A 243793-nucleotide genomic window follows, 5' to 3' on the forward strand; every position below is an offset into this window, starting at 1 on the left:
CAACAGCTTTTAATGTAGACGTTCCTAGGTTCAGTCCCCACCTTTGCCTGAAACACTGAGGAGCTGCTGCCAGCCAGGGTAAGGAATACTGAGCAAGAGGGGACCAGTGGTCTGACTCGGTTCAAAGTACAGTTGCTTTTTATATTATTAACTTCTACAAAGCCACATTAAGGGGGAGGGGGATGCAAGTGCCCTTGTTGTCAATGACATTAATCAACATTTGACACATTTACCTATTTAGGAATTTCAATTCCACCTTTCAAAACAGAGTTCTTTCCAAACAGAGTTCCATGTTTCCAAATGTCTTTACATAAATAGTCCGCACAGACAAGGAAAGGTTTGCTGGGAAGAGATTTAGAAGAGGAAGTAACCCATCCGTTGCACTGGGGGTGGCAAAGGATGCTGCTGCCCCCCCCTCTTTGTGCTGTTTGGCTCAAAAGTTAAGATGGAATGAAGGGATACTTGGCTTCCGACTGGACAGATTAGGGACTGTGATGTAGGAATCCCGTCGCCATGGGTGGATTCCATACCATAAATAAACCAGTGCTCACTCTGTCCCACACCTGTGTTTATCTGTCTGTGTCTCGGCTTCCGTTCAGCCGGGAGGGAGAAGGGGGGGGTATGGAGGGAGGAATGGGAATATATTCAATTGCTTGAGCAGACTTGTGTGGGGCTGGAGGGGGGGGAACCAGGGGGGCAAGCTGGCAGAGAAATAAGTAGTAGCCAAGTGGGGTGGGGGTTGAGGGGATAAACTATAACATGGTACCATTTCATATGGTTTGCTATAACAAACAATGGAAGGAGCTTAAGGCTGCTGATGGGAGTAATCAAGGCAAGCTTTTTAAGGAGCAGAGGTAAGACTAGGCCAAGTTGCTATGGCCTCGAGGGCAGTTGAACTTTATGGTGGCTATAGGGATAATTTCTATAGCATGTTTGCCGTGACAGATATTGGAAAGATTGGGGAATTTATTTGCAATAGGTTTACTTGCAGGATTGCTTTACCCCATCTATCTATCTATCTATCTATCTATCTATCTATCTATCTATCTATCTATCTACACACACACACACACAAACACACACACTCGACGGCTTTGATTTGCGGAACTGGTGCAGGTGGCGTGTGATACTTATTCCACATTTGTAATAAATTAATCTTTTTTTATGTGGCATCATCTACACTTTGGAACTCCCTGCCTGTTGACCTGCTTAAAACCACTTTTGTTTAAGCAAGCCTCTCCAGGCATGCAAAAGTTACATGTTTTATCTCTTTTTAGCTACTGTTAATTTGAATATTTTTTTGAATGATTAAAAAAACAACCTGGGTTTTTTAAATGCTTTGTTTCATATTTTTGTATAAACCTTAAGAGGTTCTCTTGCAGTCAAGCACTGGCCTCAGCCAGGTTGCTCAGCTGTGGTGAGGGTATCTAGGGTTATATCCACAGTACAGGGCCGCCCCTACCATTAGATAAATTGAAGTTCCCAACAATTGTTAATCAAGCAAGCGAGCACACAGGTCACTATTGTCACAGGGTGCCTATGTCCTGGCCAGGCCTGCACCCAATCTTGTTTTTGTACAATCTTGTTTGTTCTCAGTACAGTAATCAAAATTATATAATCAACACATACAAGCAGAAAAGTTGTTTCCCTTCATTTGCAAGGAATTGTACAAAACAAAGTGGCACTAATAAAGAAAAGTTCCAGGGTGGCAACAGAAAGAAAACTAAAAATGTTTTTTGCAGTTCATCAAAACTATCCAGCAATATCAAGTTATAGGGAAGCTGGTGCTATTAACAGTAACCCTTCTAGTTGGTTAATTGATTTGGCAACTTCCATGCACATGATATCTGATGCTAATTCCTCCGCGAAGAGTTAAATGATAACTCATCAGAGGCTGCTACAGTTGCAAATGGCAACAAAATATATGTGAAAGGACGAGGAGCAGGGCATGAGGGCATGAGGACAATAATAGCCCTCTCCTGTTTTTGTTCCCAACAACTGGCCTTCAGAGGCACACTGAATTGGGGGGTTTCATTTACCTGCCAGGGATGTGGGTGGCGCTGTGGTCTAAACCACAGAGCCTAGGGCTTGCCGATCGGAAGGTCGGCAGTTCGAATCCCCGCGACGGGGTGAGCTCCCGTTGTTCGGTTCCAGCTCCTGCCCACCTAGCAGTTCGAAAGCACGTCAAGTGCAAGTAGATAAATAGGTACTGCTCCGGCAGGAAGGTAAACAGTGTTTCCGTGCACTGCTCTGGTTTGCCACATGACCCGGACGCTGTCTATGGACAAACGCCAGCTCCCTCACCCTATAGAGCAAGATGAGCACACAACCCCAGAGTCATCCACAACTGGACCTAACGGTCAGGGGCACCTTTACCTTTACTTACCTGTCATGACCAAGAATAACCTTTGGTAGAGCTATACTCCATGCATTTGTCTAGTGACCAAAAATACAGTTATTTGGTTCCCATTAGCATGCAATAGATGACTGGGATTATCAGATAGATAGATAGATAGATAGATAGATAGATAGATAGATAGATAGATAGATAGATAGATAGATAGATAGACAGGCCATTGAATGATGCTTTGGCAATCCATTCAAAAGCTGTCACACGCACACGCTATTATTATATTTGCTGTCGTAGCTACGGGATCCTTTATCCCCTCCTTCAAGAACCGCCCATGCCAGGGCACAGAAATCCCACTTCCTGACTGCTAGAGATTCTGCACAGCCCCCTTCCAATGCAGTAGCCCTGACCTTGTGCTGGCAGCTTGTGGCAAACAGCATGCTTGTTAGTAAAACTTGAGACAATATACTATTGACCACAGGTTGTTATGGTGGCTGGAATCTAGAAACAGTCACACAAGTAGAATTGGAAGGGACTTTGGAAGTCTGATCTGCTGTACGCAGGATGCAACAATTACATGGTTAATGGCATCAAAAGAAGAATCAGCAGGAAGTATTGAGCAGGCTGTGATGGGTCATTCTAGGAAAAGTTGCTGGGAGAGGTTTGCTGCTAAAAACAGTTTGCTATGTACATGTGGGGAATTGAGGCAGTGTTGTAGTTGTGGTGTTACATAACCTCTGTGCCAGTAGCTATTAGAGAGAGTTTACCCACACACCATCAATTAAGGGTGGGGGATGACACAGGGTTTTCTGACTTGTACTGAGATTTCTCATTTTATGCACCTGCCCATTTGTACTATCATACATCGCTGCTTCCATGTTATATTTTTCTAGGCCTATATAAATATGAGTGTGTGAGAGGCCAGAAAAATGAGACTTGGTTCTAAGAAGAATTTTTTGGAATGTATCATCCAAAGCAATTGCAGGGGGGCAGGTGGTTCATTTTTTTACTCATTTAGGATACTCACAAATCACCCTTCCTAAAAAAAGGAAACCAGAGCAATATACAAGAAGAACGAAACCAAAATACACCAAACCTCAATAAAAACACATGCAGGCTAAACATTAAAGAACGAAACCATTAAAACCCAGGCTCATGTTTTGCTGCTAAGGATTAAACGTCTCAGTATGAAAATAAATTCAATTCTTCATCATCAAACCGCAGAAGCCTGGGTAAATAAAAACATCCTAAATTGACATCTGAAAACCAGTAACATTGTGACGCAGATGTAACTACAGGTGGAGATCATTCCAAAGTCAGGGCCCTATTAAGAGAATAATCTTCTACATATCCCCTCATCAGAATTCCTCGCCCAGTACTATGAGCAAATTCCCACCCACCATCACAATGGCTGGTATTTGAGATGGTGCTCCTTGCATATATTTACAGCAGGTGGGGGGGGGGGCTAATTAGTCCTGCCAGGGCTCCCCATTTTGCCTAGGCCACTTAGGCCAAGCATACTCTACATTTGGCAAAAGGGTTTTAAGTATGTGGTGATGCAGATAATTCAAAATATAGGGTGAGATGTAAGGTAAAAACAAAACATGTATAAAACAGGTGCTGAAGTTGCTGTCCCATCCCCATCCCCCCACCCCCACCCGAGGTACCGCTGCTGCACGCAAGTTTGTACAATTAAAAATGCCAAATCTTTTTGACTGGGAGCTTGCAGTAGATTTGCAACCACCCTGGAGGCCTTCAGAATGCCCTTTGTATGGTGTAGATTTTGGAGCACCTCCTCCTTCTAATTGGGTTGCTGCTGCAGAGGGACCCACAGTAGACAGGGCACTTGTGTAGGGCCCTGCTGCGTAGCCAAGCACGCACGCACACACACACCGCCAAACCTCAGCATTGCCCCAGGGTGGCCAGCTAAAACCAGCTCCTCGCTGGGACCAGCACCTTCCACTGGAGCCAAATAATTGCTTGGTCCTTTGTTGTTTGGTGTCTACAGCCCCGGGGCCTTCATTTGTGGGAACTTGCTGTGGCTAGTGCCTCCCTCTTTAATTACCTTCTCCTCCTGCTCATGCACCCGCTCCCTTGGCTTACTCACTCCCCGGCAGCCGGGCGCGACTCTCAAAAAACGTTGGTCCTTTAAATTGGGCCTTGGCAGCTGTCCCTCCTCCCTTCCCTGCATACTCTTCCTCCATCCACCCCACAGCAGCCACAAGGATTTTGTATCAAAGCACTTAACAGAAGTGGCGTGCGAGAACCTTGCAGTTATATCCTCTCAGAGTCGGTTTCAGTTGTGGCTTTGCAACAACATAAGGAGAGCTCTGCTGGATTAGATCAGGGATGAGACAGTCCAGCATCCTGTTATCAACAGAGACCAACCTCAAGGAATCCTATGAAAAGGGCAACAGCCATTACTGATGTATCTCTTGAGCCCCTTGTTATTTAGTGGTACATCATGAGCTTTGAACATGAAGGCTCCATTTTGCTACTATGACTAATAGCTGCTGATAAACCTATATCTCATGCATCTCTCTCTTTAAAAAGTGATATAATTCACTATCGGAGAATGTGGTGATAGCAACTCATTTCTATCTATTATTATGTGTAACCTAGAAATTCTTTATCTCTGTTCTGAACTTAGGACCACTCCAGCAACATGTTTATTGAGCATCCATATTGATTTGCTTGCAAAACACTTGTCCTGCATTCACCCTTATTTACTTGTAGGTTGTTTATATAACTTCCTGTTAGTATTTCTTTCACCCCATTTTTTCCAATGCATTTTCCAAACTGCAAAAAAAAATCATATTCTTTTTTAAAACTAGATTTGTTGTGCTAGAGCAGCAGAACCCTTTAATCTACTTCAGTTGCAAAAACCTAAAGATGGTATGTGCTTGAATCCCTCCTGAAAAATAGTGACAGTCAGAAGGCATCCCTACTGTGTCTCAATTTAATTGCATGAGCCCAAGTTTTAGCATTACAAGAGAGGGGATCTCATATTCCATAAAGTGCCTGCTATTTCTATATCCTTATACTGTACACCTTTTCCCCTTCTTTAGGGGTCAGCAAACTTTTTCAGCAGGGGGCCGGTCCACTATCCCTCAGACCTTGTGGGGGGGCGGACGGACTATATTTTGAAAAATATATATGAATGAATTCCTATGCCCCACAAATAACCCAGAGATGCATTTTAAATAAAAGGACACTTCTACTCATGTAAAAACACTAGGCAGGCCCCACAAATAACCCAGAGATGCATTGTAAATAAAAGAACACATTCTACTCATGTAAAAACATGCTGATTCCCGGACCGTCCGCGGGCCGGATTTAGAAGGCGATTGGGCCGCATCCGGCCCCCGGGCCTTAGTTTGGGGACCCTGTTCTTAAGTTTTAAAGGGGAGGTGTTGCAACCCGTTGATTATTATGGTTGCTCTTTTCTGTGTCTTTCACACTAATTTGATTTGATTAATATTTATATTCCGCTTTTCCAACAACAAATGTTGAGCTCAAAGCGGCTCATAAAAATCACAATAGCATTTAAAATAAAACAAACAAGAAACATTGCAAACACTATAATAGCAATCACAGTAGCATATAAACAAAGCAAACAACGGTTGACAGCACGTGCGCAGATGACAGTTTCATTGAATAAGAGTTTGCAAGCAAGTGCAGGGAAACAAATCAGATAATGTGCGTCAGGTGAAAATATCCCCACCCTTTCTCTGGTGTGTACAGCAACATAAAAATGCAACGTGAAGCGCAGCGGGGGGACGGGACACGGGACAACCTCACTGAGAGCTCATCCACACTTCCATGTGTACTGCAATTTAATCTGTCCTGTGATTTCTTGTCACAGGTCTGCTAGGTTTTTCTTTTGTTCCACCACTTTCCCTGAGAAAACCTGCCGTTTTACGGCTGAATTGGAAGAAACATAAATCTGCAGAAATGTTTCAGATTTTTAAATAATTGACATCACCTGCAAACTTGGCTACCTCAGTGCTCATTCCCTGAATCCATATCCTTTATGAACAGTTTAAAGTGGTAGTGCCTAGTGGTTAAGGTGGGAATGGGGGAGGGGCCTCTGAAATCATAGGACATATGTTCAAGGTTATAAAATATGAGTTACCCTCTTAACTTTTTTTTCACCGAACCTCTTACAATCACTATCAGGGTAGCACGACAGTGACTTTTCAGAGTGTGCATATACATGAATTTGAACATTATTTGTGTTAGTTATGGTTCATGTGCAACAAGGAGTGTTGAGATGTTTTAGAAAGAATTAACACTGAATACAAGGGTACAATCTTGTGTGTACAGTGGCCAAACCCTTGGATTTGACTTGCCAAATTGCCAGATAGAATCCCAGTGAGAATGCTGTAAGTCAAAAATAGCTTATCTCCTGAGTTTAAGCCAATAAAACCCCAGAAACATGAGGAGTTAGGAGTCCAACGTTGTTTATTGCAAAGCAATAGGTTACAGTTGGATCATTCCGCAAAACTGCAACCCCACCCAGTGGTCCAGGCAGTGGTATTTGTAAAGTTTCAAACAAAGCATTTCAATTTTCACCAAACATCATTACCTCATTTCATGTTTAATACACATGCGCAATAAGCCACTGGCAATTTCTGCTGATTGGATTCCCACCGTGTTCTGTTACATTGTGTTAGTGTGAATGTTGGGAACCTGTGTTACGTGTAGCCATTTGCACCATGTAGCAATATATGTTCTAGCTTTGAGCCGTATCTTTGTGATTCACATATTAGCTGTATTTCTGCAACTTGCAAAATCCACAGTTTCATAAAGTAACAGGTTACCATAACTTCTGTATTAGAAGCACACTCAGGGATTTACAGAGGTACACATTATCACAGGGTCCCCAAACTAAGGCCCAGGGGCCAGATGCGGCCCAATCGCCTTCTAAATCTGGCCCGCAGACAGTCCGGGAATCAGCATGTTTTTACATGAGTAGAATGTGTCCTTTTATTTAAAATGCATCTCTGGGTTATTTGTGGGGCATGGGAATTTGTTCATATTTATTTTCAAAATATAGTCCGGCCCCCCACAAGGTATGAAGGACAGTGGACCGGCCCCCGGTTGCAAAAGTTTGCTGACCCCTGATCATTATCATATTTATTGTGGCCCTTTGGGCCGCCGCCACCACAAGACCAAAGGGACATGGTTGTTATGACCTTTGCTTCCTGATTTAGGAGTTGGGACTAGGTGGGAAAAAATGCCATATGAAGGCTGATTTCTTTTCTTTAAAGTTTTATTTACATTATTGCATTGTGTAATGTTTCTGATACTTTATATTCTGGATTTGCTAACAAATACAAAAATATTAATATATGTGCACTTAAAGAGCCCTAGGAGGACTTGTTTTTTTTTAAAGAATGTATGTGCACAAAAGGAGTAGTTAAAGGGTGTTTATCAGCAGCTATCCTCATTAAATTAATTAGGTTTTGGTTATATTCCCACTAGGATTGTCAGGGTCCAGAATGGCTGAGCCAGGGGAGATTGGCGCTTAAGTACTTGGCCGACAGACTTTGGTTCCCAGCCTCTGTTAGTGATTCCTGAGACAAATTTGCCTAATTCCTTTAATCCTTTTCTAGCTCAGATAATTCTTGTTGCTTCTAAAACTTGCACTGAGTTCCATGGATGATTCCCAAACGCTCTTGCATTGCTTTGGCAATATCCCATTTCCAGCTTCACCTAGCCTTTGACCAACAGCTAAAAGATTATATCCTTCCATTGGGGAGATGGTAAACCCCTTATGAGATCTGTTATTAAAACCCACAAACAGGCACCGGAAATGCCAATAAAAATCTTGGAAGATGCATTAATTTTGACTTCAAAAGTGTGAATAAAAAATCTAAAACCACAGCTCCAAAGTTACTCATGGGATCTGAGCAGATACTTTCTTTAGGATAAAGAGAGTTAGGGACAGAACATATAATAGTTGGGGATTTGAATGATTCACAAAATTTAAATTTGTTTCCTTGTTCAGTGATCTCTGATATTAGATCTAGTGTCGTTTTAGAGCACAGATGAGGACTATCATATGATTTCCAGTGGTGGTTGCCAGTCCACACCAAGATTTTGCAGCACCCAATCCCTCTTTTCAATGTAGGCAATACAAATGATTTAAGTGTTCTGTCTTCTCCCTACACTCCCCACTGCAACTGACAGGCTTCAAATATGCTTTGTAACAGTGTCTTGCAGTTATCATTTAGCAGTGCAGGCTTGCCAGACAACAGAGGGTGATTCTGGATGATCTGTTTACTGAGCATTCATCCTCATTTGTTTGCACACAATTTGGGTGCATGTTATACATGCCAGCTGACTCCATTGAAAAACATTGTGTGCAGAGTGGGAAGATCACCATGTACTGAGCATTCATTCTGATTTATCTGCATGGGAGTTATTTAATGTTATTACTTGTAGCCATTCTGTGGCTTGGTTTTTTTTTTGAGAGGCAGGCAAGAGCACTAAATCCACTTTAATCATGCCGTCTAAATGTGCTGGTATAGTATTGAAGCATATCCACAAAATACTAAAAGTCTGGAAGCAGTCATAGAAGCTCTGTGCATCAGTACTTGTGCTCAGTGGTGATTACTGGGCCACAGTGATGCTCTGATGTGCATGCTGTGCTATGTTTACTTGTGGTTGCAACCCATTTTTAGTGCTTGCTAGGCAACTTTAAGGGATGCAGGTTGCGCTGTGGTCTAAACTACTGAGCCTCTTGGGCTTGCCAATCAGAAGGTTGGTGGTTCGAATCCCCTTGACGGGGTGAGCTCCCGTTGATCGGTCCCAGCTCCTGCCAGCCTAGCAGTTTGAAAGCACGCCAAAAAGTCAAGTAGATAAATAGGTACCGCTCTGGCGGGATGTTAAACGGCGTTTCCATGTGCTGCTCTGGTTTCGGTGTTCCGTTGTGCCAGAAGCGGCTTAGTCATGCCGGTCACATGACCCAGAAAAACTGTCTGCGGACAAATGCCGGCTCCCTCGGCCTGAAAGCGAGATGAGCGTCGCAACCCCAGAGTCATCTGCAACTGGACGTAACTGTCAGGGTCCTTTACCTTTTTAGGCAACTTTAAGAACGCTCATCCCGTAATTGTGACCTCTGGGCAAAACGTAACTCAGTGCTCTCTCTGTTTCCCCATCTTCTTCCAATAGTGCATGCTAGATAGCACAGAAGTCAAATTGCTAAATCACATGGAGGATTTGTGGCTTTCATTCAGCATACTTTAGGTTTTTTTTTTAGGCATTAGCATACAGATTGAGACATTTTGGCACCCTACTACCCCTGTTGCCCAGTGGTGACACTGGTCTAGGCAGACTACCAACTCAAGCCCTACGCTGGCATCAAGCAATGTTTATCATTTGGCATGCTGCTGATTCCTCTGCCTTCCGTAACATTCTATACAACTAAGAGCTACCTAAGGAAGGCAACTGTATTTTTATATGCACACGGAACAGGAAAGACGAGGGGCTTCTGCTTGCTCTGCGGTTATACTGAGAACTAAAGACGGTGCTTTCTATTGATGCTTTTTGTATAAATGCCATCTGGCATGGGAGGAGTTCAAAGGACTCTCAAGCTATTTTAATTTAATGGGCCTTTATAGATGAGGAAACTGCGTTATGGAGGGAGCAGTAAGTGAGTTGCCTAAAGAGCCATCTTAGCGTAAGGTTACCAGACGTCCCCATAGGGCTGTTTTAAGCATATGCAGCGACGGGGTGCAAAGATCCACCCGGTGCCCCCCCCCGGTTGCCCAGTCCCAGGTGCGCAGGAAGGCGGATCCAGCCAGCTGCCTCAGCATCTCACTGGCTCGGTCGCCCCCGAACTCGCGGCAGAAGAGCCCGCCTCGGCGCTCGGACGGGCAGACTCTTCCCCAGACTCAACTCTCAGGCCCAGGACTCTCGGCCTGGTGCCCTTGAGAGCCCGGCGCCCGGGTGCCCCGCACCCCTAGCTCCTATGGGTAAGACGGCCCTGCATCCCCATTTCCCGGGGGCAGTCCCCGGATTTACAAATCAGTCCCCTGACAAAATCCATCTATTTAGTAGGAAGTTGAAAAGTGTCTGTGGATTCATTGAAAAAAATCTGGTAACCTTATCTTAGTGTCTCAAGACTCCTCCCTGCTGCAACAATTATACTGGAATCCTAAACATGGTTACCTATAGAGCTAACTTCTGAGTAGATACACATGTAGATATGCACACACTTTCAGACTTAACCTTCCAGATGTGGGAATGGAAAACCTGGTGTCCAGCTTCCCAGCCCAGTATTTCTGTTTCTGCCTACTTCTTGTGGGAGTGTTTTTCATAGTTTAACAGCATTCTGAGTGGCATATGTTGCCTTTCCACCAAATCTGTGAACATTTACCCACCTTCCCCCTCACAACAGTCCTGTGAGGTTGACTTGGCTAAGTTAATATATGTACTTAAGTTGCAGTTCTTGTCAACAGATTGCAGGGGCAAGTGGATGCAGGGGGGTCCAATCCACAAACAGTGTATCGGGCCCAGGAAATCCCTGCGCCCTGGTCTCAAAAGTTATTTTTTCCTTTTCTCCAAGGATATTTTAAAGCAACTGCTGTTAAGGGTCCAGTGATGTCAATGTGAAGCATTACCAGCTCTCATGAACCGCTGAATCTTACTCTGCTGCATTTCAGCCATATACAGAAACCATTTTCAGCCACCTGCTGCTGAGGCAATGTGATATACATGAGTTTCTTTATCCTGATGCTTTATGAATAATCTTTGTCTTCATTGCATTACCTACCATCTTTCATCCCTTCAGGCAGTAAACTACTGAAGATTAGAGCTGAGGGTGCTCCCTGAAGCTTTTGAATTCCATTCACCACCACCTCCTCTGTCTGTAATTTGCATTTCTTTTCACTGGTTTCATCTAATGGGCCACAAATTATTTATTCCCTTGCTAAGGTTTTCTAAAGGATGCTCCTAACAATTAAGATGCACAAGATATGCTTGCAAGAATTGTGCTAACCGTGACACTGGTATTGTAGGGTTCTTTGTAAGAGAGCTTTACAGCTGGAATAATGCAAAAACTATAAGATGCGTTTATGTTTTGTCTTTTAAAAATGGAAATGGCAGAGTCCCTTGACTCCTCTTAAATCCAGCCTAAGTTTTGCAAAAGCTAAGTATCAAAGGGAATCAGCAAGTTTTCAAGAGCTGAGCTGCTAGATCAAACTCTTTACTGAGTTAGGGCTGCCATATACCTGGATTTTTACAGACATCATCAGGATTTCAAAGGCGGAATTGACGTTGGGCAATTTCTGAAAGGCGGCACTTTGTCCTGAATCATACGCAAATCAATTGAAAAATCACGTTTTGGGGGGCATTTTTGTAAAAAAAAAAAAAAAAGCAGGTTAATAATTTCAGTGGTTTCCTTTAAAAAAGCTCAAGATTGTTGAGAACCTGTTGGGGAAAATTAGCTGCTTTATTGCTGCTCAGCATTTAACAGCAATTCATCCTGCTACTTTTATATTTCCTCCACTTAGCAAGTTCAAATGTTAGAACTGACAAACTGAGCAGAACATAAATACATCTCAAACTATTTTTCAGCCTTAAAATACGATAATGAAGGAAGTCTTTTTTTTTTTTACTTTGCCTTAACATGATTCAGGGATTAAATCTGAGTAAATGCAAAACAGGGGTCAGCAAACTTCTTCAGCAGGGGGCCGGTCCACTGTCCCTCAGACCTTGTGGGGGGCCAGACTATATTTTGAAAAAGAAAGAAAGAACTAATTCCTATGCCCCACAAATAACCCAGAGATGCATTTTAAATAAAAGCACACATTCTACTCATGTAAAAACATGCTGGTTCCCGGACCGTCCACAGGCCGGATTGAGAAGGTGATTGGGCCGGATCCGGCCCCCTGGCATTTTTTTTGCATACCCATGGTTTACAACATGGTTCATAGGGTAGAATCTCCTGGGTTAGCAAAAGTAGCTCCAGCCCTACCTCTCTTAGAATTTTTAACATTGGCAGCTATGGCATTGATTCTACTGACTGGAGTTTCACTGCTGGGCACCTAAAACTCCATTTCCTTGGAGCTAAACAGAATACAAGTGAAGAAAGTTCCCATCAGTATAAACTGGTCCTACGAACACAGGCAGCTGCTTGAGAAACATTTCTCATGGTTTGTGTGCGTGTGGAAGTCAGTTCCTGTGTGTGTGTTATACTATAGTACTAGAAGTCTACCTGACAGTTGATCTCGGATGTGTATCCAAATTAGCAAGATGGCATAGCATCCACCTGGAACAGGGGCCAGCAAACTTTTTCAGCAGGGGGCCGGTCCACTGTCCCTCAGACCTTGTGGGGGCCCGGACTATATTTTGAAAAAAATATATGAATGAATTCCTGTGCTCCACAAATAACCCAGAGATGCATTTTAAATAAAATGACACATTCTATTCATGTAAAAACACGCTGATTCCCAGACTGTCCACGGGCCAGATTTAGAAGGCGATTGGGCCGGATCCGGCTGCCGGGCCTTAGTTTGCCTACCCATGATCTGGAAGCATCCTAAAATTAGACTCTGGATTGAGTGGTCTTACAGTATGTGCAAGCAGAGGTGGTTTTAGGGTTGTGCGACTGGTTCGGTCACACTGGGTACCATGCTGCAGGGGGCACCACAACAGTGTTGTAGAACGGAGTTCAGGAGGCAAGGGGGTGCTGGATTTTAGCATCGCACAGGGCGCTGCTGAAATTTGAGAGCGTAAAGTCTGCCACTGGTGCAAATAGGAGCGTCTTCAGATGGTAATACTATTTACATCACCTACTTTAAAAAGTGGCAAAACCCCTGTTGCATTTGGGAGCCCTCCTGCTCATTCTGCTGAGTGGGGCCCTGAACATCTACCCCCAAGTCCTGGCCTGGTGATGGCACCACTACCCTCATCTCTGTCATTATTATTCTTTCTTGTAGAATCATAGAATCATAGAGTTGGAAGAGACCACATGGGCCATCCAGACCAAACCCCTGCCAAGCAGGAAACACCATCAAAGCATTCCTGACATATGGCCGTCAAGCCTTCGCTTAATGACCTTCAAAGAAGGAGACTCCACCACACTCCTTGGCAGCAAATTCCACTGCCGAACAGCTCTTACTGTCAGGAAGTTCTTCCTAATGTTTAGGTGGAATCTTCTTTCTTGTAGTTTGAATCCATTGCTCCGTGTCCGCTTCTCTGGAGCAGCAGAAAACAACCTTTCTCCCTCCTCTATATGACATCCTTTTATATATTTAAGCATGGCTATCATATCACCCAACATGCCCAGCTCCCTAAGCCGTTCCTCATAAGGCATCGTTTCCAGGCCTTTGACCATTTTGGTTGCCCTCCTGTGGACATGTTCCAGCTTTTCAGTATCCTTCTTGAACTACGGTGCCCAGAACTGGGCACAGTACTCCAGGTGAGGTCTGACTAGAGCAGAATACAGTGGTACTATTTTTCAATGATCCTCCATTTTTCAATATGAGATATATAAATCTATTTTTGCATAAATGGGTCTACAGCTTATTAGAAAAGCTACCTTAGACTGTATACTCACCCTAAAATATAACTTTCTCCATACTCGTAACAAATAATACCCACATGTGGCACAAATGACTTGAGAGAAGCTCAGAAGGGCTTGAACAAGGGACTTGTCCACTTTTGAGCATTATTTAGCAATTACGGTAAGCCATATTCTCCCCCACCTACAATATGAATTAGATTGGAGGAGTTCACACCCTCACGAAATAGAATTTGTATCTGAGAAGCAACTTTGGTCTTTCATGTGTTCCCTTTTGCATTTATGCCTGCCTGCTATTCATAGCTGTCAAGTTTTCCCTTTTCTTGCGAGGAAGCCTATTCAGCGTAAGGGAATTTCCCTTAAAAAGGGGGAGAACTTGACAGCTATGCGCTATTCTGCCAATGTACAGTACTGAGAGGGCATGCATGCAGATAGCTGCCCATCCACCCTTAAAAAAAAACCCTCCCAAAAAGTGTGCAAAACGGCTTCAGCAGTTTTTGCAAATCTAAGGGATCAAAAGAAAAATAAACAAAAGGCTGAACTCGCCTATCTTTACTAGCACGGTGGAAAAGATGAAATCTATGCATGTGTAACAGTTATCTTGCATGTACACACCTCAGTTTTACTGTGGCTTAAGTTTTCAAATCAGATGGAAGCAACAGTATTTCTCAATAAATATTGTTCCTCTCCTGCCATAAGAGTGACAAAAATTGTACCCCTCCTTGCTGCAATTACTGGCAAAAAAAAAAAAACTCCCACTGGTGCCTAACCCCTACCACAACACTGATGGAAATCTAAAAGGCAATGACGACAACAACAATAACAATTTTTTATTTATACCCTGCCCACTCTGGGCAGCTTTCAACAGAAAAATAAAATAAAATAAAATAATCTATTAAACATTAAAAGCCTCCCTAAACAGGGCTGCCTTCAGATGTCTTCTAAAAATCTGGTAGCTGTTTTCCTCTTTGACATCTGGTGGAAGGGCGTTCCACAGGGCGGGTGCCACTACCGAGAAGGCCCTCTGCCTGGTTCCCTGCAACTTGGCTTCTCGCAATGAGGAAAGCGCCAGAAGGCCCTCGGTACTGGACCTCAGTGTCTGGGCAGAATGATGGAGGTGGAGATGCTCCTTCAGGTATCCTGGACCAAGGCCATTTAGGGCTTTAATGGTTAGCACCAACACTTTGAATTGTGCTCGGAAACGTACTGAGAGCCAATGTAATCTTTCAAGACCAGTGTCATGTGGTCTTGGCAGCCGCTCCCAGTCACCAGTCTAGCTGCCGCATTCTGGATTAGTTGTAGTTTCTGGGTCACCTTCAAAGGTAGCCCCATGTAGAGCGCATTGCAGTAGTCCAAGCGGGAGATAACTAGAGCATGCACCACTCTGGCGGGACAGTCTGCAGGCAGGTAGGGTCTCAGCCTGCGTACCAGATGGAGCTGATAGACAGCTGCCCTGGACACAGAATTGACCTGTGCCTCCATGGACAGCTGTGAGTCCAAAATGACTCCCAGGCTGCACACCTGGTCCTTCAAGGGCACAGTTACCCCATTCAGGACCAGGGAGTCCTCCACACCTGCCCGCTTCCTGTCCCCCACAAACAGTACTTCTGTCTTGTCAGGATTCAACCTCAATCTGTTAGCCGCCATCCATCCTCCAACTGCCTCCAGGCAAGTCTCATGTATGCTCCCCTAAGCTCACTGGAGGAGTGGTAAGCTACATCTAGTAGTCAATGTAGGACTAGGACCCAGCAGTTCGAAAGCACGTCGAAGTGCAAGTAGATAAATAGGTACTGCTCCAGCGGGAAGGTAAATGGAGTTTCTATGCGCTGCTCTAGTTTGCCAGAAGCGGCTTAGTCATGCTGGTCACATGACCAGCTGACGGAAGCTGTACGTCGGCTCCCTTGGCCAGTAAAAAGTGAGATGAGTGCCACAACCCCAGAGTCGTCAGCAACTGGACCTAATGGTCAACCTTTAGCACCCAGCAACCAGGGTTCAGTCCCCACTCTATCATTAAGTTCACTGGGTGACCTAGGGGTGCCATATTGCAAAAAGTGAAAATCTTGACAAAATAGTTGTTGAACCAAAGTAAAATCATCAATAACGGCACTGTCGACATGGGTTGCCATACGCCCGGATTTTCCTGGACCTATTGCCAATTTCTGCTGCTTCCGACAGCGGTATTCCATGTGTGTCCGGGAAATTCCGGACGTATGGCAATCCCACCTTGGGCCAATCACTCAACCTAATCTCCCAAACAGGCTTGTTGTGAGGATAAGATGGGGCCTGGGAGAACTATGTATGCCGTTCCTTGGAGAAAAGGTGGTGTATAAATGTAATAATAAATGAGTGTGGTAAGTAGGATTCCTAAAGGATGAGTGGACATCACATGGTTTCCATGCTTGTCGTTGGTCCTCTCTAACCCTTTTGTGAATTTGGGATCCTCTTCATGTGCTTCTTTGCTTCCAGCATTCCTTTTCACCCTCCCATAACATTCCCTGGTTACCTCTGTCACCAGGAGAGCTAGAAGCTTATGCTTTTTTTTTTAAAGATCCTTAAATTTTGACTAAAAGTTTGCATATATGCTTGGTGGGTAGATGGTATCCAGATTCAGGCTATATGTTGGTATTGACCTTCCCTGATACCTGTTCTTCTGAATTTTTAGGTATTGGGGCTAAGCTCTTAATAGATAGGGCACTGTGCAGAGGTTCAGAGGCATTTATTATTATTATTATTATTATTATTATTATTATTATTATTATTATTATTATTTACTTTTTGTTCCTTCATTTGTTCCAAGGAGGAACCCTGGTACAGACAATAGATTTGGAGGTTCCACTCTGGCACAAACAAAGGCTCCCACCGGGGACACAGGGCAATTCATTTTTTTATATGACTTTGGTTTGTGGGGTCACTCTCTTTGTCTCTGTTAAATATCAGTTGTATCTTCATTAGAAAGGAGGAACGTCTCCGCTCCTGTGAAACGGAAGGCAGTGCAACAGCCATCTTTCTGGGGGTTGGCTTTGCTTTGAAAATGAAGGGGATGGCTGGCTTTGAGTTTTAATTCATTTTCTCTTTTTTTGTTGGGAGACACATACATTCAAGCACTGGAGAAGGTGAGTGCGAAATGGCAAAAGAACAAACAAAAATAGGTAATTGGTGGGGATTTTAGTGATATGCCTTTCAGTGAAGTTTGCCTTTGCTCTTTGCTCATCTTATTTTACAGCCTATTTTACTGTCCAGTTCTTGACAAAGTACATATTGCATGTAATTACATGTGAGAAAAGATGAAAAGTCATTTATGGAGGGAATGATGTTCAACAGAAAAGTGGCTACGGGCTGGTACTTAACCCTTTCCTTGTCCATCACTTTCTCTGCTTCAGTTCCCCCGCACATGCCTCCCCTTCCTCCTTTATGGCGTCCAGATGCAAATTAATCCCTAGATGGATTGAGTGAGCAAGTGTGCAAGTTTTTGTAGGAGAGAGCCAAGTGGCTGGCTGCCCTACAGAAGGGATAGCAGAGAATTCTGTCGAAATGGGAAACGGTCCCTGAAACTGCGTCAGTTTGTGTGTGCATTCACAAGCATCATCGGAAATCAGGGAGGCAAATATGATCAGTATTCGCTGGTGCGATCCCACCGCATCCCAATGTAATGTAATGTAAGCAATCATGTAATTAATTACGTTATTAAATTTGGCCACAGCAAACAGCAATCCAAATAACATTGCTTTTGGAGAACCTGAATTGTAGCAGAATGGAAATAGTGCTGCATGCGACAGGAGGCAAAATGGAAAAGTATGCCTTTTTAGATCCCTTGGAAGTGCATACTGGACTCTGGAGGTCTCCTGCTATGTGTCTCCAAAAGCGTGGAACCAGCCCAGTGCTCTCTAATACCGTACTTTACATTGTCAGATGTGGCTGTGGATGTGCTAGATTGATGTCTTGCATCAGCAATTGATGTTCGCTTTGTCTGAACTAAACTTCAGTTTATTGGCTCTCATTGTATAAATGCATTTTAAAGGTTTTTATGGGTTTGTTTGTTGGCTTTAGTGTTTCCACTGTGTTGTAAGTCTCTTTGTGTCACTTTTGTGAGTAAAGCAACTTAAAATCAGCATCAGCATCCTAGTAGCAAAGGGGACACCTTCCTGTCTCATTTATAGAGCTCTTCCTTCCACTCTGAGTACTGTAAATGATGACTTCAAGTGTTGCAGCTGTTAGGTGGCCTAGCAAGTTCTGGAGGAAGGACAGCAAGCCTGACAGGTTTGGGGAGAAAGGAGATTTGGGAATAGAACAGACTGTTTAGAGTGAATCTGATCTGAGTATGTGTGTGTGTTTCTCACTGTCTGACTCCACTGGGAGGGGACATGAGGAGGGGGGTGGTAGAATACAAGCACAGTATGTCATCAGAATGATTCATTGACCTAGCCCTGGCCAGAGAGTCCAAGGCAGGCCCATACAGAGCTTGTCTGAGGCCCAGGGCGGGAGTCCTCCGTCAGCTGGGAGCCACAAGAGTGTACTCGGCATGACAGCGTAAGTCCGGCAGGCCCCTGGCAGACCCCCCCCCCCAGCCAGCTTAGACCTCCAGGGCCCACAACAGCAGCCCTTTGATCATGTGCATTGTGTGTTTTCCTGGCTACCAAGAGGCCACGTCACATACCTGCAGAGTGGAATGCTATTTTAGCTTATAAAGGCATAGCACTCGAAGCTAGGAACTAGCCATGGAATAGGTGTGATATCAATAAGAGAGAATGTCAGGGACTCTAGGACTTGAATTAAGAACCGTGTGGAATTAGATTGGGACCTAACCTAATGAGGTGTCTGCGCTCAAGCCTTTAACCCTCCTTAGGAACAGGTCTGTGCAATATTAGCCCTTGTGATTGGTGAGCTATTTCTGAACCTGTGTTTAGTGTGGCCACGTGAATAAAAAGGTAAAGGTACCCCTGACCGTTAGGTTCAGTCGCAGACAACTCTGGGGTTGCGGCGCTCATCTCGCTTTACTGGCCGAGGGAGCCGGTGTACAGCTTCCGGGTCATGTGGCCAGCATGACTAAGCCGCTTCTGGTGAACCAGAGCAGCGCACGGAAACACCGTTTACCTTCCCACTGGACATAGCTGCCAAGTTTTCCCTTTTCTCGCGAGGAAGCCTATTCAGCATAAGGGAAAATCCCTGTAAAAAAGGGATAACTTGGCAGCTATGCCACTGGAGCGGTACCTATTTATCTACTTGCACTTTGATGTGCTTTCGAACTGCTAGGTTGGCAAGAACTGGGACCGAGCAACGGGAGTTCACCCCGTCCTGTGGATTCGAACCACCGACCTTCTGATCGGCAAGCCCTAGGCTCAGTGGTTTAGACCACAGCGCCACCTGTGTCCCTGGCCACGTGAATATTGCCCCCCCACCAAAAGGAGCATATTCTGTAAAGTAGGATTGGTGGCTACGCTTTGTGTGTCACTTTAGCTCCCAGCAAGTGATTCCAAGGACCTTGAGCTGGACAAGTCATTCACTCAGCTTAGATTCAGGCACAGCTGCCCAGAGCCAAAACTTGGACCTAACAGTAAGCATCACTGCAGCTGATGTAAAAGAAAAGAAAGAAAGAAGATGTCCTGGCTAAGTTTCTGCCTATCATATGGCACAGGAGTGAGCTTCTAAGTGGAAATGAGCTAGCCATCCTTACATTAACTCTGCCCAGTTGAAAAATATAACTGTGGGAGGAGCAAATAAATGTGTGCAAAGCCTACTTTTAATGGGTCTCATTACACTGCCATTCTAAGGGGAAAGCTGATCTCCTTATCTGAGTTGTAAAAAAGAAAAACCACATCAGGCACTGCTAATGGTTTCTTCGAAGAATTAGAAAGTGGCTTACAAGCCTCATTTTTAAGGCCTCATAACCTACTGGAGGTGTAATTTTCGGAGAGCTAATCCTACTCTGGTGGTGTCATTCTCGCCCCAGGTGGTTGTGACGTTGCTTCAGTTGGCTCATTCACAAATTCTGCTCCCTTTGATCCCGCTCATGAAACAAACCTGTTTTGCTATTTATTTTTAGGAGGGCAAGGCCCCATGTTTCCCTTTGCATCTTACATACATAAATATGTAAAAGGACAATGCACCCAGGCAAACCAGGGTGGATGTGCAGAAGATTTGTTTTAAATATCTCTGTATCATACCCTCCAAACTCTTAAGATGGGAGAACATGGGTACATTATTTTTTTGTGTTCAGTGAACTATCGGTACATTGTGTGTGTGTGTGTGTGTGTGTGTGTGTGTGTGTGTGTGTGTGTGTGTTCAGTCAGAAAAAAGCCAGCCACATCCCTGTGGCCAGTAGCCAGCTCTGTTAAAAAGCTGTTGCTTTAATACAGGAAGGGGATTTTTTCTGTCAAGGGGCACAGTCCTTAAGGAGGAATGGCGGTGGTGGTGGTGGCTGCATGCCAACAGTGGGTGGGAATATTCTCTATCTGCCCCCCCATACATCTTCATTCTCTCTCTCTCTCTCTCTCTTCCCACCCCCTTCTCCCTGCTCTCTTTCTGCCATCCCCATACTCTTTCCCTCTCTTTCTCACTTCCTGTGTCTGCGTTAGTGAGTTTAATGGAAGAGGCCATGGGTCTGGTTGCGCACACACAGCTACTGGCACAACAGAAGACAGTTATCAAATACCAATGGAGGACGATAGGAAGTGTTACCTGGGAGAAAAGTACAAATTTACACTGGAGAGTCAGTCACCTGTGCCAAATCTGCCAGCCTGGCCGAAGACATTTTGGAAAATACAAACGGCACCCTCTCTCCCACCAGTTAACCTGTGGGACAATCCACCGTGAAATTCTCCTGCACAAGCCTCATTAAAATAAAAGAGAGCTATGGCTCTACAATTGTGTGGCATCTGTTGATTTCGGTGGGGCTTCTGTAGAAGTTGCAGTTGACTTGTGTCCCAAAGGTCAGATCTCTCACTCTGCTACCTTCAAATATCTCTTAACCTTTTCTGATGAAATATAATCACATTTGCACCTTGAGTCATGTGTGCACAGAGCAGTCCTTGTTGATCCTACTTTCTTCCGCTTTTGCCAGCTAGATAAGTGACAGACCAGAACAGACTGCAGGGCTTGGGCATACTAAACGTGCCCCTCTCAAAAGTCAAGTTCAGGAGTGGCCTTACATGACGCATTTTTGGACATGAAGGCTTTGTTTGCAAAATATTGTGTGACTGTTTCATGCTAGTGCACTGAAATAATGTCCCACAAAAGATGAAACTTCGGGCATGTGCTAGCTAGAAACTCACGTTTCTGTTAAACAATCACATTTTTTTTATTTCTCTTCAAATCATAGAATTTTCCCCTCAATAGGTTCTAAATTTGGTCAAACAGGTTCTCCCCTCCCTAGATGACAATACATGCTTTCTGATTAAGATGGGGAGGGAAAGGAAGCGGGTATAATTAAAAATCAGACATGAATTATTCAGGGCTGTCAACTACGTTTAAAAAATGTTAGGAGAGGCTGGGTTTTTCTTAAAGGTCAGATCCCAGAGCCTTTTTGGAGCCTCAGCGATTATAAATGCTTATATAATTTTAGCAGAGATGAACTGGCAAAAGCCATAATAAAACAGAGCAGGACGGAATGGGAAAGCACACAAACCAACTCTGAAGTTATTAAAGAATACAAAATCATATGTAGGCTTCAGTTAAAGACCATGGCAGCTTAACAACAAGGGCAAATGAGGAGGGATGTTTGCTACATTGGCAACCCCTGGTATAAGCCTTTTTTATTTTTAATGTCCTTGATGATTAAAATGCCACCTGTGTCACAAATTCACTGTGTGACCTTAGGCAAGACACCATCCTCCCCAATCCAATCTGCAACATAGGTCTAAAAATAATAATACCTTACAGAGTTGTAAGGATTACTGAGACAATAAGTGTGAAGTGATATGAATGTTAGATAAACACTCGATGTTATTATTGAAGCTTAGCTTACATTTACCTGTTACCTCACTTTGTCTTCACAGCAGTCTGGATGGCTGGGTGTTGTGGCTTTTTTTTGAGAATGAAGATAAGGCTGGCAGAGTTGGGCACAGACAAATGGAAGATAACTAAAGAGAATGTTCACCTGCCCAATGGTTTGGCTTCCTATGGCGATGCTCTTGCACAGCTTCTATTTATTTAAAAGAAACCTGTGCAGAAAGGGTGTGTGTATATGTGTGTGTGTGTGTGTGTGTGTGTGTGTGTGTGTGTGTGTGTGTGTAACCACATGTTCATGTGCTAGAAATATATTTTCCTCCTCAGGCACCAAAACTGCTTTGACTTAAGTCTTAGACTACCTTTAAAGCACAGCTGTTCCTTCAAAGAATTCTGGGCGCTGTAGTTTGTTAAGGGCTGCTGAGAATTGTAACTCCGTGAGGGATAAACTACAATGCCCAGAATTATTTGAGAAAAAGAATGTGCTTCAAATGTACTGTGGCTTAAATGTATACGCAGCCTCAGCGGGGTTCTCTAGGCCCCCAAACCAACCTGGCTGTTGTAGCATGCTCATAACAGGCAATTGAACCAAATGGCGAGAGTCAGACCCTTTTAGCTTCTGTCGAGCCTTTGCTGGTCAACCTCCATGTCTACCTCCTGCATGGAGCCCCTTCACAATACATCCAGGCTGCAGGGCAAACACACACACATGGAGTTCCATGGCTGACCTGCTTCCCTGACAAACAACAATTTGTTTTATGACAGAAGAGGAAATTGCCGTCAGTTTCACAAGAGCCAGCTCGAGTTTGTTTGATGTGCTCTGCCCTGCGGGAAAAGGAGATCTCCCTCTCCCTCTCCCTCTCTCTTTCCCTCCCTTTCCTTCTTCTCTGCCCCCTTTTTTCCTAATTACTATTTGAGAAGCAGCTGCATGGAAGCAGTCCTGGGAGAGGAGGAGCAGCAGCTGAAGAAGGGGAAGCAAGCCAGACTGGCACCCATGATCACTGAGAAGTTTCACTTACAGACCTTGAACTATTTCCAAGCAGGCGGCAAAAGGAGTTGTGGTGGCTCCGGCTGGCAGTGTGTGTGTTGAGGAAGAGTTAGATTTCAAGAGCAAACCTGACTCCATCAACTGCTTTGTGAGGCAGATCTGTTCTCTTTAGGGATGATCTGCTTCCTCATTGTTTTGGCTGCTGCTGGTTTTTAAGCTTACCAGTTTTGCTGATGGCCTTTCTTGTCAGTGTTCGCAAGAAACACTCCCAGGGAATATCCTGCTGTCAGCCTTGCCATCTGAACTCTTAAGTGGGGTAAATGCTGGCAGTTTGGCAGTTAAAATGCTCAAGCTGAGCTTACAAGTTCAAATTCTTATGTGCATACATCTTTTCTTCTTTGGTTTGTTGCTGTGCTTCATTGGTCCAAAGTCCTCCAAGTCATAACACATGGGCCTCTCCTGTTCCTGGGTCCTGTGGTGGGTTTCCCCCAAGCTTCTTCCCCTCAGATTCTTGATTCCTTTACTCTATGTCTCATCTACCTGCTTTTCAGCCTATTACCCAACACAGTTTCTTCCTTCGCCTGTGATGTAATGACAGGAAGCCTTCCACCTGCCCACTTTACATTCATCCTCTTTGCTTGCTTAGCACTACTTTTACAGTGATGCCTCGGTTTACAAACACAATTGGTTCCGGAAGAAGTCTGTACTTAACCTGAAGCGTACTTAACCTGAAGCGAACTTTCCCATTGAAAGTAATGGAAAGTGGATTAATCCATTCCAGACGGGTCCGCGGAGCACTTAAACTGAAAACACTCAAACCGAGGTGTACTTAAACCGAGGTATGACTGTACTGTCCTCCCCACCCCCACCCCCACGGCATAGAGCTGCTTTTGTCTCTAGGTCATGAAGTCCCCCCCCCCCGCCCCTGCTCTGCATCCACCTTAAAGCCTTCCAGTCATCTTGATGGAACTGCAGTGTTTGTCAGTGTTCCGTTAATATAGCTAACCATTTCCCGCTGGGTGGTTTGGCTGTTCAGGATCATTCCAAAACAGCCACTGCAGCCAATGATAGGATGTGAGGCCTCAACAGTGACATGCATACAGGGTTGTTTTAAATTTATTTTGAATAGATGGGTGGTTAAGGTACATTGCCTTTTGTTCTAGGCACTGGAATCCATTGTCTTCCACTGCTCTTAGCTCAGTGACCCTTTAGTCAGACGAAATATATTTAAAAAATAAATAAATTGTCCAGTAGCACCTCCATGCACACGAAAGCTTACACCAAGAACAAACTTAGTTGGTCTCTAAGGTGCTACTCTCTCTCTCTCTCTCTCTCTCTCTATATATATATATACAGTACTGTATATCGACTGCGTCAGAACAACACGGCTACCTACCTGTCCCTTTAGTCAGAGTGGTGCTGTAGATAAGGTATCAGGTTAAAATATATGAGACCCTGATTTAAATCCCTGCTGAGTCATGAAACCCACCGTACTGCTTAACCAAGTCTATCTCATAGCATTTTTGGGAGGGTAAACAAGAAGGATATCCAGATTTTGAAGACCAAAGAAACAGGGCAAAGGGTGGATCTAAATGAACAAACACATATGTTATATTTCATCCCATTAACAAAGTGGCCAATCCGGGACTCCTAGAGTTTAATCTTTTCAAGCCTTGGCTGTATACATATTACCAGCTTTAAAACACAGGATATTATTTTTCTCAATTCAAATCGAAGCTGGTTTTAGGAGAAATGCATCTGAACCCAGTATATCATAAAAACAACAACAGGATGGACTGTGGCTAATGTTGCTTCCCAAACTAACAGCGGGAGTGCATTGGATGCAGAGTGTAAACAGGAGTGCCCTATATACACAGCCTCTATGCTCTGCTGGAGCAACTTACTGTGACAGTATATTTCTGCAATGCATTGGCATGAGCTGAATAACAGAGGCTGAAATCTGTGTTCTTGTGGTTGGATAATCTTGCTTCTGCAGTAGGTGGTATTAGGAACTAGATTGAATACATTTACTTGTGACCTATATCTCAGGGTGGAAGTACATGTTACACAAGAAACATGGTGTTCCCAGCCATGTGTTCTCCTTGTAACCAGAGGTGCTGCTGTCAGATTTGAAGCGCAGGAGATCGTAATGACAGTGGCAATAGCCATGCCCCCAAGGAGATTCAAATATACACATCTACAGTACACAGCAGAATACCTGTTTTATTAGGATCAGCTGATGGTCAAAGAACAGCGAGCATGTTGGGGAAACCTGGGTTCAGATCTCCTGATCAGCCATGCAATTCACAGGGTGACTTCAGGCCAGTCACTTCCCGAGCCTAACCTATCTGTCAAAGGGATCGTGAGCCAGACCAGACCTGTCCTCTACCCCCACCCCAAGCTTACAATGCTGCCATAAACCGGCTTCGGCAGATGTTGTCATCACTCCTTGCTATGAAAAAAAGCCCCAGAGCTTTGCTCTCCCAGTCTTCCTGCCCGGCTTCTAACATAAAGAAGATGTTTGCAGGGGAGCAGCCGCAAGCCCCTGATATGGGGTGCCTAATGGTTTGGCAGCCCACTGCTTCTGTCCTGCAGATTTTCTCCTGCTTGGTCAGTTTCTCTTTGATGCCTCATCAATGGTAGTAGGTGAGAACAGGGTGATGCTAAAGAGGATATGATGCTGGAGTGGTGTGGGAGAGCTGTTTAAGTCAGAGGGAGGACTTAGAGACCATCCACAAAGTATTATTATTATTTTTTAAAGAATCAATGCATTACTGTACACTCTTCTGCTGGCACACACTCGTTTCCTTTCGGAGGAAAAGCTACCTCTCCTTCCTTTTGGAGAAGCAGTAGGACTTTTAGAGAAGCGGTGGTGTTACTGTGGGTGCATGGTTTGGGGGGGGGCAGATGTCCAGGGTGCCACTCATCAGAATGAGTCCTAAAAATGCAGCAGGGCTGTCTGGCTGCATTTGGAAGCAGGTACATAGCTATGAATGTCCCCCCTTGGCACACGGACATGGCCACTCCCCCCCTGATCTCTTTAATGGGATACCCCAGCGTTTGGAGGGGCAGGCAGAGACTACAACCTCCCCTCCATTCACAAAAAAAGGATTGCCCCAATGCCTGACCAGTTGTGACAATTGCTATGATGTAGGCAAAACCGCTGGGTCAGTGCCAATTTAGCCCGGTGGGCAAATTCCTACCCAGCCCCCTTAAAGAACGGCGACCACCGTAGCCGCAGAAAAGTCATTGACTATAAGCTTAAACCGAGGGTGGGTGGGCAGGGGAAGAACCTGGTGAAGGAACAAACAGGTAGTGCCCCGAGTGTGGGCTCCTTAAATGGGCAAGGGGTGGATCCGAGGGAAGCCTGCCTGCTCCATCAGCTCCACCCCCTGGCACAGTCCAAGTCCCCAGCCTGCACCCCCATGAGCCAAAGCTGGGTGCAGCCCAGGATCCAGTTCCTATCAGGAAGGGCACCACTGTTCCAGTTCCCTCGTCAGGGCCCCGGTGAAGCCTTTGCCATCCTGCAATACCGTGGCACCAAAAGGGGTGAGTGGGCTTGCAGTAATCTCACCTACAGGTTACCAGAGCATAGACAACAGAAGTTAGGCTATCCCTGTCCAGATAGTGATAATTTAACCATCAATTAAAGCATTGCCTGGTTTATTTGCTGATTAAGTTTATTAAAGCTTGTAGCCTGAACACCTTTTGTCAAGGGTTATTGGCTCCGTTTCACCTTTGCACACTGTGTGGCAGTGCAGAAGGGCCAAATGGAAGCATCTCTCAGTTTCTACACTGTATTTTGTGACGTGGCCTTTCTGCCTTGCTGGGTGAAGCATACAGGGCTATGTTAAGATCCCTGAAACGGGTCCTTTGTTTGGAGAGAGAAATTGCTATGGCAACAAAACCCTTTGCAGAACCATCTCATTCTGGAATCCCTTTGACCTTGACCTGAACTCATTGCCATTTTTGCTCTGTCACACAAGCGTGCCCTGCTCCAAAAGGAACAAGGCATGAGCAAACCAGCTCGTCTCCGCAGCCATCTCTTTTACACTGCTCCACCCTGTTCTGTGGGTGAGGAACTCCATAAATGAGTGATTTATAGATGGGCTTGGCTTAACTAAAATATACACACATACAAGCAATTAATTGAGCCCTGCTTGGTATCTAACAGCTAGACACCCATATTTGAGCTAGTAGTGCGTGGCCTCACAGTTGAATTTCAGTCCGCAAGCTGTGCATTTTCCACACTAAAATAATTAAAATTCTGAATCAAGGGGATCTATGTCTAGTACAGTGGTACCTCAAGTTACAAACACCTCAGGTTACAAACTCCGCTAACCTGGAAGAGTTACCTCGAGTTGAGAACTTTGCCCCAGGATGAGAACGGAAATTGTGTGCCGGCGGCGCAGCAGCAGCAAGAGGCCCCATTAGCAAAAGCACACCTCTAGTTAAGAATAGTTTCAGGTTAAGAACAGACCTCCAGAACAAATTAAGTTTGTAACCAGAGGTACCACTGTACCAAGGAATGCTAAGCTTGGCTATCTTTCTGAGATGGGCATAATTTCTCTTATTTTATTTACTAAAAAGGTAAAGGGGCCCCTGACCATCAGGTCCAGTCGTGTCCGTTTGTCCACAGACAGCTTCCGGGTCATGTGGCCAGCATGACAAAGTTGCTTCTGGAGAACCAGAGCAGCACACGGAAACGCCGTTTACCTTCCCGCCGGAGCGGTCCCTATTTATCTACTTGCACTTTGATGTGCTTTCGAACTGCTAGGTGGGCAGGAGCTGGGACCGAGCAACGGGAGCTCACCCCGTTGCAGGGATTTGAACCGCCGACCTTCTGATCAGCAAGCCCTAGACTCTGTGGTTTAACCCACAGCGCCACCTGGCTCCCTAAAACTTTTTCTGTTTCCGCCCGGTTTCGAACCGGGGACTTTTCGCGTGTTAGGCGAACGTGATAACCACTACACTACGAAAACTTGCATGTTTTATTTACTAATTTATAGCAAATAGTTACAAACTGCCGACTCAAACAAAATATCAAGGCAGTGTGCAGCAATGTATACAAACAGAATAAGACATTGTTGTTATTCTGGGTTATATATGGGAGCACCAGGGTTTTTTGTTTTGTTTTTTCTCAGCCAAAACTCACTGGAACTCAGTTCCGGCACCTCTCAGGTAGGCATCATTGCCATTCTAAGAGAACAAGGGAGCCATTGATGGTGAGTTCCGGCACATCTTTTTTCTAGAAAAATAGCACTGGGGAGCACCATAATCTTGTCCATGCTTAGGATCCCCACAGGTTTTTAATCCACCCTTGCTGGTTGGCCACTGTGAGAGATCTAGGGCTGGGCAAGAGGGGTCTTTGGCCTGATCCAGCTGCAGAGCTCTCAGAGGAACATAGGAAGCTGCCTTATACTGATGAATCAGGCCATATTGATCCACTTAGTTTGGTATTGTCATAGAATCATAGAATTGTAGAGCTGGAAAGTACCCCCGAGGGTCATCCAGTCCAACCCCCTGCAAGGCAGGAATTTCAGCTAAAGCTTCCACGACAGATGGCCATCCAACTCTGAATGGCAGCTTTTCTTGCAGGGGTGGGACGGGGAAGGGGGAGGAATCACACAACTGAATAGGCCTATGGCATGGCATAAAGTTATTCAAGAGACAAATGAAAGTTAGCTGTGAGAGCAGTGCTTTTTTTTCTGTGGGGACGCAGGGGAAACGCATACCCCTTATCATTTTGTGAATCTCAGTTTGGCCTTATTGAGGGGCAGTATTTCAATATGAATAGGAAAAAGAGAGTACCCCTAAACATTTTTTTAGGGGGGAAAAGCACTGGCCGGGAGGATATATGCCAAATCTCTGCTGGGAGAGAATTCCACAGGATTTGACCAGCAACATTAAGTCTGCTTCTAGTTAAGGCCTGCCAGATCTCTGTCACGCAGGGGACAACTAACAGCACTCCTCTGGATAACCTCCTACACATCGATATGGGCAAACCAAAGTTGTTCAGAGCTTTGCATATTAATACAAGAACCTCGAAACTGGCCAGGTAGCTTATAGGCAGCTGGTGCTGAAGTTTTGGCAGAACTTTCACATGCTGTCGACCGTCTAAATACTTTATTCAACAACTTAAAACTATTTTGCATAAGTAATTCTCCATTTAATAGTCATGGCGGCAAGGATCAAAGAGCTATGTAGGGCACTGAAGCTCCACCCCCCCAACCACACCTCTGAGCTCGCTTTCAATCATTTATTTGCAGCCATAAGGCCTAGAAACTTGCTTTTAATTGTTTGCAAATCAAAATGGAGACGGCTAGAAAGCAGATTTCTGCACTCAGTGCCACAAGTTTGTCTGTACACCTCCAGAATTGTGACATACACAGAGCTCTGATTAATCCCACCTATCGCTACCACCAAAGGGAAAGCTATGATCCACCCATCAGCTCCTCACAGACCAGGGAAAGTTAGTCTGTGGGCCTACATACATAGCTGGATTCCCATCAGCTCCAGGCAGCAGAGATTAGGGATGATGGGAGATGTGGTCAACAACATCTGGAGGGTCACGGGTTACCCACCCCTGCCGCAGACCAACCACAACATATGGCACAAGCAGATCAGCAGATCTGATTCTTCCCTTAGTTCAGAAGGCTGCATTCCGGACAAGTAAGAGGCATTATCACACTTCAATAACACTTTCCAGTCTGGCACAAGCTCTTGAACAGGGTGTGGAGCAGGGCTAGTGAGGGGTGTGGCCTAAGAAGAGGGGGCGTGTGATCCCAGGAGAGTCCCAAGGACCAAATAGAGCCACATTCACCCCCTGGCCCAAAGTCCCCCCCCCTCCTGATTTAAACCCTCCATGCTGTCAGGAGCCGGCGCAGCTGCTGTTCACTTTTAAGAAACATTCAGGCAATTACAAATTTGTGTGAATCACTTCATGTCTGATTTGTCAGCTCAGTTTTGGCCCTGGGTCCACTAACAATAAGGAGACCAGCCAAGCCTGCGAGGGGAAATAATGTGGAAAAGATTCTTGATCCCTCCCATTCAATCTATAAAAACGGAACCGTCTGGGCCTTCCTGCCTCTGGCCAGACAGACACCTGTGTGAGAGCGTGGGCCTGGGCTTACTAGCTCCTAACTGGCCAGGTTTAATGCACTACTGTTCTCTGGGTTGGAAACTGAAAAGAGATGGAGGCAGGGGTTATTATTTTTTTAATCAAAACCACATGCAGGTCTTAACACTTTTAAAAATCCAGATATTAATCTACAGTGATTGTTTCACAATTTCCCGTGATTCACGAAGCCCTGCTACGGTATTTCTCTCATCTGATGTGTGGAGTTGCGGGAAATGTTTTTGGAAGAGCACCTGCAATTCCTGACACCATCCTTCAGCTAATGTTAATTAGCATGGAGAAGAGTATTGCCAGAAGCTCTGGACCTTGCCTAGCTTGTATTAAGAAAGGCTCAGACAGCTGTGCCCAGACCTAGCAGCTCAGTTCCCGCAATGCATATCTCAATGAATTTGCAATCAAGCTACAGCAGTGATGGGGAGCCTATGGCCCTCCATAGGACTCCAGCTCCCATCAACCCCATTCAGCATGATCAGTAATTCTGGGAGCTGTTGTTCAGCAACATTCAAAGGGCCACAGGTTCCCCGTTTCCGAACTACGGAATTGCAAGGAGCTCTCTGCTTTGTGTAGCTCAGCTGTTGCAAAGGCTATCTGAATGTCTGCCTCCAAGGTCAGAGATCAGAATGCCAGTTGTTGGAAACTGCAGGAGGGGAGTTTGCTTTTGTGCTCAGATCCTGCTTGCCAGATTCATCTGGTTGGTCTCAGCGAGAACAGGATGCTTGACTAGGTGGGCCGTTGGCCTGATTCTTATGTTCTTATGAATCATCAGTAGCAGTGTTTTGGCAGGGCTGGCCCAAGACATTTTGCTGCCTGAGGCAAAGGACAAGATGGTGCGTCTCCCATTCCACACCTAAAGCCGACCAGTCAGGCAGCTGAATACTAGCAATGAAACTGTGTCTCCTGCAAGCTAGATTGGGGACACAGGGCAGGCTGCATGGTGTACCTGCTTCCTGGGCAGCTGCCTTACCTTCCTTAATGGCAGATCCGGTCCTGTGTTTAGGAAACCTCAGTTAGCACAGCAACCATTTCAGATTTTTTAAAAAAGTAGAGTGGGAGCAGAAGGAAGCTACATGATAGAAAGTAGGAACCAAGGGTGACAGAGAAGTAGATCTGGATTTTTAAACTGGTGATTTAACGATTTGGCAGATTTGCCTTTTGCAGCACTGTTACCTAGGGAAGGAAAAAAAGAGGGTGGGGACGGGGAGAGAGAATAAATTACAGATCCCTGGGAGGAAGGAAGCAAAGTCTTAAGGCAGCGGAGGAGGAGGAGGAAGAAGGGATTTGAGGTAGGGGTGGGAGATACAGACGCGAGTCTATGTGTCTGAGCCACAGAGATGCTTTTGAGCCACCTGGAAGGGCGGCTTCTGAACTGCAGACATCAAAAACCCACCGACGGACGCACTGTCTCCGGGACCGAAAGCCTTAGCCGGGTGCTGAGTGTAGGTCTTTCCTGCTGTGGGGGGAGGGAGTTTGGATTTTTTATTTTATTTTAAAACAAGGCATGGGGAGATCAAGGAAAATAAGGAAGTGAGTAGACTAGAAAGTCCAGGCCTCACAGGGCATTTCTTTAAACACTCTACGAAAATTTGATGAAAAACTTACTCAAAGGAGATGGGGGAGGCAAGATGGAGTTAGAATCAAAGTGTGGGTGTTGTTTCAAGCTGGTGATGGTGACTTTCCTAGCTGACGAACAATTTTTGATGTAAGAAAAGTGAACTGTCCCTGATAGCAGATACCCTGACCCTGACCCCCACCCCAAAAATGGAGAGAGGAAAGACCTCTGCACTTTTTTTCTGGCCTGTTCTGCCCTACAGAAAAGTTATTTTTTGTTTCTTTATATACAGTCATACCTTGATTTAAGTACGCTTCGGTTTGAGTACTTTCAGTTTAAGTACTCCGTGGACCCGTCTGGAACGGATTAATCCACTTTCCATTACTTTCAATGGGAAAGTTCGCTTCAGGTTAAGTACGGACTTCCAGAACCAATTACACTCATACTTCGGGTTAAGTACGCTTCAAGTTGAGTACTCCGTGGACCCGTCTGGAAGAGATTTATCCACTTTCCATTACTTTCAATGGGAAAGTTCGCTTCAGGTTAAGTACTCCGCGGACCCGTCTGAAACAGATTAATCCACTTTCCATTACTTTCAATGGGAAAGTTCACTTCAGGTTAAGTACGCTTCAGGTTAAGTACAGATTTACGGAACCAATAGTGTACTTAAACCGGGGTACCACTGTAATCATAACATGGATGTATTTATTTAAGTGACACCAGTTTAAAGTGGATTTGATGCGTCCTCATGTTTTTTCACTGTGTCTGCACAACATCGTCCAAGTGTCAACCCACACTTTATTCCCATTTAATTCTGATTTGCCCAATCCACAGATAACACAGTAAGAGGGGAAATGTGACCTAAAACCGCACATTACCTAGGTGTGGATGCACTAGAGCGCATTGGGTAGCGGGGCTATTCCCCCCCCCCCATTGTGCTTGGTGATGCTTAGCTGGGTGCTGCCCATCGCAACACACCCTACTTCCATTTGCTCACCACCTGAATGCAAACTAACAATTTTGTTACCCATAGGGAAAGATACAGATTGCCTATTTCCACCAGTGGTTGCTGAAGGCACATTTGTATGGTTTTGGTAATTTTTAAAACAGCTGTTTGGTGTGGAACTTCGGCTGCACACAATGACTGTATTAAAAATAAATACTAAATAGGCCAAAGCAGGTATGGGGGTAGTGGGGGAAACCAAAAGAAGACAAACTGTCTCCACACCCCTCTCCTCCAAACTGCTCTTCCCATCCTGCCTTGGCCATGTGTGCACATTTGAAATGTACTTTTTAGGTCCTTCTCCAAAATCACTATGGCTTTCTCTGTTGGGCGGGTGTGTAGAGATCAGAGGAGCCTGTGTATCCACCTGCCCAGCTGTTCTTTGCTCTGGCAAGACACTCCTTTGTGGGCTGCTAGCTGTTTAGCTGATGGGGCCAAGCACAATGCACAAATATGTTTTCAGTTTTGAAACTGCTGTTTTGCGCAAATTTGGTTTTAAAAAACCAAACTATTGCAAAATGTAAAATCTCGCCATTTTGCCCACTGTGAAACATGCTTGAAGCTTGGGCTTTGGTAAAGTTTCATTATTGCACTAATGCATTGATTTATTTTTTTTAAGGTGTATGTGGATAGGTAGACACCTGGGCACAAGCCCGCAGTGGATCTCAGGTGTCTGGAATTTCAGACGGGCGGGGAAGTATTAATGGAGGAGACAAAAACCACACGGTGCAAATACATTCCATCAAGCACTGCTTGCTGGCATAGACAGGAAACACTGAGGTAGTTTTAAACTGAAAGCACTCTCAGTTGGTTAAAGCAGGAGGCTGATAATGCCAAGGTTGCATGTTCAGTCCCTGTATGGCTCAGCTGCATATTCCTTCATTTAAGGGGGTTCGACTAGATGATCCTCTGGGTCTCTTCCAACTCTACAATTTTATGATTCTATGTGTGGACAAAAGGTGTACAGGAAAATTGGGCCTGTAAAACCCACCTGCACACAGCCTCTATTTACTCATACACACCCAGGTTAAAATGCTGCAGAATGGCTAACAGGTAAAAAATAAATAACTGGACATGAACCCCACAGAAAACAGAAGCAGCAGGAGAAAACAATGCCAGGTTTAAAACTGTATAAAAAGTCAGCATTTAAAAGCTTTGGCAGGTAATAAGGTATGAAAAGGTATGGTACATAGCTGCCTAGTTATCCCTTATTTTAAGGGATTTCCCCTTATGCTGAATAGGCTTCCTCACGAGAAAGGGGAAAACTTGGCAGCTATGGTATGGTATGAAAAAGACTCCAGCACCCTTGGGTAGGACCCAGTGGTATTAACACCTGCCCTGGTATCTGGGTCTGTAGGCCGCCATTTTAATTCCCCACAACACTGCTGATAACAAGGCATTGTGGGAAACTCAAGTGGCCAATGGCTGCTCTCACCATCACTGCCAAGTAAACTCACCCACTTAAGAAGGGGATGCTAAAGGTCATTTTTGCCTAGGGTTCCCTCAGCCAGTGGAGCCCTCCATAATCCCATTTCCATGGAAGACGTTTCAGAATTGGGATACCACAACTGGGAAAGCCCTGTTTTAAAGGCGGTGGTGGTGGGGACCCAAAGAAGGACTTGTGAGAATCATTTTAGTGTCCCAGCAGATTCATGTGAGAGAAGGTGGTCTTTAAGGTCCTATAATTAGAAGGGAATAAACGGATGTGGTTGTTGTTTAATTTCAGTTTATTACCTGCCCTTCACCCTAAGATCCCATGGCAGCTTACAACATTTTGAAACCATCTGACGGTTCAGGAGTGGGAGGGAAAAATGATAGAATATCTGAAGATGGCGAAATTGACTGCAATAATTAGGAATGTACCAAGACATAAAATAATGGGGGAATGGAAATATGTCCAAGATTACTTGGAAAAAGGAAACATAGAGAATAAGATAGTGATATGCTTAGAGTGAAGGTATAAGGGGAGAAGATAAATTGGTAAATATGGAAAAGAATTTAAGGTTGAAAGAGTAAGAGGTATAGCAAGGGAAAGGGAATAAATAGAGGGAAGCGTGTGGTAAATGGCTGGAAGTGTTTTCTTTTTCCTTTTCTTTGTTTTTTTTTTGCATTTTGTATGCTTGTATGTTTTTGTTTTTGTTCTTTTGTTCTTTTTCTTTCTTCTTTCTTTTTTATGTGAACAAGAAATTGGTTTGTAAGAAGAGAATGAATGCACTATGTATTGCTTTTTAATTTTTGTATATTTCTTTTATTATGATTTGAGAATGATTGATTTGTACTTTGGTTTTTAAAGAAATTATAAATAAAGATTTGATATTTTTTTTTAAAAAAGGAAATGCCCAAGTTTGCAAAACGAAAAAAAAAAAACCATTTTGAAACCATCTGACCACCAGCACCCACCCACCCGCCAGCCAAATCACCTGGAGTCACCTGGGCTCACCTCCAAGCATGTGTTCCAGGGACAAATGAAATAATTAAATCTTTCACGTGTAGATTTCCCCCTCCCTCACCCGTGAGTAACTACAGAGAGAGTCCTCACAGGTGGCATATTAGGGGAAAGGGCTTCAAGGACAGTCAGTTGGCTTCCGAGGGGTTTTCTCTGTAGATGTGAGCCCTGGCATCACCCTTCCTTAATAAGTTAAGAACTGCTCTGCCCAGATCTGCCCATGCAATCCAGGCCACTCTGCGCCACAAGCAGAGAGAGCAGGTGCTCTGTAGGAAAAGTGCCTGCAGAACAGAATAGCTCCAGGTGACTCGGGAAAGAGAGTGAACCAAATCATGAGTCAGGTAGGAAACATTCGAGTGTTATGAAGTGATATTATACTGCATCGCTCCACTGGTTTTCCTAGTCCAAAACTGTCTACTCTTGATGGGTAGTAGTTGAGTCTCTTTAAGATCTACGCCTTTAAACTGGGTATACTGTACCAGAAACAAAACTGGAGACTGGTTATACATAGTTCACGCTGCGCCACTCAGCTGTGGTACCATTTGCCTGACTAATCGGAGGAGGAGCAAATTTCCTCCCTGGCCCCAAATTTAGCCATCACGCAAACTCCGAGGTACAAATTGTACCAGGTTATCCTAAAATAATGTTTGCTATGGGCTGTTTCCAAGTGCCACCCTGTATACTATTGCTAACGATGGCATTCCCTCCTATATCCTAGAGCAGTGGTGGCGAACCTATGACGTGTCAGACGTGACACGCAGAGCCCTCACTGCTGGCACGCGCCCCATCGGCCCATTCGCGCTGTTGTTCCCCCCCCATTTGTTCTCCCACTCCTCCTCACACTACAGCTTGTCTCCACTGTTAAAACCCAGATCCTTTGTTGTTGTTGTTGTTGCTGGTAGCCAGAGATGGTTTTTTAACCCTTTCTGTGCTGTTTTTTCTGGCGCTTTGGCAGACAATGATTGGGTGTAACAGCGTTCATTTTTTAACCCGTTCTGTGCTGGGTTTTTTGGCGCTTTGGCAGACTATGTCGGTGCTGCGTGTTAGTTCCAGCGAAGGTATTATTCGTCGTTTATTTCTGTTCTCTTTCCCCCCCAAAAAGCGCAGCAGCTTTGGGGCATCCCCCCTCAAAAGCAAAACAACTTTTGCACCCCCCCAAAAAACCTTGGTCAGCAGCTCCCCCCAAAAAGCTCAACAACTCTGGGCACTTTGTGATAAATAAGGGTTTTTTGGTTTGGTTTGGTTAAATAATTAGTTTTTGGTTTATTAAATACAGTTATATATTACAATTATACATTTTTGTTATTTAAACTATAAATATCGCGAAATTATGGTTTTTTTCTCGAAGTGACACACCGCCCGAAGTTATGCTCGGTTTTTTGGCGAATTTTGACACACCAAGCTCAAAAGGTTGCCCATCACTGTCCTAGAGAGAGGGGAAACCCATAAAGCCCCCATGTTAATAAGAGGGAAGTGAAAGCTGTTGTGAGGATTTTCCACTTTGGATGTCAAAATAACTTGGACCAGAGTTGCTTAGGGGCCAAACGGTACATTACGCACAGATTATATAACTATAGACCCAGTAGGTCTTTTTTCAGATTGTCAATTTGCTTTTTAATAGACAACTGAGAATGCGGAAGTAATTGGGGGGTGGGGGGGTGCCCTTACTCCTTTCCCCACATGTCACTGTCCTGTTACAAATAACCCCATGGCAGTTTTCCTCATGTAGCGTTTTTGAGACGAAAAATAATTGGGGCCAACGTTTACTTACTTGCTTTCTTGCTTGTTTATTTATTTATAAAAAAACTTACATACTACAGTACTTGGAACAATTAAAAAAATCCATACAATAAAACCAAATCCCCCAAAATACCAGCCTCATAAATAATAATCCAGAATCAACAAAAATAGCAACTCATGAAACTCTCAAAGGCAGGTGAAGAAGAAGGGAATCACCTTAACCTATCTGCAATATGTGATGACATTTCTTTAGCTGTAGTTAGAGGATATCCCCCTGGGGTGTTCTGAGGTATGTCCCAGGGGCCAGGGGCCTATTCCTATAATATTTTGTACCAGGCCCCAGATCTGCCCTTTCCCCGCTTTTTAAACTAAACAACAACTTTGCCTATAAGGGTGAATGGTCATACTACAAAGTGAAGTGCTGGTGAAACCCCAGCTAGCCCCCATTTTAATTCTCCCAGAGGCACTTGTTTTAGTTTTATTATGTACATAATAAGCAAACGTAAAGTGAGATCTCAGCTCACTCAGAGGCTCAGTGAGGGGAGCAGGCCACGCAGAGTGGCACCATTATTTCCTCGCCACAGCCTCATTCAGGAAAACACACACAATATCTGAATCCTGTGGACAGAGCACAGAACTGGAGAAGGGAAGCTAGGCTGCAGCGGCCAGAAGAATTGTTGCACAGTAGCTTCTGAGCAGGGGCAGTCTATTTGAGGAGTGAGAACATGGAATTACAGCCAATTCAAGAGCCGCCACCGATTTTAACCTGCTCTTGGGCAGCGCAGGTCCCGTGGCGAAAAGGAGCATAAAAGAGGGATCTGTCTCTGAGCATAAGAATTTCTAGTTGTCGCAACTGCTCACAGCCACCCGTGTGCATTCTCTTAGGAATGCTTTCAACATTTCCTTAAGGTAGGCCACTGTCATTTGAGTATTCGCAGGGAAAACTGAACACACAGCAGCAGAAATCCCGCCCTGTCACACACACACACACACACACACACACACACACACACACACTGCTCCCTGAAAAGCTGGCTCTTAATTTAAAACTCATATTTCAGATTATGAAAATCCAACTTTCGGATGCACAAAGTGGGATTCCCCCAGCTAATTCTGCAAAATGTCAGGCCTCTTTCCAAAACCTATTTAGCCTCCAGTGCAAATCTAGGATCTTTCATCTTTCTAAAATCTCTCTCTCCCCCCCCCACTCTACCCTCTTCCTCCCGAATCCATCCTCCTCATCTGGCTATCTCCCTTTCCACCCCACCGCCTTTTCCCTCTTTGTTGCCATCCAACAAGCGGAACTCTCTTCCTAAGTGCATGGAAAGGATTGGCGGCAACTGCCTCTCTCCTTGTAATTTATGCAAATGGCCTCTATAATTAGCAGTAATTTCAAGGCACAGCTCGGTGCTTCAGACGCTCCTCGGCGAGGAAATGCCCCAACGGTAATTCTACGGCATTAACTTTATTTACTCCACCTGTGTGGTCTCGGCACTAGCTAGGCCTGTGAGCAAAGATACGATACTGGCTCTCTTCCGGGAGATGATCCTGAGCTGGGGGCAAGCCCCTACCTGTCCCCAGGCAACCACGGACTTGGAAAAGGGGGTGAGGGACTGCAAGCAGATGCTCTTGATAAAAAAAAGTTCCATGAGTTTCACAGTAGGGCCTCAGGGTTAAAAAATAATAATATTTGGGATGCGATCTGTAGATTTATGGGATAAAGTGGCATCCTCGCTCCCCCCCCCAAACAAAGATGTTTCCTGTGGAACCTACTTTTCAATCTGTAGCTATTTAATATTGATAATACTCTCAAGGATTGATCCTGTATACTCGCTATATTCCTGGCCATTGGACATGCTGGCTGGGGCTGATACAGGGTTGCTCTACGTCTGGGAATTCCCAGGCAGATCTGGAATACAGCAGTCGGCAGCAGTGCCGGAGCGAAAAATCGGTTTAAAAAAATGTCTGGGAAAATCCAGACGTATGGCAGCCCACTCATGTCGGCAGTGCCGTTTTCGCTCTTTCCCCTTAAAAATAGCTCAAAAACAGCATTTTATTTATTTTTTTGCAATTTTTGCCAAAGAAGCGCAACAACTTTGGGCAGAACTTTGAAAAAAAAAAGGCTAAACAACTTTGGCCAAAAAAAAACCCTCAACCATTTTCACTGTTTGAAATATGGCAACCCCAGCAGCTGGTGACTAGTCAATTGGATTTAGGAAGTATAGAAGTTTTGAAGTGACTTTTATTGAATCAAGACCATGGATAAGCGTAACAGGTGTCTTGCAGATAATAATGGCATTGAAATTATTTGGGTGGGCAGGGGAAGTTTAATCAAAGTTTAATTCCAAAAGTAAAAAAATGGTGCACAAGTTCATAATTCTAGCTCTGAATTCTGAAGTTTTGAGCGATTTTGAATGGGTGCAATATTTTGTAATTCAAACCTCAAATGAAAGCAAGAGTCGTACTGTATGTATTTGGAACAACAAGGCAGTCCATTAACATGGTAACAGCCACCATCTGTGGAAGCACTAATGGCCCTCAATCAAATGCGAGAGTATCCTCACATTCACTGTGCAAAGCGAGAGAGAGAGAGAGAGAGGCTGGGTACACACAGGGGCGAAGGAAGGCATTGTGACACCCAGGGCAGTCGTCACTACATAGGGCACATGTGCGGCATCGCTACGTACAATGCATGCACCGCACGTAGCGACGGCGCACATGTGCTGTATATCGGTTTGCCGCCGGCACTGCTCCAGCACCATACGGACGGTGCCGGGATCCCTCCTTTGCCGCTACAGCCGTGAATGGAGGATCCTCCACATGCGGCTGAGACAGCGCGATAGCTGCTTGCGCAAGGCCCCACAGGGTGCCTTCTTGTCACCCCTGCAGACATGGAACCTAGGGCACACCGCCCCCTGCCCCCCATTGCGATGCCACTGGGTACACACTCCTGTTTACTCTTCATCCAGTTTTCTCCCATGGCTGGTTTGGGAAGTGGTGTACTCATGTTGTAAACCTCAGTCCATATATGTCCTGTCGCTTCTTATGAAATACTGTATTTTGATGTGTTTTTCCTCAAATGGGCTTTGAACCGAATTGAGAAAAGAACAGCCTGCATGCACAGCCACAGACTCCCAATGAAGCGCAGGTGGTTTTTCAGCACCAGTTCTTAAAATCTCTGGCTGTACTTGGCTTAAAAGAATGTAAATCTGCAGCCTAAGGAGCTCATCAGGATACATCCACACCATATCTTCAAAGCACTCTTATACCACTTCAACAGTTGTGGTGAATCCTGGGAACTGCCCCATGATCCTTTGGGGGCTGTCATGGTGGCTGAAGTGCTTCCATGTACGGTATGAACGTGACTTCAATCTCAGTGTGGTGCAGTTGAGCTTCAAGACCCAGGGAGGCACAGATGAGTTATGAAGCTTACTGTCGGACCATTTTGAACACAAACATACAGCACAAGGTGATTTCGAGGATAAAATGTCCGTATGTGTAAGAACCATGCGGCTCTGGAGTATTTGGACGAAAGGTGTGGTAAAAATGCAATACATATAATAATAATATTTTCTTGTGTTCACTTATAAAAACTGGAATGCTGCAGCCCGAAGGGACAGAATGCACTCTTTCTTAGTGGTTCTCCAATGCAAAGGACAAACCTAGCCATGGTGGGGTTTGGGTGCAGTCGTGTGTCCAGCTAGGATGCTTATATGCAGAGGTTTATTAAGGAATCCATGCAGCTCATGTATATCTGCTTAAATTCCACTGCAGGGGGCACCAGGAACTCTGGAGTTTCAGCAGGCTGCGTTCAGAATAATGTTTTGCAGTCCTTGTCACTGGCGGAGGAAGAGGAGTGCAGGGGGAGCGCACCGCCCCCGGCAGCACGATCCTGGTGGGGTGCCATTGCGGCTGCTCCCCTACCCGCGCTGGGCGCCATGCCCCTGCCTGCAAGCAGCGTGCCATGCCCCCAGGACGCGTGCCACACCCCTGCAGGTGACGCACTACGCCCCCGGGACGCGTGCCAGCCCCCGCCTGCGCTCCACCCCCACCCGGTGCTGGAGCATGAAGCTCTGCCACTGGTCCTTGTATTACTATTTTCAACCTGATCTTCATAATCATCCTGTGGAATAGGTCACTATTAGTCTCATTCCATTGATGGTCAGTTGAATCCTGGAGTGAGTGACTTGCCCAAGGTCACCCAGACAGGACCTCAGTCACTTCCAACTCTACAATTCTATGATTCCTGACTGAGGCATGACTTCTAAGTTAGAGTTTCTGATGTCTGAGTCCCAAACGCTTTGGATCTGGGGAGCGGTTGTGGACAATCTCTGCTCAACACTGCATCTTTGAAGATGGGAGAGAAGCTGGTTTTGCATCATGCTCTCTAGAGAGTAGAGCTGCATTTGCCGTAATTGTGGAAAGCTGGATATTTGGCTGGTGGAATGCTGATGGAATTCGCTTTTCTGAAAGCGTCTGGAGACTATCATTGCAACACCTTCAGCAAGCAGAGCGGGCTCAGTGGAACAGAGGCACAGTTTGGCAGCAGATTATGTGGCTTTGCATGCAGAGGGTCTCAGTTTCACTCCCTGTTGTGTGCAGGGAAGAGCTGTCCTGCCTGAAAAACATCAGACTACAGTTCCCATCATCCTTGGCCACTGGACATACTGCCTGGGGCTGGAGGGAGTTGGATTTCAACAACATCTGAAGGATGCTGGTTCACCATCCCTGGTGTAGACAATACTGAGCTGGTTTCTCCAATGGTCTGACTCAATATAAGGCAACTTTCTCTGTTCCTGTTTAATCCATTGAAAGTTGGGCCCTTCAGGCAACCAAAGACCAGTTGGATGTGTGCGTGTAGCTCTTGTGCTGACAGCCCAACTTCCCCAATTAAAGGAAAAACCGGTTGTACTCCGAGAAGACCTTTGGCTGTGCATCAAATGTCCATAGTTTTGGTATGTGTGATGTTCCCTCTGGCTACTTTTAAGAGGCATACAGTACTGCTTTAGAATGTGTTTCAAGAAACCAAAAGCGTTCTTTCTTGTATGGATGCCAAAGCCCAGGGATTTCAGCATGGAGAACGCACATCCAAAGCCACCCTGAAATCTCATCAACCTCACCGTCTTTGCAGCAAGCGGTGTTGGTGGTCACCAGGTGGCGCTCTTGCCAATGCAACTAAGAGCAGCTCCACAAGTTACGCAAAAGGCCAAAGAGTTGTGCACATTCAGGCGACCATGCTACACAAGGGTGACACATTTGGAATTAGGTCGGATCCAATATTTTCAGCTTGTGGAAAAGTTTCTGGTCCATATGGCCGTGAGCGTAATCATGGGGGGGAACGCCTTTGAAGTGGGAAAGTTGCATAACTCTTTAGCCGTAATAAACTGAAGCAGAATAACAGACACACGGTGGACGTGGATGCAAATGTAGTTAATTTGTCTATAGGATTCTGTTTTCTTGGCACAGCGTGTGTACGTAGAATCCACATCCCTGACTAAAGACACTTTCCCCTCACTTCAGCTAATTGTGTGCATGGGTGAATGCAGTGCTGAAGGTGTAGAGATTGTTTAAAAATAAACAAATACCTGAAGTTCATGCAGGAAAAGAGATTTACATCAATATCCGAAGCATCATTCACTTTTTATGTCACCTGTGAGCATTAAGTGCACGGCTGGTCTTCCGGTTTCCACTGTTAACCACAAGTCCCTATATATTCCAGACAAAGGGGTTTGTGGCTATCATTTATTTGCTACAGGAAGCACCTTGCAAGCAGGGGTCACGTGACCCAGTTGGCACGGCAGTAGCAGCATCAAAGCTTCACAGGTGGCAATTAGAATGATTTTTCAACTCGCTGATGAAAAACACCCGTCATTTAAATTAAATATATAATAGGGGATAATGTCAGCTTTGGGCGAGGGTCTGAAATATGCAGCCCTATCCTTTGCATCCTGCTTGGTTCTGCGAGACTTAGTGCCATACGAGTGTACATAGGATTGCAGCCTCGGTGTATATTCTGCTGGGTTTGTGTGTGTGTGTTTAAATCTAAGTTTATTGGTCTATAACGGGGTTGGGGTACTGTGATACAAATCAGCATGGCCCAAAGTCAAGGTGGTGAAATTTATACATTCAGCAACGCCTAGGGTTGCCAGACTCAATAGAGGACAGGACTTCTGTGCCTTTAATTGCCCTGCTCTCTTTTGATTCTGGAAACCTTAAAGAGAAACTAGCAGACCCTTTGTTTAATTTCCAAGCAAAGGGTCTGCTGGTTTCTCTTTAAGGTTTCCAGACTCAAAAGAGAGCAGGGCAATTAAAGGCACAGAAGTCCCCGCCCTCTATTGAGTCTGGCAACCCTAGCAACGCCTGCCGCTCCAAAGATTTCCCTGGTGTATAATATATTGACATGTCATTTCAAAATAGTAATCTGTCCCAAATATTAGGAGACTGGGCATAAATTGGAATAAACAAGTGCATAACTGAAGGGACAGGAAGGCCATCGGAGCAAAACCAGGCCACCTACCACCAGATCCCCCGCAGATTAAATCGCAAAATTCAGATTACAGCGTGACATTGGCAGAACAAAGGAGGGAGTCAAATGCTTGACCTCAAAAATGCTCTCCTCACTCACACCTCCTTGCTGCTCACGTTATATTTCATTTTTTTATTTGCGCGGCACCTTTCCACTTTACCGTTCTTAGGGCAGTTTACAACAAAATATGCAGCAAAGTAACCCAACTAAAATCCATAATATAACCAATAATATGTGGCACAATTAAATAATGAACTTCACATATAACATTACGAAATAATATAATATCGGCAAATGACAATAGAATAAAATCTCCCCATCAGTTAGGATAAACCTCAGGAGGGCATTAGAAACAAACAAGAAAAATGGGTTATCCAGACTAGATTCAGTTTGCTTTTATAGGCAAATCTGTCAAATGCAGACTTTCTGAAACAATCTGAGAACACAGCCAGGCTTTGAAATTTGCAATTATCCAAATTTTGTGGTGTAGTTCTGCAACACAACAAAAATGTTTGCAAAAATGCATATATTATGAGAAAGTGTGCATAAAATGATGCATTTATTAGTGAGAATAGCATACAAAATGCATTAGAGCAAGTTGTACAGCTGTCACAGCTGCGTACAAAAATACGTTTTATTAGGAGAAAATCACACTAACATGCTGGTGATTTTTTTTTAATTGCAAATTGCTGTCAACTAAATTTAAGATTGAAAAATGAGAAACAGAGAACCAACGTTGATAGATCGTTTGATCCCTAATCCAGACCAAATCAGCTACACTCGGGGCCATTTTAAATCTATGTAAAAAGATTACTCAAACTAACTCCCATCTGGATCCAACCCAGGAGTAGCAAAAAGATTGATTGGGCTAACTTCCAGCTGGGCGTGCAATACTATCCTTAAAAAATAAATAAAAATGAATGCCTACACCCGAAGATGAACTCTGTGTAACCTAAAAGCTTACACTCCCAGCATTCTCCGTCGTAATCTATGGCCCAATAAAGCAGAGCAGCATCAATTTCTTGTTCAGCACAGCCAACAATGCCATTTAATGCACACAAATGAGCAAAGCCCTGGGTTGAGAGGAGAGGGGGGGAAACATTCCTTCACCATGAGTTGATTCCCATGTAACCTTTTTGTGACCTTCAGCAGAGGGTCAGTTGGTTGGGTGGCTTTTTAAATGTTTATTTTGCTTCAGGGTTTTTTCTCTTTGGTCATTGCGGAATGCTGATTGCTCTCTAATCCTTTTAATGCAACCAGCCAACCTGTCTTCAATAGAAACTGCCTGAATTAATGTTGTCGTTTCTTTCTACTTCAGCTTCAGCCTTATTTTCTTCAGTCCCCAATGCCTGAAATAAAGAACAAAAATCCCCATATAATTTGGTATTGTTGATATTATTACTATTTATCATTTATCTAATTCCCATCAGTGCATGACATACGGGACCAGAAACGTTGCTGGGTTAAGCTTGTGTGTTGCGGGGAAAACAACAAAAAGTCTTGTGGTACCTGGAAGACTAACGTATTTATTACAGCATAAGCTTTTGTGAAGGGACCCAGGTGGTGCTGTGGGTTAAACCACTGAGCCTAGGGCTTGCTGATCAGAAGTTCGGCGGTTCAAATCCCTGCGATGGGGTGAGCTCCCGTTGCTCGGTCCCAGCTCCTGCCAACCTAGCAGTTCGAAAGCACGTCAAAATGCAAGTAGATAAATCGGAACCGCTACAGCGGGAAGGTAAACAGCGTTTCCATGTGCTGCTCTGGTTTGCCAGAAGCGGCTTTGTCATGCTGGCCACATGACCTGGAAGCTATACGCTGGCTCCCTCGGCCAATAATGCGAGATGAGCGCGCAACCCCAGAGTCGGTCACGACTGGACCTAATGGTCAGGGGTCCCTTTACCTTTACCTTTAAGCTTTTGTGAAACATGAAGTGTAATCCTCAATTGCAGGTACATGCGCACGGGAGGGGGAAATTTTTTTAGCGTGGGAATCAGAGGGAAATGAAATGCAAGAAATAAGAGTCAGTTACAATTCAGTTACAGCGAGATGTATGCAAAATAAGTACAGTGGCCCTTTGCAAGAGCAGTGATAGGGGATAAATCTATCAGCTTGGCAACATGAGTTAATGAAGGTCTGTAATGGTACAACAACCTCAGATATGCTTATGACACAACCTTGATGGCAGAAAGTGAGGAGGAATTAAAGAACCTTTAAATGAGGGTGAAAGAGGAGAGCACAAAATATGGTCTGAAGCCCAACATCAAAAAAACCAAGATCATGGCCACTGGTCCCGTCGCCTCCTGGCAAATAGAAGGGGAAGAAATGGAGGCAGTGAGAGATTTTACTTTCTTGGGTTCCATGATCACTGCAGATGGTGACAGCAGTCACGAAATTAAAAGACGCCTGCTTCTTGGGAGAAAAGCAATGACAAACCTAGACAGCATCTTAAAAAGCAGAGACATCACCTTGCCGACAAAGGTCCATATTCAGGGGACCCCAAACTAAGGCCCGGAGGCCAGATGCGGCCCAATCGCCTTCTAAATCCTGCCCGCGGACGGTCCGGGAATCAGCATGTTTTTATATGAGTAGAATGTGTCCTTTCATTTAAAATGCATCTCTGGGTTATTTGTGGGGCCTGCCTGATGTTTTTACATGAGTAGAATGTGTCCTTTTATTTAAAATGCATCTCTGGGTTATTTGTGGGGCATAGGAATCCGTTCCTTTTTTCCCTTCAAAATATAGTCCGGCCCCCCACAAGGTCTGAGGGACAGTGGGCCGGCCCCCTGCTGAAAAGGTTTGCTGACCCCTGTTTGGTTTTCCCAGTAGTGATGTATGGAAGTGAGAGCTGGACCACAAAGAAGGCTGATCGCCAAAGAATCGATGCTTTTGAATCATGGTGCTGGAGGAGACTCTTGAGAGTCCCATGGACTGCAAGAAGATCAAACCTATCCATTCTTAAGGAAATCAGCCCTGAGTGCTCACTGGAAGGACAGATCGTGAAGCTGAGGCTCCAATACTTTGGCCACCTCATGAGAAGAGAAGACTCCCTGGGAAAGACCCTGATGTTGGGAAAGATTGAGGGTACAAGGGGAATGTGACGACAGAGGACGAGATGGTTGGACAGTGTTCTTGAAGCTACCAACATGAGTCTGACCAAACTGCGGGAGGCAGTGGAAGACAGGAGTGCCTGGCGTGCTCTGGTCCATGGGGTCACGAAGAGTCGGACACGACTAAACGACTAAACAACAATGGTACAGGAAACAGTAGCAGCCCATGTTGGGGGGAGCAGAAATGCATAGCTGTCAAGTTTTCCCTTTTCTCGTAAGGAAGCCTATTCAGCATAAGGGAATTTCCCTTAAAAAAAGGGAGAACTTGACAGCTATGGAAGTGGCATGAGGCTTGGTTAGGGCAGGGTGGTAGTGAGTAGAGAGGCAGTGTCAGGAGGGGAGCTTAATAGCTCCCCCTCTCAATGGGCTGGAGCAGCCAGGAAACTGTTGTCTTTATCCAGCCCTAAATGATTAGAACCGAACTTTTTTGATGAATTGAAATTCAGTTCTTTCCTGTTGAGAGCCTCCCTTTGATGTATGTTTGTGCAAATATAGCCACAGTAAATCAGTAGCAGTGTGTTGATACACTGAAACGGTCTCCTATTAGGAATCGGGGCTCAAAACTGGGTTTCTTTATATCCAGTCCTAATTTGTTAGCTATTGTGTTTCAGCACCTCCTTCCAAGGGGAGGACTCGAACCAATTGATTCAAGCCACAAGAAAAGAGATTTCAACTAAACATCAGGAAGAAATTTCTGGCCGTAAGAGCTGGTCAACAGTGGAACACACTTCCACAAGAAGCGGTGGACTCTCCTTCCTTGGGGATTTTTAATAAGAGGTTGGATGGCCATCTGTCATGTATTTTAGCTGAGATTCCAGTATTGCAAGGGATTGGACTAGAGGTGACCCTCAGGGTCCCAACTTTACAATTCTTTGATTCTGTAAGAGAGAATCATTAATCACGTGCAGAGTGCAACCTCTAGGCAACTGGGTCTGCATCCAGTCCATACATATCTGAGGTTTGGCAGCAGAGATGCGGAAAGCGGTTGGCTTCCAGGTACATATTGTTCTCAGTATCTCTGGTTTTTTTAACCACCGTTTTAAAGAAAATGAAGCAAATCCGAGCGCTCCAGTGTGAATTTCTCATTCTGTACTGCAGAACGAAAACAACAGCAACCAAACATGTCACCGCAGTTAATGAACCGAAGTTTCGAAGGAAGCAGAGAAAAGAGACCACAGCTTTCTGCCTCTCTAATTATCCTGTTTGTGCATCTGGAAAAAAAAGGGGGCTCTAGCCTGCTCAAGTTGCGACAGGTAACATGTTGATGTGTATATTCCCATCTCCCATATGTAATACACATCTCTTTATGTGTATACGTACTGTCTTTTGCAAAGGAGACCCACTGCCAAGGCATTTGTCCATGACTGAAAGGGTTAAAGTCAGCAGGTAGTGGGTGGGGCTGAGAGGTGGGGTTTGGCTCTATCCTGGCTCCTTCCCTGCTGTGAGTGCTTGAACCAGTCACTCCTGGAGTGGCACTTTCATATACCTGCCTAACTTGCCTCTGACACATTCCCTCTCACTGCTCTACCAGGACTGCCTCACTTCATTGGATTCTGGATTTTGCTTTGGAGACAGCAACACAATTTGCCTGACAAGCCAATGTGGAAAGACCTGCTGGAGGTTCGCTGCTCCTACCAGTCGCTCTAAACAAGTATGTAACTAAACTTTTTTATTATTATTCTCTCCCTGTCTCTTCTCTCTCTCTCTGTGTGTGTATGTGCATTTTGTTTTGGAAGACAGCTCTTCCCAAGCAGACGCTAAAGTCACAGGTGGGCCAAGGATGCCATAAAGTGACCCAAAAGTTGGGTCATCTTGTACCGATAATGACAGGTAGATACAATTGTAAAGAAATGTTCTCTAACCACTGCCACCCACCCCCATAAAAAGGTAAAGGACCCCTGGATGGTTAAGTCCAGTCAAAGGCTGGGAGACATAATTCATTGAAGCATTGTAATAAGATCTGCCACATAGTTAAACGTCCAACTTGGTGGTCCATATCCTGTCATTTAATTCTGACTAAGGAAGCCCTCCTGCTAGCACTGCTCTGAATTATGCAAACCTTTGAAACCATTTTTTAAAGCAGTTTATAATTTAGTTAGCTGTACTTTTTGTTTAGTGAGGCATTCAAAGCAATGTAGCTGAGCTTGCGACCCTGTGCGCACTTAGGAGAAAGTCCAGTTGAACTCAGGGAAAACATATTTCCAAGTAAGCACGCAAAATATCAAGTTGCAAAAATACCTTTTTAAAATAATGGACAAAAAAACTGATGAAAAGCTGGTTTAGTGCAATTACACAACTTTAGGAAATGAATAAAATACAATCGCATTTTTGACACATTTCAAAATGAGATTTATTTATTTTTTAAAGCATGCCAGTTTAAAGAAATTATAAGGGGTGTGTGGGTGTGGGTGTATCTATATGAATACAACCAATGCAGATGGAAACAAGGATATATAACTTACTAAATGATATAGGAAGTTGGTTTTTATTTTAAAAAATCCTCATTTTATAAAAAGTTAGATTTCTCACACTTCAGACCCAGAAAGGGTCTGGGTGGTATGTATCATTTGTGTTGGTTTGATCTGAATATCAAAAGATGCAGCTCTCATATTTTGAAATTAATCCCATTCTAAAAAGTATCTTTAATGTGGAAAAACAGGATCCACCCAACTAGGTGTCTCCTGGAGAAACAAAACAAAAACCATAGCCTTGAAAAAGAATGATCACATTTCAAAATTAATTTTCTCATTATGTTGTGGGGTAGTGGAATGTATATCTGCAAAGACATTAGGAAGTCAGCCCAAGATGAGCACAGCCTCTCCCCCTCCCCTGCCAAGAAGTGTATTTTAAATACTTTGCAAAAAATATTATAAATGAAAGGACTGAATGCAGTCTTATTGAGAGTGGCTTGTTTCCTTGCAATCAGGAGTCAACATTTAAGATTAGATATGAATTTGGGGTTTTACGGAAGTCTTGATTTAAGTCCATGGCATGGTTCAATCGTTTCAAGATGTTTCATAGGAAGCAACTTATAAATGGAATTAAGTACTGTACTAGATAGATAGATAGATAGATAGATAGATAGATAGATTAGATGATAGATAGTAACATCATGGTTTATCTCAGCCTTGCGCCACCCATATATTGTCACCTACAACTTGCATGGAATTTTCTGCTACTGCCCTGATCATAAACACATTTCTTTGGGAACAAGCATCAGTTTGTTGCACCAATGAGTTAATAAAATTTTGAAGTAAAAACAATAAAATGGGCATTGGTAACCATGTACATGCACAGCCATCTGTCCCCCGGCTATAATTTAAAAGGAAGAAGATGAAAGGGTGCTGACTCTAGAACGGTTTGCCACTATCGCCTTCACCTACTATTCTCTGCGTAGTCATGTGGGCTGTTTGTGTGCTGGGCTTCAGGGCCCTAGACTTTGGCCTTGAGGTCCAGCAGGTGTGCTGGCTGGTGCTGATGAGAGTGGTAATCCGAAACATCTGAAGGGCACCTGGTCAGTAAAGGCTGGTTTATCTTACAAGAATCTCAGGGCCTCTTTACACGCTACATTTTTAGGTATATGTATTAAAGTGTATACCAAAAAAAAGTGAACATGACATATTTCTGAAAACACATGTCTCATGCAGGTACATCCAGAGTGTGGGGATTGGGTGCAGTTCTCTGTTGAGTATACGCACAGTGGCAAACCTGGGTTGCCTGTTGTGTCCTCTGTGAAATGCTCCTCAAGCGTGGGCACCAAATGCCTTGTCTTGAGCACAGCAGTGTATGCATAGAGTTCTACTGATCCCACAATTCCCAACGTAACTTGTGGCAGCTCCATGCTTTTCTTGTGGGACTCCGTCACTGTAGAGAAGAAGACGTGCAGGTGAGAATTGGGAGAGAGATGAGAAACACAAAGGTGTATCCTACCACCGAGTGTTCGGTCTCAGGGGCCAGCCCAACTCAGTCATAGATCTTGTGTTCTCAGTGATGGCTGGATCAAGGTGGTCTGTTGATTGAATGCCTTCGCATTGCCCACGAATTAGGCACAGTTAACTTTTGCTCGTTCTTACTACTGTGCTCATGCGCAGCTCTCATTTATCTCAACAATGCTGGCACTGGAAAACCTTTTTCCAGTGAACTGTACGCCGGCTCCCTCGGCCAATAATGCGAGATGAGCGCGCAACCCCAGAGTCGGTCACGACTGGACCTAATGGTCAGGGGTCCCTTTACCTTTACCTGTATCCCATAGCTCATATCAGATCTGTCTGTGTTCGGAGAACATCATCTGCTGCCTGAAGCAACCACATCACTCAGCCTTGTGTTAGGGCCGCCTGTGTGAACAATGGAACCAGGACTGCTGTGTTGTAACCAGAGAGTTGTTTCAATTTTTCGGTTATGAAAGAATGCCTGTAAAATATGTTTTGTGCTTCATGAACATGACCAATGTGTATCTGCAGTGTGGTGTAGTGGTTAAGACTCGTAATCTGGTGAACCGGGTTCTCGTCTCCATTCCTCCACATGCAGCTGCTGGGTGACCTTGGGCTAGTCACACTTCTTTGAAGTCTCTCAGCCCCACTCACCTCACAGAGTGTTTGTTGTGGGGGTGGAAGGGAAAGGAGAATGTTAGCCGCTTTGAGACTCCTTTGGGTAGTGATAAAGCGGGATATCAAATCCAAACTACTACTCTTCTTCTTCTTCTTCTTCTTCTTCTTCTTCTTCTTCTTCTTCTTCTTCTTCTTCTTCTTCTTCTTCTTCTTCTTCTTCTTCTTCTTCTTCTTTTTGTCACGTATTTCTGGGGAGGTGAGACTGGCTATGGCTATCTAATTCCTGGATACCTGACTGGTAGCCGCAAGCACAGAATTGCTCCCATGTGATAGGGGAAGATATAACTCCTGAGGTAGATTTGTCGGCTGTATCTTGGATGATGGCCTACCCATTTTTGTTTTTCTCCTCTCCCGCTCCCTCTCCTTCTCTTTTTAATTTACTCCAGTTCCCCCACGCGGAACCAATACATGTGCTAGTTTTGCCCTACTTACACAGAGGTAAATTTCCATGCATGGGAAAGGCTACCATTTGTAATAAGCTTTAATAAGAATTAATAAATTACAGAAGGGTTCAAGGTGCAGTGTTCACATCAACCCCAATAGACCGTATAACATAACCTGTAAAGGAAGCCAGAAGTGTTCGTCACTATTGCAGTTGGGGGGTGTGTGTCTTCACAAATGTGATGCGGGAGAAATCAGTTTGCTTTGCGTTTTAATGCTAACCTAACTAATTTGTGCTTTCTGAAATAATATGCAATCTAAAACACAGTTTCCCTAGACATTTGCGCTTCTTGGGATTTTGTGGTGCACCACATCAATCAAAAACATTTGTACAGAAAAGTGTGTATTAAGGGAAAGTATGCAAAAAAGCATATATTTTTTTGCATACTTTCCCCTAATACAAACTTAATGAAAATAACATGAATGCACTTTGTGTTATGGTAAATTGCTTGCAAGAATGTGTCTAGTTTGCAGAATGGCATACAAAAATAATTTAGTGAGCACTAAAATGCTGACAAATTTTCGTGGGGACTTAAAAAAAACCCACCTCAAATTGATGCAGAAATGTGGCGACCTGAATTCTGGACTGGAAAAATTAGAAACAGAGAGAAAGAAAATGGCCAGATTCCTCTATTCCTTTGCAAGAGGCTGAGGGAACAGTGACTCGTGAAAGGCCATCTAAGTCTCATCTGAACTAGATGGTTCGACCACACAAACTCCAAAATGTATGAATGTGTTTCTTGAAATGTATACTTATAACAAGTTTAGAGGTGCTGAGTGTGTCAGATACTCAGACTGCCCACTGCACTAATGGCAAAAAGCACATCCATGTTCCCGAAAGACCTACATTTTCCAGAAGTACTATAGGAAGCAATATAATACAGAGGGACCAAATATCTGTAGGTTTGCAATCTGCCAAGCTGCCATCTCGGGTCCTAACAAAATGTGGTCTTTGTGCAATGGGCTACCTTTGTGCCATGCAGAAGTAAAAAAGATTTCTTTGACATAACACCCATACATTCCCACACGCGTATGTCTCCATACAGGCAAACAAAAGGCAGTATCGCAGTTGAAAGGACATATTCCAGCAAGACAAAAACACTGAAGGCCTTCACTAAGGTAGGCCAGTGAGCAGTGACCCAGGGGAGACAGTCCTGACCCAAGAGCTGGATAAAGAGGCCTGTGGGTGGGTGCAATAGGATTCATTCAGGACCAGTTCACAGCCAAACACACACACACACTGGGAAGGTAGGACATGGAAAGCTTGGCCCATACAGTGTGATCCACCATGCAATTGCTTTGCAGTACGCAGAACTGAGCCTAAAACTGCTTGAGCACTGACGTAAGTGAAGAAGTGTGCATGCACACGAAAGCTCATACCAAAATAAAAACTTAGTTGGTCTTTAAGGTGCTACTGAAGTAATAAATGTGGGTTCACTATGATTCTATGATGACATAAGACTCATCAATTTGTAGAGTTGGAAGGGACCTGGGCAGTCATCTAATCCAACCATATGCAATGCAGTGACTATAGCTAAAGCATCTATGACAGATGGCCGTCCAACGTCTGCTTATTTTTTCCCCCAAATGATTTTTATTCAGGATTTTCAACTTAAACATTTTTCATATCGTCATAACATAAGCGATTATCTTAGTTATTTTTAAAAAGAGAAAAAAGGCACAAAAAAGAAGAAAAGGAAAAAAAAGGGAAAAGAGTATTAAATCTTATCTACTATTTCTTAACATCATTTCGTCTTCCCCGTCCCTCCCCTCCCGAGTCCATTTTAAATCCATCTTCAGCAGTATTCTCAATTAACAAATACTCTTATATCATAATCTAAATCATTACAAAATCAGTTATATTCACATCCTATAGAATTCCTTCAAAATAATCAATCAAGTATCTAAATTAAATCCCTTAGCCTATAGTTTCCCTAAAAAATATTCCCAATTTAATTTAATAAATTTGCTATTAATTAATAACCATATCTTTTTAAAACACTCCCCTCCTTCCCCTGATTGGCAATTCCCTGCAAACTTCAACCAGTTCCTTGTGACAGTCCTATTTTAAATCGTTTAATCCATCCCCTATTTAGAATTCATTTTATTTTTCACCCCACTCCATCTCTTGCCCACTCCATACCCCCTCCCTCTCTCCACTTCTCCTGACTCCCTCTGTTGTTCCAATCTCTTTCTCCAATTCCCTTTCCCAACTTTCTTCTTCTTTCCCCCCCAAAGCCAAAACTTGCTTAAATCTATTATCTTTGTCTGGTTAACTTTGATCAGAGTCTGGGCTCCCTCCAAGGAAGGAGAGCCACCATCTTCCACATTTCGCCATCAAAGAGCTCTTGCTGTCAGAAGGTTCTTCCTGAGGTTGAGTCAGAATCTCCTTTCTTATACATAACTTGAAGCCATTGCTTCGGGTCCTACCCTCCGGAGCAGGAGAAAACAAGCTATGAATCGCCCTAAAAGTGGACAGCACAGATTTCCACATTATTTCCAGAATATATTTCCACACATTTAGCAATACTGTATTTATATTTCTCATCATACAGTCATACCTCAGTTTAGGTATGCCTCGGTTTGAGTATTTTCAGTTTAAGTACTCCGCGGACCTGTCTGGAACGGATTAATCCACTTTCCATTACTTTCAATGGGAAAGTTCGCTTCAGGCTAAGTATGCTTCAGGTTAAGTACGGACTTCCGGAACCAATTACACTCATACCTCGGGTTAAGTATGCTTCAGGTTGAGTACTCCGCGGACCCGTCTGGAACAGATTAATCCACTTTCCATTACTTTCAATGGGAAAGTTCACTTCAGGTTAAGTACGCTTCAGTTTAAGTACAGACTTCCAGAACCAATTGTGTTTGTAAACCGAGGTACCACTGTAATGGTGAGACTGTAGCCTGGTGACCTGTGTGCCTGCCTGCTCAGTCTGCTGTCCTGGTTGGTACTAACCAATGATGAGCAACTACGGTATCGAGGCAGCTACTCTCCCTTCTTAGGGGGATTTAGTTTCAAAGCAGACTTCAGCTGGGCAGCCCTTCAAATACAGGACTGGAAACTAGGGCACATCACTACCGTATTTCAGTAGTATGCTGGTTGAGTGAAACACTCATTGTGCAGAGTCGTATGTTGAGTTCTGCACAGGTCCTTTCAATGCGTATCTTCAATGTGCCTACGGTGATAATGCAACTGGTTCCTTGGATGCCCATTACAAACCGTGTGTGCAGATGGTGTTTTAAGCAACAGGAGAACATAAGGTGAGCCTGCTGAACCAGGCCAGTAGCCCATCTACTCCAGCATACTGTTCTCACAGTTGCCAGCCAGATGCCTGTGGAAAGCCCACAAGCAGGACATAAGCGCCACATCTGCGATTCCCAGAAACTGACATTTGGAGGTATGCTGCCTTTAACAGTGGAGGTAAGGCATAGCCATTGGGGCTAGTAGCTGTTGTAGAAAAAGTAGCAGAAAATGCTCCCTGCCCCCCAAAAGCTTACAGTCTGGTGCAGGGTGACAACAGCAGGAGAAACATGGAGGTAGAGGCAAGAGTAAACAAGTAGAAGCTGTTTGCTGGATGGCGCAGGGCCGCTATGTTAGCTTCCCAGGAGGTGGGGCAGTGTTGCTTGCTGGGAGAGATTCCTGCATTGCAGGGGGTTGGACTTGATGACCCTTGGGGTCCCTTCCAACTCTACAATTCTATGATTCTAGATCAGGCATCCCCAAACTGCGGCCCTCCAGATGTTTTGGCCTACAACTCCCATGATCCCTATCTAACAGGACCAGTGGTTGGGGGAGATGGGAATTGTAGTCCAAAACATCTGGAGGGCTGAAGTTTGGGGTGCCTGTTCTAGATTGTGGGGTGATTGGCACTTTACAAAAGCTTGTGCATTTGCAGACACTGACGTAACTTGCTGGGAAGCTAGCATTGTGGCTCTGCCTCACTTGTTGAGCTACTTCTGCAAACAGGGTACTTTCATTAAGTTTAGCCATTTTTATCCACCCCCACCCCCCAACTGATATACCTTTTCCTCCCACAATGCCACAGCTCACACAAAAAGAGCAAAACACAGCTGAACACACACAGGCTTTGTTTCAGTTGAAGATATTACAGTTTGAAGCCAGGCTACATTCCCACTGAACCCAATGGGAGCTAAGGACTCTTCCGGGTTGCTGCTAATTTTGGGTGGGATTCAACAAATTCAGGTTATGCAATTGCAGATGGTTGCAGAATATTGCACGACAAAACCGCTTCCACGAAAGATTGAACTTTTTGAGATAAGGGGACAGAAAAATGCATCAGAAAGTGTGAGATAACACTTGCCTTGACACAACATCATCTGTCCTCTCCACAAACTCATCAATAAGTAGCCGATGTCGTCTAACCGCTCTGCAAACAAACAGGGATGAATGTTTAGTAAGCAGGTCATCTTGAAGTGACCTAAGTGAAGGCAGTGCCTACCTTGATTTCAACATCAAGAAGTTTTTTTCTAGATCCAATCCATTAATATTATTATGGTGATGCAGGTTGTGGTGAGATGTGGGGAAGTTAATGGAGACTGCAACTATCCTTCCTGTGGGCACATGGGGAAGGGACTTGGCTTCGTCCGGCAGAATAAAATGTGGCCATGCAATGAATGGAAAAGAACTACGTAGGTATATGCTGGAACAATCACATATAAAGTTTGCCACGCAGCCAGAGCGGGAGTGTGCGGGAAGGACATAAAACCATTATCACTCAACCCATATTTCCCCAGTTAAAAATGGTTGAGCAATCTAACGACCTGTGTTGGATGATCATAAGAACAGACTCTGCATCAGGAGTTCTCAAACTAAGGCCCGGGGGCCGGATGCGGCCCAATCACCTTCTAAATCTGGCCCGCGGACGGTCCAGGAATCAGCATGTTTTTACATGAGTAGAATGTGTCCTTTTATTTAAAATGCATCTCTGGGTTATTTGTGGGGCATAGGAATTCGCTCATATTTTTTCCCAAAATATAGTCCGGCCCCCCACAATGTCTGAGGGACAGTGGACCGGCCCCCTGCTGAAAATGTTTGCTGACCCCTGCTCTACATAGCTCTACTTTCTCTACCAGAAACCTATTCTAGTTCCCAAGACTGGTCTAAGACACTTTGGTGCAGGGCCAGATTTAGGTTTGATGAGGCCCTAAGCTACTGAAGGTAATGGGGCCCTTTCTTTATATGTCCAGCTGTCGTTTGTCAACAACAAATTGTCACTGTTTTTTTGTGTTGAATATATGCTATATGGTAATTTATGGACCTAATAGGTCCATACACAAAACAAAACACTGTTGCTGTATGTGGGTTTTATTTTATTTGTTTTTTATCTTATATTTTGGAAATGTACACCCAGTCTTTTTTTCCTTTAATTTTTTTTGGGGGGGGGGCAAGAGAGTGGGACCCTAAGCTATAGCTTGTTTAGCTTATACGTAAATCCAGCACTATCAACAACCTCAGATATGCAGATGACACAACCTTGATGGCAGAAAGTGAGGAGGAATTAAAGAACCTTTTAATGAGGGTGAAAGAGGAGAGCGCAAAATATGGTCTGAAGCTCAACATCAAAAAAACCAAGATCATGGCCACTGGTCCCATCACCTCCTGGCAAATAGAAGGGGAAGAAATGGAGGCAGTGAGAGATTTTACTTTCTTGGGCTCCTTGATCACTGCAGATGGTGACAGCAGTCACGAAATTAAAAGACGCCTGCTTCTTGGGAGAAAAGCAATGACAAACCTAGACAGCATCTTAAAAAGCAGAGACATCACCTTGCCGACAAAGGTCCGTATAGTCAAAGCTATGGTTTTCCCAGTAGTGATGTATGGAAGTGAGAGCTGGACCATAAAGAAGGCTGATCGCCGAAGAATTGATGCTTTTGAATTATGGTGCCGGAGGAGACTCTTGAGAGTCCCATGGACTGCTAGAAGATCAAACCTATCAATTCTTAAGGAAATCAGCCCTGAGTGCTCCCTGGAAGGACAGATCGTGAAGCTGAGGCTCCAATACTTTGGCCACCTCATGAGAAGAGAAGAATCCTTGGAAAAGACTCTGATGTTGGGAAAGATGGAGGGCACTAGGAGAAGGGGACGACAGAGGACGAGATGGTTGGACAGTGTTCTCGAAGCTACGAACATGAGTTTGACCAAACTACGGGAGGCAGTGCAAGACAGGAGTGCCTGGCGTGCTATGGTCCATGGGGTCACGAAGAGTCGGACACGACTAAACGACTAAACAACAACAACAAATCCAGCACTGCTTTGGTGCCAGAGCTACAAAATCCAAATGGTATCACCCTTTCACAGGGCACGGATTCTATCCCCATCAGTATCCAAACCCTGATTTGTTTTCTTTTGATGGTTGCCGTGTTTTCTCTGGCTAGTCACTAATTTTGGGTGGGATGAAATCATATGCCAGCAATTTCAGGTTGCACAATTATAGTTAATTGGGTTAATCTTGCAAATGCATTTCCTCAAAAGATCAGAATTTTTGTAGTTAGGAAATTGACAGGAAAATGCACTAGAAAGTGTAGGATAACGCTTGCTTTGATGCAACATCATCAAACCTCCCAATGAATGCTTAGTAAACAAGTCATCCGGAAGCACCCTTGGCCACCATTGTCAAATGATAGGTGCATGTTAGATGTGCTTCTGCAAGTGTCTACAAACAATTTATCTTTCAGTTAGAGACTGTGGCTCAGTTTCTAATTCAAGCACATTTTTTCAATTAGTCTTGTGAACAGATTTAGACTGAGGTTTATTTTAACAGACTAGAGCAAGACTTTCATGTGCTTAATTAATTGATGAAATATACATGAAAGTTGCAAAACCACAGGTGCAGTCTTAAAGGATCCTGATGATGGGACACTTTCTCTTTTAAATATGCTACTGTAACAACTTAATGAGCAAAACCTACCACTGTTTGCTTATTGTCATCCCTACTAATTAATTGAGAGTGCAAAATTTAACCTGCCATTAAGGCTGCAGACAGTCACACTGATCAGTTTGATTCTAGCCCTGACTGGAAAAAAAAATTAAACAAAGCCTGTTTTGTTTAATAATATATATTAGTCCCATAGAAGTTTGACGGTGGTGAGGTATCGGAGAGGTTAGGTAACAAATAATGATGAATGGGAGCAAAATAAGTTACAAGAACTTAAATTCTGTTGTTGTTGGGTCTGAAGATAGGAGAGGAAAGAAGCTTAAGTAAAGGTTTTGCTTAAGAGAATGACTTTGAGGGGTAATGTGAAAGGAGGAGAGAGGTGTCACCATGCTACTCAGGGACAGGGAGCGCTCCAAAGGTCCTTGGACTCTAACTCCCATCAGCCCCAGCCAGCATGGCCACTGTTCAGGGATGATGGGAGTTGTAGTTGAGCAAATACTTGAGGTCGACAGTACCCAAGCCCTGATATAAGTGTTCCGGGAGAAAATTCTGGGACTGAAGGGCAGGCATAGTGAATGGGCAGAACTAGTAAAGAGAGCACATGACAGCTGAGGGTGGTAGATCTGGAAGAATGGAGGTCATGAGCAGGGATATATTGGGAATAAGGTTAGAAAGACAGGGCAGGCCATAAACACCTTTAGAGGTAAGGCTATGGATTTGTGCTAAATGCAGGAGGGGTGGGAAGCCTGTAGCAGGGATTTGAAAATAATAATAATAATAATAATAATAATAATAATAATAATAATAATTTATTGTTTATACCCCGTCCATCTGGCTGGGTTTCCCCAGACACTCTGGGTGGCTTCCAACAGAAGAATAAAATAATCGATTAAAGATTAAAAGCCTCCCTAAACAGGGCTGCCTTCAGATGTCTTCTAAAAATCTGGTAGCTGTTTTTCTCTTTGACATCTGATGGGAGGGCGTTCCACAGGGCGGGCGCCACTACCGAGAAGGCCCTCTGCCTCGTTCCCTGCAACTTGGCTTCTCGCAACGAGGGAACCACCAGAAGGCCCTCGGCCCTGGACCTCAGTGTCCGGGCAGAACGATGGGGGTGGAGACGCTCCTTCAGGTATACTGGACCGAGGTGATTTAGGGCTTTAAAGGTCAGCACCAACACTTTGAATTGTGCTCGGAAGAGGCCATCATGCAGGTGAAGGAAGAGAAACCAGTGGCCCTTCAGATGTTGTTGGACCATCATCTCCCACTAGTCCCCGATAGCATGGACAATGGCCCAGCTGATGGGAACTGTCGTCCAACAACACCTGGTAGGCCAGAGCTTCCCCGTCTCTGATATAGATAGAGGGGTGAATTGTTGGGCCAGTAGAATTCTAGGCTGAGGCAAAAACTGAAGGATTGCAAGGAGCAGCCAGGAAGAAAACTGTAGTAACCAAGATGAGCGTTAAAAAAGCATAAGCAACCAAAGATGCAAAGTGATTCATGACATTTGTTGATCTTTAATTCTAGTTTAAATCCATACCATCACCATCCCTGTCTTATCAGATGCAACACATTTTTTGCTTCTATACCAATTTAATTATCATGACTTCCATCCAAGAATTCTGGGAATTGTAGTTTGGTGAAGATGCTTAAAATTCTGTGTTAAGTGATCCCTAGCCTCCACTGCAAAACAACAGTCTCCAGAGTTCATTGGGGAGAAGGATACTTATTAATCCCATTCCAGTCTGTGCTATCCATTTGCCTTAATTAGAGATCTCAATTTCTGCTACATCACACTTCTGGCAAAGGAATTGTTGTTGTTGTTGTTTTGCTGCCACGCATTTCATTCTTTAAGAAACGCACAAATGTATTAATAAGTGTCATAAATGTTATTTGCTTCTTTGGCTGCATGTGGGTTCCTCTGGAGAAAGGCGGTGCTTCTGTTTTGAGAACATTGCTGGATTAGAGTGCTATGTGGTTGTGCAAGAGTTATGGGCGCCTATTGCCTTGTAACGTGAAAGGAGACAAATGACGCCCCTTCCACTCCTTTTGGACTTTCAAAATGTGTAAATCTTCAAGTGGAAGCCGTGAATCCAAAGCATGTAGACTTCACCACAAAATAATTTAATCCAATTAAAGATACCATCAAGACTACACTTTAATCTCTGCTGTGGAGCTCAAATTGAACTGAGCGTTTTGTGGCCTGCACATGAGGTTTAGCTACATTTAGGATGAATGTGCTTTTTAGATTTTATCGTCCCTTCATCCTAAATGCTCAGAGCAAGTAATCACACTGTTAAAGTGCAACCAATTACTATACAAGACAATTAAATAATACTTGCGTTTTTACCTTTCTAGTGTTTTAGGAACATAAGAAACTCCCTAGACCATTGGTCCATCTAACTCAATATTGTCTATACTGACTGGCACCTGCTTGGTAAGATTTCAGGCAGGGAATGTTCCCAGCTCTAGCTGGGAAAGCTGGGGGGTTGAACCTAGGTGACATCCACACCCACACATTTAAAGTGCACAGCTTCCACTAAAGAATTCTGGGAGCTGTGCACCAGCTTGGATGATGGGCTTGAGGGCATCCTGAGCAAGTTTGCAGACGACACCAATTGGGAGGGGTGGCTAATACCCCAGAGGACAGGATCACACTTCAAAATGACCTGAACAGATTAGACAACTGGGCCAAAGGAAACAAGATGAATTTTAACAAGGAGAAATGTAAAGAACTACACTTGGGCAAAAAAATTAAAAGGGACAAATACAGGATGGGAGACACCTGGCTTGAGAGAAGTACATGTGAAAAGGATCTAGGAGTCCTGGTAGACCACAAACTTGACATGAGTCAACAGTGTAATGCAGCAGCTAAAAAAGGCAATGCAATTCTGGGCTGCATCAATAGGAGTATAGCATCTAGATCAAGGGAAGTAATAGTACCACTGTATTCTGCTCTGGTTAGACCTCACCTGGAGTACTGTGTCCAGTTCTGGGCACCACAGTTCAAGAAGGATACAGACAAGCTGGAACGTGTCCAGAAGAGGGCAACCAAAATGGTCAAAGGCCTGGAAACGATGCCCTATGAGGAACGGCTTAGGGAGCTGGGTATGTTTAGCCTGGAGAAGAGAAGGTTAAGGGGTGATATGATAGCCATGTTCAAATATATGAAAGGGTGTCATATAGAGGAGGGAGAAAGATTGTTTTCTCCTGCTCCAGAGAAGCGGACACGGAGCAATGGATTCAAACTACAAGAAAGAAGATTCCACCTAAACATTAGGAAGAACTTCCTGACAGTAAGAGCTGTTCGGCAGTGGAATTTGCTACCAAGGAGTGTGGTGGAGTCTCCTTCTTTGGAGGTCTTTAAGCAGAGGCTTGACAGCCATATGTCAAGAATGCTTTGATGGTGTTTCCTGCTTGGCAGGGGGTTGGACTGGATGGCCCCTGTGGTCTCTTCCAACTCTATGATTCTCATTCCTGGCACCCTTAACAAACTACAGTTCCCAGGATTCTCTGGTGGAAGCCATGTGCTTCAAATGAATGGTGTGGATATGTCCCTGGAACTTCTTATGGAGTGTGTCAGAGACCTGGAGAAACTTGGCTTCCCAAGTCTGCTTTACAGAGGACAGCTTTCACATCTCTCCATGAAGGCATTTGAATAGATGTCCAGTCCAAATCCAGTTTAAGAGGAAAGAACCCTAAGTTCTGAGACCTGCAGGCTTTCGAAGTCGCTTGCCAGCAGTTAGAACTCAAAAAGCAGACTTAACAGGCATATAGACTGTGTTACACACGGGGGCAGACTTTGGTAAGCAAGGACAACATTTGGTGCCCCCCTCAAATATTTCTTATTTTCACAATAGTTCCTTTTGGTACTGATGCTTTTAAATTGAATTTTCCCAGTAGGTACCTTATAAACATAGGTGTTGTTGTTTGCTCCCTGCCCCCAAGTTTGGAGTCCTGTGGGGGGGAACGGCCGAAATTTCCAAAATCCGGCACTTGTATATGCTAAACCTTTAATGCAGCACAATTGAATAGCATTATTTTCCTCAAATAATTCTGGGCACAGTAGTTTGTTAAGGGATACTGGGAATTGTAATTCTGTGAGCAGTAAACAATCTTCTGTTTGTTTTTTTACCAGAGGCTGGGAAGCCTGTGGCCTTTCAGATATTGTTGGACTCCAGATTCCATCAGGCACCACCAGCATGGTCTATAGACAGGGATGATGGGAGTTGTAGTCCAATAAAATCTGGAGGGCCATGGATTCCCCATCCTTTTTAGAGGGCGTGTTCATATTTCAAATCAAGATTCAGATTTGAAAGAGAAACATTCTAGTGTGAATAAAAGAATCTGGATACCTGCCTTCTGATGATGCTTGCCACCTGCACTTTTTATACATACTTACCGGCATATTTCTTTTTTAAAAGCTACTACCCTGATTAATTGGGCCACATTTTTAATTGACTAAAATTGTTGGAGGTTTGTTTTAAAAATGTTACTCTTATCTGGGTGCTAGTTTAACGGTGCAGTCTTGAAGAGTAAGTCCTGTTGAGTTAAGTGGGGCTTAAAGGTAAAGGTAAATGTGAATGGGATTGCAGCCTAAATCTTGCATGCTGCCTGGAATACCTTGATGGTCCTATGTTGCTGATAATAGGAATTTTCTGCTAATGGAGCAGCCACCAAGAAAGCCTCTCTAGAGGTCTTCATCACTTTAGGCTCACCTTAAGGTCGCAACAGGATATAGATGAGGATTTGGGGAATTTTATCGCACCCTGGCTTGGAGGCTCTGGGCAGGTTGCAACATAGATTTGAAACAAACATAAACTCCCAAAATAGAACACATGAAACACGGCAATAAAAGCCTACAAAATACAAGATTTAAATAGCCCAACAAGCCAGCCCTAATCATGTCTTATGTAGAATCTCTTTGATCTTAAACAAAAAGGAAAGAAAAATAAAGTACATTATAACCCGTGCTAAACTTCAGGGTTTTGATGGGTAATATAGTTTAACTATATGATGTGACTACAGCAATTTAAAATTTATTTAATGATCACAGCATGGTAAGAATCATCTACATCTTGAGTGAAACTTAGTTATTACTGCATTGATGTTTATACATCAGTGGATTGCATTTTCCCACCAGCCAGGCACTGCAGTTTTGCATATGGCAAATCAGTCATGTGTACATTTATCTGCTGGTGATCAGTCTGCTTTATATTTGTTTTAAAAGCAGTATTTTATACCCCACTTTTCTGTTCGGGTTTTGCTAAATTAGTAGCATGAGAAACCATCAGATTGCTTCTTCACACAATCAACTCTAGGACAAGCAATTAACACTGGGCAGAAAGCCAAGGTCTACTTCTGCCATAGTAACTGCGCTCTCATTGGTTGAGAACAGCACTGAGCCCTGTTATCAGAGAAAGCTAGCACAGTACGTGGTGTGGTGAGTGTGGTCAGTGTAGGAGGAGAGGTGCTGTATCGGTTGAGAGAGAGAGAGAGAGAGAGAGAGAGAGAGAGAGAGAGAGAGGAAAGGATTTATTTTACTTTGGTTTTGAGTTCTAAAGTTGTACATAGAAACTCTGGATTTCTTTTATTTTAATAAATCCTGTATATAGTTTACTCTGCGTCCAGACGTCTAGTCATTTAAGTTACCGCCAGAAGCTTCCGGAAAAGCCTGCGCAAACTCTGCTGTGTTCAGGCTGAAGTTACACCTGACACTTAAAAACACTAAGATTTTCTCCTTCAAATGAAGATGCCCAAAGTGCCTATCTGTGAATAAAAGAGCTTAGAAACAAAAATACGCATACAAAAAACATTATAAGAAAAGCCCACATCAAACGGAATCAAGGCAGCTGTAAAACTGGAAAAATTAATAAAACCAACCAAGAGCCAGCCTAACATAAAAATCAAAGCACAGACAGACTTTCAGAAGTTTGCAGCTGCAAATTCAGCTGTCACAGGAGATACGAGGTGGAAAACTTGCAGACTGCAATCCTTCTGGTCTAGAGCACTCACTCCTGTTGCATCTGTCATATATAATGGCTGAGATCACAACTGTCCCACATCTGGGATGTGTACCAGTTCACATTTGTAGCCTTTTCACACAAGACTTAAAGCCTAGCAATATTAAATATAAAGATCTACATTGGTCAGCATTCTCATTTGCCTCTCCAGTACCTTCCTCATACTTTCTCTCCTGCTTCAACATCAATCAGAAACAGCATGAAAGGTGATCAGAGGCGGTGTAAACCTCAGCTACAAAACACCCTTGCATATTACCTAATAGCAATTCCCAGTTGACTCACTTGTGCAAGCTGAGAAGAATGGCTAAGCACTCTTTATAGTTCTAGTGGAAGATCAAAGATGAGTTATGCTATCCCTTCACTGGCTTGTGCGTGTGAATCAAAGGGAATTGCCTACAAGATGAGAGATGAAGGCTCTTTGTGGTTGCACCTAACATTCTTCTGCATGACAATTAAAAGAAAAGATCATAGTCTAAGTTGAGGGTGATCTCACAAATGACTAAAAACTATAAATCCTGGTAGTTAAAGATATTGGGGGGGGGGAAGAGGATATCTTAAAACAAAGAAGGTGTTTCTTTAAATATAAACCATCCTATATCTGATGAAGGAGGAGGGTGTATGCTTCTTTTAGAACAAGCCAAATGAGAAAGTCGTTTCTTAGAATCTGAGCCAAGGAATCCCCTAAGAATTATTGGCATATCTAGGGTTGCCATACTTTTGGGGATTCCCGGACATGTCCTCTTTTGGCAGTCCTACATGCCCATCCAGGGGGAAGTTTATATTTTAAAGCAAATGTCCTGGATTTGGGGTTTTAAGAAATTGTGTGTGTGCGGGTGGCTTTGGTTCAGGCTTGGGCTCTGGCGTGGCAGCTCAGGCTCGGTGGTGGCGGAAGCTCAACATTATTATTTTTTGTTAGAGGTAGGTAGCCGTGTTGGTCTGACGTAGTCGAAACAAAATAAAAAAAATTTCTTCCAGCAGCACCTTAGAGATCAACTAAGTTTGTCATTGGTATGAGGTAAAAGTCTGGACACACAAAAAATTCCTTCCAGCAGCACCTTAGAGACCAACTAAGTTTGTCATTGCTTTGAGCTTTCGTGTGCATGCACACGAAAGGTGCTGCTGGAAGGAATTTTTTTTGTGTCCAGACTTTTACCTCTTGGAATATGGCAGCCCTAATATGAGCCTCAAACTATTACTAAGATTATTGGAATCCTCTGGTCAGATTACAGTACGCATCCCCAAACTTCGGCCCTCCAGATGTTTTGGACTACAATTCCCATCCCCCCGACCACTGGCCCTGTTAGCTAGGGATCATGGGAGTTGTAGGCCAAAACAGCTGGAGGGCTGCAGTTTGAGGATGCCTGGATTACAGCATAAACAGATCTAACCCTACAAAAGCATTTTGCCATTCCATGTGATTGCACAACGTCATGCATGTATTCTAGATGTCCAACTGTTCCACTAGGAACAGTCTCTTACATCCCCTGGTCAAATAAATGCTGATAGTAGATGTTACTGAACACGTTTCAAGCGCAACTAGTAGAACCAGATCCATTATGGGATTAAGCATTTGCTTAAACATTCCTTATTTCTTATCACAGAGTACTGATGGGAAGAATGGGAAGGCAAGCTGTTGCGCGACAGATGAAAAGGGCAGGCAGGGAGCAGTCTTTGTTGTTTCTAGATGGGAAACTTGTATTGCAAATGGTTCCATTTGCACATCTAGCAAGTTAACGTCTACTCATTCTCATTTTTCGGCCATAATATTAATTGCTACTCTGTGGTTTGTTGTCCACGCTAGGGATGTGCAAATTGGTCCGTTTCAGTTTTGCACAGTTTCTCACTTGTCCAATGAGTTTTTATTTATTTATCATATTTTCCATAGCAGTGATGGTGAACCTTGGCACTCCAGATGTTTTGGGACTACAACTCCCATCATTCTTGACCACTGGTCCTGTTAGCTAGGGATGATGGGAGTTGTAGTTCCAAAACATCTGGAGTGCCAAGATTCACCATCACTGTTCCATGGTAAGGCTGGCATTTTGATGATGCCATGTGGTGTGGATGCTGCAAAACAAAACCCAACAAAACAAAACCCTATGGCAGGCATCCCCAAACTGCGGCCCTCCAGATGTTTTGGCCTACAACTCCCATGATCCCTAACTATCAGGACCAGTGGTCAGGGATGATGGGAATTGTAGTCCAAAACATCTGGAGGGCTGAAGTTTGGGGGTGCCTGCCCTATGGCTTCGAGCAGCAAAAATTCCAGAATAAACTCTCATTTGGAAGTACCCATAATGTGTAATATTTGTATGCATATGTATATACATGTGATAGAGAGAATGAGCCATGGTTTCAGGATAAACCATTGAATAAGTGGGGTTCAAAATGCCTACTGTGGCCTACTCATTTAATTTATGCAGAAATACAAACTACCACTTCTCCTTGGTCAAAATGTTGGATGACCTGGTTATAAAAAGAACCCCCTTTTGTTTTAAGAGGCCTTTTGTCCATGCCCCTAAAAGTATTTCTGTCCAAGCACTTGGATGGTTTCTACAGTTGGTCTGGCCCTGAACGTAAGGACAGGGAGCTTATTTTTATGTTTTATGTTGTTTAATATCATATTTTAAAGGTAAAAATCGGTCTTCAGCCAGTTTGCAAAACAGGTGTTACACACACACAGTATGATTAACTCAAGACACTGGCATTAAAATAACATTCTAAATCAAATGCAATCAATAAAACTACTTCAGTTTGCAACACTCCAAAGGCAAGCTATTAGAATTGTGCAAGGCTTCCCCACTTGTGTAGGCACAAGTTCTTCATGGCTCATTTTTAAAGTACAGTATGTGTTGCCCAAGTGGCACTCTTGCAGTGCCACCACATACTGTGCTGTAAAGTAAAAGGTAAAGGACCCCTGGACAGTAAAGTCCAGTCTAAGGCTGGGGTTGCAGTACTCATCTTGCTTTCAGGCCGAAGGAGCTGGCGCTTGTCCACAGATAGATTTCCGGGTCATGTGGCCAGCATGACTGAAGCGCTTCTGGCGCAACAGAACACCATGACAGAAACCAGAGCGCACAGAAACGCCATTTACCTTCCTGTCACAGCGGTACCTATTTATCTCCTTGCACCGGCGTGCTTTCGGAGTGCTAGGTAGGCAGAAGCTGGGACAGAGCAACAGGAGCTCACCCTGTTGTGTGGATTCAAACCGCCAACCTTCTGACCGGCAAGCCCAAGAGGCTCAGTGGTTTAGACCACAGCTATACTATAAATGAGAATGGACCCATAGAGTCACAAATGGGACTGAGAACTCCATTTAGTTAGTAGAACAACCTAACCTCTCCTATTGATCCTGGCTTTCTGGCCCACACTCCCCGTCTTGGCATTAGTCCCTGTTCCGGTGCCTCAAGCCATATTCTACCATCACAGGCGCTGCCACCAAAATGCCGCCACCACCGTCTCAGGCTGTGTATACATTGCCATGTACTCTGGCTCCAGCATTCTCCCACTGCTGGTGTTTAAAGCCAAGTATGCATGATGTCAGCCACAATTCGTAGGTGTCCTGTAGGCTGTATCTTATTGAGAAATACTCCTGTTTGATTCCTCAGGCCAGCTTGCATCCCATTGGAAAATGGGGGCTTAGGGTAAAGCTGTGGATGTACAGATGACGACTTCAGCGAAGCAAAGTTTGGAAACAAATCGGGTAATGGGTTTACCTGACATCCCCACTCCGTCTCTGGTGTGTGTGGTGACTTGAAATGCAGCAGGGGGGGGGGGGACAACCTTCCTGTATCTCAAGCCGCTAATGTGTACATAACCTTAGACACGGTGCGGCATATTTTCAGGAGCTCTGAGTCCTGTGAAAACAGGGCAAGAGAGCCCTAGAGGAACAGGGGCCATCAGCCAAAGGGCGTGTGTATCTGAATCTAAAGGAGATGGCAATCACAGATGGTTCACATGATTTTAATACTCCGCAGCCATACCTGCTTAATGGGTTTAGCATTTGCCCATCATCTTTCATTGCTGTGATGTTCTAAGGTGATAGCAGTTTAAAGCATGCCTTGTATGTGAGGAAGGAGGAGGGAGGGAGAGAAAGGTGTCAAGGTGTTGATGGTTATGCTGTCAGAGGCAGTATGAAAAATTTGCACTAAAATGCTGGTGAATTTACGAGGATTTTGTAGGTGTGTGTGTGTGTGTTTTGGCAAGTTGCTGTCAAGAAGGGAGAACTTAATTTTAGATTGGAAAAATGAAAGTCTGGGAGAAGCTAAATTGGTATATCCTTCCATTCCTACCTGCCGGGCTCCTGACAACTCTGTGGTACTACTGAATATCCCCCAGAGATCTGCCATTGGATCCTGATCTACCTTCTGTCAGCCTCTGTTGTGATTATGCTTCTAGAGTATGCTTTTGAATTTGGGTATTATGCATAGATCCTGTATGTCTCTTGCTAGCAAGAGGTACTGAGCCAGATAATTGGTACTGTGTTGCTTCCAAACTACTGTACCATAGTCATGTCTGCAGTATGAAGATTAAGCAGTGGATATGCTTTCAAGTTTTGTTTTAAAAACTTCCATTCTGTATATGTGAGGAACAGCATGCATTTTTAGGGAAGTTGTGCCTCTGTAATATCAGTCACCAGCGCTACATAAGATTTGATGCCAAGTGTACTTTCTTATGAATGGGAAGTACATTCCATAAATCCACTAATTGCCACCAGCTGGGCTTAATCCTGTGATTTCCATGCCATTCAACACACCAATCTGTAGCATGGATCCATGCTGTTTAGAGGGGTAAGTGAGGCAATTCAGAGCATGCATCAGATCACTACAGAAACCCAATATAAGTAGTTTATTAAGTAAATGAGAGAGAGAAATTATATGTTGCATTAAAAAAAAAACAGCAGAGTCTGGCAGATCCTAGACCAAAGGAGCCTTTTAAAAGGATTGTGAGAACTTATAGGCAAAGTGTGATCTGCATGTGACCCATTAGGTTCCCCAGGTGAATGAAGGCAAATGCCAGTGTTGCTTCCAGACGATCTCTTTGCAGATGTTGTGCAAACAACTTATTCTCTCTGACAGATTTGCGCAAACTTTTTTCAGGGAGATTAAGTGGCTACCGTATATGTTCAATAGGTCGTACTCCTGTGTAAGTGTGTTTGGGATTGTGGCCTAAGGCTAACCAAACGGGTGCTTTCATCACGACTAAGAATTCGCTTCAGCAATCTTCCCTGTGTCTCCAGTTCAGATGTTACAGTGCTTGCAGAAGTTGCACAAGCCGTTATGTAGTGGGAGGGAGGGTGTTACCTGAGCCAACTGTGATAACATCTGCAGTGCCTCATAGTGAAAGAGAATGAAGAGAGACTTGAATGATTTCTCCTTTTGTTTGAATTGGAACTTGATGCATCCAGTTGTATAGAATATAGATGAATAATTGGCTGGGGCTTAAAGATCTATCATTCTTTCTGTCTCACAGACTTGAGCCACACTCCGCGTTTGTCACAATAGACTGAGCAGGGCACCATATGACCTTGGAAGGGTGGCTAAGGCCACCAATTGTGTACATTTGTGTACATGTGTGTCTAGTGGGTGTATGGCTTAAGGTTCACTGGGTGACCTTGAGCCAGTCACAGCCTCTCAGCCTAACCTACTTCACAGGGTTGTTGAGAGGACAAAATGGAGAAGGTAGAACTAGGTATACCACCTTGAGCTCCTTGGAGGAAAGGTGAGATATAAATGTCATCGTCAACATCACCATCGTAATTTTATTATTTGTACCCCACCCACCTGACAGTTGCCTCAGCCACTCTGGGCGGCTTCCGACAGAATATAAAAACGCAGTAAAAACATCATACGTTAAAAACTTCCTTATATAGGGCTGCCTTCGGATAATCTTCTAAATGTCATATAGCTGCTTATCTCCTTGACATCTGATGGGAGGGCATTCCACAGGGAGGGTGCCACTACCGAGAAGGCCCTCTGCCTGGTTCCCTGTAACTTCATGTCTTGCAGTGAGGAAACTGCCAGAACCTCAGTATCCAGGCTGAACGATGGGGGTGGAAATGCTCCTTCAGCTATACAGGGGGCTGAGACAGGTCAGTTTCACAGCCCAGGGCAGAAGCAGATTTAGGGCAGTGTGACCCGTTCCCCCGCACTAGGCACCAAGCTGCAGGGGGCGCCTCAGGGCACCACAACTTTGATGTAGTGCGCATGCGGAACAGAAGCTGAGTGCCAGGGAGCGCCAAATTTTGACCTTGCAGAGGGTGCTGCTGCAATTTGAAAGACCAAAGTCAATCCCTGCCCAGGGTGGGGTTTTCCCTCCTCCCATTGCACCATTTCCACAGAACTGGGGAGTGAGTCACACCGCCACACAGCACAACATGGAATTCTGGGATACTCCATCAACTTTGATGCTATCTGTCTCTTTGGCAGCAGCAGGGGGGATTAAAATCTACAACTGTGAGCCCGTCCCCTCCTTTTCTTTTCCTTACTCCCGACTGTATCCTTGCCCTCTTTAAATTTCTTCCTCTAGAGCAGTGTTTTTCAACCTTTTTTGGGCAAAGGCACACTTGTTTCATGAAAAAAATCACGAGGCACACCACCATTAGAAAATGTTAAAAAATTTAACTCTGTGCCTATATTGACTATATATAAAGTAATTCTCCCACGGCACACCAGGCAACATCTCGTGGCACACTAGTGTGCCGCGGAACAGTGGTTGAAAAACACTGCTCTAGAGAAGCTTGGACCCCAACTGGGAAAGGGGGAATCCTAATTGATATTTGCAGATTGACAATCTCTCATTTTTTGACTCTACCATGTTTCCCATTTTGTATGCATGCAGATACATTTAGCTGCACAGGATGCAAAAGTGCTGAACTTGGTGGGTTTATGTGTACTGTAGTAGAATTAATTCCCTCAAGATCTTGCACATTTCAGTGGGAATTTTGCAGAATGGGACATCTTGGGGGAAGGTGCTCAGTGAGCCAGGCCCCCTTTCTATATATTCCCGCTCATTAATGACTCTTAAATTCTTCTGCCTAAGTTAGTTGTGATGTGCTGGTAAGCGATGCAAATGTGGTTAGCCTCTTAGACCTCTAGCTAGCATGTGTTGTGGGTGCTCTATATTAAGCGCAATTGGAGATTTGGCACAGGGAATTCCTCAAACATGACCCACTTAGGTGCATATGATAGTCACCTTTAGTATGGTGGCGTTCATGTTACTTGACTGCCTACTCTTAAACGGCATAAAGCGTTATTTATTTGAGTTGTATTTCCTCGTCCTTCCTCCCAAAGCAGCCCAAGGCATCAGACGCAGCAATGATGAAACATTAAAAACACAGCAACTAAAAGCATTTTTAAAGGTTGTTGTTTTAAAAGGGTTTTTTTTTTGTAAAACAATTAAAAACATTTTCAACCAGTGATTTCAGGGTTGCCAGGAGCAGTGTCTTTCAGCCATCAAATGGCTGGGAAAACAGGAATATTTTTTAATTTCTCCTGAAAATGAGCAATGAGGGAGACGGATGCACCTCATTAGGGACCAGCAGACCACAAATGGGGAGAAGCCAATGAAAATACAACTAGCAAGAAGGCAGCTCCCAGTGGAAGATGGTTGTTACTGGGGAAGGCGCTATTTTAGGTGCCATTTGGGGTTAATATGCTAGTATGTGGGTGGCGCTGGGGTCTAAACCACAGAGCCTAGGGCTTGCCAATCAGAAGGTCGGCAGTTCGAATCCCCGTGAAGGGGTGAGCTCCCATTGCTCAGTCCCAGCTCCTGCCAACCTAGCAGTTCGAAAGCAAGTCAAAGTGCAAGTAGATAAACAGGTACCGCTACAGCGGGAAGGTAAACGGCATTTCCGTGTGCTTTTCTGGTTCACCAGAAGCGGCTTAGTCATGCTGGCTACATGATCCGGAAGCTGTCTGCAGACCAACACTGGCTCCCTCAGCCTATAGAGCGAGATGAGCACGCAACCCCAGAATCGTACGTGACTGGACCTAACGGTCAGGGGTACCTTTTTACCTTTTCTAACATCTTGAGTTGGGCCTGATAGCTCACTGGCTGCCAGTGGAGTGTTTTCAAGACCAGTGACACATGGTCCAATCTGACTGACTCCACCGGCAGCCTAGTACCTACAAGGGCAGCCCCACATACAGTGCTTTGCAGTAGTCCAGGTGGCAGGTCACCAAAGCATGGACAGCTGAAGCCAGGCTATCCCAAGAGGGGTATGCCCATTGGTGGGGAACCAGCCTAAGCTGGGCATGAGCACTTATTACGGTAGCCACCAGAGTAGACTCCCAGAGCATGAACCTGTCCTTCAAAAGGAACGTAAGCTCTCCCATGGCAGGTAATACAACTAACTACTAGAAGACTAGAAGACTGTGGCCTTCTCCTTGTTCCCCACAAGTAATGGCCTGACTGGATGTATCTGCAAAGCAAAATGGTCCTCGTGTGAGAGAGCTCAGGGAATATCCTAGCTTTTCCCACTTGGAATTGTAGTTTCCTCGTCACCCCTCTTTAATAATAATAATAATAATAATAATAATAATAATAATAATTTATTATTTATACCCCGCCCATCTGGCCGGGTTCCCCCAGCCACTCTGGGCGGCTTCCAACAAAACATTAAAATACAGAAATCAAATTAAAAGCTTCCCTAAACAGGGCTGCCTTGAGGTGCCTTCTAAAGGTCTGGTAATTGTTGTTCTCTTTGACCTCTGGTGGGAGGGCATTCCACAGGGTGGGTGCCACTACCGAAAAGGCCCTTTGCCTGGTTCCCTGTAACTTGGCTTCTCGTAGCGAGGGAACCACTAGAAGACCCTCAGTGCTGGACCTCAGTGTCCGGGCAGAATGATGGGGGTGGAGACGCTCCTTCAGGTATACTGGACCGAGGCCGTTTAGGGCTTTAAAGGTCAACACCAACACTTTGAATTGTGCTCGGAAACCTACTGGGAGCCAATGCAGGTCTTTCAAGACCGGTGTTATGTGTTCTCGGCGGCTGCTCCCAGTCACCAGTCTAGCTGCCGCATTCTGGATTAGTTGTAGTTTCCGGGTCACCTTCAAAGGTAGCCCCACGTAGAGCGCATTGCAGTAGTCCAAGCGAGAGATAACTAGAGCATGTTACCATTCAGATTACGTTACAATTCACTCTGGCTCAAGTACACTCTCGCCGCTGCTATTTGAAATCATGTGCAGAGGATTGTGCAGTTTCTTGAGAAATGCTGCTCTTCCCCTCAAAGCAGCTTCTCTCTGGTTTGAAAAAATGTAAGCAGGCACAGGGAAACCAAATAGGCAATTAGCACCTGGTAAAGACATTTCCACCTCCTCCCTGGTGTGTGCATAGGGTTGCATATATGACTTGAAACACAGCATGCGGGAGGTGGAATGTCCTCCTTGTGATTTATGCTGCTCATGCCTACATAGCCTCGAAGTGACTTTTAAGAAATGATTTAAGAATGCACTTAGACTAGCAGCATTCTTTCTTCATAAAAAAGCAGCCCTGAGCTCCTAGCCTGTATCAGGAAGAGCTTTAACCCTTTCCATTTTGTTTTTCTACTGAAAATCTCCCCAGAATTTGCTATTTGCCCCTATTCCCCCCCCCCAGTTAAGCCCATTTAGAGGAGGAGTTGCAGTGGGAAATGGCAGGGGGGGGTTTATTAAAGTCCCCCCGGCATGCTATGGTCCCAATCCGTGCTAGAATCCACTACAGCTGCTTTTTGCAGATCAAGGTATATGGTCAGTCTAGATGTGCTTAATAGTCTTGTCTAGTTTGACACTGCTGAGATAGTGATTTGAGCAAGCCTACATAGTGAAGGTGCTCTTTGTTCACATTTTACATTACACTTTAAAAAGAAATTGGCACACTAATGTGAATATGGCGAACATTGCTTGGGAAAACAGATATTCTTAGAAGAGATCTGGAACTGACTGGGCTTCCCTGCTGAAAGTACACTTGGTGGCAAATATGGATTTGTTACTGTATAATAAAGAAGTGAGGCCTGCAACAAAATGTTGCAGCGTGGAGCATTTCATCCAGGATTAGCTAGCCATGACCAATTCCAGGATGTTCTATTCAATATCCCTTGCCCTGGGTTTTTGGGGTATTCCTTCCAAGTGTTGGACAGCATTCTGTGGCTGCTGAGTCATTAGACTGTTTTGGAAGCCATTTTCCCTAAAGATTTGTTTGTTTTTCACAAACCTTGGGGTTTCCCTACACCAGCTGATACCTTTCTCTTGTGCATAGAAAGAAATTGGGCGTTGAGCTATTTTTGAGCGGGGAAAATAGGCAAAAACAACACTGTTGTCATGGGCTGCCATGTGGCTGGATTTCCCCAGATATTTTGCTGATTCCTCACTCCTGGAATACAAAGTGGTCTAGCTATATGGGAAATTGAACTTGGATTGCCTCTGCTTATGACTGCACCATTAAGATTTTCATTTTCTGGCAGGGCTGCTTTATGTCACATAGAAATCCAGCAATTGAAGCTTTTCCCAGCATGACAATGCAGTGATGGCAAAACTTTCACTTGTGAAAACCTGAGGAACAGGCAAGAAATATGAAATATAAAGTACTTAACAAATGTTCCATGTTTCTTTATAGAACTCAGCATCTCTATTCTACGGAGAGAGAAATGTTCAGAAACAATATGTATTTCCTGACATCCATTAAACACCCATAAATAAAAAGATAGCTTGGCATGTCTGTAGCTGTTTCACCCTTAGTGCCTTGGGTATCACAATGGTTTGTGGACTCTTCAACCACCTCTTAGTTTTCCTTAGCTTCGCTTGGCAGGCCTCAAATCTCGATTTTCTTTCCCCTCAGCAAACCCTCTTCCCTTCGATGGGACAAGGCAAGAGTTGTGCCATCACAGCTAAGTCGGTTGAAGATCAGATGGTATAATTACTGTTATCTGCCTTGCAGAAGCCGACGATTAGAGGGTCTGTCTCTAAGAAAGGCTTTTGAAGAAAAAGGAGAATAAGCTATATTTAAATCTCTTCCCCACCCCATACCCTCACCACAACAACCTCTACCACAGTGTTGTTGTTTTTTTAAAAAGAAAAACCTAACGTGTCTACACTACACTCCAGACGTCCTTTTTTTTATTGTGCATTCATGATTATTTGCACTCACGATGGTAGCAGTTATATACTATCCAGTTTTTAACAGCGTTTCTGCATGCAAACGTTTCAGGGCAGATAGGACAGTTTGTTTCCAATTGATGCATGTGTCCTGTAGCTTTCTGCTGAAATCCTATAACTTTTCAAACCACAATGACCGCTCCACACATCAAACGTGGGGCGACCTTTGCGTGGTCGTGTGCGGCCCCCTGATCCCATAGGGCGACTCCTTGGTAGTTCGGGGCTGGCACCACCTTCCCGGGTAGGGTGCCAGGGGTCTCCGCCTACCCCAGCCTAGCGTCCAATCCTGCCTGGGGAGCTGTTGCCAGAGGATGGCCAGGTAAGCGGAGGGACTTTCTAGCTCACATAATAGAATTTGAATCTTACCTCCAAGCACCAGTTGGTTCCAGAGCTTCTCCCACCCTCCACACCCTCATTCAAGTTTCTTTTGCAGGTTAACCTTTTTTTCACAGGTACACAGGTGCTGCTATGTCAAGGTCGCTGTTGAAGGGCCAGAAAGGAATTTTCCTGCATTGGCAGGTTTTGCCTTTCCCGTAGCAATAAGTCACAACTTTGGCGGTTTCAGGCCTTGGGCGGAATTCTTTGGCGATTTTCCTAGAGGGAGGGGCGTGAGGCGGAGACCTCACCCCCTTGCAGCAACAAGATTGGGGTATTGGGGGAAGTATGGACCATACCAATAGGTGTCATCACTTCACCCTTCCAGCGGCGGCGAATGGGGGGTGGGCTTGAACATACGTCCCCATACATGTGGATAACCCCGAAGCCTCCCAGAACCCCGGCTGGGGACTGGGAAGGATAACGCCCAATGCCTGAGCCAAGGTCTCCCTACACCTGAATCTTAATAAAGTTGTGGCCAATTTGAATCCCATAGCACATTGACTTGCGTCTTTATTCCGCTCAGGGGGTCGCCCGGGGGTTTGGGGGACTCCGCCTGTCTGCGCAAATGTTCCCAGGTTGCATTGAGGGGTACGTTGTCCCACTTTTGTTGCAAGAGTGTCCTCACCAGGCAGCAAGAACGTGGGGAAGCATTACATAACAACTAATAAAGCAGGCCGGTGTGTAGAAGGTGCAGTATTAGTCCACCACAAATCCATTATTACTGTGTCAATGACCCAATGACAGGGTCATGCGTGCAAACCCTAAATATAGGGAAAGGTGGGCGGGTGTTCCAATGCACTGGCCCCAAAGAGGAAGCTCAGGGAAACGTGCATGGGCTTAAATAGAGGTCCCTCGATACAATTTTGCTGGCATCCCATTGATCTGATTGCACCCAGCATCGAGGGACCTCCATAGGGTGTTGTGGCCATCCAAACGTTCCCACCCACAACACAGGCTTTGGTTGCCAGGTCACACCGCAACACGTGCCCTCTTGTTAGGGAGGACCCGATCTTCCCCTGCCTGCCTCTTGGCCTCCCTCATCCCTCATCCCACTTTCCTGCTTCAGCTTCTGTCTCTGATTCTATGTCTCTGCCATAGACCCTCCCTGCTCACTAAACCCTGTTACCTCTTCAACTTCTGACACATCCTCCTCCCAGTCTTCTCCCTCTTACCGCTCGTTGTTGTCCCACCACCACTCCCTGAGCTTTGAGCCTTCTTCCTCCCCTTGGTGGTTCTCCCGCTTGTGCTTCTCACCATTCTTCTGCATCCAGCCAGTCCATGACAGTACGTTAAGCAGAACTGCATAGAAAAAATGAGTATATTAGGAGAAATCCACACTAAAATGCTGGTGAATTCTCATAAGAACGTGGGGGGGGGGGGGACAAACTGGTGTGGAAATGCGGAGAACTGAACTTTAGATGGGGAAAATGAGAAACTGAGAAACCAAAATCGACAGATTGCCTGTCCCTTAGAGGGAGGGTTATGCTTTCTGTGCTGTTGTTTGCTGTTGTCTCACAACCATTTCTCTCTCTTCCTCCTTCTTTCCTGTCCAGGTGTGTCTGAGAACCTACCCACCGAGGAGTTCTGCAATGCTCACAGCCGTCTGTGGTTCTCTTGGCAACCAGTGTTCGGAGACACCCCGTTCCTCTCCAACCCACGTAGAGCTGCAGCCTCTGCAGACCTTCCAGCCCCACACCAGCCCAGATAGCGGGGGAGATTTCCCATCCCCTCTGCAACCCACAGAGCTCCAGCACCTGCCTTTGGCTGGGCCCGACACAGAGTATTCGGGCAATGCTGGTTACGAGCTGCATGGGGCTTCAAGGTTAGACCTGGACGGTGAAAGCCAGCTGGCCCCTGGCCCGTACTCTAAGCTCCTACAGGCAGCACCAGATATGGCTCACCACTATGAACCTTGGTTCAGGCCTACCCATCCTGGCAGTGGCGCTGACGATGGCGGCATCAATCCATGGTGGGATCTCCATGCCGGATCCAGCTGGATGGAGCTTCAGAGTGGTCTCCAGCCGCCAGGCCACACAGGTGGACTTCAGCCAGGGTTGGGTGGCTATGGCACTGCAGAACATCAGCTCTGTGGCCCGCCTCACCACCTGTTGCCTTCAGGGCCACACCTCATGGGCCAGGAAGTGATCAAGTCCCTGGATTCTACTCAGGAGCCCCACCCAATGGAGCAGGCTGGGGATGGTAGTGGTAGGCCAAAGAGCTCGAGGCGCTCGGTGACCCGGAGTTCTGGCCAAACCGCCTGCCGGTGCCCTAATTGCCAGGAGGCCGAAAGGGTGGGCCAGTGCCCTGACAACTCAAAGAAGAAGCACCTCCACAACTGCCACATCCCTGGCTGCGGCAAGGCCTATGCCAAGACATCCCACCTGAAGGCCCACCTGAGGTGGCACAGTGGCGACCGCCCCTTTGTCTGCAATTGGCTGTTTTGTGGGAAGCGCTTCACCCGCTCTGATGAGCTGCAGAGGCACCTTCAGACCCACACGGGAACCAAAAAATTCACCTGCCCTGTTTGCAACCGGGTCTTCATGAGAAGTGACCACTTGAGCAAGCACATGAAGACACATGAAGGGGCTAAGGAGGAAGGAGAAGGAGAGGCCAAAGCTGGGACAGAGCCTCCCGCAAAAGTCAAACGGGAACCTGACGGAAGCTCTTCGAGTGCTGCTTCCCAACCCAACTGAGCCTTTCTTCCTCGCCGAGGATGTCCCCTCGCCATCTCTCCATAATGGTGCCTCCTGGCCTACTGACTTGTCCTCCTTGCTCAAGGCTCTGGGATCACACAACACCCTCTAAGCCTGAACCTTATTCTGTCCTTGGAAGGAGAAGTTATTTATTCCCTAGGAGGAAAGGACGATGTTGTTGGGACACACTAGGAAGGGCCACGCCCTTGAGCAGCTTTCAGCTGGGTGTGTTGAGTGTGTGTTTGGGGAGTATGGGAGGGATGTTTTTGAAGGATGGTCTTTGAGGTGGGTTGGGCTAAGTGGAATCTTCTGGGCAGATATAAATGGAGGGATATGGGCCTTAACTGTCTCCATCTTGAATGATGGGTTTCTCGTCTCTATTATACACAGAGAACACACAAGTGTGTTAACAGTTGCGGTGGGACGACATTCTTCAGTTTAAGCTTGTAGAGATTTAGGGGGTTGGATCCACTATTCAACTCCCCACCGCCACCCCAGGTCTCTGATTTAGTAGGTAACAAGGCTACCCTAGTTTTGTAGGCAAAATAGCTGCCACACCTCCGTTGGATTTCTTTTTTTGGAAGGATAATGGGGGCAGAATTGTTGGCTTGTGTCTTAGATTGCTACCTTGCTCTGTTCCCAAAGCCTCTGAGGCCCCTCAACCTTATCCTTAACTATGGGTGTTTTCACAAGTGGCTCTGAAAGTACAGTTTAGTTCCCCGTGTGGTACTTTATAGCCCTTGTAACCTAATAAATCATGCACTACAGATTTATTTTAAATTTTTCTTAAGGACCAGGCTGAAATGTGAGTTTATACACATACTCACTTTAAGTCACCTGTGGAAAGGTTACAGTCCCCAAAACGGTGTTTATATCCTTAACTAGCTTCCCAATAGACATTCCTGGTCTTAAAATGATAGGAGCTCCTGTAATGTGAATCTTCGTAACGTGTTTGTAACATCACAGGAGTGTGTCAAATATTTTAAAATCATCTATGATTTTCAACTCTTGTTGTAGTATAGTCGTTTAGTCGTGTCCGACTCTTCGTGACCCCATGGACCAGAGCACGCCAGGCACTCCTGTCTTGCACTGCCTCCCGCAGTTTGGTCAAACTCATGTTCGTAGCTTCGAGAACACTGTCCAACCATCTTGTCCTCTGTCGTCCCCTTCTCCTAGTGCCCTCAATCTTTCCAACATCAGGGTCTTTTCCAAGGATTCTTCTCTTCTCATGAGGTGGCCAAATACTCTTAAGGAGTTGAAAAATCCAAATTGAATGCAGACGTATCAGCTGCTTCCATAGTAGGTGTTTAGTGTGGAATAATGCCCTGTTCATTCACATTTGGTGTTTGTGTGTGTCCAATACAACATTGTTATCCATTTACAATCTTCCCTGTGTTTCTTCTGCCTTTTCTTACCGTAGAAAATCTATCATTTTCTTAGGAGGACAGAAGACTGTAGATGCCCTTAGCATTACCCTTCCATCTTTTTAATAAGTGTGTCGACATGAACGAGTCTGGGTTTTATAACCCTTTTTAATTGAGCTGTTAATTAGTGAAAATACACTTTTCTGGCTATATATATATATATATTATTTAACTTTTTAAAAATGAGCCAAATGTTGCTTAAATTAAAGTGCCATAGCACTATAAGACTCTCCTGCTAATAAAAAATACGAAGAAGAAAGCTGTTTCAAGTCACTGCCATCCTTAATTCAATGCTTCCAAGCATTTCTGATCCAGTTTTTTTTAAAAAATATTAAAATATTAGTGAAATACTGCTTAAATTAGTGTGTTGCAGTGCTATAACACTATAATGCTATTTTTTTAAAAAAGAAGAAGAAGGGGGGGAACCTTTCTGGTCATTGCCATTTTAGCAAAGTGGCTTCCTTGATGAACCTACAGAAAAAGTTCAATGTCCTCAGGACCATGGAAAATCTATTGCAATTCTGCTTGAAGCTTACAGTGGAAGAGCAACGACTTATTAGTGCTAGGAACCTCCAGAAGCAGTCACACAGTTAATTCTATGGAGCTACATTGCTATCCTGTTCAACAATAAGGAAGTTTCTAGTCCTCATTGTTGTAAAGCAGAGCTGAAAAGCATCTCAGTGGCCCATACCAAGAGCACTATGGGAGTACTGAAAAGCTAAACTATACCCACACTGTTGTTTGTCCAGTGGAATAGTTCATAGTGGTTGAGGTGTAGGGAGAACACACATAATGGCCTTGTTTACATGTAATGCTACGCTAAACAATGGCTAAGCACAGATGAGCAATTGTGCTGGTGCACAGCTAGAAAATCACAATGTTTCGCTCCTCCCCTGCTCCTGCTGTGCCACTGGGAGCTAAGCCATGGTTTGGCTAGTTCTTACATGCGAACACAAGTATATGGTTTGTCTCCCGAAACAAATCACGCACAGTAAACGTTGGTTACAGCTTGTGAGTTATTTGGAGAGGAGGGGAGAAAAGCTCATTCATGCTAAGCTATAGTTTGTTGTACTGTTATGTGAAAACCAGCCAATGAGCATATTACTACACTGATATTGTGTGCTTGCTGTACGTACGTGGATTGCATTGGATGGCATGGATCTTTCCCTTCACTCAGCTCAAAATTCTCAAGTGGTTTGAAAACAGAATTTCTGGGTAAGAAATTATGCCTCGATCACTGATGCAAAGAACTTACCTGTGATAAAAAAAACCATGTCCCTGTACTGAAGCATATGGATCTGACTATAGGTGAGCTTTCTTTGTTGATGTTTCAGACACAACATTTTTAGCTGTGTTTCAGGAGTGCATCATATTATTGCATTTTAAAAAAAATAACCACACACACCAGACCTAAAATGTTGCACAGTGAAGCAATTGTATGCATTTTCGCTTTGTTTGTTAAAATAGCAGTATGTAGGGTTCCTACTCACAAGGAACTGAATTTGAAGGAAAGGGTTCAAATTCAAAATACACAATTAATTGTATTTCTATTTGTACCAAATGGGAGGTGTTCCGAGATTCTTTTTTCTGCAGCACAAAATGTATTGCGTTCTTTGTCTACATCCTTAGCCCACTGAGGCACCTGCTACACCAATCTCTCAGTCACCACACATATTTCTATGAAATGCAGTTTTGCAAAAATGTTAAATTTGATGGATGGGATATTAAAAACCCAATTTTGAAAGGGTGGTCTTCAAACACACACACACACACACACACACCTCCATATAGATTTTTCTTGATATATATTTGGAGACAGTCATGTAAACTATCACATTGCCAAAATTCAGTCTTTTGGTTGTATCTAATCTTAGTCATAGAATAGACCCATTGAAGTCAATCATTTTAATGTCAATGTGTCTACTTTGAGTACAACTTATCTGGCTACGATCTTTGTATGCCCCTCCCCCAAAGTCCAACAGCATCCCAATATAATAATACAGTATTCTGCTAACTATATTCCAAATAGCAGAATTCAGACTTGAAGTTTTGCAGGCCAATCAGATTTAGGAGAATTGACTGGAGACTCTTTCCCACCCAATCCCCAATTTGTTCTAGCTCTTCAAAGCATCTTCCCACACCCCACAATCTTAGCATTTTTCTTCCTCATTAATGACCCCACCTGGAAAGTTCAACCATGTTGCCTCCTGCCCAGTAGGGGTTTCTCCCTTGCTCTTTTTGTCTTGTGGCAATATCCTCGGCTCCACCTGCCCTTTCCCCCAATATGCAGCATGAACATTGCTTTATAATGCCATAAGGGAGGATGTTTTGAGAGGGAGAATTTGTGTGGGATCTCGTGCAACCTCACAGCAAGAAGATGTCCAGACATGTCCAGGCCAGAGAAGGAGAGAGGAAAAGAATATATAACAACAATTGCTTGGGAAATGCTTGTTAAAAACTTAACTCTGCCCGAAGGAAGAATCCTTTTTACACACACACACACTGTTAAGGGGAAGGGAATAGCTAATGGCTCTGCTCTCTTAATGTGCTCTCCCTGCCCCCTAGCCTAGCAACAAAGGCCCTTCCAGTGATTATGTTTTTTTACAAGCTTGGATTGGCTTCAGCTTTAAACTAAATCTGGGCATGGTATGGACTAGGCTATGGATCCTGATATTTATTTATTTATTGCATTGGGTTCTTCTTCTGAAAACCCTTATTCTTCTCATTAATTAGGCCTGGTTTTTCCCAAACTTGGGTCTTCAGCTGGTTTTGGACTGCAACTCATGTCATCCCTAGCTAGCAGGACCAATGGTTAAGTCAGGGAAGATGGGGATTGTAGTCTGGAGGGGGAAAACAGTTGAAGACTCAGCACTACAGCCTTCTTTGACTTTCCAGATTCGGCTTTTTGAGCTGGCGTCTCCAGTTTGGGAAACTCAGAGGTGGCAACAGACCCCCAAATTCGGGGTGCTGGGTGCAGGGGCTGGGCAGTAGTTAAGGTGCTTCTGTACTTATGCAAAGCTTTATTTTCATTCGAAAAACAGGGTGAACAACTAGGGGTTAAAATCTATCTGGAACCTATCGTGCTTTCACCTGGAAACCCTTCCCTCGGATCATGTATATTTGCGGAGGTTGTATTAGTGAGGGAAAGGCTCATGCTCCGAGGCATCCCTCAGCTAGCATAGAAGAAAGCATGATCGAGAATCCGTGAGTTGGCTGAAAACAAGTTTGAGGACTTTACAGTCCCTGCTGCTCCCTGTTCTAAATGCTGGTAACCAGACTGTGGTAACTCAGTGGTGATAAAAAATGTTTGTAGGCAGGTTATGCTTAGTCATGGTGAGGGGGGGGGGGCCAAAACACTATGAGTATTGTTATCTTTCCTATCACCTTTTACATTCTGAGGCATTTGAAGAAAGCTAAGCCCTGGTGAGCTGAGCCATGACTTGAGATTGTAGCATATTTTCCAGGACAATTTACCCAGATATTATTAAGTCCAGTTCTTGGTGCTTCCCTGCCCACGAGGGTGGCCAAATGTCCTATTTTATTGGGGGAAATCCTCTCTTTGAAGGGCTGTCCATTCCAAGTACAGTTGAAAGATAAAGAACCCTAAGAAAGGAAGAGTAGCTCAGTCAGTAGAGGACAAGACTCTTAATCTCAGGGTTGTGGGTTCGAGCCCCATGTTGGGCAAAATAGGCCTGCACTGCAGGGTGTGGGACTAGATTATGCTTGCGGTCACTTCCAGGCATACACACATGGCATGTAATCACAGGATCCCCTACTATGGTGAGAAGTATTGTATTTCTATTTAAATTGAAGTTGTCCTTTCTAAATTTGTGTGTATACATATAAAGGAGCATGAGTGATTTTTTATGCAAATCTGCACCCTCTTTTTTGTTGTTTTGGCGATGCTCATGCAGTCATGAGCCCACTGCCCATGGGTATTCGGCATGCCTTCGAACGTGAACTAGTGCACTGGATACTCGCAATCCACATGGAAATAGCACTGCTTTCGGTGCAGGAGAACGGCACAAGGCCAAAAGTCCGGTATCAAAATAGCCTTGGGCCCCAGAAAACAGCCATGACCCAAATTGTCCAAGATGAGGTATGTGGTGCGCAGCCTGGGAGTCATTTTGGACTCACAGCTGTCCATGGAGGCGCAGGTCAATTCTGTATCCAGGGCAGCTGTTTATCAGCTCCATCTGGTACGCAGGCTGAGACCCTACCTGCCCGCAGACTGTCTTGCCAGAGTGGTACATGCTCTGGTTGTCTCTTGCTTGTACTGCAATGCGCTCTATGTCAGTGTTTCTCAACCAGTGTGCCTCCAGATGTTTTGGGACTACAACTCCCATCATCCCTAGCTAGCAAGACCAGTGGTCAGGAATGATGGGAGTTGTAGTCCCAAAACATCTGGAGGCACACTGGTTGAGAAACACTGCTCTATGTGGAGCTACCTTTGAAGGTGACCCGGAAACTACAACTAATCCAGAATGCGGCAGCTAGACTGGTGACTGGGAGCAGCCGCCGAGAACACATGAAAGACCTGCATTGGCTCCCAGTATGTATCTGAGCACAATTCAAAGTGTTGGTGCTGACCTTTAAAGCCCTAAACGGCCTCGGTCCAATATACCTGAAGGAGTGTCTCCACCTCCATCGCTCTGCCTGGACACTGAGGTCCAGTGCCGAGGGCCTTCTGGTGGTTCCCTCGCTGCGAGAAGCCAAGTTACAGGGAACCAGGCAGAGGGCCTTCTCGGTAGTGGCACCCGCCCTGTGGAATGCCCTCCCACCAGATGTCAAAGAGAAAAACAACTACCAGACTTTTAGAGGACATCTGAAGGCAGCCCTGTTTAGGGAAGCTTTTAATCTTTAAGAAATTAGTGTACTCTAATATTTCTGTTGGAAGCTGCCCAGAGTGGCTGGGGAAACCCAGCCAGATGGGCGGGGTATAAATAATAAATTATTATTATTATTATTATTATTGTTGTTGTTGTTGTTATTATATTTGTGTGTGCGCGCGTGCACAACGTACCTGCAGATTTGCAGGTAAATCTCGACAAACTTAGCGATGTGGATAAGCTCGGTAGCACAAAACGTCCGGAAAGGCTGAGGATTAAATGTGAACGCGGGTGGCGTCGGCGTACCTAAGCAGGAGAAGGCAACTTAGCCAGCCCCAAATTAGTAGGCCGACATTTCCCTTCTGGGCGCAAAGGAGAAGATGCCACAAAGCAGCAGCTGGCTCGTGGCTGGATCTGCCGTGTGCGTTTCGTGCTACACGCTGCCCATTGAGCGATTGCCAAATGCCGAAGACACCTGCTGCTTTCCCACACCCACTTCTCTCTCTCTCGCCCGCCACTCTCTTCGCCTCGGGGAAAGCTCAGGCAGGGGGAGGCGGGAGCAGTTCCCAGAAGCTAGAGAAGCAGGCCGAGCCAGGATTCCAAAGAGATGGCCCAATTGTGTGGGGCAGAGAAGAGGGTGTGTTGTACACCTGTCTCCTTTGCAACCCGGGCCTTATACATTTCGATTTGATTGGATTTGCACTTCTCTCGTGAGCCTGTGTTGTGCATTCTGGCTGCTGTTGCGTGCGGTTTTAACTGAAATCTTAACATTTTTTAAAAAAAATACAGAACTGTCATCGCTTGTCAGGAAAATCCCCTCTCAACTTCTCCCCACGGTATTTTTAGGGTGTTAATCAGAGTTGGAAGGGAACACAATCAAGTCCAAAAACCCCTGCAATACAAGAATCTTTGCCCAACATGGGGCTCAAACTCACGACCCTGAGATTAAGCGCCTCCTGCTCTGCCAACTGAGCTATCCCAGCTGGCTGATCTGAATGTATATGGAGCCGAGTGTTTGGTGGCCGGGGAAGCAGGTTGCTTTCTTGCTTTCTCCACCCTCCCCCATCCGAAAACCCTATTTTAAAAAAATGAAATGGCTTGTGTTTTGCATTAAGAACTATTGCAATTACTTTCCTACCCCACCCTAGCCCGAGATCGGTAAAGCCCTTGAGCAAATAATCACAAGAACTGGATTTCCCCGCTAGCTGAAGTGTAATGAAATTAAAAGGGAAGGTATTTTTAGGGAGGGAAGTAAATACGAAACAAGCAGGGTGAAAGGGTTATATATCTCAGCCTGGAGTCTTGAAACCTCAAAACTCAGGTTTCTGCTCATAGCTGGAGGTAGACTGGTGGTCATGTTGCCAACTTTTGCTGACTGCTCAAGACCCTCCGTTGCTTTTGGGGTTCCTCCGGGATTAGGGACCCTGAAGTGTAAACTTCATTAGTATCATAGCAGATCCTTCCCTGCTTCTAGCCCAGATTACTGAGCTGCTGCTATTGCCTTGGCATAGTACGTGGTACATGGAGTCACGAAGAGTCGGACACGACTAAACGACTAAACAACAACAACAGTACGTGGTTACAGCCAAGGGCATTCAAGGCTTTATTGGACAGAAACAGACAGCTGGGTTAAATTTCCTCACCTCCTTCAGTTCCTTATGCTAGGACTTTTTTTTTTTTTAAAGGAAAATCCATCCTGTCTGCCTCACAAATCCTGTTTCTTAATCCTAACTGTGTGAGGTCAGTATGTGGCTACAGTGGAACCTCGGTTTATGAACACCTCGGTTTATGAATTTTCGGTTTATGAACGCCGCGGACCCATCTGGAACAGATTAATTCATTTTCCATTACTTTCAATGGGAAAGTTCGCTTCGGTTTATGAACGCTTCAGTTTATGAACAGACTTCCGGAACCAATTACACCCATGCTTCAGTTTATGAACGCTTCAGTTTAAGTACTTCGCGGACCCGTCTGGAACGGATTAATCCACTTTCCATTACTTTCAATGGGAAAGTTCGCTTCAGTTTATGAACGCTTCAGTTTAAGTACTCTGGAACGGATTAATCCACTTTCCATTACTTTCAATGGAAAAGTTCGCTTCAGTTTATGAACGCTTCAGTTTATGAACAGACTTCCGGAACCAATTGTGTTCATAAACCGAGGTACCACTGTACTTGGTGGTGAAAGGAAAAGCACTTTGCACATGCTCATAGGCATTCTTCTTATAACTGGCACTCCTCACTTTGGGGACTGGTGCTGAAAGTAGATTCCAGGGCTCAGCTTTGGCACAAGTGAAGTCCTTTCTATTCCCCAAGAAGAACTCCACACCGGCCAACCCATCACCCATATTAGGGTTTTCTGCCTTCCACCTCCTCTTGCTTTTTTATTATGGATTTGGCCAGTGAGACAAGAAGACAAAGAAGCCGTCAGCTGCTTTTGCTTGCCGGACTGAGAGACTCGAAGCCTCACACTTTAAAATTTACAAAGTTATGTTTCCTTTGCTTTTTCCATTTGACAAACAAACAAAAATCAGCCAAGCCATCTGAAAATCTTGTGACTCTGGGAAGCTTACCCTCTCACATCATTTCCCACAGTTTGTGGGAAGAGCAGAGGTCTGGAAGTTCTACAATAAAAGATATTTCGGGAGCCGGCCTAGGACCCTCTCCCCAAACCCCCTGCCAGGAGAGATACAGTACTAAAGATCTGCAAAAGGAAGCAATAAATCTCACTCGCTCTGCTTTTTTGCTAGCCAATTTTCTTTAGTAGAAACATTCCTATGCCGTTTTTACATTTTTCTTCACAGCCATGAGGACTGGAAACTTGTTTCAATTTAAAAGGCAGGGAAAAGAGAAAGATTAACAAATTCAGACGGCAATCCCTGCTAGGAAGTCACTCGCGCTGAAATAATTAACAGTTGTTCTGGAATCATTGTGCTTACAATAATTGAGCTTTCTGTCTCAATTTTGCCCATCAGTTAGAAGTTTCCATGACAACGCGAGACTCCTTGGTGGCTTCTTACCCTTATGATCCCAGAAGGCAACATATAGAATGGCTCATTTCCAAAGGCTATTGAGTAACTCGTTTTGTAGGTAGCCACAGCACCCTTCAGTCTCCCTCTTCCACCATGACTCTATGAGAAATTGTAGCTGAGGGGCAAAAGGAAGCTGCTGGGGGAGATCTGAAAACCCCTTTATTGACTGAGGAGAATGAAGGGCTTTGTTAGAAAAATCCCAAAATCTCCCTTCACCTAGACTGTTAGCGTGGGGCCAAGTACATATTACAGTTGATTGGTTTGAGATGTGTGTAGCAATTATTTTATCAACGGGGGAAACACAGGGACAACAAACAAACAAACACGGCATAAAAGGAAGTCTGGATGAGAGCCCTAGGTGGACCAGAATGCCCCAAATATGGTCTAATGCCTTTTGCCACACTCTGCGCCGAGGGGGCAAGTTACTACCGTAGAGAGCTGAGCAGCTTAGAAGCACCCATATGACCTGCTACGTTATGGGATCAGTAGTGGAGCAAATTGTTTTGTAGGCCCTCGTTCTCTTCACCCCATCCCCAAGTATGCTAAAGTAGAGCAGTTCTAGGGATGCAGAAAAGGGCTATGGCACTGTTATGACAAAACCAGAATATTCTCAGGGCCGGCTTTAGGTAGAGTCCCGGTGGCGCGGGGCGCCAGAGCGCTAGGCCGGTAGGCAGGGCGCTGCGCAGTGAAGCCATGCGGAAGCCATGCTGCGCCCTGCGAGGGCGAGGATGCCGGAGCGATCTCCGCCCCTCAGCGCCAGGGCGCGCGACCTGCTCGAGACTGCCCTGAATATTCTGTTTTTATGTCTGAAAATATTATTGAGGGTTAGTTGTTGTTCCAGATGAAAAATAAAGGCTGAGCACACACTGAACACTGAAAACGCATGTCTGCACCCTGCCTCACCCCGCAAAGAACATTGGGAAATGCAGTTTGTTAAGGGTGCTGGGGGGGGGGGGGTTGCAGCTTTTTGAGGGATAAGCAGGGCCGTCTTAAGTATATCCAGCGCTGTGGTCCAAAGCTCCCTCCGGTGTCCCACCCCCCGTTTCCCAGAGGTTTTTTTAGAGAGGATGGTGCTGCCAGCGGGGCTGGAGGTTGGCAGGCAGCGGCTGGAGGGCGGCTCCTCCGGCGGGGAAGAGGCGGAGGCTGGACGTGGCACCTCCCGGCATCAGCTCGTCGCCCTTGCCTGCCTCCGCCATGCCGTGGCCACTGTAGTACAAAGCGGGCAGCTGAACCGGGAAGCGCCATGTCCAGCCTACGCCTCTTCCCCACCGGAGGAGCCGCCCTCCAGCCGCTGCCTGCCTCCTCCATGCCGGGAGGTGCCACATCCAGCCTCCGCCTCTTCCCTGGTGCCCTCCAGAAATTGGCGCCCTGGCGCCCTGCACCACTAGCCTTTATGGGTAAGACGCCCCTGGGGATAAGCTACAGTTCCCAGGATTCTTTGGGGTGGAGAGTTGTGTGCTTTAACTAAATGGTGTGTACATGGCCTAAAAGTCTCCGGGTTAGCAGAACTACAGCTGTTGCTTTGGTAACAACGATCCCCTCCCTGACCTGTTCCAGCCCAGCTTTTGTTTCTTACTTGACTTGGCCAGGAGGCAGAAGGCATGTGTTTGTGGGTAGGCAGAGGAGAGAGAGGTATGTAACATCAGGTAATCAAGCTGTGCCATTAAGTCATAATTAGAGGATGTCTTTTTTATGAGGGCTAGTGATTGCCTTTTTAAAAAAAAATCAAAAGCTGTAAACTCTCAGGATGTACAGCTCTGGGATGGTTGCTATAGCAACCACCAAATCCTCCCTCACCTGTCCCAGGCATCCCAGGCCACTTGTATGTCTTGACTTGACTGAACCAGGAAGAGGAGTGCTGTAGAAAAATGTAATATTAATAAATCTTCCTTGGCAAACGTGTGTGTGGATGCGTGTTAGAACTGCATAGAACTGCTTCTTTTCTCGTTAACAGGATATTCCCAGTAAATCAGGAGCCTTTCAGCTGGTTCATGTGAGTTTAATAATGGACTTGGAATTCATGGGACCGTCCATGAAATATTCCATACTTTTAAAGGCCTTTTTAGACACCTAATGGTAAAGGACCCCTGACCATCAGGTCCAGTCGTGACCGACTCTGGGGTTGCGGCACTCATCTTGCTCTATAGGCCAAGGGAGCCGGTGTTTGTCCGCAGACAGCTTCCAGGTCATGTGGCCAGTATGGCTAAGCCGCTTCTGGCAAACCAGAGCAGCGCACGGAAACACCGTTTACCTTCCCGCCGGAGCGGCACCTATTTATCTACTTGCACTTTGATGTGCTTTCGAACTGCTAGATGGGCAGGGCAGTCTCGAGCAGGTCAGGCGCCCTGGCGCTGAGGCGCAGAGATTGCTCTGGCGCCCCCGCCCTCACAGTGCGCAGCATGGCTTCCATGCGTAGTCTGAGTGGGAGTGTGTTGTAGTGCATTTTAGAGCAAGGGAGCTGAAAACCAGAGTGAGAGCTGGTCCTGTCATGAAGCTAGCGCAGTTGGTAGATGCTGGATGCCATTAAGGCAAGCAGAGAGAAAATACAGACAGAACTGACCTTTGGCAGCATATCTCATTCATTTCAATTAGGTTTGTGCAGGAGAACGTTCTGGTAGATTATGCCTCCTATTCATTACAGTAATGGGTACAGCATGCTGGGTTGTGGTGGCTGTGTCTCAGGCACCAATATGACTTGGGATAGTTGATCTTCCTCCTCTCAGTAGGAAATGTTGTTGTTGTTTAGTCGTTTAGTCGTGTCCGACTTTTCGTGAGCCCATGGACCAGAGCACGCCAAGCACTCCTGTCCTCCACTGCCTCCCACAGTTTGGTCAGACTCGTGTTCATGGCTTCGAGAACACTGTCCAACCATCTCGTCCTCTGTCTTCCCCTTCTCCTTGTGCCCTCAATCTTTCCCAACATCAGGGTCTTTTCCAGGGAGTCTTCTCTACTCATGAGGTGGCCAAAGTATTGGAGCCTCAGCTTCAGGATCTGTCCTTCCAGTGAGCACTCAGGGCTGATTTCCTTCAGAATGGATAGGTTTGATCTTCTTGCAGTCCATGGGACTCTCAAGAGTCTCCTCCAGTACCATAATTCAAAAGCATCAATTCTTCGGCGATCAGCCTTCTTTATGGTCCAGCTCTCACTTCCATACATTACTACTAGGAAAACCATAGCTTTAACTATATGGACCTTTGTCGGCAAGGTGATGTCTCTGCTTTTTAAGATGTTGTCTAGGTTTGTCATTGTTTTTCTCTCGAGAAGCAGGTGTCTTTTAATTTCGTGACTGCTGTCACCATCTGCAGTGATCAAGGAGCCCAAGAAAGTAAAATCTCTCACTGCCTCCATTTCTTCCCCTTCTATTTGCCAGGAGGTGATGGGACCAGTGGCCATGATCTTAGTTTTTTTGATGTTGAGCTTCAGACCATATTTTGGGCTCTCCTCTTTCACCCTCATTAAAAGGTTCTTTAATTCCTCCTCACTTTCTGCCATCAAGGTTGTGTCATCAGCATATCTGAGGTTCTTGATATTTCCTCCGGCAATCTTAATTCCGGCTTGGGATTCATCCAGTCCAGTCAGTAGCAAATACATGCAGAATTTAAATGGAGTTTCACACCAGTTCAATACTTCACAGATATTTCTAAATGCAGGTTCCTGTTTGAGTGATGGAAGTTTCTGTATACAGCAAGTTCAAAATCTGGGCATTGAAATTGAAGTTTTGGCCCCGTCCTACACAAATATTGGAATACATTACAATACTAGTGTTCCTTAACAAATCACTCTCACACACACCCAATCACCAGCATATCTGTATTTTCCATGAAGGGAAAACTAGCAAAGCTTGTTCTTATAATATTTTACTATTTGGGAAACCCAATGTTATATCTGAGTTTCAAAAATCGTATCTTTCTCAGGTTTTGGCCACAAGTTCAAATCACCAAAAAGTGGGGCATTGGCTCTTTCAACTAGACACTTGGAAAATGCAAGTAATTTCCCAAGAGGTAACTTACCATGGTAAGCATGCAGCTCATTGGGGGAGAAATCAGAAATTCAGGAACCAGAGAGGGAACCAGTATTTGCTTTTGGAAAGCTAAAAACAGAAAAGGCATTCCTGGCAGGCACCTGTGTGTGTGCCACACAGTAACACACAATAAGTCCCACTATGCTCAATGAGGCTTATATTGGGTGCATAGGTGCATGGAATTGCAGCCTTGAAACTCAAGTATCCCATTTTTAAAACTACAGTATGGCCTTGCAATATCCTTACTGTGTGTATGTGTGTGTGTTGTGCTATGAATACTGTGACATACAGGGATGGATTTATTTGGGAGAATTACCCCCAAATAACTACAGGAAGCAAGGACCTCTCTGTCTTGATGGAGTTCGTTGGTTTGTTATCTGGAGCGGTAAAAGTCAAGTTCCCTGGCCTTAATAATAAGAATGAAAAATGACTAATTTCAGTATGGGTGGTTGCCTGCTGCTGGGCTCGAAAGATGTGAGATGTTGGCTTACTTTTACCTGGGTGTACTATTATTCCTGGTAATGGCAAAAGGCAACACACGATCTGCCCCTCTGTTTGATTTCTCTCTTCTCCTTCAGCACCCCTCTCCCAATCCCTTCATTCCTCTTCCAGTACGGTTTCTTACACATTGGGGGATATGCTCTAGGATTTGTCTAAATTGGGGTGAAGACTTGTGGGGTTCTGCATTTTGTACCCTAATAAAAGAGTGTATTTAGTACCCTACTTCTGTTTGTCTGCTTCAGCAGAAGGACAGCAAACTGAGAGTATGTGGGCAAAGGGGGAATAGGTAGCGGTGAGTTTAGCCTTTTCCAAGGCAAATGTTTAATGCCTAAAAAGACATACTGGGAGGCAAGCAAGCTAAGCTCGATATCACGCCCTCTGAATTGGTAGTGTTACTTTCCTAATACCCAGTGTGAAGGGTCTGTTTAAGGTTACTCAGTGGCAAAGAGTAACTAACACACTTGCCTTTTTATCACTCCTTAGAGATGGAAATCACAGGCCTCAAAAAACGATGGATAAACAGCTCACCAAGTCCCTAAAGCCTTGATACCTAAAACCGTCACCACTTATTGGTACCCTGAAACCATCTCCAAAATAGTATATCTCTAAAATATAACATAGGGACCCAGGTGGCGCTGTGGTTAAACCACTGAGCCTAGGGCTTGCTGATCAGAAGGTCGGCGGTTCGAATCCCTGTGAACCGCTACAGCGGGAAGGTAAACGGCGTTTCCATGTGCTGCTCTGGTTTGCCAGAAGCGGCTTTGTCCTGCTGGCCACATGACCTGGAAGCTATACGCCGGCTCCCTCGGCCAATAATGCGAGATGAGCGTGCAACCCCAGAGTCGGTCACGACTGGACCTAATGGTCAGGGGTCCCTTTACCTTTACCTAAAATATAACATATAAAACCAAAAAGAAGGTGTAGAAACCTTGAGACCCAGTCCATGCCTTGTAAACCACTGAAATCATCATCATCATCATCATCATCATCATCATCATAATTTATTATTTATACCCCGCCCATCTGGCCAGGTTCCCCCAGCCACTCTGGGCGGCTTCCAACAAAATATTAAAATACAGAAATCCATCAAACATTAAAAGCTTCCCTAAACAGGGCAGCCTTGAGATGCCTTCTAAAGGTCTGGTAATTGTTGTTCTCTTTGACCTCTGGTGGGAGGGCATTCCACAGGGTGGGTGCCACTACCGAGAAGGCCCTCTGCCTGGTTCCCTGTAACTTGGCTTCTCGTAGCGAAGGAACCGCCAGAAGGCCCTCGGCGCTGGACCTCAGTGTCCGGGCAGAACGATGGGGGTGGAGATACTCCTTCAGGTATACTGGACCGAGGCCGCGTTTAGGGCTTTAAAGGTCACCACCAACATTTTGAATTGTGCTCGGAAACGTACAACCATTGCTGCTTGCTGACATTATTAACAAACAGAAGTTAATTTACTTGCACAAGAGTAGAGTACATGCAAGGAGCTCTGCCTGGAAACTTCTGTTCTTACAAAACCTTGCTTGATTTTTATCCTAATTTGCTAATAACGTTGTTAAAGAAACCACAATGAAGACATACGGTGCTTTTACAACACGCTGCATTAAAAGGCAACCCACAAGGTTGAGAGAAGGGAAGCAGTGCTTGGTGGATTAAAAAGAGAAGCCAGGATTAGGCAGCAGGGGGAGGAATAAAATCTAGTTCAGATTTGGAGGCAAATCTATCAATTTTTCAATTTACAAAACAATACACAAACTAAAACACAGCCATCCTTTGCATTTGCACTACTACGAATTTTGCTGTACTATTCTTCAGCTGAGCAATGTGTACAAAAATGCAGACTTTATGATAAAGTATGCAGGGAATTGCATATATTCATAAAAATATACACTATATTTGGGAAATGTGTATACAAAATGTGCATACAAAAATGTGTACCTTAGGAGAAATTTGTGCTAAAATGCTGGCAGTTTTTTTTAAAATGTGGAGAGAGAGAGAGAGAGAGAGAGAGAGAGAGAGAGAGAGAGAAAAGCAAACTGATGTGGAGAAAATATTGGGAAAATCAAAAACTGAGGGCGGGGGGAGAGACAGATTTGCCCATCCCTAATAAGGATGCAGAAGACATATGCCAGGAACTGATTATCGCCCAGATATTGTTGGGTAACAACTCCCATCATCCCTCAATCATGCTGGCTGGGGCTGTTGGGATTTGGAGTCGAACCACATTGGAAGGGCCACAGATTCCTCAGCCCTAACACATGTCCCATGATGCTAAGTCTCAGGTGTTTAGTGACCAGTACCAGTTTACTCTTAATATAGTACATAACTAATTTATGGAAGTGCTACCACAAATGGTGATAGTGGCCTCTAGCTTATACAGCTTTAAAGCGGGGATTGGTCAAATTTATAGCAGCCTTCTCCAACCTGGTGCCTTCCAGATGTTCTTTGACTCCATGTCAGGATGTCCTACACACGAGTAGAACCTTGGCAGAGACACATGCCCGACTGGCATGTTCCCTCCCTCCTGGGCGATCGTTCGGAAGCTTCAAAAGCATTCCTTAGCCCGAACATCACAGTGACTGATGCCAGAAGACATCAGCACACTTGGGATCTGCAGAGGTTTGCGCAGTTGCGTAACAGAACTCAGCAACTCCGCATTTTGGCTAATCTAGTTTATTTACAAAAAAAAAAAAACTAAGATCATGGCCACTGGTCCCATCACCTCCTGGCAAATAGAAGGGGAAGAAATGGAGGCAGTGAGAGATTTTACTTTCTTGGGTTCCACGATCACTGCAGATGGTGACAGCAGTCACGAAATTAAAAGACGCCTGCTTCTTGGGAGAAAAGCAACGACAAACCTAGACAACATCTTAAAAAGCAGAGACATCACCTTGCCGAAAAAGGTCCATATTCAGGGGTCCCCAAACTAAGGCCCAGATGAGGCCCAATCGCCTACTAAATCCGACCCGCGGACGGTCCGGGAATCAGCATGTTTTTATATGAGTAGAATGAAAGAATGAGTAGAATGTGTCCTTTCATTTAAAATGCATCTCTGGGTTATTTGTGGGGCCTGCCTGATGCATCTTAAAAAGCAGAGACATCACCTTGCCAACAAAGGTCCGTATAGTTAAAGCCAGGGCCGGTGCTAGGGTTTTTTGCACTCTAGGCGAGATCACCTTCTGGCATGGCCCTGCCCCCCATTTCCCAAAGTTGTTGACCTTCTTTAGAAAAAATGAAAGTGGAATTTAAAACAAAAATAGAAAAAAATAAAAATAGAAAAAAATAAAAAGTAGAAAAATAAAAAATAAAAATAAAAAGAGAGTTCCTTGGTTGTTGGTGAGCCTCTGGAGAGCTGCCTGAAGCCGGTGAGTTCAGCGACCCTTCCGCGCCCCTGATGGCCAGGCGCGGCGGGCAGTGGTGGGCAGGCTGGCCAGCGCCCCCTCCATTTTGGCGCCCTAGGCAGTTCGCCTAGGCAGTTCGCCGGCCCTGGTTAAAGCTATGGTTTTCCCAGTAGTGATGTATGGAAGTGAGAGCTGGACCATAAAGAAGGCTGATCGCCGAAGAATTGATGCTTTTGAATTATGGTGCTGGAGGAGACTCTTGAGAAGCTGAGGATCCAGTACTTTGGCCACATCATGAGAAGAGAAGACTCCCTGGAAAAGACCCTGATGTTGGGAAAGATTGAGGGCACAAGGAGAAGCGGACGACAGAGGATGAGATGGATAGTGTTCTCGAAGCCACCAACATGAGTCTGACCAAACTGCAGGAGGCAGTGGAAGACAGGAGTGCCTGGCGTGCTCTGGTCCATGGGGTCATGAAGTCGGACATGACTGAACGACTAAACAACAACAACTTTATTTACTTATAAACACACACGGAGCACTGCAACATGGCTCCCTCTCTCTCTCTAGCATCAGGCAGCAAAGAGAGAGAACAAAGGACGATAGTCCCACTTCACAGAACACAGTAAGACAAACATCCTGTCTACGTCACTTCCCATTCTTGTGGAAACAAAACACGTATCTCAGGTTTTGCATTTCCATCAAATCTCCCTTGAGCCCCAGCCATCCTGGCCAATGATCAAAGGATGATGGGAGTTGTAGTCAGGAAGGCATCAGGCCAGGGAAGGCTGCCATTGAGAATATATAGCCATCTCCTGGTTTTAGAGGCACCATGCATTGGAATATCAGTTACTAGGAGACAATGGCAATTGTCGTTTATTGTTGTCATTCTCTTGCTTCTGGGCTTCCATCTGGTTGACCATTGTGGGGATCATAGAACTGCCGAGTCGGGACCACGAGGGTGATCCAACCCCCTGCAATTCATGAATACTTTGCCCAACATGGGGCTCGAACCCACAACCCTGAGATTAAGAGTCTCATGCTCTACCAACTGACCTATCCTTTGGACAGTGGATGCTAGACTAGATGGGCCTTTGGACAGATCCAGCAGGGCTGTTATTCAGTGGGTGGGGTGGGGTAAATGGAGAGCATTCTGCACATGCTAAGAAGTGTTCTCACCTGGATTCAGTGGGGAAATGGAAGGGTTGTTTCTGCGTCACTCTGCTGCCTCCCTCCAAAGCTGCTTGTTTGCCTGCCTTCTTATTGCTTTGAGGATCTCGGGAGCTACGGGCCACTCCAAGCACTGCTGCCTCACATCCCTTTGCAAGAGCAGACATGGCAGAACAGCTCCCGGCCATTTTCCCGTGGCCACCTTTTTACGTGATTTATCATCCATGTTGACAGGAGGGAGGGAATCGCTCAGCCATGTGAAACTGGTCTGGTTTCATACCACCGTGGCAGCGCATGACAAGGCAGAGCTTCTGATGTATGGGATGCTCTGAATCAAAAACTTAAAAAAAAGTTAATTGATACAGAAGAAAACTCTTTCATAGCCGGAAGGAGAATCAGTGCTGGGAAAACTGAATCTAGCTCAGACCCCCATCCCTGCCCCCGGAGACTGATGGTGGATGGTGCTAGGGGTCTAGCAAGAAAAGTTCTGGGATTGACCCCGACCCTCTATTAATCTTGAAATGGTGGGGGGTGGCCCCAGGAATCCTGCTTCCTTCACAGAGGTTTTTTTTAAAAAAAACAAATGTTTGTGTGGGTGTCTTTTTTTAGGGGAAAGTGCTGATAATATATAATAATAATAATAATAATAATAATAATAATAATAATAATAATCTTGTATACCACCCTTCATCTGTAGATCCCAGGGCGGTTCACAGCATAAAAATACAAAATAAAAGCACAAGATACATAATAAAAACAAGAACAAAAATGAAATCATAACCCCTCTCCCTGCATGGCGTTCCTGTCACTTGCAAGGAGTTCTTGGCTATAGCTCAGAACAGCCAGCCTTGTTGGGCTTCACCAGTAGATCAGGGCGATGGATCGTCTCGTTTGGCATCCTGTTCCCACAAGGGCCAGCCAGACCTCTGTGGGAAGCCCACAAGCAGGCCTCAAGCTCAACAGCCCTCTCCCCTTCTTCAGCCCATGATGCTCCTAGCTCTGAACCCAGACCCCAGTGACTGCCTTAAAGACCAAACTAAGGGTGATGTTGAGTCCTGCTCAGAATAGACCCACTGAAGTCAATGAATGCGACTAACTTTGGTCCATTCATTTCAGTGGTTCTACTTATAAGCCTCTTGGGCTTGCCGGTCAGAAGGTTGGCGGTTCGAATCCACACAACGGAGTGAGCTCCCGTTGCTCTGTCCCAGCTCCTGACAACCTAGCAATTCGAAAGCACACCATTGCAAGTAGATAAATAGGTACCGCTGTGGCGGGAAGGTAAACGGAGTTGCCGTGCGCTCTGGTGTCTCGTTGAGCCAGAAGTGGTTTAGTCATGCTGGCCACGTGACCCGGAAGGCTGTCTGTGGACAACTGCCGGCTCCCTCAGCCTGAAAGCAAGATGAGCGCCGCAACCCCATAGTCACCTTTGACTGGACTTAACCGTCCAGGGGTCCTTTACCTTTTTATCTACTTAGTTGAATACAACCCTAAATTTGAAAACTGTGTTTTGGTCCATGTTGTTTCAGCTACTAGTTCTCCTTTTTTCTTTCTTTTTGCTCATGATATTTTGAATTGGTTATTTGTCAGGCAGCAAGCCTCTTATGGGTTAATTGGTAGTGGAATTAGGCTTCAGGGAGACTTTTGAGTTCACATCCTGAAATGTACTCGGAGTCGAGAGTGAATTTCATGCTCTTTATTCAGCTCATAGTCATCAAGGAGAAGAAGAATGGCTCTTTCCCCAAAACCATCTGCTTATATACATTATTTACACAATGGGCCTTGCGTGATTGGCTACTTCAGGGCTACACCTGTGGGCCAATTATATTGTGGATTGACTTCTGCCTGCAGCCTGATTGGCTGCTCCTACAGGCCAATCAGGTAGCAGATTCACTTCTGCCAGCCGCCTGATTGGCTGCTCCAGCAGGCCAATCAGGTTGCGGATTCACTTCCACCTGGAGTTGGATTGGGTAGCTCCCGCTGATTCTGAATCCTATTGTTCTAGGATTCAGCTCAGTACATAACACATCCCCACTCATTTTACTGTGTGATCTCAGGCCATTGTCTAATGTGCTTCTGAGTGCTGTGGTGAGGGTTACGCAAGAGGTAGCGAAGCCTGGCCTGAACTCCTTGGAAGAAGGATGGGATAAACATTGGGTAGATAGCAGGACATTCTGGGGTCAAATCAGAAACTGGGATGGACAGCTTCTGTAAATCCGGGACTGTCCCTGAAAATTGTGGCACTTGAGGGGGGGGGTCTGTTAAGGTGGCTGGAAACAGCAGCTCTGTGAGGGGAAAACTGCCCTTCCCAGGATCCTTTGGGGGACGTCATGGGCTTTAAATGTGCCCTGAATATCCTTCAAATGTCTAGTGTGGATCTGCCCATAAAAACCCCTTTGCAACACATTTCAGGCATAACATCGCCATATGGGGAGATTTGTTTCTAAGCTCCCTTGGGAATTATCCACTCCCCGTCCCTTTCTGAGCAATGTGTCACACACACTGTTTGAAGAGCACCTGGAGATAGAATCTCCATTACCCAATGTATTTGTGGAAAATGCTCTCTTCTCCCTCCCTCCCCCCACCTCACCTCAGCTTATTATTTCAAAACATAAGTGGGGAGGGATGGGAGTCACTCCCTTGAACAGCCGGTCGGACAGGACCAAAGTACTTCCGACCGATCCAGAACCTACGGTCGGCCTGCATTTTTCATCTCAGGTTTTCTGTCACTTCCGTGGTGGGAAAAGGGGTACAGGGCGGGGGGGGGGAGTGTGTAAAAAATGACTCTAAAATTGAAATGCAAAGGATCTCCCATCCCCACCCAAAAATTTTCTGAAACACCTGCTCCCAAATCGAATCATTCTCCTCCAGAATAAATGATGCAAACTTTGCAATGTGCATAAAGCTTTAATACATTAAAAATGTGCGGTTTTTAAAAATAAAATAATTGATCCATACAGTGCTTAAATTATGGAGTGAAAGGTAGAGTGGCCCTTAATAAAATCTACAAGCTCGATTCCCCACAAATTTCAACTAAATGATGCCAAATGAAGGCTCAGCCACACTTCCGTTTGCAATCAGTCCCTCTTCCTATGCAGCTCTGAAAATTATAACTCTGTGGCCTGGGAGGTGGGGGTAGGAAATAGGAGTCTCCTAACAACTCTCAGTACCATTTAACAAACTACAGCTCCCAGGGTCACGTGTCCAAGAGGCGTTTATTTTTTGTCCCACTGCTTTCCCCAGGGAAACGCTTCTTAATCTTAATACAAGATTTGGATAGAGAGATAAAAGCAGACCCTCCAAGTGTCCCTATTTTCCAGGGATGTCCCTGATTTAGAGAAGCCATAGCGGTTTCTGATTTGATCCCAGAATGTCCCACTTTTCCTTGGGATGTCCCTATTTTCGCTGGAGAAATGTTGGAGGGTATGGAGTTATCTCCACACTGCCAAGGAGTGTGGTGGAGTCTCCTTCTTTGGAGGTCTTTAAGCGGAGGCTTGATGGCCATATGTCAGGAATGCTTTGATGGTGCTTCCTGCTTGGCAGGGGGTTGGACTGGATGGCCCTTGTGGTCTCTTCCAACTCTATGATTCTATGATTCTGTGATCTGCCCCCCTCCCCGAGCTGCCTGAAGGCAATCCTGTGTAGGGAAGGTTGTTTTTTTAAAATGTTTAATGCTTTATTATGTTATTTTCTATGTTGGAAGCTGCCCAGAGTGGCTGCGGCAACCCAGTCAGATGTGTAGGGTATAAATAACAAATGATCATTATGGAATAGGACGTCCCTATTTTCATCGGAGAAATGTCGGAGAGTATGTAAAAGGCCTTTTCCAAAGTATCACACACCACTTTGGAATTCAACATGAAGGGCAGAACTTTCTTAAAGGGTGAGGTTCCAACTCCTGGAGCAGGAGAAGGTGGAGTCTCCGGAGCATAGCTCAGAAGAAGGCTCAAACTGGATTGAGATCCAGCCTGAACCAACCGGTTGCAGAGGAGGAAAACCTATGGGTGACGCAACAGGGTGTAACATCCATATAAATAGTGCCTGGGGAACAAATTGGAGGAGGCCACCGGACCAGCAACTCTGTAAGGGAGTGTATCTTGTTTCTGTATCTTACTTTCTCCACCCTTGTCCTCTTTTTTTGTTTGTTTGTTTATTTGTTTTTAAATCAAGTGGACACTTTCGCTTACTCCGAAGAACTTGCTCAGGCTTGATTTAAGTGGGTGCAAAAATCGGAGCCGGATCTAAAGGAGGGTGTCACAGTCACAGGCCAATTGGGAAATGGGTGTGTGCCCAAAAAGGGAGAATCACTTGCACCCACCTGGCAGCGCTCAGAGAGTGTGTGAAGCGTAAACATGGGACTTCAGATGCCCAGGGGCAAGGCAGGCCTTGGAACCAAAGACCTGGTTATCATCCCTGAGTACTTGCACTCTTAATGGTTTTTGCAAGACACCTGTCGAATCATCTTCTTCCTGGGTTTTACCTGGGCTTCTTGCAACTTTTTTCTTTAAGGCTACAGTAAACCCATTTTCTTTTTAAAGAACAGGACAGTAGTTCAGTCTCCCCAGTTGTAGATTGCCGTAGCGGAGGCATCCCCAAACTGTGGCCCTCCAGATGTTTTGGCCTACAACTCCCATGATCCCTAGCTAACAGGACCAGTGGTCAGGGAAGATGGGAATTGTAGTCCAAAACATCTGGAGGGCCGAAGTTTGGGGATGTCTGCCGCAGCGCTTCTCTTCCATCTTTTTTTTTTTTTAAGGCATGGTTTTCAGGTGTGCAAAGATGTTTTGGTTCGGTTGGCCTATTGCCACGCATGTACAGTTTGGCACATCCTCACTACAGCCTTTCTTGACAATAACGTTTTTAAAATCTGTCTTTTAATTGCCCCTTTTGCCTTTTTTAAAAAAAAATTAAAATATTTATGCAGTAGTACTTAAATGAAAAAGTGCTTCACGCAGATTTTCAAATTGATTTTAAAATGCTCCATTTCCAGTCTTTCCAAACAGCTCTATTTGTCAAATAACCCCATCCCCAACATTCTGCTTTTTAAAAAGTAATTGCAGAATGGCACTGACGTTTTTAGTCTTTTAGTGTGACTTTTATAAAATGATTTTAATGGTAAAGGTAAAGGTAAAGGGACCCCTGACCATTAGGTCCAGTCGTGACCGACTCTGGGGTTGCACACTCATCTCGCATTATTGGCCAAGGGAGCCGGCGTATAGCTTCCAGGTCATGTGGCCAGCATGACAAAGCCGCTTCTGGCAAACCAGAGCAGCACATGGAAACGCCGTTTACCTTCCCACTTTATCTACTTGCATTTTGACGTGCTTTCGAACTGCTAGGTTGGCAGGAGCTGGGACCAAACAATGGGAGCTCACCCCATCATAGGGATTCGAACCGCCGACCTTCTGATCAGCAAGCCCTAGGCTCAGTGGTTTAACCACAGTGCCACCTGGGTCCGATTTTAATTGTACTGTGGTATTAATTTGAGAATTGCATACTCAGTCATCCCCATTTGTGTGAAAGTTGGTAAGACTGCTTGATAAGATTGCTCTATCTGTGAGTTGCTGTTACTGGCGGCATGTTTCTGTTGTTGTTCTTTGGAATGTTTTGAAAAAAACATAACAAAACATTAAATAACAGCCACAGACTGTGTGTGTGTGTGTGTGTGTGTGTGTGTGTGTGTTAGAAAAGTCACAAGGAAATCCACTGAATATTTTGGGATGAATTAAAGATGAATGGGAAAATGCATAAACACCACACAGTCAAATCAGGATGAATGCAGTTTGTTGTAGAACTGCCCTGTAAACAAACTAGAACAAATGCTGAATAAGGACTGGACCTAGTCTAACCACTGCATAAGCTCTGTGCAAGCAAGTCAGGATAAACATGGAATAAACAGGTCATCTGCAGGCACCCTTGGATTTTGCACCTTGAGCATCAAAAGGTCTTGCTGCCTGCCGCCCTGTCGAGGAGTCCTAGGGATGGAGCAGAGGAGATTTGGGAGGGTCAAGGACAGATTAGAAAGGAGAGGCAAACCTCAAGGGAGAGTTTAGAGAAGCATGTCATGAACTAAAATGACCTGTTATTCAGCATTCATCCTGATTTTTTTGCACAAAGTTTGTGGGGAGCTTAGATGGTGCTGACTATTAACTGAGGGTCCAGCCTTATTTGTTTGCGTTGTGTATACGGCGTCGAGCAATTGTGATCCCACACGCTTTCCAGTTCATCACTCTCCTTATCACAAAAAGCCAGCAACTTTAATTCTGCTGTCCACATTTGTTTTTATGTGATCGAATCCCACGCAAAAACAGCAAGAAACCGCAAGGGGCCTAAGGCAGAGCTTGGACTGAGACATTTTCCTGTCTGGTGCAGATAACAAAATGGCACCGCCCTTCCATTCCGGAAGCTGACCAAACTCCAACACTGGTGACGGGGTAGCACACCTCACAGCAGCAGACAGGCCATGTGGCAAACACAAAAACTCATGCCACCGTGCCACCGTACACAGCCACCTCCCTCTGCCTAATGGTAGTGCCAACCCTCCATGAAGCGTGTGGGCTTGCCAGACATGGAGCACAATCCTCTAGGAAATTCTGCCCCATTGAAATGAATGGGAAAGCACGTGAGGGCGGACAGAGGCTAAAGATAGGAAAGCAGTAGCAGACAAGAAGGAACTGTAAACATCTGACCAGCTGGAAGGGCTGTCTTAAGCATGTCGGGGGCCCTGGCCCCGTGGTGCGATGATCGCTCCGGCGCACACCCCCCGCCCTGTTTCTCACCGCGGCGCGTGGGCGCAGCCGTGCGACGCCCTCCTGGCGCTCTGGCACCCTGCGCCACCCAGGCTTGCCTTAGAGCTGGCCCTGCCAGCTGGGCTGAGTCCTTTCTCCCTACACAAGCAGATAACAGATTTAGGGCAGCGCACCTGGTTCCCCTACACTGGGCGCCATGCCAAGTGGGGGGCACAGCAGGGCATTGCGCAGAACATTAGGTGAGAAGCTGGGGGGAGAGCCAAATTTTGGCCTTCCCCAGGCCAGGGTGCCAATTTGAAAGACCAGTTTGAAATTTAGAACCAACAGCCTGGAGATGAAGAGCCATCAAAGACCATCTCATGTGGGCTTGATGGTAGCTGAGCTGGCAGACTCCAGTTTCCGGAAGGTTTAGGCCCCAACTTTCTTCTGAGCGACAGCGCGGCAAAGCGCTTCGCTGCCCAACCTGCCACCGTGGCTGCGCCAAGCTGCCAGCTCGCTCCCAGCCGGCGGGGCTTCTACCTTTTCCCACTTTGCCACAGTGCTGTGCCCCCTTTTCAGCAGAGAACTATAAAGTCAAAAGTCTAGGCTTTAGGCCAGTTGACTGTGGTAGCTCCCAATTAGTTTGAATCCCCAGTAATATGACAGAAGCGACTTCCGGTGCTGCTCTGCCCATGTCTGGGCACCAGAAATCGGGTGGCGCCGGCACCGGGAGTTGCTTCTACGCATGTCCAAGCAACTTCTGGTGCCGCACCGCTGCTGATCCCGCATTTTTCAGCGGGAGACTTGGCAGCTATGCCCAGGTGTCCCCCTGAACTCAGGCACGGGCACAACCCCTTGCAGGGTTGACCAAACCACTGAGTCCCTGGATTCCTTTAACGGAATACCCCTTCACATAGGGATGGCGAGACTGTTCCTCCATCCCTGTCACCTGAACCAGAGCCTATCCGCAACCTTACAAGTTGTGACGATTTGCTACGCGGCTGGCGAAACCCAAATGGCACCAGCCAATCAGCCAAGTGGGGAAAATTCCTGCCGTGCCCCTATCCCAACGACAGACGACACACGACGGCATAGCAAGATCAAGTGCGCAAGCCCTAAATATAGGGAGAGGTGGGCAGGTGTTCGGATGCACTCACCAAGAGAGAAAGCTCAGGGTCACGTACATTGGCATATATAGATCCCTTGATCCATTTGGCTAGTGTCCCATTGGTCAGATTAAACCCAGCATCAAGGGACCTACCCATTGGGTGTTGTGGCTATCCAATCGTACCCACCCACAACACAAGGGTTTGGTTGCCAGGTCTCACCGCAACAACACATGTCCTCTTTGCGGGAGGGCCCGATTTGACAAAACAACAACAGGGGTTCGTTGGGAGGATTTCCTGCCTATTTGGACTTTCCACCTCGGGGATCCCCAAACACCTTAAGTCGGGCCAGGTTTGTGTCTGCGAACACTTGGGAAACTTTTTTTGTCCACTCGTAAGAGAAACCTGCGTGTTCCACTGGGCTCGGTACGTGATCGAAGGGCTCCCTCTAGTGTCCCCCTGGGGCAACGACAGCAACACACACACACATATACACACACACCCAGGCCCACACACGTGTTCTTGATAAATCATCCTGCCAGCCCCAAACATGAGCCGGCCCTAGCGCCGCCGGTTCTCCGGTGCCGTCTTCAGCTTTGCAAAGTTTGACCCCGGTTTGCTGCAGACGGCGGACTCGTCTCCTCCCTGAACGCAACAGATCCGGAAGACGCGGTGGGGGGAAGGCTAATTAGGGCTCCTGCCTCCTGCATCAGAAGCCTGTAAGAGCCCTGGGGGATTTGGGGCTGCAAGCACGAGAAAGATATTTTATCAAGGGATATAATATTATTTTATCAAGGGCTATAATATAAATTCAGCAGGCCCTGGGCAAAGCAGAAGGGGGGGCGGCGGCGGCGGCTGCTGCAAGCGTAATAGCAAATAGTAAACGGACCAGCATGGTGAATCGGCTCGATTGCTGCAGGAGGAGGAGGAGGACGTTTCAAAAATTGATAAATTGCGAAGGGCATGCGAGAGTTAGGGAAAAGTGCAATAGTCACCGCCAAGCCCTGGGCGCTGCAGGGGTTGGGGGAGGTAGGGGATCTTTGTAAAGTATCATTGAGTAGGGAACTCACCCCGCAAGGCCTGCTAGGATAGACATGGGTGAGTCGATGGGTGCATAATACAGTAATAATTTAATTTAATTTAATAAATTTTATTATTTGCACCCCACCCATTAGCCTGGGTTGCCCCAGCCACTCTGGGAGGCTTCCAACATAGATAGAAGCATAATAAAACATCAGACATTAAAAACTGCACCGTGGCACCTGCCCTCTTACTGTGCCTGCCCTGAAAAAAGTTACAGGGTGCAAGGTTCTCTCCCATGCACAGCACACACTAGAGAGGGAGCTGGGCTTTAAATATTGCCCCCAAAAAGGCTTGTGAAAAGTTTGGGCCCTGCAAAGGGGTTGGGAGAGGGAGAACATTAGGAAGCAGGGGCAGCCAGGGCTTTTTTTCAGGCAGAACTTGCTGGAATTGAGTTCCTGTGCATCTCAGGTGGGCGCCATTGCCATTATGAGAGAACAAGGGTGAGTTCCAGCACCTCTTTTCATACAGGTGTTTGTAGGAGTAGAATATAAGCATTTCAAGGAGCCTGCTGTCCCTGCTTGTGACAGCTGTCTTTGCATACCTTTAGCTGATATGACTATGATCCTAACCCCGCTTGCTAGTGAGTAGGTTGCACCGAATTCAACAGGGCTTTTGTTTTGAGTAGGTATGCTTAGCACTGCATTGCACAGTAGCTTCAAATAAAGTGGAAGCGAAAAGAATCTCATGCAAAGCTTGGCAGAGTGGAAGCTGCAATCTTCAGCTGTTGTCTTGTCTGTACTGTAGATAGAATGGCTGATCCTTGTCCCCGTGAACCCTCCTCCTGCGACTGCTTCGTCTCTCTTCCCCCGGCCTCTGCGGCCAGAGAGGTCATATTTGGCAAGAATTCTGACCGGCCGAGGGATGAAGTCCAAGAGGTAGTCTATTTCCCAGCCGCAAGCCATGCCAAGGGGGCAAAGGTCCAGGTGAGCAGGCAGAACAGGAGCATGGAGTTGCATGTATGGGAGAGGGCCATGTTCTAGAAAGCAGTGGGGAGTTAGATCTCCAGCATATCTATTGCTGCAGTCCATCCTAAATCAGGGCACACAAACCACCCCCAATTACTGGCATATGCTGTCTCTTAAGAACAGAGTACTTTCCAAACAGTGGCCAGGTATGCAGGTAGCGCTAAGCCAAACTATGGTTTATCAAACTCTGGTTTAGCGCACTGGTCCTCAAACTTTTTTTCTCTGGGCCACACTTTCAGAATAAATATTTTGCTCATGCCACACCAAAATTTTGTTGATAAATGGAAAACAAAGAGATCGCAACTAGGATTGTCATCCGTATGACCTGAGGCTTTTTGTTCTCATTTTGAAAATACCAGTATTCTGCAAATCCATATTCTGCAAATAAAAACAGTTGCTTTAGACTCCACTGAAATGTTTAAATGCTTGGTTGCCCTTGAATCTCCCTGCCAAACTTGTCGTTATCTCCTGTGTGGCTTGCCATACTTGTTGAGAACTGCTGGTTTAGCATGAACATAGGGAGTCCATGGTCACTTTGCTTCTACTGCTTTGCTGTGCGCTAGCCTATGATTTGTCTTGCTCCAGACAAACCATGAACTGCAGCCAAGGATTGTTCCTCTTTGCATCTCATGGTCTGTCTGCAGGAGACAAACCATGAGCCCAGGTTTGGGCAGTGTGCTAAGCCAAACCATGGATTAGCTCACTGCAAAGAAGCAGGACCAGAGAAGGAGCAAAGCAGCCGTTTTCTTCCCTCAAGTAGCCTGCGCACTCGGCATTATGTGTGAATTGAGCCACTATTAGGAAAGAGGAGGCAGAATCTGTCCTTAATGCACTGCCAGCCCTGCCGTTCTGGAGTCCTGTGTTCCCCTCTGGGTACTACATTTTAAGAAGGACATCGGGAAATTGGAGTGGATGGCAAGTTTTGTTCACATTAGCACCTTGGAGCACAGTGAAGGTGTGTGTGTGTGTGTGGTCCCCCCCCCCCCGGATTTAAAAGCTCTTTTCGCCATAGCTGTTCGCATCAGCACAGCTTCATTAGTGTCAGATTGATTTCATCAGGGTGCTGATGGAGAGGGGATATATTTACCCTATGCAAAGATGAATTAGGAATGGCTTGAGAAACAGCGCATCGAACAGGGAAGCGTATCACTCTTTTTGTGTGTGTGAGCAAAACCACAAAAATAACGAAAGTACCAGCATGGGCTTTCATTTCAAAGGCTGCCTTTCTTCCCAGTGCACATATATTGAAGTGGACCAGGTTGAGAAGACCCATGCGGTCATTCTCAGCCGACCAGCCTGGCTCTGGGGAGCTGAGATGGGGGCCAACGAGCACGGGGTCTGCGTTGGCAATGAAGGGGTGTGGACCAAGGAGCCCGTGGCAGAGGAGGAAGCCTTGCTGGGCATGGATCTGGTCAGGTAAGAGGCAACATGTTGCGCGGCTGTGAATCATCAGCTTGTGCCGAAGTTTAACTTTCTGCTCCTCTGTAATCGCACGGCTGGTCATGAGCGTAGCCAGGATTTTTATTAGTGCGGCAAGTTTTCGTTAGCAGGTCTGAACTTCAGATTTGTATTGATTTAGGGGGGCAGCTGCCCCCTGCCCCCCTTGGCTACGCCCATGCCGCTGGCCCACATGGTGGCTGAGATCCTGTGCATGTTTCTGGACAAAGATGACTGGCCTTAGTTTTTGCGTCTGTATAATGGGAATGACAGTGAACACCCTCTCAACAATTGTTCTGAGAACTGGTGAGCTAAGAAGAGTTACAGCACTATAGTTGCTCATAATAGTGCCTTGGGAACACTATGGTTCACCTCCTTCAGCTCTCCGTTGATGCAGGAAAAGAGCATCCCTGGTAGGTTTGAAAACCTCCAGCGAAGGAGGGTCCACATTCCAAGGCAGTCTGTTCCACGATTAAACAGCTGGAATCATCAGGAAGTTCTTCCTAATCTATATATATATATAAATGTAAAAGGGGCATGTGGGTACGTTTCCACTTTCTGCCGAAACCGCTTGACTGATAGCGTTCAAATTTGCACACAACGTTCCATGCTACTGTGAAAGGAAGCATATACCGTTTGCGTAGACAGATGTCACACCTGTCCAAGGTAAAAAAAACCCAACCTCGTGTTTCAGAACTCACCCAAAAGTGCATGCTGGGGAAAATAAGCCAGAGGAAGTTGCAAAACAGCACCCTCTAGCGGCGGCTACACTGGTACTGCAGCTAGAAAACCTTCCCTCTCCACAGCACCTCAGCTTGCCTTTACAGACTTGGCCAAATGGAGGTAGGGACTCTCCTGGGTGGGTGCTGGGGGGGGAGGGGACGAAATAGGTCATGGGTCGGGACAGGGTGGGGGGAATCACAGGGATGAACCGGGGGGGAGGGGATGGGATAGGTCATGGGTCGGGACAGGGTGGAGGGAAACACAGGGATGAACCACAACGCGTGGCCGGGCCACCTAGTGTTTAATAAGAAAGCATTTCTTGTAATTTATTGTAATTGGTTCAGGTTCTGCCTTGTGGAACTGCAGAAAACATATTGCTTCATCATCTATATGACAGCCCATCAAATATTTGAAGGTGGCTATCATGTGTCTTTAATCTTTTTCCCCAGACTAAATAAGAATCGCAATAGTAAACGGTTGTAATTGGTGTCCTTTAAACCTGGGTCTCCCACAGTATCGGCAGATATTGGAAACTTGTTTATTTCTGGAGCCTTTTTAGTCCTGTTCAGTTACTTCAAAATTCCCGACTGGATGAACGAAAGAGTGTCAAATACTGTCTGACTTTTTAATAGCAACAAGTCACGGTTTGCAAATGACCTTACTTTAGAAAAATCCTTGGTTCGCCTAAAAGCCTCTTTAAAAAATCTATATTGAGAAAATGTATTGCTTTTTAAAGAATATTGTAATAAGTTCGGTGCATCAATTAGGGAAGAGCTGGTTAACCTGAGGGCTTTGAGCTGTTGCTGGACTACAACTCTCATCATCCCTGACCAGTGACTATGTTGGTTGGGGCTCATGGGAAGTGGAGTCGACGACGACTAGAGGGCCACTGAATAAAGTAGTTCACAGCCAGGTTTGCAGCGGCAGTAAAGGCTAAATAATTTATTTCAGGCTCAGTTTGGAGCGGAGTAAGAGTGCCCAGGAAGCAGTCCAGGTTATAACAGCCCTCCTGGAACGTTATGGCCAAGGGGGCAGTTGCAAGGAGGAGCCGACCCCCTTCATTTACCATAACACCTTCCTCCTTGCGGATCGCACTGAAGCCTGGGTTGTAGAAACAGCCGGTCAGTTTTGGGCGGCTCAGAGGATTCAAGGTGAGTGCATTGCAGAAAGAGATGATAGGACACCTTGTATCTTAACGGATACACAGAAATATCTGGCGTTGCTGTTTTGCAAACGGTCTGGGCTTTTGTTTGCTTGGTTTGCTGAGATTCCTAGTTCAAATTCTGCGCTGAGAAATGTTCAGTTCTGAACCCTGGGTGTGGTTAGAAGGGGTGTCTCCACCCCCGTCGTTCAGCCCAGACACGGAGGTCCAGTTCCGAGGGCCTTCTGGCAGTTCCCTCACTGCGAGAGAAGTGAAGTTACAGGGAACCAGGCAGAGGGCCTTCTCAGTAGTAGCACCCGCTCTGTGGAACGCCCTCCCATCAGGTGTCAAGGAAATAAACAACTCTCTGACTTTTAGAAGACATCTGAAGGCAACCCTTTTTAGGGAAGTTTTTACTGTTTGATGTTTTATCGTGTTTTTAATATTCTGTTGGGAACGTTAGGCTAGGACCTTGGATCTCCTTTGAGGAAAAAGGAGGTAGGTAATAATAATAATAATAATAATAATAATAATAATAATAATAATAATAATTTATTATTTATACCCTGCCCATCTGGCTGGGTTTCCCTGACTGTTAGGTCCAGTCAGGGACGACACTGGGGTTGTGGTGCTCATCTCGCATTATTGGTTGAGGGAGCCGGCATACAGCTTCTGGGTCATGTGGCCACCATGACTAAGCCGCTTCTGGCAAACTAGAGCAGCGCACAGAAACGCCGTTTACCTTCCCGCCGGAGTGGTCCCTATTTATCTACTTGCACTTTGACGTGCTTTCGAACTGCTAGGTTGGCAGGAGTTGGGACCGAACAACGGGAGCTCACCCCGTCGTGGGGTTCGAACCGCCGACCTTCTGATCGGCAAGCCCTAGGCTCTGCGGTTTAGACCACAGCACCACCCGCGTCCCTTATATGAATGTAATAAATAAATAAAAACCTCGGGCTGTTGAGATGTATTATGGGATTGTATTCCAGATTGGCTAAGCCCTTTTCAAACTTCCCGCTGGTTGAGCAGGATCTTCTTGTCTTTCCTCCCACCCTGCAGAAGGTGCCCGGAACATTTCCAACCAGCTGAGCATTGGCACCGATATCACGTCTGAGCATATGGGCCTCAGGCAGCATGCCCGGGAGCAGGGATGGTGGAATGGCCAAGGGGCGTTCAGCTTCCTGGAGGTGTTCTCTCTCACCCACCAGCCTGTGCGCATGGAGGCGGCCAAAGCTCGCTATTGTGCTGGCCAGCAGCTGCTGCGCCAACATTCAGGTGTGTATCCAAAATATGTAGAGGTGTAGGGGTTTGGAAGCTAAATCATTGGCTTCCAATGTGGTGTAGTGTGGTGTAGTGGTTAAGAGCGGTAGACTCGTAATCTGGGGAACCGGGTTCGTGTCTCTGCTCCTCCACATGCAGCTGCTGGGTGACCTTGGGCTAGTCACACTTCTCTGAAGTCTCTCAGCCCCACTCACCTCACACAGAGTGTTTGTTGTGGGGGAGGAAGGGAAAGGAGAATGTTGGTCGCTTTGAGACTCCTTCGGGTAGTGATAAAGCGGGATATCAAATCCAAACTACTACTCTTCTTCTTCTTCTTCTTCTTCTTCTTCTTCTTCTTCTTCTTCTTCTTCTTCTTCTTCTTCTTCTGTTTTCGAAATCATTTTTATTTGATTTTACAATCAAACATGTTTGATTTGAATATACATTAATCATGTATATTCAGGGGGTGGGGGTGATGGGAATGGGTGATGGGCTGATGGGAGTGGTAAACCTGTAGATGGCTGTTAACGACTGCTGATGACTGCAATTGGTCCTGGGGGGGGGGAGCAAGGGCTGAGGCGCTAAAGAAAGCTTGATTGATTGCGTTGGCACCGTAATAGAGCAAGCCTCCATCGGGTATTTGTGAATTCTGACACCTTGACTAGTTTGCCCCCTCTTCTGGTATTGGTACAGCATCTTCCTCTTTACTGATGTGTAGGGCAGATCACTGCAGAGACCATTATGACCATCTTGAGTGACAAGGCCAGCGGGATCTGCGTTGATTCGGAAGGTTTCTGCACCACGGGAAGCATGGTGTCTGTCCTGCCGCAGGATCCCCACCTGCCTTGCATCCACTTCTTCACGGCCACGCCAGACCCTTCCAGGTAAGCTGAAAGCTCCTGCTTCGTTAAAATTGGTGAGTGCACCTGCCAAGTTGAGAAGAGCCAACCAGAATAGCTATTGGAAGTGCATTTGTTATTTCAGGTGTGTTCCTTATTCCCCAGTAATTTATTGGAATGGGAAAGAGTTTTATGAGAACAAAATAACTGTGCCTTTTACAGTTACTGTCAGTATTTTATGCTTCATTTAATAGGTTCCCTTTTCTGCAGGACTTTCCAAAATATGCTTCCCCCCCCCCAGAAAGCTGTTTTTTTTTTGCCCCCTAACAATAGTTCGTATAGTTAAAGCTATGGTTTTCCCAGTAGTGATGTATGGAAGTGAGAGCTGGACCATAGAGAAGGCTGATCGCCGAAGAATTGATGCTTTTGAATTATGGTGCTGGAGGAGACTCTTGAGAGTCCCATGGACTGCAAGAAGATCAAACCTATCCATTCTGAAGGAAATCAGCCCTGAGTGCTCACTGGAAGGACAGATCGTGAAGCTGGGGCTCCAATACTTTGGCCACCTCATGAGAAGAGAAGAATCCTTGGGAAAGACCCTGATGTTGGGAAAGATTGAGGGCACTAGGAGAAGGGGACAACAGAGGACGAGATGGTTGGACAGTGTTCTCGAAGCTACGAACATGAGTTTGACCAAACTGTGGGAGGCAGTGCAAGACAGGAGTGCCTGGCGTGCTATGGTCCGTGGGGTCACGAAGAGTCGGACACGACTAAACGACTAAACAACAACAACAATAGTCTAGGACAGGTGATACTGAAATTAAACGATGAATAAAAGGAGTACAGTTGTACCTCGGCTCCCGAACACCTTGGGAGTTGAAACGTTCTGGCTCCCAAACGATTGAAAACCGGAAGTGTTTTCCAGTTTTCGAACGTTCTTTTGGAAGCCGAACATCCGACGGGGCTTCCATGGCTTCCGAAGCTGCGCTTTGGAAGTCAAACGTTTTGGAAGTCGAACGGACTTCCGGAACAGATTCCGTTCAACTTCCGAGGTATGACTGCATTCAAAAATCCTTACATCTCAAATTAAGAAAAATGGCAGTAAATCAGTGCGGACTCTTCTCAGGACATGAGTGCAATAACCCTCTCCATCAGCAACTGTGCTCCCCGGCAACTGTGAATCGGCAACCATGCTGACTCTAAAACTTGGAGGTTTGCATGCAGCCATCCTGACTAGTAGCCACTGGCGGCCTAATCCTGCATGACGTTGTCTAACCGTATTTTAAAATTTGTCCAAGTTGGTGGTCACCACTTTGAGCTTCAGAAAAGCAGCACATTGCATTTTTGTTTTAATTGTTTTTAGTTTTGGTGTTTTTTTAATAAATCATGTTGTCATGTTCATATCTTCCCTCTGTGTTTTAGAGGAACCGTTTGATTAAGAGTGTTGGGTGCAGTGTCCGAATCCTCTCTTCTCTCCTGCTCGGCAGGTCGATCTTCAAGCCCTTCATCTTCGTTCCCAACGTCACTTTCTTTCACCAAGTGCAATCGCCGACCTTTGGCGACAAAGACCCCGTCAGGGAGATGCCCAGGTTTCAGAGGCGGGTGGACCGACGCCACAATCTCTACAGGGAACACCAGTTAGTCCTGTACACCATGGACCACGATGAGGTGAAGCCTTGAAGAACCACTTGCAGTTACTGTAGATCAGGGCTGGGGAACTTATACCGCCTCCGGATGCTGTTGGACTACAACTCCACTAATTTCTGGCCCTTTCCCCCATGTTCTCATTCTGAACGCTTTCTTCTAGCCCAGCTCCTTGTCACCTGATATTTCCCAAACTGACTTAATTCCACTTTCCATGTTCTCTGAACTCCGCTCGTTGGCTGCCTTATTTCTAGCTCTCGCTTCCCGTACGCCTTTCAGTCTCTAATCACGTTCTTTCTCATTGTTTTTATTAAAGATTTTTGGGTTAGAAAAGTACATAACAGTCATACCTTGGATCCCGAACGCCTTGGTACTCGGACATTTTGGCTCCCGAACACCACAAACCCAGAAGTGACTGTTCCGGTTTGCGAACATTATTTGCAACCTGAAGGTCCGACTGGCTCCCTGGCTTCCGATTGGCTGCAGGACCTTCCTGCAGGCCAATCAGAAGCCGCACTTTAGATTCCAAACCTTTTGGAAGTCGAATGGACTTCCGGAACTGATTCCATTCGACTTCCAAGGTACGACTGTCCATCATCTCTGTTTTTAGATCATAAAGTCCTTTCTACAGAACGCCTCTAATCACTTTCCACCTGCTATTGTCCATTTCTTGTTGTTCTTTGTCTTCCCCTCTTTACCACCCAGGCAGGGTTTAAACAGCCCTGACTTGGGATGTGGTCCCACCCAGTTGTATCCCAATGCATTACCCCAGCTTTTCATGAAACCTTGTGGGTGAGCAAGCTGGCTTTCAAGTCCACCCTCCCACCCCCCAGATGACATCAACCATGAAGGGCAGCACCTGCCATGCCAGGGATGGGTGACAAATGAGTTATGGCAACGCCATAAGGTCCCCCATAGTTAACGCCTCCGTTCTTTCTCTCCCCCCCCCCCCCAGCATGAGCGCCAGAGACTCCAAGAGATTATGCAGAAATTTCAGCGGCAAACCCTGGAGGCCATGAAGAACCTGCTGGCAGGCTCCTTCACTCTGAAACCCCAGGAGCTGGCTGACCTCTTCTATGACTGTGTGGTCACAGAACTCACGTTATATAGACAGGAAGTTCCCTGTCGGGGCAGAGAGATGGAGGTTCGTTCCCGAGACCACTGAGAGTTCCATGTGTGAAACAAACCCTACCTGGATTATATGATACGATAAGGCTGCGTCTTTAAAAAAAACAAAACCTTAAAATTGTGGAGTTGGCAAATGCAGCCTTCAGAATTCATTGTTACTGCAAGAGTGAAGACTACGGGCATGGTTGTGGCTTTGAAAAGTCCATGAAGGCTGGTGGTTCTGAAATGTGGAGCAGCCTCTGCATTTTAAGGGCTACAGATAATAATAATAATAATAATAATAATAATAATAATAATAATAATTTATTATTTATACCCCACCCATCTGGTTGGTTTTCCCCAGCCACTCTGGGCGGCTTCCAACAGAAGAATAAAATAATCGATAAAAGATTAAAAGCCCCTCTAAACGGGGCTGCCTTCAGATGTCTTCTAAAAATCTGGTAGCTGTTTTTCTCTTTGACATCTGATGGGAGGGCGTTCCACAGGGCGGCGCCACTACCGAGAAGGCCCTCTGCCTGGTTCCCTGCAACTTGGCTTCTCAGGGAACAGCCAGAAGGCGCTCGGTGCTGGACCTCAGTGTCCGGGCAGAACGATGGGGGTGGAGACGCTCCTTCAGGTATACTGGACCGAGGCCATTTAGGGCTTTAAAGGACAGCGCCAACACTTTGAATTGTGCTCGGAAAAGGCCATCATGCAGGTGAAGGAAGAGAAACCAGTGGCCCTTCAGATGTTGTTGGACCATCATCTCCCACTAGTCCCCGATAGCATGGACAATGGCCCAGCTGATGGGAACTGTCGTCCAACAGTTGTGCTCGGAAACATACAAACAAGGGAAAGGGTAGTACTTTAGTGCACTTCTGGAATCTCCAACTGGCTACTGTCAGAAGCAATGTAGTGGAGCGAGATGAGGCCTTTTGGAATTGTTTGGCCTGAGCTGTTGCGGACGCATTAGATAGATCTCAGTCTGCAAGATAGATGGGTCTCTGTTTTAGTTTTTCACTTTGTTTTTAGTTTGGAGGGACCAAGAAAAATAATCTGGGAGAAGGGCTGTTCCCCCCCCCCAAAAAAAAAACAGAGAAACGGTCCTCCGAATTTTAACATCTGTCTGAGATATCCCAAACATTTTTTCTTAAAACAAGCCAAGATTCCAGCAAATGCTTCCAGTGTACTACTATTGTAGACACAGCACTACAGAATAACCTGTGAGATGTATATTCCTCTCTTATATTGCAGATGCTGCAATCCTGATTTTTTTTCTAGCTCTGTATCCTCAACCTTACCACCGTTCTCAATTGCTGAGATGATTTGAGATGGAGCTGCCTTCTAAACAGATATCCCAAACCTTTCAGAGGTTTGATGGTGCAAATCTATGATTAATCTGAACCTGCATATAGCACAAATACACTTGGGGAGATGACGCAAATTGCCTTTAAGAGGCATATGCAAGGTTGCAGACCTGCATCGTTATTTTGTTTCCTTGCCAAGTTTTTAAGCAGCTCCAAACTCCTAACAAGGAATTCTGAGCGGCCTCATAACTCTATACTTCCCAGGAATAGCTTTCACAGGTAAGGCTGTTTTCATCAAGTAGGTCAGAATTTCAACAGGCACCAAAAAAAAAAAAGCCTTCCTGCGTGTCCTTAGGAAGGAGCAAACCCCACTGGCCTGAGTAAACCCTGCAACTGGCTTCGCCCCTTGCACCCTTCACTTAGAGGACGTATTGCCTACAAGTTTCAGCAGAGGGCCTTTGTCAGTTTTCTGCCTCCTTGCCATGCCCCTCCACACTTAAAACAACCCATCTGTTGATTAGATTCAAGGAAGTATTGTATTTGTTTGTCAGAATCAAGCGCATATTAAAAACGGAAAAGCAAAATGATGCACTAATCATTTCTTTACTCCTTTGCTTGTGGTTTTCGTTACACCAGACCCCTCTCCCTTCGAAGTTTTCAGCTGTGTTGGACTCGAGGCTGCGGCCTTCCCCTTTGAGGGTCTTGGCCCCTTTTTGGGTGTTGGATTTGCCGTTTTCGAAAGGTTGGGAGGAGGGTGGTGGTGGTGATCGCTTTGGAGCACGCTCCCCTCTGGGGCTGCGGATATTTGTTCTGGTACACCGAATGGCCAGGGCGGCCTTTCACTTGTGTTGAACACCAGCTCTCTCAGATTCTGCATCTGCCTCAGCTCCTCCAAGCGGTCTTCGTATTCCCTCGCTTCCTCCTCCCTCCGCTGGGCTGAGTGGGCTCTAAACTCCTCACGGAGGTTAGCAAAGAAGTCTGCCAAATGAATAATAATAATAATAATAATAATAATAATAATTTTATTTATACCCCGCCCCGCCCCAGCCAAAACCGGGCTCAGGGTGGCTAACACCAATAGAATTACAATAAGACATAAAAGAAAAGAAAGCAATTAATTAAAAAACAGATTAAAATACAATATTAAAATTTAAAATGCAGCCTCGTTTTAAGTACTGTAGTCCATAAATCCAAACCATGAGGGAGGAAAACACAGGGGTCAGACTGAATCCAACCCAAAGGCCAGGCGGAACAGCTCTGTCTTGCAGGCCCTGCGGAAAGATGACAAATCCCGCAGGGCCCTGGTATCCTGTGAGAGAGCGTTCCACCAAGTTGGGGCCAATACTGAAAAGGCCCTGTCCCTAGTTGAGGCCAATCTAGCCACCTTATGGCTCGATTGAAGAGGATATAAGTAAAAAAGCAGGCGCACTGTGCTCTGGCACTGGATAAACACGTCCCCGCCAATTCCTTTTCCCACTGTCCATTCCCAGCAGATGTGCAGCAGGAATCTGTGATTTCCCAGGGGATTTTTTTTTTAAAAGGGCAACAGTGTGTGCACTCTTGGCCAAAATATTAATTATTTGCAATTACATGGAGTCTGCATCATCCGGAAGACACTTGCTCGAGAGGCACAGGGAGCTCTGCAGCAGCAGCTGCCTCCAGAATGAGCACAGAGTGTTCCTTTATGTGGGGATGACTAGTGGAACCCCACAAGTTTTTGACTAGTGTGTGTCACTGGAACGACTGCCCTTTCGGCCTCGGAACCAGCTTAGGCAGGAAGTTGGAGAGTCGCTCAAATTTCCTGTACTTAATTATCCCAGGGACATGAGGCAGTTGCTCTGCTGAAACTGTGGAGTGCTAGGTCTGGTCAGTCCATAAATGGGGAGACCCTCTGGGAATGCTACGTAGAGTTCCATACCAGAGAGAAGTGACATACTGTGTATAAATGTAACAACTGTTAATGAGCGTCGCTTTATAAACTTACACATGGCATCTTATTTATTTGATTTATATATAGACCGCCAAAAATCTCAGGGCAGTTCACAAGATGAAAACATTTTATTTATTCACCAGATAATAACATTTATTTTGTTGAAACCAACAGAACAAGAGCCCTTCCCTCCCACAAACACATTGAAAAGGCTGTAGAATATTAAACAGCCAAAGGCTGGGGAGGAGAGGAATGTTTTCGCCTGGCGCCTAAATAATAATAATAATTATTTATTATTTATAACCCGCCCATCTGGCTGGGTTTCCCCAGCCACTCTGGGCGGCTTCCAACCGAATATTAAAAACAATACAGCATCAAACATTAAAAACTTCCTTAAACAGGGCTGCCTTCAGTTGTCTTAAAAGTAAAATAATTGCTTATTGCCTTGACATTTGCTGGGAGGGCGTTCCACAGGGCGGGTGCCACTACCGAGAAGGCCCTCTGTCTGGTTCCCTGTAACCTCACTTCTTGCAATGAGGGAACCGCCAGAAGGCCCTCGGTGCTGGACCTCCGTGTCTGGGCTGAACGGCGGGGGTGGAGACGCCCCTTCTAACCACACCCAGGGTTCAGAACTGAACATTTCTCAGCGCGGAATTTGAACTAGGAATCTCAGCAAACCAAGCAAACAAAAGCCCTGTTCGGTCATGAATGTGCCAGGCGACCCTCCCTGGGGAAAGCATTCCACAAATGGGGAGCCACTGCAGAAAAGGCCCGTTCTTGTGTTGCCACCCTCCAGACCTCACGTGGTAGAGGCAGCATGCAAAGAAGGTCCTTAGTCCCCGATGTTCCTAACACCTAAAACCTGGCCTGGAAAATTGGGGGGTACCTTTTTCTACGCTCAGGGGTGCAGCGAGATCAGACCAATCTTCGTCGCTGTCTTCTGAACTGCCCTCCTCTTCTTCTTCAGTTTGGAGGCTGACTTTCAGATTGGGAACACCCTGCGTATCCAGTTCTTTCAGATGGGGCAGAGCTGCCAACACGCGCTCCCTTGGGATGGCCAGAAGGAAGGAAGAGTTCTCAAGCTGGGGGTCAAACAGAACAGCTCCCATCTCCAAAGCCCATGGCAGCCCCCTAGTGAGGTGGGGCTAAAGTTGCTAAAGGAGAGGCAAACTTCCTGGATGCACCCGTTTCTTGGGCACTTGAATGAAGAATCGGACACAGAGGCCTTCTCCCCCCCACTCCTAAAAGAGCTGCTAGAAGCCATGCTGTTGTTGCTTAGAAAGCCCTGCCACCGCTTCCCACACCTCCCATCAATTCTGATCCTTCCCTTGACTTTTTCCTATGGTACTGTGCATGGAAACCTCCATTCCTGCAGGACGCCCAGGCAACAGGCAGGCAATGTCCCAGAGATGGGGCAAGGTATGCCAACACAGGGAACCAGATGGGGGAGGTTGCACTCTTCATCATCCCTCACCTGTAGGTTCTACATGGGTACGATGCACATGCATAAAACTATTGGGTGGGATATTATGCAGGAGAGTGGATCGATTCTTGCCTTTACCTGTAACTGTTCTGCTTAGTGCATTCGTTTCCTCTCAGGTCAAGGATCACGAGGCTCCGGGGCAGCTCATCTGTACAGAAAATTAGGCAGAACCAGGGGAGCTGATGGGAACAAATGCAAACTGGATACAGGATGCGGTGCTGGCTTATTCAAGTTTAGCACATGAAGCAAAACATGGGGGATGAGCTCCTTTTTTACATGGGACAGCTGCCTTTCTGGTACAGTCAAACCTTGGTTCTCGAACGGCACTTAGTTGACGAACAAATAAGCTCCCGAACGCCAAAAACCCAGAAGTAAGTATTCTGGGTGGTTTTGAACATTTTTCAGAAGCCAAACATCCAACGCGGCTTCCGCTTGAGTGCAGGAAGCACTTGCAGCCAATTGGAAGCCTCGCCTTGGTTTCTGAACGTTCCGAGAGTCGAGTGGACTTCTGGAACGGATTAAATTTGAGAACCGAGGTACCACTGTACTAGCTTCTGAGGCTAAAATAAGGGTGGCAAACAGATCTGATCTGTCAACCCAGTGGGAAATTCACCTGCACAAGAGAATTTGAGTTGGCCAGGGGTACTGGATTTCATGAGGGATTTTGTTTTCTTTTGTTATTTATGCACAGAGTACTCCTAGCCCAGTGTTTTATTAGTCAAATTGGCTGGATAAGCAGCCAGCCGGTTTGATTTAGTCTTAATACACATCGGAGTAGACGGATGGGTGAGTTGTTTTCCACAATGGAGCCTTGGGAGACTTGATACTCCACAAGAGAGTATTGCAGGTGGGGAAGCTGAGTGTAGGAAAAGTTGTACCTGTGTCCAGTGTTTCAATGCGGTTCTGTGAGAGATCCAGAAACTGCAGCTTCAGGAGAGGTTGGAGGTTCTCCACTTGGCTAATGCGGTTCCCGGCTAATGTCAGAAAACTGCAGTTGCATGAGAACACAATAGGAGGAGGAGGAGGAGAGATCCAGGAGACCAAAGATGACTCTGCCTTCTAGAGAAGGGGAACTGCACATTGAAGCTGTGATCTACTTCTCACTGGGCAGCAGGAAAGAGTTGTGATGCAACTCTCAAGGCCGGATGCAGTCAGCATCTTTCCCCTTCACTCTCCTTTATTCCCTGCACTGGTTTGAAATTAGCAATGCACTTCTGCTCCTCACAATTAAAACTCCCTGTACCTTTGCTCCTGATGATGGAAGCATAAAAATATCCCCTCCACAACGAAAACCAGCACACCAGGGAGAAGGCCTTTAGCCTATATTCTCTACATGGTGGGAATAATACCTCTTACCTCTCTGGGCAGGTCCACGTCATACATTTAAAGAACATTAAGGAACACGGGTGGCGCTGTGGGTTAAACCACAGAGCCTAGGGCTTGCCGATCGGAAGGTCGGCGGTTTGAATCCCCATGACAGGGTGAGCTCCCGTTGCTCGGTCCCTGCTCATGCCAACCTAGCAGTTTGAAAGCATGTCAGAGTGCAAGTAGATAAATAGGTACCGCTACAGCGGGAAGGTAAACGGCGTTTCTGTGTGCTGCTCTGCTTCGCCAGAAGCGGCTTAGTCATGCTGGCCACATGACCCGGAAGCTGTACGCCGGCTCCCTCGACCAATAACGCGAGATGAGCACCGCAACCTCAGAGTCGTCCGCGGCTGGACTTAACGGTCAGGGGTCCCTTCACCTTTAACGCATATTTTGGAGAAGCCAAGTGCTTTAAATGTGTATCGAATGTTATTTAAATGGGAACTGTATTTCCCATGATTCTTTGGGGGAAGTCATGTGCTTTAAATGAGCTTTGGGTGTACTTAACATGTATGGTGTGGATCCTCTAACTCATCTTTGGTTGGCCGCCTTGTCTCTTCTGACTCTGCTCCCGGTTGTCTTCTGCCATGATCCTCCCTAAGCATCACAGCCTTCCTGCTCTGTTCATCAAACTACTTATTCCTCCTTCAGGACCCACTACTTGAACAAAATATTGACTCCCCAGTTGGCTTGATTTAGAAGCGGTTGAAATTCTCTAACTTCCACACAAAATGTCCTTTTAAAGGTAGGAAGGGAGGTTGGTAGGTAGGTAGGCAGGTAGGTAGGTAGGTAGATACAGACGTATGCCTTGGAAGTTGAACGGAATCCATTCCGGAAGTCTGTTTGACTTCCAAAATGTTTGTCTTCCAAGGCACGGCTTCCGAGTGGCTGCAGGAGCATCCTGCAGCCAATCTGAAGCTACGGAAGCCGCGTTGGATGTTCGGCTTCCGAAAATCATTTGAAAACCGGAACAATCACTGTATAATGTTGGGAAAACAAGTAATATCACTTACGTCAAGTTTGGAAAGCAGCTCAAGTTCTCAATTTTCTCTATTTGGTTCTAAAATGAAATTAACATTAATCAGCTTCCGAACCTCTGAATAATGGAGCCCATGAATGCACACACAAACACTTTTTTTCCTCCCTGTGTTCCTGGTTCAGTACTCCTTCAACACACAACCAAAGTTTTTCACGGTGTCCTTGAACTTGGGCCGATGCCTTTCTCTTGGGATATTTCTACTCTAACTGACCAGGCTTTGACAGGGCCCCATCTTTTCAAGAGAATGTTGTTGTATCATGGCAGTGAACGGCGCAGTGACATGTTTTACCTGTTGCAGGTAGAGGCTGTGGACCTGCTCTAAACCTTGCAGATTTGCGATGCAGCTAATTCTCTCTCTGTCTAGCCGGAGGGAATGAAGAGAAGTCAAGGCTTGGGATCTAAAAGGAAGAGACGTTTATCAGAAATCAGCACCACATCTCCTCTCCTTCCACCCCTGAATATTATCACCATCTGAATGAAAGCTCAATGCATAAGATACTCACATACTCTCCGGGGACTCTTTCTCCACTGGAATGTTCAGGTTCCTCTGAGCAATGAGGGATTTCGTCATACTCACTCCTCCTATGGGGAGAGAACTTCTGTGAGTTATCTGAAAGCAAAACCACTGGAATTCCCTTTAGATCGCAAAGCCAGGTGATATTTAGCTATCAATTCACTTGAAGTGCCATATTAGACCAAGGGTAGTAATAAAAAAAATAAGCACGTCTTCTAAAGGCTCAAATCGCTTCCTATTCATTGACTTCATGATGCTGTAGGGTTCCCCTATTTTGAAGAGCAAAAAAGAGGACACATCTGTCGACTTCTACATTTAACTATGGCTCACTATGACAACCCTACCCATGAAAAAAGGACGTGTCCTGGAAAAAAGAAGACATATGGCAACTCTATGCAGGGATGGGCAGAACATAATTTGTAGTTCAGTGTTGGGACTAGTCATTTTTAGTGGATCACCTGGCACCTGTTGGTTGCTGGGATTCTGCTAAGGAAGCTTATGTAAGTGGACTTTGATGTGATCTCTCAAGGCTCTGACTACATTCATATGATTTTAAGGAAGAGACTGAGTGCATATTTGCATATTCAGACACTTAACGTTGATTAGTTATGCCTGCGCATTCTCATTAAAAACAGAACCAGAAAAACTGACATCAGCACACCCCTCCATCGGTTGGCAAGACTGAACAACCATCTTCCTTTCTCCTCTGAACAGAGGAACGTTGCAAGACCTGTTCTCTGAGCAAATGCAGCAGTGGTTGACGTAGGCAGTTCTGCCTCAGCCATTTTGTGCATTTTGTGAGCCCGTGTGGTGTAGTGGTTAAGAGCGGTAGACTTGTAATCTGGGGAACCGGGTTCGCGTCTCCGCTCCTCCACATGCAGCTGCTGGGTGACCTTGGGCTAGTCACACTTCTCTGAAGTCTCTCAGCCCCACCCACCTCACAGAGTGTTTGTTGTGGGGGAGGAGGGGAAAGGAGATTGTTAGCTGCTTTGAGACTCCTTCGGGCAGTGATAAACGGGATATCAAATCCAAACTCTTTTCTTCTTCTTCTTCTTCTTCTTCTTCTTCTTCTCCTCCTCCTCCTCCTCCTCCTCCTCCTCCTCCTCCTCCTCCTCCTCCTATCTCATGCTCCCATGGCAGCCATATTGTGACTGGCACCCATGACGCTTTCTTAAAATCAGGGCCGTCTTAAGCGCCCCTGGCGCCATGGTGCGCCGGATCTCTCCGGCGCCCTTCCGCCCCGTTTCCCAGCGCGGTGGGCGGGTGGCCCCGGCGCTGCTGCGCGGCGGGCGAGCGGGCAGGCACAGCGCGATCTCTCCGGCGACCTTCCGCCCCATTTCCCAGCGCGGTGGGTGGGTGGCCCCGGCGCTGCTGCATGGCGGGCGGGCAGGCACAGCGCGATCTCTCCGGTGCTCTCCCGCCCCGTTTCCCAGCGCGGTGGGCAGGTGGGCACCCTGCGCAGCGGACCGGCGGACCGGCCGGCCAGCGGGCGGGCGCAGCTCACGGCGCCCTCCTGGCGGGCCGGCGCCATGGTGCCCTGCGCCACCGGGGGTCTACGTGCTTAAAATTCCAACTGTGCCCACTGTCTCAAAAAGGACTGAGCTTCCACAGCCGCTGCCCATCATGAACCATAATTTGCAAGATCGGCAGCAACAACAGCAGATACGTTCTATGCCAGAGATATTCTTAGTCTCTTGTTAATGATGCCATTTTAAATGTGCATTTTATATTTTACGTTCTTTAGTAATGTTTTCTTTTGAGGTGTTATTATGATTAATTTGTTTGTTAGCTTTGCTGTGTTAAAGGTGCATTTTGCACTTGACCTCCTTTGTAATGTTTTCTTTTGAAATCTTCAAAACAACATTTTTGTTTCCCATTAATTGCATTGCTTCAGATGTATGCTTTATATCTGACTTTCTTCTGTACTGTGGATTGTTTTATTTGACATTTTAATGTAGGTTGTAAATCGCTTTGAGGTTTTTTTCCTTAAAAATATAAAGTGGGATAGAAATTAATAATAATAATAATAATAATAATAATAATAGTCCTATAATACAATGCACTGACAATCAAAAGGATTCTAATTTTAAAGTTCAGCTAGTTTTGTGCATTAGCTCTTAAATGCAAACTTGTTTAATATTTATAATGGAAATCAAGTAAGATCTAACAAATTATTAAGAGCATTTGGCACAGGAGAGAACCTGGAGCACCCATAATGTTGATAAAGGAGGTTTCCACCTGCTGAATTTCTCCTCCTCCCCAAAAGCCAATCCTACACAGATATAGTTGTGGGTGTCTATGTAGAATTCATCATACGAAAGGCTAGACTGGATGAATCCCAAGCCGGAATGAAGACTGCCGGAAGAAATGTCAACAACCTCAAATATGCAGATGACACAACTTTGATGGCAGAAAGTAAGGAGGTATTAAAGAACCTCTTAATGAGGGTGAAAGAGGAGAGCACAAAATATGGTCTGAAGCTCAGTCAACATCAAAAAAACCAAGACCATGGCCACTGGTCCCATCACATCCTGGCAAATAGAGGGGGAAGAAATGGAGGCAGTGAGATATCTTACTTTCTTGCGCTCCATGATCACTGCAGATAGTGACAGCAGTCAGGAAATTAAAAGACCCCTGCTTCTTGGGAGAAAAACGATGATAAACCTAGACAGCATCTTAAAAAGCAGAGACATCACGTTGCCGACATAGGTCCGTATAGTTAAAGCCATGGTTTTCCCAGTAGTGATGTATGGAAGTGAGAGCTGGACCATAAAGAAGGCTGATCGCTGAAGGATTGATGCTTCTGAATTATGGTGCTGGAGGAGACTCTTGAGAGTCCCATGGACTGCAAGAAGATCAGACCTACCCATTCTTAAGGAAATCAGCCCTGAGTGCTCACTAGAAGGTCAGATCCTGAAGCTGAGGCTCCAATACTTTGGCCACCTCATGAGAAGAGAAGACTCCCTGGAAAAGACCCTGATGTTGGGAAAGATTGAGGGCACAAGGAGAAGGGGACGACAGAGGACGAGATGGTTGGACAGTGTTCTCGAAGCCATGAACATGAGTTTGACCAAACTGCGGGAGGCAGTGCAAGACAGGAGTGCCTGGCATGCTCTGGTCCATGGGGTCACGAAGAGTCGGACACGACTAAATGACTAAACCAGGCATCCCCAAACTGTGGCCCTCCAGATGTTTTGGACTACAGTTCCCATCATCCCTGACCACTGGTCCTCTTAGCTAGGGATCATGGGAGTTGTAGGCCAAAACATCTGGAGGGCCACAGTTTGGGGATGCCTGGACTAAACAAAAAAAAAGAGTACCTGTACATATATAACACACAGACAACCAGCCCCACTTAGGGGTTAAGGCACCTTCAGACATGATTACTCACCTCCTGACATCATTGATGAAAAGAGTCACCAGCCGGGATACCTTGACCACACCACTCCCAGGAATGCAACAGCCCTATCTATGCTGAGTGTGAGGCACCCTGGGAATTTGTGGTGCTGTGCGGCGGGGAGGAGGAGGAGAAGGGAACCTGAAGCAGCTACAGTTTGGAAATCTCCATAGCAACTGTTCGTAACTAGTGTCAAGGTCGTCCTGGCAACAAGCCCTAGGAGCGAGGACTGGAGGGGAGAAACGGCCTTAGCAGCAGCAGCAGCAGCAACTTGGAGGTTGCCTAGCAACGGGTGGGAAGTCGCGGGATCTCTTTAGCAACAGGCAGAGAGGATGTTGTGGGATTTCCCCTTAGGAAGGCGTGGAAGGGTTCCGCGGTCTCCCCTTCGAAGTGGCCGTGTGGCAACTGGGGGGGGGGGAGAGAGAGAGGAGGGTGATTTGTGGGGATAGCGCAGTGCCCTTTTGGGCAAGAGCTTGCAGCAGGATTCTCCCTAGCCAGGAGAGTGCATGCATTGGGGTATCTTTCTCCTGAGGGATGTTAGACGGCTTGCGGGGCATCCTTTGCAAAGCCTCAAAGGCTTGAGAAGGGGGTCTTCCGAGTTGCACCTTGAGGAGAGGGGGCACCCCGGTCCGAATGAGGCCTTAAGCAACACCTGGAGGGGGGGTCTTGAGGAAGGGTCTCAGCTGCAGCGAGAGACGGGGCGGGAGGGTCTCGGTGAGATTTATTTCTTTTCTTTTCTTGAAGAACAGCTTGGCGCGTTTAGGGGGGGTTGATGGAGGAAGTCGTGAAGTCTTGCCTTAGCAACAACAAGGGAGGGCTTCTGGGAAATAAAAGCCCCCCGCCTTTCGCTTCTATGAAGCAATTGTGAAGCAGGAGATCGCACGTAACCCGTTGCTAATACGGTAGCCAGGAGGTTTCTTTTTCCTTGTCAGGCTTCATAAGGGGGGAAAAAGGGTTCCTTCTCCTTTAAACCTCCGCACCGCCCACCCAAGGAGGAGCTTTCATCTCCATCCCATAATGCTCGGCTTCTTTTCGCCGCACACCCCTCAAGATGGCTGCTGTTACTCGCTGGAGCAAAAGGTTTTGCAAAACCGGTAAGGGCAAGATCGATGTTAGGGAAGTTTTGTTCTCCTGCAGTTAACTGGTTGCTAATAACTGCCCCCTTCACGCGTTGCCTTTCCTCCCCTTCCTCCAGCCTCGTGGGAATCCAGTGCCCTACATCTCGCCCTGTTGAAATCCAGAATCTTAATACATTTCTTCCCACCCCACCATCCCAGATCCAGAATGTGGCATTTCTGGGGTTGCCTTTTTTTATTATTGGACAGACTCTGTGGCGTGTCCAGTCATTCATTTCAAGGCTAATGAGATGTTGCAGAGCTAAAGGCAGCTGCACCTGTTCTTTAAACCCGTGCAGCGCTCGAAGGACTCTTGGGGGGAAGAGCTAGGCTCAAAGTTCCCAGAAATTCGCGTCTCGACCCCAACCCAGCCCGGCCTTTCCACAAATGTCATGTGTGATTGAATTTGTGGTGGCAAGGGAAATTACCCAGTCTGGCAGTGAAGTGGAAGTGAAGTTGGTGGGCATGCAGATCACGCTATCATAGAATTATAGAACTGGAAGGGAACACCAGGGTCATCAAGTCCAACCCCCTGCAATGCAGGAATCTTTGGCAGAAAATAAATTTAGTTCGGTCTCTTAAAATGCGTAATCTAGCATTTGTCATTCATGTGAAATGTTTTATTGGCCATTGGAATGTTTGTTGAATATGGTAACAATATGGAGAAAATCTGCCCGTAATGGGTTTCCTACTGAGGCACCCAAAATGCAAACCGTCTATAAAAAATAAGAATGGGAGGCAGTCCTAAATTCTTTGTGCCTCTGATGCCATAACAGCAAAAATAATGTTCCTTGCCACTTTGTTCCTTGCTATTAATTATATACTCAGAATTTACATTTACCGTATTTTTCCATGTATAAGACAAGCTTTTTTGACCCAAAAATTAGGTTCAAAATTTAGGGTCATCTTATACACAAGTAGTGTTGGGGGGGATGGGGACGGGCAAATGGTTTCTTTGCACAAGCCCAAAATTGTAGGTGGTGATGGGCCGCTTGGTTGGGGGGGGGGCGGAAATTGCTCACCCGCCGGAATGCAGCACACAACCGCTTGCATCACAGAACCAGGGGCTGCCAATCACACTCCTGCTGGCTGCGACAAGGGCAGCTGCCTATTGGCTGCTGCAGCGGCAATTAGGAGGGCTAATGGCGGCGATTGAGCAGCTGATAGGTGGTTTCTAAAACGCAAGCAGTTGTGTGCTGCGTTCTGGCGGGTGAGCAATCAGCATTCCCCCAAATAATCTCCCCCCCCCAAAAGCTCAATCCCCCCTATTTTCTAAATGTTGAGGCCCCCCCAAATAGGGGGGCATTTTATACATGGGGGCGTCTTATAGACAGAAAAGTACTTCCTTAGTACCGTTAGGAATAGGCTGTACTGTTGTCCCTCCAGTCCATTAACATTTGGTAAGCCCCCCACTCAAGTTGTGTTAAGAATTCCCGTGTGCATACACATTCAAAATTGTGCTGTTGAACCTGTTTCAGCTCATCTCTGACTCCGAGTTACCAGAGCAGCATGCAATACTGTAACTATAGGCACACTATAAATATGTAGAACAGCATTAGGCTGCTTCTTTCTGCCTTTAATTTTTTCGCCTTCTGCTGTAATCTGTCATTTAGCTGGCTTGCATGAGTCACAAAGGTTTCTACTCTGTAAGTATCTGTTAATGTCGCTGCCTGTTTCTGGAGCACCAGTTGGGAATGTGTAGATTAGTATGTGGAGCGGCAACACCTGAGGAGGTGAGAGTGGGTGGCTTTTTCATCCTTTGGAACACTAGGATTCTATGCTTCCCCTTAGCTCAGTTTTTTATGGTTGGAAAGGATGGGATTACACAGTATGAGAGCCCACAGAATGTCCTACGTTTGGGGGTTGTTGTGTCTTGGGGGGCCTAGCCATTCAGATTGTTCTGCTTTTCCATTGCTCCAGACTGGCTGCCCACCCTTCAACTTATTCGCCATGGCTCCAAAGCTGTCACTCGCCATTGGAGACCTATGCATTTTGTGCGTCAGAAGCTGATGGAGGTGACAAAATACATCCCACCAAAGCCTTTGATCCCAGAGGGGTGCATCAAACCCCAAGTGAAACAAGTTGAAGAGGTAACAACACAACACGCCCTCCTACGCTGATTGTTACTGTCTAAACTCTATGGTGCAGAGCCCTCAAAATCGTTGAGTAGGCTCTCTGCCCTTCTTTATCCATGTTTTTGCCAATTGCAGCAGGGCTGTTATGAACTTGGTACCAGATAACCCTTTTAGCCTCATAAGGGCAACACACTGAATGCAAATGATGTCTGATACTCTGCTCTTTTCCTGAACCTTCACTCTATTCCTTTCAGTGCCTGCTGAAGACATTATTATACAGTGGTACCTCTGGTTACAAACATAATTCGTTCCGGAGGTCCGTTCTTAACCTGAAACCATTCTTAACCTGAGGTACCACTTTAGCTAATGGGGCCTCCCGCTGCTGCCGGCGCGCAATTTCTGTCCTCATCCTGAGGTAAAGTTCTTAACCCGAGGTACTGCTTTCGGGATAGAAGAGTCTGTAACCTGAAGTGTTTTTGTAACCCAAGGTACCACTGTATAGACACACCTACCCCACCTACTCTGACATTTAGAAAGTTTTGTTGTTGTTGTTTAGTCATTTAGTTGTGTTCGACTCTTTGTGACCCCATGGACCAGAGCATGCCAGGCACTCCTGTCTTCCACTCCCTCCTGCAGTTTGGTCAAACTCATGTTCGTAGCTTTGAAAACTCTGTCCAACCATCTCGTCCTCGGTCGTCCCCTTCTCCTAGTGCCCTCAATCTTTCCCAACATCAGGGTCTTTTCCAGGGAGTCTTCTCTTCTCATGAGGTGGCCAAAGTATTAGAGCCTCAGCTTCAGGATCTGTCCTTCCAGTGAGCACTCAGGGCTGATTTCCTTCAGAATGGATAGGTTTTAGGCAAGAAAGTTTTAGGCAATTTTAATTGTTTTAGTCTACTTTGCCAATCCGTTCCAGAAGTCCATTCGACTTCCAAAACGTTCGGAAACCAAGGTGCAGCTTCCGATTGGAAGCCGCGGAAGTCATGTCGAACATTTGGGTTCCAAAGAACGTTCGCAAACTGAACACTCACTTCCGGGTTTGTGGCATTCGGGAGCCAAAACGTTTGACTCCAATTCAAGTGTGCTCCTTTTAACCTAAAAGCCCCCAAAGAACTTTATTCAGGAACTGCATCTTCAGTCATGTTCCACCATGATCACCATGATATTTATGTCACCTGAGAAAACTGATTGTGTCGTGTGTGGCTCATAGATCCACAACCTTCTATGTAGTGAAGTTCTTCCTATAGAAGTTCTTGCCCGAGAGAGCGTCTAGCTAGCATCTATCTTCCTTCTACGTTGTTTAGTTTCATTAGATTAGAATTTGTTGCATAGATTTTTCTTTTAAAACTATTTTTTTCATGTTTTGCATGTATTCAAACTGTTTTTCCCTTCATGGTTTTATACCTACCAGAGCCCCATGAAATAGAGACGTAGTATAGAAATTTTAGATAAATACATTGTCGCCATGTCAAGAAGCATTATTGGGAACTATTGCACTAACTGAAGAACTGTTTTCTGCAGGAGATTCACCAGAATCGGAGCCTGATAATTTTTCAGAAGTGCTGTAACAACTGCATTGTTTCCATTGCCTTTGGTGCTACGCTACGGGGTGCAGACTTGAGAATCTCAGCTTTCATGAATTTTAAAACAAATTTTCAGCTCTTGTGACAGTGACGATAGGATTGACATTGTGTGGCTGATGCCTGGAAACTTAGAAGACAGGAATGCTCTGTTCTGCCAAGTCCTCCTCCTCAGTCCTTTCCTTCCTTGTGAAAGATTATTTGGTGGGCAGAATCACTGGCAAGGCTTGTCACTTTGGCTCTTAACTGTTTGGCCCAAGTGAAGGATTGGAGGTACACAAAACAGGTCACTGCATCCCCCCCCCCTGGAAAATGAACTCCTTTGCAGAGAATCCGTTTAAGGGCTTGAATTCAAGGAGCTACTTAGAGTAATGCAAGGGTGTCTTCTTACTTAATGGAATTCACTCTCCTATGACAAACGACTTTTGAAACTTTCCTCATTGCTATGTGATACGGGGAAGGCTGCTAATCACTCTAAAGTTGGTTTCTGTAACTCACAAATATATATTTTATAAGAGTTTGCAGTATAGAAGTAAATAAATAATAATGAGTGATAATCACTATAGCAGGTTTTGCACATATTGCCTGTTTATGCTAAGGTTGCTGGTTCGAGCCCCATCTGGGGCAGCTTCATATGCCTGCATTGCATGGGGTTGGACTAGATGATCCTCAGGGTCCCTTCCAACTCTGTGATTCTTTGAAGTCACAGGGATAAACCTTCATAGCATGAAAACTTTCTAACAGAGTTCAGGCTTGAATGAAAACATTTTATTTGGTTTCAACGCTTCACTAGGTATGCACAGAGCATGGAAATGCCCTGTTCCCTGGGCAGGCTAGGTAGGTCTAAATCAGTTGCTTAAATCATCGGGAACACAATGTCAATTTAAACCACAGATTTAAATCAAGTTTAATCTAATTCATTTGTTTTCTGTACAAGCATGCATACTGCTTGCCATTGCTATTCAATTTGCAACTGAACAGAACTTTTATGTTACCTACAGAGATAACTCAAAACCTCTGCACTCTGTCTGCCTTTTGCAGCACAGAATTTACATCTGTGTAGCTTTCAACAGCTTTGTGGGTTTTCACTCTTTTCAAATCTAATGGCAGCAAACAAAATTTCTCCCCTTCCCCAGGAAAATGGCTACGTGAAGCTGTTGCGTCGAGATATCAAACAAGCGTTCCACGAGAGTAAAATGATTGCTATCTGCCAGTACAACCCAGTTCCATCAAATGACATGGTACTCATGGGGCATCGACTGCGGAAGTACAACATCCATGTTAAATACTTCCCCAACGAGGTACAGTTACATGCAAACAGTTCTTTTAGGAATAGAGCAACGTGCCTTAGAGCATGTTGCCTCATTTTCTCCAAGCAATTTCCCATATCCTGTGAAAGCAAAACTTAATCAGAGCTAAGCTTTGACATGCAAATCTGCTGTATTGGATATATAAAATGTTGCACGAGGTGCATTGATATATTGACGGACTTCGTATCTGGGCAGCAGATAAACAGAACCTGCTGTTGCTTAGGCATTTCATTAGAAAGCACCAGTTTCCACCAAGTTTGGTGTGCGATATTTTGAGACCCTTTTGGAGATGTGTGCTCAGAAACAACAACCTCTAAGAAATTTTGAGTGAAGTGAAATTTTTGATTTGGCTGGCAAAATTTCCTAGAGGGCCTTCTCGTCCCTTGCCCAATGTATAGCAGCGATTTATCAAATGGCAATTAGAGTTTGACCAGTCTGCTGGCTCAGTCCAATCCTACAGCATACTAGCCCAACTACTTCTCCCAGCCCCCTGTAGTTTATGCCCCTTATCCCCCATCACTAGATCCAGCCTTTCCTTCAACTGAATATTGCTTTATAGCTAGTGGTGGCAGACCGCAACCCAGAGACCCTTCATGGTCCTTTAGAAGTTCCAACGCAGTAAGAGAGGTTGTAGTTACAGCATCACTTAACTCTTCATTTCTTGACTTGTAAATCAAAACTGGAGTCCTGTCCCAGTTCAGCGGGTATTTTCTCCATGTTTAATTGGCTCTTTACTTCCACCTTTCCAGGTCATGATACCCTTTCTTTTGGAATCCAAATATAAGAATCTACTCCCTCTCTTTGTGGGGCGCAACCTCCTACTGATGAGTCCGGAAACGAGGGCACAGGAAATGCTGCGAGTCCTGAGGGGTGTGCCACAGATCAATCTCCTAGGTAAATGTTGAAAGCTTGATGGCTAAACTCTGTGTATCAAATGGATTCAGAAATGAGGACCAGGTCATGAGTTGAGGTATGCTGGCTGGAATGTAGATTTCCATCAGGATATTGAGGCAGTACTTGATTCACAACTCTGTTGATTTAGCAAGCATGGAAGCATCCCGATGGAATTTTATTATCAATTAAGACAGACTTCACAGGCTGGTAAATAGGGAGGCGAAGTGTTAAATGCAGCCTAATGTTTATCTCTGTAGTACTGCTTCCTAAAAGATTACGTCACATGCTGACTGTTGTAATATTAAATAGTTTAAGCATCAAAGTGAATACAAAAGGCAGTTGTGGTGCAGTCCCTATTCAAAAGGCTTATCTTTGGCGATCACTCGTAGCTAAGTAAGGTTGTCTTCCATAAACATGGTTTTAGCAATGAGTCCGTGACTGTGGAGGCCAGTTCTGGATCCACACGTCCTTCCACAGTGGGGACATTGGTTTCCGGGCAGGAGTTGATCACGGTAAGGGTTTCCCAAACGTGCATTCCTCTTAGCATGTTTCTCCCTTGTGTCCTAAGTTTGAGCGTCTTCAAAGCCCATGACACCTTTGGTAAAGGCTGTTCTCCAATTGGAGCGCTTGCAGGCCAGTGTATACCAGTTGTCTGGGTTTATACTACATTTTTTTTACATTTGCCTTGAGAGTGTCTTTCGACCTCTTCTGTTGACTACCAGCATTAAACTTGAATGCCCCGTGCTAACCCAACTGTGTCTGCCTACCATTATTCCAGGTTAGTCCATTCATTTCAGTGCACCTCCTTTGAGTAGGACGCCATTGGATACAACCCTATGTCTCCTTTTAAAAATGATTGTCCTTCATAAAAAAACTATTCGGTCTACAACCAGTACTATAAAGTTTTGATTTGGCAACCCTCTTCCAAATCACTTTTTTTAGTTTTTTATTTATACTTTTCAAATTTATACATTTCATTAGATTTGCAATCAATTAAACATTTCAAAATTTGAGTTCCTTCCCCTCTTTCTGTGTTCCTTAAATTTGTTTTTTAATACCTTCTGCATATCCAGTTCATTTAACTTGCTCATTTAATTATCTACTGTAAATATATCTATATATATATAAATGTAAAAATCGTGAAATTCCGTTTGACACTTTTCTCCGTAACCGCTTGACCGATCGTCCTGAAATTTTGACACAACGATCCAGGCCACTCCTAGAGCGTTGTTGGGGGCAAAAATCCCTCAAATCGCACACCTGCCCAGGTGCAGACCTGCTTTTCCACCAAGTCAGACAGCACCCTCAAGTGGCGTAGTACCCTCCTCCACCCCCTCCCTTCCTGTGAAATCTAAGTCACACCCACAAACCAAATGACATCATCATCAACCAAGCAACTTGAAATCCCCCAAGGCGGCCATTAGGCCTTTGTTTAATGTAGGCCCCTGACAGGCCCTGGGGGGGGGGAACCCACAACAACACACTTGGGGGCATGGCAAGGGGTTTTTACTTTACCATTTAGCACCACTAACCCTCCCCCCCCAAAAAAACCCCACCAAAAAAACCAACATTGCCAAGTGGAGGTCGGGGCCTGCCGGGGGGGCGGGTGGCACAGGCCACAGCACAGCCTTTGATTTATGTAGACCCTTGCATGCCAAGGGGTTTTTACTTTACCATTTAGCAACACTACCACACCGGTCATGGGGGGGGGGGGACAAACTGAATAGATCATGGATCGGGACACATGGGGCCATTCACAGGGAATAGCCACAACACACCACACCCGCAAACCCCGCCTCTGCCACGAGATCCTGTAAAACAGGAGGCCTTGGCTCCATTTTACATACTAGGCCTCAGGTCTACAGCCCATTAAATACTATCCCAAATGGAGCCCTGGGTGGGAGGTGGGGGGAGGAGGAGCCCAAATAGGTCATGGGCTGACGTAGCTTATTTTCAGGGGATGTCTTATTTTTCATTACGCGTCCAGCCTTACCTCTTCCTTGGGGCCCTCCAGAACTGCGCCTATCACTATGTCTTATTTTCGGGGTATGGCTTATATTGCACAAATGTCTTATTTTAGGAGAAACAACTGATTGTTTAAAAAACCCATTCACTTTCTCTCCCCAGTTTAAGTCCTCAGATATTTGCAGTGGCCACCCCCCACCCCATTTACAATCCCCTACCTTCCCCTTGCCCGGGCCAGGTAGATAATGTGGCCCTTTTTAAACCCTTTTGTTACTTTTCTCATTTTACTGATTGTGAATATGCTGGCCGAGGCCCCCTTTAGATTCGGAGGCCCGCCCCAAGTGGCCCATATGACCCCCCTCCTTCTGTCTGGGCCTGTCTGTTGCTACGGGGCTATGGGGCTTCGCTATTTGATCCCCCCTCCCGGTTGGGATTCTTTAAGTAGTTATCTGGGTCCCAGGGCACATCATCATCCCCTATCCTTAATCTAAATATATAGAAATGTTCACGATTCGTTCGCAGGGGCCAATGTATGGAGATACAGGGGGGAGGGGACAACAGAGGGCTCAGACAAAAGTAAATACTGGGAAATAGAACCCAGAAACTGACAACTCCTTCTCCAATGACGGGGGCCAATGTAGGAAGATACCGGGGGTAGGGGCCAACACTCCCCAGGAACAACAGAGGGTTCAGACAAAAGTGCATGCTGGGAAATAGAACCCAGAACCTAACAATTCCTTTTCGAAGGGTGGGGGCCAAGGTATGGAGATACAGGGGGGAGGGGCCAACACTCCCCAGGGACAACAGAGAGAAGGGTATCCTACGGAAACACAGGGATGAGCCGGGGTGGAGGGAGGAGGGGCAGGATACGTCATGGATCGTGACAGGGTGGGGGGGATCACAGGAAAGAACCACAGCAATGCGTGGCCGGGTCAGCTAGTACTTTTATAAAACTGCAGGTTATTACAATAGTCCTGCTAATGTTTTTATCTGTTTACAATTTTTCTGTAAATATTCATTAAACCATTTCCATTCTTTTATAAAAAGTTTGTTATCTTGATTTCTTATTCTTCTGATAAGTTTTGCCATTTCTGCATATTCCATAAGTTTTTGTATCCATCCTTCCTTTACTGGGACCTTTGCTTCTTTCCACTTTTGGGCAAGTAACATTCTTGCTGCTGTAGAAGCATACATAAATAAATTTCTATACAATTTAGGTAGTTCTGTCCCCATAATTCCCAAAAGAAAATCTTCTGGGGTTTTTTAAAATAAAAGTTATTTTGAACATCCTTTTCAATTCATTATATATCATTTCCCAGTAAGCTTTAACCTTATTACAAGACCACCACATATGGTAAAAAGAACCTCTTTCTCTTTACATTTCCAACATTTGTTTGATTTAGATTTATACATTTTTGCCAGTTTACTTGCTATTAGATACAAAAAATATATCATTTTCATATACCGTACTTTTCTGTCTATAAGACTCCCCATGTATAAGACGCCCCCTATTTTGAGGGGCTCAAATTTAAGAAGATGGGGGGAGATGGCACAGAGTTGTGGAGGGATTACTGAGCTTTTTAAGGGGGGATTGCCGCAAATTGCTTACCCATCTGCATTGCAAAATCTGACTCTCGTCTGTCCCCTCGCCGGCAAAAGCTGACAATTGCCCGCCCTATTGCCGCAGTGTCAGCCAATCAACACCACCCATTGACGCAGCAACCAATAACACACACAATAGCCACTGATGGCCATGGCAGCAACCAATCAAACGTCCACCCTATGACACTTACCCATGTATAAGACAACCCCCTTTTTCTACCATGATTTTTACAGAAAAATACCTAGTCTTATACACAGAAAAGTACGGTAATTTTCCCTTAAACTATAACATGCTGTAAATTTTATAGCCATATTCCACAATGGTTCCCAAGCTTACATATCTATATTATGACCGATATCGGCCATCACTTTTTATTTTTATTTTTAGTACTTCTGAATGTTACTGATGGTGCCTATTTTCTCATCCTTCCAGGAGCTTGTGTTGACAACACCATCCTAAGCAAACAAGGTTTCGCAAACTATGCCAAACTGCCGTCCATGGTGACTGCCCAAGGGGAGGTTGTGGGTGCTCTCTCTCTCATGACATCCCAGACTAGCACACTTCTACAACGCGGCCCTGTTCACTTGACTTCCTTGCTGGACCAGTATGTCAAACAGCAAAACTGTGAATCTGTTGAAGCAAAGGAGACAGGGACTCTGGACAAGTCAGAAGCCCTTTGATGAATGTTCTTCCCAATTCTGCTCATTGCTTCAGGCACAGCTGTTGGTTGCATGTTTGTATCCTGGGTGGGGCAAAGTTGGATGGCTAAATTCTGTATACCAAGCCAATTTGGAAATGAGGACCGGATCATGAACGTGGTATATGCTGGAATGCAGATTTCCATCTGGATATTGAGGCAGTACTTGATTCACAACTCTTGTTGATTTAGCAAGCATGAAAGCACACCGATGGAAGTTTATTATCAATTAAAAGAAGACTTCACAGGCTGATAAATAGAGAGGCAAAGTGTTAAATGCGGCCTAATGTTCATCTCTGTGGTACAGCTTCCTAAAAAAATTATGTCGCGTGCTCACTGTTGTAATATTATTAAATATTTTTAAGCATCCTGCTGTGTGTGTTACTGTGTTGGGCTACAACTGGAATGAAGGTAGGCAGTGCACTGAATATAATCTGTGAAACCAAATAGGAGTTCTGTGAACTCTTTGCATGCACATTTTATTAATAGGGTGTAACTCTAGTAAGTTGCTTTTCAGACACTCCAAAGTGGATGAAAATGCTCACTTGCTCTTCCAGCAAGGATACCCCTTAATGGTTAATAGAAATGCTTGCTTACATGATGTACTTGTTACTTAGTTTTGGGGAGTGGGAATGGGTGATAATGAAATGTTATTTATGTAATGTATTGTGTAATACTGGCCTTTCCGGGATAGAATCCAGGGCAGTTTACAAAAACTGAAACAGCAAAGACAAGATAAAAACCATGAAATATGACTAAATATATAGCATACACATGACAATATTTTAAAGTGCTAGAAGGAAAAAACATGGGTTATTGCCAGGCTGGCACCAGCATCCCACAACTGGATCCGATGATGGCTAACCTGTGCCCTACAGGCAATATTTCACCTCCAATGGGTGTTTTGTGGACTCTCACGAGCCCCACAAAATTTGCCATTTTTTAAAAAAAACTTTAAAAAAAATTCTGACTGCTCCCTTAGGTCCTCTGCTATGATACTGTGATGCCAAAAGGTTTTTGTAGCCTCCAAACTTATTCCCTTAAAAAAAAGATTTTATGCTTATTTCCTTCACTGTGGTGCCAAATGTTTCTGGTGCCCTCCCCCAATGCCATTAAAAAATAAAAAATGTTACCTGCTTTGGCACTTAGGCCATGCCCATTTGGTCATGTGGCTCCCAGAGGTTGGTCATGGGTCATTGTGGCCGTCAATCCGAAAAAAAAGTTTATGCGCGCCCATTCTTGAGAATGAGTCGTACTTCAGATGAAACACGGAATTGGAGGTTGGGGTTGGCAGGTGACTTTAATCATCTAGTTAAGTCTATAGGCAGGATGTTGTGGAAAAAGTTGCTCTGTCAGGTGCTTGGATCTCAAGTGGTTTGGGGCTTTGAAAGCAGGCCGCAACACTTTGGATAGGGCTCTTTGACTGCCAGACTGCTATATTATTATTATTATTATTATTATTATTATTATTATTATTACAGTGGTACCTCGGTTTAAGTACACAATTGGTTCCGGAAGTCTGTACTTAACCTGAAGCGTACTTAACCTGAAGTGAACTTTCCCATTGAAAGTACATTGGAAAGTGGATTAATCTGTTCCAGACGGGTCCGCAGAGTACTTAAACTGAAAGTACTCAAACCGAAGTGTACTTAAACCGAGGTATGACCATTATTATTATTATTATTATTATTATTATTATTATTATTATGCTTATTATTTATTATTTCTACCCTACCCATCTGGCTGGGTTTCCCCAGCCACTCTGGGCAGCTTCCAACAAAAGATTAAAAATACATTAAAACACCAGTCATTAAAATCTTCCTGAAACAGGGCTGCCTTCAGATGTCTTCTAAATGTCAGGTAGTTGTTTATCTCTCTGACCTCTGATGGGAGGGCGTTCCACAGGGCGGGTGCCACCACCAAGAAGGCCCTCTGCCTGGTTCCCTGTAGCTTTGCTTCTCACAGTGAGGGAACTGCCAGAAGGCCCTTGGCACTGGACAGTGGAGTTGCTCCTTCAGGTATACTGCTCAACTCCTCATGATTTCACAGAATCATAGAATTGTAGGAATTCAACAAAAGCATTGCCTGCACACTTTCAAGCCTATTGTCATAGCAGTAAAGGGTAGGAACTTGCTTTTTTAAAAAAATGCGCTGAGTGAAAACAGAATTGGAGGCTGTTGAATGGGATGTGGACCTTTTGCCATGACTTTGACATTTCTGGCCTTTGTGCATCTTTGCTGTGCTTCCATTTGAGCCTTTTGTGTCCTAACAGGAATGTATGATTAAACAAGTGCAGCCCTCCTTTTTCCTATTGCATTCCTCCAACGTACCACTGAATGACCTGACAAAACACAGTAGCGGTTTCTAGAATCTCTGTGGTCCCAGCATGAGTCAGAAATGCATTCTGTGTGATAACAACCAGCTGTTCCTGAAAAGACAAAAATTGCTTTCCCCGCTGGTGGTCTGCCAAGTGACCAGTGAAAAGGCAATAGGCATGACAGCAGTTCATTGCCCTAGGCTAGGAAAACTAATTTGTGGGGAAGAGTATGAGACTTCTGTAGTTGCCAGGCTTCTTTTAATGGGGAGCCTTGACAGCTAAAGCAGGTTTGAAACAGGTTAAGATTTGTGGCATAATTAGACATTGGGGAGTGATTCATCTATGTTGTGGCTGGTTGTATCTGCTAAGCTTGTTTAGGAAAGGCATTCGGCGACATCCCCCCCCCCCCTGGCCCACCAATTGAGTACCTGCATATGTAGAGAGAGAGAGATTTGAAGAGAGAGGCATTTTGAACTGAATTTCTCCAGAATCCAAAGTACGCTTGGGCAAACTGAGATTACTCAGTGGATTATGCACCAACATCCTATTTTTCAAAGCCTCAAACAGGACAACTGTAACTGTTGAACACTGTAAAAATGCTATAGAAATAGATGGTGTTATTTCATCTCAGATGAAGCATTGACAATCCTTCAGAATTAGGCACTGGGAGGCAGATGTGCTTGTTACACCAAATGAATGGTAGGTCTTCATGAGAATCGGGTACATCATCGGCTGTAGAGGTTTTCCAAATACAGTGGTACCTCTAGTTACAAACGTAATTCATTCCAGAGGTCCGTTCTTAACCTGAAACTGTTCTTAACTAGAGGCGTGCGCCGCCAGCACACAACTTCCGTTCTCATCCTGGGGCAAAGTTCTCAACTCGACGTAACGCTTCCAGGTTCGCAGAGTTTGTAACCTGAAGCGTTTGTAACCTGAGGCGTTTGTAACTCGAAGTACCACTGTACAGTTGTTGTTGTTGTTTAGTCGTTTAGTCGTGTCCGACTCTTCGTGACCCCATGGACCATAGCACGCCAGGCACTCCTGTCTTCCACTGCCTCCCGCAGTTTGGTCAAACTCATGTTCGTAGCTTCGAGAACACTGTCCAACCATCTCGTCCTCTGTCGTCCCCTTCTCCTAGTGCCCTCAATCTTTCCCAACATCAGGGTCTTTTCCAAGGATTCTTCTCTTCTCATGAGGTGGCCAAAGTATTGGAGCCTCAGCTTCACGATCTGTCCTTCCAGGGAGCACTCAGGGCTGATTTCCTTAAGAATGGATAGTACTAACCTCCAAAACATAGATTCTTTCCAAAGAATACACATCAGAGTGCACATAATTATGCTGTAATGGGATATCAAACTGCAAGAGGTGTTCGGTATTTCAGACCTTGGTGTATGGTAGAAAAGTGGTGACATCTAATCTTGGGACAGAAACAACCTAGCCTAGCCATAATAGGTGAAGAATCGATAGCCAGCATAACCTGGAACACAAAAGTCAGGAAATGTAAAAAAAGGTAAAAAGGAAAGATCCTGCAGACATAATTTATGTAGGCAAAAGCAGGCAGTTCCTGGGTGCTCTCATACTCAAGCACAGGGCCTCTGTAGGACCTAAAACATCTGGAGGACCACATAACCATTGGCCATACTGCCTGGGACCAAAGCAAGTTGAGACCAGCATCACCTGGAGGCCCAATGGTTCCACATCCCTGTTCTACTATGTAACAAAGAAAAGGAATCCAGAGGTAAGCTGTTCAGGCTGGCTTTGCTTTCAAGGATTACCTTTGGAGGAACATTCAAGGCTTAAACCATGGTATATGGTGACATGGATAAGCAACTCCCTTCCTCCCATTGCACGCTGGAATGCACTAAACCAGTTTTCCCCATAATGTCTGAGCCTGCCAGCTCTGGCTTAATGTTGATCAACAAATCAGGAAAATAAGCCAGGAGGACACCCTTAAACGGGATTGAATTTTGAGACACAGTTGTAGGTAGGGTTGCCAGACTCAATAGAGGACAGGACTTCTGTGCCTTTAATTGCCCTGCTCTCTTTTGAGTCTGGAAACCTTAAAGAGAAACCAGCAGACCCTTTGCTTGGAAATTAAACAAAGGGTCTGCTGGTTTCTCTTTAAGGTTTCCAGACTCAAAAGAGAGCAGGGCAATTAAAGGCACAGTAGTCCTGTCCACTATTGAGTCTGGCAACCCTACCAGTAGGCCACAGGCAAAAGCAAACAGAATATGGGCCTTTCACAGGGTGGGGGAATCACAGGGATGAGGCACAACAACGGGGTAGGGGGCTCACAGGGATAAGGCACAACAAGGGGACACATTGCCATGGGGGGGGGGAGGTAGGACCCTGAGTCAGCCAAAGCAGTGGGGGGTGGAGACATTTTCAGGAACACGAGTGGGGGGGGAGTCTTATTTTTGAAACTTACAGTAGGGGAGTCAGGGTTGGGACAAGGCAGGTGAGGGGACTCTAAAGGGAGACTCTGAAGGTCCATTTAACAGGAAAAGGTCCATTTAACATAAAAACCCACAGCAACGCGTGGCCCGGCCAGCTAGTATAATATAGCATCAGGGGGCACGGTCTTGTAAACAATTGCCTTGCACATATCTTACTGACATAAGTGGGAGAAATGCACTGGTGCCCATCACGTTAATAGGGCCTTCTCAGGAGAACTTGCCGGATGATGTGAACAATTAGCACAGCCTAGGAAGCTGCTTTATAGGAAGTCAGAGCATTGGTTCATCTAGTCCAGGCTTCCTCAAACTCGACCCTCCAGATGTTTTGAGACTACAATCCCCATCATCCCTGACCACTGGTCCTGCTAGCTAGGGATCATGGGAGTTGTAGATCAAAAACATCTGGAGGGCCAAGGTTGAGGAAGCCTGATATATGTGATTGTTTCAATGGTGGTGGATGTGGTTATCGTTCAGAGACGCTTCATAGGAAGTGACTCATAGATGGAATAAAATAAACAAATGACTACCAGCCTCATATTTCTCTTTAACAACTTATTTTTGTTGTAACTGACAGTCCTTTTGTGGTACTTTAACGGCGGACAGATATATTGCAAGGCACAAGCTATTGAGAACCAACCCGTTTTGTCGCACACAAACACGACTAAATATTTAAAAAATCTGTTGAGTAAATGCAAGAGGTATAAGCCTTTTATATATTTCAGGGCCATTTGGTCTCGCTGTTAATCCCCCGCACCCCAGAGGTGTATATCTCTGTAAACTAAAGATCATCATTCCATTTATCTGATGATGAGGCCTCGCAATTACAAAAGTATACATTACAACAAATCCATTCTTTAAGGTGCTATTTGCCGCTTCTCTGTACTTGCACTGTTTGCTCCAGATAGGATCTGATCCCCCAAGCCTCTTTCAGAAGCATTGGTAATTATTTAAGTAGGGATTTTCGGATTATATATATGGCCAGGGTTGAAAACGAAAGCAGTTTGCAGAGTATTTAACAGGAATAATTGCACACACGCAATCCAGGCTAAACTGAGGACTTCTGGCGACGATGGGGAGAGTTTTTGCATAAAAACAAATACAGAGATTTTTAAAAAACCACTCAGGGGGGCACCCCACCTTTGGCAGCTCAGTAGGTACTGAGCATGCTTAGCGAAAGAACATTTAAAGAATGGGGTCGAACGATCAATGGCGTATCCTGGAAAAAAAGGATAATTGGTTTGACAGTAAGCTGTTCCACAGTGGAATGGACTCCCTCGGGAGGTTGTGGGGTTTGGATGGCCATCTGTCATGGACGCTTTGGCTGAGATCCCTGCGTTGCAGAGGGTTGAGCTGGATGACCCCCAGGGTCCCTTCCTATTCCAATTCTACGATTCTGATTCTGTGGTTGGCCCCGTGTACAAGAGCACTCCCATGAGGACCTGAGGATAGGCTACTGCAACATTTTGTTGCAGCGGACAGAACTTACTGCCATCACATCACTCCCTCCGCTTGGCGCGACTCCGCCCTGATGCTGCTGCAAACAGACCCCTCCCCACCCCCCACCCCAGTCCTGGTCGGGCAGATTTCCAAAGGAGAACTTCTCCCGTCGAGGGGCAACCCTGCCGGGAGGCAGAAAAACAGCCGGCTTCCACACGGTCCTCCAAGAGGCAGGGCGGCAGAGGCGAGCCAAGCTCAGCAAAGCTGCAAAAGGTGGATTAACTAAAGAGCACCACCAGCGAGAGGGCTGGCTGCTTGCGACTTAGCTTGGCAGCTGCTTCCTGATTCCGGTTTGCAGCAGCAGCAGCAGCAGCAACAAACAGCCGTTGCTGCAGGAATTGGAAAACGGAGAGTCCAGAGAGACGGGAGGTGGAAAGCAAGCATCGCCTCTGCGTGCAGGTAGGCGGGTGATCAATAAAGCCATCCCACTCTTGCCATGGGAAGGGGAGGAGGGCACTTCCTTTGTACTGTGTGTACTGTAGTTGGGAGGGCAGGCGCCTCATCCGAGGAAGGAGGAAGCCGGGCGGGTTTTTTGGGACTTTGCCCTGTGGACTGGACAGATGGGGAGTGGAAGGAGAGCCTGCTCTTTCTATTTTTGGTAAGGCAAATGTTGCAGCCTGGCGAAGCGGGGCGAGGGATTTTCTGGGGCTGAGTGGGGCTGGAGGGTAAAGGGGGGGGTGAGATTAGAGTCAGGGAAAGAGAGACGCCGAGGAATTTTGCTCCCCCATCTTCAGAGGGGAGGACTGTGGACCTACGGCCGAGAAAGAGGTCTGAAAATTTCCTAGTGGGGAGGGAAATAGGAGTGTTTTTTTTGTTCTGTTTCCATGGGCAGAAACAGCCTGATGGGAATGTGGTCCAGGGAACGCATTGGGAAGGCGGGGGGGGGGCGCTGTTGTTTTTGCTTTTGGTTCTTGTTTTTATTATGTATTTTGCGTGGTTTTATCTTGTACAGTATTTTTTATGCTGTGAACCGCCGCGGAGGAAGGGCGGTATACAGATTTAATAAATAATATTAGTATGTAATAGGTCTGGGAACTGTGGGATTTGGAAAGGATGTGATGGTTGCCCGGAGGGGGGGAGGGAGGTAAAGGCATTTGGGGAAGTGGGGCTTAAGGGACGGGTGACAGATTGGGCCACAGGGAAAGTTTGTCCCCATTTCAAAGACATGTGGGGAGGAGAAAGGGGGGTTTTGGTTTCAGGGAAGAGATAAATAGGAGGGATTAGGTGGATTTTGACATCTATTATGCCTCGATAAAGAATCCAAAGGCTGGAGAATGTTGGTCTCTGACCAAGAGAGTCATGGGTGTGCTTTTTCCCCATGGCAAAGGTATAGGAGTGCTTGAAGTTTTGACTTGGGCTCCTGGGGGAACTGAGAGACTGTTGGGGGAAAGTTGGGAGGGTCAGGTGAATTGTGCTCCACAGCATCAATAGATAGTGGATTATTCCACAGCACCGAGAAAAATGTGAAGGGGAAGTGGGAGGGAAGAATTAATTCAGACATCCCCAAACTTCGGCCCTCCAGATGTTTTGGACTACAATTCCCATCATCTCTGACCACTGGTCCTGTTAGCTAGGGATCATGGGACTTGTAGGCCAAAACATCTGGAGGGCTGCAGTTTGGGGATGCCTGAATTAATTGGAAAACTAACGGCTTGGTACAAGAGCAAGGGGGGTGCAAAAGAAAAAGAAAAAGCCTAGAAATGCAGTCCTGGAAATAAACGTACCCAGAGGTTACTGAAGGGTTGACTTGTGTGTGTGTGTGTGTGTACACACACACTGTATGTTGATTACTGTACACATTGATGTTCTCACTTGATGATTGCAACATTCACGCCATAGGTCTAGTGCAGGGGGATCAGCAAACTTTTTCAGCAGGGGGCCGGTCCACTGTCCCTTAGACCTTGTGGGGGGGGGGCGGACTATATTTTGAAAAAAAAAAAGAAAAATGAACAAATTCCTATGCCCCACAAATAACCCAGAGATGCATTTTAAATAAAAGGACACATTCTACTCATGAAAAACACCAGGCAGGCCCCACAAATAACCCAGAGATGCATTTTAAATAAAAGGACACATTCTACTCATGTAAAAACACGCTGATTCCTGGACTGTCTGCGGGCCGGATTTAGAAGGCGATTGTGCCGGATCAGGCCCCTAGGCCTTAGTTTGCCTACCCATGGTCTAGTGCCCTATGACACCACTTTAGGCAGCCATGGCCTTCCCACAAAGAATTCTGGGAGCTGTAGTCCATTAAGGGTGCTGAGACTCACAGAGCTACAATTCTCAGAGGGGCTTAACAATCAAATCGCTTTCCCCAGGAAACTCAGAGAATTGTAGCTATGGGAAAATAGGGGTCTTCCGGCAACTTTCAGCACCCAGAATTATTTTGGGGGAAGCCACGACTGTTTAAAGTAGCATCATAGTGCTTTAAATATCTGGTGTGCCTGTGGCACAGCAGGCCGAATTTTTGTATTGCCTCCTTGCCTCCGACACAACTATTTGTGCTGGAGTAGCTCATTCAACATCAGCAATGAATTACAGAGCAATCAAGCCAGCTTTCAAGGACCCGATTCTGAATTTATTAATTATTTCTCTGGAAAAAAACATTGCATTGGGGCAGTCATTGGATGATCTGAAATTTCTGTCTGTGGTGATGCATTCACACATCCGCACATCAGTCATCACTTGATGTTGCAGTCATCAGGTGATGCACATGCACATGTGTAAACCAGCTTTTATTTCCTTGCTGCACTAGTTAGAGTATTCAAACATTGCAGGATACCTTTCCAACCTTTGGAAGGAGATTCCTTGGGTCCTTCTTCTGTTGCTGGAGTATACAGTGCGACAATTCTTCCAAACAGATGCGACTTACAACAAAATGTCACTGTGGATTCCCACCCCACCCCCAGCTCTCCAGCGAACAATTCCTTCGAAACAAGACATTCCACTATTCTGTCCCCCCTCTTCTATCTGCGCATGTGCGCGCACACACAAAAACCACCCCTTCTTAATGAACTCTAAGCTTGGTATGCCCAGTTCCTTCAGCCTTTCTTCATACACTTTGCCATTTAGGCCCCTTCTCTTCTTCGTAGCTCTTTCTCTTTTCTTGACTCCTTTCCAACATTGACAGTGTCACTCCTGAGCAGTGGTACTCAGAACAGAATGTGCTATTATTCTAAATGGAGCCTTGCCAGTTACCAAGTACAGCAATTCTATTAACTTCCCAAGAATTGAGAACTCTGCTTTTGTTGCTGTAGCCTAAAATGTCATTGGACGTTTTTTTTACAGTGTACAGTGGTGCCTCGCTTAACGAATGCCCTGCTTAATGAAATTTCCGCTTAACGAAAGGTTTTTTCTAGCAGAGGTTGCCTCGCTAGACGAATTAGTTTTACGAAAAATTCGTCTAGCGAATCGCGGTTTCCCATAGGAATGCATTGAAATTCAATTAATGTGTTCCTATGGGCAAAAAAAATTCAATGCATTCCTATGGGATTCGCTAGACGAATTTTTCGTTATAAGAAAAGACCCGTGGAACGAATTAAATTCGTCTAGCGAGGCACCACTGTACCATCAGAAATAGGGGGCGGGTAACCACCAGACTTCCTGTTCCTGTTTACAGTTCCAATGGTAAAATGTGGTGTTTTAGGGTCGAAGGGGTTATTAGCCTTGATGTCTGGAGAAGGAAACTAAGCTGAGGAACACCTGAGGCCTTGAAAACAAAAAAGTAACCCTGTTGTGTTTCCTCCATCTCCACCTCTGGCACTGATTGACAGCGTAATCTTAACCATGTCTACTCAGAAGTAAGTTCTATTGAATTCAGTGAAGTTTACTCTCAGGTGAGTGGGGTTAGGCTTCCAGCCTTAGGCTGTGTACGCACTATACCATTAAAGCACATTCAAAGCGCATTTCCCCCCTCAAAGAATTCTGGGCACTGTAGTTTGTAGGGTTGCTGGGCCTTGTAACTCTGTGAGGGGTAAACTACAGTGCCCAGAATCCTTTGAGGGAAAGAACATGCTTTAAGGGTGTAGTGTGTTTGCACAGCTTTACTTTGGAACCTCAGGAAACCACTTGTTTAGTTATGGAAAAAGTTCGTGTTTGTTTTAGTTAAGTCATGGGCAAATCAGCATTTAAGAAATGTAAAATATTACCCATGAAATTTTAATTGTAGCTATCGTTGCAGCTGCTGCAAATGCCCTCATTGACAGAGGTGTTGCCACCCCATTATCCTTCATTAGTATCCTGGCTTTTTCAGTTCCTCCCTTGGTTTCACTTTGGTGTCACCTGCTTGCTAAAAGCTCTGTCGTGTTGTCTAGCTAAAAGCTCTGTCGTGTTGTCTAGTTGCTCATGATTGACACAGGTGCCCTGCTCTAAAGAACCAGACCTACTGCTGGGATCTGTCGGTGGCTGTTGGCTGTACCTATTTATAATACTTCAATGCCTCCTTTCTGGAAACCACCAAGGCAACGTCCAGAAAATCAGAAGATGAGAACAACATAGTAAGAAACATGAGAATACAATACTATTTAAAGACGTGCAACGCAAGCCTAACTGTGGCTGCTCTACATCTATGTCCAATGGGGTTTACTCCCAGGAAAGTAGGTAGGGTTAGGATTACAGCCTTGAAAGGCCAAATTTATCACCCTAGAGCCTAAACAAACAAAATAAACCGAAAGTGCCAGAGCCAGGAAGCAGGGTTCATCAGATTATATGAGCAAACCGGGCATAGCTACCTTACCCTAACCCTACATCACAGGGGAGGTTGTGGGGATAAAATTTAGGGAGGTAATCCACCTTGAGCTTCTGGGAAGAAACAAATAAATGGTCTTTGCCCAGCTGTTATAAGACCTTTCTTATGTTCCCCGCGCCGCCAGCGGCGTGTCACCCTGCTATATCCAGTTGCAACTCCACACACCTTTTTTTATATGCCTGCCTGTAACAAGAAGCTGCTGTTTATTAAGCCGAAACCTATTTTTAACACCCAAGGCAGGTGATGCGACGTGAGTGGTTGGAACTGACAGATGGCAGGCCACTCGGAAGCCTTTAAAAGCAGCTGTCCCCTGAGTAGGGCTTCCCCAATGCAGGTCCTTGCCACTCTTTAGGTAGCCGTTCTGGTTGTTGTTGTGCAGGTTCCAAAAACCGGAGTCATGAGTCATGTCTCATTCATATACATATACACACACACACACTTGGAAAATTAGAATATCGTCGAAAAGTGCATTTATATCAGTAATGCAACTTAAAAGGTGAAACCAATATATGAGATAGATGCATGACTTGCAAAGCAAGATATTTCAAGCCTTTATTTGTTGTAATTGTAATTATTTGTCGCTAGGCGGGTCAATTATAAAAGGAATGTAATTAATGAAATGTAATAGCAATGTTTATTTTTGTATTATTGTAACTGTTTGTTTTATTACTGTGGAATTTCCAAAAGAAAGCATTTGTAAAAATTGAAAGAAAAATTAAAAATAATAAGTTGCATTACTGAAATAAATGCACTTTTCGACGATATTCTAATTTCCCGAATTTCACCTGTGTGTGTGTGTGTGTGTGTGTGTGTGTGTGTGTATGAATGAATGAATGAAAAGCATGGGCTCAATCCAGTGGGGAGGTCTCCTGTTCCAGCCTGAAATGAGCAAGTCGAGATGAGTGGGAAGAGCCACTACTTTTCTCCTGAGTTGTTCCCGTTCACTTCAACAGGGTGAGCTTCGGCTAGAAACCAGTAGAGAAGAAAACAAAATCCATAATGCGGAGGCCTATGTCAGGGCTTTCTAAGCTACGAATTCACTTTCCTGGGTGAATTTGCTGCACCCTCTCCTGCTGCTCCGTCAAAGCTATGCTGTAGTAAAAGGGGCCAGGGGTTCTGCCTTCCTGCATCGGCTAGTGGCCCAACTGTGTCTCTTATCTGAACAGGGATAGCCTGACTTCTGTCGTCTATGCTCTGGTAACCTCTAGGTTAGATTACTGCAATGTGTTATACGTGGGTCTGCCTCTGAAGACTGTTCGGAAACTTCGGCTGGTGCAGAATTCAGCAGCCAAGTTTCTCACCGGGGCAAGACGGTTTGAGCATAATAACACCGATCCTGGCCTGATTGCATGGGCTGCCAATTCATTTCTGCTGGTTTTGACCTATAAAAACCTTAAGTAGCTCAGGATCACAATTCCTCAAGGAGCGTCTCAGACTCTGTGATCATCATCTGAGGCCCTTCTTCATTTCCCCCCTCTGTGAGATGTCCGGAGGGTGGCAACACGGGACTGGGCCTTTTCTCGGGTGGCTCTCTGATTCTGGAATGCTCTTCCTGGGGAGACTTTCATTGCACCATCGTTATATATCTTTAGTCGCCAGGCAAAAGCTTGCCTTTCTAACCAGGCCTTTTGGCCTTCAGTATCTGTGGCCTCTCAGAAGTACAGTGGAACCTCAGTTTATGAACGCAATCCGTTCCACGGAGGCGTTCATAAACAGAGGCATTCACTCCCCGAAGGTATGCTTTTGTGCGTGCGCGAAGCACCGATAGAGCGCTTCTGCGCACGCACGCGCTACGCAGATCGCTTCTGCGCCTGTGCGAGCTGCGCAGAAGCGATCTGCGCATCCGACTCTGCGGAACCCGGATGTAAACACTTCCGGGTCCACGGCGTTCGTAAACGGAGGCGTTCATAAACAGAGGTAGTTGTAAACCGAGGTTCCACTGTAGGTGGGATGTTTTTGATGTACAGCATTTTCCCTTGTCACTTGGTTTTCATGTACCTATGTGGGTTTTTCTGATTTTTGTTTGATTGGTTGTCATTCGCTTTGGGCTGCCTTGAGCAAGATAAAGCGATTAACAAGCATAATAAATAATATTAATAATAATTCAGAGGGCTGGCAGGTATACGGAGAGAGAATGTAAGAATTTAGAGCCGAGGGACCTTTCTATCAGGGGTGGGAAACTCCAGGTTCTGTGTGTTTGTGTGTGTGTGTAATGTGGCCCTTTAGGCCTCTTTACCTGGCCCTTCGGATTCTGCCCAGGCCATGCCCCCTTTCCCCAGCCACGCCCCTCCCCAGCCTTCCATTCTCCTTTTGCCTGGCTGAAATGTGTTCATGAATTGTGAAGGTGCCTCTGGCTTGTTTGGCTGGAGGATGGAGAGATTGGATGGAGGTGTGTAGCAACCTCTGAATTTTGCATGTCTGGAATGTAGCCAGTTCACAGAAAGGTAGAAATTAAATCCCTTGTTCTGTTTACATTTGCTCTCCGGTCCTCACCCAACTGCAGGCATGTGGCCTTTAGGAGATTGCCCCATGAGACCAAAGAAGATTTTCCATCCCTGGGTTAGAACCTGAACAGCAGACTGAGTGGGCAACACAGAAAAACCTTGTCAGATTTCTCCACTATATATTTATTTCTATATCCATGCCTGTGCATGCACATTAACATATGCAAATCTTATGTAAACCAGGGGTCCCCTTTAGTCCTCTTCAGGTAGCGTTGTGAGGAGCTGCTCTCTTTCGTACTGAGGAAACCTCAGATTTTGTGCTAAGCGAGAGACTCTCTTTCCTCCATGCAAACACAATTACGCAAATCAATGCAACATGTTTGCAAACGGGCTTCATTTTGCATTGACTCCGCTCAGCGTGTTCAGATCCAGATTGTTGCTGAGAGGGGGCCGTTTTTTTTTTCCAGTAGTTGCTAAATTTGGAGGTTTGGGGCGAGGCACAGTATATATAGTGACAGAAGGAGAAGGAGAAATTGGTGAGTGGCAACTGTGTTGACGTCGCTGCAGACTAGGGCGGGGGGGGGGGATATGCCCGGTTACAAGGGAGGATAACTTTTGGTGGGGGGTTGGAAGGGGAGGGAACTTCCTCCCTAACACCTTGTTTTATTTGGTTATTTATTTGCTTATTAAATTTCTATCCTGACCTTCATCCCCAAGGAGCCCAGTCTGGCAAACAATAAAACAGCAAAATGTGATGAATATATGCAGGTCAGGATTGGTTTAACAAGGTGGGATTTGGAGGGGAGATTGAGGCTTCTTCTTCTTCTTCTTCTTCTTCTTATTATTATTATTATTTATATCCTGCCCATCTGGCTGGGTTTCCCCAGCCGCTCGGGGCAGCTCTCAACAGAATATTAAAAACACATCAAACATTAAAAGCTTCCCTAAACAGGACTGCCTTCAGAAGTCTTCTAAAAGTCAGGTAGTTGTTTACTAAGCCCATTTAATGAGTCAAGTTCACAGCAGTGGTAAGTTTTGAACTGTGAGTTTCCTGGTCCACAGCTCAGTCTCTTAAGCCATGAGGCTAGCTCTCATGTATGGCACTTCCCCCTTGCAGCTCATCTCAGTCCAGCAAACACAATCGGTGTGTGAAAACTGATTTTTGTAGGCATGGATTTTGCTGCTCAGAGTGTAACCAGCTACCCAGATATACACATTTAGGCTCCCCATAGAGATCCCCATTGGCCGGCCCAGGTCACATCCACACCACATATGGCTTACCGCAAATAATCCTGGGAGCTTTAGTTTGTGAAGGGTGCTCCCAGGATTCTTTGAGGGAAGCCTGTGCTTTAAGTACGCTCTAAACCAAGGAGGGTCCAACGTCTCAGAACAAGTGGGCTGCAAGAATACTTTGACACAGAACCCGGTCCGAGCGAGTGATGTAAGGCAGCCATCTTGCACACATTTTATTTTCCTTGCAAGTATTTTCCATTGAATTCAGTGGTGCTCGCATCTGGTTAGACAGACATAGGAGCAGGCTGCAATTGGAGAACCTGTTTGCCAAGGGAGGAGAGATGGAAAATAGGTGTAGGTGAGCAGTTTATCCAAAGCAACAGCAGCGGTAGCAGCTGCAGCCACTAGAAGAGTCTTGTGGAACAAGCAGGTGAGATTGATAAAAGGGTTAGCTGCAGAGATGAGGTTGTGGAAGCCAGACTCATCATGGAAATGAGGTGTCATGCAGGCATCCAGCTAATGGGAGGACTGTGGGAAATCAGTCACAGCAATGGATTATAACCTCTCTCCTTTAAAATATATTTCTCCCCTCCATCCTTCTCCTTTCCTGAGTGTGTCTTCGTCTAGGGTTTGTTTGCTAAATCCTGCAACTGGGGGAGGAGGAAGAGTGAATTTCTGTTTAATTATCGTTTGCTGATGTTTTGAGAGTTAAATTTATTGCGTACTATTCTAACAGATTATTGAATATTACTTTATTTGATATAAGTCATTTCATTTTAAAGCTATGCTTTATTATGACTTTTTGTATTACAGGGTTCTTTGTTGTATACTGTATTTTGTTGCTGCAAACCACCATGTGTATAGTAATAGAGAGAGGCAGTATACAAATTAAAAGTGAAATGAAATGAAGGGGAGAAAGTTCACATTTTGCAACCTGTCAAACATAGAAATACAGAAATGAAAGAACATCCAAACTCATGTTTTATTTCCCAAAACAAAAGAACGACCAGTTGTTTGGAAATGTAATCATTTGTTGTTTTCCTTTCATGCTAAGATGATGGTTGTTTCGTTGGTCTTCCTCACTTTTTTAAAGCGTTTCCTCTGTGGAAAGCCCCGATTCTCTCTGCTTTTCCTTGTGCTGAACTGTAATAAAGATGTTGAGTCTTGTTTTTTGGTCTCTTCTCAGCTGCCCTCCTGAATGTGATGCTCAGGAAAGGAGGGCAAGGTTCTGACCGACAGCGGCATCTCTGACCCTTCCTTGGCATCCAGAGGGGGCATTGACCGAAGAGACGGACCGCACAGGAATGGGTAGCCATGAGAAGGACCCATCTTCTCCCAAGAGGGCTCCGCCCCCATCTCGCTCCAACAGCACTGTGTCTTCCAAGCACAGCATTGTCCGGCAGGTGAGATGTCTCCCCTCTGACCAAGAGTTGGTAGATTGTGGCCCTCCAGATGTTGTTGATCTCCCAACACCCATTGTCCCTGTCCATTGGCCATACTGGCTGGGCTGGTGGGAGCTGCCGGCCACTCCTGGAGGAACTGCATAAACAATCTGCACGCATTCCAGAGGTTGGTGGGAGGGGCCTTCAGGTCAGAGGGTGTGGCCTAAAGGTTAACCAATGGGGATGTCCTTTAATTGAGCCTTTGGACCACGGGTCCCCAAACTTATCCGGCTTCCGGCCAGATGCCCGCCGCGCCGATTGTGCGGCGGGCTGGAGGGCGGGGGAGCGCGTGGGCGGGGGGAGCGTGCGGCCGTGCGTGCGCATGCGCACGCGCAAACACTATTTCTGGCACACTCCAGACCTGGAAAGCGCTGGAAATAGCTTGTGCGCATGTGCAGAAGTCTCCTCTGACCCGGAAGTACACCGGAAATGATGCTTGTGCATGCGCACAAGCTATTTCTGTCGCTTTTCCGTGTTGGAAATGGGCAGCCGCGCCGGTAAGAGCGGGCGGTGGCAGCGGGGGTTGCCGGGGGCCGTATAAAAGAGCCTCGCGGGCCGTAGTTTGGGGACCCCTGCTTTGGATTGCAGTGCAAAACTTCAACCAGTTTTTCCCTTGGGAGAACACCCCTACTCTTTTTTCTAATGTTGTTGTTGTTGTTGTTGTTGTTGTTGTTGTTGTTGTTGTTGTTGTTGTTTTTAAATTAAATTCTAGGGTTCTGAAAGCTGGGAGGTGGTGGATGAGCTGCGGATCCAGAGCGGGGCCATTCAGGAGCCAGAGAGGCAGGAGGGCTACCTGTTGAAGAAGCGAAAATGGCCCCTGAAGGGCTGGCACAAGGTGAGAGATTTGAAGAAGAAGAGGAAGAGATTGGATTTGACATCCCGCTTTACCACTACCCGAAGGAGTCTCAAAGCGGCTAACAATCTCCTTTCCCCTCCTCCCCCACATCAGACACCCTGTGAGGTGGGTGGGGCTGAGAGACTTCAAAGAAGTGTGACTAGCCCAAGGTCACCCAGCAGCTGCATGTGGAGGAGCGGAGATGCGAACCCGGTGTTGTGTTGGGAATTGCTGGTCGTGGGTGGGGTTGGTAGTCCTGTTCTAGTGTGATTCCAGACTTCCTGTGGTTCTAAACTGTGGTCCCTTCCAGGCCTTTGGAACGTAGGTTCAATCAACCCAGGACCAGAGTGAATCCCTCACAGCTTCCAATGCTGTAGGAGAACCAATGTGTCCAACTCACTCATCCCACATTCACAATAAATCACGCAAACCTCGTAAGATTCATTCCTATGTAGGCCACTTCTTCTGCTCAATCTCCTGTTACTACCATGGTTCTTCAGACTGGGGCAAAGGGTATATGCATGTGAAACTTGGAAAATTAGAATATCGTCGAAAAGTGAATTTATTTCACAGTAACGCACCTTAAAAGGTGAAACCAATATATGAGATAGATGCATGACTTGCAAAGCAATATATTTCAAGCCTTTATTTGTTGTAGTTGTAATTATTTGTCGTTAGGCGGGTCACTTATAAATGGAATGTAATTAATGAAATGTAATAGCAATGTTTATTTTTGTTTATTTTTTCTATTATTGTAACTGTTTGTTTTATTACTGTGGAATTTCCAAAAGAAAGCATTTGTAAAAATTAAAAATAATAAGTTGCATTACTGAAATAAATGCACTTTTTGACAATATTCTAATTTTCCGAGTTTCACCTGTGTGTGTGTGTATATATATATATATATATGAATGAATGAAAAGCATGGGCTCAATCCAGTGGGGATAAACAGCGATGTTTATTTTTGTATTATTGTAACTACAGTATTTGTTTTATTACTGTGGAATTTCCAAAAGAAAGCATTTGTAAAAAATAAAATAAAAAAAAATAAGTTGCATTACTGAAATAAATACACTTTTTGACGATATTCTAATTTCCCGAGTTTCACCTGTATGTGAAAAGGGTGGATATTTTTGTTGTGCCTCCGGTATTTTTTGACCACACACGGTTGTTTGTGACTTCTTCCTTTTCTTTCTCCCCTTCTCTCTTTCTCAAAGCGCTATTTTGTTTTGGAAGATGGGATTTTGAAATATGCCACCACACGCCAAGATGTGAGTACAGGGCAGGGAGCCTGGGATGCCTGGGTTTCAATGAGGTGGGGACTCACGGGAATCTAAGAGCAGAAGTGGACAAAGTGGTCAGAGATCAATGCGATTCGTAGGGCAGAGCTCAAAGGGAGGGTCAGTATTCATTTCACCATTTCACCCTCCCACCCAGGTCTTGAAGGGGAAGCTTCACGGCTCTGTTGATGTCCGCCTCTCTGTCATGTCGGTCAACAAGAAGGCGCAGCGCGTAGATCTGGACACAGAGGAGAACATATATCATCTCAAGGTAAGGCGTGCAAAGGAGGAACCTTGTGCAGGTTGCGGGGTTGTGGTTGTGGTAACAGGACAGGATGGGGCAGAAAAGCATAAGCAACTGAAATGGGAAAAAGGCAAAAGATTTATACGATTTCCCCAGTCCGGGAAATGGGAGCGTTAGCCTGAGGATGGGAAAGCTGAAAATCCTGATCTGGCAAATGATACCTGAAAGGAAGTTTCAGTTTGCTTGCCTCCTGTTCTGGATGAACAAAGGTTTACTGGGAAACAAGATAACAGTACGCAGCACAGTAATGTGTGCCCAATAATCCTGTGCATTGTTTGATAGGCCCCGTGTAGCAGCTTGGGTTTGAAAGCTCTGCATGTATGTAACTGCCTATGCAGTTCTCTGGGTCAGGGTATGGTGTAAAAAAGAGTTGGCTTGTCCTGTTTGTTTGGCTCGTGCTGTTGATCTGGGTTCGAATACAAGCTAATGTGTGAACACCAGGGCCCATAAACAGGAGGATTCTGTGGGCATGTAGAGTGTAGGGAAAGGTTTCTCCCCAGCTATGGCAAACCAAGCTAGGTGGACATCCTTTGCCATTCTCTAGATTTAGCTTTCAGCGCATGTTTTCCTAGCAGTTCCTAAAACATGCAGGAAGCTAAACATGGTATATATCAGTGGTGTCGTCAGGTCGGTTTGCTACAAGCTTGGAGCCCTCGCTTGCAGACTTTCATGATGCTTTGACTGTGAACCGGATCGTTTTGTGGATTCTGTGGACTGGGTGGGACAATGCCGTCAAGGTCTTTATTCGTGTTTGCTTTTAAAAAGAAAAAGGGGGGAAGCTTTAATTATTACATTACATAATTCTTTGTTATATTAAAAACTTATGTATTTAAAAGCCTAATTAAAAGTACTGAAAAGAAAGTGAAGCAGCTTTAATCTGCTGGAGAACTAGTATCTTGCTCTCTCTTCTCAATAACGAAAACAGAGATATTTTAAATCTGATGGCTGCGAAATAAATTAATCTCCACACTTTAGGTTGAGAATCAGCTGCACTCAGGACCCTATTGGCTCTTGGGTTCTGATTTCAGACATCAGTGTAAATCTCTACTTGGACGTGTATTTTAATTCCCACCGCCCACCTTTGTGCTCCTAACGGTTCGTTCCTTCTAGATTAAATCCCAGGAACTCTTCAATAACTGGGTGGCCAAGCTCTGCTCACACCGCCAAGCGCAGAAGTTGGATGCCTCCCAAAGGCAGTACTTGACTAGTAGCCATGGTGGAAGAGCCTCGCATCCTACACAGGTGAGTTGGTGGGAGGGGTGGGGGGGGGAAAGAACTTTTTGTGTTGCCCAAGATGGGTGGGAAGGAATGATGGTGGGGTGAATGGATAGAGGACTCCAGTGTCCCTCCTTGGTTCTTTCCCCCATGTCATATGGGAAGAAGAGACTTGGGGCCCAGACTCCGGATGCCTTCTTTATTGCACATTCATGACGGTTTGTGCACACGGTGGTATCAGCGGGGTTACACGTAGATCCTGCTTTCAATGCTGTTTGTACCTGCAACAGTTTTGGGGCAGACACACCACTTCATTTCCAATCAGTGCACGTCTCATAACTTCCTGCTGAAATCCTGTCGTTTTTCCATATGAAAAGAATGTTACAGGAGTCTTTTTTGTGTGCCCCTTTTGTTGTGCTACAGCGCAAGAGCTGACCGCTGGAGGGCAATAATTCTGTATCATTCTGGAAGGATGCACTATTTTTGCATCAGTGGCATGTTGCTGAATAGACCTGCCAAAAAAAATAGCTCTGGCAGGAAAGAGTTGCTTTATAGGCCAAAGTTAAGCTTTGGTGGTTCCCGTGGAAATGTTAAGTACATCGAGCAAATACATTTGTAACCTTCAGCTGCTAAGTTGCGTTGGCTGGGTGTATAACTGAATTTGTACATCTCCAGATGTTGTTGTACATCGCCAGCTTCCAATCCTAGCTAGCCATACCGGTTGAGGCTTATGGGAATTGAGAGTCCAATAAAAGGTTAAAGGTTCCCTACCCCTAGGATGACCAGTATACTAAAGAGCTGCGAGTTCTCCAAGACCAGTTTATGTGGCCTTGTAAAAGAGTTTAAAGTACTGGCACTTAGCTGGTTTCACTTAGTGGATTTATAGAGAAAAGGGGTGCTGAAATCCTAAAATGACTTCGCCTCTGCTGCTCAGCTTTGTGCTAGGGTCCCAGGGAGAGCTTCCTGGTAAACAAGAGGCTAAAAACTCACAGCTGTGGCCTGCTAAATGGACATGCCTCCCACAATCCTTTGCTCTTAGCTTCCGTTCTGCCCCCATCCTCTTGCCTCCTTCCTGCAGGCCTGCAGCTCACGGCACCGCATTCTGATGTCTGAGAGTGCCCCTGCTTTGTCTTCGCTGGCTGGCCCCCGAGACAAGGTGAATTCTTGGCTGAGCGACAGCAAAGGCCTGGACAGGTGCTCAGCAGGTGAGATGGGATCTTCTTACCGCTTGCCTAGAAAAAAAATGCCCTTTCGCCTCCCACTATTCCCAGCTCCCTCTCCTCCGCTCTTCCAAGCCAGCACTCTTTCTGAAGCACCATCGCTTCTTGACGTCTGCATTTGCTGCTGCCGGCGAACCCTTTCCTATTCCATTGATCTCTCTCTCCTTCTAACACCTTTCCAAAAAGATGGCTTTTCCCTAGGAAGGAGTCAGCAGGTCAGAAGTGGGCTAAGTAGTTGGAGGGGGTCGGGAAGCAGTGGCTTCCAAACTAGGCTTGAAGTGCAAGCCATACCACCCCATGCCTCTACAGCAGGGGTCAGCATACTTTTTTGGGAGGGGGATGGTTCACCGTCCCCCAGACCTTGTGTGGGGCCGGACTGCACATGCGCACACGGCGGAGGGGGCTTCTCTCTCCCCCCTCTCCCCAAGCCCCTCCCCTCCCCCTGCCTACCTACCAATGCTGCTGCCGGCGCAAGGGCTGGCTGGCTCCGGAGAGGCGCTGTGCTGCAGTCTGCCAACCGTGGCTTTCAGGCCGCTCATCCCGCTGCCGCCGCCAGCCTCTGCTGCTTGCAAGGGCAGGCACAGGAGCCGCGGTTGGCAGAGCGCATCACAGCGCCTCTCCGGAGCCAACCAGCCCTTTCGGAGAGGACGAGTGGCCCGAAAGGGCTGGCTGGCTCCAGAGTGGCGCTGCCCAAAATGGCACTCAGCCAGCTCAGCTCAGCCCCCTTCCTCCTCTATGCAGGGTGGGGAGAAGGGCAGGGAGGAGGCGCCACAGTGTGTGAGAGGGAGATGGGGGAAATGGCACCCCCCAAAAATGGCGGTGCAGAAAAAAAATTAACGAACAGAACCCACACGATCCACGGACCGTCAGCGGGCCGGATCCTGAGGGCAATTGGGCCAGATCTGGCCCTCGGACCGTGGTTTGCCGACCCCTGCTCTACAGTGCTGCCATGAGATAGTACGCATTCTCTTCCAAATGCTCACTGACCCAAGAGCCGATGTACACATCAGACAGGAAGTCCCGCCTCCTGACTTCCTGGCCTGTTTCTGTCACATTAAATCTGCAGACATTGCCCATGCAAGCTCTTCTCGAGTGCAAAATTTCACACGTTTGGTTTCTTTTCCCTCAGAACTCTCTGAATGTCAGGGAAAACTACAAGAGCTGAACCGGATGCTGCAGAGTTTGGAGACCCTGCATCGCATTCCATCTGCTCCCCTCATCTCCAATAGTCAGGTATGTAGAGCGGCGATGGCAACAGATCATCCTCACCTGAGGCCCTTCTTCATGTGCCTCCACCATGAGAGGTCCGGAGGGTGACAGCATGAGAATGGGCCTTTTCTGCAGTGGCTCCCCACTTGTGGAATGCTCTCCCCAGGGAGGCTCGCCTGGCACCTTCCTTACATATCTTTAGGCGCCAGGCAAAAACATTCCACTTCTCCCAGGCCTTTGGCTATTTAAACAATCTATGGCCTTTTCAATTGTGTGCGTTTTTTAATTGCCTTTGTTTGTTATCATATTATTCACTTTGGTGTTTTTAGATTGTAAGCCGTACTGTGGAATAATAGTATTGTAGATTCTGTTATTTGGGTTGTTGTTTTTGTTTCGATTATATATTTTGTGGTTTTATATTTTGCTTTTGTTCTGTGAACCGCCCTGAGTCCTCCGGGTATAGGGCAGAATAGTAGTAGTAGTAGTAGTAGATTTGTAAGGGATCCCAAAGGTCATCTAGCCCAACCCCCTGCAGGGCAGTTGCCTCTGGCTCTGGAGTTGCTTTCTTGCCATTTCAGTAATGTACCAACCATGGGCTTAGAACAGATTTGCATGGTTATGTACCCACTCTTACAACATCTGCCAAATTGAGGAATTCCTGCTTTAAGTTCTCTGACTCTGAATAAACTTTCAATTATAGCTGTGGCAGGAGACTCTTTCTTGATTTTTTTACAGACCTCAGCGAGCACGGAGAGACCCAGGAAAGGGAAGAGATCCACCCGTATCTGGTGCACTCAGAGTTTTGCAAAAGACGACACGATAGGCAGGGTGAGCTGGCTTAGGACTGGGGGGTGTCTGTTCTGATATGGCAGTGATGGCCAGACTTAGCCCACCAGCTGTTTTGGGACTACAATTCCCATCATCCCTGACCATTGGTCCTGTTAGCTAGGGATGATGGGAGTTGTAGTCCCAAAACAGCTGGAGGGCCACGTTTGGCCATCAGTGTGATATGGGATGTGTGAGAGGGTTTGTGTCTAGCTCAGAAAGTGGAGGGTGGCATTTTGCATTGTCTTCCTGTTATTCAGAGAGTAATCCTTTTCTGGGACAGAGGAGAAAGGCCTTTTATTTTATTTTTTATTAAAGATTTTCTTGATTTACAGAAATATGTGCAATGTCTCTCGTAACATTTTTGCAAAGCAGTTTCATTTGTTGAGACATTGGGGGGGAGGGGGGAAGAAGGAGAAAGGCCTTTTAAGCAGTGCTTTTTTTATAAAAAAAAATGTTTAGGGATACTCTCATTTTGACTCAAGAAAATCACCATTTTATAGTTCAAATCGGGGGAAATAAATACAGTAAATGGACAAAAGTACAAAGATTTACAAAATGTTTAGTGGTATGCGTATCCCTGCATCCCCGCAGGAGAAAAAAAGCACTGCTTTTAAGTAATATGGAAGGGGAGAGGGTGTGGTTGGGGAAACGCTCTACTGGGTGTCTAAACCAGAAGTCTTTTGTCGCCTGCAGGTGGGGCGCCTGCATGGCTCTGTGCCCAACCTTTCGAGATATTTGGAATCCTGTCAGAACCAAGCCATCTTTAGCGTCCCTCCGGAATACAGCCAGCTGCAGAGAAGTTTCTGGATTTTAGCTCAGAAAGGTCAGCTTGTGGCAAGTGTTGGCTATTGTTGTTCGCAGCGCTCAGGAATGACAGTCCTACTTTACCTATATTTGTTATTTTTGTTGTGGGTGGAGAGGGATGTGCTGATTTCGAAGGTCAACAGAGAGCAGGAATAAGAGAGATTGGAAGGAAAGATTGTTTTATGGGCTTGTTCCTTTTTTGGGGGGGGGTAATTTCCCCCATTTCCACAACCTATTCTTTGTTTTCATTGGGTGTTACATACATTTGTTTTCAAATTGCTCAAGGTGGCCTTAAGGGCTAGAAACTTGAGCTTCTTCCTTTAAAAACAAAAGTTGATAATTCCAAGGATTCCAGAGTCCTTGCCGAATGCCCAGTTCTTTATGAATGAAGGAATCTGTTTTGGCATGTGCTTTCCTCCTTCGCCAGTTCATGGCTCCCTCAGCAGCGTGCTGGCCGTGCTGACAACGGAGCGAGACCGTCTCCAAGAACTGCAGCGGACGCTCGATCTGCAACGCTCCACTATGTCTTCCGCACAGGGCGGTCGTGGGGGTGGCATCGGCATGGCAGCAGCCGGGGTAAGGCTCCTCCACTGTCCTCTGGCAGGCTCCCCAATTGCTGGTTTTAAAACGTTACTGGTACAGTGGTACCTTGGTCCTCAAACTTAATCCATTCCGGAAGTCCGTTCCAGAACCAACCAAAGTGTTTGAAAACCAAGGTGCGCTTTCCCATAGAAAGTAATGCAAAATGGATTAATCCGTTCCAGACGTTTAAAAACATAAAACAGCTATTTAACATGAATTTTACTATCTACCGAGACCATTGATCCATAAAATGAAAGCAGTAAACAATGTACTGCAGTTAATCAATCAATCAATCAATCAGCAGCTGAACTGGGTTCCACCCAGTCACACACAGGAAGAGCTACAAAAAGAAAAACCCAAAATAAATAGCAAAAAAACAGACAGACCTCAGCGTAACACTCAAATCGGAAGTGTGGCACTCAAAACGGTGCACGCTTGGCTTCCGGAAAAAGTTCATAAACCAGAACATTTACTTCCGGGTTTACAGTGTTTGGGTTCCAAGTTGTTTGAGTACCAAGGCGTTTGAGAACCAAGGTACCACTGTATAGACTTATTACTCTTTTTTAAAAAACAACAACAACAACAACCCAGCAACAACCAAGAAGGGAGCATATGCAGAATGCTGTAGCATTGGCACAGTGTAGCTCAATCTGTGTATATATGTGACTTGAGTGGCTGGTTAAAGTCACATGAACTTGGGTGGGCAGGTAGTTTCAGGCAGGTAAAGGGAGTCTGGAGGGAGGAAGCTGAAGCTGACCAAGTGACGGAAGGAGAAGCAGGGACTCACTGCAAGCTATCTACCCCTTCTCCAGTAGCCAGTCGCGTGGGGACAGTGCCGGATTTACGTATACGCTAAACAAGCTATATCTTAGGGCCCCACTCTCTTGGGGGGGGGATCCAAAGCGGGGGGAAACTGGATGTACATTTCCAAAATATAAACAATTAAAACAAAACCGTAGAGCAACAGTGTTTTGTGTGTTGTGTAGGCTCCTGTGATGTAAGTAATGGGCCCTGCCTGCTAGCTTGTTCCCTAAAATATCACTGGTTTGCTCATTTCTATATATAGGGTGCCTACATCCTGCATGGACTGGTTGCAAGTCAACATGTGCAAATGGCTTTAGATGCCTATTAGGTCAGGCATAGGCAAACTCGGCCCTCCTGGTGTTTTGGGACTACAATTCCCATCATCCTGTTGGCTAGGGATGATGGGAGTTGTAGTCCCAAAACATCTGGAGGGCCGAGTTTGCCGACGCCTGTATTAGGTCCATAAATCACCATATAGCATTTATTCAACACAAAAAACAGCGGCAATTTGTTGTTGACAAAGGACAGCTGGACGTATAAAGGGTCCCATTTCCTTCAGTAGCTTAGGGCCTCATCAAACCGAAATCCAGCCCTGGGTGGGGAGGAAGAGATGGGGAAAGAAAGAGGGGGGAAACAGTGACTAGCTCTGCCCTCAGTCCTGGGATAGCTCAGTCAGTAGAGCATGAGACTCTTAATCTCAGGGTCGTGGGTTCGAGCCCCACGTTGGGTGAAAGATTCCTGTGTTGCAAGGGGTTGGACTAGATGACCCTCAGGGTCCCTTCCAACTCTACAATTCTATGATTCACTTCCTCAGGTGGCTTTGGGCACACACACACACCCAGCCCCTTTGGGGGAATGCAAACCTTGACCAAAAGAAGTTTTCCATCTTTGATTTAAGGGTATGCCCAAGTCATAGAGAATATGGGGCTCCGCAGATGCCTGTTGTTGGTTGTGCATTCATGATAGATTTGGGCTCACGATGGTATTGGGCCAGGTATAAGCGGTCCCGTTTTCAATGCTCCTGCGAATGTTTTCGGGCAGGCATACCATTTTTTTGTTTCCAGTCAGTGCATGCCCAAAGCCTTGTCAAATATTGCACCGCAAGCATGCCACTTAATTTATTTAATTTTTACCTCACTTTTGTTGCAGTATATTGCAAGAGGGCCCTTCCAAATGACAATAATGCGATAAAATCCATAGCCCCCAAATGCGTCAGTGGAGCCTGTATAAGCCCCACCCCTGTTCTGCCTTCGTCCAGGCCCCAAAAGACCCACGCGTCGGCGATTGCACGTCAGTAGGACGCACCTAAAATGGTCGCCACCTGTAGATAATAGATAATGATTTACTATTATTGAATCAATGACATGTTGCAGGATACACCCCCCCCCAAAAAAAACCCAGTCTGGAAGGGTCCCGTATCTTTCTGGTGGTTTTGAGCGCCGGTACCTCATGTCTGAGAAATTTAAGCATTGCCTGGTCTATGATGCTCTACATGGCAATTTCTTTATCTACATTCTACGGCCCTCTCTAAATTCCTCCTTTCCCCCCTCCTGGCTTCTCTGCAGACACTGGACAATATGGAATGTATCCGCCGTTTCCATTCTCTCTCCATCTCCTCGGACACAACCCTGGACTCCTTTGCCTCATTTAACCCTGATGAGGTAAACTGTCCTTTTTTTTTTACCGCAGAGAAAACGTGTGCCGCTACATCCTAGCTGGGGCTGATAGGAGTTGTAGTCCAAAACGACTGGAGGGCGCCAGGTTGGCAAAGGCTGCTGCAGGCTCTCAACCTGATCGGAGAATATTGCAGAGATCTCCAGTTAAACCCAGAGATGGACTAAGCAGCCTGATTCCATCCTGTTTGAGTTTCACTGGTGCTCGGTCATAGATCTGTTCCATCTTGTTGTGTGCAACTTTTTGGAAAGAAAAAAAAACCTGTGTTTAAGTTGTATGCAATTCGTGTGTGGATGAGCCCTTGGAGTCCAATTTGGAAGCAAGTTCAGGAGTGTTGGATTGGGCTGATCCACTGCAAAATAAACAGACCGAACAAATTCCTGAGTCCCTAAGGCAGGTTAATCCCTTCCAAACCACTAAAAGCCATTACTTGCACAGGTTGTGACTCTGGCTATTAGGTTGGATGTTAGATTTTTTTAAAGGATTATGGAGAGATTCATGGAAGGTGAGGTTCATCCACAGCTATTGGCAGTGATAGCCAGAGGAGCTCTACTTCCAGGTTAAGGAAGCTGCAGGCGGTGCTGTGGTCTAAACCACTGAGCCTCTTGGGCTTGCTGATCAGAAGGTTGGCAGTTCGAATCCCCGTGATGGGGTGAGCTCCTGTTGCTCTGTCCCAGTTGCTGCCAACCTAGCAGTTCGAAAGCATGCCAGTGCAAGTAGATAAATAGTTACCACTGCGACAAGAAGGTAGACGGCATTTCTGTGCGCTCTGGTTTCCGTCACGGTGTTCCGTTGCAGCAGAAGTGGTTTAATCATGCTGGCCACATGACCTAGAAAGCTGTTTGTGGACAAATGCCGGCTACCTCGGCCTGAAAACGAGATGAGCGCTGCAACACCATAGCCTGGACTTAATCGTTCAGGGGTCCTTTACCTTTTCTTACCTTTACTTCCAGGTTATAGGTTGTTTGGGCGGACAAGGGAGGCCTTGTTGCTTTTGGGCCTGCCTTGTAAAAACCCATCATGTTTGATCTATTCTTTGCAAATTTAAGCAAAGCACTTGCTGCCATTTAGGAAACCAATCCTTCTGTGTGCCTCAATGCGCTTTAGTGTTCTCTAACTAATTCTAAAGCAATTTGAAGATGAGAACCACGGGGTCTGCTGGGTTGATGCGCCCCCTGTGGGTGTTACACGTCTATATCAGAATGGCTCTTGCATATTGATTTCTTGGCAACGTTTTTTCCTTTCTCTGCCCTCTAGCCGGATGCCCTGTTGGCTAAAGGTCAGGAGCAGCAGCTCTCCAATCACAGCATTGTGTCTCTCTCCGACTCGCACACGGAGTTCTTCGATGCCTGCGAGGTTTTCCTGTCGGCCAGCTCATCTGAGAACGAGGTTGGTGGATGTAGCCATTTGGGGTGGGGGCGGTCTTTAAAACAGAATGGAGAATCTGTGGCCCACTAGTTGTTCCCGGGCTACAGCTTCCATCATCTAGAGGTACACGGGTTCCCCATATAAATAAACCAAATGATTGTGGTAATTTAGAGCAAATGGTCGAAACCCAGCATTTATGGCAACACACATCAACAGGTGAAATTATAGCTGATCCCAGCATAATCTTCCCTGCTGCAGATTAATTGCAAGATGTTATTACAGGCCGTTAGGAGAGAGTGGTTGTTTCAGTAGAAAACCCGCTCTTTAGCACTCAATCAGAGCAAACGTCAGTTCAGGGTTTCCACAGATGGACATTTGCTCTGGTTGAGCGCTAAAGAGCGGGTTTTTGCAGGGAAAGCTCTGGAGCATTAAAAATGCTTGGATACAGAGCTTTAAAGAGCAGGAAGGAAAGATCAAGGAAAGGTAAAGAGCAAGGAAAGGTAAGTGTGAATAAGGCCAGTGTCTCTACCTGCTGATGCCTGAAAAAAAATACCCAGCAACCTTCAAACAGGACTTCCAGCTTCCTGCTGTGGGGAATGGCTGCCTCCCACAATAATTCGGATTGTAATTTGGTTTTTGTGTGTTGTTGTTTTTCTTGATTTGGATTATGATTGGATTGGATTTGTTATTAATTAGATGGTTTCAATGGGAAACTAATAAAAATTATTTTGAAAAATGAAAGAAAAAATAACCAGCAACCACAAGCAAATGCACAATAATGTTGCCCAATTAACTTCCTGCACATCTGAGCTCATATTCTTAAAAACAACTGTTGGTGAGTGATTCATTTTTTTAAATATAGGCCTTTGCAGCATTTTTTTAAAAAAAGCAGTGGGAATGGTAAATAAATTGGATTTAGATTTTAATCCAGCTTTTCAGGGTATGATCTTGTGTCACACACTCCATATCCGTGTAAGTTTTTTAAAAAACAAACAAACAAATAGAATTACATTTTTGTTGCTGTTTCTTCACTGTCGTCTTTTTTTCTCTCTCTCTCATCCTCTTGTGAATTAGCCAGCAGCAGAGCCACTCCCCCCCGCCTAGCAGCTGCTGTTGCCCCCCATCCCACCCCCCAGTGGCCTATTCCCACCCCAACTCCTCATATACATCTGCCCAGATCTTTTATGTTCAGTCCCTTTCTCTTCGCTCCCTCTTCCTAGTAGAAGGTCCAGGCTTAGCCCGATTCTACAATGCGTTCTCTTAGGCCTCTCCTCCTCCTCCTGCTGCTTTTCTACCACCTTTTCTCTTTCGGACACAACTCTAGGTGCCTGCTTCAAATTGAGAGACTCAGGAGCACTATGGTATTGAATTTCATGCAGCTCTTCTCATGAGTCTTGAAGGCATCTGAGGAGATGGCTGGGCTTTTCCAACTTGCTATTCCTTTGATGTCCAAGGCCTCAACTCGTGTCTTCTTCTTTCGATTGCTTTGAAGAGTTCTTTGTCAGTCTCTGCATTGTGGACCTGGAGAATCCTGTGGAATCTTTCTCTTTTCTTTGTCCTCTGTCTCGCCTTCTATCCTACACTTCACGGGAGAAGCAGCCTTTGCTTCCCACATATCCTCTCTGGCTTCCAGGTTCAGTCATTTTGCTGGGGATGAATTTCGGGGCCTAATTGCCTCTGCCCCCTTTTCGCTATAGGGCCAAGAGTACATAAGGCTGAGGGACTTCCCAGAAGCCTCTTCCTTTAAAGTGAGGAACCTTTGTTCTTCCAGGTGTTGCTGAACTACAATTCCCATCAGCCCCCGTCAAGCATGGTCGTTGACCAGTGATGATGGGAGTTGTAGTTCAGCAACATCTGGAGGGACAAAGGCTCACCACTCCTGCTTTGAAACTCATTGGGAGAATGGTGATTGCACTGACTAAATTTGTGCTGTCAGTCCACCCTGATGCCATTTTTCAAAAGCATCCCTGTTGGATTTTTTTCTGGGCCTTTTTATATAAGATCCACCTCCGTCCAACTTGCCCACACAAGAAAGTTGCATTGGATTCCATGCCCCTTGCCTAAGTCCTAGCCTTTTGCCCTGCCTCTGATTCCATTTAAACTCAACACAGCCACCTCCTCCTCCCCGTCATTCCTCTTTCCTGGCAAACCCACCACTTCCCTTGGCCTGTGTAACCTCTGTTGCTCCTCCAGGCCACAGACGACGAGTCCTGCATCAGCGAGGTGACTAACAGCATCTTGGAGGAAGCCACAGACATGGCGGGAGGACCTGGGCGTTGTCACAAAGGTACCTGTTCCAGGAGGTGATCAGGGTGTGTGTGCTTGCAGAGGAGGAGCTACAGAACAGAGCCGTGACTAGGGGAGGGGATAAATCAGGGGCAGGAAACCTGTGGACTACAACTCCCCTTCTCCTCGACAAATGTCCTTGCTCGCTGAAGCTGATGGGAGTTGTAGGCGAACAGCATCTGGAGGGCACTAAAGAACAATGAGCTGGAGGTAATCCATCCTTTATATAAATGTCGCCTGCCGTCCCCGAGTATATGCCGACCTCCTAGAATAAGTTATACAAAATAGTAATAGTACAAGAGTTGGAATTGGGGGGGGGGGAACCATTCACATAACAAATGGTTGACATTTTGGATTTCACTTCTACAGGGGTGTAGGCTGTCAAGAGCAACATTCCTAGGGGATAACTGGGAGCAGGGTGGGGCTGATGCTAGAATTGGGTGGAACCAGAGCTGAAAGTGGGTGGGACCCCTATTCTTCCCCTGCCCCAGCTCCAGCTCCAGCTCCAGCTCCAGCTCCAGCTCCAGCTCCAGCTCCAGCTCCAGCTCCAGCCCCAGCCCCAGCCCCAGCCCCAGCCCCATTCATTGCTTTTTTTCTCAGCCACCGCTTTCTCCCTCCCTCCCTCCCTCTTCCTCCACACCCCGTGGGCTGGTAAGGGTGGGTGGGGAGAGCACAAAGATCCCTCTTGCCTGAGGTCTGATCTGATCACTAGCAGAGGGGGCTTCCTCCCCCCCCCCCATTTTGACTCTCCCTTCTCTTCCCAGCACTCTAAGTTGTCCCCATCTTGCCTTCCTTCTTCCCTGGCAAGCTCCTTCCCACTGTCATGAAGCGAGTCAGGGGGCTGCAAGCTTCCCACTCCTCCACTATCACAAAGTGTGGGATTAGCTGCTAGGTGAGATGACTTTAAAAGTGAAAGAACAAACCCCTGGAGGGTGCGTGTGTCTGTCTGTCTGTCTATCCCTGTTATCCACTCAGTGGAGCTTCCATATTCAGAGCCACCATACTTCTGAATATCAAAAGCCGGCGTTCAGCCCAGCAAAGAAAAAGTATTGCATCCTTAGCCTTCCTGTGACCTTCCTAGAAGCATCTGACTGACCGCTGCTGGAAACAAAATGCTAGACATTTAACATTTTTAATTTTATTTATTTATCTTAAGCAGGAACATCTAGTTCAATAATACAACAGTAGATAAAGACAATGCAATTGAATGAGAACTAAAATTAAACACACACAAATACAAATTTCTTTGGTTCTTTGTGTGTCCCCGTGGAAATTGTGTATAAAATGGGCTGTGTTCAGCTTCTGTGTGTGTGAGGGGGGGCCTCAGAGTTTGGGGCTGTGCTTCTTGTAACACGGAAGCCTCATCCACCCACATGGTGGGCAAACTAGACAGAGAGGGAACTTCTAAAGTCCCTGCCTGGAGGAGACTGATTTCTGGCTCCTAATCTCAAATGCACAGGAAGGGGTGGAAGAAGCACCGCAATGAGTCAGACAAGGAGGAGGCAAGCTCTTTGTCACGAATCACTGCAGAGACAAAACTGGGTTTTTGAATTCAGGTTTGCAAAAGAGGGTGTTTCCTGGCTCTAAGGAGATGAAATGTCCTGAAGCAGGAGTTTCGTACTCCGAAGAGCAACAGCAGTAAATATGTTTCTTCAGCCAACCTCTCGGTTTCACAGCCAGGCGTAGGGTCTTTTTAAAAGACCTGACAGGAGCTGCTTCTGTCCCTCCCTACAGGCCCAAGCGCCATGCCCTGTGTTGGGGACACCTCTGAGATAAGCCTCGGCCTGCCAGTGCCTCTCCCTTTGTACCTCCCTGGGCCGGGCCCTGGGATCATCCGACGGAACTGCCTCCCGGTCTCCCACGTCCACGCCAGCGACGTCAGCGTCTGGAACATCCTCCGCAACAACATTGGCAAGGATCTCTCCAAGGTCTCCATGCCGGTTCAGCTGAACGAGCCCCTCAACACGCTGCAGCGCCTTTGCGAAGAACTCGAGTACAGTGCCCTGCTGGATGCGGCCAGCCGCAACCTGGACCCCTGTGAAAGACTGGTATTTGGCCTCACCCTCTTTATTTCCTTACCCAGGCCGCCATCTTGGAACAGGGGTTAGTTGTGTTGGTCAGGCGAGAAGGTTGCCCGTGTGTATCCCTTGGGTGACCAGCTCTTGGTGAGGAGGGGGAAAAAAGAGTTGGGAGGTCACATTCCAGGCAGGCCAAATATAAAACGCTTCAAGGCAGGTGCAAATCAGGAGCAGCGACAGGTGTGGCCCAGGGAGAGTCCTGAGGGCCAGATTGAAGGCCTGCATTTGGCCTCCGGGCCTGAGGTTCTTCCATCCCTTTGGCCTGAATCTTATTACTTGGCTTGAGATTGAACCCCCCCCCCTTGGAAATGCGAAGTCTGCAATGAGATTGGCAGAACATCGTTGTCCTTTCCCCCCCCTTTTGGACTTTTTGTTATTTTTAAAGAATTTATTTATTTATTTAGACAAAGAAGTAATCATAAATAAATAAGAATAAAAATGTGCACCCCACCACTGAGAACGTTCCATTATAACTATCCAACCTCACAAAATTTCAACACCTCTTGCGAAGGGTTGGCCCCTTTCCGTTGTAACAGTACAAATCCCTACAAACACCTTCCACATCTCCTCGAAATAATTTCTCCTGCATATTCCCCGCCTTACCTTAATGGCACATGTTAATTTGTCATCAATAGCTATATCCCACACCTCTCTATGCTATTCTTCCATTTTATATTCTGGTTTCCCCTTCCTAGCTAACATAATTCGTGCAGCTGTTGATAAATTTGTGAGCAAGTTCCTTCATAGCCTGCGAACCTTCTACCCCATTGTAAATTGGTAATAATGCTACTATCTCTGGACTTTCGGTCAGCTTTAACTCAGTGGTCGTCCTTTCCCTTGGCCTCACAGTATTTTCTCAGCTGGTTATGTGTTATCGTCCGTCCGTCCCCCCCTTTCTCTGTCCCTAATGTTTATCTCCCTTCTCTTCCTTTAGCTCTGCATGGCTGCCTTTGCTGTATCGGCTTATGCCTCAACGTACTACCGTGCCGGCAGCAAGCCATTCAACCCTGTGCTTGGAGAAACCTATGAGTGCATCCGGCCAGACAAGGGCTTTCGTTTCATAAGTGAACAGGTAAGGAGTTGCAGAGAGCAAAGGCAGGCGGGCAGGCAGGCAGGCAGGGCAGTTGAGAAAGAAGGGAGCACTCATCTGCCAAGCAATGGCAGGTGCCTCAGGCTTACAGGTCCAGAGGCGTTGGGCGAGTGTTTCTCACCGAGTAGCGAATGGGATCAGGACTTTGCTTTTTTAGCTTAGGAGGGTTGGAGAGGATGAATGGTGCAGAGAGAAAAGTGGAGAGGCTTGGGAATTAGAGCAAATGTCAATCGAGTTTTCTCCAGATTGACATTTGCTCTGGTTTAGCGCCGAAGAATGTGTTTTTCCAAGAAAAAGCGGCAGGGGGAAAGGTGAAACCCATGTCTAGAAGGAACGAGAGAAGTGGGAAATGGATCGGACCTGTGATTTCTAGACACGGGGCAAGTGGAAGTGTGGACCGAGCCCTTTGTCTCCCGGCTCTGACTCAGAACGGAAGGCTTGGGGCTCTGTCTTGGGCTGAGGGCATTCCCTTTCCTCAGAGGTGGCCTCAGTGCCTAGTAGGCAGAGGCCAACGAGAAAGAAGAGGGCAGAAAATGCCACTTGGAATAATCATTGTACCTTATGGGGTGCCGTGTTATTTCTGTTCTCGACACCAAACTGGGATGTGATCTTTTATTTTGAGGATATTTTGTGAGCATCTTTGATAGCCACTTGGGGCTATCAGGAGTTCAAATAACACCTGCAAAGAGATTGTGGTTTCCATCGTCAGCAGTTCACTGGGCCCAGGATTTTTCAAGAGGATTTTTATTTGCTGGGCACTTCCTTCAAGGAACATACCCCCTTTTTTATCCTCATAAGAATCCTGTGAGGTAACTTAGGCCAAGTGTTTAGGCCCACCAGCAGTTCAAAAGCACGCAGTGCAAGTAGATAAATAGGTACCGCTCCAGCGGGAAGGTAAACGGCGTTTCCGTGCGCTGCTCTGGCTTCACCAGAAGCAGCTTAAGTCATGCTGGCCACATGACCCGGAAAAACTGTCTGCGGGCAAATGTCGGCTCCCTCGGCCAGTAAAGCGAGATGAGCGCCGCAACCCCAGAGTCGTTCATGACTGGACTTAACTGTCAGGGGTCCCTTTACCTTTACCTTTAAGGCCTAAGGCTGCCTACATATTACCAGCTTGAAACGCAGCTAGTTTTTTATTTCTTCCTCATTTTGGATCTACGCTGGTTTGGGATTGGGGAGCGGGAATGCATCCTAACGCAGAATTTCCTCAGAAACTCCAGGATAGATACGGATTGTGGCTATCATCGTGTGTACAGTCCTTCTTAAGCCTGCGGTGGGAGCACATTGGATGCAGAGTATACAGGTGTGGGTACACAAATCTGTTGCTCTGCACAGAATGCGGTCCCTGAATCTGGATGTTTAATGTGCAATCCAGAGAACATTTGCAATCTTTAAATCCTGTTAAACCACAACCCCCAATTTAAGAGTGCAGTCATGACCTGAATTTCTGCCGATTTCTCAGAAATTTAAGTGGGCAGAAATAAATAAAAAAACAGTTCCCTTTTTTTTTGAAATGGCACACTTTTTGAAGGTGTCCATCCCTGAAGCGCTGATGGTTTATTATCTTCCTTCTCTTCCCCCCCCCCTGCCCCCCTGCCCTAAACTGCAGGTCTGCCACCATCCTCCTGTTTCGGCTTGCCACGCAGAGTCTGACAACTTCGTATTCTGGCAAGGTGAGGCTTCAAGGTAAAAGCAAATATATGCCTGGAAGGAGTGTGCAGGGGGTGGGGGGAGAAAATAGCACACAGGAGTTCTATTTGGGGGGGGGCAGGGAGTGTGTGCTTTGTTTCTTGAGTCAAAAAGACTGTTCCAGGTTGTCAACAGAGTTCCGTCCCAAATCAGATTTTAAAACATTTGGGGGGGAGGGGTCAGCTCTTGAACATGAAAAGGAAATAAGAAGAGTGTTTTCTAAGCATGTGTCCCTTCCTCACCGATAAACAAAAGCAGGTGTGGGGAACCTGTGACCCTCCATATTTTGCTGAACTGCATCTTGGCTCTGCTTACCAGGGGATTATGGCTGTTGTAGATGAGGAAGATCTGGAGGGCTGATGGTTCCCCACACATGACTCAAGCAAAAACCTCTTTGCATTTGACAATAGGAGGCCAGGATGGGCTCTGTCAGAAAAGTCAACTTGCAGGTACCATTGGCCATAGCATTGGATTTTTTGTTTTTGTTTCTGCTTTGCTTTCTTGCTTTCTTTATGGGCTACAACTCCCATCATCCATCGCTAGCAGGGCCAGCGGTCAGGGATGATGGGAATTGTAGTTCAAAAAAAACTGGAGACCCAAGTTTGGGAAACGCTATCCTAGAAGAAGGCCTTTAGAGTAGGCTCATAATCTGTGCTGCAGTCACCACCCCACTTCACAATTTGGCTTACCTCCCAAAGACACAGTTAGTCCTCACTTTTCATATTTCTCTCTCTCTCTCTTAACCCCCCCCCCAATATTTTGTTTTGCTTAGACATGAAGTGGAAAAATAAATTCTGGGGCAAATCCTTGGAGATAATCCCCGTGGGTACAGTGAACGTCCACCTTCCCAGGTGAGTTGCCCGTCCTGTTTCCTGCCCCTTTGATCCTTGGTGGATTTTCCACCCACCTCCAGACCCTGGATCCCCCTCTTTCTTTCTCTCAATGAAAGGTTTGGGGATCACTACGAATGGAACAAGGTGACTTCCTGCATCCACAATATCTTGAGTGGGCAGCGCTGGATCGAGCACTACGGCGAGGTGCTGATCCGGAACACGAGAGACAGCACTTACCACTGCAAGATCACCTTCTGCAAGGTAAGTTCTGACCCGGGGCTGTTTCGTCTGCATTCTTCCCTCACCCCCCCCCCCTGCTCCTTCAGATCTCTGCTTGCCCCTTCCTCTGGTGCTTTCAAATCCCGCCCCTCTTGGCTCTGAACCCAGCCTCTGCCATCTGAATTTGAACACTCAAAGCTGTGTTATACTGAGTCAGGCATACTTGCCCATCCCAGATCAATCTTGTCTACATTTGCACTGGCAATGACTTCATGGGGTTTGGGGCGGGGGTCTTTCTCAGCCGAACCTGGAGATACCCAGAAGTGATCATCGGACCCTCTATTGCAGGCATCCCCAAACTGCGGCCCTCCAAATGTTTTGGCCTACAACTCCCATGATCCCTAGCTAACAGGACCAGTGGCCAGGGATGATGGGAATTGTAGTCCAAAACATCTGGAGGGCCGAAGTTTGGGGATGCCTACTCTATTGCAATGTAGGTGCTCTGCCATGGAGCTATGGCCCTGCCCTCTGGTGCCTCTCCCTCTTTCCTGGCATATCTTGTGGTACCTGGGTTCTTCCCCTTGGACTGCCTCACCCCTGCCGCACAGTGTCTTCATTCTGCACTTCTGTTCTCACTCCATCTTTTTTGAGCTTCCAGCCTCTTTCTCCCGGCCCCCCCAGATTCTTCACTCTGCGGCAGCATTCAGCGATCACTTTAAACCTTGGTTAACCTTAACCGTGGTTTAAAGATGAACAAGCAGCATGATGGTGCCATATGGCAAAGATAACAGCTTCTTCACTCCTTCTGCTGCCATGCTGCTGAGATTTAACCTATGGTTTGGCTTAGCATTAGGTTTGAACTGGGGCTTCTGGTTTGTTTCCTCCAAACAAACCGTGAGCAGTAAACTAAATAAGAAAACCTTGGTTGTTTGAAGAGAAACAAACCATGAGCCCAGGTTTCTAAGTGATGCTAATCCAAACCATAGCTTGGCTCTTGGCACTGCAGAAGCAGGGAAGGAGCAAAGTGGCCGCAGTTTGCATCTGTGCATCAGCGTGCTGCATGTTCCACCTTTAAACCATGGTTAAGCTTAACTATGGTTTAAAGTGACATACAAACCAGGCCTGTCTCTCTCTAACCATCCTGAGATTCCCTTCCCCGCTCTGGAGCCCTTTTAATTCTTACACTAACGCCTGACCCCCAAATTGATGCCCTCCCTTTTACTCAGAGGTTTCTCCCTGCCCTCCCACCCTTCAATCTCTCCTTCCATCCCTATTCATCCCACCCTGTTCCTGCCTGCATTGACACCTGATTGTATGGAGCCAATCCTCCCTGCTCTAACCTCACCCTCCCCTCTCTGGCAGGCGCGGTACTGGGGTTCCGGGGTCAACGAGGTGCAGGGCGCCATTTTCAGCCATAGCGGCAAGGTTATCCACCGGCTCTTCGGGAAGTGGCACGACGGGTTGTTTCGCGGCGTGGCCCCTGTCGGCAAGTGCATCTGGAGGCCCAGTAAGGAACTGCTTGCACCGGGGCAATGGGGGAATTGGCAGTTACTGGTGCTCCTGTAGGTCTTGCCCCACAATGGCTGATGAGTCCGTTCTGAAATGCTACAGTTCCGTGAATGCAACAATTCCACAATTCTTTGTGGAAGCTCATGGAACCTGGATTTCTGATGCGGATGGTGTTTGCTCTTAGTTTGAAACCAGAGATCAAGTTATCAAATTTCTACCTGTTATTGTTGAACCTTGGAAGTACATGTAAATTTGGCTTCTAAAGGTGTGGAAGCTGTGGGAGGGATTGTTGCTGGGCAGGGTCCAAGTAGCCAAAGGCTCCCCTACCATGAAGTAGACATCTTTAGCAACATAATTTGGGGGCTATTAAGGGTTGCCAGCTGATCTGACCCATGGAGCGCAAATCACTAAGGTGTTCTCCTGGGGAAGCCCTATTGAAAGGAAAGGAAACCGTGCAAGAGCCGCCATCAAATGGATCCTTATCGTGTATAGCATTCTTCCATGCATCTGTGAATCTGTTTGCCCATCTTTTCCTGAACCACTTTTGTTGTCTGGGTGGGAGTGATAGCCTGGAACCTGAGGAAAGTAATAGACTTTGTTTGGCAACTTTTCCTTTGTGTGTGTGTGTGTGTGTGTGTGTGTGTGTGTGTGTGTGTGAGAGAGAGAGAGAGAGAGAGAGAGAGAGAGAGAGAGAGAGAGAGAGAGAGAGAGAGAGAGAGAGAGAGAGCACTCCTAGTTCCTTAACACCCTCATCCCATAAGAATTGCATAGGAACGAATGAATAGCATTTATTGCATTAGTCCATAACAGAAAGGAACTGCAAGAAAGAAGTCTTCCTGTTCTTCTGGGAAGCATGGAATCCTTTGTGACATCAGCAGCCATTGTCCTAACCCCCTCCTTCATCTCAGACCTATTTGCTTGTCTAGCAACCAGCATACCCCATTCTAAGGAAATGGGAAATGTTGCCTTGCTTAACTTGCCTGGAAGGTTCAAGGATGAATGTGGGAACATAAAAATGCAACAGACCAGGACAGCTATTGTCTAGAAACACAACAGTGTGATAGTGCATGACTTTGAGAACGTGGGATACAACCTTTGAGGCAGGCAGAAAATAAAAACAAATTCTGTTCAAACTCTGGGCCACAAAGCAACAAACCAAAAAATGGTGAAAAGGGTGCTTACTCTGGCAAGAAGGACCTTCTTTTTGGCAGGCCTATGTAAATTCAGCAATCAATCCCCACTCTCACTCTCACCCACAGCTTTTCAGATGTGTCTGGGAGATTTGGGTAGGATCGACCTCCATCCTTTCCCCTGGTGTTGTTAGCTTTAGGCTGCCAGAGTCAGTGGGTGGTGGGCACCTGATCTTCTGAAATCTTTCTCTCTCTCCCTTTGTCTCCCCTGCCGCTTCCAGACACCATGCCTCGAGACTTCGAAAAGAACTATGGTTTCACTCAGTTTGCCTTGGAGCTCAACGAGTTAACGCCAGAGCTCAAGCGCCTCCTTCCCTCCACAGATACGCGTCTGAGGCCTGACCAAAGGTGAGGGCAAGAAAGCCATTAGGGACTGTCTTTTCCTCTTTTGTTTCAGATAGCCTACTTTTCTGCTGGTGAGGTGTTCAAGGCATCTTCCGTTCATAGAAATCCCAGTTTTTGCAGCATCCATTCTAAAGCTGATATACACAAAAATTATGGAAATCAGCGAACGTAAAAAACGCAAGGCTTTCCTGCATATCCTGGCTGCCATTTACGCCCCATAGACGTGCACACACACGTTTTTGATATGAAAAGAAAATGAATACGACTGGGTTTGGTGCCCTTCTCCCCACTTCTCCAGGTACCTAGAAGAGGGAAATGTGCAGGCTGCAGAGTCGCAGAAGCGGCGAATTGAGCAGTTGCAACGAGACCGGCGTCGGGTGATGGAGGATAACAACATTCTTCATCAGGCGCGCTTCTTCAGGTACTTCCTCCCCTGCTTCCTGTTGTTTCTTCCTCCACGGAGCCTATGGCCACGTTTTTACATGAACGCCAACCCATGGTTCATGTAAGCTGTGGTTTATTGAGCAAACCAGGAGTTAACCATGGTTGGTTAAGCAAAGTGTCCTGTTGCGAGGAGGTGGAACTCGAGTCTCCTTGCCATTTATAGAAGCAGAGCAGAGGATGCAAAATTAAAACTAAATCCTCAATTTGGTTGCGGGATTCGTCCTTTTTTGGTACATTATTATTACTTATTTTTTGTAAGCATATAGACTACACACACACACACCATAGATTGCATCCTGTCAGCATCCTAGTTCCCTGCTTCCGAGGGGTGAATCAAAACATGTCCTGCTTTTGAAACATGAATTGGTAGTGGCGCCAGATGTGTCTCCCCTTGCTAAACTGTTAACCCTGACTACTAATGGGCTCCTTTTCTTCTTTCTTCTTCCTGGCAGGCGGCAAGTGGATGCAAATGGCAAAGAATCCTGGTTAACCAACAGCAGCTACTGGAAGCTGAGGGCGGAGCCTGGCTTCAGCAATATGGACAGTGCCGTCTTGTGGTAGTGGTTAGCAACCGCCGGAGCGGCCGTGCCTGTCCGCCATCTCCCAAAGCAGGGGGGGGGGGGTTAGGAGACCAGACAGTAAGGACCCCCTGCTAGATAAGCACAAAGGTGATCGAGGCATGCAATCCTGGGATTACCAGCACCTCATGAAGTGGAGGGACACCTTTCGGTGTTGCGCCATGCACTTCCAAAGCAGCCCTACTCCCATCGCACACTTGGGGAAGTCGATCGTGGTCCTCAAAACTGCTGCCTGCTGGCTAGGCAGACCTTGGTGTGGAGCCTTGGGTTGCCGCGGATGCTGATAGGAAGCACTTTAACACCTGCAGAGTCGGAAATTGGCTCTGGGGCAGAAGCAGTGGGGCCAGCGAGACTGGATGCTCCCCCCCCCCCAAGCAACTTGAAAATGGGAAACCACTCTTTAAATTTTCGAAGCCTGCCTTTTGCTCAGATAGCAGCGGCAAATGTATGCTCCAGTGTGGAGTGGTTGTTTGCACAGCGAAGCCTGGATACCGGACGTTTTGGGTCCTCCTGACTACCTAGTAGTTCCATTCTGGGGGTGGCTGGTCGCGCCCTCCCTCCCCTCCTGTTTTTTTGGTTGTTTTCAAGTCGCTCCTGGTGGCTGTCCTGAGGTAAAGCCTGGCCTAGGTTAGGAATTCCTGCTCCGGGAGCAGATTATAATATGTGAAGCTGTGGTAGCCCTCTGAGGGTTGTAGGACGGGAATTTGGTTAATGTTGCTCTGAGCCGAAGATGCCTGGTATGGCAGAGACTCCAGGACTTTTTCCCACGCCTTAAGGAAGTACTCTGAGTTCTGGGCTGCTGTTGGGGCTTATAACATTGAATCAGGACATTGTGTGTATGTGTGTTTTGTTTCCCTTCATCACCCCATCTCTGGTATCTCCTTCCCTCCCTATTTGCTAGGATTGTAAGCCGTTCTCCTCCTCCTCCTCCTCCCCACTGTCCTTTAGCATTTGAAGCAATAACTTAAAAAAGAGGGAGTGGGGAAACACTGGCACTCCCACAATCCTTTGCAGAAATTTGTACCTCAGCATCAGGTCAGGGTCTATCAGAACTTGTGATATTCAAAGCTGCCTCGATTATGATTGTAGAGGTGTGTGTGTATCATAGAAGCAAAACACGCATTTTGATCTCTTTCTCAGCTGTGGCAAGAGGAATGTAGACTATCCTGAAGCTCGGGCCCTGTTTTGAAGGGAGCGAAGAAAGGAGGAAGTTCTGGCTGAATCTAGAGCAGGCCCACACAAGTTGTGGCCCATCAAGCTAATGCAGACCAGCGAGTGCTTGACAGTCCCCGTTATCGTTGCATTTCTAGGTTTATTTAACTTCTGAGGGGTTGCAGTACACATGGTTAATTTGGCTTGGTGGGTTACAAGGTGTTGCAGGCTCAAGTCCAATGGCTCTGTTCACACCTAGGTTTCCAATTTTATGGTTTTTGTTTCTGGTTTTATCCCCCACCCAATTTTCAAACTCTGTTTCGGGAAGTACTGTACTGTAACTGGAAAATGCTGCATGTCTTTATGAAGTTACAACATTCAGGCACAAGTATGAGACCATCATGCAGAACTCCTAGGACCATCTTCCATGCTCCTATATCCTGCAAACCTGTCTGAGCTTTCCCAGTGTTAGGAAAACGAACATCTACTGCCTAAGTGGAGAAATGCAACATGTGAAGCAGCCCACAGTTCCCTGAATTCCAAATCTGGATGCAGGGCAGCCTAGGGACATCACAGCTTTATAGATTTTTAGCGTCCAGACTCTTATGTTCTTTTACTGCAGTTCACCACTGTGCTGCCCAACTCACCCCGAGGTGGTCGAGAACCTTTTCCTGCTCTTTTCTTGTTTACTGGCCCAGTCTCACCATTTATGCGGGTCTGAAGTGGGCGGCATTAACTGAATGTCTACAAAGCACTTTGGTTCCCTTCCTTGTTGACGGAGGGTGGGGTTTGCACACTGTTGGAAACTGAGCTTCACTTTTCAGCTGTGATCTATTTTATTTTGAGAAATACTTCCTGAAAGGGTTTTGATAATTGCTGCATAGGAGGGGGAGTTTTAATTTATTCCCCGTTCTTCGCGCCTCCCTCTCTGCCCCTTCCTGAAGATTTCTTGCCCAACAGATCCAGATCTGTGTCCTGTCTTGTTGTCTGCCCCTTCTTTCCGTGTGCTGGTTGTCTTTAATGTCTTGTCTGGCCCACAAAGCAGGTCGGCCTGCTCTTCGTTCACCTCACCTGGCTGGTCCAGTGATGAGCTGCCGTTCCGTCCTCTGCGTCCATGTTGACTGGCCTCTGTTCTGTCTTTGTGTTGTGGCTTGAACACTCCACGGCGTGTCCAATAATAAAAACAAAGATTTCAGAAAAGTTCCAATGTGTGGCGGCCATTTTGTTCAACCGCCTCAGCTGGCAAGCATGTGTTTTCTCCTCCCGGTGATCAACTGCTTGTCCCTCACCATCAATAATTGAACAGTAGTTTTTTTAAAAAAAACAAACAAACCACCATTCATATGCCCTTTTTTGATTGCTCAACGTGCCCAGTATGCATTATCCCCCTAAAAGCAACTCTGCAATAGGAGCCATTTTTTTTTTATCGTGCACATATTGCAGGTAGTGGGCAGATGTCACCTCATAAACCTATGGTTGTGGAAAGTTTCAAAAGGGTGAATCGCTGCCAAAGATACTGTCCTACATCACCAGTTTATTTTGACAGATGCATGTTACTGCAGCCACTAGCCCTGGAAAGCCAGAGGAAGTACTTTAACTACATTGGCTCCCAGTACATTTCCGAGCACAATTCAATGTGTTGGTGCTGACCTTTAAGGCCCTAAACGGCCTTGGCCCAGCATACCTGATGGAGCGTCTCCACCCCCATCGTTCTGCCTGGACACTGAGGTCCAGCTCTGAGGTCCTTCTGGGTCTGGGATTCCCTCACTGCGAGAAGCAAAGTTACAGGAAACCAGGCAGAGGGCCTTCTTGGTAGTGGCACCCACCCTGTGAAACATCCACCCATCAGATGTCAAGGAAATAAACAACTATCTGACTTTTAGAAGACATCTGAAGGCAGCCCTGTTTAGGGAAGTTGTTAACGTTATGTTTTATCGTGTTTCTAATATTCTGTTGGGAGCTGCCCAGAGTGGCTGGGGAGCCCTGGCCCGATGGGCGGGGTATAAATAATAAACTATTATAAGTTGCTAGCGGGCCCTGCCATGTGTTGCCATGGCTAATGCCTGTGACTGCCACCACCCTGTGTTGATCCATGACTTATCCCGCCCCCTCTTCCGGTCATCCCTGTGACTGGCACTACTGTGTCCTGACCTATCCAGTCCCCTCCCCCACCCCGGCAAGTCAGTACCTCGATTCGGCCTAGTCTGCAAAGGCTTTGGCCTAGTATGTAAATGGCAGCTGAGGTGCTGTTGAGAGGGAAGATCCTATAGGTTGTAGTACCAGTGTACCCACCACTAGAGGGCGCGGGTTTGGAACCTGGTTCTTTTCCCAGCATGCACTTTTGGCTGAGTGGCGCATTCTGGAACGGAGTTTTTTTGGGGTTTCACCTGGCGGAGGTGTGGCATCTGCCTTTGAAAACCTTATAAGAGCCTTTGGACATTTGCTTTGGACATTGTCTTCAAATTTGAACGCAATCAGTGAAGCGTTTTCAGAGATAAGTGGATAATAACCCACAAGCCCAGTTTACATTGATATATACAGTGGTGCCTCGCTTAACGAATGCCCTGCTTAACGAAATTTCCGCTTAACGAAAGGTTTTTTCTAGCGGAGGTTGCCTCGCTAGACGAATTCGTTTTATGAAAAATTCGTCTAGCAATCGCGGTTTCCCATAGGAATGCATTGAAATTCAATTTTAAAAATTCACAAAAAAATTCAATGCATTCCTATGGGATTCGCTAGACGAATTTTTCGTTATACGAATTGACCCGTGGAACAAATTAAATTCGTCTAGCGAGGCACCACTGTATACAGATTATAATAATAAGGGCCATGCCTACACCATACCTTTATAGCAGCATGATACCGTTTTAAACAGTCATAGTTTACTCCAAAGAATCCTGGGAAATTTAAGGCTGCAGAGTTGTTAGAAGACCCCTATTCCCCTTAGAGAGCTGCAATTCCCAACAATTCTCAGTATCCTTTACAAACTACACTTCCGAAGATTATTATTTTTGGGGGGTGGGGGACAGCCTCTGCTATGTTGCAAGGAATGCTGGAGCACACGATTTTGGCCCATGAGGTGAATCCACTTGGGGGCAGAAGCAACAATGGCTTGGTCTGGACGTGAGCCTGCTGGTGGGGAGTGAGGCATAAGGACACTTGGCACAGATAATTTAAGTTTCTTTTCCTGTAGACAAGTAAACAATAATACCATGACCCAGTGAGGTACATCAATACTATCTCCTAACTACAGTTGGGGCTACTGTCTTAAAATGTAAGTAATGGGTACCTTACTTCCTGATCCAGGCAGAAGAAATTTGACAGGTACGACAGGCTGCATTTCGCACATGGAGAGACACCCAAAGAACTAACAGATTTACAGTTTATTTAAAGAAATTCTTAAGCCAAAACGAAAACTCAACAGGCAGCCTGTACACTGCTTTCAATAAATATTTGCAAAGGTCAAGAATTTTTGTTGTCTTGAAAAATAAAATAAAAAAGAGAGAACCTCAAAACACCACAAAGACCGTTGTGTCTTTTACATCTACATAATTTTTGTTTTAAGAGTGTAAACAGTTAGGAGAGCTGAGCCTAACTCCCCCCCCCTCCGCCTCCGAGAAACTCAGCCAGGTTTGCCGAGCCACGGGGAGCGCTTAAAAGGGGAGAGAGTGTCCCATTTGATTGTCTAGCATAATTAAAATTCACTTCACCAAATGACCATCAAGTCTTTCCAGGATTATAAAATACCACCAAGATTTGAGGGAGGGAAGGGGGAGAGGAAATCTCTTTAAAGGAAGTGGAAGTATAAAAATACAACCTATGTCTTTCCCTCCTGCTTTCCATAAAACTAATTACTGAGGGCTTTAAATATGATCATTTTGGACACAATCCACTGTTCATTGTAGACCTGCCCCATTGAAATGTATGGTGTTTCTTGTTTATTTCTAGGGAGGCGATGACTTGCCCCTTTTTTTGCAATTGCCTTCTGCTTTGGGGATCTCAACAAATCAAAGTGTGTGTTCTGCGGCACACACAGCTAAACAGCGAGGCACAATACTGCAAAAAAGGAGCCATGGGGCTTGCTGTAGGGATAACCCCCTATGGGCTCTGCACAAGAGAGGTTGCTCCCCCCCCCACTTCGCCTCTCCTCTAATCTCTCAGCGTAGGTGTCTCCACATCTAACCCAAGAGGGTTACCTGAGAAACCTGTCCCTTTATACCAGAGATGAGGACAACACCTGTGGCCCTTCAGGTGTTGCCAGACTCCCAGCAGCCCCAGCCCCTGTGGCCAATGGTCAGGGAGGGTGGGACTTGTAGTCAAGCAATATCTGGAGGTCCATAAGTTTGCCATCCCTGCTGGTTCCATTTTACTAATTTGGGGCACTGGCCTTCATCCAGGGCTCAGGGCTGTTGCCTGGCATGTAGGAAGCAGGAAAAAAGAAAAAGAAAAGGGCAGGCAAATATTTGGGCTGCATAAATCCCACCTAAGGCCTGTTCTGTTGTTGCTTTTGATGGGTGGAGACTGTTCACGGCACTAGAGCTTCCTGTATTGCCCAGGTATGTCAGGTCTGACGGTATTTGAAGAGAGTCCATGTTGCAGGGCTATCCTCACCCCCACCCTGATGTTCCCTTGATCCCCAGGAATCTTTCCACATGTTCTTGGACCTTGAATTCAGATTCTTGAAATCCCGAGAGATGGAGGAAGGTGTTTCAGCAGTTCCAAGTCTGCCTAAAGGCAGTTCTGGGAGCTGCCCATCTGAGAATATGATGGTTAGTTAGTGGGGCTTTTTTCCAGCTGGAACTTGCTGGAACTCGGGTGGGCGCCATTGCCAGTATAAGAGAACAAGGGAGGTGTTCGTGGTGAGTTCCAGCAGCTCTTTTTCAAGACAAAAAAGCACTGGTTAGCAGAAATGGGTGGTTTGCATTATCACATGTTTTCAAACCATCGAACTCCAGAGCTGGCTTTAACCTCTGGCTTGTTTACATGTTAGGGGGTAATTCAGCAGGCTGAACGGAGAATGGGAAGGCAGTCAGGACCCTCTTGTCAAACCCAGGGAGCTTAAAACGATGGTATTTATCTCAGATGTGTGAAATTCACAGTTTACTTGAGAAACGGGGACCCACAAATGGCCCAAGAGCATTTGTAAGGGAGCATGGCTGTGACATCCCACGATTTGAACGCAGGCTGCTGCCTCAGGGGTAGCAGTTCTCCCGCCCCAAACTACGTATCGTCACCTATAATGATAATTGCACACGACTCCAGAGCGAGGATATGGGAATGCCGTCTTAAATGCACATTCGCATAATCGTTACGCTGAATGCAATGTGGTGAGGACAGACATAATGTGCATTCTGGCCAGTGTTGAATCACATCTGATTCATGCTTGAGGTTCCCAGTCCCTCTCCGGAGTGGGCCAAAAGATACTGATTTTGCAAACGAAGTCTCAGAACTGCACGGAGTTTCAAGGGCAGAATTTTTCTCAAGCAAATATTCCTGATTTCTAGCTGCTCCCCACCCAGGAATCCCAAATAGGCATGCTGTTGGGTTTAGGGCTGGGCTGGGGAAACCAGAGTACGGACGTAATAATCTCGATCTGGATCTCGTTTCCTATGATGTCAATGTATGGCATCATACATACAGGAGCACGGGAGGCGATATGCCCTCAAAATGTCCACTGGAACACCTACCCCATTCTAATCAATGCACTGCAGTGGGACAATCTCATACAGGCATACATCTGGTTTTTATCCCGTGGTTCCCAATTCAGCAAGTGAGGAGTACAATGAAGCCTGCTTCTGTACGCAGATCTCCTTGGCTGGATCAGGGTTGAGTTTAACCCGACAAGCACCATGTGGCTTAAAAAACCCATCCCACCCAAAGTTGGATTTTTACTTCTGAATTCCTCCCTGTGCTTTGAATCTCTTGAGACATTCTGCTTCCGTTTTCCCCGGTGACACATCAGCCAAAACTAAACGTGGGTTCGAGCGGAGGCAGGAAGCTGCCCTGGCAAGTGCAGGCTGAGCTGCTGCACAAACGAGTGAAAGCTCTTCGTGTCTGAACATAAGCGCAAGATCTGAACTCGCCACCACCATGTGGGCATCTGTCCGCAAAGGGGAGCGCAAGTTTTAACACCAGCAGACTAGCACCTGGAAGTGGCTGAGCAGGGGCGGGGGGGGGGGGAGGTACTACATACAGCTTCATTTATGCCATCGTCATTACGTATTTCCAGCAGTGCCCATAAAGGTGCAAAACTTTTCCCCAAACCAAGAAGGGGGACTGTCCATTTTTCTTCTCTTTTTTTTACAGGTTACCCCTGATATGAATGGAGGAGAAAGCTGGATGGTGAGAAGGCCCCCACCCCATGTTTCCCTCACAGGTTTCTGTCCTGCCTGCCCCCCCAACTTCAGTTGCCATAGAAGCCATAATAGCCCCCATCCCCTCCTTCTTTGTCATAGAGCTCCCCGTTGCGGATGGGCGGGGAGCTCTCAGCGCTGGAGACGTAGGGGGACACACGGCGGCGCTTGCACTCGGCTTCGTACAGCCCGGAGTCCGAGGAATCGGCCGACTTCACAGAGCCGGGCTCGGCCCAGCCTTCGCTGTCCTTCCCTTTCTCGTCGGTGGAGGGCACCGCCTGCAAGTCCCTCATGGGGCGGAACCAGCTCAAGGCCCCTGGGGTGGGCTTGGGGTGGTGATACTGAGGTGGGGCGCTCCAGGTGGCTGGGGGCCCGAAGGGGTGCTCCTGGTAATAGGGCAAGGAGGGGTGCGGCGCCGCCTGTAGGGCAAAGGGCTTCATCCCGTACGGCATGAATTTGTTCCCTCTGAAGTCGCCCTCGTAGGTGCCGTATTCCAGAGGGGCGGAAGGGGGCTGCTGGGAAGCGAAATACCAGTGGTGGGTCTCCTTGGGCGGCAGAGGCAGGGGGGCCCGCTCCCGGTTGTAGAAGCGGCTCTGAGGGAGCGTGTACTGATCGTGCAAGAAGGGCTGGAAGCGGCTGCTCGTGAGGAGCTGCTGGCAGCTGGCGGCACCGGGCGGAGATGGAGTTGTGCGGTCTCCTTCGGTCGTGGTGTACATCCTGATTGGACAGGGCGAAACAGGAAGTTAATGTCTTACAACGGGATGGCACACCGCCTTCAAAACTCACTTCAAAAACCACAGCTTCTGTTTCTTGGCTTTGCTCTCTTCATTTGCAGGCCACGGTTTGTCGTTACGGAATAGCGCGCCAAACCATAGTTAAAGCTTCGTTTAGAGCCATGGTTTGGTGTGCTATCTGAACTGATCTATCGTATGAAATCCCACCCCCCAGGTGCTAGAAGGAAAAAGCTAGCTCTTAACAGAAACGGTTGAAGTAGGTGGGTGTAGGAGAATGTGAGCATTTTCGCAGGATCCTGATGCAGAGTTTAAAAATTGAAATCGGGGCATTGCCACAGTAGTCTCTCTCTTCTCCCCCCCCCCTCCGGGGACTGATGTGTACTAAAACAGGCAAGTCAAATTGACATTGGGCAAGTAGAAGAGAGACTTACGAATCAAAGTTGTCCCGGAAGCCTTTAGCAAAAGGATTGTGGTCTATCTTCAGCTGGGTGATCTAAGCGGAAACAAAGAAGAAAGCTATTGTTCTGAAGTTCAGTACCAGAAAAGCGGATGTACCTCATTGCACCCCCATATACTTCCAAATTCCTTCATAGCCTTTTATCTGCTTCCATTCCTCTACCTCCTTTACCAATGCAGTGAATGAAAGCACATTTCTTCACATTTTGTAGCTGCTGCACAGAAATATACTGTGTCGGGTGTGGGAGTGTGGAATGTCAGTAACCAGAGCAAACGGTGATCTAGTAATGCATTTACAATCCTGTCTGTGCCTTCCATGGACTCCAACCCGTTTTGCACACAAGCGCAACTTTCTGCCATTGAAGATCTCTAAACAAGAGAGAGTCTGTAAACCAAGGAATCACTTTTGGATGCCATGCTAAATTAACCATGGTTTGCAGTTTCCAACAAACCATGGTCAACATTAAGCACACCTTGCCAGCTTGGATTATTAGAAGATTACTGTCATTTATAGTTATTCCCTATTAAATTTCTATCTCACCATTTGTCTCAAAGAAGCCCAGGATGGCAAATGTCAAAATGTCAAAACATAAATAAAACATTTATTTATTTCGACTGCGTCAGACCAACCTGACTACCTACCTGAACTTAACCATGCTGTTTTAGATATCACTACAAAGCTGTGGTTAAGTAAAAGAGAAAGGTAGATTTGGGTGGGGTTGGTGGGCAGCACACAACCGTGAGGCTTGCTGTGGCTTGTTATCATCATCACACTAAACTATGGTTTGAACTCTCCCACTTCTTGTTTATGAAGTTACAAGCACCATAGCTTTTAGTATCTTTATAAAGCTATGTTAAACATTTGGTGCCAGTCAACAGCATCACTGCCTACGGAGGTGGTAGAATCAATCTGTCTTCTGTTAGCTTTTACGGGCTATCAGATTATGTGTAATAAACACACAAGTTGTTACTCTGTTGTTGAGGAGAACATCACCCCTCAATAAAGAAAAAATGTCTTTTTGCCAGGAACGTTTCGCCACAGGCAGAAAGTTATTTTCATCCTAGTTACAGTAGCAAGCCTACCGTGATATCATAGGTATCTATTTGCTAGCGCATGGGTAGGCAAACTAAGGCCCGGGGCCCAGATCCGGCCCAATCGCCTTATAAATCCGGCCCGTGGACGGTCCAGGAATCAGCATGTTTTTACGTGAGTAGAATGTGTCCTTTTATTTAAAATGCATCTCTGGGTTTTTTGTGGGGCATAGGAATTAATTCATTTCCCCCCCCCCAAAAAAAATATGGTCTGGCCCCCCACAAGGTCTGAGGGACAGTGGACTGGCCCCCTGCTGAAAAAGTTTGCTGACCCCTGAGCTAGCGCATTATAAAAACCTGTGGCAAGCAACACTGCTCCCCTTCCTAAGCCTCTTGCTTATGCTCAGAAGCACTCAAGATTCAAATACTTTCGGCATGTTCTGAGGTTACGCCGATGCTGAAAAATGAAAAACCTGCACTCGCGAAGGCATAGCTCAGTTCCCAAGCCCTGCACAGACCAATGTGACCCTATTTCCCAGGACCGCCCCCGCCTTTTCTATCCCATCTGAGCAGCTCAGTCGGTGAGCAGCTACGACTGAGATTGCAAACTCACGTCAGCATTCTGGTACGCTGTAACGGCAATGAACTGAGTCTCGGGGAAGGTGAAGGTCTGGCTACAGATGGAAGGGTGTACTTTGTCCACCTCGCCGTCCTTGGCCTCGGTGACATGTAGTCGCGGCTGGTACTTGTGCAAGGACTGTAGCACGATCATCTGCCGGACAAACAGGACAAGGCACAAGATCCATGAATAACGTTTTGTCAGTATATTCCATGACATTAAATCTCCTGGTTGTTGGGGGTTTTTTTGCTTGGGGGAGAAAACTGATTTGGAAAGCCACCATTACCTGTGTGACATTGTTGGATGCCCCTTTGTTATTGGTGAGCTTCAGCTTCCCAAAGGAGATCTCCTGCCGCATCCAGTGGGCTCCGGTGTTGGGAGAATCCGGGTGCATGTACGTCCGATTCCCTGCCAGAAAGACGGCATTTCTAGTAAGCATCTCTCAGCCTTATTGCCTAGGCCCAGGGTGCCCTAGCATTTAAACATTTAAACATTTAAACTGCTTCGAAATCGCTCCAGCTGGATTGTACAACAAAGAACCCTAAGGAATTGCTGGACTGCGGGACTGCTGAGAGCTCTTTCTTAGATCCAAACAAATAATGCCAAGGGTTTCTTGTTGGAAGTTGTGATAAATAAGCAGTGTTGGAAAATTGTTTTAGAGCTTGTAGCATAGCACAGAGAAGCCAGGCCTGGTGTTAAGCACCAAGCACACTGGGGTGCACACACCTGGCTGAACTGACACCTTGCCCACCTGGCGTAATAGGATGGGTGCCAACTGGCTGCTCAGCTCCTGTCCAGTTATGGTACTGCTGGTGGGTAAGTCTATGATCGTGAAAGAGAGGCTGGCAACTGCAGCAGTGCAGGCAGATTGGAGGGGCCACGTAGCAGCAGCAGCAACTGGGGACAGTCATTGGTGCGGTTTTCATTTATGTCCCCCCCCCCATTATGGAGCCAGGCCCAATAGGAAGCAAATTGATGACCTTGTCCAAGATAAGATCACAACTGGGACTATCATTTCAGATTCCCGTTGCAGATGGAAGAGGCAAGAATCACTTTAAATGCCTGCTGTTGGACAGATGAAAGATTAAACATAAGTCTCTGCGTAGAATTTAGAGGAGCGTCAGTGGGTGAATCCCTCAAATATAGAGCAAAAATGCATGCATTGATCCCAGCAAACCAAGATGGTGCAAGGAGTGTACAACGTAAAAAGAAAAAGAAAAATATTTTTTGTGTACTTAGAAAGGGTTTAATGATTCACGTGGACTGACCTGTAAAATAAATTTACCAAAAGTGAATTACAGTGGTACCTCTACTTACAAATAACTCTACTTACAAATTTTCCTACTTACGAATGGAGCTCCGTCCACCATCTTGGATGCGGTTTAGATAGGATTTTTTCTACTTTTTCTGCTAAATAGGGTTGCTTCGACTTACAAATCTTTTCTCCCAATGCATTCCTATGGGATTCGACTTACACATTTTTTCGATTTACAAATGTGTGTTCGGAATGCATTAAATTCGTAAGTAGAGGTACCACTGTATAATTTTTCATTTGTTTATTTGTTCACTGTGTGTGTCTGTGTGTGTGTTTCTTCTTAAACTTACATCCTGCCCCTTACGTACAGATAAATTCAAGGACTGTTAACATTATAAACCATTCCAACAATAAATGCTCAAGAAACTCAATTAAAAATGGCAGAGTTAATACATCGCAGCAGGTTAAAGCCACGTTCAGCTAATATTTAAAAAGCCCTGGGAAAACAAAAGAAGGCATTTGCTTGGCACGCAAAGGACATGGGTGTACAACGTCAGGCAAGTTTCCCTGGAGAGAGCGTGTAGTTACATTCTTGAGCTTTAAAAAGAAAGGTGCCAGCATTCAAATTAAACGGAGAGTCATGTACTCTGCCCTGGATGCTCAGCTCTTAATACTAAATGCATGGGGTGCAGGCTAGTGGTTCAGGTAGCAGCAAAGGAAATGCACAACGTTATCAAAACGTTGATTCTGTGCTTTAACAATGAAGCGATGCAGTTTCTTCTCAGGACCAGCAGATGGGGATGTAGCTCCTGAGAATGGGGAGGTGGGGGTGCTGCAGAGCAAACAGGGCAAAGGCAGCAGCTGCTGGATTAAAAAATAAAAGTACAGTCATACCTTGGGTTGTGAACGCTGCGGGTTACGCGTTTTTGGGTTGCGGACCACGCTGAACCCGGAAGTACAGTGGTACCTCGGGTTACAGACGCTTCAGATTACAAACTTCGCTAACCCAGAAACAGGACCTCGGGTTAAGAACTTTGCTTCAGGATGAGAACAGAAATCGCGCAACGGCAGGAGGCCCCATTAGCTAAAGTGGTACCTCAGGTTAAGAACGGACCTCTGGAACGAATTAAGTTCTTAACCAGAGGTACCACTGTACCGGAACGGGTTACTTCCGGGTTTCGGCGCATGCGCAGAAGCACAAAATGGCGTCATGCGCTGAATCGCATTACGTACAGATGCAGTGTTGCGAGTTATGAAGATGCCTCCCGCATGGATCACGTTCGCAACCCGAGGTATGACTGTACTGTGATTTCATTTCCAAAAGTATTTGGTTAGATTTAAATAAACTTTTTTTTAAAAAAAAAAGTTTAAACTGTTGTGATGCCTTTGTTCAAAAGTTCTCTGTGAATGCTCTAAACTGCCCTGGATGTGTAAGACTTAAGGACTATAAAAGTTCAAATCAATAAATTATCAATTAAATAAAAGGGAATCCACATTAGGGTAAAATAAAAGTCTCCCCACCTACCCACCACCCAGCAAATTCATGCTTAGGAGAAAAGGGGAGGGGGAGTGGACTTCAGAACTTTCCCTTGCCAAATTCATTTAGGGTCTAATCGAAAACTGCCACCAAGAACGAAGGGCTGAATTTAGGCTTCCCCTGAGAAAGGTCTTAAATAACCCAGCTAAATTAGAACCATTTTCCATATTCAAAATTCTTCAAATTTTCTCATGGTTAGAACTTTCATATACGACTTTTTGGAGGACAGTCATTATGTTGAATTTGGCGCAAGATTCACACGTGAAGTAGAAGTAAATGCAAGAAAGCCCACAAGAATTCGCAGAGTGCTTTTCCCTCACTTTGCGCGAGTCCTCTAAAACCTAGATGTTGCTTCTCTGTCTGGCTCATTTCCACACAGCCTAGCAGGATAAGGCCCTGAGTAATTTAACAGTTGTTGTTGAGGGCAACATTTAGCTGGTATTTGTGTCATTATAGAATCACAGAATTGCAGAGTTGAAAGAGACCATGACAGGTAATCTATTCCATCCTCCTGCAATCTTTTGCCTAATATGGGGCTCGAACCCACGACTGTGAGATAGAGTCTCATGCTCTGCCAACTGAGCTACTGAGGTGGATTATTCTTGTATTTCTATTATTTAGGCTGAATTGTTAGTGAAGCGTTTAGCCTTAGTGTGTATTTGTTAATATGAGCTCTTCAATTGCCAATCTAATTTTTAATGACTATTTAAATGCTGTTTATGTTTTGCAACGGTTAGAGCAGGGTTCAAATCCTGGGTGACCTTGGGCCAATCACTGCCTCTCAGCCTAACCTACCTCACAGGGTTGTTGTAAGGTTGAAATGGGGGGGGAACCATATACACCACCTTGAGATCCTTGGAATATAAAGGTGGTGTAAAAGTGTAACAAACAAATGAATAAAAATATTTTCTTCATTATGCAAACTTTCCTGGTGTGAGCTGCTTTTTGAGAATGGTTTACCATGGGAAAACATATATAAACAAACTAGCCAAGATGAAGGAATGAAGGGGGAACAAAGGAAATGTGTTCTGTAGCAATGTTTTTTCCTCAGGTGATGTTGGACTACAATTCCCATCGCCTCTCTCCCCAGACTGACCTGGCTGGGGATGATGGGAACTGTAGTCCAACAACATAGGAAGACCTAAGTTGAAAGAACACTTGTCAATAGGAAGTGGTCACAAAAGGTGTGGCAAGATTTCAAGCACTGGGGGATTCAAAAGTTTGCTGCTGTTCTGTGACATTTTGGTTAGTCCTAATCAAGTCATGGCCCAGCTGTGGATTTTGTAGATTCCCTACCCATGGGCTAAATTCCTCCCTCATACCTGGCATATTTCCTTCTGCTTTGCCGCACTGCACCCATTTCCCGCCTTGGTATCGCCAGTGGTGTTGATCGACTAACACAATGTCCACAAAGATGCTGTAATGGGCGACAGGGTCCAGTCCAGAGATGTTGAAGCTCAGAAATGGGAACATTCTCCTAAACAGTGTTGCGGAGGGAAGGGGAGAGAGAAAAACACAACCATTTGTAAAACAGGAACAAAATAGCCCCACGTTGCTGGGCTGGTTGTTTTGAGGTTAAGGCACACAAGAAGTTTTCAAAATGAATGTACTAACATCAGTTGTTAAGAGCCGCTGCCCTGAATTCAAACGGCAGTCCCTACGAAATTATTCAAACTGGAAAAACCACATAAACACTGCCTCAGAGCAAAAAAAAGTCTGTGAAACCCCAGCCTTCTGCCTCCAGACTCTGACCAGCCAGAAGCTCAAAGAGCACAATGGAGATAATAAACCAAAGGTTGTAATCTTCAGCATCTCAGTCATATTGTACTTCTGAACATCAAACTTTCATTATCGTGGAGATAAACAAGAGAGCAAGCTTTCATCTTTAGGTAGCTGGGTGAATGGGTGCTGCTAGAGCTATTTCTCCTACATTTGTCTGAAAACCCTGTCTTAAAAAGCTTACTATCACGTCTAATTTTGAGACGATGAACTCCAACCCATTAATTTACATGAAGTGGAAAGCAAAAGCTACAAGTGTTCAGATTCCATGAGCTCAGATAAGAAGACTGGGCTTGCTCATGCTTCCATGTGTCTCACGCCTAAAATCATAGAATTGTAGAGTTGGAAGGGAGCCCAGGGTCCTCTAGTCCAACCCCCTGCAGAGTTTTCTGCTTCACCCACACTTTCTAGGCACAGGTACGAACAGTTTTCCCTGTGCCTCACTCGTTTCCCAGGGAAAACCTGCTCTTTACTGCAAAATCGGAGCAAACGGCAATCCAGAGAAAACCTGAATTGTTGTTTGCTCCGATTGAGCACTAAAGAGCAGGTTTTGTTGTGGGGGGGGGCACATGGAAGCAGCGGAACAAGAGGAAATGTGGAAGCCCTTACACCACTTAGGCTGCAATCCCATACCTACTTAACAAGAAGCCATCCACATTCATCTCAGTGAGACTTACTCCCTAGTAGACATGCATGGGATTGCACTGTTATAACCTCTCCCATCATTTATCTAGGCTTGATCGTCTATGCAGGAGGAGGCAGAAGGCCTTACCTTCCAAACATAGAAAGGAAGATCTCCTTGGGAGGAAGAATGGTGGATGTGGCAGAGGTAACTAAGGTTTACATTCACTTTAGGTTCCAAGCATAGTTTCCCCCCAAAGAATCCAGGAAACTGCAGTTTGCTAAGAGTGCTGGGAACTGTTCTTCTGTAAACTACCGTTCTCAGGATCCTCGGGAAACCAGGACTGTTAAAGTGTACAAATGTGATTTAAATGTGTGGTGCGGACGTATCCTATGTTGCCTTGTTTGGATTCCATTGTTCCACCAGATAATTTGAGGGTAGGTATGGGACATAAAATGGGACCCAGGTGGCGCTGTGGTTAAACCACTGAGCCTAGGGCTTGCTGATCAGAAGGTCGGCGGTTCGAATCCCTGTGACGGGGTGAGCTCCCGTTGCTTGGTCCCAGCTCCTGCCAACCTAGCAGTTCGAAAGCACGTCAAAATGCAAGTAGATAAATAGGAACCGCTACAGCGGGAAGGTAAACGGCATTTCCATGTGCTGCTCTGGTTTGCCAGAAGCGGCTTTGTCATGCTGGCCACATGACCTGGAAGCTATACGCCGGCTCCCTCGGCCAATAATGCGAGATGAGCGCGCAGCCCCAGAGTTGGTCACGACTGGACCTAATGGTCAGGGGTCCCTTTACCCTTTACCTTTATGGGACATAAAGGGGACGTGGGTGGCGCTGTGGATTAAACCACAGAGCCTAGGGCTTGCCGATCAGAAGGTTGGTGGTTCGAATCCCTGTGACGGGGTGAGCTCCTGTTGCTCGGTCCCAGCTCCTGCCAACCTAGCAGTTCTAAAGCACCTCGAAGTGCAAGTAGATGAATAGGTACCGCTCCAGTGGGAAGGTAAACGGCGTTTCCGTGTGCTGCTCTGGTTCGCCAGAAGCAGCTTAGTCATGCTAGTCACATGACCTGGAAGCTGTACGCTGGCTCCCTCGGCCAATAACGTGAGATGAGCGCCGCAACCCCAGAGTCGGTCACGACTGGACCTAACGGCCAGGGGTCCCTTTACCTTTATGGGACATACAGATTACAGATTACCGTTATTTCTTTCCTCACAAAAGCCCTGGGAGCAAGTGATCTCTGTGTGATAATTCAAGCAAATGGCAATACTTTTTTTTTTTTTATCGGCTGCTTCCTTGGAATCGTCTGGAGGAGGCCATAAAAAACCCCAGGAGTCTTTGTGGCTCAAAGCTTAAGCAGGGAAGCGGAGCCTAAATGCTTATCCCACAGAGGACTGCTGTAGAAATAGCGGGGTGGGGAGAGAGCCTGGGTTCCAATAATGACTCCTTATCTCTTCCCACAGGAGATAATCCAGTCTGTATTCCAGCTGGCTTCATCAATTACTGCACCCAGCCCTAATAGTTCAGTGCTATGATCTACTTTCCAGTGGTCAATATATTTCCAGGACATTCCCCCCCCCCCACACAGACCAGCAGAACAGCTCCATCCAAATGACACTCGCTCCATCTTTTCGTTCTTCAAGCTAAGCGGCTTGAAGTGACGGCAACAGATGCAAAAACAGCTCTGTTTCCTTCTTACCCCCCCCTGACCTTTACCAAATTCTCTACCTCGCCACTTCCCTCTTGCCCCCCCCGGCCCCCACCCAATCCCTCTACCTCACTCCCCTCCCCTCCATGAGCGTCTCCTGCCACATTTCCGGTTCAGAAATAGACACAGCTTCTATTTTCAGAGAAAGCGAGAAGGGGACAGAAACAGAGAAAGACTTGGGATGGATGACCAGAAAAGGGGGGGGGGGAGGAGAGAAAAACACCCAAGATCTCATGGATGGCTGTGAGAAACCTATTCACGCGGCACGTCTAAAACCTTTGGATATCTGAGATGGAAATGAAAGGAGGAGGAGGAGGAGGAGGAGGAGGAGGAGGAGGAGGAGGAGGAGGAGGAGGAGGAGGAGGAGGAGGAGAAGAAGAAGGAGGAGGAGGAGGAGGAGAAAGAGCCCCGAACACAGCAATTGAAAGCACCTTGGCTTCCCCCAACTGGGAACTGTAGTTTACCAAGGGTGCTGGGAATTGTAGTTCTGCGAGGGAGTAAACTACAGTTCCCATGATTCTTTCGAGGGGGAGCAATGTGCTTTAAGTGTGCTATACATTTATGGCATGTACCTAACTCCTGTCTAAACAGTCCGTCACTCCCTAGAAGATTATTGGGCTGATAGTTCTAGGCTCATGGGAGTCAATGGACATGACTAACGTAGTTTCATTGGTTTCAGTGGGTATACCCTTGAGTGGAGCGTACTTGTATGCAACGCAGCTTTTCATTCCTAACACACTGATTGCAGACATTATGTAACAGCCCCAATGAACTGGAGCTTCATTGCCATGGTCTGTACTGAAGAGAATTTCCCAGTGAATTGGGTCAGGCTTATGCAAATCCCACCCTTTGGGGTGAGTAAAATCTGCCCATGGGGGAAGGCGCCTCACTCTGTTCCAACTTATTTAAAAAATATCACGGCAGTGGACCATAAAATCATCAACGCATCATAAAGTTATAAAAGTGCAGAATACAGAACCCAAGTCACCAACACTGTATCAAATTAATTATTTTAAAATGGGCAGTGAAACAAAAAACAACATCTATTGGGGGGGGGGAGAAAGTGAAACTTGGCCACAGCCTTCCCAATCTGTGGTGCATTTCTGTTTAAATGACACTCACCCTTTATAAATTTTCACCTACACCTATACATTAGCATATGCAAATATGATGCAAATCTCAACCTATTTAGTTATTAAATTTCATAAAATGCATGCACCGCTTGTTTGCGAGAAAACCTCTAAGCAGTAAGTTGAAGAAAAAAAAACCAATTGAAAAACTGGTATTTACAAATATTCAAAAGATTATTGACATCAACAGCAGCTAAAAGGAAATGGCTGGGCTTCCTGAAACAAAAACATTTTTAGCAGAATTTGCCGCATATCAGTATGTGCTTTGCCTCTTATTTGGGGTTCAAATATGTCAACCCCCCCCCCAAAAATCTAACACTATCCATAAGTGAGGTTGGGATGGAAGGGAAGGAGAATGTAAAATGTATTTTGCTGCTGATAAATTGGGGGTGGGGGAGGGGGAGAGGAACTGGAGTGATGAAATCTAAACGATGAGGATTTTCCATCCTGCTACAGTAAGAGTTTTTTGGTTTTTTTTTAAAAAAATTATATATATAGAGAGAGAGCATACTAAAAATACGAAGCTTCATATATGACTAAAACATAAATTATTAGGAAAGTTTAGTCATAGATTTGCAGTTCATCGTGCTTAGGCACAAGAGGTTGGTTTGCAATGTTCATGAATCATCTCTTAATGCCAAACCAAAACACCTTCCAGTCGCCTCTGTAAGCCCCCAAACCAGTCAGAAAAAATGGCAGACCATTTCTGGTATGTGTACGTTTAATGCGGATCACTGAGTATGAGCTAAGGAAAAAATTAACAGCCAGGTTAATAGCCCCTCCGCCCCCCCCCCAATTTGCCCACACACGAATACAAATAGATTTTCGCCATTTTAATAAGGTGGTGGGTGGAATTTTCCGCTCTGCCTTGCAGTCAACACTGCATTAGGACCATCCTAGGTGGGCTCCATCAACAGAGATGGGGGGTAGCCTTGACTTGCCCCACATTCAGTACAGCACCCACCATCTTCCCCAAAATTAAATGAATAGCAGTTTCACCGCGGCACGAATTTCCTGATCCTGCTCAATGCTTTAGCATTGAATGCTCTCAGGAGAAATTCCCTAGAAGAGGTGCTGCAACATGGTATTGTCTAGCACCAATGTAAGTCAGAGGAGCTTGCCCTGGTTCCTATGCAAACAGGCAGTGGCTCTTTTAGGCAATTTTAGATTGGAGGGCAGGGGAGGAGATGCAGGGCTTAGGTATGAGCGGAGATCTGTAAAAATCAGGTGCCCTAGCATAAGTGAGTGGACAATTCCACCACTAAGAAAAACCACCACAACCCGCAGGCTCTTGCGGCACCTTAAAGACAACCCCAATTTCTCTGAACATGTGGGGAAATAGTATCTTTGATATAGCAATGTCTGAGCATCTCAAGACAATTAAAGGCACAACAAATAGAGACACCTTCCAAGAAACGTGGGCCCCGTTCTTTAGCTATGTTAAATACCAAAATCAAGACTTTCTTACAACAGCTGCCCAATATTCTCAGTGGAGGGGTTATGTTAAGTAATATGTTTGAATTTTGACTGTGTAAGTGCACGTCTAGAGACAATGGAAAAAAACAAACACTGCCGGGTAAGGGTTTAATGGCCATTGTGTTTGTACTTGTTTAAAAACCCATACAATTTTTTGACATTTGCTTGTGCGGACTTAAAAGACCTAACAGACCGTTGCCATTTTGCGAGTGGGATTCATTCACATACCGGCAGATTCAGGTTCTGCAATAACAGTCAATTTGGTGCTCTTGCGCAACAAACCAGGATCAAAACCTGGACTTTTTGAAAGAAGGAAAGTGAGGGGAACGTGCAGCAGAAAGCATGGGACATTTGGTTGACCCAACATGACACAACTTCCCTGCAAACCAATCAGAATGAACACTCAATAAACTGGTCGTTTGGAAGCGCCCCGATATGCTGCAAGACTCTTCATTGTTCCAAATATACTTTCGCCTGGTGGTTCAGACTTTGCTCACTGCCTCAAGAAAATGCACTCACATGCTACACAACATTTAACACTCACACCCACGAGAAATAGAAACACTTGAAAGAAAAAAAATCTGCATTCCTCCAAGGCTACCTATTGTGCAGATTCAATGGGTGCCTAATTTCTAAAATCAAGTGGTTTGGCTCTGCCCAGGAAACCATTCTCCCTAATCCCAGATATGCAGATGGGCTTTGGGACAACCTGGAAACCTGTTTTCAGAGTCAGAGCTTATGCCTGGTGTACATGGAGCTGTAACAAAGAAGTGTCCCTGAGCATGTGCAGAGAGAGCGCATGACTCAACGGTTTACTTAGTAAATTACCATAAAGGCAAATGGCTATTTTAAACAAAAACCACCAGGGCTGTAAGCATCACACTTAATTAAACAGATTAAAGTTTTAATTGCAGACTGACATTCTCCCTCGCTTTTTTTTGGGGGGGAGGGGGGCGCTGTGATGATGGCAAACACGTCCCAAGGCATGTTATGAATTTTTATTAAAAATTCTCTCTTCTTGATTTCTTAATCTTTTTGTTGTTGTTAAAAAGTATGGCACTTACTGCAACAACTTCATGGTGAGTACCGGCACCTATTTTTCTAGGGGGAAAGCACTGATTATGATGATGCTTATTTTTGTATACAGCCCATCTGACACTCTGGGCTACTTTCAACAGAATATATAAAACCTAATAAAACATTAAACATTAAAAACTTCCCTTCAGGTAGCTTCTAAAAGTACCATCAAACTGACATCAGTTGGGACCTGCTATTTATTATTATTATTATTATTATTATTATTATTATTATTATTATTACCAATTAAAAAACCAGTGCTCTTTGAAGCTTGCCTGTTCTTCTCTCCAGAAGAAAAGTTCCTTTTAAAAACACACGCCACCCCCAAAACTGATCATAAGCAATTCTACAATTCTGAGTCTACATAGTTTCCGGCATATAACAGGATGGGGAGATTTTATCAATTTTTGCATTCAGAATCAAACACAGAATCCACGTCAATTTCATGGAATCAAGTGAAGCTTCCTTCTTCCCAGCTGATGCTCCTTTCCCTCTTCCCTTGCAGACACAAACAAACAAACACACACCTGCCCCCCCAGCTGGGAGCATCTCTATGCAAAAATAAGTAATCCATTCTTCAATGGTCTCCCCAGGGAAGGCTAGGCCAATATTTCAATACTATTAAACAGTACATTTAAATCCCAAGAGGAAACAGCCCATCCCGGAGGCAGGATTGCGGGTCCTGCTGGGCTGCAGAAAGGAAGAGTAAGTCTTACTGTTCCCGATTTACCATTTTCTGACCAGATCCCTCACCTTGACACACAAATGCTGTGTGCCTGGCCCATTAAACCCCATTCAAAAGTCACAGGGTTGTACTAATATGATACTGAGATCAAGAAAAACCACAAGAAACCACCTGAAGGAGAACATAAAATTATATCTGAGTATACGCAGCATTCGTTTTCAGTGTTGAAACATATCACTAAGGTCTGAGAAGCTCAAAGGGAGGAGCTGCCGTCAACCAGAGAGGGGGTAGATGCAGGGAGCTTGCTTTGCTATTAGGAAATAAAGCCTAAAGAAAAGTTTGCTTTTTTCCCCTCTTTCCTTCCAACCCGTGTTCCTTTTGTGACTGTAAGCCCCGAGGGCAAGGACTCTCTTGATATCAGCTATCGTGAGCTGTTCTGAGAACCATTTTTCCAGCCAAAGAGCAGGGTAATAAACAACAAATACTTCAAATAAATCAATCCAGAGATTTTGGTTCGAGGTCAGGTTTGAGTTCCAGCACCTTTAAAACAAAAAGAAAAGAAAAATCCCCACAAATAGTGGATGTGAAAGGTCCCCACCTTGTTGTTTAGTCGTTTAGTCGTGTCCGACTCTTCGTGACCCCATGGACCATAGCACGCCAGGCACTCCTGTCTTCCACTGCCTCCCGCAGTTTGGTCAAACTCATGTTCGTAGCTTCGAGAACACTGTCCAACCATCTCGTCCTCTGTCGTTCCCTTCTCCTAGTGCCCTCAATCTTTCCCAACATCAGGGTCTTTTCCAAGGATTCTTCTCTTCTCATGAGGTGGCCAAAGTATTGGAGTCTCAGCTTCACAATCTGTCCCCACCTTACTCCAGTGATATTATTACCCCCATCATGTATGGTATGAGTTCTGAAGTTCTGTACAGTGGTACCTCTACTTACGAATAACTCTACTTACGAATGTTTCTACTTACGAACGGAGCTCCGTCCGCCATCTTGGATGTGGTTTAGATAGGATTTTTTCGACTTACGAATTTTTAGATAGGGTTGCTTCAACTTACTAATCCCCCCATGCATTCCTATGGGATTTGACTTACAATATTTTTCGACTTACAAATGTGTGCTCGGAACGCATTAAATTCGTAAGTAGAGGTACCACTGTAATTAGAGAGGCTGAGCTCCAACCCAGCTAGGTGAAATCACAGTCAGAGATTTTGCACATCTAAAAAATAAATTGAGGGAGGGCCCTCATCAGTCAAGCAAGTCAGCAGAAAAGTTAAAAAATGGAAAAGTCTAAGAGGTTTCAATTACAAATATTTAAGTACTGTAATTTGTTTTAATAAAAAGATTTTAAGGATCACAAATAAAGGTAAAGAACCCCTGGGCGGTTTAGTCCAGCCAAAGGAGACTATGGGGTTGTGGCGCTCATCTCGCTTTCAGGCTGAGGGAGCCAGCATTTGTCCACAGACAGCTTTCTGGGTCATGTGACCAGCATGACTAAACCGCTTCTGGCACAACGGGACACCGTGACGGAAACCAGGGCTCACGGAAAAGCCGTTAACCTTCCCATCACAGCGGTGCCTATTTATCTACTTGCACTGGCGTGCTTTCGAACTGCTAGGTTGGCAGGAGCTGGGACAGAGCAACGGGATTCAAACCGCTGACTTTCCGATCAGCAAACCCAAGAGGCTCAGTAGTTTAGACCACAGCGCCACCCGCATCCCCAAATCACAAATACCTTGCCAACAGCTAGGCTAGAAGGTGAGGACCAGAGCAACACACGCCCTGTTTTTTGCCAATCTTGGAAGTCACATCCCAGATGCCCCTTTATCTAATTCCAGAGGTGTGTGGGTTGCTTGTGGTTCTGCAGCGGGGAGGAAAAAAGATTCTCCACTTGCTCAGAGGCACCCTGACATCCAAAGAAAGTTCCAGGGTAGAACCGTAGTCCAAATTATAGCTTTGTGGCAGGGACCATTTTGCCCTTGCCGATTAAAAAGGGACAAGGAGCATTGGGGACCACGCATGGGTGTATATCTAAACAGGGGGTTGCTTATATTCAGAATGTCTGCCTCCATATTGCATGCCCTTGGATTTATGGAAGAAGCCCGTGTTGGCCGTCAAAATCTGGTGCACTGTGCCATCAAATCAGCACCAGCAGGAATTCCAGTAATGAAGGGGGCAGAGAGCAAAGAGAAAGTACATAATCGTCAACCCCTTAGCCCTTAAGAGACTGACAACTGGAAGGTGTGAGGGTGGAGAGGGAATTAATACATGGCCAAGAATCACGTATTCTCTAACTGCAGAGTCATATTTTCCATGTACCTTGCACGGGTCAGAGGACAACTGCTTAGCCAGTCTCCCCAAATCAGGGAATTTTTCTGTAAGGCTGCATTTTTCACAAGTGGAGTCATTATCCATGCATCCTCTCTTCCTATGGTCTCCAAAGGGTAAGGATGCTCCTCAGTCAAAGGCTTTTGGCCTTAGCCCAGAACTCTCAGCCTCTCCCTCCCAATGGACAGAAAAGTGGCTAGGGCAGACTTAACATGTTGAGACAGTGACGGTTATAGATGGACAACCAGCTGCAATAATAATAACAATGGTCTAGTTTACCAGGCTGCTGTGGGGTGAAAACTGCACAAATAATGGCATGGTTTTTTGTTTTGTTTTTACCACTGCTGCTAGTACTACTAAAGTTATTAATAATACTGTTTTAGCCGTGTCAAATTATACAAGACAAAAGGCCTTCAGGACACATCAAAGGTTATATAGAAAATAAACGGATTGTGCATTTACTGGTTGGAAAACACCACATTTTCAAAGAGGAGAATGGAAAGCAGAGGCTGCTGTGGTTTGTAACTTTGATATCACCTCTTTGACAAGGTTTTTGTTTCGCAATTTGACAGGTCAAAACTACACGAAAGTTACACCTAACCCCAACCCTAGTTCTTCTCTTTTGATTACTTGGTGGTGAGGTGATTTGTTGATGAGACCTGGTGATGGGAGCAGAGATATTCATGTGATTACTCAGTGAGTAGAAAAAGCACTCTCTGCATGCTCAGGGGTCAATACTGTATACCTCTGATAATTTGAGACCCTATTCCCCACCCCCACCCCAGGTCATACCAAACAGAATGGTAGAGGGGGAAATATCAGGACGGGACGGTTGTCCTTTCCAAAACGGCAAATCATATCTATAAATGTTCTCTGTTCCACCTACTAAAAATAATGGAAAATGTACTAAACAATTAAGAGCGAAGGGCAATATTAATTAGGAATATGACTTTGCAGACCGCTGGTTTGGATTCATCACCCAAGAGGAAGGATCTTACAACCAGGAACTCACAGCTCATTATGAATAGACCTCCTGGGTTTTAAGTTACACATTTAAAGTGGAACTGGTGTTAAAGAGACAAAACTCCCTTGGTCTTCTGGGAGACATCCAACTAGAAGGAAGATTCATTTGCCAATCAATCCATAGCTATGAAGCAAAACTGACAATAACTGCAAGAATGCACCTCACGTTTATAGTTGGGTCCCCCCCCCCCGGAATGTAAACATTATAAAATAACAATAATAAAATGAAAAATAATGTTATCTCCCACCACACCTCTAGCAACCTGACAGAAGAATAGTACAGCTGTGTCGCATAGTACTGGTCTGACTGGGGAAGATGACCTGCCCTCAGAGTGTTTTCCCTGATTAGTCGTACCTTAGTTCTCAAATTTAATCCATTCCGAGAGCCCGTTTGACTCCCAAAACGGTTCGAGAACTAAGGCGCGGCTTCTGATTGGCTGCAGGAGCGTCCCTGGTTTTCGATCGTTCAGGAGCCAAAACGTTCGAGTTTAAAGGCGTTCGGCTTCCAAGGTTCCACTGTAAGACTGTTTCGAACCTGTAAGGTCGTTTTCAGATGACCTATTTATTGAGCATTCATCCTGATTCGTTTGCAGGGACATTAGACAGTGTTGCCTATTTAATGAGCATTCATTCTGATTTGTTTGTGGAGAAGCTAGATGATGTTGGGTCAAGCCATAATTTCATGCTTTTCAGGAAATTTCCCACCTCGCTTTACTGGTCACAAAAAAAGTCCATACATTTGGGGAAGCAGGTTAGTTGTGCAAGACCCCCCAATCAACTATAGTTGTGCAGCCTGAATTTGCCAGAAGGTGACTGAATCCCACCCAAAAATTAGAAGCAGAATGGGAAGTGCCCTAAATTTCCAGCTGTTTTTGCAAAATGGAAATAACGAAAGAGAAGGGAAACCTAAATCATTAGTCTTACAGCTGAAGTATCTGAAACCTTTATTTCCTCCTCCCTTTTGGACTTTGAGGGTTCTGTTGTTTTTTATTATGTAGGTATTGGAATAGAGATGCAGGTGGCGCTGTGGGTTAAAACACTGAGCCTAGGGCTTGCTGATCAGAAGGTCAGAGGTTTGAATCCCTGCGACGGGGTCAGCTCCCGTTGCTCGGTCCCTGCTCCTGCCAACCTAGCAGTTTGAAAGCACATTAAAGTGCAAGTAGATAACTAGGTACCACTCCAGCGGGAAGGTAAACGGTGTTTCCGTGCACTGCTCTGGTTCGCCAAAAGCGGCTTTGTCATGCTGGCCACATGACCTGGAAGCTGTACGCCGGCTCCCTTGGCCAATAATGCGAGATGAGCGCGCAACCCCAAAGTCGGTCACGACTGTACCTAATGGTCAGGGGTCCCTTTACCTTTAGGTATTGGAATATGTAGGTATTGGAATATTTTATTATGTACGTATTGGAATAGCTCTATCAATACTCCTGCTGCTAAATAAATGAATAACTGAGCAGAAGAAAAGGAACGAGGATTGGCACAAAGCTTTCTAACTAACCAGTTCAGTCTGGTCAGCTTGGAGGGACCTCAAAAGAGCAGCTTCAGACAGGAAGGATGCATATATAAAAAAAGAACAGGAGGTTGCCATCATGCGAACGGAAATGTATGTTGTCTTCTCAAGTTTCCCAAACCATCACTCTGAGCTATCGGGGATGTTTTAAATGTAACTACAGTCCGGGTAAGAATGTGGGGGGAAATTAGCGCTAGCTTCTGAGATTCATGTGCTTCTGTATCCACCAATAAAGGAATGTTTATCTTATCAATCAACTGCCTTTTTGAAAAGAATCTGGTTAAATCTGCAAACTACGAAGGACTTGGTACAGACGCCTTGTTTGGATATTCAAAGCAATGTGATAAAACTTAACAGTTCAGTACACAAAAACTACCACTCACTGATAAAAGGAAAGGGCATCCTTAATATTTTCTTTTTCTGTTTTAAGTCCCTTTTATGTTCATACTTAGTTCAGAGCAGACATGCACAGGCCTAAAACAGGTTTTTAAAATTATTATCCTGACCAATTAAGCAATTAAATTTATAAATGGTTAAATCTGGGGATCATCTGTATCATAACTATTTTTTTGTAAAGAGTTTTTATAGGCAGAATTGTGTTTCAATGTTTGTATAGTTTTTATACATTTAATTATTTTGTATATCGGACTGTTTTTAATGCCTTTTGCCCTTGGTATATGGTTGTAACCATTTTATAACTGGATATTGGTTTAATGTGTGTTTTACTTTTGTAAACCGCTTTGTGATTTATTTATTTTAAAAATGTAAGCAGTATAGAAATAGTATCAGAGTAAAATAAAATCAACAGATATTTTATTATTGTAAACCTGCCCTTGGATCTTGTGGCGAAGGGCAGATAAACTATCTAATAAAACAACGAATGAATGAATGAATGAATGAATGCTGCAGTCGAACTGATTTCCAATTCCAGATGGGAATCTTTGGTCATCTGCCAGGATCTCAACACCTAGGAGGCCTTACTGCTGATGTCTGCCCTGGCCCTCCAATTCCAGGTTGGCCCTCTGAATATTGTTGACCAGCTGGCTCTGGCTAGTATCTTAATTTTCTAAGATGCCCCGGACATAGCATCCTTCTGGGGAGCTACAGGAAACATCAGTTTGATGCAGCCACTCATCCGCTAGGTAAGTCCAAAGGGATCCTGGGAATGAGGAGGTGGCGCACTTTGTTCAAGACCCCACCGAACCTGGCAACAGTTTTCGCTGGGGTGGGTGAGCAATGGGGGCCAAGACTTAGGAAAAGAGGAAACTGAGATGCTTGCCATCTATGTTTTGTTTTGTTTTAAGACATAGCCTGAATTGACCTCTCCTGGTTTGTTTACTAAATTATGTAAAAGAGAGGCAACAGGAAATAGGTTTGGTACTATTAGTAGCAGCTAGAGTGGCATTTGTCAGGTGTTGGGACGCAGGTGTTGGACAACAGCCAGACAAGATGTGAAGTGGGAAATCTGCAGTTGGTTCAAAGTACCTGCAATTGTTCTCAGTTTTGCTTTGCGGGGGCGAGAGGGGGCTGTTTAACCTTTTCCCCCATCCCATTTCCCTGACATAAATTCCCCACCCCAACATAGCTGCTATTAGCCATGGAAGGTTCCCATGGGGGTGGGGGGATTTTAAGTCAGGAAAACAAAGCAGAGGGGGATGGTTAAACTTCTGCCGTCATCCCCCATTGCAGCCCCACCTTACCCCGAGATCCAGTATAGAGTCTGATTTGACCCTCAGGGACTCACATGGAGCAAGAACTATTGGGAAAGTTTTGGGAAATTATCTCTATGGCTATATATAATAGTACAGTACATAAGGACAGATTTTCGAGGCAAAATAAGAGAGTGTTCGATGGTTTTGAAGCATGGGTCCGCATGTCAAAAATCCGTCCTTAAGGGATGCTTGAAGAAGTTGTTCACAAAACAGTTGAAGTAATAAAAGGAAATCTTTAAATATATTTCTTTTAGAAAGGAAATACAAGTGGCAGGGGCCAGAGCTCACTGGTAAAGCTCAAGCTTTGCCTTTTAAGCCCCAAATTCCATCCCTGGCACATCCAGTTTTGAAAGATTAGCAAGTGCTGTGAAAAATTCAGCTTGAGATTCAAGAAAGTTCCAGTCAGTCCAGTGGCGTCATAGGCAAAGTTACTTCCACTATCACATAAACCGTGGTTTGCATCCAAACCAGCATATAGTGACATGCACATTGCTGCCAAACCAGGATTCAGCCCAATTCAGTTTATTGGCCCAAACGAAGTGTGAAACGGAATACCAAACTTATAAAGCGAAAACAAACCAGGTAGTAAACAAATACAAACTAACGAGACCCACACAAAGAAAGAACACTCTCAACTAAATGACACTCAGCAACTAATATCCATTATTACGATCTACAACATGTGGCTTTGCAGCCGCCAGCTTTTCAAAACTGGTTTGCAATCCTGGTTTGGCGGGCAAGTGCCCACCTTAGTTTGCTGGGCTTGGATGGAATAGCATAACGATGGTTTCCATAAAAGAGAAAACCATTGATTGAGAGAGTGAGAAGAGCAGGGAGCATGAAAACACAAGGTTCACTCTTGGAACACTGAACCATACTTACCTTACTAACAGTTACCATTCAACAACAACAAAAGGTAGTTGATAACGCAGAATCGTGGAGGGAGGGGTGGGAAAATTTGTCAGGACATCTTTGTCCCTTCCGCCCAGTTCTGAATTTCCCTACTCCTGGGTTTGTAATTCCTGAGCACTGTATCTGCTGCTCAACCTGTGCTGTTACTTGCTTGAATTATAATCTCTTTCTTACTTCCAAGTAAAAAGCCTCTGTCTGCATGTGTTGGGTGGGAGCCGGGACACATGCAAGGATGGCGGTGGGGAGGGGGAGGGAATCAAGTTTTATAGACTGAACTTTTCAGAAGGGGAGCCAAAACCCATCCCCTCTCCTCATCACCGCACCACAGCAAAACAACAAAAAGTACTAAACAGGGCATGTGGTGGGCTGCTGACTTCCTGAGCCAACGTTGCCAGGGGAACGTGATACGGGCCGCAATAACCACTCAGAGCCGACGAGCTTCTCAACCCCAGTACCTCCAATCCCACCTTCGCCCCTGTTGCAAACGCAGAACTTTGCAGGTGTTGTTACATCTAGTCACTTCTACCGTAGAGCACATTCTCTGTATTTTAACCTTGCCTAACAATGCCACAAACTGGTTCCTGGCATGCTCATCTTGCAGACAGAGGAACTGAGGGCGACACTACCTTTTGCCCATGGCTATACATAGGCCCTAAGTCACAACTGTGGTCTCCAGGCCAGTGGTTTTCAACCTAGGTGCTGTTTGTTGCAGCAGCCCTGGCTACAAGCTCCCCGGGTGAATGGTGCCTCTAGGGCTGGCCAGGGGGTGCTTCCCAGGCCCTTGTGGGGCAGTGTGAGGAGGTACCTCTCGTTGTGGCAGGGGGGTCAGCTCAGAGACCAGGGCGGCAGCAGCGGCTGCCCAGAGGAATCCCAAGGAGAGGGGAGAAGGAGAGGAGGCTGAGGGAACCCTACACAGGGGAAGGTGTTCAAAAAAGGGCGAGAGGTTGCCAGCTCTGCAGGCGAGGGGTGACATAACTGGGCTCCTGAGCCCCACAGGGGTGTCGCAGAAAGAATGTAGTTGGTCAAGGGAGCCGTGGACTCAAAAAGGTTGAAAACCTCTGCTCTAGACCAAGCTCCTACCACAAATGAGGTGGATTTGCCATCAAGCCAGCATCCTATAACAAGGTCCGTTGCCACATTCTCCTATCCAATCCGCACAGATGCAGTGTTAATGTACACTCCCACAGCACACCAAAAGCAGGAAAGTTTACGTTTAATATATCTGCATTAAAAGTATCCATTTCACAGGCCTTTCTGTGGAAGCAGCTCATTGCCCAACATATGCCCACTTGTTCCACGTTTGATGCACTTTACTAGCTGTTCCAGTGGTTAAATCTGAAAATCACAATATTTCATCTTTTATTAAAATGCATCCATTGGTTTAGACAGCCCCCACCCCACAAATCCTAAGCTAAGGCTTAGTTAATATATGCACAAGAACATCAGGCCTGGGTGCTAATTGTGGCCTTCTGGGCCTCTCGGCCTGGCCCTTAGGCCAGACCTTTCATTGTCCCTGCTTTGTGACCTCCTTGAGTGCTTTTGCCTGGTTTGAACTGCAATCGTGTCTCTTACTTTAATGAATGAAGGATGGAGAGATGCGCCAATAGCCAACAGGAATGTGCAGAAAAGCTTCAAGGTGTGATGAGGTCCTAGGCATACATACTCCCTGGTGGGCTCCTTCCAATGTTGGTGGGGCCCTTGTCATGTTACCTAACAGCAACAGAAGGTGGCTGTGAGCCTGCATTTTAAATTCCCCACAATCTCTCTGGCATAGCATCATTCTGGGGCATCATGGGAAATCTTAAATGAAGGCTCACTGACCCAGCTGACAGGGTGAACGTGGCCTAGAGTACAATGGGAAGGGTCAATCCAATGTCTGCTCTAGTCCCACCCATGTGGTCTGTCTGTGGTGCCACCCACTAGCAGCATGCGATCTCCCACTCCCCAGAATGTTTGCTCATGGTGGGGAGAGATGTGGCACTTCTGCTGAAAGAAAGTTCAAAGGAGGCAAAATTTTGTCTGAATAAAACTGCCTTAGTACAACACACAGTACAAGGCCTTTGGAGTCTCTCTCGATACGAGAAACTTCTGAGGTTGATTGGCAGCCACCTAGAAAACCCCTCTCTCTGGTCCCAATTTGGGACATACCGTAGTTTCTTTAACTGTATGTGCAAACACTCACAGACTGCTTTTTACAAAACTGAAATAGTCAAGATAACTATGGAACTGTCATGTAGTTTTGCCCTATGTCCAGGCGTTTGGACACTGCTGGGTCTTCCTAAGCCCCCAAGAATGGACTTATCTGTCCGTTTCAGCGTTTCTCATTTTGGTAATCTTAAATTCAAATATTCATATTTCCACAAGAGTATGCAGGGGTTTTTTTAATAAAAAGAAAATCCTCGTGAACATTTATCATTCTAGTTCAAATTTCTCCTAAGTGACATGTTTTTATATGCTGTTTTGACCAATATACACATTTTTTGCAAGCGTTTTCTGCAATGCATTTCTGCATGTGTTAGTTTCACTGACACACTGCACCTAATACATGCATTTTTGTACACATTGTTTGGTTGGAGAATTGTATCACAGAATTCACAGTAGTGTGACTTTCAAAGGGGAGCAGTGTTCATGTGTTGGTTCGAGCAGCGCGAATTAGATAATTTCTCATTGCAATGCAACCAAAAATATTATACCTCTCCTAACCCTACACCCCCCTAATCTGAAACCATACCTCCTGCGAATATTTTCTACCTGTCTATGATAAAACAAAAAGAGTAGAGTGGGGTGTTTTAGAATTTAACTCTCAACGCTAACATTCTGTTCTTGAGTTTTATGCCACAAAACCTCAAAAGTTCAGCAGAACTGAAGGCACAAACCTCACGGCAACAAATCAAACACTGTATTATCAACAAAGGGGTAAAACCATTTCTTCAAACACTTCATTCAACTCCCCACCTGCACCTCCAGAGCTTTTACAGATGTAAGTACACACACACACACACACACACACACACACACACACACACACACACCTAGAAGCAGACTTGGGCAGAGTGCTGCCCTCTCCACAACACAGCCTCATATAAGTTTAACAATTATTTGATTCAATCTGCATACATTTCAATACAAGTAAAAACAATATTTCTGAAGAAAAACTAATGCAGTGGTACCCTGGTTCTCAAACTTAATCCATTCCGAAGTCCGTTCCAAAACCAAAGCGTTCCAAAACCAAGGCGCACTTTCCCATAGAAAGTAATGCAAAATGGATTAATCCGTTCCAGACTTTTAAAATCAATCCCTGAAACAGCAATTTAACATGAATTTTGCTATCTAACGAGACCATTGATCCATAAAATGAAAGCAATAAACAATGTACTGCAGTCACACAATCAATCGTTCAGTAGCTGAACTGGGTTCCAAACACTCACAAAAACAAAACAAAAAAGAGCTACAAAAACAAAAAACCGCAAATGAGTAACAAAAACAGGCAGACCTCAGCGTAACACTTAAAAAGGAAGTGTGGCACTCAAATCGGAAGCGTAACACTCAAAATGGAGCACGTTCAGCTTCCGGAAAAAGTTAGCAAACCGGAACACTAACTTCCGGGTTTGCAGGGTTCCAGTTTGTTTGAGTACCATGGCGTTTGAGAACCAAGGTATCACTGTAACTTTCTTGTTTTTTAACTGCCTTATGTGATGCAAAGTAGGGATTTGAACAGGGCAGTCTCGAGCAGGTTGGCCGCCCTGGCGCTGAGGGGCGGAGATCGCTCCGGCGCCCCCGCCCTCACAGGGCGCAACATGGTTTCCGCGGCCCCGCGCCACCGGGGGTCTACCTAGAGCCGGCCCTGGATTTGAACCTGGGTCCAGAGTCCCCTGCCCCGTCCTAGTCTGCCATACTAACCTCTACACTGTGCTGGCTCATGCTCTAGGAGCTGATTTTTTTTTAAAAAAAAGGTTAGGTATATTTGTTCGCTCCCTGAACAATGAGCAATGATCCTGCCATTGCAAATGCAGATATGCACAATGATATTGCCTCCGAATTGTCAAGTCACGTCATGGTTCAGGAATGGGACCAGACTTCCTGGGCAACAGAGATGCTTCTGGGACGCTCCTGCATCTTATCATGAGGAGGAGGAGGAGGAGGAGGAGGAGGAGGAGGAGGAGGAGGAGGAGGAGAGGAGGAGTTTGGATTGAAGGAGTCTCAAAGCGGCTAACATTCTCCTTTCCCTTCCTCCCCCACAACAAACACTCTGTGAGGTGAGTGGGGCTGAGAGACTTCAAAGAAGTGTGACTAGCCCAAGGTCACCCACTAGCTGCATGTGGAGGAGCGGAGATGGGAACCCAGTTCACCAGATTACGAGTCTGGTAAGATACAAATGGAATTGAAAGGTGCTTTCAACACTTTGGGTGATATGGTGGGTACATTTTGCTATATTCTGTCCACACGAATGGACCTGAGATAGCCTGTGGGAATGGACAAAATGTCTACATGTGCCATTTTTAAAAGTAACTTTTTTTGTTTCCCAAAAAGTTTTTAAGATCAATTTTTAAATCTGCCTTATAACACTTCCCCCCCCCCCAGGTGCTACTGCACAATTTCTTTAATACTGGTAATTTTTAAAGGCAATATAAAAAATGTGTTTTAGCACTAATTAACAGATGGGGAAAATAAACACAATGCAAAAAATGGTGCCAAGGATAGGCAGGGTTGGTTCCCCGTCCCCCTAACTGAATGTTGAACTTTGTGCTAAAATGTGAAGTTTTAAGTGCTATTCTGCAAGCTTTTTAAGAGAGTTGTGTGTTGTGTATAAAGGCGTTTCACAGCAAATTTAATAGAAAGATCAATGGGGGACAAAATCATGCTAATAAATGGGTTTTGACAGGAAAGTTGCTGGGGAAGTTTTGCCAGAGTATAGATGCATATAGACTCATCACTGCACATGTCAATGCTATGTCTTTATGTCCTAAGAAGACAGAAGAACAATTCTAAGGTGGTGGAGAATGCACTAGGTTTTGTTATTTCTCATATAATTCTTTTTGGAACTTCTGCAAAAATATTAAAGGAGCATGGGGAAACACAGGAGGATAACAATTTGTTGACAGTAGTCTGTAGGTGGCCCACTTGAAGGTTGTGGATGAAGTATGGCTCCTCTCCAGTGAAAAGGTAAAAAGGAAAGCACCCCTGGACAGTTAAGTCGAGTCAAAGGCGACTATGGGGTTGCAGTGCTCATCTCGCTTTCAGGCCGAGGGAGCCGGCATTTGTCCACAGACAGCTTTCTGGGTCATGTGGCCAGAATGACTAAACTGCTTCTGGCACAACGGGACACCGTGACGGAAACCAGAGCGCACGGAAACGACGTTTAGCTCCCTGCCGCAGTGGTACCTATTTATCTACTTGCACTGGTGTGCTTTCGAACTGCTAGGTTGGCAGGAGCTGGGACAGAGCAACCAGAGCTCACCCAGTCGTGGGGATTCAAACCGTGACTTTCCAATAAGCAAACCGAAGAGGCTCAGTGGTTTAGACCACAGCACCACCCGCGTCCCTCTCCAGTGAACACCCAGTGTGACAACACCCTCTCCCTAATTGAGTTGAACACTGATGATTCTTCTCCTGTTTACCTTCACCTTCCTCTACTGCCTCTCCAGTTTTGAAATTTGCTTTGTAAGCTCCTTGAGGCAGGGACCACAAATTTCCCATCCCTGTGTTACAACTGCCATCATGTTGGCTCCAGTATCCCCTTCCTTTGTTTTTAAAAAGAATAAAGTTCCTCCCTCCTCTGGCACAGCCCTGTCAGTGAAGGGGAGTCAAACCACACAGAGAAGCCCCGTTCCTCATCTTTCCCTCCAAAGGTTTGGAAAAAAAAATTTGTCCGCATTCAAAGGAGGCCACTTAAAGAACATGCGTGTTGACAGCTTCCCCCCAAGGACAAAAGCACTGGCACTGTGCACCAACAACAGGCCCTTGGAGAAAGGAAGGTTCAGTGGATAAAAAATTAACAGATATAAACACTCCCCGTGGGTGTGAGAAAGATGCAGCCAAGATTTGTGCGGAAGAGACATAATTTGAGTGTCAGGGAAGTGGCAGGCGGCAGGGCGGGGTGGAGAGGGAGACGCTTCGAGGAGGGCAACAGGGCAGCAAGCCCACAACTGGCAACTTGCTCCATGCTCATGGGGCAACTTGGAAATGTATCACGAGCCAGAAGCTTGCAGCTGATTTGCCCCCCCCTCTATATATAGGAATGAAGATTTATATCCCGCCTTTTCGGTACCATTGAACACAGCTAAAATCAACCAAGGCCAACCATAAAATACAATTAACAACAACAACAACCATTTAATTATACCCTGCCCATCTGGCAGGGTTTCACCAGCCACTCTGAGTGGCTTCCAACAGAAGAATAAAATAATTGATTAAAGATTAAAAGCCTCCCTAAACAGGGCTGCCTTCAGATGTCTTCTAAAAATCTGGTAGTTGTTTTTCTCTCTGACATCTGATGGGAGGGCGTTCCACAGGGCGGGCGCCACTACCGAGAAGGCCCTCTGCCTGGTTCCCTGAAACTTGGCTTCTCACAATGAGGGAACCGCCAGAAGGCTCTCGGCCCTGGACCTCAGTGTCCGGGGAGAACGATGGGGGTGGAGGCGCTCCTTTAGGTATACTGGACCGAGGCCGTTTAGGGCTTTGAAGGTCAGCACCAACACTTTGAATTGTGCTCGGAAACATACTGGGAGCCAATGTAGATCTTTCAACAAAAAGGATTATAGAAACAGTGGAGGGCTCTCAAATTTCAGTGGCACGGCGTGTGGCGCTAAAATTCGGCACCACTCGGCCTCTCACGTTCTGTTCCACGGCCTTGTCATTGCACCCCCTGCAGCTACCGTAAAACCGCCCCTCACGAGTACAATGGATAAAATAGAGGTATCAGATAAAAACTTTGCCATTAAACTAAACAGTGTCATATGACATAAGACCAGGGAGACCAGGATTCAAATCCCCACTCGACCATCGAGTGGCCAGTCACAGCCTCTCAGCTTAAATTCACTTCTGATGGTTTACCGTATTTTTCTGTGTGTTGGACGATGTTTTTTGCTTATTTGTTTTTTTAGTCCAAAAGTCTTCTTATACATGGGGGTCATCTTATACATGAAAAAATATGGTCCAGAGCTTTAGCTGCTCGTTCCGCTTCCACCATCTTCATGCCTTGCTCGATTCTAGTCCCTTCTTACATGCCCTATTGCGAGCTATCACTTTTTCACCTGCCTGCCCACCCTGCCTTGCCTTGCCTGCCTCAATCTCAGGTGTTTGGGCGATCCCGGGTGATCAGTTTAAACTACTGATTTCTTAATTTAGGGTTCAAAAAAATAGGGGTCGTCTTATACATAGGGTCACCTTATACACAGAAAAAAACAGTAAATGGTAAATATGGTAAATACGCAGGAAAAACATGGAAGGGAAGAACCAGGGAGAAAAAGGTGGGGACAGAAAGGCAATGAATGAATTAATACTAAACACCTGCCTAAAACGAAAGGGTTTTGCAATGCAAAAAGAAAAAACTATGCAAGGAGTGGACAACTGAGCCTCTATTCAAAAAAGAAAGCCTTTCTCTAGTCTCCATGAGCCAAGCCTCCACCATCCATAGTCAGGACGTAAGAATATTAGTTCTGTAAGACCGGAGCCTGTATGCAGGCCAGTATGGTATATCGTATTATACACATGTCATTTGCACTTGGATTTCTTTGAAATTGCATTAGTTGTGTGCACAAGGTATTTCCTGTATTAGTGACAGTATCAACTGGTTTGCCTCGCCTGGCATCCCTCAGAGAACTCTGGGAACTGTTAAGTTTTGCTTCAGTATCACTGCAGCGGTTCTGCCCAGACTTTTCTGCAAGCAGGAAATGAAATTAGAAAGAAAAAGAACCTTAACCTTAGTCTCCAAGCGGATTAAGCTCATTGCATTTCATTGCCATAAGATGTGATGGCCACTAGCTTACATGACTTTTAAAATGTCATTCAGAGGCCTTGTACCTCTGATCGCTTCAGCTGGGAGTTCCCCCTGGCGAGTCCTATTTCCTGGGAAGATACAACAAGTTTTGTGATGGGCTGATCATGATTCAGCTGCTCAGCCCCGATGATAAAGGACATCGGAGGGAGGTGCTACCAGGGGAGAAGGATGGGTGCAATACCCTGCCGGTTAATCAGTTCAGGTGTCTAGAAGTTTGTCCTACAGAGGAGCCCAAGTCGAAGATGAGGATGAAGGGTCAGTAAATGCACACAGAGCTTCCTCCACCTAAGGAATGCTTACAGCACTGGAACAGAAAGCAGCCCTGAGTGTTTACTGAACTTACACCTTATACAACCAAAGGATGTCCGTGTACATGTAAGAATTAGATGTCTGAATATTTGCAGCAGTAGAGACCATAAGCATGTGAACTGTCCCTTCTCAACAAGTTGGTTTGAAAGGACTGATTGTTTAGTACTGCCAACATCTCTGCAAGCAAGGTTGATTAATGTAGCCTAATGAAGGTACCTAAGTATCAGATACCTTCATTAGGCTGCATTAGGCTAAGTATCAGATGGGGATGCGGGTGGCGCTGTGGGTTAAACCACTGAGCCTAGAGCTTGCCGATCAGAAGGTCGGCGGTTCGAACCCCGCGACGGGGTGAGCTCCCATTGCTTGGTCCCAGCTCCTGCCAACCTAGCAGTTCGAAAGCACATCAAAGTGCAAGTAGATAAATAAGTACCGCTACAGCGGGAAGGTAAACAGCGTTTCTGTGCGCTGCTCTGGTTCGCCAGAAAAGGCTTTGTCATGCTGGCCACATGTCCTGGAAGCTGTACGCTGGCTCCCTCAGCCAATAACGCGAGATGAGCGCCGCAACTCCAGAGTCGGTCACGACTGGACCTAATGGTCAGGGGTCCCTTTACCTTTAAGTATCAGATTCCCTAATAGATTAATCACACAAAGCTTTTGGTGGCCAGGAATGAGCAAACAAATGGAGGAAGTAATCAGGAACTGTTTGTGAAGAATCCCAGAAGACATTCACCAAAAGCCCAACAGAATATTCTAACAGTCCATGGGAAAAATTAATTCTAGACATAAGGAGACCTTTAGATGTTGACCACCCTGCAAAATAAGAGGTTTATCATCATGGTGGGGGACTATTATTCTAAATATCCATATGTTTCATGTACTGTATAAGCAATGTAATTCGATTTGTCTGCAGTCTTTACCAGAGAAGGCCTTCCCAAGGAATTAGTGACTGACAATGGGTGACAACTTCCCTAATTTAAACTAGAACAATACTTCTACAGCAATTTTTAAAAATTACAAGGGTGTTCCATCCAATAGAGAATTGCTTAGTGGAAAGAACAGATTACTCAATGAGAATTTGTAACTGACAATTTCACAACAACCCTCAAGAGAGGCAATCCTCAAAACTCTGTTTGCTTAGTAGTTACCAAAAAGTTTAGTTTAGCTAAGACAAGCCATGGGAATGTGTGCGTGGTTTGTCTTTAATTTTGGCAGTGAGAGAAGCATTGTGGTCACCTGAGGAAGTCCCTATTGTGTGAGTCAGAATTGGTGTAAGCTTGAGGAACATCCCAGTTACAAGGAGGAGGTAACACTCCAGCCTAATTAATTCCAGAACCAAGTACCACATCTGATGCAAGCAACACCTTCAGCATGGTTTCTGATCTCCTATTGAGAGTCCCTGGTTCAGCCGGCAAGCCCATCCCACCTTAATTAAATTAAGTAGCCTTTTTGCATTTCCTGAGAAGCCCGAGCCTACTGAATTCCCCTTTCAGCAAAAACAACAATACCTTGTTAAAAATACTTTTATGAACAGAGAAGTCTCTTTCGCTGGGCTTTCAACCTGTGGCATCATATCAAATTAATTCCATTCAGGATGTTTGAGGACCTCTCCACCTATCTATTTTGTTGTGCAATGTGTTACAATCTTATTTGCAACCTTGGATCCTTTGTGGAAAAGCCTTTTCAGATTCAAAGTGAAGCTGTTTTGAGACATTTTTCTTATTACTGAATGTACCGGGCATCCCCGGTTGAGTTCAACTTTTCAACTAATTCCCAAACACACCCAAAAAAACACATCAGGTGTGTTTTTTGTGAGTACACTTCGAGTATTTCTCATGAAGGAGCGATTCATCAATTCCTGCATAGATGTATGCTAGCAGATGTGATGTCATTACGCAACTACTCCCCACCTTGTTACATGAAAAACGCCTTTTGAATCGCTGAGAGGGTGGAAAGCAAACACCAAACTTATCCAACGACAACTCACAGGACTCCTCAACTTTGTTGGACTGGTAGTGTTGTGTGGATGTCTGATGATCGTCTTCCAAAGCAACTACTCTATTCTGAATTTAAAAATTGAAAGCGTAATGCTGGTGGTCAACAAAAGAGGTTTAAAGACTGTTTCAAGGCAAATTTTAAAAAATTTAGTATAAACACCAACAATTGGGAAACACTTGCCCGCAAGCGCTCCAATTGGAGTACAGCCTTACCAAAGTTGTCGTGGGCTTTGAAGACACTCGATCTCAGGACGCAAGGGAGAAACATGCTAAGAGGAAGGCACTCTTGGCAAATCCACACCGTGATAAACTCCCGCGCGGAAACAAATGTCCTCACTGTGGAAGGATGTGTGGATCCGGAATTGGCCTCCACAGTCACTTACGGACCCATTGTTAAAAACGTGTTTATGGAAGATAATCTTACTCGGCTACGAGTGATCGCCAAAGAAGAAGATATTCCTAATGATTCAGAGATAAGGTCAAGAAGAAACCCTCCAGCTTTGATCTCACAGATGCAGTTCAAGAAAGTGACAAGAACCTCTCAAATACAATAAAATAGATGACCAGTTGATTTTGTCTCTGGCAACCCAAATACTAGGGAAAAACTTCAGGATAAATCAACAAAAAGATAAGTCTTTTAACACCAATAAGACCTAGATCCCAATCCTGTTGTTTTAAAAGGGAAGAATGTGCTGCGTCCAATGTGCAAGTTAATCACTTCTGTTGTCTGGAAGTTTGTCCTGAAGAGGAGCTGGTAGAAAAGGAGACAGCCTTAATGGAGAAAGGAAGGAAGGAATTTTCAATTAAAACTGCACCTGATGTCTTGTATTTATGAGGAAGCCAAGATACAAAGGCAGGAAATGCTGCCTGAATAATCCTGGTCCTGTGTGGCCACCGTGTAATTTCTGTTCCTGTAGTAGTTTTTGAGAGGGAGTGTGTGTTTTGTTTGATTTCATATCATCAGTAACTGTTTGGGTTCATTGGATTGTAAGGCCGTTGCTGCTGTTTCATGTTGTTTTACTGGATGTCATTTAAGCTTATACATTTCAATGACCGAATGTCACATCTCGTATTTTTCATAGACTAGTGACTCATGAATAAATTCCCAGTTGTTGGGTGTGTGTGAAAGGAGAATAAAGTTATGAGCCTCCATAGCTGTTTTGACCAAAACCTTATGTCCAATGCAACTATAAAAACACACAGGTGTAGACTGTAATCCATTGATAAATGCACTATTGTTTGTTTGTTTGTTTGTTTGTTTATATCCTGCCTTTTCCCAATGGGACTGAACGCTTTTCTTTCTTTTTTGCCCTGGCCTTTGACATCCGAGATACATATTTTTAGGACCCACACTACTTTTGCAAGTTGTTTAAAAGTAGTGCTTCCAATTGTTGCAACCTGCCCCGAGACCTTAGGGTGAAGGGCAGGCAATAAATTAAACTGTTGTTATCGAAAGCAAGCTATTGCTTTTCTTTATTTATTCATTCAGAATATCAATCCTTCCTAGGCAGCTTCCAAGTAACATCAAAACGCGTTAATTAAATCACAATATCAAAATATAAGAAATCGTTGGCATCCTTCCCACAGGGCAGCTGGTGGGAGATAACCCTGCAGAGGGGAAGAGGACAGTATCCCTCTCTCCCCCTCCAGCTCTCCTGAAATCCTACCCAGAAGGCAGCTGGTGCGAGATGGCCTTGTCAGGGTGTGGGGAGGAGAGAACCAGGCTGCAGCAGGGCTCTGGCATCAGTTTTCAAACTTCCCACAACAACTCATCCTGCCAAGGAAATTCTTACCCCACATGTGCCCATGTGGCAGAACTGGCGCTGCTACGGATGCCGTATGGTACCTGTTCCGCCTTTGTAGAAAATTCAGTTGTTTGGTGTGGCAGTGCCTACACCAGGCATCCCCAAACTTCGGCCCTCCAGATGTTTTGAACTACAATTCCCATCTTCCCTGACCACTGGTCCTGTTAGCTAAGGATCATGGGAGTTGCAGGCCAAAACATCTGGAGGGCCGCAGTTTGGGGATGCCTGGCCTACACTGTGGGACTCCCTGTTTAGGGAAGTTTAGGGCAGCCCCGTTTTGGCAATTTTTAATGTTTGATGTTTTAGCATGTTTTTAGTATTTTGTTGGGAGCTGCCCAGAGTAGCTGGAGAAACCCAGCCAGATGGGTGGGGTATAATAAATTTATTTATTATTATTATTATTATTATTATTATTATTATTATTATTATTATTATTGTACCCTGGTTAGTGAGATAAAGCAGGTGCCTTCAACTGTGCTCTTTTTGGCACCTGTTCATAATCTTGTTTAGACAAGCCTAGCCGAACGCTTAAGAAATTTTAAAATCTGTGTTAGTATTTCAACTTTTGTGTGTTTTTAAGCGTGGTTGTGAGATGTCCGCCCCCCACCCTCGATTCTCCTGCTTTATCTTCTGTAAACCACTTTGAGGTTTTGTTTTGTTTTTTTCAATCAAATGGTGCATACATTTTATGAACTAAACAAACAAACAACCGCCTGCCGTGGACCTCCTGTGAAGAGGATTACGGAGCGTACTGTCTCGTTTCACATGCGCCAAGCCTCTTGGCCACCGTTGCTGCCCTGTGTGAACTGAGGTCGGAGAAAGACCCACCCATCATATTCCCCTGTGCCTATACAACGCTGAAGAAGAGAAGTCACGCTTAGACAAGCTATCTTTCAGGGAATCCCTAATAGGATTTGGAGGAGCACAGGCATTCAGCAGAACCATTGCATCGTGCCAGTTTCTCGCCATAGATGCCCATACATTTGCCCTTTCCATCATGGCCCAAAGTCACAGTCACACACAGGGGGTGGGGAGGCCTAGGCTGCTGTCCCATCTCTCTGTTGTCGCCGCTTGTGTAGCTCTTCGCAGATACAACATAGTCCTTGATTCTTGGAACTGAAGCCAACTCTCCCTCCTCAATAGCCAGCCCATTGCTTTATTTTAATGCGTTTTTTGAACATTTCTATCCCACCTTTTCTCCATGGAACCCAGGAAGCCATGCATGGTTCTCCTCCCCATTTTATCCTCACAGAAACCCTGCGAGGTGGGACAGGCCGAGACTGGGCCCAAGGCCAGCTAGCGAACTTGATGTCTGAGGGCAGATTCGAACCCTGATCTCCCACTGGGATCCCAAGAAAAAGAGGAAAAGTTTGGAGCGGCGCAAGCTGACGTTTTGCTTCGGAACTGGCTGTGGCCCATTATGTCAGCGCAGTTTCAGAACAGAATTATTCTCCTGTGTTGGTATCTCTTTCCTTCCCTCTTCCTTCCCCTGATGGTGGTGGCATGTCGCTGAAGCGCCGGGAGCACAAGGCGGAGGGGACGGGGGTTTCTTTTTCTCCAGATTGCAAACCCTTGAAGGGTGGTCAGGAAATGAAGCGGCTTTAATGCATTTAGACTTTCAACACATTAGGAGCGGCTTGGTTACAGCATCAAAGTGACACTCTCTGTCTGGGGTTTGGGAGAAAGGAGAGCAAGGAAGGATGAGAGAGAAAGAAGCAATCAAGGGGCTGCCTTGTAAACAGTGTGAGAAAGAAACAAAGAAGAGAGAGTGTGTGTGTGTGTAAGAGATAAAGGGGAAGGGTGGCATTTCACAGGCAAAAGCTGCCCGCTATGCCCGTCTGCCATTCATAAATATTGTTTTCTTTTTGCACTTGAGAATAGGATTCCATGGAGAGTACAAAAAGTCATTTACGTAGGACTAGATTATAGCCGAACGGAATCCATTCCAGAAGTCCGGTTGACTTCCAAAACGTTCGGAAACCCAAGGCGCCACTTCCGATTGGCTGCAGGAAGCTCCTGCAGCCAATCGGAAGCCACAGAACCCGTATCGGACGTTCGGGTTCCAAAGAACATTGGCAAACCGGAACACTCCCTTCCGGGTCTGCAACATCTAGGAGCCAAATCGTTGGGACTCGCAAGGTGTTCGACTTCCGAGGTACGGCTGTGCTTTCGAGGTCCCTTCCACCTCCGTGGTTCTGTTGTCCAAAGTGTTCCTGGTTAAAAGAGAGGGTGTGTGCATGTGTAAGAAAGAAAGCCAAACAAACAGAATGAAGAACCAGGTCAGAACTGCCTTGCTGGATCACACAAGAAACTCGTTTTAGCTTTGCATCCTGTTCCCAACAGTACACAGCCAAATGCCTCTGGGAAGCTCACAAGCAGGCTGTGAAGGGAACAGCCCTCGCCTGGCAGCCGTGCACTCAGAGATATAGTGCTTGACGACATGGAGGTTCGCTCCAGCCGTCACGCTAACAGACCTTGCAAGATTCATCCTCCATTGATTTCTCTACTCCTTTATTTTCTTTTATTTTTTAAGCCAGCTTCTGTGGATCTTGCAGCAATGCACAGAGAGAAAGCACAAGAGGGAGAAAGAGAAAGAGCAGAAAAACAAGAATAGAGTTAGGAAGGTGGGGGGAAATAGCATGAGGACAAAGGAAGCAGACGGGGGGGGCAGAAAGTTGGAAGAGGATACAGTACGTCCCATTGCGTTCCAAAGGAGTTCACCCCACATAAACGAGCACAGGAATGGAGCCTAATAAAATTAGTGTAGGGAACCTGTCGCCTTCCAGATGGTTGTTGAACTACGACTCCCATCAGCCTCTGCAAACAGCAACATCCAGGGGGAGGTTCAGCAACATCCAGGGGGAGGTTCCCCACACCTGTTACAAAGGAAGCTTTTTTGATGGATGAGATGCTCCTCTTCAGAACTGGCCCAAGATTTTTGGCACCCCCAAATTGTGCCCCCCCTCTCCACCAGGGAAGAAAGGGTGAGGGAGGATATACACCAGGAACAAGCAGGGTGTGGGGAGTGCTACATTGGGAACCTTCTGCCCTAGTAGATCCTGTCACCTGAGGCGGTCGCCTCACCTTGTTTCATGGGTGGGCCAGCCTTGCTTGCAAGCTTATTAATCTTATTTTGTTTCCAAGACATTAAAGGTTGGCTTATAGGCACTCAAGCAGAAACAAGGGATAAAGCAATTCCTGGTTGCAGCGATTGCAAATTTGAATTCTTCCACATTGGGGTTGGTCCCTGCACACAGAAAAGTAGCACGTGAGGGAGAAGGCCTGGATAAACCCTCCCATCAGAGTCGTCTATACTTAAGAGGTGATTTGTTTGTTTGCTTGCTCCTAATAACAGAACATTCAAACCACCACTGCAGCCAGAAGTGGTAACATCCAGGAAAAAGCTTTACCACTTAATGCTGCTGAATGTTGACGTTTTTATCTGTACCTCTGTCAAAGTCTACTACAGTGCTGGGGGCATCCTGCCTCTTTTCTCCCTCTTCCAAGGCTGTTGTACACACCGTAGCAGTTTTTAAAAGTTCATGGCCTTCCCCAAATAAACTTCGGAAATGTAGTTTATTCCCCACACAGACCTACAATTCCCTTAATAAACTACAGTTCCTAAGATTCTTCGGGGGGAAAGTAATGTGCTTTAAATGTATGGTGTGTATGCAGGTTCAACCCGGTCCGGTCCTACCATTTGGCAGGGAGGCGGCTGCCCAAGATGGCAGTGCCGGAGGTAGGGAGCAGCAGAGAGCTGGTAGTTTGCCACCCTCAGATGCAAAGGATGGTAGTGTCAGATTAACAGTGTTGAAGTAAGAGCCAGCTGCTTGCCCAGTCAATATCAGTATGGGGAAATAAGGAAAGGCAGCTTCTTGTTCACCTTAGTCAGGGCCGGCTCATCGTAGACCCCCGGTGGCGCAGGGCACCATGGCGCCGGCCCGCCAGGAGGGCGCCGCGAGCTGCGCCCGCCCGCTGGCTGGCCGGTCCGCTGCGCGCAGCGCCCACCTGCCCACCGCGCTGGGAAACGGGGCGGGAGGGCGCCGGAGATCGCGCTGTGTCTGCCCGCCCGCCGCGCAGCAGCGCCGCGCACACCCGCCCACCGCGTTGGGAAACGGGGCGGAAGGGCGCCGGAGAGATCCGTCGCACCATGGCGACAGGGGCGCTTAAGACGGCGCTGACCTTAGTCACAATGATGGCCAAACTTGGCCCTCCAGCTGTTTTGGGACTACAACTACCATAATCCCTAGATAACAGGACCAGTGGTCAGGGATGATGGGAATTGTAGTCCCAAAACAGCTGGAGGGCCGAGTTTGGCCATCACTGCTGGCAGCAAAAAAGGCATTGGCTTGGTTATTTGCTCCCACCTAGTCACCTCTTCTTGCTTTCTGCCATGCTGGCAATGGGGAAAGATATATTTATTTCATAAAATTTATATACTGTGCAACTGTAAAGGGGGGGGGGAATCCCCAAAGCTGGTGACAAAAAGAACAAAGCAATGAAATTATAAGTAAAAACATTTATTTTAAACATTCAAAAATATTTCAAATCAATGGCAGGCTAAAAAGCGGGTAAAAACACAGGCCAACATACTGTACTACAGATCTGGATAGGATTGTCTATACAAAATTTTTTCTAGCAGGGGCCGAAAAATTACAGTGAAAGTGTCTGCCTGATCTCAATCGGCAGGGAGTTCCAAAGTGCAGGTGCTGCCACAGTAAAAGATTCATTTCCTACAAATGCAGAACAAGTATTATGTGGCCATTGTTCTAACGGTGCGCCAGTTCTGATATGAGAGAGGGAAACACTCAAGTCTTTTGAGAAGGGATGTGGCGTGATGTCATGGAAGGGACTCATTAATGGAAATAACTCAGCAATGTTTTAACAATGGAACTGGTGCCGTTTTACCAACCCGTTTCATTTCTTAAAATTTCCTTTCCCTCCCCAAAATATTAGCTTGAGGAAACCATAAATCAAGAAACCATAAAGTTTCAGGACGGTTATTACTGTACTGCACATGCGCACTCCTCAAAAAATTAAGTATTTTTAAAAACAGCTTAATCAATTTGAAAGGCTGCCTTTTCTGAAGAAACAGAGAAGCTGGCAGAGCTAATGGGCAACCAAGGTTAAGACTGCAATCCTATACGTGGTTTCATGGGAGTAAGCTCAGTGAACTAAAAGGGACTTACATCTGAGTAGACATGAATCTATACCAGGCATCCCCAAACTTCGGCCCTCCAGATGTTTTGGACTACATTTCCCATCTTCCCCGGCCACTGGTCCTGTTAGCTAGGGATCATGGGAGTTGTAGGCCAAAACATCTGGAGGGCCGCAGTTTGGGGATGCCTGATCTATACCCTCCAAGATTTCTCTGATGAAAAAAGGGAAGTCCTATGCAATGATAGTATTTTTTTAATTATTTATCCCCCGCTCATCTGCGCGGCTTCCAACATAAATAAAAATTTAATGAAACATTAAACATTTTAAAACTTCCCTAAACGGGGTTGCCTCCAGATGGCTTTTAAAGGTTGTATAATTACTTACCGGTATCCCCTTAGGCGGGGGGCTGGGGGTCGCATAACTCCATGCTCTCCAGCATTTCCCCATAGAAAACAGGGACATCATCCCATACCCTCCAACATTTCTCTGATGAAAATAGGGACGTGCTAAGGAAAAGTGGGGTATTTGGGGATCAAACCAGAAACAGGGACAGCTTCTGTAAATCCGGGACTGACCCTGGAAAATAGGGACACTTGGAGGGTTTGCCCTCAACAAATAAAGAAGATCAGCTGCCCTCTTCAGGGGTCAGCAAACTTTTTCAGCCAGGGGCCGGTCCACTCTCCCTCAGACCTTGTTGGGGGCCGGACTATATTTTGGGGAAAAAATATGAACAAATTCCTATGCCCCACAAATAACCCAGAGATGCATTTTAAATAAAAGGACACATTCTACTCATGTAAAAACATGCTGATTTCCGGACCGTCCGCGGGCCGGATTTAGAAGGTGATTGGGCTGCATCCGGCCCCCGGACCTTAGTTTGGGGACCCTGCTCTATATAAACAACTTGTTAAAATGATGATCTGCAACCGGCCCCACGCCTATAGTTTTGAGAAAGGCAGATAAGAAATGTAAACAAGCAAACAGACAACAATACGATGGTGATTTAAATGTCACACACAGACCACCACCTGAGTAACCAAATTATTATGGTAGGTGAAAGAGGGAGTGCTTAACTTTCGTTCCTTTTCTTTCTTTTTTCTTTCTCTTTCTTTCTCTCTCTCTCTCTCCATCTTCACACTTCTCAAGCCCAGCCCCTACCATTAGACAGAATGAGACAGGCATCCGAAGCAACAGATGTTCTGTGTCAAGAAAGGCCAGAATACTGTTAGTTACTCAATTTTTTATTATTCTATTTTTATTGGCAGGGAGGCGGGGAGGTGATTCTGTGATTTCCTGCCTCAGGTGCCAAAATATATTGACTGGCCTTAGGGGTACTGCTCTGTGCTTTGACCGGGCAGGGAGGTTTTCGGTGGCAGACCCTTCTCCGGCAGCAAAATGTCTTATGGGCCATACCTACCAAAACTTTCTGTCCCTCATGGAGAGATTAGACTCCAAGGTTTGTACATTTGATAAAACATCTTTCTAACCCCCTACTTCATGACAACAGGATATCAGGGCCGACTATAATCATAACTATTTTAAAAATACTTTTTATAAACCTAAAATACTATGCAATAAAAGAGCAGATAAAAATGGGGTTGCAGCATCTCTCGGGGGTTGTACTCGCAAAATTCTTCAGGAGTGGAAGTTGTTATTATTATTATTATTATTATTATTATTATTATTAATCTGCCTTTCACTCCCAAGGTCCTAGGGTGGACCACAATGTGACAAACAGTTTGAAACAAATTACCGTCATAGAAATTAGGTGGAATTAAAATATGCATCTCAAGTGTCAATGTGGTTTAACTATCAATATTGGTTTTATCAATAGGTCTTCCCAGGGAATTCCGGGAACTGGAGTTCTGCGAGAGAATTAGGGGGGTCTCCCAACAACTCTCAGCACCACTGACAAACCATAGCTTTCATAATTCTTTGGGGGAAGCCATGCCTTTTTAAAGTGGTACCACAGTGTTTAAAATGCATGGTGTGAATTTGGCCTGTCACATCATGTCGCTCTTTGCCCTCACTCAAGAAGTAAACCTTTGTCTGGACTATAGCACTTAAGACTTCAAATGTGAGAGGTCTCACCTCAAAACGTTCACTTCACATACAAATACAGCCTATCAGAGAAGGGAGTTCTTGTCATACTTTCTCCCAAATATGCTAGTAGATTTCAATATGCAGGTAATTTTGGCTTTGTCTTGGAGGCTGAAAATGCGTCACTTACAATTCTACCATTCTATGCTTCTATACCAGGGTTTCCCAAACTTGGGTCTCCAGTTATTTTCGGACTACAGTTCCCATCATCCCTGACCACTGGTCCTGCTAGCTAGGGATGATGGGAGTTGTAGTCCAAAAAAACAACAACAGCTGAAGACCCAAGTTTGGGAAACCTTGTTCGATACTGTCCTGATTTACCACCTCAGTGACAATAGGCCTAAGAATGCAAGTTCTCCTATCTTTGCTGTATATAAAGCAGCGTTTCTCAACCGCTGTTCCGCGGCACACTAGTGTGCCGCGAGACGCTGGCTGGTGTGCCGCGATGTGCGGCGACGAGAAGGGCGATTTACATTGTGACGTGCCTGGCGGCCGCCAATTCACAACACTGACCCGCCGGAAAGCAATATTTGGCAAGTGTTTCTTACAGTCATAATTATAATATAGGGCGGCACAGAGTTAAATTTTTAAACTTTTTTAATGGTGGTGTGCCTCGTGATTTTTTTCACGGAACAAGTGTGCCGTGGCCCAAAAAAGGTTGAGAAACACTGATATAAAGCACAATATATTATCGAAACAACAACGAATAATTAAGAAACACTGTTACATTTTGCACTCAGCTGGATGCATGCAAAAATTCACCAAGGAAGCACACCTGTGAATTGGGGGGGGGCATGTTATTGAAAAACCTTGGGAAGCAACAGATCAAAAAGGACAGTGCCTGCATTTCTGATTATTTTTAAAGGGACAGGTTTCGACTTTTACGTATTCCTGCCCTTCAGTCTTTGTGCATTTGTGAATGCCTTTTGCACCGTCCCAGTACAAAACGTGAAGTGAGAGTCAGCCCCACAAGGCCACAACTCAAAACTTGAATCTTGTCAGCCCTTTGCTCAACCGAATTCGGGTTTCATGTGATCCTATTGCAGGGAGTGTGGCTTTAAAAGGCCTGGCATTCAGTAGGCTGGAAGAGGAGAGGATTTTGGTGTGTGCAGGCAGCCTCTGTGGCTGTGACCCATATCATCTACTGCCTGGGGGACTTGCCTATCTATGAACCTTTTGCAGCCTTTCAATTCTTTTTTTCCTAATCCCCCCTCTCTCTTTCTGACTGAAAGCAATCCCTTCCACAAACAGGGGTGTGAGTGGGTGTCTGTGGACAGCTCAGTGGAAGGGTGGAAAGAACAGCTCTTCTCTGCACCCACACCGGGTCTGCAAACCCCCCCCCCCAGGTTGCAACAGGGGGAAACTCTGGCCTGGCATTCAGTATGCCCCCCTCCCTCCACTACAGAGCTGGTGCCTGGGGATTTCCAGCTTGGTTGAAAATGCCTAATCACCTTACCAGCATATCCACAGATATACTGAAAAGAGGAAAGTGGAAAATAAAAGGAGGTGGGGTGGGGGGGAGGAAGTCGTGGAGCCACAATGGTGGTTAATAAAGAGGATTCGCAGACCTGACAGTGAACAGCCTGGAGGAGAAATGAGGAAAGGTGAGAGATTATAAAAGATTGTGTGTGTGTGTGTGTGTGTGTGTGTGTGTTTCTGCTTAATTTCTAGAAAAAGGGCACATCAACACACTCACATCTAGGAGCCCTTCGCTCCAAACCTTGAAACGGGTGGCCTCTAGTCACTCAGCATGGGTAGAAGCGAGCTCTAAAAAGGCACTTTATTCTTGCCTTTTTACGTCCATAGAGACATTGAAAACCAAGGGGACAAATTAGTTTGGTTTCCCATTTCCACGTGAACTTGCCTAACTCGCCCTTTCTGAACCAGTTTGCAAACAGAAATGCAACCATCCTTCTCCAAATCTTTCTCCTGCTCAAAACAGCTTTTTTTTTTTAATGAACATTAGGGGGAAAGAAGGCACAGAAATGCGCATGAAAATGCACCTCACTTAAAAAAAAAATTTGCAAAGTGTTGCAGAAACTAAACTGAAATTAAGACTGGGGGAATGAGAAAGGCAGAGAAACCAAAATTGAAAGATTCTGCCATCCCGGTTGAAAACAGATGCAAAGTTTGAATCAAGTTAATTTCTCCCCTGCCCTCTCTGTGTGTAACAGAGTGAGCACAGAGAAAATTGTCACAAACACACTAATTTCCTTTATTAACAATATCTGTATCCCCTTCTTTGTACCACCAGAGAGGCTCATGAGAGCTACATTTTTGCCACTGTTCTGTCTGCATCTTGCAAAGCCAGATGGTGTATTCACACATGACATTCAGTTTGCCCTTTGCATTTCCTAGCTCTGAAATGGGGATGGGGCTCTCTTAAGATTCATATTGGCTAGTAGTTTTATCCAGGTTTTAAAAAGGCTCTCTCTTGCATGGATAAATCACTGCCTACAAACGCCGTAAGAGTTATGATATTTTTCATGCCAAGTGAGGAAAACAGAAGTCTAAAAGATGTGAATAAGGATTTGATGACTTATAGACCTGGGCCAACTCTGCCCACTCACATACTTCATGCTTGCTTGAAATATCTGCATGCCACATAAGCTACACTGAGCTCTTTGGATGAAGGGCAGGTTATAGACCTCACAACAGAGGCAGATTTAGGCACCTGCACTGGGCGCAGAGCCAAGAGGGCACCATAACAGTGACTTAGAGGTGGCAGGTGGTGGTTGGTGCACAATTTTTGCACTGCATAATTTTCAAAGCCCAAAGTCCCCCACAGCTCACAAAGAACAGCTTGGGATCAGTTTACTTGCATGGTTGCCTTACCTCATACATGCCCACTTAATCACTTCAATCTGTAGAACTGGTACTGTTACAAGTGCCAGGTAATACTAGTTCTGCATTTGCAAGAAATTAATCTTTGGAACTCCCTGTGAATTGACATCAGGAAGGCACCTTCAATGTACTGTCTTTGGTGCCTGCTGAAAGCATTTTTGTTCAGGCAGGCGAGCCTATCTAGACATGTGTTTCAATCTGGTTTTTTTAGTTTATTGCCCGATTTTACTTTTTAAAAATATTTTAAATAGGTGTCTTTAACAGCTTTTGACTGATAATTTTAAGTGTTTTGTTCTTTTCTTAAACCATTTTGAGGTTTTATTACCATAAAATGGTATATAAATCATGAGAAATAAAAACAAATGAATAAACTTGAACAAATTGCGCACAGCAATGAGCAACCTAGTCTCTCTTTTCCTTCTCTTCAGATTAGGCCGGGGATGGGTAACTAGCAGACTATAGTCCAGAATGGTCCACGTCATGCCTCTGTCAAATTATACTCAAGTTTTCACTTTCAGAGCAAAAGCTTTCCTTCCAAGCTGTAGAAAACAAAGACATTCAATATTCTAATGTTACATTTCTTCTTTAGATTTTGTGTGTAATATGTATATATAGGCTTCTGTATTTAACACTGCGGTGCCTGACTAAAAAGGATGCCATCGTGGCTTGACAACACTTTTAAAGGGGCTTGGTAGCATATCAGTTTCAGGAGCAAAATTTGGTAGAGTGTCCAGTGCAGGTGGCATGGAAATGAAGTTGCCTCTAAAAACACAGGCACTAACCATCTCTGGCCTAGCATGTTTTCATAAGCGGCACTAGAAACATATTTCGAGAACCCTATCAAAATAGAGCCTGGTCATCCCATTACAGAATTTTCAATCAAATAATCACCTGCCTTATACCTAGCTCATTTACAGAGTGAGTCTATACATTTATACGCAGACATAAGCTTCACAGAGTTAAATGGAACTTACTCTCAGGTAAGTGTGTGTACAATTCTATGCACATCTAATTGAATCTCGTGAGGACTTATTTCTGAGTAGGCACAGGATTGCATTGTTAGTTATAAACTGATTATATTTATGTCCATATTACCAGGCTCTCATTTTTTTAAAAAAGAAAGGAATATTTAAGGAAGCGCAGGGTAGCTCAAAATTAAAAAATAAGTTACTATATTGCTAATATAGTACCTTATAGTACCTTAACTTATGGTAAGGTACCAGAGCCAAAATAGCCTTACAAATAAATACATAAACAAATGTACCTTTAAGACTTAGCCACACCCTTGAAATTGGCCTCCACTTTTTGTTAAAAGGGATAAATGACACCTGGAAGGAAGAGAAACTCATAACTCAGACTTAACTTATCATAATCAATCAACTACCTTAAAAACCTTGGTGAATTAATCTACCAGTTAATCTAATCAAAAATTGCATCCTGATGTTGGAGGACTAGAAAGCACAAGAAAGTCATTTAAAACAAAGACACAAGCTCAACTCTGGATGTATATTCCAAATGATGAAGCTTTTGCATTCCTTTTTTTAGAGGGGAGGTTTTGTTGGTACTGATGGCGAGAGATCTACAAAGTTTTGCTTGTGTGTTGTTGTCTTTTAAAAGCCTAAAACATGAAAGGAGAGCTAGATTCAGCAGAGAACTAAATTTTCATTTAACTAGAACCTGCTCTACCTTTTTCAGGTCCCTTTCGTACCATTTAAAAACACACTATGCCAACACTGCTGTGCCTCAGTCATATTCTCCAAACATATTGCAAAGTTTAAGTAGCACCGTTTTAAGCCAAAGCTGGCTCTACCATTAGGCAGAGGGAGGCGGATGCCTCAGTTCGTAGATGCTGAAGTGCAGGGGGAAGCCACAGTGAGTTGCCTGGAGATATGAAATGTGTAATATAGCACGTAGCCTGCGTTCTTCAGGCACAAGGAGAACACTGTTCCCATCACCACCAGTGTTAAAAGATTCAGTTACCAGTCAGGTAGGTTTCAAGGGGCGCTGCCATCTTGCAAAATATCTTAAGCCAGCCCTGTCACTAGTCACAGCACTGGGGTACAACCAACCCGTCATTTGCTTCTTCACAAATTTGGACGCAAATGCAATCCCAGTAGCCCAGCCACACTTTTGGCCTTCTGTTTTTTTGCTCTTACCTCTTATGCGCGACAACCGCTCCAAGTTATTAAGAGACAACGCTCACTTTCACTTCACCGCCTTCACACCCACGACTCTGCGTTCTCCATGCTGCCCCTCAGCCATGTGAACGTGAGCGGGAGAGAAGGCCGAGGGCCGGGTGTCATACCACTAAGAAACACGGGTTTCCCATTCGCACGTTAGGAACGAGGCATTCCAGAGCGGGGCCTGTGACAGTCAGGGGGTGTTAATACAATTAAGGTACACCCCACACACAAAGAATCCTGGGAACTGTAGTTCATTGAGGGTGCTGGGGATTGTAGCTGATGCTTGGGGAATCTGGCAAATTTAAGGAACAGGTGAACTGCGTTTTAATCGGCTTTTGGTTTTCGATTAATTTGTTCCATTGCTGCTTTATACTGTAGTTTCGGGTGCGCGCGCGCTTTTGTGAACCGCCCAGAGAACTCTTTTTATGCGGCTGGTGTAAGAAATAAAAGCAAAACAAACGCGCGCTGCTAACCGTTCCTCGAGCGTACCTCCTTCAGCCGCGTGCCCTTAGGCGCTTCTCCCTCCTTCCCTGGCAAGACTTTAGGGTTGTTTATGTCCGCCGCGGCGCAGTCCAAAAGCCAACAACCTGTCTCCCACCGGACATATTTGCCCCAATTACGCGCCTGCCCCGAGAATATTCCCTGCTCGGCCCACCCTTGCCAAGATCCTCTTCCCGGCGCGCAACGGGATCCCTCGTTACTTCCCACCTCTCCTTCCATTGGGATCCCGCTTCCTTTGCGCTCCGACCCCCCAGATCCGCACATTCCTTCTCTCTCCTTCGAAATCCCTGCCTCTCGCTTCCCGCCGGCCAGCCCAACCCGCGCCACCTCGTGCGCCCTCCTAGCTGATCCCGCGTTGCTGCTCACCTGCCCTGTTTCGTGATGATCATTTCCGTCTGGTGTTTGTGGAACTTGGCCCAGAGAGGATAGTTGTTGAGCACTACCTGGATCTTCCCGGAGACTTGGTAGCCCGGCACTTGGTAGAGAGGCCCGCGCGGGAACATGTGCTGGACTGCGGCCGAGTAGCAGCCTTCTCCCCCGGGCGCGCTGGGATACAGGTCCCCGGCGCTTGGGTAGATCTCGGCCGTGGACACCGAGAAGCTGGGATTCCCAGGAGGAGCAGCCGAAGGAGGAGCAGGAACCGGGGGAGGAGGAGGTCTGTAAGAGGAGCAGTTGTTCACGGCCGGCCCTATAAACCTGCCCGATGGGGCCGGGCTGCTCACTCCAAAGCCGCCGCCTCCTCCCTGCACCATCTGTGCGCCGTAGGTCAGCCCTAAGTTGCAGCCGCCTTCTTGCATGTGGGGCTCCGGGTAGTAGAAGCGCTCCTGGGGCACGCCGATCTTCAGCTCGGCGGGGTCTTTGGTCGCCGCTACCTGGAGGTCTGGCGGCTCCTTGGCGAAACTTTGGCTCTCTGCCCCGTTCAGCATGGTGAGGGCAGCGGCGGTCGGGTTGGCGGTTCCTCCGGCGAGGGAATCCAAAGCGCCCATTGAAGAAAGGCTGGCGGGGGGAGGAGCGGGGGGGTTGGCAGCAGAGGAAAAAATGAGGAGGGCTGAGGAGGAGGAGGAAGGTAGGTAGGTAGGTAGGTAGGGAAGGGGGGGGAAGTCCCGAGGGTTGGCTTGAAACCCTCAAAGGCTCATCGTGGCTGGGAAAGGGGACACCCGGTGGTGTCCCCTACCCGAGACCAGCCTAGTCCGTTTTATCAACAGCAATCTGGTCAGTTTCCTTACTTGGCAGAACGAGGCTGGTCAGTTTCGCTCCTCATCCTTCTTTAGCAGCCAAACTTTCTCCTGCATCGCAAAACATCGCCAGAAGTTTGGGTTGTTGTTTATACTCGCAAGATCCGGATGCGGCAGCCGATGGGTCAAGATCACAGCTGCTTAACTCCGGGTTTCTCCTCTACTTTTCTTTTCTGAGGATCTTAAGAGGGGGGTTATTTTTTTCCCTTTCTACTTTATCCTCTTCTTTGCTACTCTGCCTAGCCCATGCTCGCCGCCTCCGAAAATGCTCTCTCGACCTGCCTCCTATTAAAAGAACAGCGTTCGAGCTCTCGTATCGGCTTCGCTTCCATTGGCTGAGCGGAGTTTCCAAGACACGCCCACCTCCGCTGCTCCTTCCCCTTCTACGCTGCAAGCTTCGCTCCAATGATTTAAGACAGGTTCTCCCAAAGTGATCTCCATATTATTATTAATAATAATAATAATAATAATAATAATAATAATAATAATAATAATAATAATAATAATAATTTATTTCCAACATGCCTGTTCTGTATTCTTGGTTTTTTTTTGCCTCGTTATATCCCAGAATATATATTAGTTGGTACTATTTTGGACAGAATATTCCTCCATTCCATTATAAGTAACTATTCTGGTTTGTTTTTTTCTGAAACTCAATAAAAATTATATTTAAAAAATGAATTGAAACCAACTGCCTGAGTAAAACTCTGTGGTGTCAGGGCGATTATCCCTGGCATGCTTATATTCTATTGTCAGGTTTATGAACTCCTAGTTCCCTCTTCAGAGGTTGAACATGCACAATCAACTCTGCAAATTGACTATAAGATTAAAAAAAACAAAAAAAACCACATATATATCTGTGTGCACAGGGAGCTGCCTCTTCCTGAGTGGGAACCCTGAAAAAGCAGGGTTCCTGACCATGTGAAGAGAGCCGTCTGTGGTTCTTGTTCGATATGCAGGGATCAGGCGTGCAAGACCACTCCCCACCCCCACCCCCACCCCACCCTCATTGTTCGATATGCAGGGATCAGGCGTGCAAGACCACTCCCCACCCCCACCCCCACCCCACCCTCATTGCTGCTCCTTTGGGACGAAAGGAGTGGTATCAATTTAATAAGATAAAACATAGAATATTAAGAGGGTTTTGTTTTTGGTACATCCCAGTCACTACTTATTTATTAATTAATTAAAGTACATCTTTGGCCCTCCAGATTTTGTTGGACTGCAGCTCTCATCATCCCTGACCATTGTCTGTGCTTGTAAAGCCTGGGAGATGGAATCCATCCACACCTGGAAGACCAAAGGTTTCCCTGCCTTCACAGAATAATAGAATCATAGAGTTGGAAGGCACTTCATGGAATCATTTAGTCCAAACCCCGCCATGCAGGAATGTGCACTCATACGGGGATCAAAACCTTGGTGTTATCAGCACCACACTGCAACCAGCTGAGCTAACCAGCAAGCCTTGATTTAAGGCTTTCATAATGACCTCATTTCCTCCAATGAAGTTATTTTCCCCAGCTTTATCCTTCAATCAACCCTGGGAAGTAGGTTAGGTTGAGAGATGGTGGCTTGCTTTAAAGCTGTTGCCAGCAATTGTAAGGATCGTGGGTGTTGTAGTTTACCAACAACTGCAGGGTCACAGGTTCCCCACTTCTGCTTTAAATAATGGGCCTGGAAATTAAGATTTACAATCTTGACTGATTAAAGGGGAGGAGAGCAGAATAGGCCTCATACAACATTACCAGGAGCGATTTGAACATAAATGTGATTATATTGACACCTGGGTTTGAGATACAGTACTGATCTTAAAATTCATTGACAAGTGCCCCTTTAGAAAGAGTTCACTGCTTTAATATGAAGGAGATCTATTTAAATCAATCCATTTGGGGGAATCTCTTTCTTTCTTTCTTTCTTTCTTTCTTTCTTTCTTTCTTTCTTTCTTTCTTTCTCTCTCTCTCTCTCTCTCTCTCTCTCTCTCTCACTCTCAGCAGAACAGAAACAATTAACGTGGCTGTAGGTACTTCCTAATTTGAATTTGCCTGTAAACATCCTCAGTTGCACCCAATTAAGTTAACTTAGAGTAGACCAAATGAAATCAATGAACCCAAGATTGTCATGTCCATGAACTTCAACGAGTCTAATCTGAATACAACTCAATACTTCTTTGATGGTTTTTAGTACAGTATTGCCAATTATAGAACTGAATTTAGGTACATTGAGGGGTTGGGAGGAATGATCAAAGTTTAGACATTGTCCTGTACAAGCTGATGCTTAAACATCATTGCCCAGCATTTCACTTCAATATGCCTCAAAGCCAAATTGCAAAGATAAAGTCATATCCCTGCTCCTCACATATTCTTCCACTCCGTAACTGAACACTGACATTTTTGCCAAGTATATGTGTATTTCTAACTCTAGCCGGGGAGTTGAACAACTACATTGTCTCATTTTTGTTCTTGTTCAGACTAAAGCAAGCAGATCATACTTGGGGCATATGATTTGAGATTTCTTACGACCAACTCTTGAAATCCATTATCAGTTCAACCTTATTGGGGAGGGGTGGTGGAAATCCTCAGGTGTCAACAGAATTAACCTCCAAGGAAAGAAACTCAGAACTGAAACCTTACATTTGCAAATGTCACGATATTAAAAAAAACCACAGTTCCCTTCATTCTGGAGTGGCAGGCCACTTGCATTACTCAGCAGTAAGATAAAGCCACTCGCCACATGCTCAGAATTGTGCTGTTCTTTATTACTTTGTGTGTTCCAAGTTTTGGTCATGGCATTGAAGACTCACATTCCCTTCATCCCTGCTTAAAATATTTGGGGATTAGTGAAGGATACCCAGTGGCAAGAAAAAAAAAGGCACCCTGCATACACTCAGAGGCACTGTCTTCTTCACTTATTTTACAATACAACTTCCCAGATGAAGCTAAATTTAAACTCAAACAGCCCAAAAATATTCCCTTTCACATCGTATCAGTATCTGATAATGAAAAAGTGGTGACTAATTTACCATATACAGTATAGGGGACTTTCCCATTTGGAAACAAAAGCAGGTGGTGGGCCAACATATACTTTTACATGGGTAGGTATTAACTAAGATCGCAAGGTTTAGATCACCCAGCTTCCATTAGTTCCAGGTAAGGCATATATCATTATACAACTAATGGTTAAATAGTCTTGTTTACACGCAAAACCAAATTTTTGAAATATTAATTACAACTCATTCTATATGTAACTTTATAAGCAATATTGCTGTTAATTTATGAAGATCCTCGTCTCATTCCTCTCTTAAAAATATATAGGACACAGAGCTTAATTCACTTATATTAGAGAAGGAATGGTCGTGGTTATTTTAAAATGTTCCAACAAGCCTAATTAGTGTTAATTTACAAAAACTTTAATGCTGTTTATCCTAATGCTGCTGATAGCTGTCGAGAGACAGAATTCATCTGATGTAGATTCATGCACATCTTTTGATTATGTCAATATACAGAAACATTTTGGAATTGAAAATTAAAAAATAACATGATACTACATCCCCGCCACCCCCAAAGCTGAAAAAGACTTTATTGGGTTCTTTAAAAACAGGATATAGGAACACCGGATTTAGAACTAATTCCTAACTAGTTGGCTGCTACCAATATGATATGATAAAAGGTAAAGGGGCCCCTGACCATCAGGTCCAGTCGTGTCCGACTCTGGGGTTGCGGTGCTCATCTCGCTCTATAGGCCGAGGGAGCCGGCGTTTGTCCGCAGACAGCTTCCGGGTCATGTGGCCAGCATGACAAAGCTGCTTCTGGTGAACCAGAGCAGCACACGGAAACGCCGTTTACCTTCCCTCTTCAAATATCTCAAGGCCTGTCACATGGAAGATGGAGGAAGTTTGTTTTCTCCTGCTCTGGAGGGTAGGATCCGAACCAATGGCTTCAAGTTACAAGAAAGGAGATTCCAGGTAAACATCAGGAATAACTTTCTGAAGGTAAGAGCTGTTCAACAGTGGAGGTTGTGGGCTGTCCTTCCTTGGAGGTTGTAATAGTTTTAAAGCAGAGGTTGGATGGCCACCTGTCATGGATGCTTTAGCTGAGACTCCTGCATTGCAGGGGGTTGGACTAGATGGCCCTTGGGATCCCACCCAACTCTACATTTTTATGAATGGGAGGCTACACAGAGAGAAACAGATATGCATATAGAGCATGGAGTTGCACAACAGGCTGAAATTCACAAGGTGAAACCTCCCCTGTCCTTTTTACTCCAGGCAGAGGGCCTTCTTGGTGGTGGTGCCCACCCTGTGGAACGCCCTCCCATCAGATGTCAAGGAAATGAACTTTTAGAAGACATCTGAAGGCAGCCCTGTTTAGGGAAGTTTTTTATGTTTGATGTTTTATCATATTTTTTATATTCTGTTGGGAGCCGCCCAGAGTGGCTGGGGAGACCCAGCTAGATGGGTGGGGTATAAATAAATATTTCCATTTCTCCTGATCCGCACAGGCAGCATCTCTCACATAACGGGATCCGTTTGTACTTCCCTTGGAGAACTGCTGAAGGCATTATGCGGTTACGGGCCAAAGTGAATGGAGAAATGGAATCTATTGGCCATATACTTTTGCGATGCTGCTTCTACGAGGAGGTGCGAGGCGAGCTTATCCACACTATACTGGCAGAGCTACCTGGACGCTCGGATAATTTCTATATAGAGTGGCTTCTTTCCAACGCTAACTCTAATGTGTCAGCGAAGGTAGCCAAATTCTGTGCTAGAGCCATAAAAATTCGGTCTCATCTAATTAGCAGTGTCCAAATATCTTCAGAACATCTTCAGGACTAGCTAAAGAGGACCCAGTGTTATTAATTGCTGTAGTCTACCTCCCTAAGTAGTAACACTCCTTTTAATCAGTTTTCTTTTAAACAATTGTTAAAACCTATATTTATTGCCTATTTTCAGATTATTACTGTTTTTCTTTTATTGTTTTATGTATTGCATATTTATGTGTGCTGGTCAAGAACCGTAATAAATCAATCAATCATAAATAAATATTATTTTATTATTATTATTTTATTTATTTATTATGCTGAGGAAACTGATGGTGCTATACTAAAAAGAAATATTTCAGCTGTGGGGAGAGTGACAGACTCGGTGTTTGGGGCAGCAATCAAAGGTTCTTTGGGAGGGTGTTATTCTGGCAGTTTTCACAGTGTCTTCATAACAGTTTTGTGTTGAAGGTTAGATCAGGAAATCAGCAGGAAGGTCTGTCTGATGCTATGTAAACCAAGGGATGTGCTCCCCCTCTGTGAAGATATGAGTAGGGCTGGTTTGATGGGCCTGGTTGTCTCTCCAGGGGGGTTGTGTATTGTCCCATCAGACAGAGTTTAGCAGCCATCTCAGCCCATTCACAACTTTCATTGTTTGCAGGGGGTTCCTTCTGTCTCTTCCTCCTGTATGCAAAAAAAAAACCCCTCTTCCGGCTTCCTGTAAGGTCCACTCTGCCGCTGTAAGCTTCAAGGATTCCAGGAAAGGGGGAGAAATTAAATAGGAAACAATAAAACAGAATAAAACAGCTGTCCATTCTAGGATTTTAGGGGAGCAAACACAACAGAAAGCAGAGGTCTGTGAAGTAGAGATCTGTAAAAGGCTTTCTAAGGGAGCCAGTGGTATTATGAAACAGGTCCCTTTCTGTGTACAAACTCTCCTCTTCCTCCCCCTCCCCCCTATGTATTTTTATTAAAGATTTTCTTAATTTACAAAAGTATGTGCAATGTCTCTCTCTCTTATTCCCCCCCCCATGTAACATTTTTACAAATAAGTTTCATTTGTTGAGACATTAGGAAGAAAAGGGGGAAAGAGGTGGAGGAGGGAGGGGAAAGACTCACTTTCTTCTGCCCTGCTACTCTCCCAAGCTCAGACAGGTTTGGAGAGCTTTGGAAGAACCTGCAACACCTTTTGACCAGAGGCAACAGTGGAATGAGTTTACATCTCATGTACAAGGTGTCTTTTATGGTTCTCAAAAGAAAAGAAAGAAAACAAAAAGCCAAACAAACCCTACTGTCAGATTCTGGCCTAAAGTAATTGTATTCTATACTCTTCTCTAGCAGCATTCACTTCAGCCACCAGAGATGCACATCATATTGTCCAGAAACAAAATTTAAAAATTCCTTCCAGTAGCACCTTAGAGACCAACTAAGTTTGTCATTGGTATGAGCTTTTGTGTGCATGCACACAGTGTGCATGCGCACGAAAGCTCATACCAGTGACAAACTTAGTTGGTCTCTGAGGTGCTACTGGAAGGAATTTTTAAATTTTGTTTTGACTACGTTAGACCAACATGGCCAACCTGTAACTAGAATCCAGAAACAAAGTTGCTGTTGTCTTTAAAATGCCAGGAATTCACCCTGAAACCGTTGTCTCCCACCAGTGACAGGCATTTTAGAACTCCAGGCTGGGCTTCCAATGTGGCTTAAACCCACGCAGCATCTTTTTTAATTGACCAATGCCTGGCCACCTCTAGGAACAGCAATATTTGAATTTTAGCATTGTAACATTTATGTGTACCCCTCTTGTTCACCTCTGCAAATGTTCTGCCTTCCATTGGAAAGTAATTTTGTGCAGCTCAAACGCTGGTCTTTGCTACTGAATTACTACATCCCTTCCTTTTATCTTCACAACAACCCTGTGAGGTGGGTTAAGCGAAGAGTCAGCGACTGGCCCAAGGTCACCTTCTTCATGCTTCAGTTGGGGGTTGAACCAGGATTTCCCCTGTCCTCACCTGACAATCTGCTCACCATTACTTTCACTGGAGGGGTGGCTGTTTTAGTGTATTGCATCAATAATAACAAAGGCCACTTCCAATCCAGACCCATCACTATCTTGTATGATTTAATTATGCAATGGCTTAATTATTCAGTTTAGGTTGAGTGAATATAGTGCATTTGGCACACTAGCACAACAAACTCATTTACTGCATTACTGCAAAACACAGCCCTCATGTAGCCACTGATTGCCTAGTCTAGTTCTTCATGAATTTGCCCAATCCTTTTTTAAAGCCCACCCAAGTCGATAACCATCACTGCCTTCCCTGGGAGCAAGTTCCATAGTTTAGCTATGAGCCGACTACTTCATTTTATCTCTCCTGAATCTTCTTCTCTCCCTTCTTAGGGTTCTGTATATTTAATCCCAGTTTGGACAGTCCTTCAAATGGAGAACAGTCCTCTGTAAAGAAGGATACATGGCTACCCTTGCTGGGGGGGGGGGGACAAAAAACAAATCGCTGCCGAAGAGGCAAGTTTCCTCCCCTGCTACCTTGCCATTTGAGAAACCTTTTGCAGAGAGAGTTTTCCCAACCTTAAAAAAAAACTTATTAGCAAATACATTTTTTAAAAAATTTAACTACAGTTGATCCTCACCCTCCTCCATCTCCAGTATATATTTAAAACTGGCAGGTACTTTTCCATTTAAGATGAACCTGCAGTGGCCTCTTCTTCTAACAAGAGCCACAGGCAACTAAGGGTGACAGAGCTCCACTGAAATCAGTGTCAATGTGTACTTAAAAAAAAACCTGGATCTTTTGCAATCACTGACATTCCTGAAATGTCCTTTTTTTTGTTTTAAGTCATTTTGGCTACTTGGACCTACTATGCAATACATAGGAGAAAGATGTGGCATTCTCAGCCTCCCTCAAGTGAAGCTGGGACAGTAACTCCCAAACTGTTTACTGCAAGAAATTATCTTAACAGAAATTATCTGCTGCTCCAGAGAAGTGGACACGGAGCAATGGATTCAAACTACAGTACAAGAAAGAAGATTCCACCTAAACATTAGGAAGAACTTCCTGACAGTAAGAGCTGTTCGGCAGTGGAATTTGCTACCAAGGAGTGTGGTGGAGTCTCCTTCTTTGGAGATTTTTAAGCAGAGGTTTGACAGGCATATGTCAAGAATGCTTTGATGGTGTTTCCTGCTTGGCAGGGGGTTGGACTGGATGGCCCTTGTGGTCTCTTCCAACTCTATGATTCTATGATTCTCACAAAAGGAGGCTGCCCACTGCATCTCTCCATGAGTCACTGCTCTGGCCTTGGTGGGATTCCGTTAGCCTCCACTGGTTGGCCACGTCTCTCCATGAGGTGTTGCCTCCCATTCAGTTGCTCTCAGTGGCAAGAAAGGTATTGGAATAGCAGACCCTCAAGTGCGACCCCTTTGACTCTCTGAATTAATCTCTCTTTTCTTAGGTTAGCAGTGGCTCATGCAGAAACACAGGGAACGAATTTATTTGAAACTGGGAATCCTTACTCTTCACAATTACACAGACCAAGGGCTCATTCACACCTCAATTTGCCGCCCCACCTGCCCCAAATTTTCCCCACAGAAAATCCACGATTTATCGCTGAATCGGAACAAACAGCAAAAGGGTTTTCCTCAGAGAATAATAATAATTTATTATTTACCATATATTCCGGCGTATAAGACGACTGGGCGTATAAGACGACCCCCAACTTTTCCAATTAAAATATAGAGTTTGGGATATACTTGCTGCATAAGAAATACGACCCGGCGTATAAGACGACCCCCGACTTTTGAGAAGATTTTCCTAGGTTAAAAAGTAGTCTTATACGCAGGAATATACAGGTATATGCCGTCAATCTGACTGGGTTGCCACAGCCACTCTGGGCAGCACCCAACAAAAAATAGTAAAATCGCAATACAACACCAAACACTAAAAACTTCACTGAACAGGGCTGCCTTCAGATGTCTTTTTAAAATCACATAGCTGTTTATCTGTGTTACATTTGCCGGGAGGACGTTCCACCAGGCAGGCACAACCACCAAAAAGGTCCTGTAACCTCACCTCTCACAATGAGGGAACCACCAGAAGGCCCTGGACAATGGTGGTGGAGATGCTCCTTCAGGTATACAGGGCCAATTGCCGTGTGCTCTGATTTAGTGCTAAAGCGTGGGTTTTCCAGGGGGAAGTAGCGGGGCAAAGGGAAAACTGCTTAGACCCATGCTTCCTAGGGATGGGACAAGTGGGGCTGAGCCGGGTGAGCCCGAAAAGTATGCCTTGCTCTCATTTTATTTGTTTGCTCAAATTATTTAGTACCGGTATGTTTACACCCCCACCTTATCACACACAGTTTCTCTGTCTATCCATACCCCCACCCCACCCCTGCCCCACACAAAGCAATCAAAAGCACAGAAAGGCAGCCCGGAAGTTAAAACATACAGTGGTACCTCTACTTACGAATTTAATGCGTTCCGAACGCACATTCGTAAGTCGAAAAAAATTGTAAGTCAAATCTATAGGAATGCATTGGGAGAAAAAATTCGTAAGTAGAAGCAACCCTATCTAAAAATTCGTAAGTAGAAAAAAATCCTATCTAAACTGCATCCAAGATGGCAGATGGAGCTCCATTCGTAAGTAGAAACATTCGTAAGTAGAGTTATTCATAAGTAGAGGTACCACTGCACTAGGAACATAAAGCGGCCTTTACGTCAACCTGTCCAGCTCATTGTTTCAGAGGGAGTTTTTCCAAGCCCTACAAATATGTGCCAAAGATAGAACCTGGGGCCTTGTGCACACAAAGCCTGTGCTCTACTACTGAGCTACAAAGAGGAAACAGCAACGTGCTAATTCTTTTAATTCAGTAAAAAAGTGTGCCACAGCAGCTACCAAATATTTGGGAAACACCTGTGTTGCATAAACAGTATTTCTTGGAGACTTTCCATTATCTTACAAGGTCTTTGGCTTCAGTTATATGGGCAGTATACAAAAGCTTGAGAGAGGGAGTGGATATTCTGCGATCTTCCAGGTACTGTTAGATTCCAACTTCCTATCAACTTCAGCCAGCAAGACCAGTGGCCATAAAAATCTTCTGGAGGTCCACAAGTTCCCTATCCCTTCCCTCTACCACCAGGCATCCCCAAATTTCGGCCCTCAATATGTTTTGGACTACAATTCCCATCTTCCCCGACCACTGGTCCTGTTAGCTAGGGATAATGGGAGTTGTAGGCCAAAACGTCTGGAGGGCCGCAGTTTGGGGGTGCCTGCTCTACCACACTGGCTCCCTCAGAGTGTGTCTGGACATTTACTCTCAACACCGAAGTCTGCAAAAGGGTTCTGTGTAAAACAGAGGTTTGCTTCTCCAAAGGCAGGTTGGTTTCACAAAAAGATGTGTCTAACTTACTTTCTGTTTATTGTCAGAAGATAATGTTCCCTCTATAATTCCCAGCCCAGCCCTTTGTGTTGGGAAGAATTTGTTCGTGAGAACTCATTAGGAAGAGAAGGGAAAGTGTTATAACGAGAAGCAGCCTCAATGTAAGAATGTGTTAATTCATTCTAGCTTTACTTTCTCCCCGGCAAAGGAAAATATAAATAAATGTAATGAATACCTTGTGTCATCAAGCCAGGAAGGGGAGAAAGTAAAGCATAACATCCTTAGAGAAGAAATCCCCCTGCCTTCAGTCAACCTAAGTTAGCATGATAACTGCCTGTCTTGGATTTGTTCTCATAAGCAGAGCTAAGGAGTGCTCAGTTCTTCAAGGACATACAAATCTGCTTTTACTGAGTCAGACTTTCTTATTTTTATAATATTTTGATTAAATTTTCAACAAAAATAACAAAAACAAACAACAACAACAAACAACACAACAATGAGCACAAACAAAGAAAAATATATACACAAAACAGTATCAAATCCATAAAATGGGATTCTCCGAATCCCATGACTTCCCTCCCCTCCTCCTCTGGTTCCTTAAGTTTCCTTTTCAATTGCGTATCATTTGTACTCCAAAATATTTTTTCTACCTCAAATTTCCTATACTATTTCTAAAAGTACAAGTGTTCTTAAAATCCTGCCAATGTATTAACCTGTTTACAATGCTCTTTCAAATAAACATTTCCCATTCTTTTTTAAATTTCTTGTCATCTTGATTTCTGAGCTTTCCAGTT

General features: G+C 45.6%; 6 protein-coding genes and 1 non-coding gene across 16 annotated transcripts; 4 read left to right on the forward strand and 3 right to left on the reverse strand.

The window, feature by feature from the left end:
* Positions 1–27721: 27721 nt before the first annotated feature.
* Positions 27722–27794, reverse strand: TRNAV-AAC (transfer RNA valine (anticodon AAC)). Its single transcript has one exon. It is a non-coding gene; the product is annotated as a tRNA-Val (tRNA).
* Positions 27795–47423: 19629 nt separating this feature from the next.
* Positions 47424–78633, forward strand: SP6 (Sp6 transcription factor). Its single transcript, XM_035136328.3, has 3 exons — positions 47424–47571; positions 47850–47969; positions 77350–78633. Exons 1-3 carry the CDS (start codon positions 47440–47442, stop codon positions 78487–78489), a joined length of 1392 nt encoding a protein of 463 aa, XP_034992219.2. The 5' UTR covers positions 47424–47439; the 3' UTR covers positions 78490–78633.
* Positions 78634–105198: 26565 nt separating this feature from the next.
* SCRN2 (secernin 2) lies at positions 105199–116716 on the forward strand. 4 transcript variants are annotated; one of them, XM_088654918.1, is made up of 9 exons: positions 105199–105345; positions 106454–106632; positions 107909–108090; positions 109786–109985; positions 111035–111250; positions 111954–112119; positions 113562–113742; positions 114674–114862; positions 116080–116716. In XM_088654918.1, exons 2-9 carry the CDS (start codon positions 106459–106461, stop codon positions 116092–116094), a joined length of 1323 nt encoding a protein of 440 aa, XP_088511044.1. In that variant the 5' UTR covers positions 105199–105345; positions 106454–106458; the 3' UTR covers positions 116095–116716. The 4 variants fall into 4 exon arrangements, with proteins under 4 accessions (XP_088511044.1, XP_060137423.1, XP_088511045.1 ...); XM_060281440.2 differs by lacking the exon at positions 116080–116716 and having other exon boundaries at positions 105205–105345; positions 114674–114956; XM_060281439.2 differs by lacking the exons at positions 105199–105345; positions 116080–116716 and adding an exon at positions 106048–106149 and having other exon boundaries at positions 114674–114956.
* A 2-nt stretch (positions 116717–116718) lies between these two features.
* Positions 116719–126769, reverse strand: LRRC46 (leucine rich repeat containing 46). Its single transcript, XM_035135950.3, has 8 exons — positions 125855–126769; positions 122453–122531; positions 122239–122347; positions 121924–121970; positions 120424–120533; positions 119624–119693; positions 118949–119109; positions 116719–117110 (listed from the first exon to the last, which is right to left on the reverse strand). Exons 1-8 carry the CDS (start codon positions 125865–125867, stop codon positions 116728–116730), a joined length of 972 nt encoding a protein of 323 aa, XP_034991841.1. The 5' UTR covers positions 125868–126769; the 3' UTR covers positions 116719–116727.
* Positions 126770–126901: 132 nt separating this feature from the next.
* On the forward strand, positions 126902–137465 carry MRPL10 (mitochondrial ribosomal protein L10). Its single transcript, XM_035135951.3, has 5 exons — positions 126902–126954; positions 128896–129065; positions 131764–131928; positions 132687–132831; positions 136832–137465. The coding sequence occupies exons 1-5, from the start codon at positions 126912–126914 to the stop codon at positions 137077–137079; spliced, it is 771 nt and encodes a 256-aa protein (XP_034991842.1). The 5' UTR covers positions 126902–126911; the 3' UTR covers positions 137080–137465.
* A 5974-nt stretch (positions 137466–143439) lies between these two features.
* On the forward strand, positions 143440–177990 carry OSBPL7 (oxysterol binding protein like 7). 7 transcript variants are annotated; one of them, XM_035135434.3, is made up of 23 exons: positions 143440–143765; positions 152977–153193; positions 153945–154067; positions 155285–155338; positions 155505–155618; positions 156762–156893; positions 157945–158071; positions 159216–159319; positions 160031–160123; positions 160817–160946; positions 161355–161503; positions 163879–163974; positions 165245–165376; positions 167549–167642; positions 169376–169689; positions 170654–170791; positions 172419–172482; positions 173271–173349; positions 173448–173592; positions 174913–175057; positions 176471–176597; positions 176893–177015; positions 177491–177990. In XM_035135434.3, exons 2-23 carry the CDS (start codon positions 153095–153097, stop codon positions 177597–177599), a joined length of 2691 nt encoding a protein of 896 aa, XP_034991325.3. In that variant the 5' UTR covers positions 143440–143765; positions 152977–153094; the 3' UTR covers positions 177600–177990. The 7 variants fall into 7 exon arrangements, 6 of the variants coding, with proteins under 6 accessions (XP_034991325.3, XP_060137425.2, XP_034991324.3 ...); XM_035135433.3 differs by lacking the exon at positions 143440–143765 and adding an exon at positions 143794–143964; XM_035135438.3 differs by lacking the exon at positions 143440–143765 and adding an exon at positions 144030–144134.
* A 4140-nt stretch (positions 177991–182130) lies between these two features.
* On the reverse strand, positions 182131–233138 carry TBX21 (T-box transcription factor 21). Its single transcript, XM_035137131.3, has 6 exons — positions 231985–233138; positions 192077–192231; positions 188249–188370; positions 187957–188115; positions 186287–186348; positions 182131–185838 (listed from the first exon to the last, which is right to left on the reverse strand). Exons 1-6 carry the CDS (start codon positions 232602–232604, stop codon positions 185172–185174), a joined length of 1785 nt encoding a protein of 594 aa, XP_034993022.3. The 5' UTR covers positions 232605–233138; the 3' UTR covers positions 182131–185171.
* Between the last annotated feature and the right edge of the window lie 10655 nt (positions 233139–243793).

The sequence above is a fragment of the Zootoca vivipara genome, chromosome 12 (assembly GCF_965207765.1).
Source record: "Zootoca vivipara chromosome 12, rZooViv2.hap1.1, whole genome shotgun sequence".
In the NCBI taxonomy this organism is placed as follows: domain Eukaryota; kingdom Metazoa; phylum Chordata; class Lepidosauria; order Squamata; family Lacertidae; genus Zootoca; species Zootoca vivipara.

What these genes read in the sequence shown, in the direction of transcription:
- SP6 (XM_035136328.3), top strand. Translation starts at nt 47,440, where the DNA reads ATGTCACCGCAGTTAATGAACCGAAGTTTCGAAGGAAGCAGAGAAAAG. An exon ending in GCCTGCTCAAGTTGCGACAG is followed by an intron (nt 47,572 to 47,849) that starts GTAACATGTTGA and finishes CTGCTCTACCAG; the next exon opens with GACTGCCTCACTTCATTGGA. An exon ending in CTACCAGTCGCTCTAAACAA is followed by an intron (nt 47,970 to 77,349) that starts GTATGTAACTAA and finishes TTTCCTGTCCAG; the next exon opens with GTGTGTCTGAGAACCTACCC.
- SCRN2 (XM_060281440.2), top strand. Translation starts at nt 106,459, where the DNA reads ATGGCTGATCCTTGTCCCCGTGAACCCTCCTCCTGCGACTGCTTCGTC. An exon ending in CTGGGCATGGATCTGGTCAG is followed by an intron (nt 108,091 to 109,785) that starts GTAAGAGGCAAC and finishes AATTTATTTCAG; the next exon opens with GCTCAGTTTGGAGCGGAGTA. An exon ending in ACACCATGGACCACGATGAG is followed by an intron (nt 113,743 to 114,673) that starts GTGAAGCCTTGA and finishes CCCCCCCCCCAG; the next exon opens with CATGAGCGCCAGAGACTCCA.
- LRRC46 (XM_035135950.3), bottom strand. An exon ending in ACAGCCTCTACCTGCAACAG is followed by an intron (nt 121,971 to 122,238) that starts GTAAAACATGTC and finishes ATTTCATTTTAG; the next exon opens with AACCAAATAGAGAAAATTGA. An exon ending in ACTAAGCAGAACAGTTACAG is followed by an intron (nt 119,110 to 119,623) that starts GTAAAGGCAAGA and finishes GGCCATCCCAAG; the next exon opens with GGAGCGCGTGTTGGCAGCTC.
- MRPL10 (XM_035135951.3), top strand. Translation starts at nt 126,912, where the DNA reads ATGGCTGCTGTTACTCGCTGGAGCAAAAGGTTTTGCAAAACCG. An exon ending in CAAAAGGTTTTGCAAAACCG is followed by an intron (nt 126,955 to 128,895) that starts GTAAGGGCAAGA and finishes CCATTGCTCCAG; the next exon opens with ACTGGCTGCCCACCCTTCAA. An exon ending in GCCACAGATCAATCTCCTAG is followed by an intron (nt 132,832 to 136,831) that starts GTAAATGTTGAA and finishes TCATCCTTCCAG; the next exon opens with GAGCTTGTGTTGACAACACC.
- OSBPL7 (XM_035135434.3), top strand. Translation starts at nt 153,095, where the DNA reads ATGGGTAGCCATGAGAAGGACCCATCTTCTCCCAAGAGGGCTCCGCCC. An exon ending in CCTGGACAGGTGCTCAGCAG is followed by an intron (nt 158,072 to 159,215) that starts GTGAGATGGGAT and finishes CTTTTCCCTCAG; the next exon opens with AACTCTCTGAATGTCAGGGA. An exon ending in ACCTGGGCGTTGTCACAAAG is followed by an intron (nt 167,643 to 169,375) that starts GTACCTGTTCCA and finishes CCCTCCCTACAG; the next exon opens with GCCCAAGCGCCATGCCCTGT.
- TBX21 (XM_035137131.3), bottom strand. Translation starts at nt 232,604, where the DNA reads ATGGGCGCTTTGGATTCCCTCGCCGGAGGAACCGCCAACCCGACCGCC. An exon ending in ATCATCACGAAACAGGGCAG is followed by an intron (nt 192,232 to 231,984) that starts GTGAGCAGCAAC and finishes AACACTGTTTAG; the next exon opens with GAGAATGTTCCCATTTCTGA. An exon ending in CAGCGTACCAGAATGCTGAC is followed by an intron (nt 186,349 to 187,956) that starts GTGAGTTTGCAA and finishes GTTTCCGCTTAG; the next exon opens with ATCACCCAGCTGAAGATAGA.